At 40.9% G+C, this 288,358-nt stretch overlaps 6 protein-coding genes and 1 long non-coding RNA gene across 8 annotated transcripts in view; 2 read left to right on the top strand and 5 right to left on the bottom strand.

Annotated features, from left to right (window-relative positions):
• Positions 1-290, bottom strand: part of LOC119739056 (uncharacterized protein K02A2.6-like) — a 15,394-nt gene extending 15,104 nt beyond the window's left edge. The window contains exon 1 of the mRNA XM_038213891.1: positions 1-290. This exon is cut by the window's left edge and continues 387 nt beyond it. Within this exon, the coding sequence (XP_038069819.1) occupies positions 1-115 (115 nt within the window). The 5' untranslated portion in view covers positions 116-290.
• An 18,436-nt stretch (positions 291-18,726) lies between these two features.
• Positions 18,727-19,845, bottom strand: LOC119739058 (uncharacterized protein K02A2.6-like). Its single transcript, XM_038213893.1, has 3 exons — positions 19,833-19,845; positions 19,405-19,489; positions 18,727-19,309 (listed from the first exon to the last, which is right to left on the bottom strand). Exons 1-3 carry the CDS (start codon positions 19,843-19,845, stop codon positions 18,727-18,729), a joined length of 681 nt encoding a protein of 226 aa, XP_038069821.1.
• A 12,307-nt stretch (positions 19,846-32,152) lies between these two features.
• On the bottom strand, positions 32,153-140,202 carry LOC119739059. The gene is made up of 11 exons (XM_038213894.1): positions 140,140-140,202; positions 128,758-129,078; positions 118,997-119,179; positions 103,857-103,949; positions 94,105-94,185; positions 86,765-86,928; positions 60,823-60,981; positions 48,855-48,924; positions 46,743-46,889; positions 36,201-36,337; positions 32,153-33,870 (listed from the first exon to the last, which is right to left on the bottom strand). The coding sequence occupies exons 1-11, from the start codon at positions 140,200-140,202 to the stop codon at positions 33,132-33,134; spliced, it is 2,157 nt and encodes a 718-aa protein (XP_038069822.1). The 3' UTR covers positions 32,153-33,131.
• Positions 140,203-164,326: 24,124 nt separating this feature from the next.
• LOC119739061 (uncharacterized protein K02A2.6-like) lies at positions 164,327-165,088 on the bottom strand. The gene has a single exon (XM_038213896.1). It carries the CDS (start codon positions 165,086-165,088, stop codon positions 164,327-164,329), a length of 762 nt encoding a protein of 253 aa, XP_038069824.1.
• A 31,589-nt stretch (positions 165,089-196,677) lies between these two features.
• LOC119739432 (chloride channel protein B-like) overlaps positions 196,678-288,358 on the bottom strand; it is a 92,654-nt gene continuing 973 nt past the window's right edge. For both annotated transcript variants that reach the window (XM_038214383.1, XM_038214382.1), the window contains exons 2-17: positions 279,832-280,101; positions 278,585-278,714; positions 265,458-265,538; positions 263,731-263,906; positions 249,586-249,678; positions 245,170-245,413; positions 240,680-240,874; positions 234,631-234,716; positions 226,198-226,343; positions 225,213-225,384; positions 224,031-224,211; positions 221,871-222,037; positions 220,189-220,368; positions 208,145-208,244; positions 201,469-201,564; positions 196,678-197,274 (exon numbers count right to left, since the gene is read on the bottom strand). In XM_038214383.1, the coding sequence (XP_038070311.1) occupies positions 196,981-197,274; positions 201,469-201,564; positions 208,145-208,244; positions 220,189-220,368; positions 221,871-222,037; positions 224,031-224,211; positions 225,213-225,384; positions 226,198-226,343; positions 234,631-234,716; positions 240,680-240,874; positions 245,170-245,413; positions 249,586-249,678; positions 263,731-263,906; positions 265,458-265,538; positions 278,585-278,714; positions 279,832-280,085 (2,595 nt within the window). In that variant the 5' untranslated portion in view covers positions 280,086-280,101 and the 3' untranslated portion in view covers positions 196,678-196,980. The remainder of the gene's footprint in view (positions 197,275-201,468; positions 201,565-208,144; positions 208,245-220,188; positions 220,369-221,870; positions 222,038-224,030; positions 224,212-225,212; positions 225,385-226,197; positions 226,344-234,630; positions 234,717-240,679; positions 240,875-245,169; positions 245,414-249,585; positions 249,679-263,730; positions 263,907-265,457; positions 265,539-278,584; positions 278,715-279,831; positions 280,102-288,358) is intronic.
• Positions 235,891-237,201, top strand: LOC119739435. The gene is made up of 2 exons (XR_005272573.1): positions 235,891-236,013; positions 236,658-237,201. It is a non-coding gene; the product is annotated as an uncharacterized LOC119739435 (long non-coding RNA).
• Positions 252,534-257,415, top strand: LOC119739433. Its single transcript, XM_038214384.1, has 3 exons — positions 252,534-252,914; positions 254,459-254,582; positions 255,021-257,415. The coding sequence occupies exons 1-3, from the start codon at positions 252,793-252,795 to the stop codon at positions 255,297-255,299; spliced, it is 525 nt and encodes a 174-aa protein (XP_038070312.1). The 5' UTR covers positions 252,534-252,792; the 3' UTR covers positions 255,300-257,415.

The raw sequence follows: 288,358 nt of genomic DNA on the forward strand, positions 1-288,358 counted from the left end.
CAACTTTTTTGATGTCCTTCTCTGTACCTGGTTGCCGTAGTGGCAGAGGGGGAGGGTTCTTGTACGGATAGACATGATTAGTTTGGGATAAGTGCCACATGCGTCGTTTTTGCATCGGAGAAATGGATGGAGAAAACAACTTATTTTCTGACCGTCCAGATACAGGGTGTTGGTGATCTTTTTTCAGTTCCTTAGACAATGGTAAGTGCAGCTGAGGTTTGAAGGAAGTTTGAGGAAGTGGTGGAGGAGGATCCTTGGGTGGTAGTTTTTCTCGGAGAGCAAATCCTCGGTCTACTGCATATTTAAATTAAAAAAAGTTCAAAAGATAACGTTTTATGTTAGGCATCCGTACAAATATTTGGAAAACACATTTTTACTACCCATTTTACATCATGCAACAGCAATGTTGATGATGTAAATAACATAACAAGCAACATTTTTAATATAATTTTATATCAAGTCTTCATGCACATTCACTTTTCATACTGGATTCATAACATTCCATGTAAAAATAGCTTTTTCCAGTCACATCATTAACCTTCATGAGATACATATAATAGGAGGGCAGTATTTGGTTTGGGTAAAGTTGGTTGAATAGATATGTAAAAAAAAGAGGGTTTACCCAATCGAAACAGCATTCCCCTATTGTGTACATTGTATTTCACAATTGGAATTCTCAAGCTGATTGTTAGGGTTGTTATTGAGCATCAAATGTCACAAATCAATCACTCCTTTATGATTACAGCACCCTCTTCTGTTACACATTGAGGCCTTTTCACACCATCTCAGTTTCAATTTATAATTCAATTCATAAACATTTATTTCCACTCTGTGGAGGCAGCATCCTAAAAAGCCAAAGCTTGTGGTGGATGTGCCAAACAATATAAGACAAAACAAGACAAACAACACTTATTATAAAATTTGAAATAATAACAACTGTTAAATATATAACGGTTAATCAAAGTAGACACGATAATAAATAACATATCAATAGCGGCTAAGCCAACTTAATAATAAATCAGGTATTCTGAGAATTAAGTAGGAATGTTTTTAGTTTATATTTGAATGTATTACTTGAAGGGCAATTAGTTAAAGATGGTGAAAGACAGTTCCAGTTTTGTTGGTCCAGAGAAAGAAATGGTGTGTTGAGCAAGAGTTGTTCTGACTTGAGGTACATGTAATTTGGATGAGGACCTAGTATTATAATCATGAATGAATCTATTAAATTGAAGGAGGTTGTGTAACGATTCAGGAAGTTGGTTGTTTACAAATTTATACATAAAAACATTTTGCTGAAAGACATTAATATTCATGAGAGACAAAAGCTTGTGTTTCATAAATAAAGGAGCAGTGTGTTCATTAAAGTGCACCTTACATACAATACGAATTGCCCTTTTCTGTAGTTTAATCAATTTATCAAGATTTGACTTGTAAATGTTGGCCCAAATAATGTTACAATAAGAGAGGTAAGAGAGAACTAATGAACAGTATAGAGTATGCAAAATGCTCAACGGAAGAATATACTTCAATCTGCTCATGATGCCAATATTTTTGGAAATTTTGTTTTCTAATTCTTTTATGTGGAATTTCCATGAAAGACATTCATCAATATAAACCCCAAGAAATTTGGTGTTTGACACTCGCAGTATAGGCTCGTTATTAATTTTAACTTGACAATTAGATATATTCAACTTCTTTTTACTACTTCGAAAAACCATAGATGTACATTTTTTCAAGTTAAGTGACAATCTGTTAGCCTGGAGCCAAACCGATACTTTGTTTAATTCAAAATTGAGAAAATTTACAATAGTATCTACATTTTTGTTATTACTTGAGTAAAATATATTGGTGTCGTCGGCAAAGAGGATAAAAGAAAGGACTGTCGAAGCAATGCAAATATCATTTATGTACAACGAAAATAACAAAGGCCCCAGAAGAGATCCTTGTGGAACTCCACATGTGATAGTATTCAAAGCAGAAGAGCAAGAGTCTTTTTTAGTATTAGAAATATAACTACAAAACCAGTCCAAAGGAGTACCTCTTATTCCATAAAAATTGAGCTTATGCAACAAAATATTGTGATTAATAGTGTCAAACGCCTTTGATAAATCTAAAAAAACACCAACAGATATGCACTTATTCTCAAAACCTTTAGTGATCTTATGAACCATATCCATTATCGCCATGTCAGTAGAGTGATTGCTTCTAAACCCATATTGACCATTGTACAAGATGTCAAATTTAGATAAAAAAGAAGAGGTTCTAATATAATCTTTTCAAGTAATTTAGAGAAGCATGATAAGACAGATATAGGTCTGTAGTTACCGGTTTAACACTGATCTCCAGTTTTTAATATGGGGGTCACTTTGACTGTTTTGAGTTTATCAGGAAAAATACCCTCAGAAAGGGACAAATTACAAACATAGCATAATGGACGGCTAATCTGGGAAATAACGGATTAAAAACATCTGGGCATACGTCATCATATCCCGCACGTTCTTGAATGATTTAGCAATATCACAGATCTCCTTTTGGTTAGTAGGATAAAAAAAACTGATTCGGGATGGTTATATTTTAAAAATTCTTTGAATGAAACATCTGGTTGGGGTATTTTACTATTTAATGAGGGGCCGATGTTAGTGAAATAATTATTAAATATATTAGCGATCTCATTGGCATTTTTTACTTGTCTACCCTCGTGGTTAAGCTTCGTGTCTGACTTACGATGACCGGTCTATTATTAAGTATGAGTTTAACAATCTTCCATGTCTTTTTTACATCATGTACCATTCAAGTTAGGATTGACAGGCTTTCGAGTCACAGTGTTTCATTATACTTTTGTCAATCCTGGCCAGCTTGGATTGGATTGTTTTTGTTTAGTCTTGTTTACTTTTGTGGATTACTTGTTGTATCTTGTATTTTGGCTGAATAAATAACAATAATAATAATAATAATCATAATCATCATCATTTTTAGCATTGTCAAATTTATCTTTATAATATTTAGCCTTGGCTTCTTTTAGCAGGGTATTTAGTTTATTACAGTAAGTTGTGTACTTCTGCTTATTTAAGGTAGTTGGTTTATTCATATATTTTTTATACAATCTATATTTATACTTGACAGATTTAATCAAACCAGTAGTCATCCAACTTTTAAGTTTAGATATCCTTTTAGATTTAACTTTTTGTATAGGAAAGTGTTTGTCATATATTGAGGTATACTTAGAATGAAGCAGATTAAAAGCTTGATTCGGATCCTCGTTAGATAAAATATCACTCCAATCAGTTTTACCTAGGTCATTTGAAAAAATGTGCAATATTAGAGGCATTAATTACCCTTCTAAATTGGTCAGCACAGTGTTGAGTCTGGTTAGTATCTTTTAACGAGGAGACCTGAAAGATAGGAAGATGATCTGTAATTTCAGTAAAGAGAATACCACTAGACATATCATCATCAAAGTTGTTGGAAATGATGTTGTCAATGATGGTTGCAGTTGTGTCAGTAATAGAGTCGGTCTATTAATTAACGGCCTGTGATAATGACTAAAAAGACTATTACAAAAGTTTTGAGTAGAACGATGAGAATCATATTGCAAAAGATCTATATTGAAATCACCCATAATAAAAGTAAGTTTGTTTTCTTGGTTGATTTGTTAGAGGACAACATCAAATGAGTCAACAAAAGTAGCAAGATTAATCTTGAGTGGCTTATATAATACACTGACAATAATATTCTTTTGTCCTGAACGTGGTATTTCAATGAAAAATTCACTCTTTACTTTCGAATTGGTTGAAACCAACCCATATTAAACCCAATTCAGCCTGGGTTGTTTTCGACACGGATTGGAGGGACTCAACGTTCACAATGTTCTTTACACGAACTGGCTGCTACGTGAACCATGTAACGTTCAATCCGGCAAGGGCACCTGTGTATTCATGCTACAAATTTTCAACATAGATCGCATTCGGCCTGGCGTGCTGTGATGATTGTCTTGATCCCACAACATGATGCATGATTGAGGCTGTTTGTATGCACGAGGCTTATCGACAGGTGTAAAGAGTGAATTTACTACTTTGTGAAAGATGGACTCATTGGTAGTATTGCTTATGCCTAAGTATGATAATTAGGAGAAGGACTGGTCACGTGAGGGGGTTTAACCAATAATACAATAAAGGAATACAATTTTCATAGGAGTCCGATTTTCATGACACCGGTTGTGCAACATATTTCAAAAATGGCTTCGCCAATTTCGTTAGACAATTTGTTCTATTTAACATTAAAAATGTACATGTTTTTGTACATTTTGCGGAGAAAACAGGCTTGCTTATTAAATACAAACCCAGACTCGGCAAAGGATGCTCCATAGTGGAAGATATTTTTGGATGATAATTATGGAGCGATTGTCTCATGATCGACTGGTATTTGTTTTGGCAATGATGGGTATGGTGGCAGGAAATATGTATGGCATATCAGATTTTCGGTGGAATGTTGCACCTCAACTCAACATGGATCGGCCGCAAGTGAACTCAACTCATTTTCAACACGATTCAGGCCGAAAAATGCAAGTTCAGTCAGGTTGAGAATTTCAACCCTGATCCGGGTTGACATTTTAGAAGTGGGAAAAGGGTTGGAAAAAATCTCGGGGTTCGATCCGGTTCCAACACGGAGATTTTGGACAGTGTGAAAAGGTCTTGGGTTAGGCTAACCACGGATCCTCTACACAAGGATAAACAATTTCCCCAAATTGTTGGTTAGAGGCGTGATATGGCACTTGCGCATTGTGCGTGCACGTGCGCGACACTCCGCGCAACTGCAGTATTTCAGTGGTTTAATTTCTGTCAGGACGCAAGCTGTCATGTATTTACGTGGGTTATACTGGGGAAATAACGTCGACAATGATACTGGGAGCTGCCATATTGGAAAGGTGATTTATTATGCTCACATGGCATGACGTCATTACTGAGTTGATTATCAATGCGCACATAAGGGATATAGTTCCAACATATAGTTCCGGTTATGCACAATACATTACACCAGCTGTTGGCGATCATGGTGCGCACGCATTGTTCTAAATGTTCTATGTGTTGTTCTATGCGCGGACACAGCATATCAAGCATGTAGACAAACCGTTCCCTACATTTTGTACATAAGCTCAGATGAGTCGTTTATCCTTGTGTAGAGGATCCGTGGGCTAACCACAAGGTCACTGGAACATAAAAGTGGTATAAAACCCTGTATAAAAGGATAAGGGTAGTAGGCCAGAAGTTATGTTGGAAACAATTTGAAAAGGATAAATTTTTAATGAAATTGAACTCAGTCATCGATATAGACAGTTGTGATACTAATTTACAGACATAATGACATTAACCAGATTCCTGAAGTTCAAAGGCTTGTAAATGTAATGATGTCATCAAATCATGTCATGTCTAAACAACAACTATTCCTTAAGTAGCCAGGCTGGCGAGTCAAACAATTATTGGGCCACAGCAAAGATGAAATGACAGGAAGAAATAAATCATGAAATTCAGAAAGCAAACCTTTATCAATTTTGTGTATGATTTTATCAACTGTTTTAAAGGACTAAATTATTTAATCTGTTTATTAAAAACTCTGACAAAATTGCATCAGAATAGATAAGAAATCAGTTGGAAATGGGTAAAAATGAATTTTACTTATGACCTATTTTCGTTCCGAGGTCACGTCTGTTTTCACATCGCGTACTTGCATGAGAATGAAACTGATAACAACGTACGTACATCCAATGGACTCTACATTTATTCAGGCTCGTCTGGATCACATTTTAATACAATTCTTATCAATGGTCATTTTAGATTTGTTTGTAAATGAAAATAAATCCTTAAAGTTTATTTTAAAAAATTGTCTCCGTCCCAAAAAATATGTGTCTCCTTTTAAAGTTTTTAATGTAACATCACATGACACATTATGACGTCCATCATGACGTCACTTCCAATTGTATCTAAAACAATCATGTAATGACGGGGGTCCATACCGTCGCTGGTCAACATAAACTTTAGTATCATGTACATGTGTTACTTCGCAAGTGTACATGTATCTTTGGCAACTTATGGAAAACGCCGACTTATGGAAAATTAGACGCTTTCAATGGTGTCTCTGGGAAATTGTGGGAAAATGTAGAATGCATAGAATTTTATTTTGTGGCTAATGATATTATAGATGAGAGCAAACAGGGGTGTAATCTCGTGAGCATGGTTAGGGCAAAAACGTATAAATTGATCAAGTGCCCAATTGCACCAGTAAAACTAGAAGAAAAGACATTCATAGCACTTGTTGATATACTACAAAATCGTGGTACAACCCTTGATGACATGCTCCGTGACAGGCTAGTCAGTGGAACAAATGATGGTAGAACACAGTGTCATTTGTTGTTACTAGTATAACCAATCCCACAGATAAAAACACATTTATTAGTGGAACCTTAATCAGCATCGAATGTGTGCGCATTATACACCATTCACAAGAGTGCCGATTCACCCATATGCACTGATGAACAGCTGGATGCAACACTGTCAAGATGGAAATTGATACTGGGGTGGCTATGTCAGTGATGAGTGAAACAGAGGTAAATAAAACTGTTGCCAGGGAGTGCCTTGACTTTTTTTTTTAAATCTTCAGCATTTCTCTGTACTTATACCGGGAAGAAACGAAGTCATCGGTACCACTAGATGATGAATCTTTGGAGTACGTTTGTGACCATTAATATGCACAAAGGACAGTTCAGGTACAATCAACTTCCTTTTGGGTCTCATCAGTATCAGCCATTTTCCAGTGGACAATGGTAGTCTAATACAGGAAATTCCAGTTGTTGTGCGCTACCTAAAGGCCCTGTCATACTGTCACGTTCTGGCATGGAGTTCAAGAAAATTGACTAAAACGCAGTGGGAATGCAGTTGACGGCGTGGGGACTCATTGATACTAGTTGAGGATTTCAGAGGGACTCAAAGGACTTTGTTGAACGCCAAATTGCCACGTTCATTTTGGACAAAACAAACACCGCGCCTCTGCGTTATGACCAGAACGCGGTAAGGACTCTGTGCGAACTCCTCGCGAATGGCTGTGACGTACTGGCAATGCGCAGGCAGACTGGAGCGACGTTGTAAGAACTCCACGGACGTGCATGGTGACACAGAGTGCGCAGTGCCTGTTTTGGCATGAGTATTTATACACAACATGCTTCTGGCTGCTGACGTCACACGTACATCTTAAGGTCGCATCAAGCGTGCCTTAAGAAACGTTGTACAAACTCGTTGGACGCCATGAGGATGCAGCGAGGCTGCAGAAGACGCCGCGTAGACTTCTAATTGGTCTTCAATGGAACTCGTAGAGAACGCCACAGGGACGTCCTAGACTTCCTGTGGACTTCACAGAGACGTATCTTTTATCTCTGATGGATGGCTTGCAAGCCACTAGAGGCATGAATCCTGCGTCTTCATGGCATTTTATAACATTTTCAAGAATTTCAACAACGCAATATGAATGCCATGCATGAACGTGACAGTGTGACAGGGCCTTATATGACATCTTGATCACTGGAAAATCTAAGCAGGAGCATCTGGAGAACCTTGGAACTGTGTCAGCGCCGTCACCAGCCCCAAGCAAGGGGGAGGGGAGGCCATAGTACCAACTAGGGGTACCCACTACCATAGGATAATACAAAAATACATATGCATGGCTTTTGCCATTGGGGGGCCAATTGCTCCCCAAGGGGGGCCGGCCCCACCAGGCCCCCCCCCCCCCCCCTGGTGACGACCATTTTGGCAATTTTGAGATTTTGTTATTTTTGTGGTTTTAAATTTGCTCTTTCCAGTATTTATGCCAACATTTCTAATTCTTGTCTTGTGTTTGAGATTCGGAGCCCCGCCAGTGGCAGATAAGTCATAATAATAAATAAAGAATTTGACATAGTGATGAATGAACCATTCATCAATTCGTGAAATTTACGCAGAAACTGCTCATGCTCATGCATGATATGACAAAGCATGTGTCCATGTGGATATTCTTGTTCTCAGAATCAGTTTCTACAGTCTCATTCACCTCTGATTAGGCCAATACTGATGATTACGCCATTTCACGTCACGTTTCAAGTTTGGGTACAATTTGAGAAACTTGGGGAAACGAAAGTCAAGTGTAAAACATGCAACACCGAATTAAATTACGGAGGATCAACCAGCGCAATGCTGAAGCACCTTACCAAAAAAACACCTCCGCCAGGGCGGGTTCTTTTACAAGAAGGCCTCAGTCACAAAGCCTGCAGCCATCTCTTGCAGGCTATTGGCCGAGTGGAGTGCAGTCCGGCCAAGTCAGAAAAAATTGTGCAACCGTTGTCAGATATGGTGGCAACAGATTCCCTGCTGATCTCCATTGTGGAAGGATCAGGTTTTCGCCAACTTTTGGAATTTCTTGAACCAGGCTATAGGGTCCCATCCAGAAAATCAGTGACTGCCCGGATCCAGAAGTTGTACAAGTCAAAGAAAGTGATGTTTAAGGACAAACTGAGCGAATCTGACTACGTATATTTGACTACAGGCTGCTGGACTTCAAGAAGTCGGGAAGGCTTCATGATAGTGGGAGCTGGTGAAAAAAAGATGCCGGCGTTGAGCGTAAAAGATCTGAGACAGCAAAACAATACATTGAATGTTGGCTGTGCCGCCCACTAATTACAACTTTTAAGTATCAACAAGGGTTTGATGCATCTCGACAAGTGACCAAAGCCATAGCAGCAGCCGGCCGGCTTGTCTCACATTTTTGGAGTAGCACACAAGCAACCAAGTCTCTGGAGCAGAAGCAGGCGACAATGGGCACACCAACACATCGACTTATACAGTCTGTTAAATCCAGGTGGAATTCTACATATGAGATGCTGAAGGTTGCTCAGAAACAAAGATGGCCACTCTCCGCTGTTCTTAGTGACCCCAACCTAACAAAGCCCACAGATGCTAAAACGCTGGAGCTAACCAACACCCATTGGGCCCTTGTCGGGGAGATTGTAACCCGTTTGAAACCATTGCAGGTATTTTTAAATCAGCCCCAAATTCGTATTATTTTTTTAATCGCCTCTTATTGCTAGGTGGGAGACTGTAATAATTAATATGATAATATGTATAGTTCAATGGTCAACATTTTAAAATCTGCGAACATTCAGTACATTTCATTTCATGCAAAAATAAAGTAATGGTTGTTTTGGGGAGAAAAAAACAATTTTACTGCACATATTATTCAGGTAGTGACAACCTGTTTAAGTTACGAAGCCAATGCAAGTGGGAGCTGCATGATGACTCAGCCACCTTGCAGGCTATGAAAAAGGCAATACAAGGGAACTTGGCCAAAAGGTGAGCTATTTTTTAAAATATTTTATATAAAAATATATAATTCATTTTATAAAAAAAGTTGTTATCATTATAAAAACAAATTAACATACATGTAATTCTTCGTATTTGGTCATTTGTGTTGTGATGTACGGGGCTTGAGTATGGTTCATTAATCTAAATAATTGTTATGATGCTTCTCACACAACAAAATCGCTTTCTCTTTTATTATAGCCCAAACTTTAATAAATGGCACAAACATTAAATAGAGCAATGTTAAATTTTAGTGCATAGTCTAGCAGTTAGGTCACACGATACCACTAAATTGAGCGACAGACAAATGTTGTCCATTTGATGTCTTTCCGGCCCATTATCACCACCACAATGAAAATTCAAAGCCAAGCCGCCGCTATTGATCGCGCTGCCAAGCCACACCAAACAGGGCCATCTATAAAGTGGGAGAACGACATTGCGCAAAAGACGACAGGCTGTTTACATAATACTTACTTTAGGGAAAGCCCCTGAAATGTGAAATGCTGATCCCTTGACCATTTGTTTCAGTCCTTTTCTTTTAATTGTTTTAATTTGATGGTTAGGTACCACCCAGCTCATTATATATTTGGAATAAAAATGCATTGTTCCTATCTTAAATAGATTCAGGGGAGAAATTACCAATGTTCCTCTATTAAGGCCCTGTCACACTGTCTGTGATGATATATGCGCTCTCACTGCGTCCTTGAAAAATGATGGGCGCCTGAGGGTCTTTATGGTCTCCGATGAGCGCTAAAGTGTTTGAACATGCTCAAAACAATCGCAACACCTCTGCGCTCTGGCAGGGCGCCGTAATGACGCAACCCAGGTGCTCTACGAGCGTGCAATCGTGCAACATTGATGTGGCATTGACGCAGCGTAGGCACAAGGCAGTCGATGTAGTCTCCATGAGAAAGTAACTCGACTGAGATGAACTTGTCGAATAAATTTGAAACTGGACTGCAGATTGACCGTTTTGTCGTGGTATTTATACAACGCAAGTGACGTCACGTGAGCATATTTTGGTCGGATAGAGAGCGCGACGTGAGCTACTAGGACGTATCAACAGCGAGCAGAGCGTAGTGTGGGCGCAGTGACAGCGCGGCGGCAGCGACTAGATCGAGTAATTGGGCTTGACAGGGGGGCATAGAGAGCGAGTTGAGCGCAACTTAAGCGCAGGATGAGTAGTATGAGCGTAGCTTGAGCTACTTTCTGGCCACTTAATACAGAAAATTGGCATTTTCTTGCATCTTCCCTGTGATTGTTAAATTTATTAAATATTTTTGGTTGCCGTAAGGTCTCCTATGAGAGTGCATATAATGTGACAGGCCCTTTAACAGCTGTTGTTGAGCCACGCTATAAAGACCTAGGATTCCTCTCCAAGGAGCAGTGGGAGAGGGCCCGAGAGAAAGTAAGGATATGATGGATTCGTCTGCAGAGCGCAATGCAAAATGCCTGTGGGTTCTGGAAACAGAAGAAACACCGGCTGTGGCATTTCTTCTGTGCGGAGCAAAAATGCAGTCAACTACCACACAGGGGGCTGGAGAAGAGTCTGAAGAGGAGGCGGCACCTGGTGCACCTGGTGCAAAGGCAGCTTACTGCATTGGAAGAGTTCAGAAAGTTTGTGTATGTAACCAAAGCCGAACCATATGAGTGGTGGTGCATCAACGGGGATTGCTTCCCATCCTTGGCCAAAGTTGAAAGACAGCTACCCTGCATTCCTGTGACATCCGTCCCTTCAGAGAGGTTGAAAATCTCCAACGCCGGGAATATTCTTTTGGCCAAGCGTAGTTGTCTCATCAGAAAATGTTAATATTCTGGCGTTCCTGTAGTCTATATAATAATTCGCCATGGGTCAATGATATGTGAGCAGATTCGCTGATTAATTAGGCAAAACCCCGCCTCTTGACCTCCTAGATTTTGACCAATCAGTGGGCGCTTTCTATATCGGGTCTTCGGTCATTCACCCGTTGCGCGTCATAGACAATGGATTAAAAAAAACCTGCATCACGGGCTCGGTATCATGTTACGCGATAATGCGCCCGGCTGTTATTGCATTACAAAACACTGCATTCGAATTGACCAATCAAACCATTAGTCCTGATTTAGGAATGAAATGACGTCACGATTTAGTAAAGTCGACTCCGATTGGCTGGCACGCGGCTTGCATATTTGTATATGTCTAGACATATCAGACGTTATACGGGAGTCTTGCTCTGTGGATAACGGGTGATACTCAAAATAGTGTTCCTGGTGCATAACTCAAAATTCAACTTTTAGAACACTGCAACAACTTCATTTGATATTTCATGTCAACCATTCTCATTTTAATTTCAGTAGTATTGGCCTGGTTTATTGTAACACTTTATTAAAAATGTAAAATGTGTACTTTTGAAAGTCATTACGTTAAACTGTCATGACCTCATTATGCTTAAGCTGATTTATAAGCAGCTTTGCTTTGCGCTGTAATGTTTTAGGTACCCTCTTACAATTTGTGGTGTTAGGTCGTCCTTCTCGGCCGAAGTAGCGGGTTCTTCGTCAGTCGTGCCTCCTGATGGTGCTTCATTGCCTGGTGAGTCCTGCTTATGGGATCCTTGCTCAGGTGCAGAAGACATGGTAATGGATATGGGCTCAGTTTTATGGGCGTGGTTATATTGAAGATACTTCTGTAAAAAGACAGTTTAATGTCATCGGGAAGATCCGTTCTGGCCAGGATATCTTTCATGACTTCTTTCAGACTCTGCAGCTTGCTCTGCGTAGTATAACGGGAGAGGAGTACATTCTGTATGGCTCTAGTAACACGATCCGCAGTGGCGCTAATCATTGTTTTTCGTGCAAGACACATCATTTGAAGAATAGCCCTCCAAGTGTATCCAGAATTGGAGCCAGTAGGGTCCCAGAAATTCTCCTTTCTGTATAAGTAACTTTTTCCACTTGGCATGAGACGACTTCTTGTTGGCCATAGCTCACAGATGTGTCTTATGCCGCATCAATTTCTTCTTCTGACTGTGCATTAGCGGCACACGACCTTTTAAAAAGTTCAGTGCACATTCACACAAACAGGTACTGAGTTCTTTGTCCGCATGTTTCAAAGGTCTTTTAGTCTTTTGTTCAAAAATCTGCTCAAAATGTGCAGAGCATGAGCATTATCCTTCAACCGTCATGTCATGTTGGTAAATGAAGACGTTGATGTAAAAAACAGTCTATTTAAAGACGTATGCATTGGTTGTTTCACCGGGAAAAATATTGGATCGAAGGCAGTGTTCTTCTGGACAGTTCGGTTTCAAGTCAATGAAAAAATAGAAGCCTCCACCATAAACTTAGTACATCTGCTTGGCCAGGTGAACAATCTGGGATCTGTCTCGGTTCTTAAATAGAACGATGTAATGACAGTTCAGACTGATGGTTCTGCTCTCTTAAGACTGATGAAACAGGTTTTGCACGATCTAAATCACAGAGAGGTTGCGATAGTGCGATCCTTGGGTAAACAGTTTAGTAATTTGAGGATTGTTTCCACATTCCTGCATTAATTTGTCCAGAATCACTAGATTTTGGTGTTTGGGGTCGATGAGCTCTGACAAATTCGCCAGCACCCCTTCCACAAACTGAACAGCAGGTAGATTGCGAGACAGTTCCTCATAAGCCGGCTGATACTGACCTAGCCCCATAAATGTGCCAATTTACTGGACTACCTCTGTAAATGAAGGCCACACTTCCACCATGTACAAAAACATGTCGAACTTTGTCAAATTTTGATTTTCACATTTAGGCTTAATTTGTAGTTTATTTTTGCTTTAGAAGCATACTCACCCTCTTTTTAAGCTAATCAGAAAGTGCTGCCTTTTACAGATGTCTAATTTTCGTGAAATTTCATGTTGAAATTTCGATACGCAAACGTGTGCAAGCAAATCTGGAAATTTCATGAAAAATAGACATCTGAAAAAGGCAGCACTTTCTGATTATCCTATAAAGAGGTTGAGTATGGAGGACGACCATGCAACATAAAGTATCCGATGTAAGTTTGTGGTTTGACGTAGGCCTACGATGTAATATTTATTAAGTACATAGGAAAACCAATCACGAAAAGGCAAATGTCGTTTTTCAAAAACGGTTGTTTTTCTTTTCTTTTGCAGGTGCATGAAGGTGGACAAGTTGCCGGTAAAACCTGGATAGAAAAGTGCCACTTGGTAATGTTTTGAAAATATTGGGGCTGTGTTTTTTGTATCCTGAAATGTATAGGTAAATGACCACTGATACCTGAATGAAGGCATGCTGATGTCGTTATCTTAAAACTTTCACTGCCCTTTATAATTTATGCAAAGCTTTAAACCTTAATAAGACATTTTCCTAGTCATGAAAACATAGTCATAAAAACATGTTGAGAACATTTTAGACCTCATTTGCAAAATATTATTTTGTGTTCTTGATGTTTCCAATCCTCCTCGAATTGATGCAATCTTTCTTGACTGGTCTAAAGCCTTCGACAAGTGCGACCATTCAATCCTCCTTCATAAGTTACACCAATATGGAATTTGCGGTAACACACTTTCATGGATCAGTAAATTTCTATCAAACAGAGAACAGCGAGTCATCTTTTCAGGCACTAGATCTGACTGGATACCAGTAACTTCAGGAGTTCCCCAAGGCTCAGTCCTTGGTCCTACCGGGGTATATTATTTAATTTCTTCACAGCTGACTTACCAAACCATGTTCAATCTTCTCTTCCTCAATATGCTGATGACACCGTTTTGTATAGGATTATTAGAAGTAATGATGACAGTGCCATTTTGCAGAATGACCTCAACTCTATTTCTAGATGGTGTTCTGATAATCGGATGCAACTGAACTCCACCAAGTGCAAAGTTATGCATGTTACCCGCTCCAGAAAGCAGTTGCTAACCCCTTACTTTTTTGCAGATTCCGATGAACCTCTTGATGTTGTCACGTCTTATAAATATCTTGGCGTTATTCTTTCGAACGACCTAACCTGGACCAAACATGTAAATTCTGTTTGTGCCAAGTGTTCTAGACTTGCTGGCTTCATACGGCGCACTGTAAAATAAAAAAATGCTGAAGTTCTTCTCAAATTATATCGTTCTCTCTGCAGGCCCATCTTGGAATACGCCGCGCCGGTTTGGCTACCTCACCAGAAGAACCACATCCAATGCCTTAAGGCAATTCAACGTCACTTCACTAAATCTTGCTTCCATTACAATGTTGCTATTTCTCTTTCCTATGAACAACGCCTGTCCAAACTTCACTTGCCTCCCCTCTACAACAGACTAGTATACCTCAGTGCTTCCTTTGTCATTAAATGTCTCTACAATCAAATTTCTGTTTCTTCACATTTTCTTCCACAGGTCAACACTAGGAAAACCCACACCCTCCTCTTCAAACATCAGTACAGCCGGACAAACTGTGTCAAATTTTCTTTGTTCACCCTCTTTCCCAGGTTTTTTAATTCACTTTCCACCGATGTTCGAGACCTTTGATGAGAGGTTCCCCCAAACCTCTCATCAATTCTTTACGTGAGCATCTGTTCAGTCTAGACCCCATCTCTCATGCATTCTAGAGCTTTCCTCCCAAGATATTTTTATCCTGACTTCATGTTTTCACAAATCAGATTTATCCGGCTCAACAAACTCCCTTTCACTGCATATTATTATTAATTATTATTATAATAATGATTTGGACATAGCATGTATGCCAGCTTTTATTTTATTTTATTTGTTTATTTTAATTAATTTAATCTTATTTTATTTTATTTCATTTTATTTTACATGTATTTTAATTTTATTTTAGTTTATTCTATTTATTTCATTTTATTTTATTTATATTCTATTTAATCTATTTATTTATCTATTTGTTTATTTATTTATTTATTTACTTATTTATTTATTTATTTATTTACTCTTATTGTAATTTTTAATTGTATTTTTTAATTATATTTTGCATAACTGCTTAATTTTATAAATATTTTATTTAATGAATTTTATCCTAAATGTATCAATCACTGTTATCCAATTAGTTTGGAGAGCCCCTCGACAGAAACTTTCTTCTTTTGGGTAATCCTGCGGGAGCTTTTTGGCTGTTGTTTTCTGTTATGTTTTCTGTTATGTTTACTACTCAGTGTTATTTGTACATGTAATTGTTTTGTCTATGATTCACTGTTTGTAATATCCCGGAAAACGAAATAAATAAATAAATAAATAAATAAATAAAAAGGCAAAACGTGTCATTTAATTTTGAATGAGACATCAAAACACGAATCAACGAATGTTGAGTTTTATTTACAAATATCGCTGTACGTCACAGTGTTTCCTTGACAAATATGTTACTATGCAACTGCTATGGACAGTGTTTGAGAAATCTGTGTGATCTTAAGAAAGGCAGTGATTTTTTAGGCGGTCCTGCCTATCAGCCATGTCAACTAAATCAGCTTCGCTCGGATGTTAGGAACAAGTCTTCCCATTGGTGGTGGAATTTTGTCTTCATGACGATCTAACTGTCTATCATGCGCTTTTGACAAGGTTCCCATTTGGTGATGAGCCAATCCTTTTTGCGCCAGGGATCGTTTGGAGTTGTTGGCGGCTGTTTACTGTGCACCCAGTTGACCTGGCCCTAAAAATGTAGATGTGAAATGGCCGGGTTCATTGTTGGTATCACATATATTATTTCAGAATTCTGCAAGATATAAAAGTATCTGCTTTATTTTCTGCTTGTGGACCCCCCCCCCCCAAAAAAAAAACCTCCAAAATGAACATCCATGATGTGGCATGGATTTAATATTATGTACAAATTTAGCGCATTTGTATGGGAATGTATGCTGTACAAAATGTCCACTGTATTTTTATTTTGTCTGCACCATCAACATTCATAGTTCAGTCAAATTTTGCATACGTGCCAAAAAGTGGTTCACTGGAGGTAGACATGAGGAACAGAACCTGTAACAAACGCGATTTTTTTTTTTATAAAAAAATATTAAACCCAAACTTTCCAAACACAATTTGTTTATATAAAAAAAGAGAATGTATTATTTCTTATTAATAAAATACATAGCAGGAGTAGTAGTGACTAGTTGTGAGGATTTATAAATGCCCCATCTTGTTCACATTATGTTATTATGCTAGAGAATACTCTTGAAGAGACTCTTGTACTCCAACTCAGTCCGTATTAAATAAAACTACAGCCAGCCTGGGCTACAGCATACAGCTTGTTGAACCTGTCTTGCAGTGTGATGGAAATTGGAGTCACCGTTACTACAAGTTAAACTTGTTACTAAAACCAAATTATCACCAGCACCATCGGGATTTGAGAAGGAAATTTGATTCATCCATGTTGTCCCAGCTGTACAGTGTATTATACCAAGGAACAGGACGCAAAAATTGTCCCCTTTTATAATTTATCGTTACTTATTGATGAAATAATTACTCATTCTGTACGTCAAGAATGTGTGCATTCTGCAGACTGTACTGTAGTTGTGTTTCCCTATCAATGCCTTGTGAAGTAGTATGCAGATCCGACTGTTTTTATTGCATGTTTAAGGGGAAATCTCGAGCCGTGCAACACTAAATATGGCTGTTTCATGTGTTATTTTCTTGAAACATTTTGCTGCTTGGCCCTTTTAATAATAATAATAATAATAATAATAACATTTATAAAGCGCCTTTTCCTAGGGTTACAAAGCGCTCAGAAAATGACCCCCAAAATACAACAATGACAAGGATAAAATAATGAAAAACCAAATGGAAAAGCCACTGTCAGGCCCAGCCTGTGGCACTCAGACAAGAGAGCCTGGCAATAGCATCGCAGGGGAGACCGAAGAGTGCAGGGGCTCGCGGGCACGCGTGGGCCGGGTCTGACAAGGTAGTTACAGAAGTATGTCTTTAATGACCTATTAAACTTGGCCAAGGAACTAGAATTTTCGATGGAAATTCCACATCCTAGGGCCTGCGATTGAAAATACTCTGTCACCTGATTTTCTGGTGGTTCAGGGAATATAGAAGTTACCCTGAGAAAGTAAGTTGCCCTTCACTGTGCCTAATGAATTGGAAATGTACATGGGGAAAATTCTGGAAATGCAGTTATACATGTTCAAGGCCGTTTAATACATCATTCGTTTCTCTATTGGGAGCCAGTGCAGCTTTTCTTACAGTGGAGAAGTGGGAACATGTTTTGGGTAGAAAAAAGATAACACGAGATGCTCTATTTTGGATTTTTTTGTAACTTGACAAAGTCAGATTGTTTGAGACCATTTAACAGGGAGTTACAGCAGTCCAATCTTGACAGTACAAGTGCCTGGACAGCAGGGCGACATGCAGGCTTCAGCATCAATGTACTTTCGTATTCTAATGATGTTTCGGAGGTGATAGTTAGCCGATTGGCAGATAGACGTGACGTGATCACTCATCGACATGGTGTTGTCGAAAACAACACTGAGAATCCTGGATGAGTGCTATGCAGTTCTTGCATGATTCTTTCTCGCATCTCCTCATTGTCTGGGATGACGACTCGGTGGCCCCATAATATTATCTTCAACGGTCAGTTCTTCCTTCTTTTGTGTGAAAGGACTGAACTTGGGTGGCAGACCCTTGTCCTCCGGCCATCCATTTTGGATATGATGCTTTACTCTCGTCAAGAGGGCATCTTTCTGGGTGCATCTTTTCACCTCTTCAGCCTCCACTGGTCTTGTGTCGATATCAACAAGGTTGTTGATTCGGGCTGCTGGCTGCTCTTCAAGTTCTGCAAGATTGGGGTGTGACCACTCAGCTGCAGTCTCCTCTATTGGTAGACGTGACAATCCATCTGCATTCTGGTGTTTTCTACCTTCCCGGTGGACTATCTTGTAGTTGTAGGCTGACAATATCATATGCCAACGAGCAACTCTGGCAGAAGCCATTGGGCTGGCGGGCTTGTTGTCACCAAACAGACCAAGTAGTGGCTTGTGATCTGTGGTGATTGTGAATTGCGAATTGCCTTCCGTATAGCCATTTGTGGAACTTCTTCAAGCCGAAATGATCGACAGGCTTTCTTTTTCGTACTGGGCATAGTTTTGTTCGCTGGCTGTGAGAGTCCTTGAGGCGAAGGCTATGGAGCGTTCTTCCCCGTCTGGTCCTAGGTGACTGATAACTGCTCCAAGTCCGTAAGGGCTGGCGTCTGTCTGCAGTATTGTGTGTTACGACGTTATCACTCTGCAAGAGTTTCTTCGCACTTTTCGAATGCCTTCTGCTGTTCAGGTCCCCATTTGAAGCTTGGGTCGGGCTTTCCAGGATTGCTTTTCTTCTTTGATGCATACTCTGCCTTCAACAGTTGTGTGAGTGGCGCAATCTCCTGTGTCAAGTTGGGGATGAATTTAGTAACCTAGAAGTCCTAGGTAGGCTTGCAGCTGAGTTTGGTTTGTAGGTCTCTCTGCATTCTTGATGACGTCCAGTTTCTTCAGCAATGGACTTTTTCCGTCCTTGTTTAGACCATGTCCCAAATACTCGATGGAGGGCTGCAGGAATGTGCATTTTTCCTGCTTTACACGCAGTCCATTCTCTTCCAATCTGGACAACACAGCTTTTAAACTGGCCAGGTGCTCCTCGTCATTCTTGCCAGTAACGATGATGTCATCCAAGTACGGCCTGCACATTGGAATGTCTGCCAATAGAGATTCCATTGTCCTCTGGAATAGGGCTGGAGCACTAGCTATTCCAAACGGTAACCTTGTGTATTGGAATAGTCCTCTATGTGTGTTGATGGTGGTGTATTTCCGTGCTGACGGATCAAGTTCTATTTGGTGATAGGCATGGGACAAGTCTAGCTTGCTGTACTTCTGGCCTCCTTTTGCTGTTTGAAGAAGATCATCCAGAGTCGGTATCGGGTACTGCTCTAGCTTCAAGACTTTATTTGCAGTAAGCTTGCAGTTGCCACAAATTCTGACTTTACAGCAACTACTGGGCAGGCATAATCAGCGAATTACTTGGGCTCAATAATGCCTTTCTCGAGGAGATCATCTAAGGTAGCATCTATTTTGCTTTTCATTGCATACGGGACTGGGGCGGCTTTGTAGAAGTATGTCCCGTCCACGACCTCCTGAGGATACACCTTGGCTTGGTAGCCTTCCAATATACCAACTTTGGAGCAGTCAAAAACAGCATTATGTTGGCTGAGTAGCGACTCCAGATCGTTTTGCACCTTGTTGATGCTGAGGCTTGGCTTTTGAGTTTTCCCTTAGCTGCAGTGGCGTAGCCATGAATTTTACAGTGGGGGGGGGGGGGGGGGGGGCTGGAACATTTCATGGGGGGACGTCACGTAGGGGCGTCAATCGCTTCTCAAAAGTGGGGGGGGGGACATACCTTGATCAAAACTGATGCGAGCGCGAAGCCCTTACGGCGTGGGGGTTCGGGGCCCGCTTAAGGGCCCTGAAAAAAATTGGATTTTAGATGTTCTGTGGTGTGATCTGAACCAATTTCTTACCATTTTCCTCCATGCTTTAACTAATATTTTCTTAGCAAAAGATATTTATTTGAACATCGTTTTTGAGGTTGGAGTAATTGAATCAGCTATCGGTATTCTGAGCTATAGGTGTGGGGTTCGGGGCCCGCTTAAGGGCCCCGAAAAAAATTGGATTCTCGATGCTCTTTGGTGTGATCTGAGGCAATTTCTTACCACTTTAACCAATAATTATCTTAGCACAAAAGATAATAATTTAAACATAATTTTCGAGGTTTTCTAAGCTAAAGGCATAAGAAAATTTTTTGAACATTGTTTTCGAGGTTGGAGTCATTGAATTTGGAGTCATTGAAAAGTTTGTGCGTGGCCGATTCGCGTGATATCGCTGACTGAAACTGTGTGACCCACGGACCACCTGTCTATAATACGTGTTCCGTGGTGTGAGCGAGCAGTGCAGTGGGTGTTAATACGCATTTTAGATTATCATTATGCGCTATGTCACGCCGGTTGTCAGCTTACTGGTCCGCGGTCACCGGTCGAAGGGTCGTTTCTCAGTGGTCATCATGTGGATCATTCGCGACTATTTAGATTTAGATCAATGATAATTTTTTTAGAAACTCAAAATCTCAGTGGGGGGGCGACTGGGGGGGCGACAAGGTTTCATGGGGGGGCGGTCGCCCCCCCCCCCCACGCCCCCACGGTGGCTACGCCACTGCTTAGCTGGTAAACTCGCTGACTACAGAAGGATATGCTTGTATCCAATCTCTTCCCATCAGACTTGCTCCATGATCTACGACCAATAAGGGCATCTTCTATGGCTTCTTGTGAGACGAAATCTGCACATCTACTGATGCTTCTTCGAGTATGACAACAGTGTCACCTGTGTAGGAGTTAAGCTTGACATCAGTGAGCTGCATGGCAGTACCTTGGCTAAAGGCACTGGAAACAACTGTCCAGGGGCTGCCTGTGTCGACTTCCATCTTAATCTCCTTGCGATTAACCAAAAGTTTGGTTATGAAGGGATTTGGCCGGCTCAACTTATGGAGTGAACCCTCCTTTAAATGGCTGAGGTCTTCCGCTTTTGGGCTTGATTCCTCATCATCTCCTAGATAATGTGTGCTTTGGAGGCGGCGATAAGATTCCTGCTTCTGAAAAGCTTGCACTTTATCACACTGGCTCTTAGTATGTCCCACTTGAGAGCACCTGAAGCACTTCTCCTTCTGGAACGGGCAGGATGTAGGGGCTTGGCAGGCACCACAGCACCAACATCTTTTTCTTGGCTTGCTCACAGGACCGCTGGCTTCTCTGGTTGCCTGTGTTGGGGGCTTTTCTCGGTTTTTCTGCAGAGGGGGCGTCCCTTGCATTTTATGTACTACTGTGCCCGAGGGGCTATCGGGCTGGTTTCCGATGTTTCTTAGATTTTCTACATCCTTATTTGCAACTTCCATAGCCCTAGCTATTTGGAGGGCCTTTTCGAAAGTTAGTTTTGACTCACTCAGACTCACTGAGGAGCTTTCTCTGGGTAGCCGTGTCACGGCATCCTACTACTACTCTATCTCTTAGCATATTATCTAACTCCTTGAAGTTACATCCCTCACTAAGTTGTCTTAAGTTAGCAACAAACTGGGGAATAGTTTCATTGACTTTCTGAATACAAGTGTAAAACCTATATCTCTGAACAATCTCAGTAGGTTTTGGCGAGAAATGTGCCTTAAGCACGTCTTTGCATTCCTTGTACGTCTTCTCTGTGGGCTTTTTTGGCTGGACTAGAGCCCGTAGGGTATGGTACTTCTAACTACCTAAATTGGTTAAGAAAACCGACCTTTGCTTGTCATCATCAGTAATCTCATTGGCTTGTAGCCAAGCTTCCAAAAGCTCTACCCACTCATAAAAATTATAACCTGCTTCAAACTGCGGTACATTACCCAAATATTGCCTAGGTGTAGCCATCTCTGAATCACTGAAATTAGCTATACAGCTTATCAATGTGAGCAAAAGATACACCACTAACATCCACTTGTATTACACTACTTAAAAGTATGCATACCAAATACATTGAACCATAACAGTGCGCAACGCAAATGTACATGTGTGCTATCAACACAATATCACAGCAGTTTTGACACCTTAATATGGTTTCAAGATAAACACAAATGTCTGAACCGCAATGAAAAACAGTAATTAGCAATAACTACCATATATGCAAGGCCTTTTTTAACACAAGAACTCTGGCATAACATGCATTAATACTCTGTACGTACACATGTAGGTCAAACTATATGCATATCATCACATGACATTAGAAACAGCAAAACAATTTTTTTTTTTTTTTAAACCTACTTCAACATGTTCAAGTTCAAGTCTCTTGAAGGTGGATGCACTGTCCAGTTCCTTTAAATCAGTATTGGCGGCGGCGTTGATCAGTGTTCAACAGTTCAAAGGCTGTGGGCTTGCAGACAGGCAGTAAATATCCATCCTGGTTTAGACTGGCTCGGTATGGCCACGGCGAACATGCTGGCTTTCCTTGCGAATTGGGAATTTGTACTCGTGCGCGACGATACAAACGATGTTCCGTGTACGATAAAACAAAGTTAAAATTTCAATCGGGGCTTGCGGCGATCTTCCATATCAACAGTTATCAGCAGGGCTGGCAGAGATCGATGTGCATTTGCGATTTTTCACGGCAAGAACGCTGGTTGTCGATCCCAGTCTGACGTTAGCAATGTTCCATGGGCACCGCCATCTTGGATCTGTATCGTACGGCCTCGATCCCTGGCAGTACGCGTCCATCTCGTTGGCGATTTTCGTCTGGTCATCGACTCCCGCAAATCCTGTCTCGTTCTCGGCAGGTAGGCCTGGTTTGTAGCTGCAAACGACGGCATCCTCTGGTTCCTGGCCTGGACTAGAACGGCACGCCTGGATGCAGCTACCGGCTGCACTGTACATCGGCTCCATGGCGGGCTTGTAGTATTGCACGCACTACAACGGGCACGTACACGCACAGTAATGTGTGGGCGTTGGTGCTGTACAACCCCCACACGACTGGGAGGGGGTGGGGGGGGGGAGAGAGAGTCTACAGCGCTCATCTTACGAGTGAAGTGAAGCTTCGGGCAGTAATGTACAAGGAGGTGGAGCTGGATAGGATGCATGCGGAGTCGACAATGTGGAACGAGATCCACCATGCTTTACCATAAGCCCCGGTATTTTCAGTCATGCTGCTACTGGGGCTGATGTCTCCTGGAGGAACAGTTTGATGCACTGTTGGAGATTTCGTAGTCGTATGTCCGTTGGGAAAGCCGTGTTTGTTTTGAGATTGAGCATGGCCCCCAGGAACGTCGGTGTTTGTGTTGGGGTTAAGTGTGTTCAGGAACCCCAGACGTGTGATCAAGGACAATGTTTCTTGAAGGGCTCGGTAGGCTTCTGTCCTTGAATGGCCGACAATGAGCCAGTCGTCCAGGTACATAAAAATTCTGATGTTGTATTGAAAACGTAGGAATTCGTAATGCTGCGGGTGTATGGGTACATGTAGGTAAGTGTCTTTCAGATCGAGGGATGTAGCCCATGACGGAGTTGGAATCAAGTTGAGGATTGTTCAAAGAGAATCTATACGGAAACATTTGGGGCGGAAAAATCTGTTGAGTGGTTTCAGGTTCAAGATCGGTCGCCACGTTCCTGTGTTCCCTTTGGGTGTTAGGAAAAAGGTAGACAGGAAACTGGACGGTCCTCTTCCCGGTGGAACTATGCGAACTGCGTTTTTGGTAAGGAGGGATTTCATTTCCGTTTCCAAGGCTATGCGTTTGGCCGGCTCGGCTGGAACCTTGGTTTGACGAATTATGGTGTCCGATGGGGGGGGGGGGGGGGGGGGTTCCCCCATTTATTGCGTCTAGTGCTTTTATTTCTCGCAACATTGTTTACATTTTTAGAAAAACATACGTATTAATTACTTAATTACATTATATTACATTAATTAAAATAAGATGTTACAGAAACTTTTTCCAGAAGTTTTTTGTTTTTCTTCTGTAGTTTAGCTCTCCAATAAAGTTCTCGAATGAAAGTGTCAAAAGTGCTGATCCACTTATTGTCTTGATATGTCTTTAATCTTACTTTAAATATGGAATACATTGCTATTGTTATAATCAAATTTATTTCAAAATCGAAATCAAGGCTTGTTACTAAATTAAACATTTTTGGCAATTTAAAACAATGTTTTGTTATCGCTTGGTGATACTGAGCAAACTCATTCCAAAATTTTAATGTATGTACACATGTCACAAAACTATGAATGTTATCATCAATCTCGTTACATAAGCAACACAACGGACTATTCACAATTTTCCATTTATACAATAAGTTTTTAGTTGGTACTATGCGGTGTACAAATTTGTAATTAAAGTTTCTTAACTTAGCTTCTTTTATGTTAATAATTTTTTGTTTCCACACAGAATTCCACTGTATTTCTTCATTTAGTATATCTTCCCAGCGCTTGTGACTAACTGGCGTTTTACCCTTTTCATCAATTAAAACCTTGTATATTTCTTTAGTTGTAATATTTTCTAAACTGCTTAAAGCATCATTAACGTAGACTTGTCTTTCAAAGGGAGTTTTGTTTTTATTATTTGCTAGGGTTCTTAACCATTCTTTTGGTATGGCCTTCTGTAATGTGTACATTTCTGCTAACCAGTTATGTTTCTTAATTAGTTTGACTCAGTTGACAATTCACCATTTTCGGTCAGAAGGTCATTAACGTAAATGATGTTGGATTTAATCCAGTTGCTTAAATACAATGGCTTGTTTGGGAGGGGGGTGTTCATAAACTCTAGAATATAACCGAACTGGATCGTTTGAAGCACCCACCGATCGGAGACGGCCTGGGACCAGAACCCTGTAAAAGCTTGAAGGCGGCCGCCCACGGGTCAGTGTGGGGCCGCTGAAGCTCTAGAAAGTCATCGACCAACCCCCAGTGAACCGGGAGGCCGGTGGCTTTTCTGACCGGCCACTCTAGCGGTAGGGTTGGCCCGGCACTGGTTTGATGGGCGTGTCATAGTTCGTGATTGGTTGGAGGTACGACCACGAAAGGCCCTGGTTCAAAAAGATTTCGCAGGGCGATCAGCCGGTGGTTGGTAAGGCTTGGGCTTACAAGCTTTCGGCTGGTCCGGACCGGACTTCGATGTTGACTTGCGGAGATTAATCTTGTCCATTGCATCTATGCGTTTCGTCCATTGCCTCTTGGAATTTGCCAGCGAAAAGGTCCGGTCCCATGAGAGGGAGAGATTCTAGTCGTTTCTGGGTTCCTTCCAATGGGAGGAAAAGGGCGTCTAGAATGTTGCCTCGGCGGTAGGACGTTGTCAAAGTCGAGATTCATATGAATTGCTCTGGGGATTGTCACAGCTGATTCTGATTAAACATAACTTTTCTAACTATTTTAAGTTTCCACTGCAGGACCATGATTGTCGTTGTAAATTGTACAGTTAATCTTTTGTAATCCTAACTTAATCCTCTACACTGGCCAGTAGACTTTTGTTGTTCAGCCAGGGCTTGGTGCTGGAATTTAGTTGGCGTACTTGAGTGCTTTCCAGTATGCGGTAAATGTGGGTGTTGGCTGATATAAGATGGAGCAAAGTGGGTGTGTGTGAGTATTGCTATACATGCTGTTGTTGGGTTAGCACTGTGTTTTGGAGTGCATGCTGGCGTAGCCATTTTTGGCAGCTTGTGCCGTCCCTCGGCCATCAGCATAGAAGTTGCAGTTCTGTGAGGTTCTTGGGTATGGCTCGGACAAGCATAGGTCAGCGTGACAATTGGACAATCGTAAGTTACATTTCCTTTTGTTGTTTCTCCATTATTGCTTGAATTATTGGTTATTGAGTATTGGTTGTTGTTGCTTGAACAAGCCTTGAAATATGTGAATATGTTTTCTTTGGAGAAAATACTGGCATCGAGTTGGTTAATTATTTTAATTATAGATAGTCCTTATATGGATGTACCTGAAGTTGATGTACTTGTGATGTACTACCTGGCCCTATTAAGTGGTGAATTCTGAGGGTTGGTCCCATGACCGCCGACTTACAACGCCATGTCCCTCTGACTGGATTGGTCCATCTCTGACCTAGACGATGAGAGCGGGATACCTACCGCAGATGTGACAAGCCCTATCAGCAAAACTTCAACAGCATATTGATTTAGAATTGTATAATTTCTTAATAATACTTTTTGCACTTTGATCACCTGATATATTTACGTACATTTTGAGTGTACCATTTCACATATAAATTAATAATTTGATGCAACTATTTGCCTGGATATTAAGAGCATTATTTTATGCATATACTCTTGTGTATTGCTGCACAGGTGCTGTTGTTTGGATGTACATGTATAATTTGTGAATATTGTGTATGGATGTATGATGTAACCTGTGGTGTCCAGCTACATGTAGCAGTGTTCTTTGACTTAAAAGGAATGGAGATTGTTGAATTGGTTTAGTTTAATATTTGTGAGAAAACCCCAGGAATTGTCATTCTATGTGATTTTGATTGAATCGTTGAATTGGATATTGACTTGTAGGTTTTGAATCGGAAAGTTTTAAGCAGCCAGTGATGTTTAGGTGAACACAGAACGGATTGTTAATAGTGTGGATTTATGGATTGAATTGTTAATAGTGTGGATTTATTATCCGGGTTGTTCATAGTGCAGATTTATTGATTGAATTGTTAATAGTGTGGATTTATTGCTAGGCACGTACATATAGATACTGGATGCTGATACTGACCGTAGATATTTGATTGTAGATATTGAATTGGAAGTTTGAATCGGTCAGTTGTATTTGCTGTGAACAACGGAAAGTAGATTGCTAGATATTTTAAACAGTAAATTTTCTTACCTGCTATAATTCCATTGCATAAACTGAATTGATATTTTGAGGTGGTTTTATATGTACCTATAAGCTGACTATTAATACGATTTCATAACGAAGATTTCCCCTTGACATTTCTGAACGTACGATGTTGATGTTGTGTAAATTTGTCAAATAAATTTGTAAGAGTAATTTGTAAATATAAAGGATATAGTTCATTTGTCTTATTGTGAGAGTCCCGGCAAATGTGACAGGGATAGACGAAGGGAGTCGTCTAAGCACCGAAAAGCTACGGAGAGCATATCGACAGGAATTGTGGTTTTGTCCTAGCAGCCCCTGACAAGATATTCGAACAGTAGAAGCATGAAGGACGTAGCTCGCATTCCAAATCTGGAGGCATAGTCGGCTTTCTTGAGAATTGTCTCCAGTTTGTTCTGGATAGGATCGGCAAACAGATTGCGAGATGAACTAGATGCACTTCTGTCTGCGGCCAACTTATCTTTGAAAGAGTCCAGAACTTGTGACACAGTCAAGTAGCCTTCAAAATCTTTCGGGGATAGCGGAAATACGCATTGGCCCGATAATCAAAGGCTTTCCAGTCTTTGCGGTTGATGATGTTCTGGATGTGCTTTATGCAAAACTGGTCAAGCGGAAGAGCAGAAAGGCGTTAAATGTCCCGCTGGTTCATCCAATGCTGTGCGCTGTTTGAAGGAATGTTTCGGAGCGAGATCTGGTTCCGGCATAGTCGACTCTGGTAGGCCCAAAAAGCAGATCATATCACGTTGGACAAGCCGAAAATGGGTTTCCAGTGGGGAGAGGTGTCGAGTATTGATGACATCTTCACCCTCGTCATCGGAACCATGGTCTGATCGAGAAGGATGCAGCGAACCCTTTGCCAAAGACCCAGCATGTACCTCAGTGTCCTTGCGCTGGTGATGATCCACAGGACCGGGTACCAGATCACCATCCGAGTCAGAAAAATGAGCGGATGGATGAATGGAAATGGCCGGGGGCGAATCAGGAGGACGACTCACAGTGTGTGGAAGATGTAACTGATCGCGGTGAATCTGGCCGGGTTCATGTGTAGTTGACGGGGCAACATTGGGGGCGAAATCGGGAGAGAGTTGTCTCGCGGCCGAATCGCGCTGATGTGACCGTTCAGCACCCATGCGTGTTGATGGAGCGATGTAGGGGGCGACTTGACTCATTCCTGGTGCGTGTTCACCTTGTGGGGCGAGTTGACCCGCGTAGGGGGCGAACTGTCCCGCAAGTGGGGCGAGTTGTCCCGCCGAAAAACCCGCCGCTGATATGGCTGAAACGGAGGCCGAAAATGCCTGGAAGGCTTGGAAAAAGTCGGCCGTGGAGACTGATCCCACGTGCTTACGGCGTTTGGCCCAGTATTGGGATCGGTCTGAGGAAGACTCCGATTCTGACCAGTAAAGACGTCTTTTACGGTGAGACTTCCCGTTCTTGGCCTGGCGACCGCGTTGTTCTCCCGAAGATGGTTCAGAAATAGGCGGTGGCGCAGGTATTCCGGAACAGCGGAAAAACTCTGAAGTTAAAGATAAACTCGGAGGCCGCTGTAGTTCTCCCAACGGCGGGCCGAATCCTGGCGGGCCGGTGGTGGTTAGAGCCGACTCGACTCGTGAAGCGGAGCTAGCCGGGGGGCCATCACCTGTGGGGGACCCATGGGCTATCTCCGGTCGCCCGGTCATGCCGGGCGTGTCGGAAGCCTTGGACACGGAGCTCGATATGGCTTGTCCAGAGGCCTTGGAGGGCAATTTTGCGAGGGGGGTGCCCCGCTTGCCCTTGCAGCTTACTGCCGAGGTTCGGCTCTTATTTCCCCGTAGAACGCGGCCGGTGGAGCGGGCTGAATGTAGCCCGTTTCCCGGCCTTTGGGGTCACCATCACCCGTTTCCGAGTGACGGGGTGAAATCTACAGGCGGAGGGGGGTGCCTCCAGCAGATTTACGGTCGAGGTGAGGTCCAGGGGAGGGGGGGGGGGTGCCTCCCGACCTTGTGCCTCTAGAGAGGCCGGCGGTCCCGTGGAAATTCCCTCCACGGGTCCTGTCGGGCCCTTAGCCGTTCTCCTTTCCATTACAATCAACGTAAAAAATTGAATGAAAATATGTTCTTACGGAGATCGAAACTCAAACAAATGAAGATACACAGATTGAAGACAAACTCTACTGTATTAAATTCAAAGAAATAATCTCAAGCGGACGTAGGATGGTGAAGAAAACCCGAGATTTTTCCGCCGGTGAAGAAACAATCTTTCACCATCCGACGCCAAGAGAGAAGAGGAAGCTAAGATGGCGGCCGGGCCACGGGGCACAGTGGGTATCCTATTGTGTGAACTCTTAGCGGATGTATTGCGCCCTCTGGGGAAATATGCGTAGGTAGTGGCTCTACGGGTAAGATGAGCGCTGTAGACTCTTGTAATAATCTGCTGATCTCTCCACTCGCATCCTCTTCCTCGGCCGCTGATTCTCCATGTCCTCTTGAAAATCTTCCTCAGCAGCTGCCCACAGATTATCATCATCCGAGTCGCCGTCGTCCGCTTGAGAATCTTGCTCAGCCGGTACCTTCGAATCATCTTAAAAGTCGTCATTACCGTACCCATACTGATACGGCAAGTCTTCTTCATCATCTTAGTTGCAATGTAAAGTCAGCTCATACAGCCAATTAAGAGCAAAAGCCGATTGATCAGCGTTGAGTTCAACGGTGTCCAGGATGATACCGAGCTCTTTGTAAGTTTGACAGTTTTGTATTTCTCAGTATACATGTTTGATGACGTTCAGCTTACTCAGTGTTACGCGGTGCTGTAGCTCTATACGACTTTATACTATTCCTCAAGGGTGCATAAATGACCAAATGATCGGTAGTCTGACACTTACTTTTTTTACGTATAACTATGACTCACTTGTAAAATTGTTCATTACTTCAGGACCACACAGAGTGGTCACTAAATCCCTTCCAGCCACCTGTTGTTCTAGGGATTAACTACTTCTGGTGGCATGTGGAGCGCACATGGGCCCTGCCACTTACAGTCCCTTTGTCCAACGATTATCTAACACAACAGCTGTTCACTGACCACCGTTACATTGTACAACTCATAGCAATACGTTCGTAAACTATGCTGTATTGAAATTATATACATGTATTTTGCCCATACATTAGGGCAATCTTTCCTTACATTAGGTCAAACTGTATTCGGTTTCTTACCCTATCCTATTCCAAATTCATTTCCGTCCATACACCAGGTCAAACTTGGCCCAAATATCTTACCCCCCATAGTTTAATATTCATATCATACTCCATACATATTCATGTGACCTTTGCATATTTTTAAAGAAAAGGTCAAACATGACGAAGAAGTCTACCTTCACTACCGCTGCTGACGCAACGGGCATGTCTCCGACAGCGGCGTAGCCAGGGTTCTCATCCTAGGGGGCCTATGGGATGGCTCAAGGTTACAATGGAGGGGCTCAAAGGTAGACCGGTTATTTTTACCGGACACCCGCCCTCTGTAAAATCAAATGGGGGGGGGGGGGGGGACGGACTGGACACCAAAAAAGGGACTGTTGCTAAAAAAAATTACGTACAAAATCGCGGAAGAAAGGCACTTTGTGTTCTTCCAGCTAATCATGGTAACTGATATGCCTGCGCTTTTCTACGGACGCCAGGTTTCAGTGGAGGGGTAGCCATGCCGCTGGTCTCCGAGTGAGAATGCATGTTATGCAATGTTGTACTGATGTTTGTCATCGCTCCTGTTTGTCGTGGCTCAGATTATTGTGGCTGACGACACTTCTCTCGCCTCTACAAAGCTTACCAGTTTTTAAATGACTAATAGTTATTGATACTTATAACTCCTCTGACAGTCTGACCTTTATTGTTCATACTAATGTAGTGAGACATCTTTTACGAGGCACCGTACAATTGGCACACAGCCCAGAAAAATGTATATAAACGCCTGTACTCAGTGCGTGAACGCGCAAATATCAGCCCTTTTTTGCCTGCACACCAAAGTGTGAGTATTATGTGTATAGATTTGTGCTTAAAAACCAACATTTTAGTTTAAAATGAGCGACATTTGTATTTTCTGTACATTCTAGTGTCATAATGCAAGTTCTCTGCTACCGCTGGGCTAGGTTTTAGTGTATTTCATGTTGACAAAAGCAGTGATTTTGGGGTGAATTAGTCATCGTAATCTCAAAGTTTTAATCACCTTGTACATCGTGTAAGTCCCATGTTGATTTATTGCAATATGGCTGTTTCATGTCAGGTGCAATTTGGAAGGCCGAGTTCACAACACAGCCATACACTGGCCAGCCGTTCGGGGAACCTGGGAATCTTGTGAACAACTTCATCCCTTAAAAATTCATTAAAAGTCCATTTGTCCGTGAAAAGAATCTTTAAAAGATGTTTCACGGACATTTACATGGGGCTTATATAGGACTAATCCTGTAGGGGTATTTTCACAGATTTTTAATGACCCTGGCCACTGAGGATTATCATTGGCTATACATAGCGGTACGCTGGGTCTATCTCCATGGGTAAACAAACGACTTTCTTAAGGGTGTTTTCACGGACTCCTAATCTGGCTTTATATGTTAAAAAATCCGTGAAAATTTTGTTAACTGTAATTTCAAGGGAAAATGGCTCTTTAACGAATTTTTAAGGGATGAAGATGTTCATAGTGATTAGGAACCTCACTTTTATTCTTAGGGCACTTTCAACCTTAGGGCAACTTTAGAAATACAAACTTTGTGATTGTAAGTTATCATTGGCAAATGTATATCTTCTAGAAATTGAATCTTATATGCTTTTTGTAACACTTGCTTTTGTGAGTTAAAATTGAGATCGGGTGTTTATTATTGTAATCGATTCTTGTGAACAAGTTCATGAGACCAAGCATAACTTGACTCCTTGATTCTTTCTGTTTGTCTTGATTGTCCTTGGCGTCCTTAAATCTAATCATTTGAGCGGACCTCCTTAATGGCGTACCGCTACACTAATAATGCATCAACGTGATAGTATTATCATGCGCAGTAGCGCACCCTTTATTTATGCAACTTAGTTACCAACTTCTGGGATCGGAAGTTTTGGGTTGTGTTTCTTTGACTGGTACCCGGATACCTGTATTTTTTCCATCGGGTGCCCAGTTCCAGTACTACCCGCAGATGCACAGGCATATAAAAGTTTAACATTTTTAGTTAATTTTATTGTTTGTCTTTAAATTTGCATTCAAAAAAATCAGCGAACATCCCTCTGTCTAGTCTTAACCCATTTTATTTTAGTTTTATCATTTATCTTTCTCTGATGTTTAATATTGGCCCGTGCAAAAACAAGTGCGAGTGCACAATAAGCTCTTGCCGCCTTCCATGAAATGATTGGGCATACAAGCCGAGGCCGCCGTCCCATGCAAAAAACACGCTGAGGTTTTGCACTAGTCCGTTTGCCAAAGAAGCCCCAAAATTGATCAAAAGAAGCCCCCCTAAGTTTCCCATAAAATAGCCTAATTTCCAAAGAGTGTACATGAGTGGTTTCAGTGCGTGGTGACAATGACATCTCCGAAGATTGGTAATATCAGATTCCATTCTAGAGATTATCTTGTGAGAATGAAACTGATTGACAACAGTTTCAATTGGTTTAACAGTGGATGTCAGTGCATATTGTTTTTTTGTTATGACAAACAGATGACCGGGATGAAATTCACTTACTTTGAGTGTAGATTTAATCCCTAACGATTTAATCCCTAACCAGTCTTTAAGTGAAAGGCGTAGCTTGTTGCAATTCAAACTCAACAATTCAAACTCAACATCACATTTTCTAATTGAGGTCGTCCTTGTGCGTCAAGACATTGCGCACGTACACATTTTCAACTAGTTACAGCGCCCTCTGTTTCAACTTCCATGTATTGTGTTTAATTGCTTATTGTTGGATTGCTTATAAGTTAAATGAGGCTTAAAGGTTTGCATGGAGACATGATCAATGAATGGGAGGTTTGCAGTAACACCATGTGAATGATATCTCTTTGTGAGTTGTGTGGTTCTGAGAAGCAGTTGGTTGAATTCCGAGTGACTTAAGAGTTAATTGTTGAGAACACTTCAACTAAAAGACAAAGTTTCTTTTCTTATTTTATATTTTGGACAGAGGTGTGTTATAAAACATATGGACTGGCATAATTCGGTCGCTAGTGCACATCTATGCCCCCTTCGGGCCTGTGAGTCCTCTTCTGGTCAGTCACTCACAGTCCCTCGGGGCACATAGACGTGCACTGGTGACTTCATTGCCAGGCTATATGTGTATACTATTGTTCAACGTCAACTATTTGTATGTGTATACATGTACACATCCTTTGGTGATGTTACACAGCATTGTGCCCAAGTGTGGCACAAGAGCAGATACCAGTCTTACAGTAACCGTTCAGTTACAACGAGTTACATCATTGCTTCATAAATAAATGGTAACACTCTATGGTAACACTCTATGTAAAATGATACAAAATAAAACTTTAAAACCAATTAAATGTCTCATAAGAGCACTCAAACCAGCATGCTCAGTTGAAGAAATGCGAGCAAAAAAATGCAAACTAATAAACAAAAACAACACAAAACAAAACAAAAACAAAAACAAACCCCAAAACATGAAGTCCAACTTACCTAAAATTGGTGGAGGAGGGGGAGGTAAAGGAGGTAGCTCATTGATCCGTGTTGGTGCGAAGCCAAGAAACATGTTAGCTGTCACCTGGTTGCTATTCACAAATGCTGTAGTTTCAGGGCATTTTTCATGACCGTTCACAAATGCATTCATGTTACTGTTGTGGATATTTTTGCAAGTCACTTCTTTGCTCCTTAAACACTTGCACTCGAACACTGCCGACAGATTTCCTGAGGAACAGCTTGTGATGCCATTTACTATCATATTTGTCCTCTGTTCAAGATTGTTTGTGGGATGTGTATCATATCCATTTTGAATTTCACCATTTGTTTCTGGTGGATCAACTATTAAAGAGTGTCCATTTGTCAATCCAGAGCTACTGTTGTTGTGAAGTACCCAATTGTTGCCAATAATAAGCGAGTGACGATCTGATTTAATTAATGGTGGCAGCAGCTCATCATAACTCTGGTCACCAGTATCCAGTGTGACCGTGCTGGACTGATCAAGGTGGGAGGAAGATTCTGTATCCACTGAAGTTGAAATACCACTGAAACTGTGAATAAAGAGATTATTCAGATTGAATCATGCATTTTGCAACATTTTAAATAAAAGTAGTGTTAACACAAAGGCCTAGCAACCAGGCCTGTCGCCTGGGGGGGGGGGGGGGCTGGGCCCCGCTGATGCACAACTGGCCCCCCTATTGGCAAAAACCATAAGCATATAAAAAACTATATCTAAGTGTGTTTTTTCTTTGTACTGTGCCCCCCCCCCCATGCCCGGAGCTTGCGATGGTGCTGCCCGCAACCGTGATTGTTCCCATGACAAGCATTATTGCACAATGAGTCGAACTGCTTAACATCAGCAACAACCAACCTGCTTGCAGATTTGAAAACCCAAATAAATATTTTGATGTTTCCTGAAGACATCCCACTATACCAAACTACACTACAGAATGATAAAACAGATTGAATGACTGCCCGATAAAACAAATATATAATATCACTATGAACATTAAATGACTTTATGCCCTTAAGAAAATACAGACGTTGGTTACACTTAGCGATGACTTTTACAGTATTGCACTTCCAATTCAGTTTATTATCAATGTGGACATCCAGGTATTTGTAGTCAGAAACAATGTCAACAGCAACATTCGTGATATGTAAAGACTCATGATCGCTCCTCTTTTTCCTAAAATCAAATACCATTTCCTTACATTTAGCAGCATTGAGGGTGAGATAGTTATCATTGCACCATGAAACAAAATTATTCACATTGTCCCTGTATCCACTGACATCATTGTTTGAAATCAATCCAACAAGGTAAGTATCATCTGCATACTTTACAGTAAAACAAGAAGATGGATCTGTACAAATAAAATCATTTGAATTAAGATTAAACACAATGTTGGTGACAGAGCATTTCCTTGCAGGGTACCAGTATTGCACATGTTAATTTCAGATAAAATATTATTTTATCATACTCGCTGCTGTTGTTAAGTCAGAAAATCCATAATCCATAACTCCCAAGAACTTGGTCTGTCCCGGCGGAATTTTCATTCCCCATATGTGACAGGGCCAGTCCTCTCCGAACGACTCATTCTAAGAAATAATCTCACAAGACGAAACTGTAACTCTGCTAATAACTCTTTAATCAAATCTTCTCTTAATCGATAAAAGGTAGCAAAAAAATGACGAATAATACGAGTGTATTATAAGCACGTCCTCCCCGACCTGCTGCTAAGAGAAAAGAGGACGCTCACAAGGCATACATGCCGCCGGCACTATGGGTAGGACACGAGGGGGCACTATTGTGCAAACTCTTGGTTGGTATAGGGAGTATGCATCCATTAGATTGCTCTACAGGTAAGTTGAGTAAAGTAGACTGGACATTTTGCGACGAAGGGGTGCTCTTTCTTCATAAAATTGGTTTCAAATAACTGAAAGACATCAGTAAACATGAGAGGGAAACTTGGCATGATCCAGTTCGCGCCAGGATTATTTTGACATTGACCAACCCAGGTACAGGATTGTTTTTCACGAACCTTGATGCCAGACTGGTTCAGGCCATCATCTGGGGGTAGCACACTCTGATATTTCCAGCCTCGCTCACTGCGAGCAGGTCGCAGACACATATTTCTGGCCTCGCTCATTGCGTGTTTATCCCTCATCCGTTCCAAATACCGCAAAACCTTTGCGTGCATACATGAACTGGTTAAGTTAATTTAATAGTCGGACCTAAACTCACTCTTAAGTTATATTTTCATGTGCTTCAAGTGCCAAGTCAATAGAAACTGGTTTCGTTTTCTCCTATTTTGTCGTGTTGCACCAGTATCAGCAAAAAGGAACAGGAGAGGGGTGATGGCCAAGCCCCCTCCGCGTTTTGTGCACCACTCTTAAGTTAATTAGTCTGATCCAAAAATCACTCTGAAGTTATATTTCCATTATCTACGAGTGCCAAGCTATCAAATGACTGGTTTCATTCCTGTTCTAAAAATTTCGATTAAATGTAAAATTGGGCCCATCAACATTAACGTTGCAAATTCATAATCATCAAAACCTCAGTGCTGAATACAAAGCTGCCATTTTTTTGTTGGCATGGATGCTACATCACGCACTGCATTGTGTTTTTTTTTTCAGATGATGTCACCATGAAGATCAGCCGATAAGCGCTCCGGTCTTGTTGCTCTACTCATTAGCTGCGGTCGCGAATCCAGCTGTTTTACAACCGTACTAACAGACATGGAACCTTTGTAGTTGAGGGAGTTGTAACTCCTTCTGCTCCTTGCTGTATGGTGTAACTGTGTGGGTTAACTTGTGATGAACACTCAATATCATGCGTTTACTATTGGACTACCAACATGCATAACAGAAAAGTAAATACCTTGCATCAGATGAAGGCCTGATTTGAGAACACATTGTCTCAATCACTCTTGCTTTTTGCTGAAGCTGTATCAAGGCTTTCGTGGCATCACCTCTTTCATCTATATTGTTGATAACTAAAGATAGTCTTTCTAACTCCTGTCAAATAGATTAAACATATTTTCAAAAATAAACAGATATGCAAACACTTATGTCAAGTCAATCTTCAAATTTCAGATCACAACAATCTAAAAAAATATATAAACGTAGCCAAGAACTTAAAAAGTGGTTGCACTTTCAGCAATAATTGCATCAGGAAGGATCTAATCTCTTTTCAAGCTAGGATTGCTGAATGAAAAAAGAAATATGATTTTTGATCTAAAGGTACAAAGGATCATTTGCTTTTGTGTGTTTTTTTCCTTGCAAGCAGTAAAATTGCTGAAAATCATTAGGACGGTGCACAACAACTAACCTGGGCCCAATGTCATAGTGCTGCTTAACAGTTTAGTAGAAAAGGTTTGCTTATAAACTGTAGCCGAAAATGATACTTTTGCTTAAGCACTATTTCATGGTGTGGACTTGCTAATGGTTGCGCGCGCATGGAGATTTATATTATAACATCACTGATTTAAACAATTTTTTATCCGGGGTGAAGAATGTTTTTGCTGTGCTTACTGCTTTAATACAGTCTCTATGATATAGATGGAGGCTATGTTAGCACAAAATCGGTTAAAGTAGCGCAACAAAATTAGGACCTGCTCATGGTTAAGCCCAACAAACACATATGAAAATTTGTTGGGGTCTCCTAAACTGGATTCCGTTGCTAACCCGTGTCAAATTGTGCCAGAAGGCATCTTATTTTGAAACAACATTCAATGGTGTTTTCTTTAATTTTACAGGCCACATAGTCGCTCCAGTTCCAGGAAAAACACAGACATTTCTTGTTAGGTGAGCGGTAATGTTGTGCATTGGGTCGGTTGACCAGGCCAAACCAACCCAGATACGTACCAAATCTGAGCCAAAACTGATCCGAGTTAACTCCCCTAACCGGACTTGACCCAACCTGACAAAAATCATGCAAAAACCAACCCAAATGGATCTGAAACAAAACTGACCCCCCAAAAATTGAATATCTGTCTTGGGCAACTGCGTCTTCTTTTTGTGCTTCGCATCGGAAGAAAATCATCGATCCTCAGTAAAGAATCATACCGTACAGTCAAGACTCCTATAATTATAGACTGTGCGAATAGACCGCAAATCGCATGCAAACACATTCGCGCTGTGGGTTGACAATCGTACCGGGCACAATAACCCTGCAATTACATTGGACTGCGTAAATTTTGATGAAGGCATCCAAGATGTGACCACGCTCATGGGTTGGCGATTCAATATCCTGGGAAAGAATGTGTGATTTCAGTATTAGAGTCATTGAATCACCTTTGTGTTGATTGCTTAGAGATTGTCACAGTGAATGTTTAGGTTACCACAAATCACAAGTGGTGCAAGTCTGGCGATATTATTATTATTATTATTATTATTATTATTATTTATTCGGCATTAACAGCACATACAAATAACAAACATTCACAAAATATAAAAAACAAAAACCAAGATAACAAAAACGAAAGCCAGGGGCATATGCCTGGAATTAAAAAAGTTTACCTAAAAACTGTGGCCAGAAGGCCTTCAATTCCAATACCTCTGGCTACACAAAGAAATATATAAATCTATAAAAATCTATAAAATTGTATTAACAATAAACAAATATATTAAAAATGGCAGAGGTGTAAATGCTAAAACATTAACGTCCCAGTTAAACAAAAAAAATAGATATGATTATCCCCAAAATTAACATCAAAATACTACAATGAGAAAAAATAAGATAAAAAAACCAAAAATTTATAGTTCAAAGACCCAATTATTGTGCATGTCCACATTAAACATTAAAAAGTTAATAAGTTTCAATGCACGCAATTTAAAAACAAATATTAAAAAAATGAGCAAAAAAATTAAACAAAACATGAGAAAAATGCCAAACCCCCCAGTAAAAAAAAGTTTCGTTGCAAGTTAAAAGACGTAAAGTTACCCTGAAAAAAAAAACCAGTTGAGAATTAGCAAAAGAACAACAAGCATGACAGGCTCTTTTCATGATCATCAAACAACAGTGTGACCTCATCCAGAAATGCTGAAAATGTCAATTGACCAAAAAGTGATTGATAAATGATGAAAAACACAAGGCGGGTACTTTTGGAGGTCATGGTTACTGACCAAACTTCAAAACTCTGGTAATCAAAGTGTTGACTGAAATGTCCAATTCCTTCCCCCAAAAAATACGCCAGCTCAACCTCCTTCAGGCGTGGATCCAGAGGGGGTTGGGGGGGGGGGTCCAAAAACCCAGCTCTGTCACAATTTTTTTTCCCCTAGAATTCCTGGGAAAAAAATGCGTAGCCCCGGCCGCCCCCCCCCCCCACCCAAAATTTTCGCCTTTGCACAAAGTATGGACAGAGCCAGCTTGGTTAGAGGTTATATGTTCTCTTTTCTGTGGTTATATGTTCTCTATTCGGAGGCCAAATGACCGGCAAAAAAAAAAACTAAGCCGGACAACTTCCCCCACAGGACTCATGATAATCTCCCCAGAGAGGAGCGCCTGGCTCTCAACTCCTTGCGCTCTCGCACCGACATCATCATCAAACCAGCAGATAAAGGTTCAGCTGTGGTCATCATGGATCGTCAGCAGTACATTGATGAGGCCCACCGCCAGTTGGATAATCGCACTAACTATACCCGCCTTGACTCTGACCCCACAGGCACATTCTGTAGAGATATACAACAGGTACTTGACGATATGCGATCACGTGACCAGTTGTCCAAGAAAGCTCATAAATTTCTTTCTCCCTGTGATTGTAGGACTGCCAGATTTTACCTTCTACCCAAGATTCACAAGGCTGGCAACCCCGGTAGACCCATCATCTCCGGTAATGGCTCACCCACGGAACGCATCTCCCTGTTCATTGACAGTTTTCTCAAACCCCTTGTCCCACAGATTTCGTCATACGTTCACGACACCCCAGACTTCCTACGCAAGCTTGAAGGAATCAAGGACCAGATTCCCAGCACAGCCATCATTGGGACTTTCGACGTTTCATCTCTGTACACCAACATCCCACATGAGGAGGGTGTTCGTGCTTGCTCCTTGGCTCTGGCCAAGGCAGGACACACGACTCCTCCCATCAGTGATGTTGGCACCCTCATGAGACTTATACTAACGAAGAACAATTTTTCCTTCCTTGGTGAACACTATCTACAGGTACACGGCACTGCAATGGGCACTCGCATGGCCCCCTCCATGGCTTGCCTCTTCATGGGTGACCTCGAAGAACGCATTCTTGCCTCGGCCCCATGTCGCCCTTGGATCTGGTGGAGATATATTGATGATGTTTTTTTTCATCTGGACCAGTGATGAGGACAGTCTCTTGACCTTCACTAACCACATCAATTCCTTCCACAGAACCATCAAATTCACATCGGAGTTCTCGGCTCACCAAACCCCACTTTCTGGATGTCACCGTCCGCAAGCAAGGCAACTCACTAACCACTGACCTGTATTCCAAACCCACAGACACCCACCAGTACCTCCACTCCTCCAGCTGTCACCCCAGGCACTGCAAAACTGGCATAGCGTTTAGCCAGGCACTCAGACTCAGAAGAATTTGTTCTAATGATTCCGATTTCTCCCGCCATACACAGATACTGAGGAACAACTTGGTGGCCAGGGGTCACAGCTCTCGCCAAGTTCATCGTGCCATTGCCAGAGCTAAAGCTATCCCCAGAAGTCTAGCTCACACGGGAAAGGCCCCTGATGCCATGGCCAAACCCATGATTCCCTTGGTTACCACGTTTCACCCCAATCTCCCTCCCCTTCGCAAAATCACTAACGACAATCGTCATATCCTCCATACTTCAGATCGCCTTGCCCGCGCCATCCTCAACGGCCCCACATTGGCTTACAGGCGTCCTCGAAATCTACGGGACTTGATTGTTCGAGCTGAAGTCCCATCCTTAGATGCATCCCCTCCCACCCAGCATGGTACTTTCAAGTGCAGTTCCAGATGTGTTGTCTGCCAGATTCATATCCAGGAGTCTGACTCCTTTTCTGGCCACTCTTCTGTCACTACCCACAGAACCATTGGTAACATCACTTGTAACACCTCTAATGTCATATATCTCATTTCTTGCAGGGTCTGTGGAGTGCAGTATGTAGGTGAGACTAAGAATACACTCAAGAAGCGTCTCTATGCCCACCGGTCAACGGTCAACACCAAGAAACTAGACACCCCTGTTGGTCATCACTTCAACCTGCCTAACCACTCCATATCTGATATGATTTTGCAGGGCATTGAATCTCTTGGCCATCGCAAGGACTCAGTTCGCCGCAGCAGAGAGAAAGTGTGGATGAATCGTCTTCGAACTATTCAACCACATGGTCTCAACATCCAACTTGGAAATGATTAATCCTTTTCTTCCTCCATTGTCTTCTGTTACAGATAATCCACCTGGTCTTCCTTGTTTGTTTTTACCCATCTTTCATCCCTTTCCACCTCCATACTGTTTCCCCCCCCCCCCCCCCCCGCATCATCCCCCTTCACTCTCACACTCTTTTGTCCGTTCCCACTCCCTGTGACCTTTGATCCTTCCCCTTTCTGGTCCCTCCCCTGTTTATACCAGACCCCTTGTGGTTTGCCATCTCCCTTTGTTTCTTTGTTCTCTCATCAACCCTCCCCTGCATCTTTCCACACCTTTCCCACCTAATCCTCCTTTTGTGTTTCTTCTTTCAGCCCTGCATGTTTGTGTGCACCCCCATGTTAATGTATGTACCTCTGTCATTTCTGTTTTAGCCTCTGAAGAAGAACTTGCTAAATTCGCAACGTCAGGCCACATTAATTTTTAGATTTAAAAAAAAAAACTGTGTGCATTTCTTATTTTTTTGCTGATGAAAGCCCCCCCCCCCCCCCGAAAATTCCTGGATCCGCCCCGTCCTTGCTTGCATGCTATGGGTACGTGTTTGAAATCATAACCACAAGGAGGTAAATCAGCTATATGGTTGCTTCATCACATTTAGCTCACCATGTTTTCGCAAATATCCACGATGTCGAAAGTTGTTTTCCAAGACAAAGTCCTGAAAGTTCCCCCAACAAAAGTATGGATGAGGTCAAAGACTGAATACTTACCTGTAGAGCAATCTATGCATATTTCCTTAGACCAGCAGGTATTTACGCTAAGAGTTTACACAATAGCGCCCTCTGGTGTCCCACCCAAAGCCCCACACTCTTCCTCTTTTCTCGAGCACTAAGTCGGAGCACCCATGACTCATCGAGAATAGTGGGGTAGGAGGGAGGGATGCTTTACAGGTAAGTATTTGTTCGTAGACCCCATCCACACTGCTATGGGGGAGGGGGGGGGGGGGGAGTCTACTTCACTCAACTTACCTGTAGAGCAATCTACTTATGCACAGACTCGAACTGGGTATTAGGCGGTGGGTTATGTGAGATGCTATTGTATAATTACAGAGGCACAGGACATGAGGCGTAACCCAGGGTGGGCCTTGCTGCTACACATGTGGGTGGGGCAAGCAGGCCCAGAGGCCCTGCGCGTTAAGGTCGTTAACCGCCCAGTGGTCTGAAGATATTAAATGAGTCCTGGACCCCACCACAGGGGATTGCGCCGTGTTGAACAACAGCTAGCCGGTACATAATATAAGTGCGCCGTGGGGTAAAAAAGATCATAAAAGGCAAAGCAAAGCATTACGACATAATACATATCTACCCACTATCATAATAGGGTTCAAATAAGGAATCAGAGTAAGGAGTAAGGAAACTCACCTATTCTAGGGAGGTCCCTGGCTGGAGAACGTGATGAGGTTCGGCTGGCTGCCCTCAGCACTGCTTTTGATGTCCAGGACAAAGACATCAGGAGGCGAAAAGGAGATCTCGATAGTGTGGACACCACGTTGAAGAGGTCCCATGTAGGCACCGGGGGGGGGGGGGGGGGGGCATGAAACAAACATCCCCTGACTAGCTGGCTGAGAGCTTGACTCTCTGACACAGAAGTTCAGTCCGGGAAGCCTTCATGAATAGCCGCTATGGCCGAACGGCACTTTTTAATTGTGGCCGAAGCGAGGTAACTTTCAAACAAGTACACCAGGAAATCTGCAACCTCCCCAACATAAGTACGGGGGGGGGGGGGGGGGGGGGGATGCAGAGATCGGCTTCTACACAACTGTCGTAAAAATTGGCTGTCGTAAATTGTTCTGATTGATGCTCTTCAACAGTAGGCTGCAATAGCCGCAGCTTGTTGAGAATAGCCTGCCATGCGGAGGGATTGCATGACAGCACAGCACATCAGGTGAAGTTCCTGCGGAGCCAGTTGAAGAAAACCCGAGCTGGGCTACAACAAAATGTTTGCGCTCCATGGAAGTACCACTGGCTAGTGAACCAGGAGTCTGGTTAACCTTGGGAACCACGGTTGGCGGGCCAGAAGGGAGCTATGAGGAGGACTTTGCAGTACTCCTGCTCAAGTTTGGCCAGTACCCGAGGGAAAGCAGTCCGTCCCACAGTATCGTCAATGCATCCGTCTGCCAGTCGCTGAGGTCGGAGAACCTTGCACAATAGACTGGTAATTGGTGATTGATCGAAGAAGCGAACAGGATCGAGGAGATGCGGTTGGTCGATCAGCAGGAAGAGTGATTGAGCGACATTGTGGCACATACACAGTTGGGCAGACCGCGTGCCCACTTGGTGGTTGATGCAGGCATGCAACTGCGAATTTAGGGGAAAAAAGAGGAAATTCCAACCACACAAGACTTTCTACAGTGGTTTTCAATTTGTAATGGCATTCATGTGAATTAAAAAAGAGGAAATTAGCGGATCTAAGGAAAAGTTGCATGCATGATATGTTGCATGCATGATATGTTGCTGAAATGAATAAATCAATTAAGAAAGTCATTAACAAACCGAAAGCATGTCCCACGAAAATATACCGAGCGGTAAAAAGTACGGCAGGCCGGCCGACCATGCGTGAGTGAAAGCTGTCTTTGACATAGACAACCGGCTGTGATACTGCTAGCTGCATGCCATGCTGCATGCATTCCCCATGGACCACACCATTAGTAGTAATAAAGGGGTGTACTTTCTTGGGAACAATAATTACCAATATTTTAGCTGTTTAAAAAAAGAAAAAAGACAACTAATAATTTTCAAGGAGTTTAAAACATTTCTTTATTCGATAATCACTTGTGCAACGTCACAATATATATTTTTTTTCTTGAAATGTATTCAAGAAACGATGTACAACTCAGAACAGGGGATAAATCACCCCTTACGAAATTAATGGATTCGTCCACAAAAATGTCAGCATCGTTATGACTGTTTTCGAAGAAAGTTACGATCGAAACTTGAATTTTTGACGTTACTACTCATTAGTAATCACAACAGTTTGGTAAGTTTTGCTGTAAAAAGGGACCTTTTTATTCTTAGGACAAAACAAATCAGCATCTGTTGCCACAAAGCAAGAAATTGTAGCGCTCCAGTTAGACGACAAAAATGGTGGGTTGCATACTCTCTCAAGTGCTGTGGGAAAATGTCATTCGCCGGCACAGGCTGCCAGGCCATGCGCTAACTTTTAAGGCCGGGGACGTACGGGCCAGCCGGCAGCAATTCCTGGTGTTTATTTCTCATCATCAATTTCCATATTTGTTTGTAAGAGTATCGACTGTAAATGATTTGATATAACTTTTGTGGCCCTTTTTATAGCTTCTGTAGTGTAAATGGAACTGAATCAGAGCATTTTGACTAGAATTTGGAGGTCTTTCAACATGAAAACGCTGCGGTCGGTGCGGCTTATACGCTGGTGCGACTTATACGCCGACTTCAAATCTTAATTTGCAGATTTTGCGTGCTGCGGCTTATACGCCGCGCGGCTTATATTCTGAAAATTACGGTAAATAAGTTGAACACAATATTGGAGATAGTTGCGGTGACTTCTGCTGTGAATTTCTTTGTTGATTTGTGTCTGTTCATCAATTACGAACCGGCCACAATTAAGTATGGACTAGCCTATAATTTACAAGATAAAAGCGGACAGAATAAAGTACATGTACATTATTCTAAGGCTTTGTAGAAGAACGAATTATGGCACCGTTTCCTCAGAGGACAGAACACATTATTTGTCACGCCGCTCTCAAGCGGATGGAACAAAGTATCTATAAGATTTCCCTGTCTCATGTTTATTCATATGACCTATCATTTCTGCAACAATAGCACCTGGTAGATCTGGATACGCCCGTGTGTGCACAGCCGTGCGGTTCACGAACTTTCTAGTAATCGACAACGCCAGACTCCCATAAGAACGGTTAGGACCAAACAGTAAGACGCCTTAGACTTCAGTGGTTTGCGGCGGGAGATAACAAAAGACGGTTTGTTTTTACTCTGTGCAGTCTTGGCCATGGAGGTTGGTGGCTTCTTGAAATTGATCTTCTCAGTAGCCTTCAACTGCTTTGCCTCACCTTGCACGTAATCCTTGAATTTCCACGCAAAAAGGTCTGTGCCCGTGAGAGGGATGGTCTCGAATCCTTTGCGGGCACCTGGCAATGGGAGAAAGGTCGAGGTCATCAGGGTCACCACTCGTGTAAACTGATCGAGCACCAAGCGAAGAGAGTGGTCTAGGCACTTAAGAGCAGCAGTCAACTTGTCCGCCAGAACTGCCAAGTCATCCTCACAACCCAAGGCTAAATACTCTGTGAGGAGGAGTATAAAGAGGAGGCCAAATGCATGCCATGGCAGGAGGCCGAGTCCACTTTTTTTATAGTGTTCTCAAGCTTGCCACAAGTCCTATTTGTACAGGTCCCTTCATTCTCAGCAAGCTTGTTTTTCCCTGCGTAGGAGATGACAGGTGTGGTGACATTTGTTTCGTAATCTGCTGAGGAGAAATGAAAATAATCATATTCTCACTTGGAAAATGGTTGCCATTTGTCACAAGACATAATCTTGTGCATGCGATCCGCACACACCTGATTCAAAGGAGCATCGCGAACACCTTGTTGTTGTGCGTTGTTGAACCTGTCCTGATCTTGACGGATTTATGTTCATGCAGGCTGGGGGCTTCATCAGCGGAGGATAGCTTTAATACCCGAATCATGTCCCTTTGCACCAAAAAGAGTTCTGATTCTGCAATGAACAGCTGCGGCATGTGGGCCACTTCCTCAGCGTAATCAGATGAACCACACGAATGGGAGGGCCAAACTGACTCCGGAGAACATGAGCCGTCTGGCACGCTTGGAGGGGCAAGCTGCACAGGGCCACGGGTCGTTGGCTGAGCAACATCCTCGGAGACAATAAACATAGATGGGTGTAAGCTCAGTGCAGGCGGAGATTCCGGAGCATGGCTTACCGTGCGCGATATGTCCCTTTTGTCCCCGAGCCACCCAACCGTGACCAATGACTGAGGGCATCGCAGCATGGCTGGCCAGGGGCCACCAAGGGTACCCGCCTGGTGGGTGGCAGACAGGGTCGACAATAAAGTCAAAATCCATTGAAAGGCTTGCAAAATATCAGCTGTATAGACTGAGTCCTCATCCTTGTAGCGTTTGTCTTGGTGGGGTCAGTTCAATGAGTCATGCAAGCTTGAGCCCGGCCGACAGCACCTCAAGCCCCATAGGTTGAGCAATGCTGACCGGTCAGGTAGCCCGTACAAAAGTTCCGGCACCCCGTGGTGTTCATCACAGTGATGGGAGGACACCGGGGATTCATGCCCACTGAACCGTGGAGGCTAGTCCCCACGGGCCTGCCCCGTATTCGGGGAAGGCATGGAGGGTGTAGTGAAGCCCGTTCCAGAGCCATGTTTATACCGAGGACCCTCCTTAAGTTTGGTTCCGGCACAGGGGTTAAATTTTTTCTCAGTAACCTTGCTGAACCGAACCTTTCAATTGGTTGTTCCGTTTGTGCTGGCCGGAGACAGTTTCATGTCCCCTTCTCGGTCAACGGAACTGCCAGCGCCGGCAGCCAACTGTTGATGTGGGTGCCGGACAGTGGCGTAGCCACGGGGGGGGGGGGGGGGGGGGGGGGGGGGGGGGGGGGGGGGAACAGCCCCCCCATGAAACCTTGTCGCCCCCCCCCAGTCGCCCCCCCCCCTGAGATTTTGAGTTTCTAAAAAAATTATCATTGATCTACATGACGCCCCCCCATGAAATGTTCCAGCCCCCCCAGCGCCCCTTCACTGAAAAATTCCTGGCTACGCCACTGGTGCCGGATGGGAGACCGCTGACATGGTAATGGTTCCACGCTTCCAGAAGTGACTCCCTGGGTGAAGTTCCATTCCCCTAGTAGTGACAGCACCAGCTCTCTCCAAACTTTTCATTATATAGCTATTCCATAATATAGCTAGAGGGGTGTTTTGAAAAACATGAAGTAATATTGTTGGACAAAATCATTGGAAATTTAAAATTTTTGAAGTTTTTTGACTTTGATAGGAAACCTGCAAAACTGGTATTAGGTATTTGACTTTTTCTCACCTCCTGAAAGTGCCTCATGGCTTGGTAAAAACTCTCTCTGGTTGGCTGACTCTCTTCTGATGCTGACATAGAAGTTTTGTTGATTGTATCATCTGTTCCAAAGATTGCCACAGAGTCTCTTCTGTCTCCACAGGCAAAACGGATTGCCTGATTTAATAGAAATAAAGTTTTATTTACAATTTAGATCCACCTTACATGTACATTGTAAGAGTCCCAAACTATGATTTCTCTATACCAGTTTGTAGGTTTGGATTTTTAAACTTTACACTAGTGTGTGTATACATGTATGTATACATATTCATTCCACTGCACATCACCATTCGTTGGTGAAAAAAAAATGGGGCACTTAGGCCAAAAAAAAAAAGGCTCCGGTTTCTGGTATGCGCGCGCGTCGCCGTAGCCATGCGCGTCGGCAAAATGAAAAAGTTTTTTTCTCAATACAAGATGATGTTTCAAAACCGCCAAACTCACTGGTTTGACTGGAATTCTGCTGCTGCACAATTTTAACGTGTTTTTAGATGGGGTTATGATCGAGAATAAGATTATGTGGCCTCTCTGGACTCTCATATATTTGCACTAAGTTTAGTCGGGCACCATTTGCAGTCATCAGCCGACATTTGAAGCCAAAAAAAAACAAAAACAAAACAGGTAAAAAAAAAAAAAGCCGCGTCGCCGCACCACGTTTGGGGCAAGCTCCATACCAGAAACCGGAGACTTTTTTTTTTGGCCTTATCCACTGTTTCATCATTTAACAAATCTCACTGCCGGTATATCATCACCGTTTTCACGAAGGGACGGAAAGGCAGTCAAAGTAGGTCAACAGAGATTTTCGATTTCACGAAGGGACGGGCATCTTTGTTACATTCTCAGCTGTGCGCGCGTAATCGAACACGCGTGCCCTTCCCTATGGAAAAGCACATTAAACAAGAAGGGCGTAAATGTGGAAAAGTTGGATTTTTGTTTACACGAAGGGACGGGCATCTTTGCTAATTAATTTTGGCTAATCAACCACTGTTATAATTACTGGGTTCAAATTAAAGTTTACCTATCAAAGAATTACGTCAAGGTTTCCTTATTGCATAAAGTTGTTGCAAAGTAGCAGTTTTGCTGTTTTAAAAACGGAGAAACTTCTCTTGCGATTATCTCGAAAACATTTTTTCTTCAAAATCCACATTCCCGTCCCTTCGTGAAACCGGTGACGATATGTCCTCATCAAGCTATTTCTCATAATACTTGAGTTCCTTACTTGGTAATGTTTTTAACCTTTCAGCCTTACTTATTGACAAATATTTCAGTTTCTGATCCTATACACTACAAAATATATACACTGAAATACAAAATACATACACAGAAAGGAGAGATCAAGTTCTGTGAAATGACTTGCAGAATGGCATTTTGGCAATGTCGTGGTTCTGTAAATCTCTTACGTGCGGGTTTTTTTTTTTCTAGACACACACATGCTACATGTAGCTCAAACAATTGGGGCTCCTGCAGTGCATGTCCAAATAAAGCTTACACTTTCCATTGGCTGGTGTTGCACACTACTCATGCATCATCATTTAGGTTCATATTGAGCTATGCGGGCACCAGATACCTCGAAAATGATATGTCAGTTTGTGCACAGAAACGGGTGTACTTTTGTAGGCCTATACTAGTATTATCCAAGTTTTGACGTCGTCACCGTCATGATTTTTGCAGGTTTTTTTAACAGATATGTTTGTGTCAAATCATGGTAAATTTCAAGAGTAGAAGTATGTAGTTCAAGAGTATGTTCATGGCAAACAATTGCAAATAGTGCTCATTTAAAATAATCAACAAGCAAAATGGCATTAAAAGTTTGAGGTCAGCAATTTGGTCCCAACAATTCCAGGTCGGTCAGGTTACCGTAAACACACCATTTTTTTCCGCCCAATTTAAACACAGCAAGTCATGACAAAAATTTTAATCCATATTTTTTTCTCATTCTGTTTAGTAACATTTTGGATTTAGATTGGTTGCTTATTTCATTTATTCTTTTTATGTGGCAAGGCATCCACATCCACCAACTGAACTTACATTTCCTACTTCCAACACCCACTATATTCTAACCTTCCATTTTAATGAGTATATTACCTTGAACCATTCATCTCGATCCTTTTCGATGTCTGCCGCAGATGCACTGCCACTTGGAATGATTCGAAAACTATATCAACACAAAGGAAACTTTGATGAGTCCAGTAGAATAAACATAAGATGACTCATATACAACCAATGATTTTATAGAAGTTGAAGTGAGACCAAAGACTACTTGGACAAAAAAGAGCTGTCACATGCACTAAAAAATCACTGACAACCCAAAACTTGTGATAACAGGATTTTTATGGTCACTTAATGTATGAATGCCAACTGCAACTACTTAGTTCAAACTACAACCCGGGGTTAATCAAGAATGTAAGCACCGTCAATATAAGAATCTTCAATAATCGATCCAATATCGAGTATATTCTATTTATCGATTATCCCATGAATGAGTAAAGTCCATTAAAAAAAACCCAAATGATATCAAAGAGATCTTGCATCTGTTATTAATTGTTGTTGTCCCCTGGTACTTTAATACTGTATGGTCGACGATAAGAGGGATTTCTTGTTTGCATGGGGACGTATTAAGTCATGAACCCCAGACACGCGTCAGCCTCTGGCGACCCTCTGACCCTTAACTTGCATTTAGAAATCAGGATAACTTTCGTGGTAGATTTTTTGACTTAATAAATACAGTGCACTTTCTAGTCACAGTGTTGAAAAAAGAAATTCACTTTACACACCGAGATTTAAAAGACGAGGCAAAAACTACCATCATCAGTTGCTTTATATCATTTCAATTAACTTATTCTCAGCAACAACAACAACAAAAATTCTATGACATTTTTGGTATTATGACATTTTATCATTAAATAATCAAATGCTTTATTCTCAGATTTTCTCTGGTTGGTGTTAATTTATTCATAGTAACCTATAGTAATTGCACCGCTGCTTTGTTCGGGCTCCAGAGTCTATAGGTTTAGTCTTAGATATGGGTTGAAAGATTTGTCGCTCCAAACTTAGACGATGAAACCTGTCCTTTCCCCCGATATTTCGCCCCAAAGACCACCCATTCCTCACCCAAGCCTCATCTGGCAATGCGGCTGGGCTGCTTGCAGAGCTAGACTTTTCTAGACTTCCGCCAATTTATAACAAATGCTCTCTATAAGACCGTACATAGAATAATTATTTCAAACCGGCGCAGCGTGCCTGAAAAACGAGGTCGATTCCGATTGTCACTTCTCATTAACCGATTTAAACAAACCTCGCAATGCGGCTGTGCAAATTGACAATATTGTGTCCCACAATGAATACTACGCAAATATGATTTTGACTAGTGCGGATCACTTGTCTGATATCCACCTAAAATTTGGTTTTATCAAAAGAATAACGAGAAAATCAACTCTTTTAGGGGAAACACAACGCGCACGCAAACACATCACCTGTAACATGCGTGCGAATAAATCACAATAAGTGTGTACATATGCTTGATTTGGCTATTTTCCGTACCATGCATTTATCGTCAGGGGGCCACGTGCACCGATCTCTATTCAGGATCTACGGCACAGGAAACAGCCGTCGCATTTGCAACTCGCGCCTCGCGCGCTCGACAAACAATTTGCATAAACGCGACGTCACCGCTTGAGGTCATCTCTTGTCACATTCAAAATGGCTGCCACCACCAGACGTTTCACGAGTGCATATGGGCTCCAGAAAGATTGAAGAATATCTCGGAAAATGGAACATCATTAGACCTAAGCATCCCAGAAGTGACAGGTGAGACATCATAGAATACAACCATAAGAAAGTAAGAAACTGAGAATGTAAGAAACTGCCCTGAATTTTTATGAAAACTTCGTCCTCAGTAGCGCGCGGTACCACGGTGTGTGGCCAAAGGTTCAGCGCAGCATACCGATGGTCACACTAGTGGGGCTAGGGCCACCGTATGCAATAGAAATATCCCGCCAACATACCTTGCAAACGCATGCTGATTATCTTTTCTGTCCGTTGTGACAAGGCCGTAGGAAGCGGTACGGCAGGTACGGCTATGGCCGTACCAATAATGACAGGCATATCTTTTGTTTTAATGTATAAAAGGCCTTGCATGGCCCCAAGGCTGGATTTTTTCTTTTTTTGGTTTCTAGATGCTCTGTGGTGCGATCTGAGGCAATTTCTGACCACTTTAACAATTTTTTTTAAAGAAAAAGATGGTGGTGTATGCAGTACCTGCCTCTATTGCGACGACACTGAAAAAAAAATGGCTTCCATTTTTTTTTGGGGGGGGGGGGACATGGCCCCCGTTGCCCTCCCCCAATTTTTCTTGTGTTGTTTTTGTGTTTTGTTTTGTTTTTGTGTGTGTGTTTAAAGGGAAAGGGCGTAATCATACATGTCGCCACTAGGCCTACATGTTAAGTTAAACGGAATGGCGATTAGCCGCCACCATGAATTTTAGTTGTCCTCAGACTAGTACTTGTGTTTTCTTAAAAAGAAGTGGTTTTCTAAATGAGAAAATAGCAAGGAAGAACCGGTTTTGTGCAAGCAAAATTCAGGGAATAATCCGTTAAAGTTAATATCTTGTTGGAAAATTCCAAAATCATTCAAAGAAAGTAATTACCGCTGTGAATCAGAGTTTATGAAGGAACGGAAAGTGGGATTTGCTATCAACAAGACCGTTCGTCATTCTTTACCTGATGGGATGTGAATCAATTGGAGGATGAGAGACTCTGCGAGCTGATGTATTTTTTTTAGAAAAAAAAAAACCTTAACAAATACGCTCGGCAGTTCAATCATGTACGTACACTGTATCCATACCGGTGAATTAAATTTCTAAAAAATACATCAGCCGGCAGAGCCTCTCGTCTTCCAATTTGATTCACATCCCATAAAAGGTAAATAATGAGGAACAACCCTGTTGATGCTGATAGCAAATCCCGCTTTCCGTCCCTTCATAAACTCTGATTCACGGCGGCAACTTTCTTGAAATGATTTTGGAATTTTCCAACAAGATATTAGTATCAACGGATTATTCCCTGAATTTTGCTTGCGCTTTGCACAATACCGTTCTTCCTTGCTATTTTCTCAGCTACAAAACCTCTTCTTTTTAAGAAAAACACAAGTACAAGTCTGAGGAAAACTAAAATTCATGGTTAAATTCCATTTAACTTAACGTGTAGTGCATGGCGACATGTATGATTACGCCCTTTCCCTGTAAACACAATCATGGATCAAGCTAAAGAGCACAAATCTAGAAAGAGAGTCAAGCTACAGTTTTGATGTGATGCTTGTGATGTAATTTATCATCTTTGATGACTAACACAAATACATTTCAAAGTCAGGGGAAAGTGGCCAGGAAATGCCTCAGATTGCACTACAGAGTATCTAGATCCAAAAAAAGTTTTGCGATGAGCAAATGTCCAAAACTTTTCACTACGATAGGCTAAATTTTGACAAATCCTATGTAAAGTTCATCAAGTGACATATACTGGTTAAACTTGCAGATGTGCAGTGCTCCAAATGTGTCTTGTACAAATTACGAAGATAATATGCATGCATAGATACATGCATAGTGTTGGGGGGGGGAGTGGCTTTTGGTTACATTTGGAAGGGATTGGGTCAAATCCTGGATCTGCCTCTGCAGGCCTGCCAACTCTAACACATTGAGCGTAAGATTATTTCAGGTATTCTCATGCTTTAACGCCGACATGGGATTTCTCACGCAAAAAAATATATATATAAAAAGATAATTGACTCCAAACTTGAAAATGATGTTTAAATTATGATAGCTCAAAAAAAGGTTAAAGTGGTCAGAAATTGCCTCAGATCGCACCACAGAGCGTCTGGAATCCAAAATTTGTCGGGGTCCTTAAGCGGGCCCCGAACCCCACGCCGTTAGGGCTTCGCGCTACGCGCTCGCATCAACTGAGCTCCCTGCCCTGAGATGAGCCTGACCAATAAATTTTAGCTTCCTACGGGCCTGCGTTGTGATAAACTCAAACTCTATTACCAATTATTCCAACCATACTCTTATTAAATTCCATGATTAAAATCTCGCACTGATGGGTCTCATTCGGGCAATAAGCGACTGAAAGTGCTTAAGATCGTCACTGAAAAGTACTCACATACATGATACAGTACACACAACCAAACATCCACGAGATGCACACAAATGACACACCATTGAAAAATATTTTTAGTCTGGTCCTAAAGTACTCCACTGCGCACACTGCATTGATGTCTATCAGGTGCTTGACTGCATTCTTATTAGACTTGTCACCAGTCCATCCATTATCGCGACATTTCGCCAGAAGTTTTTGGTCAAAAACGATACTTTACAAGTATTTTTTTTTCGTTAGGTAGAAAATGGGAAATTCGTAATGTTTTAGAGGCAAATCGTATTTTCGTTATTTAACAAACAATTCGTAATAATTACGAAAAAATCGTACTAGTTGGCAGCTATGCTTTGGTTTTACCTGGTTAATGCAGGCCTGTCCATCATTTTCTTCTTGCTATTATAAAGACTAATTTTTCTTGTGGTTACGCCTTGCCACGCGAGTACACTTCTTGTCCCTTGGCAGCAAGAATGCGCTGCATGACTGTTGATTTATTATGCACAGGCTCCCGATCGCATATGTACGAAAGCCCATTAGCGCCACTGCAAGTATATATGTTACAGATTGTGTAATTCGTTATTACGGATTATTAATTCGTTATTACGGATTACTAATTCGTTATAACGGATTATTTAATTCGTTATTACGGATTATTAATTCGTTATTACGGATTATTAATTCGTTATTACGGATTATTAATTCGTTATAACGGATTATTAATTCGTTATTACGGATTATTTAATTCGTTATTACGGATTACTAATTCGTTAAAACGGATTATTTAATTCGTTATTACGGATTATTAATTCGTTATTACGGATTATTAATTCGTTATTACGGATTATTAATTCGTTATTACGGATTATTTAATTCGTTATTACGGATTATTTAATTCGTTATTACGGATTATTAATTCGTTATTACGAATTAGGTCTGATGTTCTCACACGTGGAGAGCACGTGACCAGGGGCCTGTGTATATAGGGCCGCTAGGCGGCGCTATCTTTGTATACAACGTTTGCACTCCTGTGCCATACTTGCCGAGTATGACTCAGAACGTATGAGTAATTTGTAATAACGAATTAATAATCCGTAATAACGAATTAAATAATCCGTAATAACGAATTAGTAATCCGTTATAACGAATTAGTAATCCGTAATAACGAATTAATAATCCGTAATAACGAATTAAATAATCCGTAATAACGAATTAATAATCCGTAATAACGAATTAGTAATCCGTAATAACGAATTAATAATCCGTAATAACGAATTAAATAATCCGCAACATATATACTTGCAGTGGCGCTAATGGGCTTTCGTACATATGAACTAAATGGTGATAATCTAAACTAAATGGTGATATATCACCCTTCAGGGACCCGGACATTGTACTTTAGAACTCATGTCACATGACCAAAACCATCGGGGCACAATTTTATCCCCATTGTTTTTTGTTTTTATTTTTATGCTCGCCTCCACTTCTGCGATCTCCGGGGCTTTTTTAAATGCTGGACACAAAGGCAAAGTAGCTCGTATTCAAACCATGGGGCCATGTCCCCTTTTTATTGTATCCACTTCGTAGGGTCCGACCTCTTTTCTATAGCATTCTATTCTGTATCTACATCCTAGGGGTTCAACCCCCTTACCTACAGCATTCGCTGTAAACAACATCATATAGGGGGCAATCCCTTTTCTGAACCAGTGCCTGTATCCACAACACATAGGGACCCGTCCCTGCCATTCCATTGCCTTTATCCACATCATAGGGACCCATCCCCTTATATCATCTGTATCAACATCACAGGGACCCATCCCCCTTGTATATCATTGCCTATATCCAATGTATACAAATTTACTGATTTATGCTAATTGTCCATTTACAATTCTTGATTGATATGAAAACATTTACGTTACACTTCTTTACCACGTGTTCAAATCCATTTAAAAGTGAACCCGACTCGAAATTTACCACACACACCAATCATAAACCAGTGCAATCGAAATGCATTTATATATTAACCAATACTCTGAGTACTGGTACCAAAAACCAAGTTGTTAACCAACACCACAATGAAATTCGATTTAAGAATACACCACAAACTTTTCACCAAAATTAAATGAATTTAACTTACTCTGCCACAAAGGCTGAGCTACACGCACCGCCAGGGCACAATCCAATTAATTTGCCACTATTTAAAGGCAAATCTCACCATTTAATGTCACCAAGGCACCCCCCATTTGCCACCAAGGGAAATCTCACCATTTTATCAATGAAAACTCTATTCACTATTCTGACAAGTCTCACTAGTCTCCACATCAGAGGGGCCCGTTCCCTTCTATATCATCCCAGCATCTCAGTCGAGGGCTATCTGCCGACCAACAAACATGTCCCTCTTGTTTTTTTTTAGTTTCTTGTTTCGTTTTTTGTTGTTGTTTTTTTTCTGTCGGGGCCTATCCACCGACCAACAAACATTTTTTTTTTTCTGTCACGGCCTATCCACAAAAACATGTCTTTTTTTCTCTCTCTCTGTCGGGGCCTAACCATCGACCAACAAACATGTCTCCTTTTTTTGTTTCTCTCTGTCGGGGCCTATCCACCAACCAACAAACATGTCACTTTTTTGTTTCTCTCTGTCGGGGCCTATCCACCGATCAATGTCGTGTTTTGTTTTGTTTTTGGTTTTTTCCCTCTCTCTGTCCGGGCCTATCCGCCGACCAACAAGCATGTTTTTTTTTGTTTTATTTTCTTTTTCTGTCGGGCCTATCCACCGACCAATAAACATGTTTTTTTTTCTTTTTTTCTCTCTGTCGGGCCTAACCACCGACCAACAAACATGCCACTTTTTTGTTTCTCTCTGTCGGGGCCTATCCACCACCAACAAACATGTCTTTCTTTTTTGTGTTTCTTGTTTTTTTATATCAGCCGTGCGGAGCACGCTGATATACTGTGATCGTCCCATTTCTTTCTTTCTTTCTTTCTTCGGGCAAACGGTCACGTGACCAATATAAAAATGGCCATAACTTCTTAACTATTCAGCCGATTTCAAACAAACTTGGCCAAATTAAACCTTGTCACATGCCCTACCTAGCCATGTTCGTAAAATCCGGCCACTGGTCATTAAAGGGGCACTAGAGGTCATTTAATGAATATTTACAAAATGCTTTTTCTCCCCCAGTCTTGACCCAATTGATGTAAAACTTGGTCAGTTGTATATTTAGACCGAGCCTCACAAAAATTGTTCACAGAATTTGGCCAGTGGTCACCTATTGGTCAGTAGGGGTCATTTTATGAAACAAAATTCAAAAACTGTTTTACATTTTAAATCTTTGCAGCCCTGTTCAGTGTATTTTTTTATCTCTAATTCTCAAATTTCATATTCATGACTTATTTGGTTGTCGAGTTATTTCAAGTTTTTCATTTTTCAAACGCATGTAAAAAGCAATATAAAAACATAGGAATTCTGGGAAGGTTTCAAACCACCACGATACTGTGGATGTTGTGTGACATACAGTGGCATCTCCAAGGGGGGGCCAGGGGGGGCACGTGCCCCCCCTGGAAAACCTAGTGCCCCCCCGAGTGCCCCCCCCCCCCCCCCCATCTGAGATTTGGGTTGGTAAAAAAAGTTCTGCGCGTTGTTAAAATCATTACCTCAAAACTAGCAATTTCTGGAGATATCTTCAGATCGAATTTAGCATCAAATGTGGCACCATTTTGCATCTAGCCCATCCTCCGTATGCGAAAATTTTCCAAAGGGGAGGGGGGCACCCCCTCCCCTTAGACTCCTCCCCCAGGACGGCGATCCGTATCCACCTAAGTGCTCCCCCCCCCCATCAAATGCTGGTGCCCCCCCTGTGCCCCCCAGACTGAAAAGTCTGGTGACGCCACTGGTGACATACAGTGCCACACTCTCCACAGACTTTGCCCATAACCGCAGAAGTGGTGTCTGGATACTGCATTCCTTCGGTCTGTCATAGCATGCAGCTGTGCCACCTGTGTAAAGACATGTGTTCAGCCAGATACTCATGCCATGGATTAAAAAGTACGGAGGTCAATAAGTAACACTAATGCTGTGATTAATTTTTGAGTGTTTTTAAGGATTAATATACTGGCATTAACTACTGTTTCATGTATTGTCTTGACGGCTATTTTATGTAATGTTTCGGCAGTCTTAATGTCAAATGTTCATAGTTGTTCCTCTTACATCCTTTTGCCGATCTCGGCCACATTTAGCGATGATCACCTTGTGTTCAGTGCAAGTTAGTATTCAGACAAACCGATAAAACGGCAATTTAGGCTGATATCTGTGCTTCGGGAAGCTCATTAGCTCTAGTGTTTCTCTCTGTCGGGGCCTATCCACCGATCTTTTCAGGCCGCCTTCACATCAGAGGGGCCCATCCACCTCTATATCATAGCCTTTTTCACATCAGAGGGGCCGATCCACCTCTATATCATAGCCTTTTTCACATCAGAGGGGCCGATCCACCTCTATATCATAGCCTTTTTCACATCAGAGGGGCCCATCCACCTCTATATCATAGCCTTTTTCACATCAGAGGGGCCCATCCACCTCTACAGCCTGTCCCCCCCCCAAAAAAAAAATGCTGCAAGCAGAAACGGGCTCTGTGTCCTTGGAATATTGAAAAATGTTTCATGATGCTTATATTATGTTAAACCTGCGATATTCAGCTTTCAAATGCTATTTGTTTTATCAATTTTGCTTTTGCCAATTGTTGGGGACAGTTGGGGTGCTGAATTCCCTTTTCTCGCATATCAAACCCCAGAGTCTTTGTAAGGAAAATGCTCCCGCCCATTGACTCCATGAGCTGCTGAGATCGGTTGGATCTCCATTTACAGAATATGGAACACAGATGATTTGCATCAATGATGATTATCTAGATAAATACCTGCCCTGAATTTCTTTTACTCACAAACTGCTCTTCAAGCGTCTATTGTTGCGATAACATTCCCGGTATACCAAACTCATTGTCACTAAGAGCTATACAACAACTTTTAGAATTAAAGGTATGACACTCACTAATTACATTTTTAATGATCATCTCGCTCTTTTGGGACTACGAATCATAATACTCTTTATCTATGGGTGGCTGGTTTATCAAGGCTAGATGAGTATTCAAGACTGTTGTTGAAATACTAAAAGGACTTTCCATACCTTATTGTGAGAGCAATGATTTGAGCGAATACTTACTAAAACTGATATCAAACCAATAACCAGCTGCCAGACTGTGACAGGTGTCACTTTGCTCTTATAATTTATGGATAAAAACACATATATTACAGAGCCATGAAATCACTTTTTCTACTGTTGTTCACTCAACTTAAAAATAAAATGGTCGTTCATTAAAACTGACTTGCAGTTCCAGCAAACAAGGACCCATAAGCTAGGATTGGCATGTCATGCCGAACCATATTCCATATCTGTGTTCATGTCTAAGGCGTGGTGATGATGATACAATGGGCTGCCGGAAAATAAAGGCATGATTGCGCTTCATTGGATTGTTATACAATTGTAATCTTGAAAATGCTTAATTATGCTGATATAAGGGAAATTGTCATTAGATACCTATGTTCCAAAGATGCATTTCCTGAACCTGTGCATGGTGTCCATGTACATTTTGTTGATAAATCTCAGCCCTTGTGGGCCTATCGAGCCATGTGCCCAATCCGAGGTGTGTCAAACCAAACCTACATTTTACCGCTGTCAATAAATAATTGCCCAACTCTGCTATACGAAGAAGTCTGCCCTTCTATCTTAAACTCCTGTGACTCCTCGACTCTCGGGTCCATGTTTTGGCGCAACAGGCGTTGGCGTATACCATTCGCCCACAGGCGGCGTAACATTTCCCACAGGAATTCATGTAACATTCGCCCACAAGCTTGGTCTATTCAGTGTGCCTGTAAACTCAAGGTGATTAAAGAGAAAATTGCATGTGTGAGATAAACATCATTGTGACCAGGAATCATCACCTGGATAAATGATTAATCTTAGGTCCGTTATGAGTAATGGTTTAAAGTTCAAAATGTAAGAGGAAAAGAAAATGGACACCACAATAATTACTGTTCTATGATACATGTAACAAGCAGGTCCTCTGCAATTCAGATGAAATAATGGTTTATCCAGAACTGTACTGACCAAACAAAGTCCGGCCCGCACTGCGTGATTATTAACAGTAAATCTGTGTTATTTCCCTAATTAATTATGCGAGTATGCCTATTATTTGTTCCTTTAAAATGGGTATACATTTACAAAGGCTTTAAATCACTAAAATAAGTGATAACCTTATTTGTTCCCTAACTAATAAAACCCCACCTATATCATAGGCCTGTCATCTGAACAAACACCCATACGGCAGATATGCCCTTAAAGATTAGTGTAACTTAATTTAGACCCACATTTAAACCTACATTTCTCATTCGTAGATCGCCATCAAGGCACTTCGGACCATCCCTTGGGACATCACATCATGTAGGAAGGACCACAACATTCCATCGTCATGCATCATTGCGGAACGCCACTCCGCGCCGTTAGCTATTATCTGGGACAATCAATGCATTAGCCTTGCATGCAATGCGCCCCATGTACAAAACGCATGGCAGTCTATCTGCTGCATTTTGTCAACTGTCATTCCTGGGACAATTTTATTCAGGTTTCTCAAAATCGTTGTCAAAATATCACTATATCTGAAGGTACCAAATCCAAGTTCCTTGCTCTATGGCTGAATATATGTGTAAAATAACGATTGATTCGGGTGACTTCATCCCCTTATTCAATTTACTAACGACTTACATGGATCTTTTTAATGACTGCCAAAGAAACTGGGTTTCTCCTACCTTATTTTCCATTTGACTAAAAGGGAAAACCTGAAAATACTTCTGTGTCCACACTGACAGTAACACCAGCATGACTGAGCCTCTCCACAAAATCAAAAATCTTGAAACTGCAGTTCGGCTCGGTTGGGCCGTGATACAGCACGGCCTATAGGGCTGGCATACAAAGAGCGGAGCGAACATCGAAATGCGTCCGGATGTGATTAGCCAGATTAAATTTCTGATAAATTCTCTTCCGCCCTTAACGTCGCTAGCGGTGCAAATAGAAATAGAAAAATAGATACCATCGATAAATGGGCATTGTCGTAACATACGTTTATGGCCATTTATTTAGCGAAGCACCCTCATCAGCTGCAGAGTTGCTGAAGTACGCTGAAACGGTGCGCATGGCACCCGCTATTGGTCCATTCACCGCACCATGACAGAAGGGCCTCACTGATTGGTCATTGAAAAATAATGAGGTAATTCTTCACTCGGCATTTTTAGCGCTGAAACGGAGAAAACCTGAACTTTTAGCACCAATTTGGGTCACCGATTAACTGTGGATTTTATATGTGAGTTTCCCAACATCTTCCTGAGTAGTTTAACGCACAATTTATTTGGATCTGTGACATTCGTCAACAAACTGCAAATAATCAGCCATGCATGTTGGTCTATAAGCCTAATAATGACAAAAATTATCTAGAGAGCAACTCTTTTTCAACAAACAATTTTCAATAATCAGTGGCAAGACACATTCTGTGATAAAGTTATCGTTTTTGGGGTTTTTTTTAGGGTGGGGGGGAGGAGGAGGGCGGAATGTTTAAATAAATGGGCTTATTAATTGAAAAGAGTCACCCTCATGTGTCCAACTGGATTAGACAGCTTTTTTTCCTTCCGTGTCAACCCCCCCCCCAAAAAAAAAACCCACACACAAATAAACAAACAACCCACCCAAGAAACAAACAAACATAAATGAGGATAAATTAAATAGATGGCTTTTATGTATTATTTGATAATACAAAAGCCAAGAACAGTTGTAATCATGAAAGTTCAACTTATGATGGATGAAAAACAATACTCACAAATAAACTTTTTTCCTTGTCGTTATACTGAAGCCATTGAAGTTGAGTTTCTTTACTATGGTTACATCTTCTGACAATTGTAGAATATTAAGAGCTTGTTGATTATCATCATCTGGTTTGTAGTAGGACAATTCACCTTCCCGTATTCGAATCCACCTCCTAATTAAACAAAAAATAAAAATCAGTTAAATATACATTTATAATAAATCTCATGAATAAATCAGTGTTGTAGTACTCGTACTCGGTACTCGTACTCGAGTACTTTTTTAGGAGTACTCGTACTCATACTCGTACTCAAATGTCAAAGTACTCGTACTCGATATGATGGAACTCATACTCGAGTAGCAAAGTACTCATACTCGCACTTGTACTCGATCATCAAAGTACTTGTACTCGAATAACAGTACAAAGTACTGGTACTCGAAAAGCGGTACTCGATAAGAAAAAAATGGTAAAGCACTTACGTTACCACGGCCTTTATCGATACTTTGAGTTTCAAATGATCGATTGCCGAGAAATCGAAATGTTCTCTACTCTAAGCACGTCTGTACAAACACAATTAACTGCTAGCCGTGACTGGGTCTGTATATAGGTCTGACTGGGCCTGGGCCAATTGCCCACAATGACCCATTTGCCGTATATGGGTGCAATGGCCGATCATTGTACACACTGTACGCCGAGGTGTTCCTCAAAATGGGCGTACGATTAACTTGGGTGATTGGAGCAAAGCCATTTTCTGAACCCCGGTTTTGGTCCTATAATACGGGTAAAGCCCATTGCCAATGTGCATGAATGGAAAAAGAGACACAGCCAAGCCGAGGTTTGAAAAACGGCCCCTAGTCTGGTTACGGCAGCAGGTCCACAACGGCCTAGCCTTAAACAGAGGCCTATGAATGGGAAGCAGACTAAATGCGTACTGAGACACCTGCAAAAAACGCGTATCTGCCGTGTTTTTGCATGCACGTTGCATGTACTTTTGTATGTGTACGCTTACGCTTGTCTGTGTGGCACTTCAGTCACTTTTTTGTGCCCAAATTGTATACGTTGTCTGTGCAAAGAACCCCAAAATACATGTGTCATGTTGTCTGTGTCCTATGTTGTGAAGTTTGGGATCACAGGGAATTTGTCCAAAATGGTGTGAAACGCCACAGTGCAGCGTGCATGTTTTGTGCCGTTCGCATATCAGAAACATATGGGACAACTCTGAACTTCATCAAGCATATTAAGCGAAACTTCATCAAGCATATGCGGAACTTCATCAAGCATATGCTGAACTTCATCAAGCATATGCGGAACAAACACCCTGCTATTGTAAGAACACTAAGAACAGAGGTTGAAACTAAGTAGAAATAAAGAATTATTTTCTCGGCCATTTGAATGCTTGTTGTACTTGCGCTTTTTTTTAGTATGAGGAATCCAAGGACCGAAAATACATAAATAATAATAATAATAACTAGAGCTGTATGTCTGTTTGCAAACAGAACACAGAACGTATTTTTAAAAATTTTATGTTTTGTTGGTCCTTTTGCAGTCACTTTTCAGAGTGCTTCAAGCAGTGAAAGGTTGTTAAAAATGCTTAGAATCATTCTTAAAATATAATTTTATCACATGACGCCACATGCCCTGCAATGACGTCATCTTGGAAACCCTTCTCAATGCACATTTTGTCATTGTGGTATTGGTTTGAACCAAGTTTAAAGTCAAATAAAGCAGAATAAAATTATAAATATTTAAAAAATCATAAAAAATCAAACGATGACGTCATCGTGACGTCACTTCGGACTTTGCATACTAGTTGATAGCCGTGGCTGACTATAGAAAGCACCCTTGCGTCGCAGGTGATCTCTCTCCAGAATTTCTGAGACGACACCCAACGGGCCTGAGTGTGGGGGTCGGCTCGGTAGGGGCGTCACCGACGCCACCCAGAGCGGGGGGCCGATTGCCCACCGCCACGTCCCCCGCCGCTAGTTTGTACATACTGGCGTGCAGGGGCAGAGTAGGGGCATGGAGCTGAAACCATTGCACCAGCTGATGCCTCGGCCGTCTGTTGGCGAAAGGGCTTGAATGGTTTCTTAGGGGATGGGCGAAACGAGGGAGCACCTCTCGTTGCCTTCTTCCCAGATAACTTGGGCTTGTCAGTAGCTGAAGGCTTCTTCAAGCTCAGTTTGTCCGCTGTTTCAATTCTTTTGGCTTCAACTTCCAGAATCTCCTGGAATTTGCCTCCGAAAAGGTCTTTGTCAATATAAAGAGGAAGGTCTTCTAACTTCCTCTTAGCGCCTTCGTGCGGTATGTAAAGTGCCTCCATCACGTTAGTCCTACGTGATTTGGCGGACAAGATAGAGATTCTCGTAAACTGATCTAGAGAAAAGCGGAGTATTTCGTCCAGACAGCGGAAGGCTGCTGCTAACATATCGGCTGGAATTTGTGAATCTTCCTCACATGCGCAGACGATATATTCAGATAACAAAAGTAAAAAGGCGCTTGTTTGTGAGCCAAATCTAGCCGCCTCATCGACTTTCTCCATTGTATCCTCCATCTTTGCTCTAGTCTGATCGACAAATATTGATTTGGTCGGGGCTTTGCCGCTATCTCCAGTCAATTTGTCCTTGGCTGTATCTGGAACAGCAGGAACCGTAAAGAAATCATCTTGGTCCTTTTCTGGAAACTGGAAATAGGCTGCCGACCTTTTGTTGAAAGCAGTCCATTTCTTTGAATCGGCGATCTGTTGTATGCGATCGGCGCATAAACGATCCACCGGCATAGCTGGGAAAAGTGGATCGCGAGGTTCCTCCACACCAGTCCGGCGTTTGAAAGAACGACGGGTGGTCTCTGGCTTACTGCTCTCTGGTAGTTGCAGTACTCGAACCATATCTCTTTGAACCAGCCTCAGCTGAGTCTCAAATGGCGAAAAATTGCCAGGGTCAGTGGCCTCTTCATCCCCAGAACACCCATCTTGCGAGTGAGTGGAAGGGGGGTGAGTACTGTCGACATCTATGTCAGGAACATCTTGAACAGAAGTACCCAAATTCATAGATGGGTGTAAAGAAATGCCCACCTGTGATCTCGGGGGCGCCCAAACACGGCCCGTAGTAGGTGGATTATCTGAGCAGCACTGATGGCAGCCCCAGGATCTGGGGTCCAGTGTGATCCCCTCTCATCCCGCCCGAAATTGGCAGGATTGCGCCCGGATCCGGCTGAATTAAGCCTGGATCCGGCCGGATCGCGCCCGAATTCGGCCGGATTGGAGCCGGATCCGGCTGGATCACACTCGGATCCGGCAGGATTAGACCCGGATTTGGGTCCGGAAATGTGGCCGCCGGGAGTGACTTCTCAGTCACCGCTGGGGCCGATCTCCATTGTTGTTGTTTAGTGAGGGCTGCTAGCGAAACGTTGATGTCCTGGAAAGCTTTTAGAAAGATTTCCATGGATACACCTTTGTTTTTCTTTTTCCGATGCGTCGACTTACGGGGGGAATCCCCTGAAGAAGACGGCGCTGCCTTGTGTTTCTTTTTCTTACTTGGGTGACTTGATTCACTGAATGAAAACTCCGATAATATCCTTGGAATTCCGGAGCATTGATCAAAGAACGACGTTGACTACGAGTCCGTGGCCCGAATTTGGGGAGGAGGCAAGTCAGTCACCGCGAGTCCTGCCTATTCCGCACGGGTGGGAGCAGGAAGCTCGGAGTGCGATGAACGCGCAGACGGGGCCGGTGAGGATTGAATCCTTTTACTGCTCCGTGACTGGTCGTCCCCGAGGGTTGCTGGAGCCAGCAGACCAGGGGGACGAGGCGAAGAAATTCCCATGAAACCATGGGAAATCGACGCCGGGTTGCTAGGTGACGCTGATGGTCCGGAGACCAGTGGCGTGATCGAGCAACTAGTGGTCCCTTTTTGGGTCTTGCCCTTGGGACCGCTGGTGGCCTTTGATGCGGCCTTGTTAACCGCGGGACCCTTACGGCTGGTCGCCTGGGGGGCCGTGGTTACACGGGGAGTTTTATCCCCGGTATCCTCACGGTGTTCCATACCGTAGGACGTATGTTTGATGCCGGTCAAAACGCGTAAACACGGGATGACCGTTACAGACTACGGCGATGTCCCTGCGTGGGGACTCACTGCTATCTCGTCTTTTCGTACTATTGTACTACTGAGATAAATGCAGTTGAGAACGGCCGAGGGGAAGGGAACGACCGCTGGTCGCTGTACCCCACGGAATTTTTCTTTACACGCCAGGCGAAGCGGCCGAGGGAAGGGAATGGCCAGCGGCCGATATACCCACGAATATCTCGCCGCTATCTCGTTTGTCGTCGCACTATCGAGATAGCTTAGGACGGCCGAGGGGCAGGGAACGACCTCTGTCGATATACCCAACGAAACGTCCTCTCCTAGCTTACTAGCTCCGCGAGCTAGCTGAAACGGTCAGGGGGGAAGGGAATGACCTCTGTCGATATACCCCCACTGTACTCGTCTCGCTAGGCCCTAGCTCACCGCGAGCTTAGGGGAAACGAACGGAGAACAGGGAACGGCCGAAACCGCTGTATTCTTCGAAACGTTTCGCTAGTCCCCTGAACGGCCGAAAGTCTGACTTCCGGAACAGGGGCCCCACGTGTGGGGCGACTAGCAGACCTTGTGGAGAATAACCGCACTCTCTCTCCGGGGATATACGACGCACTGTCTCCCCTAAAGGTCTTTACTGATTTCTATGGAGTCATAAACTAAATGCACTGCTATTTTTTTATTTTTTTTTGACAAAGAAATATTATTATTAGATAACTGTACAACAGAAATAATGATAATAACTCAGGAAAGCCGACTCGGCTAAAAGGGGATTGCACTTGATCCCAAAGGGAGAACCCACGATGCCTACCCGGCACTGGGCTAGTCCCGCGGTGCCGACCTGGCCCGCCGCACGTGGTGTCAGACAAAGGCTGAAAAACCTGCTACGCTACGTGCAAGAAAAACGACAGCAAAATGACTCCAAAATGACTCCAAATGAGAACTACTTAACTCAAACCAAACTCTACAGATTCTACACAACTCACTTGGTTGATAAATTCTATAAAACAGAAACTCTTAAGTGAAAATCGTACAAAAACTCGTCAAAAGGCAAGAGCAAAAATATTTGCTTCTGCACGATGCCGTCGCTAAGAAAAAAGAGGAAGTATAATGGCGGATTCATGATGTAGCATAATGGGTAGGCCCCGAGAGGGCGCTCGGTGGTTGATTAAATCTTTTAGCGTTTGAGCCTGTCGGCTGAATAAATATGCATATGTAGTAGCTATTTGGGTAAGTGAATGAAGTAGACTGATACATTTGTAATACATTTTCCTAATCGCTCCACTGTGTGGTTTGTGTTGTGTGTCACGAAAAGTTTTCTGTTTCGTATGCAGCATAAACAGGGCTTTTAGATAGTACATCAGGCAGGGGGCTGCTAGCCTACATGCACACCGGCCGTGGGGCATAGGTTGTCCTGAAACCCTCCAGTGTTGGGTGAGTGTTGGCGGCCGGACCTGTTATTACATGTATTTTGTGAGATAAATTTAAGGTTAAAATGTGACTGACTTTAAATAGTGTACTTCATCATAATGTAATTGTATTCATAAAGTGTATGCGAGGCATAAATTCATGAACTAGTTTTTGTGCATTTTTCTCTTGTAGTGGTCTTTCCGGGTTTTTCCGTGGTGTTTCCCGTACACATCTGTATAAGTTGTATTCGTCGCTGTTGCATGTTGGTTGACTTTGTGTCCCGTGGATCTCAGTCTCGTAATGAACCAGTAGATTTTGGGGATACATCGGTGTCTCAAGTCTTCGTTCTTCTTGCCCGGAACCTGGGATCACTTCCCCTCCTCGGAGTTGATAGCGAGACTCCACCCAACCCCTGCCCCTCGCGGAGGTTACTACATCTTCATCAACCATTTGCAGGTGAGTAACCCATTGTAGTGTGTGGTGTCGTTCTGTACTTCAGCAAGAATCTAGCCATACGATGTTTCATGCTGAGCTTTGAACTACCCTGCAAAACCTGTTTCTTAAGAGGTTCTTTGACAACTCTAACAGACCTTTCCGTTGCCGTGTTGGCGGCTGGATGATACGGGGGAACAAGTGTGCTTTACGACATTCTGCTGCATGAACTCTTTGAACACAGTTCTGACCAAAACTGAGGCCCGTTATCAGAAACAAATTCTTCAGGTAAACCACGGCATGCAAATTTTGATCTCAACTCATCTATGGTACGCTCAGTGGTAGTGCTTGACCCCATGTGCTTAACCTCAATCCATTTGAAATGAATATCTACCAGTACCAGAAAGTGATCATTACCCTTTTCACAAAATCTACACAAACTCTCTAAAAAGGTGTACTTGGCCATGAACAGGGTGGCAGTGGTGTTTTTGGTGGTGTATTTCGGCAGTACGTCACTGTCAATACCAGGCCAATACACAAAACTTCTGGCAAATGACTTCATGGCTTACTATGCCAGGATGTTCGGCATGAAGTTAGACATAATCTCAGGCGCGGATCCAGGGGGGGGGGGGAGAGGGGGAATAAAAAAAAAAAAAAAAACAGCTCTGGCAAAAAAACATTTCATAGAAATCCCTCAAAAATAATGTGAACTCCCCCCCCCCCCCCCCCCCCCCCCCCGCTCTGACACCAAAACAACTATACTGATAATAATGTCCGCCTGTGCACAAAATACGGACAGAGCCAGCTTGGTTAGGGGGTATTCGTACACTATTCTGTAATAAAGTGTTAATAATCGTCAGATTTGAACAGCGCCCCAATTGAAAGTATGGTACGAAAGTATGGTACGAAAGTATAGAACTTGCAGTGTGTAGATTGAGTTCTCACTTCCCACGTGAGTTCTCATGTGGCAAGCGAGACAACGCATCTGCAACTGCGTTGCACTTGGAGCTTCTGTACTCAACCTTGTAGTCATACTGGGACAGCAGGATTGCCCAGTGTTGCATCCTTGATGCCGCCGTGGAAGGTACAGCTGACTTGGGGTCAATTATCGTAAGTAGTGGCTTGTGATCAGTCACTAGGGTGAATGGTCTCCTAGTAGAAACTGATGGAATTTCTTGATTCCAAACACGATGCCGAGTGCTTCCTTTTCTATCTGTGGGTAATTGCGCTCACTCGGTGATAGGGTGAGAGATGCGAAAGTGATAGGCTTTTTCTGTCCGTCATCCATGACATGGCAGATCACTGCACCTACACCATAACTTGAAGCATCACAAGAACGTTTCTTTTCGCGTGTCGTGTCATAGTGAACAAGGAGTGTGTTATTTGTCACGTTTTTCTTGCAGATGTCGTATGCACGTTTCTGTTCCTTCCCCTACATCCATTTCACATCATTCTGTAACAGATAATGTAGTGGCATAACCACGGTTGCAAGATCTGTGTAACAAGAGTTAATGGTCACATGGTACAGCGCCCACTGTATGTGACCTCAAGTTAGTACACACGCACTGGAGTATAGAAAGGTCACACGCCCACACACACAAGACAAAGGAATTAGACTTGACAGGGTTGGATCGAGGATTTTTCAAAAAGGGGGGGGGGGCCTTGAAAGATTTCAAATATGTGCGGGAAGTTTTGTTGTGACACACCAACTCATGAAACCACGGCATGGGGTTCGGGGCCCGCCTAAGGGCCTAGAAAAATGTTTAACTTTAGAAGCTCTCTAGTACATTTTAGAGCAAATCTAGGGATCTCTGCGGTAGATTTTTCCTCAAAATTCAGAGGAGATTTATAATATTTTTAAAAATAAATATTAAATAATCATTTCAGAAACATTACAACTTCTTAACTGGAAGTTTCAAGTTGAGAAATAAGTCTGAAGAACCAAAAAATTTCTGATTCCTATGACATTCCTATCGCGACACGAAAGTTATTGAGACTGTCCATTAAAACTTTTTGATAAAAATTTGCCTCATCTAATATAGAAATATATTTAAGGTGGATGTTCTTTAAAATAATGGAGAATTTAAGTCATCCATGCCATTATTACCGTCAGCCGCCGGCCAGCTCTGGCCGTATATTGCGTCGCGCACATGGCGCACTATCGGTGTGCATATAACAGCACTGTGTATTGTGTAGCAGACCTGGAAATGAACCCATGTGCTGAGGCCGAAAAGTTTGCAGAAACACGCTACGGTGTATCACATACGAGCGGCACAATCTCGTTATAAATATTTATTTTAATGGAATTTACATACACAGAATCTTTGATTCTGTTAGCACGCGGTGAGAACCAGTGAATGGCGATGGAACTGCACTGCAATGCTGCATGCAGTACAGAACATCGTACAGCGGCATGGCTTCGATGTGGTGAATGTGTATTTTGATGACACATGCATCAGAAATACAGGTTTTTTACGTCAAGATTTAGCATGTCCAGGTGAAATTAATAAAAGCGTGTGTAACATTCTCTTTCTGATTAAAAAAGGAGGGGGCGTGCCTCCCCCCCCCCCCCGATCCGCCAGATATTAAAGTTACTTACTTTAGATATAGTGCTAAGTAAGACAGAGGATAGATGTTGTGGAGATTGTGCTAAATGTTATTAGTGACACTAAATCAGCAGTTTCAGAACAGCTGACTTCATACTTCGACATCAGAGATAAGCTGAGTATCCAGGAGGGATTGATCTTCAAAGGGGAAAGAGTCATTGTTCCCAAGTCCATCCGTAGTGATATGCTTCAACGCATACACGCATCACATCTCGGAATTGAAGGATGTCTCCGTCGTGCAAGAGAATGCTTGTACTGGCCGGGCATTACAGCACAGATGAAAGATTTCATCCAAAAAGTGTGACACTTGAAGATCAATAGAATCAATACTCTTCATCCTCATGTGTGTCCAAGGTGAAAACAACTACCTGATCACAGTTGACTACTACTGCAATTTCTGGGAAATTTACTACCTCCATGACACCACATCAAAGACTGTTATCAGCAAGCTGAAGGCAAACTTTGCTCGTCATGGAATAACAGAGGTGTTGATTACCGACAATGGACCCCAATTCACATCTGAACAGTTCGAAACTTTCAGTAAGAGCTGGGAGTTTAGACATAACACCTCATCCCCTCACTACCCTCAGAGCAATGGAAAAGCAGAAAGCACAGTGAAAATAGCCAAAACGCTGCTGAAGAAAGCCAGGAAAGCTGGAGCTGACCCGTACTTAGCGCTACTGGACTTCCAAAACACCCCATCCCAAGGAATTGCCAGCAGCCCTGTTCAACAACTAATGAACCGAAGGACCAAGACCCGACTCCCAACGATCAACAAACTTCTCAAGCCCAAGATCATCGAGAATATTCCTCAGCGACTGACTAACAACAAAAAGAAACAGGCTCATCACTACAACAAAGGAGCCAAAGATCTATACCCACTTCAAGCTGGTGATACGGTTCGCATTAGGCCGACGAATGAAAAGAACGACTGGAAGAAGGCCAAAGTCACAGGCATGACAACGGATCCTCGATCGTATGACGTGATGACACAAACGGGCCACACCTACCGGAGAAATCGACGAGACCTCAAGAAAACCAAAGAGGACTTTAGTCTAAACAACCCTATCACCGAAGTCAACATGCAACCAATGCGTGACATAGATCGACCTCCTCGAGACAAGGAACTCGTCCAACCTCAAAATCCAGTGACATCCAGATCTGGGCGAACAGTGAAACAACCGTCCCATTTCGCAGACTTTGTAACACACAAATAATTCCATGAGGAGAAAACCAAGTGCATGAAAAAAAATGTAGTACACAGAGCATTTGAAAATAGTTACTTGTAGATCTAGTGTTTAGTTAGAAAAGAAAAGAAAAGAAGAAAACAAAGGCGATTCGGATTAATATTGAGTGCAATCACATCGAACATTGATCGAAACCAGGAATCGTTTTGGAACTGTAATATGTGTGAGAAACATTTGAACTTCAGTTGAACTCTTGTTCTAAAGAACTTAATGGAATAATATTGAGCACAATCACATCGAACAATGAACGAAACCAGGAATCGTTTTGGAACTGTAATATGTGTGAGAAAAGATTTAACTTCAGTTGAACTCTTGTTACAACCAGTAATGTAATAATGGAACAATAATGAAATACCGACCAGTAATGTAATAAAAATTGACCAGTAATGTAATAAAAATTGACCAGTAAATGTAATAACCAAAAACCGACCAGTAATGTTATAAAAATTGAAAAGTAATGTAATAACCATACATTTCTTACCATTTTGGAAAATTTTTGAAAACTTAGAATTTTGTTCGAGTGATTTGAGTGCACAACCCGACCACTGTTTGAAACCATTCTGATAAATCTGTTTTCTTTTTTCTGGACAATAATTCTCCGAGGGTTTTCTCCAGAAGGGTTTATGGTATGAACTTGTAACTTTCGACACTGAATATTGACCTTCATCCCTACTAGTGTATATTACTCTGACGTTATCTTGACGTCATCGGGTGTCAAATTACCAGACATTTTCTTCGAATATTAAAAACTTCTTTCTTGTACTTATAGCTCTTGAATGAAATCATCAATCATGTCTACACTTTGCAATCAGATAGACCATATACAGACGTAAGCCTCAAAATCAAAACAAACCTAATTTCTTCCAAACGATTTTTTAAATTATTTCTTTTTGAAAAGTTAATTTGGGTGATTCCACTTACACAGCCTTAACATTTTCTAAAGCTTATAAGTGACTAAATAATTATGAGGACATAGTAACGATCCAACATGGCTACTAAACATGGTCTCCAGATATCATCAAGTAGAGTATTGCCAAACCTCAGTACTGATGAGCTTCAACTTCACCAAGTTGCTTATTGGCACAGTTACCCTGTTAAAACCTTATTGAAAATAATGTGAACAGTGATAACGTTGTAATATTTAGCCAAGCAAACAAAAACGGGGAAAAACCAAAAAATATTGGTGAGAAAACAGTTTGACGTTGACATAACTATTGTAAGCAACACGTTTTTTTTTTGTATTTCGGGAATTTCCTTGAACTTGTTCAAGTCTCCCTCGTTAGGTAACCCTTCACCTAATTTTAGCCCAATTTACGGACACCTTATTTCCCCCGTTTTTTTTTTTTTATACAGAGCGAGTCAAAAAAAGCGGAACCCAAACCCCCAAAATTCTATTTCATATTTAAAACAAGTCAGGTGTGTTTACAAACACAAATGCCCCGCAACCGTGACTGTTCCCATGACATAACACCACTCTTTTAACATCAACTTACATGTACATGTACCTTGGTCACATGGAACGTTCATTGACAGCATTAGTGTCTTCTGTAGGTTTTATATGAATTAATCCCTAATCCGTATAATCTCAGAATAAATACAAGATTTCTGTTGTTTTAGCCACTGTGACCTTGACCCTTGACCTTTCGACCCCCAATGCGATAGGCCTATTTGGATTACCAAGAACGATCCACAAACCAAATTTGAAGTTCACATGTAAAGTATTTCTCAAGTTATCGCACTGACAAAATTTCTTTTGTTTTAGCCACTGTGACCTTGACCCTTGACTTTTTGGCCCCAAATGCAATAGGCTTCTTAGGATTGCCAAGGACAATCCACAAACCAAATTTGAAGTTCATATGTAAAGTATTTCTCAAGTTATCGCGCTGACAAAATTTCTATTGTTTTAGCCACTGTGACCTTGACCCTTGACCTTTCGGCCCCAAATGCAATAGGCTTCTTAGGATTACCAAGAACGATACACAAACCAAATTTGAAGTTCATATGTTAAGTATTTCTCAAGTTATCGTGCTGACAAGATTTGTCCGGACACACACACACACCCACCCCCACACCCAGACTTGTTTCACATACCTAGTGTGGACTTTCCTTTCTTTTCGTGTAGTTAAGGAACACCAGTGGAAAAACTCATTTTTCTCAAACTGTGAAAACTCTTACAACCCAATTTTTTTTCAATGATTCCCTTTAGTGTTTCTCTTCATTCTGCTACTGATAAACCTAACCCAAAAATGCCTCTAAACCTGTTTTCCAGAAATGGGGAAACACTGTGTGGACGTGGGCAAGTCCACACTTCGTCGCTGCTACCTACATTATGTGGACGTCTTTTGTTCGGAAGTCCACACTGCGTATGTAAGACAAGCTCACTAAAGCACCCCCCCACACACCCACCCACCCACCCACCCACGGAAGGACAAGGCGGAAACAGTATGCCCCTTCGTCTTCGCCGCGGGGCATAAAAATATGTAGCACCAAAAATAATAATGACTTGAAAGATACTGAAATTGCTCAATCTGTTCAAAGAATCTTACCATTTAAACACAATGACCCTAAACTGTCTCGTTCTAAACCTGTCTCGTCCAAAAATGCGATTTCAAGAATTGTCGTCACAATTATCTTCAAACATCACCAGCGATAAAACCTCAGTTTAAAAGTTAAAAATATTTAACAAAATCCTTTTGAAGGCCCGTCTTTTTTAAAAAGTGGATTTTATAAATCATATTGTTTGCCTATAACCAGGGTTGTTTATAAAGATATTGTGTACTACAGTTGATGACAGTTGTTAAAGCAAGTATTTCTGTGTCATTTTCAGTCCTTCATATAAAGAAAATCCAGGAGAGCTATACATTGCTCTCCTCAAATCTTTGAGGAGAGCAAATCGCTCTCCTTAAAATCCACGGATAAACAGCGGTGAAACGACGGGTTAACATTGTTTTGGGGGCTGCATTATTATTGGTTTTTGCATAATAACATGCTCAAGTGGCGTTACTTCTTTCGTTTTTGTAACTGTAAGACAAGGTAAAATTCATTTTAAAAACTAACTAAATGGAGATTAATAAAAGGTTTGACTACTGCTTTAATACGCTTTCATTTTTTTAATACAGTTGTCAGTTGGTTCATCACTTAATTACATTTGGAAAATGGAGTTAATAAACGGCACATAAAGCAACTGAATATTTGCTTTCAGATTTGTTAAAATTATATGAAAATTTTCAGCCTGAACTATTTCCATTGCACTACAAAAGCTATACAAAAGAGGGCCTCAAAATGACAAAACTTGCCTTAAGTATTATCGAAAATATCAGCCATCGATAATCTTAAAAATAATGGAAAATGCAGGTCAAGTATGCCATATGCACAATGCTAGTCACGACGAGAAACTGGCTAACAACGTCTGAACTTCGCACTACGAGCGTTTGTGATGCACTGTGTGTGGTGGGCTGGCAATGAGCCTCATTTTATGGTATAGGATTTGTTTGAAACACGCTGCATCGTTTCACTTCATATACCTGTAGTACTACCTCAAAATAAATTCATGAACACGGGAAATACATACACAGACAAGAGAGATCAAGTTCTGTGAATAAACTTGAAAAGATCGTCTTTCTCAGTCGATGTTTTCTTGGCATTTTTACGATGTCTATTCCGTCCGGCCTGCATGCAAAACACTGTACTTATTACTAGTACTGCAGTGCATTGCACCGCGCGCGACTATTGCATGGACTGGTTACCGCATTTCCATCATGCCTTCTTTGGGCCTTAGTGCGCGGCGCAGCGGGAACCAGTCATTGCTGCACTAGCACGTACTAGCCCACGTGTTTTCATACATCGATGCAGCTCTATGCGATATGCAGATTGTGCACGTACAGTATACAGCGGCTGTACACGCACGATCTTTACGGTACGTACGAGCTCGGTGTTTGTTCATTTTTAGGAAAATCCGGCGGAATATTAACGTGAGTTTTGGCAATATACCAACAAATTATACGTGTAGCTTAAGACTTAAAATCCTTGGCGTTTTTATCACTTCTTATTTTTAAACTTCCAGTGTTTGATGAGCCCTTTTTTTTTATTTCTGAGGAGCGCTATTTTTTGCGCTCCTTCGAGACAGTCGAGGAGCGCAGTAGGAGCGCCTGCGCAATCGCGCTCCTTAAAAATGAAGGACTGCATTTTCTTTGTTGTTCCAAAACACTCAAAAAACACAATAAATTGCCTTTTTTTGTGGATGAGACAGGTTTTAGGGTCATTGCGTTTAAAGGGTGATATTCTTTGAACGGATTGAGCAATTTCAGTAATGTTTTCATCTAAAAGTAGCTTATGAAATTGTCTTTCCAGTCATTATTATTTTTGGTGATACACATTTTTTTAAATATGAAATATATTTTTGGGGGTTTGGGTTCTGCTTTTTTGGACTCACCCTGTATAGGGTACATATTAACATGTTTTATTTTTTTTACATGATTTCCCATCTATTTTTGTTAGGGTAACTGTGCCAGTAAGTAACTTTTGAAGCTCATCAATACTGACGTCTGGCAAGACTAATTTATGATATCTGAGGAAAAGGTAAATGCCTGCAATTTTTGGGTATAAAGGTAACCATTTTGGATCTTTATTATGCCCTCATCCGGACTCTGATATATATGCTTTAGACAATTTTATTTATGCAAGGACATGCAAGTAGAATCCCCAAAATATACTTTTCAAAAAATAAATAAATAAAATATACCTAAATATGGGAATATTTACACAGCAGGTATAAACGATTTATGCAAATTGGGTATATTTAGGGTCAAAATTAAGGGTGGCATCCACCTACATTTTTCTTCCCTATCCTATGACTGATTGATCTGACATGGTTGCCTGCTATTACCAAAACATGCCATCCAAAGTGTAAAATGTCACTTTGGCTGGTCCACTACATGTATAAGCACATTAGCCGACCCACATCACATTTATCATCCTAATTCAAATGCAGTCAACCCACACACACATACACGTGCAATAATATGACTCCAACAGCACGGCGTCTCAACATTAGCCTCTCCTAACCAAATCCTACTGTCTGGCTTCTCGTGCCAACACCGTTTTGACTGAATGACAGTGGGTGCAAGCGTGTTCCTGGCGCTATAATCAGGAGCTTCGGGTAGATGGAGCTCGTTAGCCGTGGCTGGTAGTCCATCTAGGAGAAGGACAACTCTGATTCCAAACCAGGGCAGGTGGAGCTCGCTAGCCTTGGTTGGCAGTCCGCCTAGGAGAAGGACAACTCTGATTCCAAACCTGGGTAGTTAGAACTCGTAAGCCTTGTTCGGCAATCTGCCTAGGAGAAGGTAAACTCCGATCCAAAACCCATGTGGTGCCTACATGTTGGTGTAGGGATTCTCCTTGCCATCGGATTAACTGTTTGCACGCGTCAAGATAGTGGGCTACGGATTGTGCGCCCGTTCCACCACTTTAAACATCATTTGCACAAGTTTCCACATCGCCTTCATATATTGGAGTGGAAGGCTCATCAAAAGTCCTGTGGCGATGGATTCACAAACGAGTGGGGCAGGCTCAGACCGGCTGAAAGCCTCTAGTTCATATCTGCACGTAGGCGGGCTCGGAAAGATGGTCGTCGGAGCCTGGGACGGAACAGCAGTTTCCTTCGACAGCTACCAAGTCGACTGAGCAGGCCTGTTCAGGATCCGCGCTGCTCACCTCATATGAGGTGGGGCCTAGAAAAGGTGGCCTAAAAATCGCCTCTTCCTCCTTTTCCGGGCGGATTGACGCATTCGCCGGAGTGTCTCGTCATGCGGTTGAAATACAAAAGGAAATAAGGACAAAGATATTAAGATGAAGGCTCTGAACGTTGCTACGTGGAACGTTCGCACACTCCTCAACAACCCCACCAGCAGTCCACCCCAGCATCGCACCACTTTGGTCACCGCTGAACTGCGCTGATACAATATCAACATCGCCGCCCTCAGCGAAACCCGATTCTCCAACAAAAGGCTCACTTATGGAAGTCGGTGAAGGCTACACATTCTTTTGGAAGGGCCGCCCACGCATCCACGGCGTCAGTTTTGCCATCCACACTCCATTGTTTTTGTCATGACTAAATTGCAGTCGGCGTCTGCGAGCGCCTGATGACGCTTCGAATCCCACTTGTGGAAGGCCGTTTTGTCACCTTGCTCAGCGCATATGCACCGCCTATTGTCTCATCTGACGAGGAGAAGGCTCTATTCTATGATGCACTCCGATCCGCTCTACAACATGTCCCCCGACTGACAAAGTGCTGCTACTCGCGCGACTTCAATGCCAGAGTTGGCACTAACTACCATGTATGGCAAGGCGTCATCGGGCAGCACAGCATTGGAAATGCCAATAATAATGGGCTTAGCTTGCTTAAAATGTGTTCCGAATTCGGGCTCGCCATCACCAATTAGTCGGCACTAACTACTATGTTCTTGAAAGACTGTTGCAGGAACGCCTGGACAAGCTCCCGAAGCTGTAGACACCCCGCTGGACACTCCAGCCCTCACTACCCAAGGGGAGTCTCTTGCAACAACTATCACCTCGGCTGCAGAAGCTGCCCTCAGAGTCGCCCAAAAACATCACCAGGATTGGTTCGACGACAACTCGGCCAAAATCCACTCGCTCCTCCACGAGAAGAACGCCGCTCACGATGCGTACCTGCGTAGTCGAAACTCAACTGTCCTTCATGACTGCTGGTCGGTTCTGCATGCCCGGGTTCAACGCCAGCTACGTGTCATGCGGAACAACTGGTGGATGGCCAAAGCACGGGAAATTCAAGGATATGCGGATGCAAATAACAGCCAGTCCTTTTACGCAGCCTTGAAAGCTCTCCCGTGAAAGATAGCACAGGAACGACGACCATCAAAGACCGCAGTGGTATCCTGGCGCGATGTGCTGAATACTTCAACGACCTGCTGAACCGAAGGAACCCCACTGATGCATCGTTCCTGGACGATCTGCCTACATTCCCGGCCATCGATTGCCTTGACGATACGCCTTTGTTTGAAGAAGTTCGAAAAGCGGTCAATGGCTTGAAATCAAACAAGCTATCTGGTGTCAATCGCATCTCAGCTGAAGTCCTCAAGTTCGGCGGATGCCGTCTCCTTCTGCGGCTGCATGGCTTCATCCACTCAGTCTGGGCTGCTAAGTGCGTGCCTCAACAGTGGAAAGACGCCAACGTCGTCCCCATCAATGACTGCGGAAACAGCTGCGGCATCTCCCTGCTATCAGTCCCTGGCAAAGTCTTGGCTCGTCTGATGCTTGCTCGCCTTCTTCTGCATGTCGCGGACGTCGTCCTGTCTGAGTCACAGTGCGGCTTCACAACCGCGGCACAGTCGACATGGTCTTCGTGGCTCGGCTCATCCAGGAGAAGTGTCATGAGCAGTATCGAGACTTCTTTGCCACCTTCATTTGACCTCACCAAGGCGTTTGACACCATCAACCGAGAGATCCTGTGGGAAGTACTTAAGAAGTTTGGATGTTCGCCAGTCTTCTTAGCCATCATTAAGGACTTTCCCGATGGCATGGTGGCGCGCGTTGTGTACGGAGGCGCGGAATCAGATTTCTTTCCTGTCCAAGTCGGAGTCAAGCAAGGTTGTGTACTGTCGCCTGTAATCTTCAACCTCTTCACTGCCGCAGTCACCCTGTACTTGCGTGGCTCCACTGAACTGGATGGACGGAAGCCTCTTCAACCTCCGCTGTCTTCAAGCCCCAACAAAGACCTCAAGTGAGCACGTTTTCGAACTCCAGTACGCCGATGACACAGCCCTTGTTAGTCATTCCCCGGCTTGGCTACAGAGGCTACTGGATAGCATGGTCGACGCATATGGCTGTGCTGGTCTTGTCATCATCACCAAAAAGACTGAAGTTCTGCAGCAGCTCTCAACACCGAACGCCAGCCTGCACTGACGATATTCAGCAACGTGTTCGTCTTGCCTCCGCTGCTTTTGGACAGCTTTCTCGACGGGTGTTCCTCAATAGAAACCTCTCCATAAAAACCAAAGTGGCGGTCTACAACGCTACTCTATGGTTGTGAAGCCTGGGTCCTCTACCGATGCCATGCTAAGATGCTGGAGCGGTTTCACATCTCCTGTCTTCAACGCATTCTTGGGCTTCGCTGGTGGAACAAGGTGCCGCACGCGGAAATTCGCTGGCGAGCCGGGAGCTCAACCCTAGAAGCAACCATAGCTGGATGTCAACTCCGTTGGGTCGGCCATGTTATCAGAATGCCAGCGAACTGGCTCCTGCGTCGCACGCTGTATGGTGAACTCACCCAGGGCCAGCGTTCTGTCGGTGGTCAGTTCAAACGCTACAAAGACCATATGAAGGCAACGCTGAAGAAGAGCGGAATTCCAACCAATCGACTGGAGACATTGGCCGAAAACAGAGCCGAGTGGCGACACAGATGTAATTACGGCGCTACCCGCCTGGACGCCGAGCTGGTCCGAACAGCGGAGGAGCGGCGCGCCCGCCGGCACGCTGTGGCTGTAGCACCTCCTGGGCCCGCTCACCGGTGCCCTGTTTGCGGGAGAGGATGTCTGTCACGCATCGGACTTCATAGCCATCTAAGAACCCATGAAAGAAGGTGACATCAGAAGCTACTACTACACGTGCAATAACCTTATTCTACTTATACCTCATGCACTCATTCTTCTTGTTCCACGCCACCTAAATCCTGACATAAAATCAGTCCTTTCATGCCCGTACCCATTGCCAAATTACAGAGGACGCACTTGCAGGTGAAGACGCTAACAAACAATTTGCATACCCTTACCAACCCTACATTAGATGCCTCGTTATTCTTATCACTGCTTTACGACATCCTCGGGTACATCACTGGGCCAAAGCCTTTGTTAACGGAGAGCAGTGCGGGGAACTTCATACTCCGAAAAAAGTGTTAATCATTACATGTACGTCATAATGACGTTACTCATTTTCTCGGCATCTTCGGACAAGGGTTCATCTTCATAGTAGGTTTCATGCTCATCCCTCTACCTGTTTTGGGGAAAAAATTGGGTCTCTTTTAATTTAGGGACTGTATCTGCATAACGATTTACCCTTCCGATAAGATCATGCGACTTTGAATTATATAATTCAGTGTATCAGATTACAAATATGGACATGATTGTTCACTGGTCCATGAGTTAGGTATGATAAAAAGAATAATCATGTGCTTGAGTAAAAAAATCGCCTCTAGTTTAATACCTGAGGATATCACAATGACGCCACAGTTAAGAAACTGCTATCACTGAATATAAACAAATGACGATACTAAAATGAAACAGATTAAAACATGTTGAATCACTTAGAACATTAGGTAAAAACTGGAGGTTTGCGTTTAATTGTTGAGTTACAAACGAAGAAAAAAATGTTGCAACCAGATGCCACTTTGCTTCCTAATTATCATTTAAATGAATGTCAATGGGCGTGGCGAGGGGGCACTTTCCCCCCCCCCCCCCCCCCCGACAAGCAAAAGAAGAAGACAAAAAAGGAGAAAAAAGAAGAAAAAGATGCACGAAATCATATTGTTAATTTAATGGGTTGGGGGGTTACAAATGTTCATGCCCACCCTCGAAAAAAAATCATCAATCGAGAAAATGCTGGAAAATAAAGGGATTTTAGGGGAAAAAATGGGCTTTACCCCCCTCTAGAAAAAAATCCTGGCGATGTCCATGTGAATGTCAGTCATTGCAAACATGTTGAAAAGCCATGAATCTGGAACTGAAAAACATGTCCAACTTTGTTAGGCATAATAGAAATACTTTTAACCCTTTCATGCCCACATTGTTTATTGACTAGGGCCCCCCAGGACCAAATTGTTTGCTCAGTCATGCGGAAATCACTAGAGCGTGAACAAAATGAGCACGAGTCAAAAACTAACTTTTTTCAACCCAGATTTTCATTGCCAAGGAGTGATTAAAATCATAAATGTTGTGTGTAAAGTTTGTTCCTTGAACCCTACTCTTTTATGTGATGTAAAAATTAAGTCCATACGTGCAAATATAAGGAAGTTATGCCTTTTTGTTCATCTGGTCCCAATTATCAAACCATTTCACCACATGACCAAATGGCACTCCATACCTCAAATTGTGCGTGGATACTTCTGAAGCACTTTTCTCATTTTTTTTGTATAGTAACACTATAAATAAACCACACCAATAGAAAGATCCGAAAACACTCTTTCAGCTGGTATATAGTTGATGTATGGGTGGCCAAACATATCAACATGCCGCCTTTCTGAAAAGTAGTGAATATATCTGTGTTGAGTGTGGTTTGTGTGTGGTTTCCTGGTCGACTAAAGTCGCCCATGGGAACCAGCAGGGGGGTACTTCTTGTCGACAAAAGTCGCCCATGGTAAGGAAAGGGTTTAAAAAGTACTTCACTCTCCATATGGGAAAACTCCATGGGATATTTTTGTAAGGGTATATTTCATTTTCATTCCACTTTACCCAGCACGATATGAGACGAAGGGGTAACCCCCCCCCCAAAAAAAAAATAAATCTCCCTATACCCAATGTAAACCCTAGACTATTGTTAACTAACACCCCCCCCCCCAGATATTTCAAAAGAATTCCTGAGATTCTGGTAACACAATGACCAACACAAAGGAGGGGGGGGGGGTGTGTCTCTCTAAATATCGTGCTACATACGCCACTTCCGGTAATACCGGAAGTGAAGGTCAAGCGGTTTTAACATATAAAAAACAATTGAGAAGGAAGTTGTAGAGAACAATTGTCCGGAGGGAGAACGAAAACTCTGTTATTAACAAGTTACTGGAGTGTGCCAACTTACTCAAAAAAACAGACATTAATAGCACAAAACACGAACAAAATACAAAGTTTTTCAAAATGTTTTCAAAATTGTATGAAATGTATGGTTATTACATTACTGGTCAATTTTTATTACATTACTGGTCGCTTCATTTATTACATTACTGGCAGAAATTATTACATTACTGGTCGATATTACATTACTGTTCAATTTTATTACATTACTGGTCGGTATTACATTATTGGGCCATTATTACATTACTGGTCGTAACAACTCTTGTTCTACAGAACTTAATGGAATTGAACTGGACAATGTGAGACCTGAGAACATTTTACGAAAAAAACCAAATTGATAATCATTTGTTTTCTTATTGAAAAGAGAGATGTAACAAGAGTTAATGGTCACATGGTACAGCGCCCTCTGTATGTGACCTCAAGTTAGTACACATACACTAGAGTATAGAAAGGTCACATAACCACACACATAAGGGTGCAGTCCAGTAAATCGGTCCGAAATTGCCTGCGCCGGCCAAATCGCGATTTGCATGCCCTCAAAATTTGATATTTGAGCATGCTGTGGGCCATGAACTTGAGGGTTTGTAAAAAATATTTGGATGTAATTTGGATGTAATTTGCACCCTAAAAGCGCTCTATTTTGCAATGGAGTGTAGGCATCGTTTTTCAAAATGGCGATGGGCTTCAGGACTATTTTCAGGGGTGATCGTCTTCAGATGGAAATTTCTCCTAAAAGTCATCAGTTGACCCCCCGTAAATTGAACAGAAAATGAAAGATGATGAAATAAGCTTTCATTTGATGTGTGTCTCGAACACCTTGGAGAGTTGTGAGTATTTTTCCCGAATTTTTGAAGTGGGAGCATTTACCATTGGGGTCTATGGAAGTTTATTTACTGGTCTGCTACCATAAGATGGCTAAGACAAAGAAATGAGACTTGAGAGCACACGGTTAAGAATAAGAGTTAGACAACACAACATTGTTAAAGCCTACAATGAGTCTTGTGTGAATCATTATCCTGACTTAAAGACTACAACAATCCGGTAGGAATCGTGCATGGATCTGCACCATTCCAAGGATGATCGTAGCTCTGACACATTGTTGGGCTTTGGAGCATTCACGATGGCTTCAACTTCCCCTTCACAGGGCGAAGTCCGTTGGCATCTACTTTGAGTCCAAGGTATCAAAGGGTCTCAAGGATTTCCAGGTATTCCTCCATGCCTTTTGTGGATATTAGGAGGTCATCCTGGTTGCACACGCAATGTGGAATGCCTTGCAACATTTTATCCATGGCAGACTGGAAGATTTTTGGGAGTACTTCATACCAGTTGACTTTCCTTGTCGACGCTGAGTTGGCGTATGCGTGAGACAAATCCAGTTTAGTGGAGACACTCGCTCTACTAAGTACTGCGTACCAATCTTGTGAGGTTGGCAATGGATCAACGGCTTGGTTGATTGTGACTTTGTAGTTACCTCAGAGTCGAACAGTTTTGGCGGCCTTGGGTACGGCCACAACTGGTGTTGCCCAGTCGCTCTGCTCCATCTTCACGAGTACTCCATTCCGCTCTAATATTGTTGAGTTCCTCCTGCACTTGGATTGGAAAAACTTAGGAAAAAATTGGATTCCAGAGGCTCTGGGGTGCAATCTGAAGCAATTTCTTATACCACTTTAACCAATTATTTCTTAAAGCAAAAGATCATCATTTAAACATCATTTTCGAGTTTGGAGTCATTCAATCAGCTATTCTGAGCTATAGAATCAAATGTAGGCCATGTTTTTTTTATTTGGGGACGAAAATAGTTTGGGGGTATTTTCGTAGGCCCCCAATTTTTCGTAGGCCCTAGGCACAGTGCCTACTGTGCCTATTGGATAATCGGGGCCTATTTTGGAAGGTGGTCCATGACCTTCCTCAAAAAGTCATTATGGGACATCCCAAGAAAACTTGAAAAGTCGCCACTGATTTCAAGTCTGGCCCTGACTTGGGAACAGGCTTGAGAAAATTGATTTGTTCTTTAGCGTCAATGTGCTTAGCTGTGCTTAGGAATTTCCCAGCAAATTAATCTCGACCAAGAAGAGGTACAGTGATAACATGCGTTTCCGTGCCCCATTAGGAGGGAAAAGCAGTGCTTCCATTGTTGCTTCTGTGGGCAGCAGTAGCCAGTACCGACATCAGAGCAAACTGTTACTTGGACATGGGTAAGGTTTCATTCAAACACTAGAAGGCAGCTGGTATCATGTCTACTAAAATGGTGGTACCCTCTTCCCTTCTCCTGACAAGACACCCACAAAGAAGTAAGAGAATGGAGGTTGGGCATAATCTGAACCAAGAGGCCCAACCAGAAAACCAGACGCAGTTGCATTTTCAAGGGACAGAGGTGACACATAGCGATAACATCTTCATCAGACAGAATTTTCTCTCTGAAACATGCCTCAACTTTCCCAGCAAAAATTCACGCTGCCATGTGCATGTGATGGATTCTCACGTCTTTTGCCACAGTGTCCCTGTCTGAACTGGCGATATTTATAGACGGCTAAATGGAAATAGTTGGCGGTGAGGCATTAGGGCGACTCAGTGTATGAGGGATATTCCGTTGCTCACGGCGAACCCGAACCGGGTCACTGGTACCCAGTATGTGACCTTTCCCTGTACTTGGGTAGTAATGGGTCCGAGTTGGTCTGCAAATAGGGTGAGTTGGCCCGAGTATGAAGCAACTTGAACCACATGTGGGATTGAGTTGAATCGCAGGCGGGGCAAGATGTCCTGCATTAGAAGCACGGTGGTAGGGTGGTGGGGTGAACTGGCCGTGTATGCCATGGCCAACAAGATTGCATAAAATAGGCAGTGAAAACAGATTCTGATTGTTTGTGTCTTTTATTTGGGTGATATGAACCGTCAGAAGACGATCCAGATTGGAATAGTGTTAATACTTGAAGGCCTTTTCTTTTTGGGTGATAGACTCTGGAAGAACTTCGACGAAGGTGGAACAGCTGGAATTCCAGAGCACTAAAAAAATTCTATATTCTAACCCTGAATCAATCATCAACATGGGGGGGGGGATATTTGTTCATAGCCCCTGGGAATCAGTAGGAAAATTGCCTGTTCTCACATCATCTATATTTGCAAATTGCCTGTTCTCACATCATCTGTATTTGCTACAGATGACGCAGGCTAGTTGGGCATATCTGTCTGGAGGTATCGGAGAGCTTGCCCTTGAAACTTTGCACCGTGATTTGAACCGTGATTTTGAAAGGGGGTTTCTGATTCACTTCATGTTGCTTCTGAAGGTTGCAGGTTGATTCTGGCCTGATGGAAACCATAGAAGAAAATATCACATTCACCTTCGAACACCGCTAAGAGAAAAGAGGAAGATCGTGGTGGTTCTCGGGACATGGGTTGGCTATTGTGTGAACTCTCAGCAAAGAAATTGCAACCTCTCGGGAAATATGCATTAGTAGTGTCTCTACAGGTAAGTAGAGTGCAGTAGATTCCCATAAAGTTGAATCTCAAGGGAATGGATAATAAATTTGAGGTATCTGGAGTTCCAGTTAAAGGGAAAATACAACATTTGCAAACATCAAAAAATAAAACTACCAAATCATTTTGAAATACCTTGCTGGACTGTTAGTGAATGACAGTGTAAAGCATCCTGTAAAATCATGGCACCTGGTATACTGTCATTTTCAAGAAAAGTGGTATTTTTGTATCAATTTCCAACGCTGATCGGCCGATCAGTGTTGGAAAAAAACTGGCTTTGTTTTCAAATACTGGCCCCAATTGACCATCGCACTTGTTTGCAATCGATTACAAACCTATGAACGGGTACGAGCCAGCTAGACTGGTTCCCTGACCTTACAATTCCCCAATGTATGTAAACTGCTGTTTCTTCATATATGGAGTCAGGGAACCAGACTACAGGAAAATGATTGTTTTTCTTGGTTTTTATAGCATTTTCGAACCCAAAACCTCAAAAAAGTCAGTGTAACTATATTTGCTATATATTTCCAACCCCCCAATTCCATCCATTTCTGAAAATTACAGCAAAAGCAAATGATGTATATTCCCTTTAAGCAAGGTTCCCAATTTGTCTACTATAGTCATGTAATCTACATTTACATGTATGTATGTATATGAATGGCTTCTAGCGTCACTCGCTATGCAATGGACATGTTATTTGGAACACTTTCCTTCTTCACTTTTATTCAAATGGCATATTTTTTTAGTTAAAAAGCATAATTTTACTCAGATTTCATATTGTTGTAAGTACAGTGGAACGCCGCTATAACGAAAATCGCGGGATCCACAGAAAGTGTTCGTAATAACAGTCGTTCGGTATAGCGATTTTGAACCGCTGGTATCCTCTTTTGACCAAAAGTGAACTGGTATTTTCTCACATCCCGCGGCCGCACGAAGAGTCATCACGAAACTCAACGAGTGGTTTTCCCTTTTATTCCTTGGGGAAATAATAGCCATCTATCGCTCTTCAATATTCAATCACAATGTAACCATGGGTGGTTTGATATTCGGGAATTAACAGAGGCCCAATTAGAGTTTAATACAACCGGTAGATTTTTTGTTCATCTGTTGACTTTTTCCAACATCAATGTTCGGTATGTTTGTACATTAAAACCGGGAGCCATGGATGATGTTCGGTACAGCCGAATGTTTGGTATAGTGGTGTTCGGTATAGCGGCGTTCCACTATACTTAAAACATGACAATAAACATGAAAAGACAAAGTCCGTTAGGCAGAAATGACTTGTAAAAAAAAGTTTTGCAATGTTGGTTACGCTCCTTTGTGACTGTTTTGGCAGCGTTTTCCATGAACTGGCCGAAAACAGTCGAGTTAAATGGAGGTACAGTGCAGGCATTTTGAGTTACGAAGGTATTCATGTACATAAAATCCTATTCTCTTGATGGGAATGGACTATTACTTTGAGATAAATGGAATTTTGAGTTATCCAAGTTTTAGTTAACAAGAGTTTATTGTATTTGTATCTTAACTTAGGAACTTTTTCATTTTATTGTAAAATAAAGTTATTCTTTATGTCGTTGTCAGAAAGCAGAAAGAAGGAGGTCGTGGGTTCGAGTCCCACACCGAGTGATATTTCCAACTTTCACTTGGGAGGTAACACACTGAGTATACAGTGTTTATACGTCGGTGAAGGGCAAAACCTAATTTGATTTACATCACCCCGACGCAAAATTCCATCTTATGAGTATGTCATTGTTGTTCCTTTTCTAGGGCACTGTTTATTTTATTGTAATGTTGTAATCTTACAATGTTAAAATAATTGCTTGTGTAATATATAAACACACAGAATTTAAGTAATGTAAACAAAACAAGAAAATAACACAAATGTGCATTTATCAAAATCAAACCTTGTATATGTGGTGTACAGATTGTGATTCTTCTTCTCCAAAAATCCTTCCTTGACAACCTGTTGACAGCGTCTTAGAGTTCCTCGGAAGTCTGCTTGGGTAAGGACACGACCCTTAGCAGAAGACTTGTTGTTTTCCACAATTAGGCACAATAATCGGCATATCTGTAAATATTTGAAGTTAATCAAAGAAAATGTAAAATGAAAGCAATTCTCTCAACATAACAAATGAATAGAGAAATGGTATGGCATACATAAATGTAAGGCATACATGTGGTTATACCACCAATTTACAAATGATTTTTCGAACAGCTCAAGTAATGACTCAGTGAAAACATAAACAAATTCATGAAATATAAAAGTGTAATGCATCATACACTTTGTCACTTCCCAAAAAGTGTAGGTTATACATTTTTAATCACTGACAAATTACTTGTGTGTAAATCATTTACTGTAAGTTATTCCATGAGCATGAATGGAACATGAAAAAATGCAGCGTGTCTTTGTCCCATCAGCTATAGTGATGACAAAGGCCGAGTGGTATATAGGACACAGACGCACCTGGGGGGGGGGGGGGGGGGACCACGGACCACCGGTCCATGCTGGTTGGGCGCCCCCAGCGAAGGAACATATCTCATTTCTTTCCAAGACAGCAGCGCGCACACATCACTGGCAAGCAAACCCATTGTAATTGTCTACAACGCTGCCTGAACTAGGTGCAGCTGATAGGCCTACTTCTGCTATTTCTGCTACTTCTGCCAATTGAGTTGTTCATTGTTTTATTAGAACATGATGGATTTGCTAAAATAACCACTCAATGAGTATTGTATTAATCACAAAAATGCAGCAATTTCAAAGTGTTTTCTGAGAGTAAGAGGGGGAAATGGCGGGAAACAAATCCCACGAAGCTACTCAGCGGTCATGTTTTCACTGTTGGAGGTCTCAAGGCCGGCCGCGGCCTATTTTCATGGCCTCAGCCATGGTCCAGGAGTGCAAGGCCTCGCCCTTGGCCTCAGAGCCTTCTGGACTTTATGAATCTGGTCGAGGCCGCCCACTTTGACCAAATTTCCCACCAATTCACACTATTCAATGTAAGGACAATGGATGTGAAGAGCTGTACATAGGAGAAAACTAAACAGACATTGGCCAAACGCATGTATCAACACAGACGAGCAAGCTCATCTGGTTGTGGAGACTCTGCAGAATATACTCACCTCAACAGCACAAACCACTCCTTTGACAACAAGGACGTTGTCATTTTGAACAGAGAGGCAAGGTGGTTCGAAAGGAGTGCTGTATATGTGAAACGTGAAGAGCCGTCTCTCAACAGAGGAGGGGGTCTGTGCCACAACTTGGTGGGGACCTACAGTTCAGCTATCAAGAAGATCCCTCAATGTTTTGATAGTTCTTTGATCCCGTCACGGGTCATCAACCATTTGCCGCCAGAAGATCAGTCGGCCTGAAGAAGCCTCCGGGATAGGACGTGAAACCGTCGCAAGTTTAAATATTAAGTCCAGTTGACTAGATTATATTCTTTCAGTGTAACACCAATTCACATGAATTTTCTGTTTCAATTCATTTCAATTTTATACTGTATCAAACTTTCGAGAAGCTGCCACAATGGGTTCCATGAAACAAAATAAAATTTTAAGCAGATACGCACGAGTGAATGAACTGGCATTTGCATTACATTGGAGCTATTAAAGCTCACAATTGCACGTGCTTATGTACGTAGATGTAGCATCTAGTCTACCCCCCGCTATAGACTGGTTCCTGGTCCACCACTTGACCTATGAACTGCCACTATCTGTATTACATTGCATGTATTTAGGTAGTCAGATACCATCTTCTTGTTTCAGTCTACTCCCGCTATAGACTGGTTCCTGGTCCAGGTCCTCGGCCCTGAACGAGTGGACTTCACAAGTGGGCATTAGCCAAAGCGATAATGGGGACAGGGAACCAACCTGTTATTCGCATGCAAGCGTGCTCGCGCAACGTGAAGCATATCTAGTACTATTCTGCGCTTCAGCTTTCTACGTGCGTGCATGATATCACTGCCTTAACCTTGTTTGAGTGATTTATTGCGAGTTTAATTGCTGGCCTTGGCCTCGGAGGTTGTGGCCTCCGCCTCTGAGGTTGTTGCATTGGACTTGGTCTTGGCCTTGGATGTTGTGGCCTTGACTACAACACTGCATGTTTTATAATAACATTTATTGTGGGGAATTCGGGAGTGTTTTTTTTTTGGAAGTCTTGTTCCCTGACCTGAGGATCATCTAAAGTCTGTTCATAGATTGTACACAATGTCAATGTCATATTAAAAAATATAACATGATGTTGGTTCACTGAAAGATACATGTATCAATCTTTTTACTTTGTAATCCCTGGGCTTGACTAAGCATCACAACACCAGATATGCAATCTACTAACACTATAAGTATATGTAAATGCACAGTTTTGGTCAGTACCTAGTGCAATTGTTACAGTGACGGAACGGGTTTAAAATGAATAATGAAAATAGTAAAATTATCTTAAGACTGGCCCATTTGGTGTTTTTTAATTCCCTTTTATGATTCCCTTTGTGATGCTACTACAAAGTAGACATTTCTATTAAAATAGTTGTTGTTGAACATGAACAAGACTTTTATTAATTGAAATGATGAAACAAGACATGTTTGAAAGTTTATTGAACAACCAAGACATTACTTATCATAATAAGTGATTTAGAAAGACCAAGTTTGACTTTGCACGTGCAGTAATATGCCTTAAGCTTGCATACAATCCTCTTACATCTCTAGAAGTGGTTTTATAGCTAAGAAAATAGAAAGGAAGAACTGGTTTGTGCAAGCAAAGTTCATGGAATAATCTGTTGATATGAATTTAATAATCCCAAGAAACTTTCCGTCGTGAATCAGAGTTTATAAAGGGGGAGGAAAATGGGATTTACTATCAGCATCAACAGAACTGTTCCTCATTCTTTTCATTTTATGGGATGTGAATCAAATTGGAGGACGAGAGGCTCTGCCAGCTGATGTAATTTTAAAAACTTTTTCTCGCATCCAGTTTGTAGAGAAGATTTCCGTTGATTTAAGACTTAATTCACTGGTATGGATACCAGTGTAGGTACATAGTTGAATTGCCAAGAGCGCATTGGTCAAGTTGTTTTCTCTTTAGCATAATACACATTTAGGAAGTCAAATCCAGTTCCACTGCAAGGTTGCGGTGGTGGGTTGGTTAAACTTGTCAAAACATAACTCGCCTCTCACAAACCGTGTTTCATTTGGTGCTTCTGAACTTTCGGTAAGTGGTAAAGGCAAGGCGTTTTGATGTCATGGTTCTTTTTTTTGGGGGGGGGGGTAATATTACTCCGTCCATATGAAGTTTGCGTATGGCTTGAGAGATCTGTTCCGCGGTTTTTCCAGTCAAATCCCTATCGATCTCTTCATAATGTGTCGTAGCCCTTCATGTATGCAGTCTTGTCTGTTCAAAACGCTAACACCGCGCCCTTAATCAAATGGTTGAACGACTATGTCTTGACTTTTCTGTAGACCAATCAAAGGGATACGTTTTGCTTTTGTTATGTTAGATTAGACAATTGTGATTTCTAATCTGGATAATTCTTCCAAAGTACCTTCAATGTATGATTCTAGATTTAAGCTGAAGATAGGTTGGGGATTCCAAGTGGAGGGCAGTTTGAATGGATGCGAATTTGAAGGTCTTACTCTCCCTGCCATTTTTAAACGTACAGTTAGTCTCATTTTTTTGAAGGATGGTCGTCCTTTTGGTTTTCTAGGGGTGGAAATAAAATTCAGACCCCTGCCCAGAGCAATCAGTTCATTGTTTAAGAGCTGATTGTCTAATAGATTTTTTACATAAGGCATACTTTTTCAGCTTTCCCTAAAACTGGCGGCCCCTAAAAGCTTGTCCCATCTGACTTGACATGTAATGTAGTGGCTGCATGAATGATTACACCCCTCCCAATAAACATGCTGGTAAATGCGGCAAGCAACCCCTCTATCTACCGTTGCCGTATGTACATGAACGTGCAGGGGCCAATAATATTTGATGGAAATAAACAGATTTTTTTCCATTTATTCATCTAATATTCTTACCAAAAAAAAATATTTTAAACTCGGCCCAAAATAACATGTTGGAAAAAAATCCTATTATTGGTATGGCTATAGCCGTACCTGACGTACTGCTTCCTACGGCCCTGATTGAGATACTCAGTGTCCATCCCCTGTTGGGTTTTTTTGAGTGGTCGGGCACAACCCGACCACTGTCTAGAATTGTTCCGATTAATGTTTCTTTCTTTCTTTCTTTCTTTCTTTTTTTTCCCGGACAATACTTCTCCGCGGGTTTACTCCTAAACCGTTCAAGATATAAACTTGTAACTTGGAACACATATCGACCCTGATCCCGAGTAGTGCATATTGTCCTGACGTCATGATGATGTCATCAGGTATCAAATTACAAGCAATTTAGTGTTTCTATTTTTTAATCATTACAAATTGATATAAAATCAACCATGAGAGACCGGAACTTGTTTTTAACGGCAGTCAATAGAATAATACTCGGTCTTCAATTTACTTCCTGGGTGTCAAATCATATGACCCTTACTTCCGGTCGAAACCGGTCGAACCCGGAAGTGCCTTGTAATTTAAAAATGGTAAAAGATATGAACGTCTTTTCATCGATGTTAGTCTTCGGCAAGAAAGTACTTTTCGAAACTGTAACCGATGACGTCATGAAATATTAGAGCGCTCTCTAGCAGCAGGTTGAAAAATGTCCAAAATGCATTTTGAATAGATGTCTGTGGCGAAGTTTGCTGTAATCTTTTGAAAATTGGTATATATGATGACCTTCATGCAAACAACACATTTGTGAAGTTTGAAGCTGATGACGTCATCAGACAGGAAGTTACAAAAAAAACACTTTTTATTCTTCAAAAATCGCTAAAAAATCAATCATGAGAGATATAATCTTAAATTGTCCATTAAATGATAGATTAAACATTAGCGTCAATTGTGCCAGGCGCGTGGCTTGTCAAATTGTTCACACACGTGACCCGCCGCCGACAAAAATACCCTAATGGTAGTCCGTCGCTCAAAAATTCTATGAAAGCGTAGAGCTGGGTGTGCGTGAGTACACTGCATGTACAGGACATTGTACATTGTACATGTACATGCATTCAGTGCAGATCCATTATTTCATCATCGTCATGCTTGTTGGAATGGGGCCAAACATGTGGCGCGTAGTCTTGTGCTCAAGACGCTTGGTCTTCTATAACAAATCCCCTAGAATTTGCGCACGATTTTTCTCGTCAGCATTTTAGTCATAAAGCACACTCATTATGACATTGAAACTTAACATAGTCAAAGAACATATAGCAAAGGTCGTTGGCGAAGATGGACGCAATGATGACGTCATCATGTGATTTGTTATGAAATTTTGAATATTTATTTAAGCCCATTGACTTTGTACACATTTTTTCCATTTTGTGCCCTTCTTTTTCAAGGGACCTTTTTGGCCACTTTTCAATGGGGCATCTTCATCAAAGTAACACCAAGCAAAGACAGAATGCTAAGATTGTGCCAGAACAATGATGGCATGATGACGTCATCAGGTGTCACGTGACAAGCAATTAAACCTTGATATTTTTTATCTTTAAAAATCTATATAAAATCAATAATGAGATCTGTTGTCTTGCTGTTTGTGGCAAGTGATAGAGTAAATTAGGTCTTTATTTTTTAACGTATACGTAAAATCACATGACCCTTGCTTCTGGTCGAAACCGGAAGTGGCTTATTATTTAAAATTGGAAATAGATATGAACTCGCTTTCAACGGTGTTAGTCTCTGGCCAGACAATATTCTTCAAAACTTGTACCAGTGACGTCATGAAATTCTCGACCGCCCTCTAGCGGCAGGTTTAAGAATGTCCAAAATGCATTTTGAATAGATGTCTGTGGCGAAGTGTTTTGCAATCGCCTGAAAACTGGTATATATAATGACCTTCATGCAAACAACACATGTGTGAAGTTTGAAGTTGATGACCTCATCAGACCGGAAGTTACAACGAAAAGACCTTCTATTCTTCAAAAATAAATCAATCCTGAGAGATATAATCGTGAATTGTCCATTGAATGATAGCTTAAACATTGGCGTCAATTGTGCCAGGTTCGTGGCTTGTCTAATTGTTCACACACGTGACCCGCCGCCGACAAAAATACCCTTATAGTAGTCCATCGCTCAAAAATTCAATGAAAGCATAGCGCGTCGCCATTCGGCCACGGCATAGGACGCGCACGCCCGCTGAACGTAGCCTGGCTTTTCGTTTGCTTTTCGCGGGCGTACATGTACATGTACATGTCCAGTTATTAGTACGTAGACTCTGAGAAAGTCTGAGGAGAAGTACTGTTGTCACGCGTGTACAACTAAAATAGATCGCTGCGCGCGTCTTCGTCTTGAAAAAAGGCAAGACAGAAAAGCGCGCATGCGCAGTTAATGTGTCATAACTGGGGTTAAGCTTGTACACTGCATGCACACTGTGATTCGGAAAGTAGAATGTGTGCACTTACGCTGTTCGTGGCGCGGCCCGAAAAGGCATCCTCGTACGAACTCTGAGCGGCGATATGGCGAATATAAATGTTTGTTTCTGTTTATAAACTTACCTTCGGATAGTAAGTATTATTTCGGGTTTTTTTTTTCAGGCAAATGGTATTGGGAGTTCATGCTGAAAACAGTTTACCATTTAAAATGGCTCCAGTTATGATCGGACACATGAATACATTCAAATCGATGAACATGCATCCTCTCTGAATAACATCAGTATTCACTACCCATATTCACTTTTTCTACGTTAAAAAAAAATAAATACATACTGACATTGATCACTACCTAAAAGAAACATATTTAAACAAAATGATTAATTTTATCGGACAGTTTAAATTTCGTTATCCTTTGTACATGTTCTTACATAAAAAAATATTCATAACTTAACTGGACAGTGTTTCATAAAATACACTGTAGTTGTCTACCCGACCACTCTGCATTTGTAACAACAAACGCGAAGCTCTAGTTGGTTGTGGTTTTTGTTTGGGTTTGTTGGGGTGTCTATTTGTTTGTTTGTTTGTTTGGGGATTTTTTTTTTGGGGGGGGGGCTTTTTTCCATTTTGTTTTGGAATATACATGTATACAAAACCTTATTCTGAACCATTTCAAAAACAGAACTGCAGTACACAGACAAAATAACATGAAACTTAATGAGTATTACTGATTTAACCTTATGAAAACAATATTTTTTAAAATTTTGGAGAAATAGTTGATTATTGGTCTTATATACCTTCTGCTTCTCCTCCTGGGTGTCTGCTTCCAATTCATAATCTTGATGGCCTCTAAAACAGATGAAAAACCGCAGTCCTTCCTGTAACAATAATGACATGAGTTACAATCCATACTAAAAATGACATTGATATCAAGTGATTTAGATTTCTATTTACATAAATACTGATTATATCTTGGTACTTTTATTAGCATTGGTGATACTTTTTCAACAAATGAAAGCATGATCAAAACCCTGTTTTGTGCATTGCATATGCTCAAATGATCAAAAATATGCTCAAAAACCTGATAAATCATTTGCACATAATTCTGATGAGATTTTCAATATCCTCAGAAGAAAATTAGTTTCGACCAAAGATTCTGATTGTCAAAATGCGAATTAATATTTTGAAATTACTCTTCTTGTATATACACTGTAATGATTTGGTTTGCCAGTGTTTGCAAACTCCCTCTTGTAATTTTATTAAGGTAATTAGTTAGTTTTGCTGAAGTCGAGATGGTTACATGATTGGTATAACTTCTGTCAGCTTGGGAGATGTTTTTCTTCGTGTGTAGCAGGGTGTGTTGGTTAAACAACAGGGTCATAGGAAAACATATCTGCAGGATTTTGAGATACTTTGAGGGGTCACTAGGTCAACAATACTTGCCATTAATCCCATTAGTTTTAGCTGCTGCTGGGACCATCATGTTTTATTACTGATCCCAGGAATGTTAGGGTCTCTGTGGGAGTTGGTTGTGAATTACTAGTCAACCCAACCCAGGGTGACAATAAATGCTTTGTTAACTTCCTGCTTTGACCCACTGACTACCATCCAATTGTCCAGATACATGTACCGGTATGCAAACCATCATATTCCGTTTTTGTGAAGGGCAGCACCAAAAGCATTCACAATCCTTGTGACGAACCGGGGAGATATTGAAAGGGCGAATGGAAGGGCTGTAAACTGTTACGTAACTTTTTTTGTAGCGGAATTGCAGATATTGATAATGACAAGGATGAATTCGAAAATGCAGGTAAGCCTCTTTGAGGTCCAAGGATGCAGCCCATGATGCTGGTATTGAAAAAGTTTCTGGAACTACTCATAGGGAGTCCATGCAAAATCTTTTCAGAAGAGAGAATCTGTTTAAAGGTTTCAGATTTAAGATTGGCCACAATGTTTTGTTGCTTTTTTTTTGGTGTGAGGAAGAAAGTTGATTGGAAACCTGTTCATTCTTCCCGAGGATCTACTATTTGAACCGCCTTCTTTCAAAGAAGAGATTTCATCTCTACAAGTCTCTAGGGTCATGCGTGTAGTTGGGTCAGATGGAATCCCTGTTTCGTGAACCATGGTGTTCGATGGGGGGTGCTCCAGAATTCTATTGTATAGCCTTGTTCTATTGTTTTGGGCACCCACCGATCGGAGACAACCTGAGACCACAACCCTATGAAGTTTTGAAGGAGGCCCCCTATGGGTCCAGGTATTGGGGTCCGCCAGTAGAAAGTCATGCCTAGTCTGAGTATCACCCGTTGTCCACGGAGTCCTATCTCCAGTCCAATGTCTGATATCTAAGCATGCAGATTTATGCTAACCCGCACACCAGCCAATCAGAGTCAACTTTATTAAATCGTGACATTTCATTCTGAAATCTGGACACAAGTTTTTGATTGGTCGATTCGGATGCAGTGTTTTTGTAATACAACAATAGCCGGGTCATAGATCTACAAAAGTTAGACACGATTGGCCGGCTCTATTATTGTTATACAGAGTGCGTGACCACAGACTTTTTAGCTCAATTCAATTCAGATGTCGTATGTAGGTTTTATTTATAGATATTCATGACAAGATCTGACACAGAAAGCGTCCCCTGAATGGTCAGAATGTCGAGGTCAAGACGCAGTCTTTTTTGCATAATTTATCACTGAAGCAGCTCACATATCATAGACTTTCTATTACATAGACTACATGAAATCAAGAGGCTAGGAACTTTCCTGTCTGGCCACTCGGCTTGAAGGATTGATTTTGGTGGTAAAGTTTGGTTGATTGGGAAGTGGTAAATCAATCATGGGTCCTTCCTCGATAAGTCTGTATGGGGCATCAAGGTCGCCGTTGATTTTCAGGTCTTCAAGTCTGAACCTGACTTGGGAACAGGCTTGCGAAAATTGACTTGTTCTTAAGCGTCAATCTGCTTAGCTTCTGCTTCCATTGAGTCCTGGAATTTCCCAGCAAATAAATCTGGACCCAGAAGAGGGAGTGATTCTATACGTGTTCCTCGCTCCATCCGATGGGAAAAACAGTGCATCCAGCATATTGTTTAAAGAGCGAAAGGATGGGTGAAAAGAAAAAGCCGGTGGTGAGGGGGAACACTTCAAGACACAAGGGGGCACTGTTCACAATACAAATGTACACGTTAGGCAAACTTCGGAGCTTATGCTTAACCTTACATACCAAGGTGTGGGCAGATTCTACTAGCAAATACTTTAATTCCTGTTAGAGTATTACTACATATTTCTGCATTATTCCCTGGAGGGTGCTAGCCATTCCCTAAGATTTATTACCCACATTACCTTGCTAACTGCCCGCCCCGCCCCCGCCATACTTCCTCTTTTCTTGAGAGTAAGGTGCATAAGTGAACGCGTACGTGAGAGTGGGGAGGGCACTCTACAGGTAAGTATTCGCTAGTAGAATTGGCCCACACTTCGGTTGGGGTTGTGGGGGAAATTCTACTGCGCTCAATTTACCCGCAGAGTATTACTACATATGTAGAATAGCACTGTTTTAGGTAGGTGGGTTTGCTCATGACATGAGAGTGTACGATGTGGAAGGTGAGCCGCAAGGAAGCGTGAGCCCAAAGTCAACCAGATTAAACCAAAGTAAACCAGAGGAATCGGCAGTTAAAATAATCGGGTAAAGTTGTCACTGATTGGTACTGCTGAGATGTCAAAATTGCCGACTGGTTCTTCGTGAGGGAAGATAGATGGGGGGATCAGGCGGACCCTGCCGAACTCCCAATGCAAATGTCCTTGACCTATGGTCAGGGCGTGGAGTTCACTGCGGCGCACTGTGGCTGCCATGGGGAGGAAAAGTGCTTATATAAGAACAGTAACCTGGCGAGGCTACTGAATAAACAGTCGCAATTGCGGAGCGATAGTTCTAGACAATGAGAACCGCAAGACCCAATTGGTAGAGGTGGAGAAGAAAATCGCCAACTTCGGTTAGAGTTGTAGCTAAGGGATCCACCCTACGCCGTATGGACCATTTATAGAATGCCACAATCGGCTGTCGCAAACAATTTGGGTTGACTGAAGCCAACTACGGGCTGCGATAGCAGCAGCCTCTTGAGAAGGCGGAGGAATGGTAGACAAGTCATGGAAAGAACGGTTGTCAGAGCTAAAATGAGGCAACCAGGAAGACCCTGTAGGTATCCTGTTCAATCTTACCAAATACTCATGTTAGTAGAGAGATCGAGGAAAAAGCGTAGGCAAACAAGTTCATGGGGCGAACACCTTAGTTGTGTTGTCATAGCGGGTGACAACAGATTGACAACAGTAGGCGTAGGGGAAAGCACATTGATAAACATTAAGCCGTGTCCCGTTTTACATGTAGATCGAGGACGGCCACGAAATAAGTGAGTCGTTGGATGGAATATGATTGGCTGGGTTTTGGACTCATTGATGAGAAATCCAGGCCCTTGGTGATTGAGCGGGTCTGACGGACTGTGTGAGCTGTTGATGCCCCCTATTCCCCGATGATGAATCCGTTGAGGTTTATGAACATCTTTAGAACTTGACGTTGGAGGGCACTGGCCAGTGTCTTCATAATTCTGGTGAAGACCCTCAGTCTGGCAGGCATGTGTGTCCAACAAGGGGGCACTCGTGAACTCTAGGCAGTAGCCAAGTGAGACGGTGTCAAGTACCCACCGGACTGAAGTGATTTGGTCCCAGGACCCAGTCGAAAAGGGTCAAACGGGTTCTCACAGGTTCTGTGATTGGGGGGCCCATTGTCTCTGGGCAGAGGCTGAAGGACAGAAGGTGGCCCATGGATTTGCAGGGCTTTGAGCGGTGGAATGAACACCACTGTTTGACGGCTGTGGACAACTGGGAAGATCTTCTCCATAGCAGTCTGAAACTGGCCAGCAAAGAGGTCTCACCCTTGGAAAGGAAGGGACTCAAGACATTGCGAGTTCCATTCAAGGGCAGAAAAACTAAATCAAGAATTGCTGCCCGTCATGCTTCTATGCTGTGATTGCAAACTCGATTAAGTTCACTGAGAACTGCCCCAGGTGAGTTGTCCAGACAGCGAAAGGCGGAGCCTAGCATGTCGGTTGGAATGGTTTGACAACCCCTGAAATAAGTATTCGGACAGTAGGAGCAACAACGTTGTGTGGGTGATACCGAAATGAGCGGGGCTGTCAAAGTGTCGAAGTGCCATTCGTTGCGGTTACAGGTAGCGTCCGGTACCAGGGACGCAGTCGAGGCCTGATGACCAGAGTTGGCGATTATTTGTATCACGCATGTCATCAGCAACAGTAGGCATGGTCTCATTTGCCAGGAAGGAGTACAAACTCGGGCGAGGAGGAGGACGATGCACTGTAGGTTGGTCAAACACCGACTCGAAAGAACAAACTTGATCGAAAGAAACCACTGGAGTAGGATTGTGGGTGACTAGTGAGTCAGGAGCCATTGTGTAGTAAGCTCATGGCTGTGTAGTAGGTGTGGGGTTCACAGAACCCCAACATATGCGCCATGTCTCGTACCCGGCAATAAAGCGTGGTCATGAAGGTTGGCATAGTTGTGTTCTCTTGTTAGGCCTAACGAGGTGACAGAGGAGAGGAAACATCTTGGTCCTGGGCAGGAGGTTCAGAAAGCAAGCCCGTAGGAGCACGGAGAGAGCTAGGGGCAAATACCAACATGACTGGAGTGTCTGGAGGACGGGAAAACGTGTGGGGTATGTAAGGGTTTGGGGCCCGCAGGGGCTGAGGAGACAAGCCTTGATCAGCCACGGCAGTCTGCTTGGAGAAGGCTGACAAGGTTTCAGACAGGTTCTGAATTTCTTGAAGTAAGGCCTTGTCCTGGTGAGCATTTTGTTTTTGTTTTTTTGGTGGTCGTTTGTGGCCGACAGAGCTATCGTTGGATATATTTGTCGACATGCGTTTCTTCTTCTGCTTCTGAGAAGAACAGCCTCAGATTGAAGAAGGACCCCAGAGGCAGAAGGGAACTCTGATGTAAATGAACCACTCATAGAAACCAAGGGCTGAAGTGAGCGAAGTTGAATCACTGCCCGGGCAGGTGGGGCCTTGGCACCCGGATTGCTGGGTATTGGGGCAGTGAATACGGCAGACAAGACCGGTGGAGTAGCGGCGGACGCGGTTGTGTGGCCATCGGTATCCCCACGGCGGCACCTAGCTGAGTCTTTCAGGTGTATCTGAATTTGGAAATCACTGAAGACTATTTCTTTGGGAGCCCTGTGGATGACATAATTTTAGAACAGGGAAAAACCTGTATAAAATGATCGGTAAAAACCGGAAGGCAGCCGGAGTAGTTGGGACGTCCGGAACGATAGCGAGGGGGCCGGTACAATCTTGGAGCGGTTTTGATTCGTTTGGCTTCTGTCTCTAGGAATTCTTGGAGTTTCAAAGAGGTCGCTAGACAGGAGGGGCAGTGATTCTAGTTTCTTTCTTGCCCCTGCATTAGGAATACAGATGAAATCTATTAAGTTTTTACGACGAACTGCTGGGTTGCTAGGGAGACTCTTATGAACTGATCCAAACTTGACAGTAAAGCCTCTTCAAGGCAATGAAGGGTGACTGTCAGCATGTCGGGGGAAATTTTTGACTTTCTTTCCACTGCAAACACCAGATATTCCGACAAGAGTAGGAGAAAGGAATTGATTCTCAAACCAAATCTGGCCGCTGAGTCAATCTTTTTCAGATGCTGCTTTACAACTCCACCTGCTGCAATAGCATGATCAAAATAATTTTACGAATATCAGATGCATTTTCCATCTTGGTGATTAAACCAGAAAAATTCTATTAAAAGTACTAAATTTCCATCAAGACCATGCAGGCTACAGTAACAATAATCTTCCAGAGCAGAAAAAAAATTTGAACTCTAATTCAACTCATATTTCATCAGTGCTTGGAACGTGACACTTAACTTTCTGGTTAAATTTTAATGCAATCATTAACATCATGAAGAAAGATTACAGTAAAATGTCCCGCGATGCAACTATACCGCCAAAAGCTTAGAATGGCTTCAGAATGCTTGTCAAGTACACCATGGAGCTATGCCCACGCCACCGTTGTGATCGACCATGGAGCCTGATAGAGGAAAGAATAGTGTCGGAAAACAAACAAGCAGCGCACCCTAAAATTCATTTGCTGGACAACCTGAAGTAAAATTGCGATTTTTTTGTAAGGAGCTCCAAATGGTCCGTGGTGTGGAAGCTACACGTCCATAGAGACACAAAAAATAATGCCCTTGCACATCACTGTGCATACATATTTTGCAAGGTACACAGACTAAGCACGCTGTCGTCATGTTCCCCTTGTCATTCAGCCTTGAATTAATTGTAAAGGTAGCCTGAGAGCTGACTTATTTTTCACAAACCATTTCCCCACACTCTGTCTTGGAACGTGCAGTCAATATAGAGGGATCCGTCCAGATTTTTTATATCGTAGTTGAATTCAACAGATTTTCCCAGTGTTACAATGATCTCCAGTTTGTTATTTCTTTTGGCAAATCGGCTGGATGATTGCCTATTATACTCACATACTTGGCAAACAAGCATAATTTCAGGTCGCTGACTCCGCTGATACTCAGATAAGAGGTCCAATGTTATTAATTATTCAGTAGGGGAATTAGAATAACAATAACACACGAGCGGGGACTACCTCATTAACTTGGTCAGGCATGAGTTTACATCGTTCGTGAAGGTTCGCGAACTGTTGGCCGTTAGCAACGCCAGAATTCAGCGAACATCCGCTGACAGTCAGCTGACTTTTTATTGACAAGAGGCTTTAGCGGTTGTTGCTTTGGCATCAACATGTTTGTCATCGTATGTGCGAGTGAGCACAATGTGAAACTCCGACCATGTGGTAAAAAAGCTTGCGGAGAATGGACTTGAAGTTTGATTTTTTTTCATGAACGGTAGAAAAATTAGGAGATTCACAGGTGCTTTGTGCCCATCATGTAGCCCATGGTACGTTGTTTGTTTAACAATGTTACGTAACTCGGGGTCACTGCGCTGGCTAAAAGGGGAAGAGTTTTAGCTAAAATGGTTCATACATCATTTTACAAAATAAAATTGTTCTGGTTTAGAGATGAACCCTCCCTCCGAGGGGATTTAACTTTCCGTTTTAGCGACGAGTTGAATTCGATTCGGTCTAAATATTAAAGCGTTCAGACATCAGTTTAGCAAGAAAGTTATGCCGAATCGAGTTCAACCGGTGTTTAAAGGGAATTTAAAATGGTGTCTGAATGACCCCATTGTAAGACACAAAACAGCCATCACTTTGGACAAACCCATTAAAGGTAGAGTACATCATTTGTCATTTGTGCATTTTTTTTTTCGTTTGAAGTAACAACAGTGCTCAAAATGTAAAGAAGTGTGCTTAACAAGTTTCAGCTCAGTAAATGCTGTATATTCCAAGAAAAACAATATTCCAGGATCTCAATTTCAATGCAAAAGTTGCCGAGTCATGTTTTGAATTGCGACCAAAATCAGTGTCCGGGACATGTTCTTATTCAGCTAATTGCAGCTACGCGATGTCACACACTGAACCGACGAATTAAAGCAACCAGCAGGCTGTGGTCAGAGCATGTCATTCACTGGCTCCGAAGGAACACCAAGGGTGTATTTGAAACCCTGTTCTTGTGTTGAATGAACATGAGAACAGGGTTTCGAATGACGAGAAAGAATGTCAAGAACAAAGATGGCGGATACAGCAACTTGCATTATTGTTTGTGCATAAAATGGACACACTTATTCAGTGCAGTGAGCAGTAATGATAAAAAATAAAACTGTATGTGAGCATAAAGTGGGCCGGTATTTGCCAATTTTCACTGCTATCTGGGATTTAAATTATTTTCATCATAGCATTAGGCTTTCTTTCTTTTCATGTGGCATTTTTAATGTGGTGGCTGCCATCTTGAATGAGCACCCAGCTGCACTCCATACGCATTTTGGTGTTTCTATGTTTGCGGGTTTACTCCAGAACGGGGTTTCAGATTAGCCCTATATGTCTCAGAGAAAGATCAGCTATGATTGCTGCATAGTGGGGATGCAGAGAGACAAAATGTCACGGGACCTGAATCAAAAACTTCCTTCAGAGAGAGGTCAGAGGAAAGGGTTAGTGGAATATGATCCATGTCAGAAAGGCCACAGGTGGGTAAACGGTCAGAGAGGTCAGAAATAGGGAAAATGTCAGAGAGGTCAGTGGTGGGGAGATGTCAAAGAGGTCAGAGGTGGGGAAAAGGTCAGAGAGGTAAGAGGTGGGGCAAGGTCAGACAGATCAGAGGTGGGGTAAAGGTTACTGAGGTCAGAGGTGGCAGGAACAAAATGTCTGCTGGGATAGCATGCTGTTTATCATTGAAGGTTTCTGCCATGGTCCATGATTACAAACAGCCTTTACAAACAAGCTTCGTGTTGCCTGATCACCCCAGGCGGCAAGATTGGCCTGCTGCCCACCTTGTCTACTTTTCAAAGTATTTTTCTAATTATTTTTGTTTGGGCAGTTTTTTACAAGAAAGGTAATTTACGACTGGGTTCAGATCGAGCCATTATTAGTGCCAATGATGTTGTAAAACAGTGTGAGCCATACATGTGCCGGTATACCAACAGAAAAATGCTAAGAATATTAAAAATATTGACATTGCATGCATTAATTGCATTTTTTGGACAAATTTTAGTTCACCCTACTAGGTGTAATCTGAGTCACTCTCTCTACTCTCTCTCCTATCTCTCCTTGTTTGCCATTGTCGGAATGTTATTTGCCAATGGTTGCCTGGCAAAGCCACATGACTGCCGGGTCATCTGTGAGGTAAAGTGCTGAGAGGCCACCTTGAAACCGCTAAAGAGGGTACTCCTCCACAATTTGTTCCATCTTCTCCTCAGCACGGCAGGTACAGAGAGGAGACACACCCCTGTTCCACCTGAGAAGGGTAGCCCTGCAGGTTAACCGCCAGTGCAGCCCGGTTCAACTTGGTCCAGAGGTTGCTCAGGAGGTCCATACCAGGGAGTCGAACAGTAAGGTCGGCGATCAGCTCCTTGATCCTGGGGTTGCTCCTGTCGCATTCTTCCTGCCAAAGTTGGCAGCTATCATAGGTTGTTCCAGGGTTGGTCCAAATTACGAGGTACAAAAATGTAGGCTCCGCTGTCTGGGAGGATGGTTGATATCCTGGGAAATGGGGAGTGTCTTGGTCACGATCCTTGACAGGAGCTTGCTAGTTGCTGCCCTGCAATGGATGTGAGGGGGTGTGATATTGCACAGAACCGGCAACCATTCAGTGTTGGTAGAGCGGATGGCTCCTCAACATCCACCAACCTACAGTGTGCAGAGTTTGCCCACATGCAAACTCTGAGTGATTCACTCAAAACACAAGTTAACATCTCGAAACAAATGCAAGAAAAGTAATATCTGGTTGAATACTACAGGCGCCTTGGGCTCAGTAGTTAGAAATCAAATTCTGAATACTGCTTTTAGTGCTGCACTTGTATTTACAAGTGCAGCACTAGAAGCAGTATTCAATTAAGATAAAATGACATGCATACATACCTCACTTTCATAGTCTGTTACTTGGGCAAATGGAAAAATCCGATTCAGGTTTCCTTTCTGAATATTGCAAATTTGGCATGACTGAAAATCAATCTGGAAAAGACGTAGAAAATTACAAAACAGACTTATAAATTATAGAATACAGAAAATTGTTCATTTCTTAAATAAAATCTAAAAGGCACCTTCAAACTTCAAAGGTCAATGCTTTTTGAACTTCCAGGATGGATAAAACCAAAAGTACTGCAAGTGAGACTTGCACAATCCCCCTGGCATCCTGATAGTTTTTTGTTTATAAAGTCAGTGTCGGTATAAAGTCAGTGTCGCTAACCAAAATGGAAGATTTCTATTGTTTGAGCAATAGTGACCTTGACCTGTCGGCCCCAAAATCAATAGGCTTCTTAAGACTATCAAGAACAATCCACAAACCAAATTTCAAGTTCCTAAGTAAAGTATTACTGAAGTTATCATGTTGACAAGATTTCTTGTTTAAGGAATAGTGACCTTGACCTTTGACCTGTCAGCCCCCAAATCAATCGGCTTCTTAAGACTATTAAAAACAATTCATTAGGTCCCCCCCAAAAAAAAAATTGAATCAGTAAGTTCTTGTTTTTTTTTTAAATAATTACAAAACCATGAGGTCAATTTTAAAAAGTTTTTGGTTGTGCAGATACTCCTAAGACTTTCATCTATAACATGTCCTGGTCTAGGTATCTACAAAGTTACAACCAAATTGGACACACAGTTCAGTAGACTGACATTTAAAAATGCATCGTTAATGTGACGCCACATGAAATGTGATGACGACATTGTGACGTAACTCAATTTCCATTTATAAAACAGCCCACTTTAACAGTCTTTTTTATTACTTGCCACAGTGTGAAACTACCAACCGATTAACCAGTATACCACTAAAAAAATCCTGTGCAGGTCTAGGGAAATATGCAAGTTGTCTACAGGTAAGTAGAGTGACATAGACTCTGCATTTTCCAATGTCTATATCTACAGAACTATAGGTTCAATATGGTTTTAACTTGATATGTAGGTATACCGGGATTTGTTATAGATAACAATTTAAGTAACGTCATCAGAAGTCATGTGACGTCACATTAAATGTGTATTTTCAGAACCATAGGTCTGATTTGGTTGTAACTTAATATGTACTTATACCGGGATCTATTATACATAAAAATACAAGTGACCTCAACACAGGGTTGAGAGTGGAGCTCTAAAAAAAAATAGCTGATAATAGCTGAACCTGAAAATAGCCAAACCTGCGAGCACGTAGACCAAACGGCGTGGGCCAACTATTGGTCAAAAAGGTTTTGCAATTTATGCATGTTTTTAAGTTAACTTTTCCTTCATATTGGCTAAACTGCCTAAATGGCCGACTTGTATATGAAAACTGTGTTTAAAATTGAGGTTTGTAGTGTGAGTCTGCCATTGTGATCTTCATAATACTCCAAAAATAAATGCACAGACGGAAAGGTAAAAAGGTTGGCTGCCCAGGAACTTGCTAAAACAGATGTTTGTTTTTTTACGTAATCCTTAAAAAAAACAGCGCAGATAATTCTGATTACGTTTTAAATTTCCCGGAAGCCATTTTTCTAACTGTGACAGCGTCATTAGTCACCGCGAACCCAACATTTGCAAAATTTCCGTCATTCAGCGATCCCCTGGGCTGCATGGCCAGCTCCCGACATCCATACACGTACGCAGATTTTTTGGTCCCGAAGTTGCCGGCTAGCGTCAAAAAAACGCACTAGGGTCTCCCTTCAATTAAAGATGGCGGCGCCCTGTTTCCGAGATAACTTCTTGAGGGGCCAAAATAAAAAGCTATCTCAGCTTCAAATCCAGCTGGGTTCATTTCAAATAGTAAAGTTTACTGCTCGCGTAATTCTTTCTCCATGCATTCCCATGACCTGCGGCTGAATTCACCCTTACCATACGTCCTTCCATCGACACTTGCCCGCGATCGCGTAGCAATCCCCGCCTGGCCATGTCGCGATATCCCAGCCTGGCCACACCCCACGCGCCGCACTAGCTATGGAGCCTCAAATAAATAGGCTCCTCCCATTCCTTCATGAAAAAGCTTGTGAATGACAGCAGGCTATGCTAACTACCTACACACGTCTGATCGCACATCACATGTTTGCGATTTGGTCCATCTCAGGCAAAGTAAAAAAAAAAAAAACCTATTCAGCGTCAGGGTTTTTGAAAACAAGGGAAAAGGCGGTGCTTTTTATATTTTTTTATTTTGAAGATGGCCGCCATTCTTTTTTTTTAAATTTCCAAAAACTGTTGGTTTTTACACTGTCCAAAGACACAAAAATGAACTAGAGCTAATGTGCTTCCCGAAGCACGGATATCAGCCTAAATTGTCGTTTTAACAGTTTGTCTGGAAACTGACTCGCACTGACCACAAGGTGACCATTGCTAAATGTGGCTGAGATCGGCAAAAGAATGTAAGACAAGCAGTGTTGTAGGTCTCGAGACCGGTCTCGGTCTCGAGACCGGTCTCGAGACCACTTTTTGCTGGTCTCGGTCTCGGTCTCGGAAGCTGTGGTCTCGGTCTTGGTCTCGGTCTCGGTCCCCTTTGGTCTCGATATTTTGGCTGGTCTCGGGTCGAGACCGGCAATATGTAGCTTTTACAGCTCGATCGATTACTTTGTGTTCACTTCGTTCAGTACCGTTGTTATTTAAAACATTTGCTAGCCCGTAGATCAAGCTTGTTATATATCGCGGTCGGTTTGGACTTGACTGCACGTTGGAAAGTTCCCAAAGTACATGTAAAACTGCAGCAGTACCAGTCACTGAACGATTTGGAACAAGTTCGGCATTTATCTGTTGAGTCGGCCACATAAAGCAAAGTATAAACTTGTAACAATTTATGCAATAAGGGTCAACCATTTTTGGGGATTGTGTAGTTTAGCCCACCCCTGTGGGCGTAATCACTTGCATTTTGTATTCTGATAATAAATGAGGTGCTTCAAATAAGTTATATTTTCGACCCCACACAATGTTCTCTTTAATTTGGGACAGTATTTTGAAGAAAAAGTAAATTTTTCTACCTGATTTTCCAGCTTTGAACTCACACACTCTTACCAGTTACCACTCACTGTTGCCATGAGAGTGTATGATGAGACCCCATTTTCTGGCTGCTCATTTTAAAGTACCCCATTATTCCTCAAAAATTAAAAATCCCGTTCAGAAAAAAATTAAAAATCAATATCTGGCACATTCTGGCTACCACCTCGCAACTTGTGGGTCTACATGTACAAGTCCACATTCTATGACAAAAATTTAAAAATTAATTCAACATTTTCTAGCTCCCATTTTTTAAAACCAAATACACAATTCTTGTTAGAAGTTAACTCCTATATTTATTTTAGGAAAAAAGAGGCACAATGTAAAATTAAAATTGCATCTTTAAATATCCGTTAGAAGTCATAGCTGAAACCAAGGGGGTGACTGTGGAGTTTAGGATCCGAGTTCCTATAACAGATGAAACATCTACCTTGAACTTTTTACTTTTGTCACGATTGGGTGTAGACAACATGTCAAAGCCCATATTTCTTAAGTGTAACTACTTTTTGCTCAAGTAAGGTGTCATGTATCAATTTGTAAACATTGCCACTGGTCAAAATTTGGTCTGTATTCTTTGTGAATAGAAAGGTTACATTTTTCAACTATAATAACGTGTCTTGTTTTTTTTATTTCGACTATTGTTATTTATTATCAGCGGTCTCGGTCTCGGTCTCGGTCTCGGACCATATTGGTCTCGGTCTTGGTCCGCCTTGAAGGGGCTGGTCTCGGTCTCGGTCTCGGTCTCGGTCTCGAATCTTCAGGTCTCGGTCTTGGTCTCGGTCTCGGACTATCCGGTCTCGACTACAACACTGAAGACAAGCAACTATGAACATTTGACATTCAGACCGCCGAAACATTACATAAAATAGACGCCAAGACAATACATGAAACAGTAGTTAATGCCCAGGCCTTCATTTTTAAGGAGCGCAAGCGCGATCGCGCTCCTTCGCGCTCCTTAACACGTTTCTGGCGCGCGAATTATAGCGCTCCTGGGTAAATTTGTAAGCTTTTTTGTAAGTTTTTCTACATAAAAGCCAACAGTAAAATCTTGTCAATCCAAATTTTATATACTTGATTTCTTAACTTGTCATCCCGATGTTTGAACGATTTCGTTGCAAAACAATTCAACAAATACATGGTAGCCATTTTCTTTTCATCAACGACATGTAGCACGTTCCATTATGATCAAGGTTATGGCAGGATCGTCATTCAGACGTGCACCGCCGTTAAGTGAATAAAATGAAATAATAATTTCGGTTGAGATCAGTTTATAAATTAGTTTATAAATATTTATAATGTAAAACTAAATAAATAAACCTCCGATGAAGTGAAAACACAAAACAATTATGAAATGGATGGGCTGAGCAATTAAAACCACCTACTTTGTAATACCAACACCCCTATTTTCGATAAAATGGACGAGCTTCCAAATGGGCGGCCCAAGCACACGTGTTGAGTGTGGTGTGTGGGCGACGGTTCCCGTCCTACGCATAACGCGTACGGTACATAATGTTATGTACTAGACTTGTGTTGTGCGCGATCTAATACTGTGCAGCCAGACAACAGTGGGTAGGCCTATGTGAAATTACACCGTTTTTCTGGAAGTTATGATATTCCAAAGGGAGCCAGAGTTTTTGAACGGCATTTTGAATGATCTCTGGTACATCTACAAGAAACTAGCGTTCATTTTTGACAAGTTTGGGTTGGAAATACCTTACGAAAGGTCGAGCTCATTTGTTCCACAACGATAGAGTGCAGAGCGATTTTCCGTGTGTCGACTACCGGGATATGCCCGCAAGCGCGGCCGGTCAACTGGCCACCCGTGCACGGTGACATTGTTTGTGCGTAGTACCATTCGACATTTTGTAATGGCGTTACTTGAACATTTCTGTGACCTTACTTTCGATCCTTTTATTTTTTTGTGCCCAAAACCAAATATTCATATAATTATTTTCCTTTTCCATTTTACTAATTTTGAGGATTTATGTGACCAAAAAAAGTATTTCTTTGACAGATGTATGACCGGACTTAAATTAATTGGATTTTTTTTTGGTGGGGGAGGGGGCTCTATTCATCAATTTGGATATAAATTTAGAACCCCTAAAAACACGGTTACACCACATGATACATATGCAAATTTAAACAAAAACAGGTTTTAATTTTAGTAAAGTTAATAAACCAAAACAATTAAACTATTTGATAAAAAAAATCAATCAATAAAAACTGAAATAAACAGTAAATAAAACAAAATAAAATAAAAATAAAATAAAGTGAGTATAATAAAAACGAAGTAAAATAGAACAAAATAGAAAACACTAAAGAACCACAAGTCAACTCCAATTTGTTTTTCATTTTATTTCCACATCAGGATGATTCACAAACAAGTAAAACTTAAACCTGTTAAATTGACATGGATTAAGCACTCAATTTGTAGTGAACAGTCGCATCTGTTTCTCAGTTCTGATGCAAGTGTGTGTGCATGATATGAAAGGCTTCAGGAAATGATTTGGATTCATTTTTTACTTTGAGCACAAAACATGAAATCGAGCTCCTCGGACTTCCCAGAGGAGCAATTTTGGGTGCTCAAATTGAGCTCCTCGAATTTCCCAGGAGAGCGATTAACTGAGCTCCACGAATTTCTAAAAAATGAAGGCCTGATGCCCGTAGATTAATCCTCAAAAACAATCAAAAATTAATCACAGCAATAGTGTTATTTATTGGCCTCCGTACTTTTTAATCCGCGGCGGAATATCTGGCTGAATACGTGGCTATCTTTACGCACGTGGCATTGCCGCTAAAAAGAAAGAATGCAATATCGAGACGCCACTTCAACGGTTGTGTGCAAAGTCTATGGAGAGTGTGGCACTGTGCGAGCAATTGCCTGTCCGCGTAGAAGACTGTGCGCGCACGGATGATATCGTTTTCGCATGCCACACAATTAACATCCACAGTATCATGGTGGTTTGAAACCTTCCCAGAATTCCTATGTTGTTATATTGTTTTTTACGTGTGTTTGAAAAATGGAAAACTTGAAATAACTCGACAACCAAATAAGTCAGGAATATAAAATTTGAGAATTAGAGACAAAAAAATACACTGAACAGGGCTGCAAAGATTTAAAATGTAAAACAGCTTTTTCATTTTTTTCATAAAATTTCCCCTACTGACCAATAGGTGACCACTGGCCAAATTCTGTGAACACCTTTGTGAGGCTCGGTCCAAAGATACAACTGACCAAGTTTTACATTAATTTGGTCAAGACTGTGGGAGAAGAAGCATTTTGTAAATATTCATTAAATGACCTCTACTGATCATTGGATGACCAATGGCCGGATTTTACGAACATGGCTAGGAAGGGCATGTGACAAGGTTTGATTTGGCCAAGTTTGTTTGAAATCGGCTGAATACATTAGGAGTTATGGCCAATTTTATATTGGTCACGTGACCGTTTGCCCGAAGAAAGAAAGAAAGAAAGAAATCGGACGATCACAGTATACCAGCTTCGCACGGCTGATATAAACAGACACACTGGACAAGAGAATTAGACATATTCACAGTGATTTTAATAGTTTTCTAGCACGGTTTTAAAATAATTTAAAAAAACACTGCTGCTCCGGCATTCTTGTCCACGTGGCCGGCCGGCATGCCGCTATGCAATTTTCTCACGAATTTTCTTTTGTTTAATTGATGTAACATTTTATTTGTCTGCGCGAATCAGCTTTCCTATCATGATATATGAATTTTCACAGCGATTGGAAACGGCACGCAGCTCCCGGCAAATTGAGGTTTTTGTAAAATCCATTACAAAAATTGTGAAAACTTTCAGAACCATCTTTCAAAAAGTTTGTCTGTGATTTAATATTGTCGTTCCCCGTCAAAAACCAATACAGTCCTTGATCCTGCACTTACGTTGTTCTAAAACAACCGGCAAGTGGCAATGAATCATTGGCTAGTTTCAAAAAACAAATTCCAGGATTAGGCCTAAATATCGGAAAATATTAACTGCAAAGCTCCACATGAATACCATTGCTGTAGAAATATTTCATGCCTAAAAACAGTTGTTTATAAAACACCAGACAAGCGTTAGCGAGGGAAAAATCTTGCGCGCACATGTACTGAGGAGCCGTCACATGGTTTGAGCAAGCCATTTCTCATCTTGGGGAATTCCCTCGTACTTGTAGATGAGCACGTGTTGACTGTACTGAAGGGCCGTACTGTCATTTGATTGACAAGTTGGTTGTGTCATTTTTCCTCTTTCCACTGCCCAATCACGTGATGTTTTATGTGTGGGATATAGTAGTGGAATCCAGGATAGCGGTTTATCCTGGTTGTCGGGAACACTACCAAAAAGCAGTCATTTATATAAAAGGATAAGGTTGTTGAACATGGGAAACACAAATTAACTGATTAAAATAATGACACAAGATACAGACAGCTCAGTTTATTGAACATTCGAAACAGACGATCGACAATCGGCATTGGATAGTACATAACCCTTGTGAAACGGACGGTGAATTTTATGATGGCGTGTGGTTTGATTTTATTTATTATTTTTTTTTACCTCTTCTACCTTTCTTTATGGCCTAACGCAACAAGCACCTACCACCGGTGCATATGCACTGCAGGATTTTATTGTGAATGAGTATTTTCTGGCCATTCCAACCAGATCCGCAATTTGGTGCAACAACAACATTAGTAATCATTATTTACGTCCTGTACTAGACGCAAAACAGCGGCAAACATTGTGTGCTTATGTTTACAAACACATTATTACATGTATATCACGTACATCGATCAAGAGACATGTTCACACACGAACAGCTGTGCTGGAGTCTGCCAACAACCGTACTGTTTTGGAAATTCCCTGGTGTTAAGCGGTCGTTATCAAATGATGTACATTGTGCAAATGGGACCAGCGAGATGGTATTCCGTTCTTTGACTGTGTGTGCTATAGCCGCTCGGCGGGCTGGAGCTATTTTTGCGTTTTACATTTCTAAAATCGCCAGGAGCCATCTGAGATTTGGACTTGATTTGGTTTTGATTTACATACGTATTGCAGCAACATGAGGTAAAAGTTTGGCACTTTCGACAGCAATCAGTAAAGTTGTGGGGGAAAAAACCCTGAAAGTATTGCTGATATTTTTGAGAAAAAAATCGGTGATTTAAAACTGATATCGTCGATATCGCGATTTTTATCAAAATGTATGCGATTCCGATTATATTTTTCCGAAAATCGTATCGCGGCGTCCCACAGTGATGTAGTGACTTGATGCTGGGCCTTGGCCTCGAGGCTCGAGGGCAAAAGCCTTGGCCTTAAGGGATCAGTGCCTTGCAATTTTGAGTCAAGGCTCTTCAAGGCCCATAGATTTTTGCATTTTCCAGATAAATCTGTTTGAAATTTTGCTGTTACCATTTTAATCGTGTTACCATGGAGGAGTGAAACACCTATAGATTTGTGTGTTGGGCACACTTTCACTTTTATAGCATCACATTTTGTTACCATTGTAGTACATTTGCTGCAATAATTTTCTGTACACTTGTGGGGCTAAGGAGATAATCACTTAAATTGTATGATCAATGTGATTGGTTGTATATGTCTCCCTGATAAGTGCTAAAGATTTGCATGTATCTGTTTTAAATAATGCTAATATTTCTGACCATGTTGGCCCAGCAAATAAATATTCCCCAAATCAGTTTCTTGGATCCCCTTTTGTTACACTTGGAAGAATTGTGCCTCAATATAGAAGTAAATCATTATTTTGTTTTAGCTAAACCATATTCATGAAGACCTGAACTTATACTTTAATAGATACAATGCAGTCATAAAACATTGTATGTGAGCATTTTGATTGCAATTAAAGACAACTTGTTCTTCTTAATGAGCGATTCGTGATGATGTGTCATGTGACTATAATTAGTTTTATATTAGTGGTCATTTTATAAAACAGGGCCTTGGCCTTGGCCTTGAGGGTTAAGCCTTGGCCTTAGCCTTAAGGCTTGAGGGTCAAAGCCTTGGCCTTGGCGTTAAGGGTCAAAGCCTTGGCCTTGAGGGTCAAAGCCTTTGCTCCAACACTGCGCGGCGATATCATTGTCTATCGTCCAGCACTGCTTGCTGCAAAGAATGCACTTCGCATGTCCAGGCTGATTTTTCTGATCGCCTGATTTCTACCCATGAACAGTGTGTTCCATCCAAATCCATTATCACGGATTTGTAACTTGAGGATCGGTCTTGTCAATGTTGGTATCAAACTCCGAACCTCTTTGGACAAAAATGCATATGTGTTGCACTGACATCGTGCGGAATTAATAATGTCAAAAGTTGCTTGGCTTCGAGCAGAGAAATGCATGCACATTGTACACGACACATGTAAAGTACACGTACACGTATACGGGTGACTGTGTTCACTCCATGATTTGTAGAGCGGATCAATTGTGTTTTTCGCGTGCATAAACAGAAATAAAATCAAAGCTTACAAGCGGGGGAAAAAGCTGGGGCAAATCTGGACCATCAGTAGAATAAAAAGCGGAAATCAAAATGTGGCATGCTCAACAAAAAAGCGGAAATCCGCTAAAAAGCGGAGATTTCACACCACTGTCAACATGACGTTATCACATGTCATGCGACGTTGCATTAAATATGCATTTTTCTGAGGCCTTTATAAAAAACTATAGGTCCGATTTGTTTGTAACATGATATGTACTTAAAGATGAGTTATAGAAATTTGCAGTGATGTCATCATGTTTTCATCACGTCACAGACTCATTTGAATCAACCAAAACAGCTGGTGTTTGTTCACAAACACATTTCTAGTTACATTTTCTTTTTTGCATTACTGTCTGTATTTTGTTTGTTGCGGTCAAATAAATAATATTAATAAATACCTTGGAGAGTTGATGGTTTCTGATTGGTCGAGACTCGATCACGTGGCCGGGCATTAACAGTGATAATGGACCGGATTCAAAGATCAAGCGAATAAATGGCCCCTGAACCAGCATTGGTCAAGCCCTGTTCAGCCCCATGCAAGCCAATGATTGGTCAAAATATAGTAACAGTCCTGCGGTAGCTTGTAACAATAGAGCACTGCACATGCGCTCAACCCCCATCGCGTGAGACTGACGCGCGCGTACGCAACACAGTTGCTAGGGATGCGTGCATGCACGCGCGTAAGGAAGTAAAGATATGAAAACATTGTTGTAATTTGTTTCGCTACGGCAGCAGTTTCTGTTGAGTTTACATCATTATAGCTGTTAAGCTAAAATATGGCCCATGAACATGAACACAAAAAAGTCTGGAAATATCGCCGGAAAAAAGTCACAAAATTGGAGCATTTTAACTGTTTATTTAATGGGCGTCACTAGACCATTTTAAATGAGAGGGAGGGGGGAGGGGAAAGCGCCATCATCAGTGTAATTGATAATTTCCGCCCAAAATTATCCCTTTAACTCCATTTCTAATTAACTCCACAAATATATGAATGGTTAATTATGTTTGAATGGATTTAATTTTTCAGTGCGATAAGTTCAACTTCAAAAGTTTAATCGTCACAATATGGTGCTATCATACTGAAAAGTTGTGGACATTTGCTCATCGCAAAACTGCGTGTACACACTCAGTGCGTGTCCGCGTATACCTTGTTCAGACCCGTTCCCTGATCCCAGACTGGGGGGGGGGGTGTCTTTAAATCCTAAAGTGGAACTTTTTATGTGCGAGCACAGAGCGCGAAGCCCTGAAGCCGTGGGGTCCGGGGCTCGCTTAAGGGCCCAGGGAAATTTTTTTATTCTAGATGCACTGTGGTACTGAGGCATTTCCTGGCCACTTTCCCCTTACTTTTGAATGAAATGTGCTTGTGTTTAAGTAGATGGGGGTCAGTACCACAGTGCATCTAGAATAAAAAAAATTAAAACAGATACATGCAAATCTTTAGCACTTATCAGGGAGACATATACAACCAATCACATTGATCATACAATTTAAGTGATTATCTCCTTAGCCCCACAAGTGTACAGAAAATTATTGCAGCAAATGTACTACAATGGTAACAAAATGTGATGCTATAAAAGTGAAAGTGTGCCCAACACACAAATCTATAGGTGTTTCACTCCTCCATGGTAACACGATTAAAATGGTAACAGCAAAATTTCAAACAGATTTATCTGGAAAATGCAAAAATCTATGGGCCTTGAAGAGCCTTGACTCAAAATTGCAAGGCACTGATCCCTTAAGGCCAAGGCTTTTGCCCTCGAGCCTCGAGGCCAAGGCCCAGCATCAAGTCACTACATCACTGTGGGACGCCGCGATACGATTTTCGGAAAAATATAATCGGAATCGCATACATTTTGATAAAAATCGCGATATCGACGATATCAGTTTTAAATCACCGATTTTTTTCTCAAAAATATCAGCAATACTTTCGGGGTTTTTTCCCCCACAACTTTACTGATTGCTGTCGAAAGTGCCAAACTTTTACCTCATGTTGCTGCAATACGTATGTAAATCAAAACCAAATCAAGTCCAAATCTCAGATGGCTCCTGGCGATTTTAGAAATGTAAAACGCAAAAATAGCTCCAGCCCGCCGAGCGGCTATAGCACACACAGTCAAAGAACGGAATACCATCTCGCTGGTCCCATTTGCACAATGTACATCATTTGATAACGACCGCTTAACACCAGGGAATTTCCAAAACAGTACGGTTGTTGGCAGACGTGATATACTTGTAATAATGTGTTTGTAAACATAAGCACACAATGTTTGCCGCTGTTTTGCGTCTAGTACAGGACGTAAATAATGATTACTAATGTTGTTGTTGCACCAAATTGCGGATCTGGTTGGAATGGCCAGAAAATACTCATTCACAATAAAATCCTGCAGTGCATATGCACCAGTGGTAGGTGCTTGTTGCGTTAGGCCATAAAGAAAGGTAGAAGAGGTAAAAAAAAAAATAATAAATAAAATCAAACCACACGCCATCATAAAATTCACCGTCCGTTTCACAAGGGTTATGTACTATCCAATGCTGATTGTCGATCGTCTGTTTCGAATGTTCAATAAACTGAGCTGTCTGTATCTTGTGTCATTATTTTAATCAGTTAATTTGTGTTTCCCATGTTCAACAACCTTATCCTTTTATATAAATGACTGCTTTCTGGTAGTGTTCCTGACAACCAGGATAAACCGCTATCCTGGATTCCACTACTATATCCCATGCATAAAACATCACGTGATTGGGCAGTGGAAAGAGGAAAAATGACACGACCAATTTGTCAATCAAATGACAGTACGGCCCTTCAGTACAGTCAACACGTGCTCATCTACAAGTACGAGGGAATTCCCCAAGATGAGAAATGGCTTGCTCAAACCATGTGACGGCTCCTCAGTACATGTGCGCGCAAGATTTTTCCCTTGCTAACGCTTGTCTGGTGTTTTATAAACAACTGTTTTTAGGCATGAAATATTTCTACAGCAATGGTATTCATGTGGAGCTTTGCAGTTAATATTTTCCGATATTTAGGCCTAATCCTGGAATTTGTTTTTTGAAACTAGCCAATGATTCATTGCCACTTGCCGGTTGTTTTAGAACAACGTAAGTGCAGGATCAAGGACTGTATTGGTTTTTGACGGGGAACGACAATATTAAATCACAGACAAACTTTTTGAAAGATGGTTCTGAAAGTTTTCACAATTTTTGTAATGGATTTTACAAAAACCTCAATTTGCCGGGAGCTGCGTGCCGTTTCCAATCGCTGTGAAAATTCATATATCATGATAGGAAAGCTGATTCGCGCAGACAAATAAAATGTTACATCAATTAAACAAAAGAAAATTCGTGAGAAAATTGCATAGCGGCATGCCGGCCGGCCACGTGGACAAGAATGCCGGAGCAGCAGTGTTTTTTTAAATTATTTTAAAACCGTGCTAGAAAACTATTAAAATCACTGTGAATATGTCTAATTCTCTTGTCCAGTGTGTCTGTTTATATCAGCCGTGCGAAGCTGGTATACTGTGATCGTCCGATTTCTTTCTTTCTTTCTTTCTTCGGGCAAACGGTCACGTGACCAATATAAAATTGGCCATAACTCCTAATGTATTCAGCCGATTTCAAACAAACTTGGCCAAATCAAACCTTGTCACATGCCTTCCTAGCCATGTTCGTAAAATCTGGCCATTGGTCATCCAATGATCAGTAGAGGTCATTTAATGAATATTTACAAAATGCTTCTTCTCCCACAGTCTTGACCAAATTAATGTAAAACTTGGTCAGTTGTATCTTTGGACCGAGCCTCACAAAAGGTGTTCACAGAATTTGGCCAGTGGTCACCTATTGGTCAGTAGGGGACATTTTATGAAAAAAATGAAAAACCTTTTTTACATTTTAAATCTTTGCAGCCCTGTTCAGTGTATTTTTTTGTCTCTAATTCTCAAATTTTATATTCCTGACTCATTTGGTTGTCGAGTTTATTTCAAGTTTTCCATTTTTCAAATGCACGTAAAAAACAATATAACAACATAGGAATTCTGGGAAGGTTTCAAACCACCATGATACTGTGGATGTTAATTGTGTGGCATGCGAAAACGATATCATCCGTGCGCGCACAGTCTTCTACACGGACAGGCAATTGCTCGCACAGTGCCACACTCTCCATAGACTTTGCATACAACCGCTGAAGTGGCGTCTCGATATTGCATTCTTTCTGTTTAGCGGCAATGCCACGTGCGTAAAGATAGCCGCGTATTCAGCCAGATATTCCGCCGCGGATTAAAAAGTACGGAGGCCAATAAATAACACTATTGCTGTGATTAATTTTTGATTGTTTTTGAGGATTAATGTACGGGCATCAGGCCTTCATTTTTAGAAATTCGTGGAGCTCAGTTAATCGCTCTCCTGGGAAATTCGAGGAGCTCAATTTGAGCACCCAAAATTGCTCCCCTGGGAAGTCCGAGGAGCTCAATTTCATGTTTTGTGCTCAAAGTAAAAAATGAATCCAAATCATTTCCTGAAGCCTTTCATATCATGCACACACACTTGCATCAGAACTGAGAAACAGATGCGACTGTTCACTACAAATTGAGTGCTTAATCCATGTCAATTTAACAGGTTTAAGTTTTACTTGTTTGTGAATCATCCTGATGTGGAAATAAAAATGAAAAACAATTTGGAGTTGACTTGTGGTTCTTTACCCCTCAAAAACACGGTTACACCACATGATACATATGCAAATTTAAACAAAAACAGGTTTTAATTTTAGTAAAGTTAGTAAACTAAAACAATTAAACTATTTGATTAAAAAAAATCAATAAATAAAAACTGAAATAAACAGTAAATAAAACAAAATAGGGGAATCGACCCGGTTTGCTACCCCGACGTACAGTCTGTAGGTGCCAGTCACCGAGCATATCAGTAGCAGTGACACGGTTATCGACACAGGACGTGAAGTCCTAGCCAAGTTGGAACCGGCATATAGGTCCCAGCAGATCATTAGACGGGGAACCAACCTACCGAGAACCAACATCGTCAAGTTGGATCATCTGAACTCAGCGAAGTCACAGGAGCTATGCTACCGAAAGACTCGGATAAGCACCCCTGAGATATTTTATTAATTTACGTAGTGAGGTATAAGTTTATGTGTATATTGTTATCACCTCATATGAAAAGTTGTTAATTAGAATTTCTATGATTTATGCAAATCGTATTGTCTCAGTGAACTTAGGTTTTATTTTTGAATAGCCGGGTTTTCCCGTAAATTGTAATAGGTAGACCTGCGACACACATATAGCACTAAGGCAGGCAAACTTTAGCCAGACTTCAAACCCATAATCCCCAGACATGCGATTATGGGGTTGAAGAACAAAAACACGTTCGTGTAGGATTGGGTTCTTTGAAATTACAAGCATACAAAATGCACAAAGTGGGATGTTGGTCACAGCCTAGTTAGAATTCAAAGTTGCTAGGGAGTTTTTGTAACACTTTATTTGTCATTTTGCCAAGAGACCATCACGGTTGTGACTGAGTGCTGATAATGCTAACAAATGTATACAGTGAGTTTGCTAGGCCTTACCTGCAAAATACGTCTCTGACAGGAACGATGTTTGTAGTACTTATATACACCAAAGTTGTATACCCTTTTGTCCTGGAAAGCATTGTTAACCTCTGCAATTGTGCGGGCTTCTGTTTCTGCTGATGCCACAATACCAAGTAGTCTGGAATAGTGCACAGCATCATCAATAGATATTCGTCCAGTCTGAAAAGCAATCACAAAGATCTACGTAAACCTTCTATTCCTTCTAATATCCATTTTCTTATCCCTGGCTGTGGTTATAAACCTTCAAAAATTGTGCTGATGAAAATCAGAAATGGCTTTAATGTCAATGACAGCCATATTGGAATCACGCAATGAACAGCCCTGATCTGTGCTAATACTTCACTTCTATCTCAGACAACATATAACATGTAGGCCCACATTCTGTAATGTCCTTTACCAAATATTTTTTTTTTATTAACTAGACGTATCACATTTGTTTTTGGCAATAAACACAGGGTGATGGGGTATGAAACTATATTATTTGACACTGTGTAGTTCAGTTGTCAATATTTTTATGCAAAAACAGGAAAAGTATTAAATTCAAATTTTTCAGTTAAACCATTTATTAATTCTTTAGGGATCTTTAGATTTCCTTACAATTCTATTTAAATGTTACTTCTGATATGACGATGTCATCAGTTAAAATGTGCATGATGAATACTGATTAAGTTAAATGCAGGTTACATAGGCAAAATAAAGTGAAAGGACCTGGAAATATATAACTAGATTTATGTTTGTGGACAAACACATGGCTATTTCGGCAATTTGTTGTATTTTTATGTCATCAGGGTTTGACCTTGAGGTTTTTTCACTAGCCAGCCTGGCTACTGAAACAGACTCTTAACCAGCCCGCAGGCATTTTCACTGGCCCGCATGTTTGTATTATAGAGTGTCTCACAAACAACAATGTCCAAACATGTAAAGCATGTATCCTGAGGCAATCTTGTCACTACTTTATTAAACATATCTAATAATTTAACCCCTAAAACGTTAACAAAATTAGACAAAAATTGATACAGGTTTGCTTCCTGAATTCAATGATTTATTTCTTCCTGTCCTTTCATCTTTGCCGTAGCCCAATAATTTTTGACTCGCCATCCAGGCTACTTAAGGAATAGTTTGACTAGCCAGTCCCTGTTTTGACTAGCATTTGGCTAGCTGGCTACCGCTAAAGTTGAACCCTGGTCATGTTACATGTAGACTGACGGGACAAAGATCAGTAGAAAGTTGCATAATGATTAGTGCCAATAGTTTAAAAAATGCACCTTTAATGGTGACGTCACAACGTCACAACATATCCCTCCTTAAAGTTCTGCAGATACAGGCCATAGAAAAATGCACTTTTAATGTGATGTCACGTGACACATGATGACGTCATGACGACGTCACTTAAATTTTCATCTATAAGACATCCTGGTCTATTTACATACCAACTTTCAACCTAATCAGACCTTCAGTTCTGAAGAAATAAACCTTCAAAATATGCAACTTAATTGTGACGTCATGTGACACGTGATGAGGTCATCACGATGCCTTTTCAATTTTCATCTATACCACATCCCGGTTTAAGTACATACCAATTTGCAACCCACTCGGACAAGTAGTTCTGTAGATATGGTCCTTCAAAATATGCACTTTAATGTGACACGTGATGTCCTCGTAATGACGTCACTTCCATTTTCATGTACCGGTGTAACACATCCCAGTCTATGTATACCAGTGGCGCACCCAATAAATATTTTTTTCTAGTCCCACGATTTTACCTTGGTGATATGCATGTGGCCGTCAAATTAGTCGGCCCCCCCCAAAAAACTCCATTTTTTTTTCTGCGGCCAAAAATTTGGGTAACATTTTTTTTTAAATTTTGCCCCCCCCCCCCCCCCAGCCAAATCCTGGGTGCGGCACTGGTGCATACCAACTTTTAACCAAATCGGACGTGTCGTTCTGTAGATTTAGGCCTTCAAAATATGCACATTTAATATGATGTCACATGTCATGTGATGATGTCGTCGTGACGTCACTTCAATTTTTATCTATAATACATCCCGGTTTAGGTACATACCAAGTTTCATCCCAATCAGACCTGTAGTTCCGGCGACATAGACCTTCAAAAAATGCACCTTTATGGCGACATGACAGGTGACACATGATGACGTCGTGATGACGTCAATATTCGGTACACAACTGTAGGTGCTGGACTAGCAGTGTGTGCAAAGTATAAAGGCAATCGGATTGAATTTAGTGCCCAAAGTGCCTTGGACACAATAAATCTGTTTAAATACTACGGGCAAAATGACTGAAAAAAAACAAAAAACTTGAGCTATGTCTGTTCCATGAACAGAAAATAGGGCTTTTCCGCAAAGTGATTTTTGTACAAGTTCATGCTTATTTTGTCCATGTGTAGTGCAGCAGACAAATGATGAATTTAATACAAGATGAAAGTTTCATGACTTATTTGCTGATTGGCAAACCCTGCAGTTCTCTAGACGTATGCATTTTGAAGAGACTATACAATGATGATGTAATCATGACACCACCTCAATTTTAACCTAATTTTAGTATGTACATACTAAGTTTCAACCAAACCGGTCTTGCATTTTTGTATAGGTCCTTAAAAATGCCCACATGACCCATGACATCATGACGATGTCACAGGACTCATGATGACACATGACGTCACATGACCCCTCACTACATCATGACATTATGACGTCACATGACTCAATGGACAACTTGACATTTCCAGCTGAACACACAACGGTCAAAGCAAGTCCACATCTTCTACCAATTTCAAATTACATACAATTAAGGCATTTCCGGTTTCAACCAGATAGAAGGGTCATGTGATTTTGCACGTAATCAAAAATGAAGACCCTGGATTTTTATAAGAAATCCCGTAAAAAAGAAAATCAGATCTTCCACAGTTGCTTTTATATTGTTTTTAAAAGATTAAATCTAGAAATCTTTGGTTGCTTGTAATCTGACAAACTGATGACGTCATTGTGACATCATTAACAGACAGCTCGTGAGTCATTGTAACTCAACTTATTCTTAGCATGTTGTGACTAGCGTTGTGCATAGTGGTGCACACGACATGAAATCTCCATTATTTTTAAGGATTAGCCACCTCAAATAGGTTTTACATTAATTAAGGCAGGTTTTTATTACAGTTGGTGGCAATTTCTTTATTGCATTCGTAGCCAAAATGGAAATAGTTCAAACTGAAATTCGCATATTGAATACCCCATTCAATCAGCACCAAAAAAATGGCCAAAAAATAATTAAGTATTTTGAAAGGCATGTAATCGGAAGCAGAACCGTTTTTTTTTTGCCTAAAGTTATGTACCACCCTTTCAGTATTGGGAAAATCTCTGATGGCATGCAGTATGCTAGGGAATTGCCCTTTCATTGTACACGCACCATACAATCCACGTAAGTGTTGTGCAATGAACGTTTTAAAGGCTAGGGGTGTTGAGCCTGATATTTCAAGGGTGCAGCAGGGCATGTCCAAGTTCGCTGATTGCCAAGAGACACATGGAAGCTTAAGACCTACTTTTACGCTGACTTTTAAAGCAACAAACAAGATAATATCTGTCGGGGTTAATTTTTCAGGAATTTTCAAAGGAAACTTAGAGGTCATTTCACTATAACTTCCGATCTGATGACATCCCCATCAATCTTTCGCACACAGGTCTTGTTTGCATAAAGGGCATCATATATTCATTTTGAACTGCAAACTTCGCCACAGATATCAATTGAAAATTCACTTAAAACATTTTTCAACCTGCTGCTAGAGGGTGCTTTAACATTTTATGACGTCACCAATTTGTTTTTGTGAAGTACAATCTACCCAGAGACTAACATGGTTGAAAGCAAGTTGACATCTTTTTCCTATTTCAAATTATAAGGCACTTCCGGTTTGGACTGGAAGAAAGAGTCACGTGATTTGGCACGCACGAGATAAAATGAAGATCCTGGATTATTCAATCAATTCCCCGCAAAATTCAAGTTCGGGACTCTTAAGGTTGATTTTCTATTGATTTTGAATTATTAAATCTATTAATCTTTAATGTGACATCATGTACATGACCCATGGTGACATAATCATGACGTCACTCTTCGAGACACAACTATGCTTTAGGGACTATGCCTGTGGTAACTTCGATGAATGATGTATGACAAAAATGAAAGCCAAAAGTGTCGCACTCAAAAGTTGTGCAAAAAGTTTATTGGATCTTGGGGTGTGCAATAAGAAGAAGAAAGAAAAAAAATCAAAACAAAAAAATCCGCATATAAGGCCCCCCCCCCCCCCCCCCAAATAGTCGGTCTCTGGTCAGTGCGCGCGTCGGTTTTAATCATGCGCGTCAACCTTTTTTTTCCTTCAAATTGTCCGCGGTAGCTACAACAGCGCCCTTTATTGCCGCACCTCCTCAAATTTGTGTACCAAGGAATGGGGAAATTGCACCAAAGCAAATGATGGAGGGCACAAAGGAAAATTATGGAGGACACCAATGTATATGAGAACACAAAAAAAGCAAAAAATAGTACCCACCTTGTCTGTACAATCCAAGCTTGGAAAAAAAAAAAAAAAACAAGTCAGGTGTGTTTACAAACACAAATGCCCCGCAACCGTGACTGTTTCCATGACATAACACCACTCTAACATCAACTTACATGTACCTTGGTCAAATGGAACGTTCATTGACAGCATTAGTGTCTTCTGTAGGTTTTATATGAATTAATCCCTAATCCCTATGATCTCAGAATAAATACAAGATTTCTATTGTTTTAGCCACTGTGACCTTGACCCTTGACCTTTCGACCCCCAATGCGATAGGCTCCTTAGGATTGCCAAGGACAATCCACAAACCAAATTTGAAGTTCATATGTAAAGTATATCTCAAGTTATCACGCTGACAAAATTTCTTTTGTTTTTGCCACTGTGACCTTGACCCTTGACCTTTTGGCCCCAAATGCAAGAGGCTTCTTAGGATTGCCAAGGACAATCCACAAACCAAATTTGAAGTTCATATGTAAAGTATATCTCAAGTTATCATGCTGACAAAATTTCTATTGTTTCAGCCACTGTGACCTTGACCCTTGACCTTTCGGCCCCAAATGCAATAGGCTTCTTAGGATTACCAAGAACAATACACAAACCAAATTTGAAGTTCATATGTAAAGTATTTCTCAAGTTATCGCGCTGACAAAATTTCTATTGTTTCAGCCACTGTGACCTTGACCCTTGACCTTTCGGCCCCAAATGCAAAAGGCTTCTTAGGATTACCAAGAACAATCCACAAACCAAATTTGAAGTTCATATGTTAAGTATTTCTCAAGTTATCGCGCTGCCAAGATTTGTCCGGACACACACACCCACCCACCCAGTCGTTTTTTGCTATGCTTCCGAGGATTGGCTTTGTGTTTTCCTTTGTCCCTGTAATATAACACTCTCCCATAGACTAAGCACACAAACCTGCGTTCGAGGACAATAGGCACCTTCCTTCGAGGATCAATGGCCCCTTTGTGCTCCTTTTGTTGTCTGTCCTCAGGCGTAATGCCATGCAGGAACACCCACCCACACACCCACCCACACACCCACCCACGGAAGGACAAGGCGGAAACAGTATGCCCCTTCGGCTTCGCCGCGGGGCATACAAATTCAATTCTGGAACTTTGGTCTGACCAGAGACCGACTATTTTGTTTTTGGCCTAACACCTAACTTCTGGTTTGATAACCTCACAGCATTCGGGTGCGCATCGTCAATGATGTCTAGAGAACTTCCAGTACTTGTTTTGGCAAGGTGTTTTTTCCATTATTTATTCCATTGCCATTATTGTGATTTCATATTTTTATTGTCAGCTTAAGGTCTATGGGTCCCATTGCCTATTTGTTTGTTTATTTTTTTTTCTGTTGCCATAAAATCCGTTTTTATTTGATTAAGTTAGGTTCAACTGTTACTGATATTTGTTTGCTCTAACTCTTGCCAGTTTAAATTTCTCCAGTTTTTATTCAATTTTTCAGATATTTATTAGGTGTTGGACTCAGCCACAGTATTTGGAAGCAAAAGGTGAACTTTGCAAGGGATATCGTTATTTGGGCTACGAAGATATACGACATGAATCAAATGATAGAATTAAATTTAAAATATCATTTTCAAATTCTCATAGAAGTAACTTCCGGTCTGATGACGTCATGAATTTGAAACCTTGCCAAATTATCTGTGGTTAATCAAAGAATATCAAGGGGCGATTTGGTGAAATTTTAACGGATGGTTTTCAAATTAAAGAAAGCAAACACTATTTAATATGCCGCTGGGGGCGCCCTTTCGAAAGATGACGTCATCACACTGTTTTGTGTATGTCATTCCTCAATAAACACTTGCATAATATACATGTTTATGTGTGTAGTAAAATGCTTCCGCTGTTGAGTTATACTCGGTTTTTATTGCACTTCCGGTAACACCGGAAGTGAAGGTCAAGCGGTTTTACGTCCGGGCACGAGACATGTTTCTCACAACATAGTCTACAACCTCACGAAAAAACGAACATGATACTACATTTAGTTCAAAAGATATAGCGCAAACTATTTCATCAAAATTTGCCCTTAAATCACTTGTAATTTGATACATGATGAACGTCATGATGACGTTACAAAATATATAGTATCTTCGTAACGTGGTACAAGTTCACACAAGGTTTTATGATCATACCGTAAACCGTATGGAAGAAATTTTGTTTTGATTTCAGGCTAAAGTGATCATTTTGAATTCACCTAACTTAACCTTCCGGTTGACCCGGAAGAAAGGGTCAAGTGAGTTCACGTAAACAAAAAGAAATGTTTATAGATTCATGGTCTATCTGATTTTACAATATAAACATCACTGATTATTTTGTTCAAGAGTTATGGGTGAAAGTAATTGGACCCTTTTTAAGCAAAAATCGCTTAACACCTGATGACGTCATCATGACGTCAGAGTAATATGCACCACTTCAGATGAGGGTAAATCAAACCGGAAGTTAGTTGTTATAAATAAATACACGTATATTTTCTATACTTTCATACGTCATTAAACTTCACAATGAATTTTTATCCACTCCGAACTAAATCAGTATTCACTTCCCGTTTTTGAATAATGACGTCATCAAGCCAGAAATAACTTGTGTACATAGAATGTTTACTGTACTTTACCACAAAATAATTGATTGTACCTGACAGGATTTAATTTCGTGATCCTTTGTTCTTATATAAAAATATTCATAACTTAACACGGCAGTGTTTATTGAAGAAAAAAAGTCTACCCGACCACTCTGCATTTGTAACAACAAACGCGAACCTCTAGTTTTTAAAAAATTTTGGGCCAATTATTTTTGTGCTGATTGAATGGGGTATTCAATTATATGCGAATTTAAACCTGAACCTATAGCTATACAAAAAATGGCCACAAAATAGTGATTAAAACTTATCTTAATTATTGTCAAAATATTTATGGTCGATAATTTTTTAAAATACCGTAACTTTCGGAATGTAAGCCGCGGCTTATACGTTGAATTTGCCCATGAAAATGTTTACTGCGGCTTATACAAAGGGCAGCTTATGCGCCGTGCCTTGAAGAATAAAAATGAAATTCAAATGTGTATTTAATGTACTGGTATTAGAAGAGATCTGTTGCTGAAATGAATTATGAATTAAGAAAGTCATTAACAAACCCAAACCACGTCCCACGTAAAGGTACCGAGTGGTAAAAATACAGTGAAAGCTGTCTTCCACGCTTGCGACCAGCCGTACGTGATACTGGTGCTGCATGCCATTCAGCATGCTTTCCCCCCATATGCGCTAGCGGACTGCACCATTTGTGGTAATAAAGGGGTGTACTTTCTTGGAATTCTGCTGTTTAAAAAAAGAAAAAAGATGACTAATACTTTTTATGGTGTTCAAAACATTTCTTTATTCGATAATCAGTTGTTCAATGTCAAAACATAATTATTTTTCTCGAAATGTATTCAGGAAACGATGTAAAACTCAAAACAGGGGCTAAATCATCCCTTACGAAATTAATGGATTTGTCCATAAAATGTCAGCATCGTTTTGACTATTTTCGAAGAAAGCTACGATCGAAACTTGAATTTTTAACGTTTCTTCTCGTTAGTAATCACAAAAAAATTGATAAGTTTTGAGCTAAAAATGGACCTGTTTATTCTTAGGACAAAACAAATCAGCATCTGTTGCCACAAAGCAAGATTTGTAGCGCTCCAGTCAGACAACACACGGTGGGTTGAATTATTCTCATACGTTCTGCGGGAAAATGTTGTCATTCGCTTATAATATAATTTGCAGTTTTTTGCCTGCTGTGGCTTATATTCCGCGCGGCTTATATTCCGAAATTCACGGTACTGGAAAATTCAGGTCGTGCGACCATATGCACAACACTATCGTGACAGGAAACTGGCCGTACATCACGCGGTATAAGCGTGTGTGATGCACTGAGCGGGGAAAGAAACTTGTTTTTACGGTAGGAAATTTCGGGGAATCAAACCGCATCATATCGTTCAAAATAAATTCCTGAACACAAAATATACATACACACACAAGGGAGATCAAGTTCTGTGAATAAACTTGCAAAAATGTTCTTTTTCCATCAGTGTTTTCTGAGCATTTTTACGATGTCTAATCCGACTTGCTACTGCAGTGCATCGCGGCAATATGCATTGACTGGTAACCGCATTTCCATTGGGCCTTCTTTGGCCCTTTTGTGTGCAGCGCCGCGGGAACCAGTCATCAATTCAAAGATGTTAGTGTCTGGCTTGGTTGACCTTTCCCAAAAAATGATCGGTGATGTCAGGAAGTGTTCAAGCGCCCTCTAGCCGCAGGTTAAAAATGTCCAAAATGCATTTTAAGTTGACGTCTGTGGCGGAATTTGTGGTAATCGCTTCAAACTTAATATACCTGATAAACTTAATGCAGACAAGACCTGTGCGCGAAAAAAATTGATTACATCGTCAGACTGGAAGTTGCATGAAACGACCTTTAAACCTTACAAAATTGCAAAAAAATCAACCTTGATAGATATAATCAAGATTTTGTTATAGCACAGTTAACAAACCTATTGCGCTTTCTGGTAATGACGTAACAATGACATCATCAAGTATCATATTACAAGCAAATAAAGATTCCTATATTTAATCTTTGATAATCAATATCAAATCAAATGTTACAGATTTGAATTTGTTTTTTTGAATGAGACATCAATTGAAAAAATAAATGTTGCGGATGAAGATGAATTTTTCTCTTCAGTTACATTCATGTAGGTTTTTGTCGCCAATGATTTCATTATAACCAAGAAACATGACATTTGCAAACTTAATACAAAGAAAATTGTTTAATTTTCGCAGTCTTCTGGCATTATTCTTTTATCTGTGATATTGAACTGTTTGGCAATAAATGATTTCTCTTTCCACATTAATGTTGTTGATTTAATAGCCAAGATCATAAAAGACTTTCTTTATAGAAATGTGCATTTATCAGCCATCATTAAGGAGTGTGGGGTTTTGGTCTTGTTTTAATGCATTAACAATGTGTGTATCCCTGTGGAACAAAAGCATATGCACCACAAAGACCTTTTCACAACATTATTCTATAATTATGATCACGTATGGTTCCCTTGACCCAGACCTCTGAAAAAGTTAACTGACAAAGACACACATGTTATTTCAAGACAATGTGGTTTCAGGCTTACCTTCACAAGATTACCAAGAATCATCCGCTGTGCATCACCATTCTTGTAATTCTTCACTGTGGCGAATTTGTGAAGTAACTCTTTATGATCCTCGTTGGAGATTTTCCCTTGCGCAAGCATAAGATCCAGAAGTTCATCACTTCTATCCCATTCACTTTCCACAGAATATGAGGTACATGTACCACTAGACTTAGGTCGGATTGTCTGCATGGATTCTTGGTGATCACCTTCACTTTCAATGGAAGACTCTTTTCCTTGTGATCGCTGTCGAGAAAAGTGCTTCAGAAGACTCCGACCTCTTGTCCTGCTAGAAAGGCGTTCCTGAAAATATTTAAGAAAAGACAAACTTTAAATTATGTGCCATATATTTGCTAGACTTGATGACAAGTTGTTAGATAGTCGTATTTTGTCCGTGAACTTCAGTCAAACTCCATCCGTGCAGCTGGTATAAGACTAGTACATAATCGGCCAGGTTGCGACATTTCTAACGAATTGATGATTACGTTCTCGCACCGTTATTCATATATGCAAGCAGCACAATACATACATATACAGTGCATGTTTGCAATGAGATCCAATGGCGCACCGCTATGCAAATGAGGACTCATTCATTCCGGATACATGGGAAGTTCTTCTCAATACATCGGGGACATGTTTGCAGATCTGGCGACATTTTAACGAACAAAACAGTCAGCTAGCTAAATTGTGTATTGAAATAAAATGTATCATTGTCATATAGTTGATTTCTTTAACTTTTAAGTCTTGTATGCCCTAAAGTGGTTTTTGTAGTGTTACACAACACAAAGTACAAACCCTCGAAGTAATGAGAACGATCTTCCATGGCGGCCTAGAATACGCTCTGGAATCTGAACCAATCAGAGTGCTCGCTAGCGATTCAAAATACTCCCATATGTTGTGTACAAAATTGAAAAAGGATTCGCCAAGTCGGTAATTGGACATCAATAGTCAGCATCATTTGGTCTGGGAACCATACTACGCACAGTGCAGCTATATTTTGTGTGTGTAATAATAATAATTTGGGAGGCTAATCATCCTTACTCGCAGCAGGTATGCTGAATTGCGAAGGACGCGGCAACATCGACCCATATATGACCATGGAGCACAGCCTGAGATCGAAAGTGTTTGTTTTTTCTGGAGGGAGGAAAACCGGAGGGCCCGGAGAAAAACTCTCGTGGCACAGGAGAGAACCAACGCACAACTCTACTCACATGTGATCCACGGCCAGGATTCAAACCGTGGTCACCTTGGTGAGAGGCGAGCGCTTTATGCACAAGCCACCTGTGCCAGTAACCGGTAGTGTATGAACACAAAACAATTACCGACTTACTGAACATCAATAGTCAGCATCATTTGGTCTGGGAACCAGACTACGCGCATTGCAGCTATATTTTGCATGCGTGGAGCCAGTAACCGGTACCGTATGTACGCAAAACAATTACTGACTTGGCACCAAGTCTATATATTTGCCAAATTTGTATTCCAAATATTTAGTGCAGCCAACTATATTTTTAAACAGTTACATGTAATTTGAAACTTCCTTGTTTCATTTTGGAAAATATTCTCAAAGTTTATGAAGTTAAAAAAGTCTGCAGTCTTTACATGGACAACATACTTCAGCTTTGACTTTCTTAACCTAAGGTTTGTGAAACAAATTGTGACATCATAACGATGTCATCATGTATCAAATTGAAGTCACGATGTGAATAATTACTCTGAGCCATAACTTTTCAAATGAATGGATTTGTGATCAGTTAGACATTGCCTCAGGCAATATTTTGTATTCCCAGGCATAAGGCTGTTTGACCTTTACCTCCGGTGTAACTGGAAGTGCATTGAAAACTGAATACAACTTGGGAAAAAAAAAAATTTTTCTATGTGTTGAGTGAGGAAAGCCTAACACACAAAAAATGATGTGATGACCCCATCACCCGAAAGGACGCCTCTAGCGGCACATCAAATAAAGTTGAACTTGCTTGAATTTGATTCATTTGTTGATTTTCTTTTTTAATTGCTCTTATATGTACATGTACATGTTTATATCTTTAGACAACTGCCAGTGACTTTGCAAGGTTAAAGAATCATGACGTCATCAGAATGGAACTTATTGTTAATGATCAGTTTTTTTTTTTCCTTTAAAAATTCAAATTTGCCATTTGATCCGTGTCGTATTCACACCACCAAATAACGATACCCAGTACAACTTTGACCTTGGGTTTCAAAATGCTGTAACGTCAACAAACTGGAAGTTGGGTGTTCTTAATACATACATTTACACTTAAACATTCATTTAAATTTCCATATTTTTAGAAGTTTTTTTTCATATCATGATGTATCCTCTCTAAACGAAATCAGCATTCAGTTTGCACATTTTAACTGTTGACTTCATCAAACTAAAAAAATAAAGCATACGTATGTACTGATATTATCATACCATGAAAGTTGATTTTTTTTCAATTAAAACAAATGGTTTGACTGGAAAAGTTTAATTTCATGATCATTCTTCTGTTCTGACATAAAAAATAAAACTGGTAAATGATCAGCCCGATCACCTAGCATTTGAAACTCAACAAACACGAATCTCCACATTCTCCAGCTTATTTCTTTATTCATCTCTTCATTTTGTCATCTTTTTGAAGATGTTTTTTCTTCTTCAATGAAAATCTCGTAAATTTCTTGTGTTGATTCACTGTAGATCATTTATGAGGAATTGCACTGTATGCTGATGTTCTCAACATCGCTTTTATCACAACTGTGGTTCTCAAGCACTTGGTTGCAGCACAGTTACTTTTTGAGTCACTGTGTGCACTGCAAGCACCACAGAATGGCCCAAACAACGACAGCAATGTAAAAAGGTAGAAAAAAATCATTTGACATTCGTCTACTCTTTGATTTGTTGAATTCTTTTTTTTGAAAAGGTATTTATGAATTGGGATAAGGCAAACAAAAATAAAACAGCTTCTGCTTCCATTAACCTGACCAACCCTATTTTTACAGCCATACACTTTTCATCGGCAAGTTAAAAAAACAAACATACATTTTAAATGTCACATCATACGCTAGCGTATAAAATTCATTTGCTTTATTATTTACAATTGCTATATTCGGAAGGACTATTTAGTTATTTCCTTTCAACCCAATCAGCAGGGGCGTAGCAAAGTCATTTTTATTGGGAGGTAAAAAATTTTAAAAGGGCATTTGCACATCCGTTGTGAAATGTAGACAGGTTTTTTTCTCTGGACACTTGGCCTCCGTAAAATCAAAAAGTGGGGTGGGGGGGGCGGTACCATCTGTCGATGGGGGCGCTGTTCAAAACCAACAATTATGCACACAAAGGGCCACTATATGGTGCTTTTCAGGGAGATACATGTGCGAAATTCTGCAAAAGGCACCCAAAACGGCAGATGCCACAAAAAAAGGCACCACTTCATTTTGAAAAGGGCACTTGTTCAGAAAAAAAGGGCACTTCGTAAAAAAAGGGCACTCTTTACAAATTATTGGGGGGGGGGGGTAAGCCCGTTGACAAAAGGGCATTTGAATGGAAAAAGGCAGTCTTTACAAATTATTGGGGGGGGGGTAAATACCCCCCTTACCCCCCGCTGGCTACGCCTATGATCAGTAAGCTTTCCTTTTGGTGTTCACAACTTACATTCTCCATTTTTATTTAAGTTAAGTCAGAATTAAGGGTTTTTCCCCTGTATTCAAGTTGTTTGGGTTTTTCTGGAGATGCAATATGATTTTGTATTCTTTTTAACTGGTATTTTGCATAAAATTATGGATTTTAGGTAGTCATTTCACAAGAAGAGCCGAACAGGCCTCAAATGGGAGGTAGTAGGCGTGCTATCACCCCGCCTGCTTTACACCACTGTTTATAGACATTTAAATCACACGCTGTAGGTTTAATAAACCTAAAACTATGAACTACCTTTTAGTGTGGTTTTGGGTAAAAAAGTACAGCTCTTTTTTTATTTTTCAATTAAAATCCATCATTGGAGATCATTGTTGCCAAAATAATGTCAGCTTCATGATAATTGACGACAGGCACCCTAATCTGTGTCATCATCAAACCAAAAGTTTGGTGTCATTAATGTTTGTGTTATAGCCCACACTGCGATGCGACCCAGACAATATCAGACGGCCCGCTGTAACGGAACATGCCTGCACGTGTTTTTGCTGCTACCGCATGCCATACTAAGGGCAGCCTTCAATATTGACTGTTCGAGAGGTCATGAAGTTCGCGAACTAATTTTGAACCTTAGTTACCAGCCAACAGCGAGCTCTGCAGGTTTATTTGCATTGCATGAAAATGCGCCTTTGTTATGCTAACTCTATGCTAATTTTTACAGCTGTTGAGTTCGCGAAGTACACGTAACTATCGTACGTGGAGTTCGCCTAACCAGCAAGCTATCAATGCTCCACCAGGAGCAAGGCGCTACATTCCTGATTATATTCCAAGGATTTCTTTCTGATTGGCGGCGAATTTTTTTTCCACACAGCGTTTGCTGAATTTTAACAAAACAAAATCAAGTTGCTGAAATCGGAATGACAATTGCTTAATATCTCAAGTTTCTTGGCCCTTGGGAAATATTTGAACATGACACCCTTCGATATTCATCAAGCACAAAGACTGTAAAAAATGATCGTATTTCCAGGAAACGTCCCATCCCCCAGAACGATCTAAATTTACTTGTATGAGTTCGATTTTTTATATAATTAAGCACCGACTGATATGGAAAATGTACTATCCATGGCTTCTGATTTCCGCATTCTATAGAACTTATTTATTGGAAATAATGTGTGCATGCAGTCCTTTTATTTGACCTTCGCATTGTAAAATTAGTGAAATGTACATCAGGCCTAATACGTTTATCTTATACAACTCAAGTTGCTCTCGATCTCCCTGGCCCCGTGTGCTGTTTCAAAGTTTCATCCAAAGAATAAATACTTAGTCCTTTTTTAAATGCCTTTTTTTTTAGCAATACAAAACAAAATTACTTTTCAACGAGTCATCTTTATTTAATTTACCAAATGCAAATATTTGCAGCCGAACAATAATTCACTTAGTATGCGTAATGACCGCAAAAGCAATTAAAAACTAGACCTATGTTTGTGGACAAACACAGGGCTGTTTCGGTATTTTTTTGTGACGTGTGACATGTAAAGTTTCAAGTATAAGTTCCATCCAGGAAGGATGTGTAGTTCTGTTGATAATAACCGGTGGGTATAATATATGATTACATTCCCATAGGGCTTTGAATTTTGATGTTACATGTGATGTGATGACCTTATGATGACGTCACATCAATTTTCATCTATAACTATATTTTTGTTTGTAAATAACACCTTACCCATAGCATATATCATTAAAAGCAAGTTCACATCTTTCCTCAATTTCAAATTACGAGGCACTTCCGGTTTCAACCGGAAGGAAGGGTCACATGATTTGCACATAATATAAAAAAATTAAGACCCTGGATTATTCTATCGATTCCCGCAAACGTTAAGTTCAGGTCTCTCACAGTTGATTTTATATTGATTTTCAAAGATCTATTAATCTTTAACGTGACCTATGATGACGTCATCGTGACGTCACGTCAATTTTCAACTATAACACATCCCGGTCTAGGCACCTGCCAACTTTCAACCCCATTGGACCTGTAGTCTAGGAGATATGGGCCTTCAAAATATGTTTATTTTATATGACGTCATATGTCACGTGATGACGTCATCATGACGTCAAGTTAATTTTCATCTAAAAGACATCCCGGTCTAGGTACTTACCAACTTTCAACCCAATCGGACCTGTAGTTCTGGAGATATAATATAGCCCAATCTGTCAGATTTAGCCGAATTCTGCTAGAAAATGGTCACAATAGGCAAATCGCATATAATGTGACGTCACGTGACTTGTAATGACGTCATGATGACGTCAATGTTCGGCACACAACTTCAGATGCTGGTCTAAGTGTGTGCCGAGTATAAAGGCAATCGGATTGATTTTATTGCCCAAAGTGCCGGGGACAAAAAAACGTGTACAAATGCAATGGGCAAATGACTGAAAAAGAAAACTAAAAAAAAAACTAGACTTATGTTTGTGGACAAACACAGGGCTGTTTCGGTAACTTTTTGTGACATGTGACATGTAAAGTTTCAAGTATATGTTCCATCAAGCAAGAAACTGTTCAATTGAGCACTACGTTCTGTTTATAATAAATGGTGGCATATAATATGTGATTCCATTCTCATAGGGCTGTGAATTATGACATCACATTTTTCACGTGATGACGTCATGATGACGTCACATAAAGTTTCATCTATAACTATAATATTATGGTAAAGAAGAACTTAGCCAGAGCATACATCATTGAAAGCAAGTTCACATCTTTCACCAATTTTAAATTACAAGGCACTTCCGGTTTTAACCAGAAGAAAGGGTCACGTGATTTTGCACATATTTAAAAAATGAAGACCCTCGATAATTCTATCAATTCCCGCAAAAATCATGTTCAGGTCTCTCACGGTTGATTTTATATTGATTTTTAAAGATTAAATCTATTAATCTTTAACGAGACGTCACCTAACCCATGATGACGTCATCATGACGTCACTTCAATTTTCATCTATAACACATCCCGGTCTAGGTACATACCAACTTTCAATCCAATCGAACCAGTGGTTCTGTAGATATTGGCCTTCAAAATATGCACGTTTAGTATGACGTCACATGTCACGTGATGATATCATCATGACGTCACTTCAATTTTCATCTATAACACATTCCGGTTTAAATACATACCCAGTTTCAACCCAATCAGACCTGTAGTTCTGTAGATATTGGCCTTGAAAATATGCACATTTGATATGACGTCACATGTCACGTGATGACTAAATCATGACGTCACTTAAATTCTCATCTAAAACACATCCCAGTTTACATGTAGGTGCATACCAAGTTTCAACCCAATCAGACCTCTGGTTCTGTAGATATTGGCCTTCAAAATATGCAATTTTTAATATGACGTCACATGTCACGTGACGACGTCACATCACGTGATGACGTCATCGTAACGTCACTTAAATTTTCATCTATAACACATCCCGGTTTATGTACATACCAAGTTTCAACCCAATCGGACCTGTAGTCATGGAGATATAGGCCTTCAAAATATGCACCTATATTGTGACGTCACATGTCACGTGATGACGTCATCGTGACGTCACTTCAATTTTCATCTATAACACATCCCGGTGTAGGTCCATACCAACTTTCAACCTAATCCGACCTGTACTTCTGGAGATATAGCCCAATCTGTCAGATCTAGCCGAATTCTGCTAGAAAATGGTCACAACAGCAAAATCGCATATAATGTGACGTCACGTGACTCATGATGACGTCATGATGATGTCAATGTTCGGCGCACAACTTCAGATGCTGGTCTTAAGTGTGTGCCAAGTATAAAGTCAATCGGATTGATTTTAGTGCCCAAAGTGCCGGTAACAAAAAAACGTGTACAAATGCTATGGGCAAAACGACTGAAAAAGAAAAAGAAACTAGAGCTGTATGTCTGTTTGCAAACAGAACACAGGGCTTTTTCGCATTTTACAAATATTTGTTTCGTTTGTCCTTTTGCAGTCGCTTTTCAGAGTGCTTCATGCAGTTAAAGGTTGTTCAAAACGCTTAGAATAATTCCTAAAGTATAATTTTATCAAATGATGTCACTTACCTTGCAATGACGTCATCCTTAAGACCCTTCTCAATGCACATTTTGTCATTGTGATTTTGGTTTGAACCAATTAAGTTTAATGTCAATCCGATGAAAGAAAGTGTGCAATTTGTGGAAGCAGAATAAAATTATAAATATCTAAAAATTATAAAAACCAAACGATGACGTCATCGTGACGTCACTTTAAACTTTGTATACTAGTACCATTATTTACCTACCCACTAAGTTTCATGACAGTCAGACCTTTCCTTATATGTATTTTGAGAAATCGCATTTTTATGACGTCATAATGATGTCAGATATTTTGTTCAAAATGTTGTGCAAATACCTTTTACCTATTACAGACCAAATACACAAAGAATTTTGAATTTTGCATGTTACGTTCATGAGATATGGCTAAAAGGTCAAAAACTTCAAATATTCATATAAAATCTCCGGATGACGTCATCATGGCTTCACCTAATTGTTTTTTTACCTATAACACATCCCGGTCTAGCCACATACCAAGTTTCAACCCAATCAGAATTACAGTTCTATAGATATAGGACTTCATAATATGCACGTAAATTTTCAAAAATCAATAAAAAAATTAGGTGATGACGTCATCATGACGTCATAGTCTTGGCATAATTTTTGTATGAGGGTCTTACTTGGCTGTAACATTGATGACGATTCCAGATTGCCAAGTTATAGAAATGGTGGCTTGAAAACGTGTACAAAGTCAATGGGCTAACACGTGTACAAAGTTAACGGGCTAAACAAAATCCTACTGCAGAAAAATTGCACCTTTAAATTTGTAATTTGCTTTTGAACTGAAACATTTTCATGAAATATTACTTGATATTCTGACCCTTAGGAATATGTTCAATCGAATGACAGCGCGAAAAAAATACGATTTCTCTTTCTTTCTCAAAGTAATTCTCGGCTAAAGTTCAGAACTACTCAGTAAGATATCAGTGTTGTATAAGAAAAGACTTGTGGAAAATCCCACTGCAGAAAAACTGTACCTTAAACATAGGGCTTTTCGGAATGATGATTTTTTATTATACGTCCCTGACTTTGCGCATGCATGAACATAAAATCTGTCAAAGTTAGCCAAAAATCGGCTAAAACGGTCACTGTGATGTGGACAGGATTTGACCTCGGCAACACGTGCTCTACAGGCTGACTGACATACGATGAATGTGCGTAACGTACGTGTATGTACATATAGACATTCTGTGCATGTTTTAGAGCAAAAGTATTGTCAACCTGAAGTTTTAAGCGTGCGCAAGGCATGTCTGAGTTCGCTTATTGCCTCAAAGCTTTGAAATGTTTTAGACCTACCCTTCAATTGACAATTAAAGTAAAAACTAACATAAAAACTGCCATGGTTGATTTTTCAGGAATTTTCAAATGAAAAAGGGTCTTTTTATTATAACTTCCGGTCTGATGACGTCATTCGCCTAAAACTTCGCACACGTCTTAAGTGGGTCAAGGTCATTATATACACCAGTATTTAGGCGATTCCGACAAACTTCGCCACAGACATCTATTCAAAATACATTTTTGCAAATTTTCAACCAGTTGCTAGAGGGCGCTCGAAGATTGCATGACGTCATTGGTAGATGATTTGAAGAATACTTTTAGCCAAGAGACTAACACCGTTAAAAGCAAGTTCATATCTATTACCATTTTCAAATAATAAGCCACTTCCGGTTTTGGCCTTTTTCGACCGGAAGCAAGGGTCACGTGATTTCACGCATACTGAAAGAAATAAAGACCTCAGCCTACTCTACCATTTGCTGGCAACAGAATGCTGCGGACGCGTATGGTTGATTTCTTATGCATTTTTAAATATTAAAAGTGTCACAATTTAATTGCCTATAAATAAACACCCGATGACGTCATCATGACGTCACCATTACACAATGTTGTTTGAATTAGGGTCTTTGCTTGGACAAATAGTGGTGTAAATGAATTACTGGCAAAGAGTCAAAAATGCCCTTTGAAATTCGACAATTTTTTTCTTAATTTTTGTGTACAAAGTCTATGGGAAAAATTAAATATTCAAAAATCTATAATAAATTAGTCGATGACGTCACCATGACGTCAATCTTCGGGACACATCTTTGCTATAGGGACTATGCTTATGCCAACTTTCAATGATGTCCGAGAAAGATTATTGCCAAAAGTGCTGCACAGCAAAATCGTGTACAAAGTCTATGGGATTTTGGGCGACAAAAAGAAAAAAAACTAGAGGTCTATGTCTGTTTGCAACAGAACATAGGGCTTTTCCGCATTATGATTTTTTTTTATCAATAATATGCCCTGAATATTGTAACGTGCGTCGCCTAGTCGGTCCCTTGCCTCTCTGGCCCAGTCCCGATGGAGTTGAAGCACCTGCGGTTGGAGGCCACAGCACCAAGTGACGAACAGCACTCCCAAATCTGCTCCACCAGGGGAAAGCGCTAACTCAACTTGTGTTTGGGATTTAGGGGATTGGGTGGATTAACCTGTGGTTTTGGGTGGATTAGCCTGTGGTTTGGGAGGTTGACCGGTGGCTCTGAGTGGCTGACCGGTGGCTCAGGGTGGCTTAAGTGGCTCAAGTGGCTCAAGTGGCTCGAGTGGCTCTAGTGGCTCGAGTGGCTCGAGTGGCTCAAGTGGGGGAGACTTACACCCTAATTAGTGACAATTAGACAATAAAACAGAGACAGGAGACTTCTTTGACTTCTTTGGTCCCACCAGGCGAAGAAGTGAGATTTATTCTCTCGAACTGTGCCTTTTATAGGCCAACATGGTCATATACATTCACATACAATAAATGCCCCTCACTACTAAAGTACACAGGGTGCCTCAACCAATGAAAATGCAGTATTGCTCAGTAGATGACTTAAGCCACGCCCACTAACAGCGCTGGCGAATTAAATGCTGATGTTCTAGTATGAGTGACTGGGCACTAAAGAAAAGTCACTACACAGTTCATGTTAATGTATAAAACGTATAGTTGATGATTCATCACATGACCTCCCCCCAGAGTTTGCAGTCCCTGAAACTGTTAAGTCTTAATTTATTAAAGTTTCCACACAACAAACATTTGAAAACTTAAGATTTTGAATCAGAGCCACAGCCTTCATTCAGTATTCTTATATAAAATTTACAATCTTCGCAGCTGACAAAGTGGGTTTAATAAATCTCATAAGCAGCAATATTTGTGCACACAAACCTAGTTTAACAATCATCTTAGAACAACTCTAAAATCGAATGATTTTTCCTTTTTATCAACACATGGCTTTATATGAAATAGATGACTTTATATAAAATAGATGAGCAACACTTTCAAAATACCTCTATAAAAGTCTTCTTAGTACATGTACATGTATAACAAAATAAAGTGGTTCATATCTTACTCTTTAAAGATAACTCGGTCCTCAATGTTTTAACTTTTAACATCAACTGTAAAACGTTTAAAAACTTAACTAAACTTTAAAACTTTGAATTTCAAAACTCTTTTAACTTTTATAAATACTTGACAACTTTTGTGTAACTTTATACATGAGCTTGACTTAATTCTCTTATCTCTCTAGAAATAAAAGTCCTGCTTGGCCTCCTTCTGGTTGAACAGGACCCCTCGGCGGAAAACTCTTGTGATGGTGGTTACTTCGATATGATCTGTCGCCATCTCCTCCGCCGGGTCGTCACTTTCCGTCGACGAGCTTACCATCTCGGCGTAAAGCTGCCGCAGTAGCTTCAACGACTTTCCCCCAGTCTTGGGGTGGCTAGTAGCAGTGGAGGTTGAGGTGGAACTTGCGGTGGCTGTGGTGGCTGAAGTGGAACTAGCGGTGGCTGTGGTGGCCGGCAGTTAAAAGTTGCCGCAACGATGACCATTTTAGCTGATTTTTCTGCTAAATCCCTTTCTTTCTTGTATGGGCTAAACTTCGTAATCCTGTAGCCTAGCGGGACGTCGTCGCTGGCATTTTGGGTACCGCCCGACAAAGAGTTGGGTATTTGATGCTGTTTCTTGCTCCTCGTCTGGAATTAGGCCCGTTGTGATATCTTCACTGCCGTTTCCTTGGACGGAAATTCGTTCCCCTCCCACCGATTCTTGTTCTGTCGATCGTTCAACAGAGGGCTCGAGGTGAAGTGGGCATTCCCCCATGTTGTCTGTGGTTTCTCCAAGTGGACTATCTTCCGCCAAGTGAACACCATCTTCATCAGTTGGTGGAAGTTCCTGCTCATCCTCTGTCTCCGGCTCCACAGGAACGCTATCTCTCCCCTCGGTTCGCCATTTTCTTCTCTCTGGGCCCGTGTAGATCTTCAGTTTGTCATAATGCACAACCTTCGGCTTTGATCTTGGTTTCTCCTGTATCCGGAAGGTCACATCTGATAACCTCTTCAGGACTAGATACAGGCCAATCCATTTGAACTGCAGCTTGGGAGACAATCCTTTCTTGCGTGCAGTGTTGTGCAGCCATACAAACATTCCAGCTTGTATCTTGCTACACGAAACATGGCGATCATAGTTGCGCTTTTGCCTCCGAAGATTTACTTTCATTTTGCTCCGAGCTCTTTGATGTGCCTCACTCATTTTCTGTCGGAGATTTTTGGCATAGTCAGTCGACATGTGGTCATCACTGTCGTTTGGTAGATCGGTAAGCGCGTGTAGTGGTAGTGCTATCTCCCGCCCCATAAGCATGGTGCAAGGTGACTCTCCGGTGCTTTCTTGAGCCGTACTTCGGTATGCCATCATCGAGTATGCCAACTGGACATCCCAATCCTTCTGGTCTGGCTTTACGAACGGCCCAACCAGATTCACCAAGCTTCGGTTGAATCTTTCAATGAATCCGTCGGACTTAGGGTTCCACGGGCAAGTTCGCGTCTGGTCGATCCCCAGCAATCTGCAAACTTCTTTGAATATGGCAGACTGGAAGTTTGTGCCTTGGTCACTGTGGAGTTCTTTTGGACAGCCATATCTGCAAATAAATTGCTCCACCAGAGTTTCTGCTATGGTCGGTGTCTTCTGGTCTGGCAGTGCGTACGCCTCAATCCACTTCGTAAATGGATCTCCCACAACTAGTACATACGCATTGCCTCGGTCGCTCCTGGGCAGGGGGCCCATAACATCCAGAGCGATTCTCTCCATCGGTGCGCCAACCGTGTATTGTTGAAGGGGAGCTCGGGGTTTCTTGCCCGGTGATTTCCTCCTTGCACACACTGTGCATTGTCGAACCTTGGAACGCACATCGGCCGATACTCCTGCCCAGTAGTACCTTTGTCGGACCTTGTGTAGGGTTTTGCGCACTCCTTGGTGACATGCCGTTTTACTATCATGGAGTTCATCCAGGACACTTTCCCGCAGGCATGACGGCAAAATTACTTGCAACTTACATTGCCTTCCGTCATCTGTCTCAAAGCGTCGGCATAGAGCTCCCTGTTGCATCTTCAGCTGTTGCCACTGGGCCCAATATGTTTTGGTTGCTGCTGACTCAGTGGAGAGAGATTCCCACTCTGGTCTGTCCCCTCCATTCTCCTTAGCTCTGACAATAGGTCCAATCGTAAGATCACCCAACTGTTTCTCCCTCAGTTCCTTCAGCGTCCATTTTGGTGAGAGACTTATCATTCTAGTCCCACGATCTGCATGCACCCCTGTCGTCGGTACGTTTTGTTGGCCATGACCTTCCCCTTTTGTCTCCTCCTGTTTTCCCTCGTTCCGAGGATCGCCAATTGCCGAATCTTCTGGGCAATTAATTCTAGGCATCTCCACCTGGTCCTTTTCGTTCTGCTCTATACCTCTTCCGCACTGCTTGCATGGCATGCGGGAGAGTGCATCTGCATTCTGGTGGACTTGACCTGGCCGATGTTGGATCGTGAAGTCGTACTCACTCAAGATCTCCATCCATCTAGCCAGTTGTCCTTCTGGGTCACGGAAGTTTAGCAACCATCTCAAGGCTCCATGATCGGTTCTGATTACAAAGTGTCGACCATACAGGTAATGCCTGAAGTGCTTGACAAATGTCACAACGGCCAGGAGTTCTCGCCTCGTGACGCAGTAATTCCTTTCTGGCTTTGACATCGTGCGGCAACGACTTTCTCCACACCATCATGTTTTTGGGATAGCACAGCTCCCAGGCCTGTGCTACTGGCATCCGTGTCTAGTACAAACTCTCCTCCCTCTTCGGGGTAGACTAGTATGGGTGCTGATGTCAACTGTGTCTTCAGAGTGCGAAAAGCAACCTCGCAGTCCTCTGTCCACAGGAACATCCGGTTCTTTTCCATAAGTCGGTGCAATGGTTGGGCAATCTTGGCAAACCCTTGAATGAAACGTTGGTAGTAAAAAGCCAATCCAATGAAACTCCTTACATCTTTGGTGGAACGAGGTGTTGGCCATTCCTCCACAACTCTCACTTTCTCGGGGTCCGTGGCTACGCCCTCACTGGATATCACATGTCCCAGGTAGGCTACCGATTGTTTGAAGAGGCTACATTTCTTCGGCTTTAGTTTGAGGTTGGCCTGTCTCAGCCTCCGGAAGACTTCCTCAAGTCTCTCTATCTCCTCATCCACCGTCTTGGCGAAGACCACAATGTCATCTAGGTACAGTAGTAGTGTTTCCCACTGAAGCCCGGAGAGAATCCTTTCCATCAGCCTCTCGAATGTAGCCGGGGCGTTACAGAGGCCAAAAGGCATGACCTTCCACTGGTACAGTCCTCCTCTGGTAACGAAAGCTGATTTGGCCTTGGCATCCTCATTTAGTTCCACTTGCCAGTATCCACTGGCCAGATCTAGGGTGCAAAACCATTGTGCCCCTGCTAGCGAATCTAAGCTGTCGTCCACCCTGGGTATCGGGTATGCATCTTTCAGTGTGTGTTCGTTGAGAAACCGGTAGTCCACGCAGAACCGGGTGGATCCATCTTTCTTCTTCACTAAGACGACTGGAGATGCCCATGGGCTATTTGATGGCTCGATTATTCCCTTCTGTAGCATGTCTTGTACCTGCTCGTCCGCCTCAGCCCGTTGCCAGGTAGGGAGACGTCTGGGACGTTGGCGTATAAGGGCCGTATCATCTGTCCTGATCTCGTGATGCACCAGGTCCGTTTTCCCCAGGTCTCCCGTGCCCTTTGAGAAAACGTCTTAATACTCGATGAGTAGCTTCTTCACCTTGTCTCTATCTGGACTCTCCAGTAAGTTCTCAACACTCTGTTGGTACAGATCGGTGAGATGTTCTGGAAGCTCTTGACCAGCCTTGTTCTCTGCTGTTTCTTCCCCTCTTTCCATCATCCTAATCGTAGATCGATCATCTTTCTGAATGTCCTTATCAGCCGTGGATGTGATGGTCCCCAAGACACTACCTCCACTTATCATCACAATTGTAGTACTTGGGTTGAACACTCGAACCGGGTATTTATCTGCAGTGGCATCCACAAGTACCCTCGCTACCATCAGACCTCGTTTTGCCACCTTACTCCTGTCATTTGGCTCGATGATCCCCCATCCATGGAGGTCTTTCTTCTCGTCCAGGACACCAGTGATGATTGCTTCATGCCCGGGTGGTATCCTTGTAGTCCGGTCTGCTCGCACTCGGCAGCTGAAAATGCTCGTCTGATCTTTTCCTTGTAAAGGAATTACATGCTCCCCAATCTTCAATTGCTGATGCCTCAAGTCCAGTACACTGCCAGTGGTCAGAAGGTAATTCATGCCAAGTATTCCTTGGTTTCTGATGGATGCAACCAAGACTTCCACCTGCGCTTTATATGCTCCAATTTGTATCTCCATCTGGGCACTTCCTTTTACTGGGAGTGGTTTCCCATCGGCTTGGCGGATAACTTCATCGACCGGTGTCAGTATAGGTCTGGTTTCTCGATCCATCAGGTTGTACTCTTTTGTGTCTATCAATGTCTCTGACGACCCAGTGTCTATTAGGAATGGCAGTGGATGTGTCCCAATTTCACCCGGCACGAATACCCCATATGAAGCAACTTCACTTGGTAGTGGTACTGGGTGGAGCTGCTTCCTTGGAAGTTCTCCACCATCCTCTACTTTTTCTGGATCTGTATCACAGGTTTGGGGTCTTGTGTTGCCGACCTTCCCACGACCCCCTGGGTTGGTCCGGAGTCGTTTCCCGACGGTGCTCTGTTCTTCAGTTCAGGGCAGTTTCTCTTAAAGTGCCCCGTGTTTCCACAGTGGTAGCAGGCTAGTTTTTGACGCTTCTGTTCGAAGTCGGCTTGTTCAGGGTGCCGTGTGTCATTCTGCATTGCTTGAGTTAGCCCGGCCAACATCTGATGCACCTGCCTCAGTTGCTCCGACTTTGCCCGTGTTTGCCTTTCGAACTCATCCCTTGAGACAATCTCCACTTGTCTTGTGACTCGATTGTTTCTGTCTGGGCGACCACCCTGGTTTCGCTGCCGTTGTCTCTCCGCTTTCAGAAAAGACTCGGTCTCCAGCGCAGCTCTGATCGCCTCATCCAACGTACTAGGGTGTGCTCTGAAGATTCCCGCTCTAATTTCTGCATCGGGTATGGCATCCACCAGATACCCCCGTGCCAGACGCTCTCTGCTATCTCGGGGCAGCTCAGGATACGCCAGCTCTGTGAGTCGACGTATTCCCTGCCCCAGCGCTTGCAAACTTTCGTTTTCTGTCCTTGTTCTGCTCCTAAGCTCGGCTAGGTATGTTTCGGCTTGCTCACCAGGCCCATAACGTCTTTCTAGTCTTGCTGTGAGCTCTGCATAGGTCAGCACTTCTCCTGTAGCCCTGTCTCCCAGCACTTGCTGTGCTTGACTCTTGAGACTCGCTGCCAGGAAGTAAGCTTTGTCCTCTGCTGTCCAGCTATTGATAATTGCACATGACTCAAAATGAGATTTGTAGTCTCTCCATGGCACCACCCCGGCGAATCAATCCGGCACAATATTTGGCTTCCGATGAACTCTGCTGGTTCCTTCTGCTCCTGCAACGGCTGCTCTCTTGGGTGGATCCTGCCCCTTTTGTTCAGGCAGAGTTTTCTTTTCTACTGATCCTTTCTCTCCCGGATCCACTGGTTTCCTCAGGTGCTGCCCTGTGCTCCTGACTTCTTCCACCACCCGCTGTGGTGCTGTACACGTCTGATGTTCAGGCGCCTCTCCAAACTGCTGCTGCAGATTACACCTCGCATCATACGCCAACTGTGGGGTGTTTAAGCAACCTGGCATTTCCCCTGGAGCCTGCATCCTTGGCCGGGCCGAAGGCCATCCAGACTCCACCAGAGCATCGCTCGTTCCAGTAGGTCTCTGCCGTCGAACCTCTGCTGGTTCTACTCCGCCCCAATCAGTCAAACTCCGGTAAACGGGCTGCTCTACCACCCCCGGTCCCCATGTCACTGGTGTTGACATGAATCTTGCCTGAGGAGAGGACTCCGCTGTGCCGACTGTAGGTGTCATCACTTCCCCAACTCTTCCAGTCTGTTGGAAGAGCTTTTGTGCCGTCACTGGCTCCTGCGCCCTGATACCAATACCCGGCATATTCTCGGCGGGTCTTGCCGGTGTCAATATAGGAGACGATGGTGTTACCGCAGAGTGTAGCCTAATGCTTGCTCTGCTGGTCACCCTGGCCGGTGTCGTCTCAAAGTATCCCACACTTTCTTCCAACATCCTGTCTTTACTGTCCATTGTTGCTGTGACTAGTGGTTCTCCACGTCCACCGCTGAATTCCGTTATCCTCAAATCACGTCTTCTGGTAGATCGATTCTGACCACCCTGTGGTTCCTTTGGCTAGCTGTCCCGTCACTCTCAGTGGATCCCACCGCTGCCACCAATGTAACGTGCATTGCCTAGTCGGTCCCTTGCCTCTCTGGCCCAGTCCCGATGGAGTTGAAGCACCTGCGGTTGGAGGCCACAGCACCAAGTGACGAACAGCACTCCCAAATCTGCTCCACCAGGGGAAAGCGCTAACTCAACTTGTGTTTGGGATTTAGGGGATTGGGTGGATTAACCTGTGGTTTTGGGTGGATTAGCCTGTGGTTTGGGAGGTTGACCGGTGGCTCTGGGTGGCTGACCGGTGGCTCAGGGTGGCTAACCAGTGGCTTAAGTGGCTCAAGTGGCTCGAGTGGCTCTAGTGGCTCGAGTGGCTCAAGTGGGGGAGACTTACACCCTAATTAGTGACAATTAGACAATAAAACAGAGACAGGAGACTTCTTTGACTTCTTTGGTCCCACCAGGCGAAGAAGTGAGATTTATTCTCTCGAACTGTGCCTTTTATAGGCCAACATGGTCATATACATTCACATACAATAAATGCCCCTCACTACTAAAGTACACAGGGTGCCTCAACCAAAGAAAATGCAGTATTGCTCAGTAGATGACTTAAGCCACGCCCACTAACAGCGCTGGCGAATTAAATGCTGATGTTCTAGTATGCGTGACTGGGCACTAAAGAAAAGTCACTACACAGTTCATGTTAATGTATAAAACGTATAGTTGATGATTCATCACAATATGCATGAACATAAAATCTGTCAAAGTTAGCCGAAAAATCGGCTAAAACGGTCACTGTGGACAGGATTTGACCTCGGCAATACGATGTATGTGCGTGTGTACAAGGTCTTTGCTTGTCCAGACAAAGAGTGATCTAAATAAATTACTGGCAAAGAGTCGAAAACGCACTTTTAAAATCGACAATTATTTTAAATTTTTGATGACGTCATCGTGACGTCATTTCGAACTTTGCATACTAGTATGATTAACTACCTACCCACCAAGTTTCATGACAATTGGACCTTTCCTTATATGAGTTTTGAAAAATCGCATTTTGATGACGTCATGATGACGTCACACATTTTTCAAGTTTTGTGCGAATAGCTATTACATAACAGACCAAATGCAAAAAAGAATTTTGCATTTTGCATGTTGTGTTCGGGAGATATGGCTAAAAGGTCCAAAAAAATTAATATTCATATAAAATCTCAGGATGACGTCATCATGAGGTCACCTCATTTTTAATCTATAACACTTCCTGGTATAGCCACATACCAAGTTTCAACCCAATCGGACTTACATTTCTGTAGATATAACACTTCACAATATGTACGTAAATTTTCAAAAATCAATACAAAAATTAGGTGATGACGTCATCGTGACTTCATAGTCTTGGCATAATTTTTGTATGAGGGTCTTCCTTGGCTGTAACTTTGATGACGATTCCAGATCGTCAAGTTATAAAAATGGTGGCTTGAAAACGTGTACAAAGTCAATGGGTTAAAAATCCCACAGCAGAAAAACTGCACCTTTAAATACGTGATTTGCCTTTAAACTGAAACATTTTTATAAAATATTACTTGATATTCTGACTCTTGGGAATATTTTCAATCAAATGGCAAACGTAAAAAAAATACGATTTCTTTTTCCTTCTCATAGTAATTCTCGGCCGAAGTTCAGAACTACTCAGTTAGAGTGTTGTATAGGAAAAGACTTGTGGGAAAAAGCTGTGTACAAAGTCTATGAGAAAAATTAATTATTCATGAATCCATGATAAATCACTTGATGATGACGTCATCATGATGTCATAGTCTTGGCATAATTTTTGTATGAGGGTCTTCCTTGGCTGTAACTTTGATGACGATTCCAGATCGCCAAGTTATGAAAATGGTGGCTTAAAAAAGGGGAAAAGTCAATAGGTTAAAAATCCCACAGCAGAAAAACTGCACCTTTAAATGTGTGATTTTCCTTTAAACTGAAACATTTTTATAAAATATTACTTGCTATTCTAACTCTTGGGAATATTTTCAATCAAATGACAGTCGTAAAAAAATACGATTTCTTTTTCCTTCTCATAGTAATTCTCAGCCGAAGTTCAGAACTTCTCAGTAAGATATATCAGTGTTGTATAGGGAAAGACTTGTGGAGAAAGCTGTGTACAAAGTCTATGAGAAAAATTAATTATTCATAAATCCATAATAAATCACTTGATGATGTCACCATGACGTCACTCTTCGGGACACATCTTGGCTATAGGGACTATGCTTATGCCAACTTTCAATGATATCTGACAAAGATTAATGCCAAAAGTGCTATAATACGTCACTGTCTATGCGCATGCATGAACATAAAATCTGTCAAAGTTAGCCGAAAATCGGCTAAAACAGTCACTGTGGACAGGATTTGACCTCAGCAACACGTGCGCTGCAGGCTGACTGACATACGATGTATGTGCCTATGTACAACGTACGTGCATGTACATGTACATGTACATGTACATGTACATTGTGGATGTCCTGTCCTGTGCATGTTTTGAAGCAGAGGTATTGTCAACGTGAAGTTTTAAGCGTGCGCAGGGTATGTTCGAGTTCGCTTATCGCCTCGAAACTTTCAAATGTTTGAGACCTACCCTTCAATCAACTATTAAAGTAAAAACAAATATAAAAACTGCCATGGTTGATTTTTCAGGAATTTTCAAATGAAAAAGGATCTTTTCATTATAACTTCCGGTCTGATGACGTCATTCGCCTAAAACTTCGCACACGTCTTAAGGTGGTCAAGGTCATTATATACATCAATATTTAGGCGATTCCGAAAAACTTCGCCACAGACATCTATTCAAAATACATTTTCGCAAATTTTCAACCTGTCGCTAGAGGGCGCTCGAAGATTGCATGACGTCATCGGTAGATGATTTGAAGAATACTAGCGGCCAAGAGACTAACACCGTTAAAAGCAAGTTCATTTCTATTACCACTTTCAAATAATAAGCCACTTCCGGTTTGGGCCTTTTTCGACCGGAAGCAAGGGTCACGTGATTGCACGCACACTGAATGAAATGAAGACCCCAGCCTACTCTACCACTTGCTGGCAACAGAATGTTGCGGACGCGTACAGTTGATTTCTTATGCATTTTTGAATATTAAAAGTGTCACAATTTAATTGCCTATATATAACCACCGGATGATGTCATCATGATGTCTTCATTACACAATGTTGTTTGAATTAGGGTCTTTTCTTGGACAAAGACTGGTGTAAATGAATTACTGGCAAAGAGTCGAAAATGCCCTTTGAAAATCGACAATTTTTTTTTAAATTTCTGTGTACAAAGTCTATGGGAAAAATTTAATATTCAAAAATCTATAATAAATTAGTCGATGACGTCACCATGACGTCACTCTTTGGGACACAATGTCACTATGGGGTTTTTACATGGGACAAGTTTTATTAGAATACGAGTTTGTTTTAGGTCCAAAATGCCGCAGTGTACAAAGTCTATGGGATTTGGGGTAGGAACAAGAGGAATAAAAAAATTAAAAAAACATAACAGAAACAATGCTTTTCCGCTTTTAAGCGGAAAAGCAAAAAAAAATTAAAAATCTTAACGAAAACAAAAGCTGTTTCGGCAAAAGTGCCGAAACAGCCAATCAATCGTAATTTTAGAGGGATAAAATAAAAGCGTCAAAAAATGGAGTACGGAATCATTTTCCATTCATGAAAATTTGTTATAGAATTGGAAAGAAAATTGAATTAACTGAATAGAACGGGTACATGTAGATCAACTTACATTAGGTAAGAGAGAAACTGTATCATGAATATTTACGAAATCACGTTACTAGATATCCTTGGCAATAATGTTACTATGGTAATGCCTTGAACCAGTAAACCTATATATGGGATGTTTGGGTGGTTCAGTTTGGCCGGAACGTTTCCCAAGCTCATCGCATTGGTGGTGACATTTCGTCGTCATGACAATCTACCTGTCTGTCTTGTGCTAGACAAGTTAACTTCCCACGCTCTTATTTTGGCAAGGAGCCAAACCAGCCAGACCCGTTTTGCACCAGGCATCGTTTGGGGTTGCCCGCAGCTGTTTACTGTGCAGGCTGTTGGGCTACTCTGATGAGATCAGTGGCTAATATGCAGAGATCGCAAACCTCATGCTCAGCTGTGCTGTCGTCAAGATCCCTGCATCAATATGGGTGGACAACGTGTAAAGGTCGCATGGCAGCTGACTTCAAGCGCAATGTGTGCGGATTGAAATTCTAAAGCATTTTTTTAAAAATGTATCCTAACTTATAGGTGGATACATTGTGATTCATCTTCTTTCTTTTTTTCCTTCGCTGTGTTTGGGTGAACCCATAACGCTGAAATAACTACATTTTCTTCTGTTCAACGATTACAAAATGCAAGGGGGGGGATTTTGCATGCTCATTTATTAGTATTTTTTTTAAATGTCTAATTGTGTATTTTTTTATGTCGTGTATCAGCCAACTTTCATCAACGCTGCAGTCCATGTCTGGAACAGACTCCCAGAATGAGAACATGTAGTTGGAGAGGTTGAAATCAGACAATGGTGGTGAATCCTTAAAGGTGCTTCACTACACCCATGGAGACCCATTCAGCTCTGTTGCCTATTTTGTCACATAATTATAACCATAGTGATGGTTATATTATATTAAACTGGAGAGAATTGTTTTTCAACGTCGTCGTCGGCATTCAGTGTGAATCACTCAATAATTGTTTGTTCATTCGTGGTTTCCGTGTACTAAGTCAGAAGGCCATCACAAAATCCACCATGGTAACACCCATAGCACGCAAAAGTGATGAAAGGTATACCAAGTAAAACTTCACACAGCATCGAATACAGATTGGCACTGCCGGCTCACTGACCATGACAGATTAGCAAGGATCTGATTATCCAGGCCATACCAAACCCACGTGTCGCTCTTTGGTTTCACGTGCCTTTTTCGCACGTAAGACCGCCATTGAAACAGACTTATTCTTGTGCTATGTATAGGGAGGCTAACATGCAGTGACGGGATCCACCTCCTGAACACTTTGGAATATTTAATTTGTGGAATATTTGATTTTAGGAATTTTAGGAACATTGGAAGTTTAACTTCATGAAGTTAAATTTGGAATAGTCAAGTAAAGGATATTGTGAGTAATAAAAAAAGGAGATTGTACTGTAGCGAAAACCACTTTAATTTGTTGTCAAGTACTATTGATAGTTGTGCCAGCTGAAAAGTCATTCACTAGACATGCCAGAGCTCATATGTAAATTAGAGCTTCCACTAGCTGGCCAAGCCAATTGTTCCTTTTTTCTACTAGCCTGGCTCTCTATTCAATTGACATATTTAAAGGTAGAGTCCATCATTTGTAATTTGTGCATTTTGTTCGTTTGAAGCAACAAAAGAGTTCAAAATCTAATGAAGGATACTGAGCAACTAACCTGATGAAGTTTCAGCTAAGCTTCAGCTGTACATTCCGAGAAAAATAGCATTCTAAGATCTCAATTTCAAATCAAAAGTTGCTGAATCATGTTTTGAATTGTTTTGAATTGCAACTATACGCGACGTCGCGCACTGATCCGACGAATTATAACAACCGCGCGCGCGTGTGCGTCGTTCGAATACTTGTGCGCGCTTCGCTGAATAACAAAACGAACTACTAATTTAAATTTTCCTACGGTGCTTCTTAAGAATCACCGTTGGAAATGCCTTCTTTCGTTGATTACTTCAAAATGACAGCTTCCCAGAAAGAATAATTTCACAGGGAGTTTAGTCTCCTTACTATCTTTCAACCAAGTTAGTTTTTCAACAATAATTACGCCAGTTACTTTTCGGATGGCTGCAAATGATGGACTCTACCTTTAACAATTCATGGATTAGCTTGGGCTCGCCAAAACCAGGCCACTGTATTAAGGCAGGAGTGTTCAAATTATTTGCATAGATTACTTACCTTGCATTCCAGTTCAGTGGAAAAGTACTGGGCTAGCAGTGCCAGTATAAAAAGGCTGAGCACATGTTTGCCCACTGAGGATTTAGGACTGGGTGTGGTAGGAGAGACATGTCTCTCTGAGCCTGATTTCTTTTACTTTTGGACCTGCCAAGATGGCTCAAATTGTAACCGAAGTTCAGTTGCCAACCTATTGGTGTCGTACGTAAGTTTTTCTTTTACATGCAGTAATGTGCCCCGTACCCCATTTCAGCCGTGCTCGTTCATTTTATTATTTCTTATGATTGTATTAAATTGTGATAGTCAAATTTGCTAGACCGTAATTATAATTGTTTGCCTGATTTGCTTTCTGTGCATGTGGCTTTCCTGTTTTGGTGGGTGCTTTTTGGCAGGGTTGGTTGCTTACCGGCAAGGGGTTGATTCGCCCCCTTGGATAGCAATCTAGGAAATATTTATAAATGGGCAATTTGCCATCTTATAGGCCAATATGCACAGGAAGTACAAGTATAGTTCGTTATTCTTTTTCCTTGTTTTGACCTTGTTTGTGTTCAACTACCAATTTGAAATGGAACTAGAACACATTTTTGGTGGGCGTGGTTGAGCTGTTCGCCCAACATTCAAACTATATGTCCTTACATTTGTCCGGCATGTACTTCACGTTATTCAATCATTGTTAATTTATTTATAATCACTGAATCCATACTGCCAAATTTGATGTAAATAATAATAATTTAAGTATTTTTGAATTAAAGGCCACAAGAAAATTATCAGTGGCTAACGGAATTGAAACGTCTTGTTCCTTCTAAAATTATTTTGTATTGCTTTCACTTAACTGGCGGATCCCTGAGTAGGTTTCGTTACAGTACCGGTAGGCCCTATGTCTTGCTTTGCAATTGTAACTCAAATCTTTCAATCAGTGTAAAATCCTAAGAACTGGTGTCTATCTTCCATTGAATTGGTGTTTTGTCCGAGTGCATGATCCAACTTAAGAGTAGGATGGACATACCACACACACAGTGGCAACACTTCCCAGAAGTGGGATCCTTACATAACGGTAAATATATCCAGTCTGTACAGTATAACACGGCCCTCATGCGTTGATAATCCGGACCAATATGTTTAAAGCGTACATGTATGTTTTTTTTTCATGTGATGCAGCAACCCAGACTTGGTTGTGTAGAAGCCAATCACAGCACAGTATTTCAGGTAAGTGGCGTTTTTTCCCCTAAAAAGGCGTGCAGATTGTTTTGATATTATTTCTAACATGCAATCAGCATTGCCAAAGTTTCATGAAGAATGCACAAACAGAATAAGAATGGGAATACATATGTGCTTGGCTGGTATTAACCAAATGTGTTTAAGACCAACTTGGGCGCCTGGTCACCGATAATGTCCCTTGCCCTACGGCTCGGGCCATTATAAGGCTCCAGGCCCCAAACCGGTTTTCGTACTTCTTTAAAATCCAACGCCGAGCTGTTCGCTTTGTTCAAAATGACTACAGCAGGAATTCAAGTGTCACAAACATGCTGGCAAACCTCCAACGGGAACCTCTCGAAAGTCGTCGCACCAAACTCCGCTTAATTTCCATCTTTAAGGAAGTCCATAATATCACTCCATCAAACGTCAATTGTCACCAGAACATCATAATATCCACCAGAATGCAAACCGGGCCTCACATCTTAGAAACCCCACCATTCAACAAGAACTGTTACCAGTACTCACTCTACCCCCGGACAACTCGCGAATGGAACATCCTCCCACCAGACGTTAGAGCTCAACCTGACATCAAATCATTCAAAGAGAAACTGGATCAAATTAACATGGGTGAGCTGGTCAAAAAAGCTCATTACAAAATCTAATCACCTCCACCACACTGACCTATGCGTTATAATCACCATCTGGTGGTGTTTGCACAGTATCCAGCAGAAGCAGAAGCAGAAGAAGCAGAAATGGGCGTACGATTAACTTGGGTGCTTGGAGCAAAGCCGTTTTCTGAACCCCAGTTTCTGTCCTATAATACCGGTCAAGCCCCATTGCCAATCTGCATGAATGGAGAAAGAGACACAGCCGAAGCCGAGGTATGAAAAACGGCCCCTAGTCTGGTTACGGCAGCAGGTCGACAGCAGCCTAGCCTTAAACAGAGGCCTATGGATGGGAAACAGACTAAAATGCGAATAGACACCAAAAAACGCGAATCTGCCGGGTTTTTTTTTTTTGGCATGCACATTGCATGTACTTTGCACGTGTACGTATACCGTCAACGTTCGCTTAATACGCTTGCCTGTGTGGCACTTTTCACTTTTTTTGTACCCAAATTGTATACGTTGTTCGTGCAAACAACCCCAAAATACATGTTTCATGTCGTCTGTGTCCACTGTTGTGAAGTTTGGGTTCAAGGATCACAGGGAATTTGTCCAAAATGGGGTGAAACGCCACAGTGCAGTGTGCATGTTTTGTGCCGTTCGCATATCAGAAACATATGGGACAACTCTGAACTTCATCAAGCATATTAAGCAGAACTTCATCAAGCATGTGCGGAACTTCATCAAGCATATTAAGCGGAACTTCATCCAGCATATTTTATATGCTGAACTTCATCAAGCATATATGCGGAAGAAACACCTGCTTTTTTAAGAACACCAAGAACAGTGGTTGAAACTAAGTAGAAATAAAGAAATCTTTTCTCAGCCATTTGAATGCTTGTTGTACTTTTTTTTTTTTTTTTTAGTCTGATGAATCCAAGGACACGTAAATATGAAGAATAATAATAATAATTTAATGCACAACACTTTATGGATTAATTTTTATTTCATGTCTGTATCTCAGCTGTGTAGTATTTCCTTGGAAAATACATTTTACATTGATTTGAGACTGCTGTTGACGATTAAAAAAAGAACAAATTAATTTCAAATAATTGAAAAGGCTTACAAAGACGAACCCTAGTTTGTATCACAAGTGATTAACAGTACACATAATTTTAGGCTTTAAGCACAATGTACCCGGTGCCGTATTCGGAAATACTAGTACTCGCGGAAGTACTCGTACTTGTACTCGGAATACAAGTTCTCGTACTCGTACTCGTACTCGGAAGTACAAGTACTCGTACTCGGGCGTTCAGGTACTCGTACTCTGAGACCTGTTCTTGTACTCGGAAGCACAAGTATTCGTACTCATACTCGTAAACCTAAGTACTCGGCAGTACTCGGTACTCGGAAAAAAGTACTCGACTACAACACTGCCCCTGTTAAAGTTACTGGTAAGGTCAAGGCCTGTATTAATTTTAATGTCGATTTGCAACTTCTTGAAAGTAAATTCCCCTCTGAATGTGGATTAGACTGTCTGTTTTTTTTTGCATGATGCCAGTATTTAGTCACTCTGTGCTGTATTCACCAACCGTGCCAACAGGATATGAGTCACTGGTTAGCATGCCTCATTTCAAGTGTACTTGTTGAAGTATGTACCGTACACACATACATGTATGTATGTATTTTTCCCACTTAAAGGGAATATACATCATTTGCTTTTGCTGTAGTTTTCAGAAATGGATGGAATTAGGGGGTTGGAAATATATGGCAAATATAGTTACACTGACTTTTTTGAGGTTTTGAGTTCGAAAATGCTATAAAACCAAGAAAAACAATCATTTTTTTGTAGTCTGGTTCCCTGACTCCATATAAGAAGAAACAGAGCAGTTTACATACATTGGGGAATTGCAAGGTCAGGGAACCAGTCTAGCTGGCTTGTACCCGTTCATAGGTGTGTAATTGATTGCAAACAAGTGCGATGGTCAATTGGGGCCAGTATTTGAAAAAAAGCCAGTTTTTTCCAACGCTGGTCGGCTGACCAGCGTTGGAAATTGATACAAAAATACCACTTTTCTTGAAAATGACAGTATACCAGGTGCCATGATTTTACAGGATGCTTTACACTGTCATTCACTAACAGTCCAGCAAGGTATTTCAAAATGATTTGGTAGTTTTATTTTTTGATGTTTGCAAATGTTGTATTTTCCCTTTAAGTAGACACCTCAACGTGTTTCCAAAATGCAATTACCAAATCACATGCTCATTATTATAACAAAAAACTGTGAAAACAAGTAAGCTACCGGGTAAACAGTGCATACAATTTCATATTCATACATGTAAATACCTAAGACAGTTTACGCATTCCTATTGGTTGAGGGCCCGTCATGTAAGACATGGCTAGCTGGTCTTAAACACTTTTCCAGTGTCACATGAAATTTGGACCATGAAATCCGGTACCTTTTAACATTTCATTGGCTGAATGTTCACATTCCTCGTGTATGCATGCGCAATACTACCAGTGAATCAGTATTTCATGGTCCGAAATTCACACTACATCAGCCCAGCTGCCTTTTGTCCTTAAAAGGTAACAAGTTGTGGAGGGGCATTCCATATTATACACTTCAGAATAGGCTTGGGCGAATCCAGCGCAGGCCTTAAATTTGGAAAGTTTTAGGGCTAGGCCAATTTGGCCTTTGTAGAGTAGACCCATATCTATATATATAAGAGAGAAGTTTACTCGCCCCCGAGACGATGTTTGCTCCTGAAAGGATCCGAGACCGCGGGCTCACGCGGCGCCAAAATCGCTCCACGTCCGTGGAAAAATGCGGAGGGTGTCTTCCGCCGGGTCGGACACTTCGGGTCGTCCTAATTTTCCCGTACGGACCGGCGATCGGTTTCGTCGATTTTTCGTGACTGGATTTTGCACAGGAATTTGCCATCGTGTGCGCTTTCACGTTGACTGCTTGGCCGCCCCCCGTGCTGGCTTTTCTGCGTGTCTAGACAGTGCGAGGTCAGCGAGGTCAACGTAGGGGTTTCGTTTACGTGTTCTACTCGGCCCTTCTGCAAAAGCGTTCACCAAATTGTGGATGGGGTGACCTTGGTAAAATATTTTTTCTCCATGGTGCGTGGCCACCAAGTGCCCCTATTCTTTCGTATGCTTCGCTTGCCGCCCCTGCGCCGAGTGCAACGAATACTCAGAAGGACTACACATTAAGTATGCCTTGCGCGGTCTGACCAATCGAAAGTAGTATTGCGTAGTATTTCCGGGCTATGCAAAACTGTCGATGGCAACGCGTACTGCAGCCTGCTCCACACCCTGGAAACGAGGTTGGGTCTACGGTGCTCGCTATTTGCATGATTTGAAGCACAAGCATGTGAGTGACGTGTATAGTGCTCTGTTGCTTCCATCGTATGTTAATACAGCTCCATGCTTCCACCAAGGCTGAGCGTTGTGAGTTCGCTGCCCGCCACAGTGTTGCGTTATAATTTCGGGGGCCTGTCTGGGATCAACGAAGGATCGATGCATTGCTTCAAACATCGCGATCTTAAACGCAGTCACACAAAAAATCAACCAACATGTGTCCGATCCGGCGGAAGACACCCTCCACATTTTTCCACGGATGTGGAGCGATTTTGGCGTCGCGAAAGACCGCGGTCTCAGATCGTTTCAGGAGCAAACATTTCTCGGAGGCCGAGTAAAATTTGCTCTTATATAGATGGTTGACCCAAGTTGAATAACAGTTGACTCGACAAGTTCCTCGCAGACAGTCTCGCAAATTGTAAGACGTTCAAGTTTACGTTTATTGAAGAGTCCAATATAGTGAAACTAAATTATGACCTTCTTAATCAGCCTTCGCCTGTGTACTACGGCAAGCCTTTCAAGTACGTTTTCTCACAAATGCCACTGCCTCACAAAATGCCAATTTAACAGACCAACGCGAACATTTACAGACTGTTGCCATGGTACATAATTATCATTGGCGTCAATCGGTGGGGGACGGGGAACCCCTCCACCCCCCCCCCCCCCATTTTAAAGCGGTGGAGACTTTTTTGGTCCCCTCCCCCCCCCCCCCCCCCCACTTTTCTTCCCCGAAAAAAAATTGTAGCTACTACATGTATAATGATTCTATTACTCAGAATAGCTGATTTAATGACACCAAACTCAAAAATGATGTTTAAAAGATGATCTTTTGCTAAAAAAAAAATTATTTTAGTGGTCAGAAATTGCTTCAGATCGCATTACAGAAATTGCTTTTCTATAACTGCACGTCTTCTCAACTAAATCCCCCAATTACATTCATCTCCCCACATTTTCATCCCCAACTCTACGCCCTACCCGATCTATGATCGGGTAAATCAACGAGGGATCGATGCATTGCTTCAAATATTGTGATCTTTGAACTATGTTGGGTTGGAATAACGAAGAGTGCATAAATAATAATATTGGCGGTTGTTGGCTGTTTGGCCTTGCTTATATTATGGTTGAACCATGCCAACCTGAATAAAATAGTTAAATCGACTTTTTCCTCGCAGGTCTCGCAAATTGTAAGAAGTTCAAGTTTACGTTTGTTGAAGAGTCCAATACTGTACCTTCATAATGACCTTCCTCCATGATTCAGACTAAGTAATTTTATGGTAACACACTCAACATTTTTATTGCAAATGCCACCTTCACGTTTTATTCCATTATGATTTATTGTCAAAACAGTACAATCAGCCTTTGCCTGTGTACTATACGGTAAGTCTTTCAACTCAGTTTTCCCACATTAACAAACGCGACTGCCTCATAAAATGCAATTTAACAGACCAACGGGAAAATTTACAGACAGTTATACATGCCATGGTACATAATTATCATGGGCGCAGCGTCAATCGGTGGGGGATGGGGGACCCCCACCCCAACATTTTAAAGCGGGCAATATCGTTTGGTTCCCTACCCCCACTTTTTCTTCCCCGAATAAAAATTGTAGCCTACTATAACAATCTTTTGCTCAGAACACCTGATTCAATGACTCCAAACTCGAAAATGATGTTTAATGATCTTTTGTTGTACTATCGTACGTGGTCAGAAATTGCCTCAGATCGCGTCACCGTAAATTGCTTTTTTATAGCTACATGTCTTCTCAACTAAATCCCCCATTTACATTTAACTCCCCACACTTTCAACTCCAACACAAATACGCCCTACCCGATCTATGATCGGGTAAAACAGCTTGTGTGTCATAATGATCTTGATGACAAACTCCCATTTTTTTTGTAATGTGTGTTTATATTTTTATTAAACTGAAATTCTAGTAATTTGTTGGTCGGCGAGCGCATAATGGAAATCAACAGTCGTCGGGTTCTTCATGCCAAGTTCGTTGAATCAGAAAAATCGTGACGTAAATGGGACTCGCAGAAATCTGGGCTGTGTTGCAGTTACACTCGCAGTGTCACGGTCCCCAGTCTCATTTATTTCTTGTCCGATATACCTCTTTTACATGCACTTTGAAAAATGGTGTGTGGTCCCGTCCGAAAAGTTCACAGTCATATCTGATAAAAAAAGTAAAGTCCTTTTTCTGTCGATTTATTGTTATATCTCGAATATCAAAAACTTATTTGTAATATAAAAAGGTGATTGAAAAGACGTCCTCCGGTGAGCTGTTTTTAGGCAAAACGAGACTGGATACAATTCGGTCCCTAGAGGGCATTTTATACGAGCTAAAGCACGGACATGCGCACAAATCTAATGTCGCCCTGAAAACAGCGATGACCCGTACACGTCACAGTGGTTTAAAACCATGCATGACCCAGACATCATCGATTTTCTTGAATCATCGTCAAAAATATTATTGAAAACGAATTTAAATGCAATCGATCACCATGTAGAATATGCTGCACGATCCTCGGCACGTGCATTTTGTCAAAACGATGTAGATTTTGCTATTCGTGCGTTTTACTCGCCGTTGGTGAGTTGCGCCCTCTTTTAACCAATAATGTACAGTGTGACAACAATTTTTAAGGGAGAAACATCGCGGATCTGGGACAACGTACGTTCATTGCACTGTTTTGTGAAATTAAAAATAAGACTTACCCATGTTTTTATTCAATCTACACAAATGGGACTTATCAATTTACTGGAGAATGTCCATTTCCGAAGGAATGCAGAGTAATTTGTAATCTTTTCCCTTTGAAATTTGGGGGGAAAAAATAATGATGTGGGAGACACAGGTGAAGTGTACGTTTTATTCAGATGATTTTTAATTTTCTCGGTTGTTTGGTTTTGAGGAAAAGAGGGCGATCATGGATAATCATCAAAATGTTAATTCTAGTATTTCTTTATCAAAAAAAAAATAATAATAATAATGAGAAGTACTTTGTAACTTACTCTATTATGTAGTGAGTAAAGTTTATGTTGGGCTAAGGAAGGTTTTATAAAAGTTTTCCGTTTCACGGTGTAAGGTGTTCCTTGCTCATCATGCGATCGCGAAATCTGCCTGGTCTGACCGACCAAGAAACTCATCAAGTCACACTTTTTTGTTTGTCACTGGGCCGCGTTTTGTAAATTTGTTTCCATTCACTGTTGATTCGATGTAGAATTTTCTCGGTGCATTGAGGTCCAGGATATCAATGGGCAACATATGTGAATCTAGTAGTAGATCGGTGCCCACGTTTTACTTTGAGATCCCTCTAAATTGCGACGAAAGGCTTTACAGTTAATAGGCAAACCAGGTTTTGCTGTAAGTGAAAGTCATACAGAATTGTGATGAATGCTTTCCCCCACTTTATAATGAAATAGAAAGAACCTATTTATAAATAAACTGTGCTACAATTATACTCCAAAGTGGTACTTAAACACATGACATTTCGAATAAAAGTTAATGTCTGGCACGTGCAAATACTGGTAGGTTACGAAAATAATATTTTCTTTATAAAACTTTACTATACAGTTTCATACATTAGCTGCTCTACATGACATCAAAAGCCTACAAAGAACCTGCATGTGCGAAATTTTCACCTTTATTTTATGCCAAGGACACTCAGTAAAATGTAACATCGATGTACCTGCGGCATGTACATGACCAATACGTGAGGCGCGCTCACTTCAGTGCAATTGGATCAGAAAGGGAATTCCCCTCTTCATGGCTTGTCAACAGAGGGCGCTGTTTTTCTTGCTCGGCCGCTGTATTCTGATCACTGGGCCGGCAAATGATCGATTTTTCGGAATGAAGGCGATTTTGCGGGTTTTTTGCACTATTTTATTTTCACAGCCAGATAGTTGGTCTAACGATTTATGAAGAAAAAAGTGCAAAATACCCTGGCCGTTGGTGGCCGATTGCAAAAATGTGTCAAGTTTTGGTTTTGTACATATTTTTTTTAAAATAGCGATTTACTCTTTATGTCTACCCTCATTTTACTGGCCTCTTGCTATAGCTATCAATATAAATTATATATCAAACAAAAGACTAATAAAGTGGCTTCAGAAAAAAATGGGTTACAGAAAACAACAAGTTAAGGCCCTGGACACAGCAACTTCTTAAATCTCATGAAGCCAAATTATAAACCGCCATTATTGAATAAAGAGGCATGGTAATAAAATGGAAATTTCAAAGTGAATTACACCTCAAAATAACTTTTTGGTGATTTGAATTATATCTTTAGACATGTCAGGTAAAAGCACTAACAAAAACTGGGAACAAAAATTGGGGTGAAATGTCTGGGTCTTAAACCACTTTGCACGTATCAAGTTAATTGTATGAGCCGTCCGGGGTACCCGGTCAATCACGTGCGTCGAGTGTTTCTACGCGGCCCTGGAGCATGGCGTGTACGGGTCTACGACCCGGTTGCTGTAGGGCACGGCGCTGGTGAATTTTTGGGCCGCTTTCATTTTGGATTGGTGAGTATTGTACTCCAAAATCACGGCAGCCCCCCAAAAAACTTGTTCTTAGCAGTAAATATATCAAATCTACATGTAATGTCTGTTTCTGTTCCTAATTTTTTTTTTTAAACATCTACATTTTCGTACCCTACGGCAAAAAAATCATCACATATCGTAACTGATTAACGTCAATGGCGGGGTGATCGTTAAATTCACGGGCACCCATCCATGAGTCAACTTGCACCGAATTTCACTCGAAATCAATTCAAATCTTGTGATTTTTTTTGTAACCATAGCCCCCAAAATAATCAGTTGCGTATCCAGCTGGGGTGGGTGGGGGGGATTTCTCCCACCCCCGGGGACATTAGCAAAATTTTTTTTAATAGATCCACTTCACAAGCGCCAACGCTTCACAAATTTTGAGGGGCCCCCCTCCCCCTCATACATCATTCAAAGTTACCACAGGCATAGCCCCTATAGCAAAGTTGTGTCCCAAAGAGTGACGTCATGGTGACGCATCATGGGTCACGTGACGTCATTATTCATGTGCATATTACAAAGTCCTATATCTACAGAACTGTCAGTCCGATTGGGTTGAAACTTGGTATGTAGGTAGACCGGGATGTGTTATAGATGAAAATTGAGGTGACGTCATGATGACGTCATCATGGGTTATGTGACGTCATCCCAAAAGTGCATATTGTAAAGTCTTATATCTAGAGAACCAAAGGTCCGATTGGATTGAAACTTGGTATGTGAGTAGACCAGCATGTGTTATAGGTCAAAATTGAGGTGATGTCATCATGACGTCATCGTGTGATTTTACATGAATTTTTGATTTTTGGACCTTTAAGCCATATCTCACGAATGCAGCATGCAAATTCAAAATTCTTTTAGTATTTTGTTTGTTGGGTAATAGGCGTTTGCATAAAATTTTGAAAAACGTGTGACGTCATGATGACTTCATCAAAAATGCAATTTTTGAAAACACATATAAGGGAAAGTCCTATTGTCATAAAACTTGGTGGATAGCTAGATAATGGTACTAGTATGCATAATCCAAAATGACGTCACCATGATGTCATCGCATAATTTTTTTAATATTTACAATTTAATTCCGCTTCCAAAATGTAACACTTCCTTTCATTGGATTGACTTCAATGCAAAAATGTGCATTGAAAAGTTTTATCAAGATGACGTCATCGTAAGGCATGTTACGCCATCATAAACGTGCATTTTTAAGTCTCATATTGAGAAAACTATCAGTCTGAATGGGTCAAAATTGCATATGAAGGTAGTCCGATACCTCTGATTTAATATGGATTAATTTCTTTTAGACGATAATATATATCCAACGCTACATATATAAGAAAATTCTTGTACCGTATACTTTGAAACATTGTACATGCATTGTCTGGGACATGTTATTGATAAAAAAAAGAGAGCATAATGCAAACAGACATAGATCGCTCGTCTTATATCTGTTACTGTGCTACATACTGTTATTTTGATGTAAGAAAACAAACTGGATTAAATACTGTAAATGCTTGATGCTATTTGAAGGATGATGCTTGATTATAGGCAATTATGTTCTCAGGTAACGTTGATCTGGGTTACTTTATTAGCGGCCATTAATGCAAGACATTTAGACTGGTCGATAGAGGGCGCTAGACCAACTATCGTTACACCTTTCCTTTCATGAAAAATAACAGTTCTTTAACAACTTTTTTTAAAACTGTGGATCAGTACACTTTAGGCCCCCCCAAAAAAGTCTCCGGTTTCTGGTATGGAGCTTGCCCAAAAAGTGGTGCGGCGACGCAGTTTTTTTTTTTTTTTTACCTGACTTTTTTGCTTCAAATGTCAGCTGATGACTGCAAATGGTGCCCGACTAAACTTAGTGAAAATATATGGGAGTCCAGAGAGGCCACATAAAGCTTATTCTCGATCATAACCCCATCTAAAAACACGTTAAAATTGTGCAGCAGCAGGATTCCAGTCAAACCAGTGAGTTTGGCGGTTTTGAGACATCATCTTTCATTGAAAAAAAAACTTTTTCATTTTGCCGACGCGCATGGCTACGGCGACGCGCGCGCATACCAGAAACCGGAGACTTTTTTTTTTGGGCCTTAGAGTTACCATTAACTAACAAAGTTAAACTACAACTACAACAATAAACAACTGTTATGATGAACAATAACAATCTCTTTGTACTGTGTCTTTTCTTTCAAGAGTCCAGTGTCCATGAGTTCTTATTTTGTGATGTACTGTTCCAGATATTTTGGGGTTGCACGGATTCTGTTGCTTCTTCTCAAGATGGTTGGTTCTGTGTTAACTGGCAGCTTGGGCGTTGTTATCAGAGGCCTGTGAAGGGATCTGGTGTTGTGGATCTTTACGCTGGAGTGTTGACTCAGTCGTGCTAGTTTGTGGAGTAGCTGGCAGGTCTTGTGCGGGCAGTGTTACAATTTGCGGAATTTGGGTGAATGTTTCCGCACTCTTTCTCAGATGTTGTCAGTTGCGTCGATACTCGCAACCATCTTCAGTGATGATCTGATATGACCGCATGCCAACTTGTTTCTGGACTTGTACTTTCTGCCACACTTTGCTGTTGCGTTTTTGTTGAAATTGCACCGTTTCTCCTTCACTCAGAGGAGGGAGTGGTGCGGCATTTCGGTTGTAGTAGAATGACTGCTTCGCCTGTTTCTTGGTTTTCTTGAAGGCAACATCCCGTATGATTTTTGGTTGCAGTAGTTTGCTGGCTACAGAGATGTCAGTCTTAGTGCGCCGGCCAAGGAATTGCTGTGCGGGTGAACTGTTTAGTCCCTCGGTTGGTGTGTTGCGCCAGTTGAGTAGGTTTAAGTAAAAGTCACCTAGGGTGTGTTGGGTCTTGTTGATCAGAAGCTTGGCAATCTTGACAGTGTTCTTGACTTTTCCGTTGCTTTGCGGGTATTCAGGAGAACTGGTAGTGTGGTCAAATCCGTATTGCGTGGCAAAGTTCTCGAACTGTCGCGAGTTGAAGGGAGGTCCGTTGTCTGACTGCAGGGTGTCTGGTATGCCATGGTTGGAGTAGTGTTTTTTCAGTTTCTTGATGATGGTAGTACCGTCTTTACTACCGGGGAGTGGGTCGATCTCGAAATAGTCTGAGTAGTAGTCAACTGTGCATAAGTAGTCGTGGTTTCCCAGTGTGAAGAGGTCACAGCCAATTTTTCCCCATGGTCTTTGAGGAATTCCGTGGCTGATCAGTGGCTCTTTAGGTTGGCTGGACTGGTACATGTTGAATGTTTAACACTTGGAAACAAAGTCTTTCAGGTCACTGCTCATTCCAGGCCAATATACACATTCTCTGGCCCGTCTGAGAGTGCTCTGTAAGCTGGTGTGAGAAGCATGAAGGTGTTGTCGTATGTCTGCTCTCAGTTTCTTGGGTACGACACAGCGATAGCCTTTGAAGACTACATGTATGCCGTCCTGAGTTGTTAGTTCATCACAAACAGTGAAGTATGCGTGTGTTTCAGGTGGGCATTCGTGCACTGGGTCTGGCCCACCCGATTTTTTGTATGACCAGCTGTAGCGTTGAGTCACTTGCTGTGGCTTGTTTGATTTCAGCAAGTCGTTGTTTGGAGACTGGTAGGAAGTTTGCCATGTTGATACTTTCCACGGCAATCTGGGTGATCTGTCCATTTGTGGGAGGTATGCTCAAGACAGTGTGTCAGCCAAGTACATTTCTGGCCCTGGCTTGCACTTGATTTCCACATCATACTGGTTCAAGCAGGTGAGAAGACGCTGCAGCTTTTTTGGGGCTGCATTGAGAGGTTTGAGTCTGATAGCAACCAGTGGTTTGTGGTCTGTCCACAGCATGGGCGTCGCGAGGGGGGGGGCAAGGGGGGGCACTTGCCCCCCCCCCTGGAAAAGCAAAAAAAAAAAAAAAAGAAAGGAAGAATAAAAAAGGAAAAAAAAAGAAAAGAAACGGAGGCGCGAAGACAAAGTGGTGTAAATTTTATGAGTTGGGGGGGGGGGCAAAATGTCCCTGCCCCCCTCTAAAACTGATAAATCGAGAATGTGTTGAGAAATACAAGCATGTTTTGGCAAATTTTTTTTTTGCCCCCCTCTAGAAAAAATCCTGGCGACGCCCATGGTCCACAGTGTAATTTTGCGACCGTAGACATAGTGGTGGTTGCGCTCCATTCCAAACACAAGAGCTAGCAGCTCCTTTTCAATTTGCGAGTAGCGTGTCTCTGCTGAGGTAAGTGCACGGCTCGCGTATGTGATTGGCTGTTCGTCCTGTAGCAGAGCGAATCCTAAGCCCTTGCAGGATGCCTCTCCTTGACCCTCAGTAGGAAGTTTGGGGTCAAAGTATCTGAGCACAGGGGATTCAGATACACATTGTTTGATGGCTGTGAATGCCTGGTCATGTTCCTCTGTCCAGTTCCAGGCAGTGTCTTTGTGAGTAAGCTTGCGTAGATGCTCACTGATGTCTGACAGGTGGGGCAGGAATTTTGCGAGGTATTTTGTCATGCCGACAAAACGTTGTACTCCTGCCACATCTTGAGGTTTTGGCATGTCCTTTATGGCGGCTACTTTGTTTGGGTCCGCCTTGAGCCCCTCGCTAGACAGTACATGTCCCATGTACGTCACTTCCGAGCTCTTGTACTCGAGCTTGTCAAAGTTCAGTTTGATGTGTCACTCTCTGTACCGCTGTAGGAGTTGATGCAGGTTTCTATCGTGATCGCGATTAGCCTCGTCAATTGTCTCACCCCGTCCAGTGATCAAGATGTGGTCTGCGATCTCGTAGCTGCCAACCAGACCCTCTAGATTGTGGTCCAGTTTCTGTTGAAAGAGACATCTGTGGCAAGATGTCGTCAATCACTGGCAGTGGGTAATGCCCCCGTTTGAGAGCATTGTTGAGAGGCTTGGGGTCGATGCAGACTCGCATCTTCCCGTTTGGTTTGCTGACCGTTACCAAACTTAATACCCAGTCAGTAGGTTCAACAACCTTGGTGATGATTTGTCGCTCCTCCATGCAATCAAGTTCATTTTTCAGTTATCTTTGAGTGTGACTGGCACTCGCCTTGGTAGCATTACAGTTGGCGTCGCCGATTTGTCAAGTTCAAGATGTACAGTTCCTGGCATGTGACCAAGTCCTTGGAACACATCCGGATAGGCATTCTTGACGTCGTTCTTTGAGTTCATTGAGTTTTTTGCGATTGGAGTTTGAAGTCTGCGAGGTTCGTTAACCACTGCGATGTTGTGATGCTGTACATGTATCAAGTCCAATCGTTGTGCAGTACGCGATCCAATCAGTGGTGTGCTCTGGCCCTCAATTATCACAAAGGCCACATTGTATTTGTGATGTTTTTAGGGTTCACTAGCAGGACAGTTGAAGTGCCAACGATGGGAATGGTTGCTTGATTGTTATATAGTGACAGTGTCTTCTTTGATGTATCTACCTTTGTGCCTACAGGTAAGTACATCTGTAGGTAGCACATTGCATGTTGCACCACAATCAACTTGCGTCTGTGACCATTGATTACAAATGTGGCCATGATTTATTTCAAAAGGTACCGTTTGTTTACATTGTCTTCTCGAGTTTCAATTTTCCCTATCACATCTACAGTCATGACCTCAAAATCATAATCAGAATCAAAATCTTCAGTATCTTCATCTAGTGCATGAACTCTTGTCTTTCCTTTCACTCCATGTTTGGGCACTCTTTTTGGCACCCTTTTTTGACTTGAACTTGCACCTTGTTGCCTGCATTTTTGCGAGAAATGGTTCGCTTTTCCACAGGTAGTACACATCTTTCCATACGCAGGGCATTAAGTTTTTACTAACTCATGTTTTCTACCACAATATCTCTTTGGTTTGTGAACTGTTTCTTTGTAGTGGTTCTTTGCTTTTGTTGCTCAATAACCTCTACAGACTAATCTGTTTTAGTCATTTTCATGGCTTGCATGTGTGTTATAGTTGCCTCTGCTGCTTTACAATGCGTGACACATTTATTCAGTTTTAGGCCTGATTCTTGCAGCAAGCATTTACACAATGTGTTATCAGTTATACCACATACAATTCTATCTCTAAGGAAATCCTCAGAAAGACTTCCAAAATCACAAGTTGACTAACTCCCTCAATCTAACCAAATAGTGGTCAAAACGTTCATCAACTTATTGAACGCAGTTGTTAAACTGGTATCTCTCATAGAGTATGTTTGTCTTGCCTTTGCAGTGCTCTTCCCAGAGCTTCAAGATTGTTTCCAGTTTTTGTTTGTCCTCCTCCGTTTTGTATGGGAGGTTGTTGTGTATTTCCAGGGCATCTCTGCCGATGGCAGTGATGCATGTGGCAACCCAAATTCTGTCAGGTTTGTCCACGATTTTAGTTACAGTTTCATAGCTGTCTCACAGCTGCCTAAACTTTTTCCAGTTGGCTTTTAGATCACTAGTCACCTGCAGTGGAGGTGGAAGTGGTATGTGTGTGGGAGTTAACACCGTAGTTGTCATGATAGCAACTACAGCACTTTAAGCTACAAATGCTATATAGTATACGCTATATGGACAATAGCACTGGAAGACTAGTAGCAAGTCTAATTCAAACTCGAAGAGATGATCATGGCCATTAAAGGGAAGATACAATATTTGCAAACATAAAAAAACGAAATGATCAAATTATCACGAAATATTTTACTGGATTGTTAGGGAATGACAGTCCAAAGCATCCTGTAAAATTGTGGCTCCTGGTGTGCTGACATTTTCAAGAAAACTTGTATTTTTCCAATGCTGGTCAGCCGACCAGCATTGGAGAAAACTGGCTTTTTTCAAAAACTGCTCCTAATTGTTCATATTTAGTTATTCCGCATTTTCCTTGCAATTGATTACAAACCTGTGAAGGGGTACAAGCCTGCTAGACTGATTCTCTGACCTTACAATTCCCCAAAGTCTATAAATTGTTCCGTTTCATCTGAAGTGGGGTCAGGGAACCAGACAACAAGAACATAGTTGGTTTTCTTGGATTTTCCAGCATCTCCAAACCCAAAATGTGAAGCAAGTCATTTTAACAATATTGGCTATAACATACTAATCCTCCAAATCCTTTTATTTCTGAAAATTGCAGCAAAAGCAAATGTTGTACATTCCCTTTATATTTGAGTACAATTATCTCTCAAAATAATGTACATGTAAGTGCTAACTTCAGATCTACACAAATGATAACAGAGAATCTAGTGTCCATTTAATTTACGAAGGACCGTCCATAAAGTTCATTTTATGCAACCGTTCCGTAGCACAATGTACATACAATGTACTGACACACCTGAGCGAGCAGGACGCTCAGCGGGCATCCCTCAACACAATGCCCAAGGCTCACAGCCAACTGACACAGTCGAGCGAGCAGGACGCTCAGCGGGCATCCCTCAACACAATGCCCATGGCTCACAACCAACTGACACACCCGAGCGAGCAGGGCATGCCCAGCAAGCACTCCTAATCCTAACAAATCCTACTTAAGGAGTAGCATCTCCAACTATCTTCAGTCTCCTGATGATGACTAGAGCAGGCTAGTCGAAACGTTGAGACCAAAGACAAGTTCTTTCAGAACTTACAGCAGGACTGTTCTAAACAGAACAAAAACTACTTAGCAAGTTGATAATTAGCAGGACAAGTTCTTCTCAGAACTAATATCTTCTAAGCACTAGTTATTACCACATGGTGTTACCGCAAACCGAAACGATACCGATACCCCACCATGCAAAGCCTCAAATCTTATAATGTACATACAGTCGTATAGTCCACTCGCGAATCGAAGTGTTCGTGTGCGTGCGTACGTTCCCCGTTGAATTAGATGAAAGATGGAATCGAAGTTCAGAAAGTCGCCGAAAGTTTGTTGAAACCGTGTCCAAAATCACGTGTACAGTGGGGGAGCAGGACGTAACCTATCTGACACCATGTAAATGCTTGATGCTATTTAAAGGATGATGCTTGATTCTAGGCAATTATGTTCTCAGGTAACGTTGATCTGGGTTACTTTATTAGCGGCCATTAATGCAAGACATTTAGACTGGTCAATAGAGGGCGCTAGACCAACTATCATTACAAATACAATTCCAACTAGAAATGTGTTTCTGGACAAACACAAGATGTTTCAGATATTTGAAATACTCTGTGCATGTGATGAACAATTAGTGACATCACTACAAATGTCACCTATAAACGCAGCACATTATACGCAAATATCAAGTTACAACCAAATGGAATATACATCTGTAGATATAGGCCTTTAATAGAAAAGTGCCCCTTTAATGGATGTCACATGGCATTTGATGATGCCATCACTTGAATTTTCATCTATAACACATCCAGGTATGGGTACATATCAAGTAACAATCCAATCAGTCCTATGGGTCTTTAGATATAGGCCTTAGATAATTGCCCTTTACATGTTATGTGACGTACGTCACATGACATGTGATGACGTCATGATGACGTCACTTCAATTTCCATCTGTAACACAACATCGGGAACCATCTTCGGCTGAGCCTTAGTGTCCGCCAAGTCTAAAGTCAATCAGACATATGAAAGTGCCAATGTGTATGGTTCGAAGAAAAACGTGTACAAAACCTATGGGGAAAATGTGCATCTTTAATGTGACGTAACCTGACACCTGATGACGGCACGATCAAAAATTTCTTTTAGGACCATCTGTGGGTGGGAGTCTAAGTGTGTACAAAGTCTAAAGTCCATCAGATTCACGAAAGTGTCAAAGTAGAGTGTTTTAAAATGTGTACAAACCCTATGGGGGAAAACTGCATCTTTAACGTGACGTAACGTAACACCTGATGACGTCACAAATGCGAATTTTTTTCTAGGACCATCTGTGGGTGGTGGTTTAAGTATGTACAAAGTTTAAAGTCGATCGGATTTATGAAAGTGCCAAATTAGACTGGTAGAAGAAAACCGTATACAAAACATATGGGGGAATGACTGAAAGAGGAGAAAACTAGAGGTCTATGTCTGTTTGCAACAGAACATAGGGCTTTTCCGCATTATGATTTTTTTTAATCAATAATATGCCCTGAATATGCATGAACCTAAAATCTGTCAAAGTTAGCCGAAAATCGGCTAAAACGGTCACTGTGGACAGGATTTGACCTCGGCAATACGATGTATGTGCGTGTGTACTTAGGTCTTTGCTTGGACAAAGAGTGATCTAAATAAATTACTGGCAAAGAGTCAAACGCACTTTGAAAATCGACAAATATTTTTAAATTTTTTGATGACGTCATCGTGACGTCACTTCGAACTTTGCATACTAGTATGATTAACTACCTACCCACCAAGTTTCATGACAATTGGACCTTTCCTTATATGAGTTTTGAAAAATCGCATTTTGATGACGTCATGATGACGTCACACATTTTTCAAGTTTTGTGCGAATAGCTATTACAATAACAGACCAAATGCAAAAAAGAATTTTGCATTTTGCATGTTGCGTTCGGGAGATATGGCTAAAAGGTCCAAAAAAATAAATATTCATATAAAATCTCAGGATGACGTCATCATGACGTCACCTCATTTTTAATCTATAACACATCCTGGTATAGCCACATACCAAGTTTCAACCCGATCGGACTTACATTTCTGTAGATATAAGACTTCACAATATGTACGTAAATTTTCAAAAATCAATACAAAAATTAGGTGATGACGTCATCGTGACGTCATAGTCTTGGCATAATTTTTGTATGAGGGTCTTCCTTGGCTGTAACTTTGATGACGATTCCAGATCGTCAAGTTATAAAAACGGTGGCTTGAAAACGTGTACAAAGTCAATGGGATAAAAATCCAACAGCAGAAAAACTGCACCTTTAAATACGTGATTTGCCTTTAAACTGAAACATTTTTATAAAATATTACTTGATATTCTGACTCTTGGGAATATTTTCAATCAAATGGCAAACGTAAAAAAAATATGATTTCTTTTTCCTTCTCATAGTAATTCTCGGCCGAAGTTCAGAACTACTCAGTAAGATATATCAGTGTTGTATAGGAAAAAACTTGTGAAGAAAGCTGTGTACAAAGTCAATGAGAAAAATTAATTATTCATGAATCCATAATAAATCACTTGATGATGACGTCATCATGATGTCATAGTCTTGGCATAATTTTTGTATGAGGGTCTTCCTTGGCTGTAACTTTGATGACGATTCCAGATCGCCAAGTTATGAAAATGGTGGCTTAAAAACGTGTACAAAGTCAATAAGTTAAAAATCCCACAGCAGAAAAACTGCACCTTTAAATATGTGATTTGCCTTTAAACTGAAACATTTTTATAAAATATTACTTGATATTCTGACTCTTGGGAATATTTTCAATCAAATGGCAAACGTAAAAAAAAATACGATTTCTTTTTCCTTCTCATAGTAATTCTCGGCCGAAGTTCAGAACTACTCAGTAAGATATATCAGTGTTGTATAGGGAAAGACTTGTGGAGAAAGCTGTGTACAAAGTCGATGAGAAAAATTAATTATTCATCAATCCATAATAAATCACTTGATGACGTCACCATGACGTCACTCTTCGGGACACATCTTGGCTATAGGGACTATGCTTATGCCAACTTTCAATGATATCTGACAAAGATTAATGCCAAAAGTGCTATAATACGTCCCTGTCTATGCGCATGCATGAACATAAAATCTGTCAAAGTTAGCCGAAAATCGGCTAAAACGGTCACTGTGGACAGGATTTGACCTCAGCAACACGTGCGCTGCAGGCTGACTGACATACGATGTATGTGCCTATGTACAACGTACGTCTATGTACATGTACATTGTGGACGTCCTGTCCTGTGCATGTTTTGAAGCAGAGGTATTGTCAACGTGAAGTTTTAAGCGTGCGCAGGGTATGTTCGAGTTCGCTTATCGCCTCGAAACTTTGAAATGTTTTACACCTACCCTTCAATCGACAATTAAAGTAAAAACAAATATAAAAACTCCCATTTGCTGATTTTTCAGGAATTTTCAAATGAAAAAGGGTCTTTTTATTATAACTTCCGGTCTGATGACGTCATTCGCCTAAAACTTCGCACACGTCTTAAGTGGGTCAAGGTCATCATATACACCAATATTTAGGCGATTCCGACAAACTTCGCCACAGACATCTATTCAAAATACATTTTTGCTAATTTTCAACCTGTCGCTAGAGGGCGCTCGAAGATTGCATGGCGTCATCGGTAGATGATTTGAAGAATACTATCGGCCAAGAGACTAACACCGTTGAAAGCAAGTTCATTTCTATTACCATTTTCAAATAATAAGCCACTTCTGGTTTGGGCCTTTTTCGACCGGAAACAAAGGGTCACGTGATTGCACGCACACTGAATGAAATGAAGACCTCAACCTACTCTACCACTTGTCGGCAACAGAATGCTGCGGACGCGTACGGTTGATTTCTTATGCATTTTTAAATATTAAAAGTGTCACAATTTAATTGCCTATAAATAAACACAGGATGACGTCATCATGACGTCATCATTCCACAATGTTGTTTGAATTAGGGTCTTTGCTTGGACAAAGAGTGGTGTAAATGAATAACTGGCAAAGAGTCGAAAATACCCTTTGAAAAGCGACAATTTTTTAAAAATTTCTGTGTACAAAGTCTATGGGAAAAATTAAATATTCAAAAATCTATAATAAATTAGTCGATGACGTCACCATGACGTCAATCTTCGGGACATATCTTTGCTATAGGGACTATGCTTATGCCAACTTTGAATGATGTCTGACAAAGATTAATGCCAAAAGTGGCGTGTAGAAAAAACGTGTACAAAGTCTATGGGATTTAGGCGACAAAAAGAAGAAAGAAACTAGAGATCTATGTCTGTTTGCAACAGAACATAGGGCTTTTCCGCATTATGATTTTTTTATCAATAATACCCGTCCCTGACTATGCATGAACATAAAATCTGTCAAAGTTAACCGAAAATCGGCTAAAACGGTCACTGTGGACAGGATTTGACCTCAGCAACACGTGCGCTGCGGGCTGACGGACATACAATGTATACGTGCGTATGCACAACGTACGTGCATGTGCTATACACATTGTGGAAGTCCTGTGCATGTTTTACAGCTCTCTACCGCAACTTGCGTAAGGGTGTTTTTTGCCGACGTCGCGTCAACTGTGTGAACAATTTGACAAGCTGGGAACTTGGCACTGTTGAGGCAAATTTTTACGCTATCATTTAATGGGCAATTCAAGATTATATCCATACGGATTGATTTGTTAGCAATTTTTGAAAAAGAAAAGGTCTTTTCAACGGAACTTCCGGTCTGATGACGTCATACGCCTAAAACTTAGCACACGTCTTAAGTAGGTCAAGATCATCATATACACCAATATTTAGGCGATTCCGACAAACTTCGCCACAGACATCTATTAAAAATACAATTTTGAAAATTTTCAACCTGTCGCTAGAGGGCGCTCGAAGATTACATGACGGCATCAGTAGATGATTTGAAAAATGCTATCAGCCAAGAGACTAAGTACAATCAATGTTTCAAAAAGGTATCTTAAACGCAGTCCTTCATTTTTAAGGAGCGCGATCGCGCAGGCGCTCCTACTGCGCTCCTCAACTGTCTCGAAGGAGCGCCAAAAACAGCGCTCCTCAGAAATCCAAAAGAGGGCTCGTCAAACACGGGAAGTTTAAAAATAAGAAGTGATAAAAACGCAAAGTATTTTAAGTCTTAAGCTACACGTATTTTTCGTTGGTATAATGCCCAAACTCACGTTAATATTATAATAATATGCCGCTGGACATCGCTAAAAATGAACGAACACCGAGCTCGTAAAAGATGTAAAAGATCGTGTGTGAACAGCGGTTGTATACTGTGCGTGCACAATCTGCATATCGCATAGAGCTGCATGAAAACACGTGGGCCCGTACGTGCGAGTGCAGCAATGACTGGTTCCCGCTGCGCCGCGCACTGCACTGCCGTACAGTGTTTTGCGTGCAGGCCGGACGGAATAGACATCGTAAAAATGCCAAGAAAACAACGATTAAGAAGGACGATCTTTGCAAGCTTATTCACAGAACTTGATCTCTCTTGTCTGTGTATGTATTTCCCGTGTTCATGAATTTATTTTGAGGAAGTTTTACTGGTATGTGAAGTGAAACGATGCAGCGTGTTTCACCAAAATCCTATACCGTAAAACGAGTCTCATTGCCGGCCCACCACACACAGTGCATCACAAACGCTCGTACTAGTGCGAAGTTCAGACGTTGTTAGCCAGTTTCATGTCGTGACAAGCATTGTGTATATACTTGACCTGCATTTTCCATTATTTTTAAGATTATCGACGGCAGATATTTTCGATAAAACTTAAGGCAAGTTTGTATCATTTTGAGGCCCTTTTTGTATGAAAATTTCATATAATTTTAACGAATCTGAAAGCAAATATTCAGTTGCTTTATGTGCCGTTTATTAACTCTCCATTTTCCAAGTATAATCAAGTGAACCAACTGACAACTGTATTAAAAAAATGAAAGCCTAAGCAGTAGTCAAACCTTTTATTAATCTCCCTTTAGTTAGTTTTTTAAAACAAATTTTACCTTGTCTTACAGTTACAAAAATGAAAAAAGTAACGCAACTTGAGCATATGTTATTATGCAAAAACTAATAATAATGCAGCCCTTGAATAAATCCTTATATTCAAAATAAAACAAAAACAATGGTAACCCGTCGTTTTACCGCTATTTATCCGTAGATTTTAAGGAGAGCGATTTGCTCTCCTCAAATATTTGAGGAGAGCGATTTATAGCTCAGAGTAATATGCACCACTTCGGATGAGGGTCGATATATATTGAAAGTTACAACTTCATACCATATACCGTTTGAAAGAAAACCCGCGGAGAAGTATTGTCCGAAAAAAAAAAAAAAAAAAGAAAGAAAGATTAATCGTAACAGATCCAAAGAGTGGTCGGGTTGTGCCCGACCACTCAAAAATGAGTGACGTCGTGATGATATAATAAAAATGCTACAGGTATTTTTCAAAACACATAACTTGACATAAGGGTAAGTCTGATTGTCTTGAATCTTGGTGGATAGGTAGATACTGTTACTAATATACGAAAATCCCAAAGGGATATCATGGTGACGTCATCACCCGATTTTTAAATTAATTGTTAAACCTTTTACTTTTACTAGAATTTGAGATACAATTTGACATAAAAAAATGCATGCAGATCGACTTGAAACTAGCCATGGACTAAAAACAACGTTAGGTTGGCCCTAGACAATGTCATGATGACATCATCAATGGTTTTATGACATCACACTACATACGATTATATATCTAGAGAATCGGAAGTCCGATTGGGTTGGAAATTGGTATGAGCATAGACAGGGACATATGACAGATCAGAATTGGGTGATGTCATTATGACTTCATCCTGGGTACCGATACGTCATCTTAATGGTGCATATTTTAAATTCCTATATCTGGAGAACTACAAGAATAAGTCATCGGTCATGGAAGTATGTTCTTGCATAGAATTTTCCTGAAAACAAAACATTTAACTAATAAAAACATAATGCGAAAAAAGCCCTATGCTCTATGCTCTGGTTTTGTCATTCAGTCTAATCCTAATTACTGTATGCCAATCAGTCCTTCATTAAATGAGAAATTGAACAGAAAACTCAAGGAAGACTTTCATGAAGACCCTAGGGGCATGCTCCTCAACTTTCTCAAGGACTTATACAAAGGGACATTTTACTCACCCTGTATGCGAAATAACACCAACTTAATTTCCAAATCTTTGAAACTTTTGGGGGGAAGGGGTACAAAACAACAAACACACTTCTACCTTGCCATGGCTGCTCAATTACATTATTGCAGTGTTTCTTTTGTTTTTCTTGAACTTATTCACAAAATTGTCCCAGGCTGGTTTTTCAATTACATTTTCATAAATCATCAGTAAGAGCTTAGCATCAAATTAATTGGCTGTTTCGGCAACTGGCCGAAACAGCCTTTGTCTTTGTCACGATTTTTTTCTCCCACACTCCCGTCCAGAGGTTTTGTACATGTTTTTATCACTGAAGGCACTTTGGGCACTAAAATCAATCTGATGCCTTTATACTTGACAGTCGTGGACAAGGCGGAAACAGTATGCCCCTTCGGGTTCGTCGCGGGGCATACAAATGTTTCAAATGAATAATCAGTTGATTGTGTGGTAAAAATTGCTAAAATCACTTTATAATTAATGTATATAATCAGCTTCATGCTAACAACAAGTTCATAGGGAGAAGATTGATGACGTCACCAGACCAAAAGTTGCAAGGTGACGACACATTAAAGGTCATTTTTAAGCCTATATCTATGGATCTATTAGCCCCGATCACTCTGCAACTTTTCACTGCACATATCTTTTCAGTCTTTGGCACAACATAAAAATACAATAACAAATTACAAACAGCCATGTGTTTGTCCTCAAACATAAATCTAGTTTGTATTGTAAATCCTCATTTCTAGAGTTGATTTTTGCTTGAAAATTTCAGAACAATAATGGAACTTGAATTAATTTTTAAACTTAACTTTATCTTTTGAGACTGATATGCCGCCCAGTTCCACAAGTAATACCATTACTTCTTGATAAAATAATAATTGGCTGTTTAGCCACAGGTGGATGCTCTAAAAGTTGAATTGTTACATTTGGAATGTCAAATGTAGTCTACCAGCACCTCTATTTAAAACTGTTGAAATCTGAGAAATTCTGGGATGCATCCATGAAGGTTACTGTAGAAAAAAATTCTTTTGTGTTTAAGGAAATCAAAATCAGGATTTCTTTCTTTTTTTTCACTTTACATTCACTATGGTACTTGGTAGAAACTTTTCATTCTGTATCTCTAGACGTCTAGTAATCCTTTGGGGAGTTTGGCCCGAGTAACTTGGGACCTACTTATTGCCTTTTTAGGCCAAGTAAAAAAATAACATGTTTAGCGTCCTGCCTTTTTTTTTTTAAAGGAAGGAGGAGGCCCTGTATATATGGGCTAGCTGCAACAGACAAAGAGGCCAAAATTATGTCATTGTTGATTTTTTTTTTTTAGAAAAAAAGAAAAGGAGGCGGCCTCCAAAAACGAAAGGGGCCGGGGACACTTAACATGTTTTTTATTTGGCCTTAACATTTGTTTAGTAATATAGGGCCAATAAAAAAAGAAACTTGTTTAGCTTTCCAGCCTGCTTGCTTTTTGGAGGCCACCTCCTTTTTTTTCCCCTTTTTTTTTAACGAAAAAATTACAAATTTTAAACAGTGACATCATTAATTTTTGGCCTCTTTTTCTGTTGCATCTAGCCCATATAAAACTGGTACGTCATTTCCCGAGTCCAATGGCGGCCATTAAAAAAAAATGGCGGACATCTTGAAATATAGCCTGGTCAGGCGGCCATTTGGAAGGGGAAAAAAAAGAAAAAAGAGCCTCCTGATTCCTTTTTTTTTCAAAAAGGCAGGACGCTAAATGTGTTTTTTTTTATTTGGCCTAGTAGGGCCCAAATTGTTCTTGGTTATTAACTGGGTAAGTTCCTACCATAGCGAATAAATAGGGCCCAAGTTGGGCTAAGTCATCCTGTAATTTTCAGACAAAACTTGCAGATAGTTTGTCCAAAAGTTACCGCTGTATGTTTTTTCAATGTCAGGGGTCATCACCTTTGTCTTTTTTCCTGGTTATTATCAAGTAGGTATCTTCCATAATATCAAGCTTATAGCCAGCTACTTGTATCTCTACCATGTATCTCATAAAAAGGGGGAAGTCTAGTATTTGAGCCACATTTATGGGGCTATACAACAGACACTACTTTTACTAAAAAAAATCAAGAGGTTTAAAGGGAATATACAACATTTGCAAACATCGAAAAACAAAACTACCAATTTTTTTTACGAAATACCTTACTAGGATATTGGTAAATGACAGTCTCAAGCATCCTGTAAAATTACGGCACAAGGTGTGAAGTCATTTTCAAGAAAAGTAGTATTTTGTATTAATTTCCAACGGTGGTCGGCCGACCACTGTTGGAAAAACCTAACTATTTTTCAGCTACTTCTCCAAATTTACTTTCTTTTTTTTTCAGTCCAAATTTTGTTTGCTATTGGTTTCATGTTCATGCATGGGTGCATGCCAGTTAGACTGGTTCCATTACCTTACAATTTCCAGCATCTATAAATTGATCCATTTCATCTTTAGTGGAGTCAGGGAACCAGACTCCTTGAACATTTTTGTTTTTCTTGGTTTTTCCAGCATTTTCGAACACAAAACTTCAATCATGTCAGTGTAACAATATTTGATCTGTTATACTAACCCCTCAAAATAGTTCATTTCTGAAAATTACAGCAAAAGCCAATGATGTACATTCCCTTTAAAGCCCGAGTCAATCATTTGCAGCTATCCAAAAAAGTAACTGGCGTAATTATTGTTGAAAAACATACTAGTTGAAAGATAGTAAGGGGACTAAACTCCCTGTGAAATTATCTTTTCTGGCAAGTTCTCATTTTGAAGAAATCAACGAAAGAAGACATTTCCAACGGTGCGTCTTAAGAAGCACCGTAGAAAAATTTAAATTAGTAGTTCATTTTGTTATTCGGCACAGCGAGCACAAGCATTGGAACGACGCACAGGCGCGCGGTTGCTATAATTCGTCGGATCAGTGCACAACATCGCGTAAAGCTGCAATTCAAAACAATTCGAAACATGATTTAGCAACTTTTGATTTGAAATTGAGATCCTAGAATGCTGTTTTTCTCGGAATATAAAGCTGAAGCTGAGCTGAAACTTCATCAAGTAAGTTGTTCAGTATCCTTCATTGGATTTTGAACACTTTTGTTGCTTCAAACGAACAAAATGCACTAATTACAAATGATGGACTATAGCTTTAATATGTTCAATAACACTCTACAGACCTCCTGGAAGTTGTTTTAATTGACTCCAAGATAAGATCATTTGATCATTACTTTTGTCAGCAAGTTCTGTTTCTGATTCAGTTTCATCTGTTATCTGATTCGGTTTCATCTGGAAACGCGACAGATTCCCAAAATCTCCTGTCTAAAGTTTTACTTTAATGCAGGGTGGATAAAAAAAAAACGAAACCGAGATATTATTGTTTGGAACAGAAGTAGGGCACATGTGAATCAAAGGGAGATATCCTCTGTTAGGGTTGAATCTCCTCTTTAAAATGACACCCTGATCCTGTCCTTACATTCACGGTTGACTGAGCAGTGACCAATTTTATGCAAGGGTCTATTTAGAGGCTTGTACCATTTTTATGGTGAAATCACTTTTTTCCCCACCTGCCTTGATTGGCAACGATAGCCTTTCACTCTGTGACAAATGACACCGCAAAAACCACAATTGACAAGTGGTGCAAGCCTCTAAATAGACCCACCCTTTCATAAAATTGGTCACTGCTCAGTCAACCGTGAATGCAAGTACATGATCAGGGTGTCATTTTAAAGAGGCGATTCGACCCTAACAGAGGATATCTCCCTTTGATTCACATGTGCCCTACTTCTGTTCCAGTTAGCAATAATATTTCGGTTTCATGGTTTTTTTATCCACCCTGTATAAGTTTAAATTTACATCTGGTATACCCATGTCTGACTAGAATACAATTACCTGTTGAGGTGGATCGTTTATAGAATGAGCCCGTGTTGCCTTTGGTGAAGCAGATGGTGATCTTGGACTTGTATACATGTGGCATGAGGTCACAACTGGAGGAAGACCTGCTGCTTCGTGTTGTTTTCGTACATATTCCAATGCTTCCTCGATTGACATTAGTCCCTGCTTCACACGGATCATCACCCATATCTGCTCGTCGGTACTAAGCTGGTATTGCAACGCCATACTGAATCCACCTATTTTGCATTAGTGACAGCCTGCATTTGGCTGCGTAGCTGCTGCACCACGTCTTTATGATGTGCACATCAGAGTTGGCATAAAAGCCCTACCTTTTTCCAGTAGCCTCAATGATTATTCAGGACATCGTGGTCATCTGATCATGCCTATGTTGCTCGTCAAACTTCGTTCAATGAGTACATTTACATATATTTTAATAACTGTTACTAGTAATAAGGCCCAACTGTTGCATACCATGTGATTACTTCTGAAGTTCGGTTCAAGACTGAGTCCAATCAACGTATGAGGCTCCGTACGTACACTTATGTACACTTACGTGTACAATCTCGTTTCTTTGGCTACACTGCAGTACTGTCTGTAAGGCCTTGGTATTGTGGGTTAGTAAGTTTCCCCTTCTGGTCGCAATGTCCGCCATTTATAATCATGCACTTCCTGCAGAATGGCACAACTAAACTCACTCGACTCAGATCCAACACGTGTTGTGAGTGCGTGACGTATATATTTCCCGCTCCGCGCTTTATCAGAGACATGACGTCATAATATGACGGTCAACCAAAGTGTCGATAAAATAATGCTAATTAGGAAGCGTTCGAGCTAGTTGTAGCTCACCCGGCTAGTCGACTGGGGATTAGACCCTCCCTTCACTCGTATACGAGCGAAGATTAGAGGGGTCGCACAGTGGGCCAGAATCACCTCAAAGTGTGCCATCGGAAATTCAAAATTAGTGAATGTGGCTTTTTCAACTCTTTCTACTTGTTTATGGAGGAAGAAAACATCCTAAAGAGCATTTCTCCACCCGTACTTTTTTTTATTTTTGTGTAAATGTAGATAGTGTCATACGCGCTGTGAACATACAAAAAGTGCGAATCTGCTGTTAAAATGATAAAAGTGGCAACTTTGAAACACGTGTTTTCATTGATTTGTATGAAGGAGAAAGCAGTCAACTTGCTACTGCGTGCAGTTCTTACCTATTAGTAGCCAAATTACAAAATAAAATTCAAAATGTAAAAAAAAAAATTACATTTTGGAAATTATGATCAGTAGTTTGATTCAAAAACACCAAAAGGTGCATTTTTTTTATTTAGTGCGATAGTTGGGATTCCTGCCGATTCCTGCCAAGATTTTAATTTCAACATTTCCATCCAAGCCTAGCCTAAGCTTTAGAGCTTTACGTTGAAGCCAAGCCTTTCTTGCTAGGCGTTTTTAAGGCTCCATGTTCGCCGTAAATATTGAGTGCGTTCGATTTCTTCCCCCGTTGCATCATTGACTTGTGTACTTGGGAGCTTTGTATCACTGTGTAGTGGGGAGCCAGGATAAAGAGAATTAAAATGTATCTGCATCGCTGCCTCATCGATTTGTGTATTGGGGAGCAAGGCGTATGATATTAGAGCTCTGCATTGACTGTGCACTGGGGAGCTGCTGGAGCATTGGCTGTTTATTGGGGAGCTGCATTGAGTTAGAAGCAGACAGCAGAGTCATAGTTAGCCTTGACCAAGGCTATCAGCTTGTTCCCATTCGAGCTTGTTCCCGCTACCGCACACAGCGCGCGCCGCGACACTATTACTATACCGTTAGCTTCAACGACCCTTGCGTGTGCCTTGTGTGCATGTACGCACACCCCACACACACTTCCGAAAACAGCCGTACCAGTTTTGGAGCAAAGGCTTAAACCTTCAAGGCCAAGGCCAAGGCTTTGACCCTCAAGGCCAAGGCCAAGGCTTAGACTTTCAAGCCTCGAGGCCAAGGCCAAGGCTTAACCCTCAAGGCTAAGGCCAAGGCCAAGGCCCTGTTTTATTAAATGACCACTGATATAGAACTAATTATAGTCACATGACACATCATCACGAATCGCCCATTAAGAAGAACAACATGTCTTAAATTGCAATCAACATGCTCGCATACACCGTTTTATGACTGCATTAGATCTATTAAAGTATAAGTTCAGGTCTTCAATATGGTTTAACTAAAACAAAATAAAGATTTACTTCTATATTGACGCACAATTCTCCAGAGTGTAACAAAAGGGGGATCCAAGAAACTGATTTGGGAAATTTTTATTTGCTGGGCCAACATGGTCAGAAATATCAGCATTATCTAAAACAGATACATGCTTATCTTTAGCACTTATCAGGGAGAAATACAACCAATCAGATCTATTCCATAATTGTATGCAATTTAAGTGATCATCTCATTAGCCCCACAAATGAACAGAATATTTTTGCAGCAAATCTACTACAATGGTAACAACATGTGATGCTATAAAAGTGGAAGTGTGCCCAACACACAAATCTAGAAGGGGTTTCCCTCCTCCGTGGTAATACGATTAAAATGGAAACAGCAACATTTCGAACAGATTTATCTGGAAAATGCAAAAATCTATGGGCCTTCAAGGGCGGATCCAGGGGGGGGGCCAAAGGGGGCCATGGCCCCCCCCAAAACGAAACCAATTTTTTTTTTTTTTTAATGTGACATTGCAATAAAGGCAGGCAATGAGTACACCACCATCTTTTCCTCAAAAAAAATTGGTTAAAGTGGTCAGAAATTGCCTCAGATCGCACCACAGAGCATCTAGAATCCAAAAAATTTTCGGGGCCCTCACGGGCCCCGAACCCCACGCCGTAATTTTTGAGACTCACTTTTTTGGGGGGGACCAAATTTTTTTTTGGCCCCCCCAAAATTGTGTTCTGGATCCGCCCTTGTGGGCCTTGAAGAGCCTTGACTCAAAATTGCAAGGCCGTGATTCCTCAAGGCCAAGGCTTTTGCCCTCAAAACTCGAGGCCAAGGCCAAGGCCCTAAAATCCAGCCTTAAGGCAGCCTTAAGGCCAAGGCCCAGCATCAAGGCACTACATCACTGAGCCGTACAGTAAGTCGATAGCCTTGACGCAACCTCGTCCCCAGTGCTTACTTTATTTCCAGCCACGCTTCCAATAGTAAACCCTGGATAGGAAACTTTTATTGGTTTATTGGGAAGGGGCGTAATCATACTTGCCGCTACTACATCAACAAATAAAATGGGAAGGAGAATGGCCGCCATCAGGAATTCTTATTAATCACAGACTTTAATTCTTTGAGAAGTGATTTTATGGCTGAGAAAATAGCAAGTGCAAGCAACGTTCAGGAAATAAATCGTCGATATTAATTTGTTGTAGGATAATTCCAAGATTATTCCTAGAGAGTTGCTGCCGTGAATCAGAGTTTATAAAGGAGTGGGACTCGCTATCAGCACCATCAGGGCCGTTCCTCATTTCTTTACATTTCGTGGGATGCAAACAATTACGAGGACGGGAGGCTCTGTGAGCTGATGCATTTTTTTGAAGAGTTTTTTTTTCCCTTCCGACTAGCATGCAGAGAAGAGTTCCGTTAATTTGAGACTTAGTTCACCCATGGGCGTCGCGGGGGGGGGGGGGGGAAGGGGGCGCTTCCCCCCCCCCCCTGGAATAGCACACAAAAAAGGAAGGGGGAAAAGAGAAGAAAAAAAAAAGAAAAAGAGGCGCGAAGTCATAGTGGTGTAAATTTTATGAATTGGGGGGGGGGGCAAAATGTCCCTGCCCCCGTCTAAAACTGAGAAATCGGGAATTTGTTCAGAAATACAAGAATTTTTTGGGGAAAATATGTTTTGCCCCCCTCTACAGAAAATCCTGGCGACGCCCATGAGTTCACCGGTGTGTATACCAGTGTAGGCACACAATTGAGCTGCCCAGAGTTTGGATATAGAATAAGAAAGATAGAAATTCACTTAGAACCTAGAACTCATTTGCCCACCCACCCCCGGCTCAAGAAACCAAGAAGCCGAACAAGACCTCATGATGCTTTAGCGATAGCGATGATGAGTTGCCCTGTGGACAGTCTTCCACATCATCGCAGAATCAGCCTGCAGGGCAGAAAGAGGGCTTGTTTCCGGCATCAAATAGTTTTGTATTCACTCGAAACAAAGCCAACGGCTCTTTTCAGAGCCACCAAATTTTCATAGAAGAGCTTAGAACTGTGCATCTGAACGATAACACTTCTCCTTTGTTTAGTGTCTCTCCCTTACCCCCCTCTTTTTTTAAGTTAATTTATTTATTTCTTATTCTATATCCAAAGTCTTCGCCTGTGTTACGTTCCTTACATGAAATCCACGACCTAAGGTCCTCTGTCGAAAGTGTTGCAACTGTCTAATAGAACGATCCATTTCTCGCCATGTGTGACTCAGTCGTGTTTATTGGGAAGGGACGTAATCATACATGCCGCCACTACATCTAACATTAAATGGAAAGGAGTATGGCCGCCAACATGAATTCTTTTCATCACAGACTTTAATTCTTTGAGAAGTGATTTTATGGCTGAGAAAATAGCAAGAAAAACCGGTCAGTGCAAGCAACGTTCAGGGAAGAGTTTTGAATTTCCTGCTCTCTGGGAATTTCTAACCTAATGGGCCCGCGGGCAAGTTACGTGTTGACAAGCCTTACCCATCACCCACTTCCGCAGCCTTGCAGGAGAGCCTTAATCGACTTCCTAGATGTGTATGATATACTGAAAAAGAAAAAAAACTTAACTCATACACTCTGGGCAGCTCACTTGTGTGCCTACACTGGTATACACACCGGTGAACTAAGGCTCAAATTAACGGAACTCTTCTCTGCATGCTAGTCGGAAGAAAAAAAAAACTCTTCAAAAAAATGCATCAGCTCACAGAGCCTCCCGTCCTCGTAATTGTTTTGCATCCCACGAAATGTAAATAATTTAGGAACGGCCCTGATGGTGCTGATAGCGAGTCCTACTTTCCCCCTCCTTTATAAACTCTGATTCACGGCATAGGAACTCTCTTGGAATAATCTTGGAATTATCCTACAACAAAATAATATCGACGATTTATTCCCTGAACGTTGCTTCACTGACCGGTTTTCCTTGCTATTTTCTCAGCCATAAAATCACTTCTCAAAGAATTAAAGTCTGTGATTAATAAGAATTCCTGATGGCGGCCATTCTCCTTCCCATTTTATTTGTTGATGTAGTAGCGGCAAGTATGATTACGCCCCTTCCCAATAAACCCGTGGCGCTTTTGCTTTCGCCGTGTCGCTTTTGCGCTTGCCGTGGCGCTTTTGCGCTTACCGCGGCGCTGTTGCGCTTGCCGTGGCGCTTTTGCTTTGCCGTGACAGTTGTGGGCCACCGTAGAAACACATAAGAAATTCGCCACGGTTGCGCGTATGCGTCAAGGCAACCTCGTCCCCAGTGCTTACTTTATTTCCAACCGCGTTTCCAATAGTAAGAGAGAGAGCAGGTAGTGGTGGGCGCGTACTGCTCGACACCCTGGGGACGAGGTTGGCGTCAAGGCTATCCTCCGCCTTGACTTACTGAACGGCTGTTTGTTGCGGAAGCGTGTGTGGGGTGTGCGTACATGCACACAAAGCACACGCAAGGGTCGTTGAAGCTAACGGTATAGTAATAGTGTCGCGGCGCGCGCTGTGTGCGGTAGCGGGAACAAGCTCCGAAGCTGATAGCCTTGGTCAAGGCTAAGTCATAGTAAGTTTATGTTTATGTTTATAGTCTTGTCATTTAGCCTTCGAGAAAGACTCTGCTAGGGTCGAAACGTCAGGCCACTAACTGTTTTTAATTTTTTATTAAGTAACTTTCAATTATTAAGAACTTCTTAGTTCTTGAGTGGAGACTCAGTTGGAATTAGACTGACGAGTCTGTTTTCCCGAGAGTATTTTGAGAAAGGCCAGGGCAGGGGCCTGAGTTTATTTAGAGAAAGACCTGGGGTCTGAGCTAAATTTGTCTTGAGAGCAGAGAGGGTTAGACGATCCCTAGACTCTGTTTCTTAGACTTTGTGGAAGGGTTTTAACGATACCTTGAACCACACCTTTACTTGACTGTCTGCTAATGCTACTCACTTTTCTCCTCCTCACATTGCATTTAGCAATTGTATAGACAAGCACTGAATTTTCTAGACACCCCCCTTTGAATAGATTGGATTGGATTGTATGTAACTATGCTTCGATTGGATTGGATTGAATCGAATTGGATTGAATTGAATATTTGACTTGTAAATACGAAGTGTATAGCCTTGTTAATTTATTATCATTCTACTTGTTCCAGAATTTATTTAACTTATTGTTGCGGTTTTTTTTTTTTGCGGACCAGGATTAAACAAACCTTACAAATTTTATTCTGAATTCCTGGACTCCTGTCGCTATTAATTCTTAAGTATTTCCCCTGTGAGTAACTCCTCCGCCCTGGTTTCGTCACATATTTTGACTCGAACTCACGTCGGCCAACGCAAATTGCTAAATCGGAGAGGCGAAACTCCGGAGGTTTAGGCCTGAACTATTTCGCCTGGTGGCAGCGCTATCGAGGATATTGAAGAGTTTTCCCAAATCCCCCCCTCCCCAACGACACTTCATACTTCATGCGAATGCGAAAGCGAAGCGAATTTGACGTCACGAAGCATTCACAGCGAAATTCGCCCGAGTTTGAAATATGTTCAACTTTTACGAATTCATAGGGCGAATACTCCCCATGATGTCACAAATTCGCGTTCGCTATAAACCGAGTATATATAAACCGGGCTTTAAAAGACGCACCGTTGGAAATTTCCGTTAGGAGTTCGGGATTTTTTTTTTATTCGTCGAAGCTGAAGCTGAGCTGAAACTTCATCAGGTTAGTTGTTCAGCACCCTTCTTTAGATTTTAGCACTTTTGTTGCTTAATAATGAATGAACAAATTCAGAAATTACAAATGATGGACTATACCTTTTATAATTTAAATCTAAGTGTGGTCGGACCATAGAGCTATATTAAATTACTAGAGCGGTAACTCTTCTGTCTTCATTCTTGCGCCCGGAGAAGCTTTGAAGCTTTGTAGAACACAATCAATATAGATAGATTGAATTTTAAAAGTGTACTCTAAATGCAACGCGCGATTCTACTTGCGCGTTGCATTTAGAGTACACTTTTAAAATTCAATCACGCAAACAACTTAAAGGGACACTGTGTCCTAGAACATCCCAATTGGGCTACAAAATGCGCTTTGAACGAAATGATGTCAATCTGAAAAAAAACATTAAAAAGTAGGATATAAACATCCACACAACTATCCTTTCAAAACTGGCCGTTTTGTGTTATTCCTGTATTATGCGTGCGTGAACGAATTTCGGGGTCCACTTTTGCGACCCCAAAAATTCGAGCTGTTTGGATGCTAGTTGTGATTTCATCCGTAAAGTGTTCCGTTGGTGATTGGTCACCGCGCGCTGTTCGCAACGTTCACGAGCACACGGTGCTGTGTATATACATATCATACGTCGTATTCGTACTCCGTCGTGTCCGATATAAACAACCGAGGTTTTTCGTCTTTTCTCGGGAACGGTAAGACATTAGGTTGGTTTCCTTTGAACCAGATGTTTGAAATAGGATAAGCAAACGATCCAAAACATGACATTTTTGGGGATTTCACGACCTAATGCCCCTTTAATGTTTATGAGTGCAATGGTGAGAATATTTTCATGAGTTGAAAGATTGAATGTTCCATTCAACGAGGAGGCGAAGCCGAGTTTAATGAAACATTCCATCTTTCAACGAATGGAAATATTCTCACCATTGCACGAATGCAAAACATTCATTATTTGCTTTATATAACATCCAAGTTTATACAACACCTGAATAAATCCCCGTCATCTGATTGGTGGATCGTTGATCACATGTCATTGAATTATTCGCACCAATGCACGGCGCGCAATGGAAGTACTAATTGCACTGAAATACCATTGCACTGTCACTGCACATGTTACCGATGGTGGCGCTGTGGTGTTTAAATTGGCAATAAAAGTTCTGAACTTATTGAACTGTTTGAGTTCTAAACTTATGGAAAAGTTTTAGATTGAGAAAAAATTTAATATGATAACTCTGAACTCGTCAAACTTGTGAACAATTTTTAACTTGAATAAATTGGCTATTAAAAGTCAACCAATCAGATGACGAGGATTTATTCAGGTGTTATATAAAACAAAATATAATGAATGTTTCACGTTCGTGCAATAGAAAGAATAATTTCATGAGGTGACAGATGAAATGTTCCATTCCACTCGGCTTCGCCTCGTGGAATGGAACATTTCATCTGTCACCTCATGAAATTATTCTTACCATTGCACTCACAAACATTCATTATTTGTATAATATCTTTGTCATTCGATTGGAGGATAAAACTTTAACTTGGAACAAACAAAACTCACAAAATTGTATCACATCCACTACTTTTTCTCCCAGCTTGTTCAAGGCTAAGAGAGGTTTGAAATTAACATTGTAAGTCCTTAAAATAATGTAAAAAAACTCATCAAGTTAACTGCATCCACTTCAAAGGCAAGTTTTGTACTACTAAGACGCATGATATGGTCTAAATACCGCAAAGATAGCGCCAGGCCACTGCACGTATAACGTGCGCGCGCCGTGCCATAGATAAAAAGGGATGGGACGAAAAAGTACGGTGAATTGGTTCGATTAATGAATGCCGCGTGACCTACAATCCTCCAATCAAATGACAAGGATTTACTTGGGTGCTATATAATATTTCCCATTCCCCATGGGTGAATGGGACTTTTTTAGCCACCTGTATGCAACGATGTGAGCCAGCACGTCGATGACATCACCACGGCCATGGCGGGATGCGAGTTCCACCAATCAAATGACAAGGATCTGTATGTCGGTTATTTAATTATGATTGGCGCACTGAGCTCATCATTAGTCTAAGTAATAAACCGCGGCAAATTCGCTACCCGGCCGCTGTGGGTTGTAGCACTTGATACTTGCTATAATTAGGCCTAGAAAAAAAAAAAGTGATGTTGGCGTAACGGGCCAGAAAAAATAGGGTAGGTAGTTTTTTTTTTTTTTTTTTTTTTAATCCCAGCAACGAAACTGACATTAAGCCGGTAGTGGTACACGATAACTAAAGAAAACAAGGCTCATCATCAACCTTTCCAAAGGTACATATCAAAAAGCGAAATCCAAAATCAGACAAAATGTTAGCCGTTTCATCTGCATCGACATCTTTATATGGACCCGATTCTTCCTTTGAAGTTTGTATTTTTAAAATCAGACAAAATGTTAGCCGTTTCATCTGCATCGACATCTTTATATGGACCCGATTCTTCCTTTGAAATTTGTATTTTTAGCACGGTGTAACCCGCTTTTACACCATCGGCACAGCTCTGGGCGATTACCCCCAGCTCTAGACTCAAATTTATCCACATTAAACGGTCGAAAAATGACCGAAGATCCCCATTTGCCCTTGATGGAAACACTGTACGCTTCGGTACCGGTGTCGTGCCAAAAACCGTCCGGTGCCAAATAGTGTCCGCTAATTAGCATAATGCGATCTGATTGGTCATGCGTCTATGACGTCACATTGTTTACGGACGCTTGCCAAATAGTGTCCGCGCCACTGATCTCTATATAAAGACTGGATAGCGGATATGCATACAACATTCACACAGTAGACTTTGCATATTGACCAATTCGCCCCCGGTCTCACGAAGATGGCCGCGCATAATACGAACGTTCTACGCGTAAATACGCGCGCGTTGTATCAACAGTTGACGCGCATTTTGGTCACGTACACATATTATGATGTTCTAAAAGGGACACATTTCCGTAGTGATTGTTATTTCAAAAACGCCGAAAAAGTGATTTGCGGCATTATAAAAGTAACCACAACGTTAGAAAAATTGTAGTAAACCTTGGTCAGTTGGTCAGTGGTGGTGGTCAAAATATAAGTCAGGTGAAACGCGACGTTACAAAAGAAATCATGCTGTCTATAAAGACGGCAACTTGTCCTTTGTAGATCACCAGCCGGTCTCACCAATATGGCGTCAAATTCGTACATTGTGTGGCTCTTTATTAGCTATCCAGTCTTTATATAGAGATCAGTGGTCCGCGCTTAGCGTGCATCCTATTGCGTGCCTTGTCGAGCTGTCAATACATCGTATAGAAAAGATCTCTTTTCACCTGAATTTGCTTTTTACAATCTGTTTTAACGTTTTCCTTGTTATCTGTGATAACTATTTGACTTGGTTTCCCTAATAGTTTAAACATTATATTTGTGCAAAATGTTTGTGTGTTTTTTTTTCGCGTCAGTTGTGACCTGTTTGGCATGCAGTACGTCACAGGCCTAACGCCGTGTGAAGTGTGTGTAGTACGTACTGTGCTGTGTGTAGCATTATAACCAACGTTATATTTTACGGTTTCTCCGACCTAATACTGTCCGATTTTTCCTGCCAAATATTGTACGATTTTTCCTGCCAAACTGTCCGATTCCTCCTGCCAAATATTGCCCGATTCCCCCCTGCCAAATACTGTCCAATTTTTCCTGCCAAATACTGTCCGATTTTTCTTGCTAACCATGATGCGACGGCGTACGCGCGTAACCACGGGCCGAGGGCCGGGCCGGCCGGGTCGCTTCGGCCGCCGGGGTTATAGAATAGTTTACCATTTTTAGAATAAATATATATCAATTGTTATCTTGTAAAATAGTGGAAAATTAATTAAAATAATTTATATTATAATGAACTATTTTTTGTTAACATGGAATAAATAGCGAAGTTTTTTTCAATAGTGTATGTAGCAGTTCGCGCCGTGCAACAGTCTAGGACGAGGCTACACGTGTACTGTACATATACATATCCATGTACATGTGCATCTATCATGCATGCATGGTGCATCAATCTCCGCACGCGCACTGCCTGTAGGCCTGCGCGATCTTGTGTCATGGAGAGGAAGGTGCAAAACATTGTGCACTCCAAAGTTCCACGCGCGCTATCGTCAACGGTCAGAAATGGTTTCAAAACGTATTAAAATTCATTTCTATAGATTTTAATTATATTTCTTCCCTTCAAAAAAAATAAAAATATCCAGGGTCGGCCGCATTTTTAGGGTCGGTCGGGTTACGCCAACATAACACTTTTTTTTTTTAGGCCTTAGAGCCACCACAACTCTGTGCAAGATTATCATTTGGTTCTTCTTGTTTCTTCACCAAACTTTACCAGTTTTCATCCATTTCTGCCTCTTGTTTTCCATAACTCTGATGTTGTTAATATTTTTTTATGCAATTTGCCTTCTTCTTCTTCTTTTTTTTTTTTTAGATATACGGGATTGGGTCTTTAGGAGATGTTGTCTCCGGTTTTGCCGAAGGGCTTGCCTTATACTTTATAGGCTATCAGCTTCGGTCCAAATATTGGGCCACCGGTATCAAATGATCGAAAAAAAGCAATATTCATAGCGATTTTTGGCAAGGTATACACATCATTTAATGTGAAGAATGTTTTGTTTATACATATATATATTTTTTTCTGTATGAATAACTCAAGATGTTAATGTGAAATAAATGTCGAATTGATTTGATTTGATTTGATCTAGAATTGGAAAAATGTGTGATAGCTTTGTAGTGTAAGCGGTGGCAGTCTTTTGGGTGTTATCACTTAAAAAAAAAAGAAGTTGTTTTTCAAAATGGCCGCCAATATGCTTGAACTGAATTAATTATATGTGGTAACAAGCATGTTCTGGCTTTTTAAATTTAAAAAAGTGACAGCACCCAAAAAGCTGCCACCGCTGCAATGCAATCACATATTTTCCAACTACAGGGGTGCATACCTTGCCAAAAATCACAATAACCATTATTCCCCTCATTTGATACCGACCAAACCCCTAAGCTGATGGCCTATTACTTAAAATGTAAATTAATGATCTCCTCCCTCCTGCCAGATGGGAGTCTCACGCCCGCAACCTGCGTAATGCGCATCATTACTCACCAAAACTTGGTTAATAACAAAACATCCAGTTTCAAATTTGTATCAACTTGCTGAACAAGAATTCTCTCTGAGCAGCTTTTTAATATATTTATATATATATTTTTTACAGATTTGAGGCAGACAAAATAATTGCGATGTACTCATATCCTTTTTTCTTGTTTATTAACTAACTTATACATGTACAGGTTTTCTCTTGCTTACCATAATTTTGATGTTTTTAATATTGTAAATTATCATATTTGTTACCTTTGGGTTACAATGTGATAATGTGAAGAAATATACCACACCATAAATACAGCCAAATGGTATATATTTTTTTTTACAGATTTGAGGCAGACAAAATAATTGCGATGTACTCATATCCTTTTTTCTTGTTTATTAACTAACTTAAACATGTACAGGTTTTCTCTTGCTTACCATGATTTTGATGTTTTTAATATTGTAAATTATCATATTTGTTACATTTGGGTTACAATGTGATAATGTGAAGAAATATACCACACCATAAATACAGCCATATGGTTGCGAAGGCGAAGCTTGGCCTGTTGAAAACAAAGTTAATCTGATTACGTACTTAGATGCTATAACATGTTGAGCAGTGAAGTTCATGCACCCCCCAAAACATGGCCTTTTGAACGTTTTGTTTCTCATAAAATATGCTCAGTATGATTAAAATGTTAATTTATAACGGAAGAAGAAATTCTAAACTTGATGTCAGTGAAAAAAAATCACCATCATCGATGCCGAAACGTCAATACTGGTTACTAGGGATCTACTCAGGTTGCTATTTCACGAGTAGTTTAACACTTATATCACCTAAGTATATTCCGAATGTCAGCTTAATCTGTTGTTGCACTGCTTGTGTTACACCTTAAACTATCTCTAAGGAAAATTTTGACGAGATTTGTTTTTGTCGCCAACACGTGCATGCTTTTCAGCAAAGATCCTATAGCGCAATGGGCGCTATGGTTGACTGATTTCGGCCCGGCAACACAATGTCGATCGTATATTAGCATATTCATTACGTCACTCAGCGTAACTTGGCGTGGGTCTCGGTACAGTCTAAAAACAGATTGGAGGGTATTTATTAATTAATAACTCGTGAAGGATGCTATTACTCAAATTTTTAATGCACACCATAGTGGACAGGAACCTTCTTAATTTTTGTAAGGTTTGAAAAGATCAACAGCTATTGCAAACACCAGTGTTACGTTAAACTAGACTTATGTTTGTGGACAAACACAGGGCTGTTTCGGAACCTTTTGTGACATGTGACATTTAAAGTTTCAAGTATAAGTTCCATCCAGGAAGGATGTGTAGTTCTGTTTATAATAAATGGTGGCATATAATACGTGATTACATTCTGATAGGGCTTTGAGTTATGACGTCACATGTCACGTGATGACGTCATGGTGACGTCACATCAATTTCCATCTCTAACTATAATTTTCTTTTATAAATAACAACTTAGGCAGAGCATACATCGTTGAAAGCAAGTTCACATGTTTCACCAACTTTTAATTACAAGGCACTTCCGGTTTCAACCTGAAGGAATGGTCACATGAATTTGCACATAATATCAAAATTGAAGACCCTGGATTATTCTATCAATTCCTGCAAAAGTCATGTTCAGGTCTGTCACGGTTGATTTTATATTGATTTTCAAAGATTAAATCTATTAATCTTCAACGTGACGTCATGTGACCCATGATGACATCATCATGACGCCACTTCATTTTTCATCTATAAAACATCCTGGTCTAGGTACGTACCAACTTTCAACCCAATCGGACCTGTCGTTCTGTAGATATAGGCCTTCAAAGCATGCACTTGTAATATAACGTCACTTGTCATCATGACGTCACTTGAATTTTCATCTATAACACATTCCGGTTTAGGTACGTACCAAGTTTTAACCCAATCTGACCTGTCGTTTTGGAGATATGGGCCTTCAAAATATGCACCTATATTGTGACGTCACGTGACTCATGATGACGTCATGATGACGTCAATGTTCAGCGCTCATCTGTAAGTGGAGGTCTAAGTGTGAGCCACGTATGAAGGCAATCGGATTGATTTTAGTGGCCAAAGTGCCGGTAACAAAAATATGTGTACAAATGCTATGGGTAAAAATGACTGGGGGAAAAAAAAGAAAAAAAAAGCTAACGAAAACAAAGGCTGTTTCGGCAGGTTGCCAAAACAGCCAAAAATACACGTAGCCAGGCCTATTTTTTCTAATTTCAACGAAAAGTAATGAACATATCACTTGCGATTTTAGCACATACTTGGATCATTATAAGGGAAATAAACCCTGAAAGGTGCACGAAGATACTGTCTTCCAAACGGGAGAAATTAATTTTCAAAGATTTTGCCCACCAACGTGAACATGTCTGTGTGCATGTAGTTTCGTTCAAAATAAAGTGTTGCGTAGCGTTTAGAAATGGCCCTTCGCAACCACATGGCTTAATATACAAGTACCATACCAGAAACATATCTTGCCTCCGTTCACACAATTTTCATAAACTATTCAACGAATTGTTACAAATACTTTCTATAGTGCATTTACTGACAACGGCATGGCATTTGTTCAATTTTGGTAAAAAAAAATTTGGTCAATATTCGGGAACCAACTGACTGCAGATTCCAGTGAAATGGAGTTCAGCCAAGCTGAGTTCATTGGGACATTAGTATCACTAACTAGGGTAGGTGTCGTTGGTAGATTTTTAAATTTTAATGCTGGGTTTTGCACCTCAGCTTATCGGCCCAGACTCAAATCCACATCCTGCTTACAAGATGCTTTTTAAGAAGGAAAAATGTTCATGGCAAAGTGAATGCAATAGAAAAATTGTGCTACAAGCAAACATGGTTTCAGAAATTAAATTTAATGTTCCCTGGACCACCAAATATCAACATTGATCAGTTCAAGTATCCCTACCTCTATCCATGTTTTTCAAAGGTGATGTGCAGATCACACATGTCACTTTTTTTTGCAGTCAACCCCTATATGTTTTGTTCTTATTCTTGTAGAAGCTGTTCATTTTCAGTTGAAGAAATGATTGATTTCTGGAATGTACATGTATTTGTTTCTATGAAACAAATTATGACCTTATTTGATCCTGGATGACCTTTGACATTACATTGTGAAGACAACACATTAGCAGCCCCAAACCTTTATTCTCAATAACATAAGTGAACACCCATTCATTTCTGTCGAAAAAAAAAGAGTTAAATTTGGTGCATTTTTAAACGACCTCAAATGACCCCTAGATGACCTTTGACCAAATTTCTGAAGATTTGTCATGAACCTCCACCCAAAGATCACTCTATCCAAGTTACATTAAAATCCATTGAATTCTATAGACAAAACGTTTGGACAATGATCTCCAATGACCCCTACATGACCTTTGACCTCAGTAATCCTATGAAGAATTGTGTCTTCCCACCCAAGGGTCACTGCATCCAAGTTTCATACTAATCCATGAAAGCATGTTGAAGTTTTACACTTTTTTTCAAAAATGTACCCTAAACTTTAAACATACGCGTGGACACGGATGTTCCAGCGGATGGAAGTTCCAGGGGAGGAGCATTGTTGTCCTTTTATCCCTATTTCTAAAGATTTCAATTGTGGAGTACTGTTCCTCACAAGTACCTCTAGTGTGTATGGCCGTGCGAAGATACAGACATCCAGAATTTAGGAGTGGTATGTGTCCCCCAAAACTTTTTTTAAGCTACACAATAAAACGATCTTCATTAACCAGTTCACATCGGATGACTTGTAAGTTGTATACACACAAAGGTTTTGCAGTATCTGGAACGGATGACTGATAAACATGCAATGAGCGAGGCCAAAAATATCAGAGTGTGTACCCTGCCGATGACAGCCTGAACACGTCTTCGGGTCCAGTCAATGTCAAAATAATCCCAGCGTGAACTGGTTAAACAACATGATTGAAAAAATTGCCAATTAAAAATGTCAACAAAAATTGTATGTGCAAACTGGGGCAAGTTCGCGCAAGGACTATAGTTAACCATTGGTCGACTAATGCTTGCCCGAACTCTGTCTAGTCGACGATGGTTAACTACGCTAGTCGACTATTTGGAACCAACCTACTGGGGTTGGTTGCTTCGCTGGTAACCTTAGCCGCGCGCGTTCATAACGCACAGCAGGGAGCCAGGATCCAGACGTTTTGCAATGACATTTTGACCAGCGTTCGACTAGAGACGTTCGCACTTTGCTATTAGTGCGCAGGCGTAAGGTACGTCACAAATAAACCACTAGTCGACTAATGGTCCTTGCCCGAACTTGGCCCCAGTTGATATGTATTTTAAAACAACATACATTTGAAACACTGAATATGAAAGATATTCCTATAAAAACAACTTGATTTCTTTGAACTTTTACCACAAATTCAATTTATTTTCTTGGAACAATACTTCAGTCAAACTTATTAGTTATATAATAAATTGTCTCAATTACTAAATTTATTTTCTTACAATTATGAGTACTGTTCAACATTGAGAGGCATTTCCTCCATGATTAGTTACCTCATCAAGCTCCACATTAGACTTCACAGATGAGGGACTTGGCAACCTAATCCCTTCTAGTCTGTTGGCCAGCACAGCCCCAATTTTTTCCTCCATCTGGAAACCCATCAAGTCCTTACGTGTAATGATGCCTACAACATTGTTGTAACCATCAACAACAGTCAGATGACGTAATCCAAGGGTGCGCAGAATGATGTATGTCCGGTGGAGTGAAAAGTACTGTGGAACTGCAGGTGCTGATACATTAACATAGGGCACCTGATGATAAAACAGAAATTATGTAACTGCAAATCGCTGACACCACATTTATGCTTTGAATATATATCCTTTTTTTAATAATTTCCCAATGCATCGTAAACCAGTTGTTTGCTGACTACAACTATTTTAAAAAGTTATTCCAAACGATGCAAAGTTTGATACATCAAAATCAATTTAAACATGCAATCACAGTTTTCTTTTAATTATGTTCAATGTTGCCTGAATAATACAATGTACACACAAAGTGTGGATTCAGAGAGGTTGCTGGGGGGGGGGGGGGAATCTAGTTCCCTGTCTCCATTGTCATTCAGACTTAAAATATTCATACCTTTTTTGGGGTAAGTCAATTGAGTTTTTTGATAATCGTGTGTTCAATCACAGTCTATGCACTGAGCTGCTAAACAGCGATTTGAAAATCATGATGTGTGCTCCCAGAGGTGATCCAATCAATGGCTTTAAATGGGAGCTAGCTACCGGTCCCCATATTTTTAGGGGGCTATGAAACAGTCAAGGGGGGGGGGGGGGTGTGTGTCTCACAACGCCCCTTCTGCCACCCCCCCTCCACCCAAGGCTGCCTACGTCAGCGTCCCAAGTGTGTGATAGTACCTTCCTGGTTTTGTGTGTCGCCTGCGCGTATGAAGATGCCGGGAGATAGTAAAAACTTTCACAAGGTTGAATTGCTGGAATGGACCAATGAAATGCCGCAGCTTGCTGATGAATATTTAATTTGTATTTGTTAGCAAACTCTCATAGCTAACAATTGATTCCCAATGTAAACATTTATGACAGGAACATATTTTTGAAAGGGTAGCAATTGGAAAACTAGAAATGTGTTTGTGGACAAACACTGAGCTGTTTCAACCATTTTAGCAATAACTGCCGTAAAAGGAGTTTCATCTAAGTTGAATGAACATATGTGCATGAGTATTCTATAAATGGTGGTCTAAGTGTCGATCCGATGTAAAAAAACAACCACCATTTTTCATGACTTCATGGTGATGTCACACCTTGTACGAAATTTTCTATATCCACCTTCAACCTAACAAACCTTTTGCAAAAAGAATTTCGAATTTACCACGTTCCATGGATGAGATATGAGTAAAAGGTCCAACAATTGAACAATTGATATAAAATCACATGATGACGTCATCGTGATGTCACTGCTATTTTTGTCTATAACACTTCGCGGAATACCTGCATACCGAATTTGAACCCGATGAGACGTCTGGTTCTGTAGATATAGGGACTTAAACTATGCAAATTTAGGATGACGACACGTGACATGTGATGATGTCATGATGACATCATGATTCGGCCTGAATCTTCAGATGGTGGTCTAAGTGTGTGCTAACCCCATAAATATATATAATTCAATTTTTGGACCTTTTAGTCATATCTCATCAACGGAAAGTGGTAAATTCAAAGTTCTTTTTGTAAAAGGTTTCTTAAGTCATAGATAGTTGCACACAATCTCGTGAAATGTGTGACGTCATGACGTCATCAAAAACTTGATTTTTTGATTCACATATAAGGGTATGTCCGATTGTTTTGAAACTTGGTGGGTAGGTAGGTATTGATAAAAGCATTCAAAATCAATTAGCAAAAATTACATAAAATATGGTCTGATCGACTTCAAACCTGGCACACACTTAGCCCCATAAATGTGGCCAATTTACTGGACAAAAACAAGTCAACATGTCAAACTTTGTCAAATTTTGATTTTCACATTTACGCTTAGTTTGTAGTTTATTTTTGCTTTAGAAGCTTACTCACCCTCTTTATAGGCTAATCAGAAAGTGCTGCTTTTTTCAGATGTCTAATTTTCATGAAATTTCATGTTGAAATTTTGATACGTAAACGTGCGCAAACGAATCTGGAAATTTCAGGAAAAATAGACATCTGAAAAAGGCAGCACTTTCTGATTACCCTATAAAGAGGGTGAGTATACTTCTAAAGTAAAAATAAACTACAAACTAAGCCCAAATGTGAAAATCAAAATTTGACAAAGTTTGACATGTTGACTTGTTTTTGTCCAGTAAATTGGCCACATTTATGGGGCTAAGTGTGTGCCAGGTTTGAAGTCGATCAGGCCATATTTTATGTAATTTTTGCTAATTAGAAGAAAATATTTAAATTAAAGAAATTAATTTAAAATCAGATGATGACGTCATGATGACCTTACTTCAGATTTTGAATGCTTTTATCAATACCTACCTACCCACCAAGTTTCAAAACAATCGGACATACCCTTATATGTAAATCAAAAAATCAAGTTTTTAATGACGTCATGACGTCACACATTTCACGAGATTGTGTGCAACTATCTATGACTTAAGAAACCTTTTACAAAAAGAACTTTGAATTTACCACTTTCCGTTGATGAGATATGACTAAAAGGTCCAAAAATTGATTTATATATATATATATATATACTGTATATATATCAGGGGTGTGAAATCTCTGCTTTTAAGCTGATTTCAGCTTTTTTTGGTTTGGATTCCAGCTTTTTTCCCTCACTTGCTGTGTACAAAAGTATAGTAGATTTCCAAAGTTCAGCTTTTTTACACCTTTTTCAGCTGTTTTCAGCTATTTTTATCAGTGGTCACTCACACCCATAAAATTACATGATGACGTCATCGTGACGTCACTGCAATTTTTGTCTATAACACGTCCCGGAATACCTGCAAACCAAGTTTGAAGCTGATCGTACCTCTGGTTCTGTAGATATCTATAGGCCTTAAAATAAGCACTTTTCGGATGACGTCACAATGACGTCATGATTCGGCCCAGACTGGGACCGTGAGTGCATAAAGACGTGCAAAATTACTATTGACGTTTTTTTACTCACCATTTGGCTAATTAATGCCCACACAACACATACATCAAAATGATATAGTTGCAAGCATGTCACCTGCGAAATTTGAGACCTTAAATCCAATTTTAAGGCAAGATTTTGGCAGTTCAAAAACCATCCACATCAATCTCCATGCTCTGGAAATGTGTGTGTGATTCCCAATGTATTCTGGGTAGGTGTAGGTTGAGCCTTGCAGCTTACTTGTTTTTTTAATCGATGGCCAAATGAACATAGCGCCCTCTGTTAAAAAATGAAACATTTTGCATTCACTCAGATCAACAAGAGGGCGCTGTTTTATCTACACTATGAAAATGTTATAGCTGAGGAGTCTTTTTGCACAATGCATTGCAGTACACATCAATGTGATCTCTCACGTATGGATTTCGATAACTCTCTGCAAAATTAGAATTAAAAGCTGAATTTGGTGATGCAATGCTCACAACAGCAACTTTGCGAGGCAAAAGTTTCAGGGATTATTGAAGAAACTGTAGTGAGTAAGATGCTTGCAAATTTGATTCACACTGGTTATATTATGCAGCACAAACATTTGCACGATATGGATACCTTAAGTTTTGGGACTCTCATACACAGTATTGAGAGTCCCAAATTTTCGGACTAGATTCGGCCTGAATCTTCAGATGGTGGTCTCAATGTGTGCCAGGTTTGAAGGCGATCGGATGAGAAAAAAGTCCCAAACCCGGAAAAAAGTGGAAGAAAAAAAAATGTAAAAAGAGAAAAAAAAATTATAACAAAAACAAGAGCTGTTTCGGTGTGTACACCGAAACAGCTAAAAATATCATTTAATCCTCCTGAATAACATAACAAATGTCAAGTACTGTTTTGCCCAAATTTCAGGCCCTATAGAGTATGAAGGGAAAAACGTAATTTCCTGAAGTAAAAACATCATATGACTGTTTAAACAAGTTATTAAGTTGCTGCTAATACAGGTCTACAGTTTTACTCTTTGTAGAGAAAAGTTTACACTAATGCTCCTTAAATTATGGAATTTATGGATACAAGGGTTGGCTCTGAAGCATTGAATATTACATTTTTTAACAATCACATTGACCCAAAAAGTTGTGAACCACAATGTTTCTTAGAAAGATGAGCATTACAGTTATTCAAGTGAAAAACCTGACTCTAGTAACATGTCATGATTCCTTAATCAGAATTTTATTCAACTTTACACAATATTTTGTTCGTTTAAGAACTGTTCTTTTTTTTGGGGGGGGGGGGCAATATGCATGACAGATGGTCCAAAAAGTGGGATTCCTCTTATAACTGGAGAGCACCATTATATCTGAATTACATTCTATATACATGTACATACATATTCTTACCAAATTAATATAGAGATCCTGATATTGTGGGTCTTCACAATAGGTATGAAACAACTGCTCAGCTGCAACTGGATCCACAAGCTTCTCTGCCATGACCTGAATTAACACAAAAACACATTTTAACTTTCACATCATGCTGCACAATTTTAGCTCAGTCCCCCCCATCACAGACCAAAAATTGCCTAATTGCTGCAGGTTCTTTTTTCTTGGAAACATAAAAAATATGCTTGAATAAAAATGAGAATACTTCTTCAGTGGCTGTGGATGAAATGCTATTTGTGAAAAGGAGAAACCCTATTAGATTCTTTTCACATTAAACACTGCATACCTACAGCTTCAACGATACACTGGATAGTACATTAGATTCCTCTCCCACAAATTGAAGTATGACTGACCATGCAGGGTCTGGCAACTAGTCCATAGAAGGTTTCATTTGGGCCTAGATATTTCACTTCAGTTATCTTCAGTCAAATCTGAATACTGGGTCTCTGGAGGACCTGACATGACTCAGACAGGTGGTATACTATGCCATGCCAAGTTTACGAATGTAAGCGGGTGAAGCACTGTGTATAAGTGACAGAAAACAACCCAATATGAGAACTTTATTTCAAGTACAGTCGTACCTAAAACGCTTTGATCATTGCCCACTTTTCCCGTCTTTTCAAGTTGTAAATATATTGCTGCTAAACAATAAAGAAGAAAAGGTGTAGGTGTATGTATGGGTGCTCTAACCTTGCATACTCTTTGTTGACCTGTGAACAAAAGAGGTGCAGGTAGCGTGAATGTTTTGTGGACTTGCACACGTCCACACTAGGTTTCCCCATAATTGTAACATCGACTCGAGTCAATGATTCCGACGTATAAACACTGTATACTCAGTGTGTTACCTCCCGAGTGAAAGATTGAAAAAATCACTCAGGTGGGACTCGAACCCACAACCTCCTGCTTTCTATTACAGACATCTTACCACTCGACCTCTGAGCTTGCGGGATCAGTAGGCCATGAAACTATTCATAAGATGGAATTTGCGTCGGGGTGATGAAAATTCAATGTTGGGTTTTACCCTTCAAGAGTCGATGACTCGTCACAACTTTTGGTGACTCAACTCTACTCAAGTCCCTTAGACTAAATGACTTAACTCACTGCGAGCAAACGACTTGACTCATCTCGAGTCCCTCATCAGAAGACTCGACTTGACTCGACTTGAGTGGAGGCTATTAAGACTTGAGTCCCAAAAAATAAAAGCAACACCTTGCGAAAAATACTTGCAATGAGTTACGGTGCAAATTTTATGTTCATGTCACTTTGCGAATATAGAAGGGTACAGCGGCCGCTTGTCGTGTACAAACAGACTACCACCTTGTGGTTCTGCAATGTACAAAATACTATCCCGGAACCGAACTTTAAACACATTTTCCAATTCGTGGTTTCATCATTGGCTTAGGGCAATTTCTCATTGAGCTCTTGGATTTGAACGCCGGTATTAACTGTTAGTGATTCAAATGACTTTCTCTACTGTCTTTATTTGTTGTATACATGTAGTGTTTACATTTTCGGGACTGGAATGACTCAAGCTAAATATTTGACTTGACTCGACTCAAGTCACAAAAATCAGTGACTCATTACAACTCTGGGTTCCCCCTCTCTGGAAAACAGGTTTAAAGGCATTTTTGGGGTTGGGTTTGTTTAGGCCCCTATCCATCACAAAATAAAGAGGAACACTCAAGAAAATCGTGATAAAAAAGAAATATCGGTTGAAAGAGTGTTCACAGTGCAAATAAAATGATTTTTTTTCTTTGTTTTTCTTTTACTACATGAATACAAAAGAATGACCACAGTAGGTATGGAAGGAAAGACTGTTTGTGTTCCTGAGTTGTTCAAGTGTTGCTCGACTGCTTGTGATTGACAGGCAGCCAAGCTGCATATCTTGCCCACAAAGCGGTTGATGGGCGGCAAAGCCGCTCCCCCCTCTTGTTTTGTTTTCACAAATGCAAATTTATTTTCATATTTATAGCCATGGTGCGTCATACAGATTTGTACAGAATTGAGAAAAATGTGTGATTTCATAGTGAGATCATTAAAATGTGATTTTTTTTAAAAACACACGTAAGACAAGGGTTCAATCATAATGAAACCTGCTGATAACAAAGAATATGTTGCTAAACTGCAAAATGCAGAGTGGCATCATGATCACATTATTGTTATCGCACTGTAATTAGAGCAATTTCAAACTTTGTTTATGTACAAAGTACATTGAATGATTATGATGTCATGATGACACTATCTTGTGTCACGTGCCATCAACTTAGCATTTGTCATAGTCCTGTATCTAGAGTACAAGATTTTTTTTTGCACATTCATGCGAACAACTACATGTTATGTTATCATGTGATTTTTGTGTGTGTGGATTTTAGTTTTTCCACGCCCAAAGACCTTGAAACCTACTTCTAAATTATTAATATTCTTATTTATTCGGCCAAATTACAAAATACAACAAGCAATCCACAAAAATAAGCAAAATTACACAAAAACAACTCAATCTAAGCTGGCCAGGATTGACAAGTATAATAGTAATAATAAAATAGTGTAATAAAACACTGTGACTCAAAGGCCTGTCAATCCTAAATTCAGCAACCATGTCAGATCAATCAGTCAAAGGATGGAGCAGAAAATGTATGTGGATGCGACCCTTAAGTTTTGATCCCAATATACCTAATTTGCATTAATTGTTAATCCCTGTCGTGTAATATATTTATTCCCAATTTTGGGTATTTTCTTTATTTTTGAAAAGTTTATTTTGGTGATTCTACTAACACATCCTTACTGAAATAACATTTTCTAAAGTATATAAGTGACTGAATAATTATGAGGACACAGTCATGATCCAAAAATGGCTACCATTATACCCTAAAGTTGCATGCATTTACCTTGTCTCCAGATATCATCAAGTAGTCTTGCCAAACCTCAGTATTGATGAGCTTCCACTTCCACCAAGTTGCTTAAGCCCCTGTCACACCTTTGCGTATCCTAATTCCTTATGAATTCCTTATCAAAAATTTTCAATACGCAGCCGTACGCTCAATTAACGTCGAAATGTTTTGATCACTTTGACTTATGTGCGACGCACATCTAGCGTACATTGCGTATGAGATGCGTATGAGTTGCGTATGCAGTGCACAACAGTATTTTTCGGGCTGCGAATAGGTCAGTATGCAGTGTGCATGTCGAGCGTATTCCGGACGCACCCGACTTATACCGACCGCATGCTCGACGCACTTCTGAGCGTATTCCCGCCGCATTTCCGCCGCTCGCCGTTCAGCGTGCGTTGCATCTGCGCTGCAAGTACGCTATGTATACGTCCAATACAGGCAGCTCATATGCTGATGGGGTGCGTCACGAACACATAGCGTACTCGTAACGCACTCGACCGATGCGGGACTGATGCGCTGCGTATTTATAACTTATGACCTGCGCAACAGCGTACGCAGCGTAGTTTTGTGCATGCCCAAAACTATCCTGCGTACTGGGCCGTACCATGCGTATATCTGCGTACATAAAACCTACACAAAACGATAGAGATGCATATGAGGTGCGTATTGTGCGTACGACTGTGTATGAACAAAATGTCAATGCGCAACTCATAAGGAATTAGGATACGCAGAAGTGTGACAGGGCCCTTACTAGCACAATAGACCCTATTGAAACCTTATGAACAATGATGACATTGTGATATTAAGTTCAGCAAACAAAAACGAGGAAAAACAAGCTGGCTGTCCGTAAACAGGGCTTAAATTAGACAAAGGGTAGCCTAACATGGGAGACTTGAATAAGTTCAAGGAAATCCACCAATAATTATGTCAATGTCAATATGTTTTCTGTCCATTAATTTTCTTTCCAATAATTTTGGGAATTTCCTTGAACTTTTCAAGTCGCCCATGTTAGGCAACCCTTCACTGATTATGCCAATTAACAAACACTTCGTTTTCCCCGTTTTTGTTTGCTGGGCTAAATATCACAACGTTATCTTTGTTCACATGATTTTCTATAAGGTTTTAATTGGGTTACTGTGCCAGTTAGCAACTTGATGAATTTGAAGCTCATCAATACTGAGGTTTTGCAAGACTACTTGAAGATATCTGGAGACAAGGTAAATGCGCGCAACTTTTGGGTATGAAAGTAGCCATTTTTGATCGTTACTATGTCCTCATAATTATACAGCCACTTATATGCTTTGGAAAATGTTATTGAAGTAAGGATGTGTAAGAAGAATCACCAAAATAAAATTTTCAAAAAATAAAAAATAACAAATATACCCAAATCTTGGGGAAAATATATTACACGACAGGTGTTATCAATTATGCAAATAAGGTATATTTATGGTCAAAATTAACAATGGTATCCAACCACATCTTGTTTGTTGTGGTTCAAAGAATTGATCTAGCATGGATGCCAGCTATTACCAAAACATACCGTGAAATTATTTTCTAGAGAACTTTACCACATTTGGCTGGCCTACTGTAACGCAAACTCCCTTGCGGTACCTGGGTACAATGCATTGTACGAATGCGCTATGCGTGCGCACCGCATTGAGTGCAACCATGTCAGCACACTCTGCAGTAATAAAGTTAAGTTTCAAAGACCACACTGAATTCCATGACCGGAAGGCAAACAATTTGAAGCACTCTGCGATCTGCAGATTTTGCAAGAGTAAGCTCACAGAGTGGGCTGGCACAAGGTTGGCTTTTAAGAGTCACCTCAGCCGAGTTCATTAGGCAAAGTAAGTCCGAGTCACTACGGCTAGGCCACTGACATGTCGCATCCTGCCGCACAACAGAGTAGGACTAGGACATGGCAGAGTGGGACTAGGACTAAAAAATTCTTTCGTTTTGATATGATACCAACTTAACCAAAACATGAAAAATGCCAGGCATGACTTATAATTGTTCAAATAATGCTTATTTTCATGGTGTTTTAATTTCTAATGCCTGTGGAAAGCGGCATTAGGTCAAAAGTAAAAATACAAAATAATGTTGAGAAATGCCAAGATTCTAATAAACTCTGTGAACTGCAGCCTATTGGGCTGTACACATACATTCCATTCCATGTACACATGAAGGCCTAAGTGCAATAGTCATCCAAACTGTTCCGGTTCCTGACATCAACACTCGGGTACCCGAGTGTGGATGTCAGGAACCGGGTCCAGATTATAGAATCGGGTACATGTAACCAACTGTACAAATTACCAACAAATTGATTTTTCTTTTTTTTTGGCATGTAAACCAATAAAATATTTCAATAAAATTCATATCTGTGTCTCGGGTGGTTTTATTTTATTCATACAATTCATGTTTTATCAAACAATTAGCGTTCATGAGTCCAGAATGACAATTAATTTGAAGTCACTAGTGTCGTCCTTGTAAAATCCAAGATGGATTTATGGGGTGCTGTGGTCCAATGGTTACGGTGTTCGACTCGTGTGCCGTGGTACATGGGTTCAAATCCTGACCGTGGGAACATGGTGCTTGTTCTCTTGAGCAAGGCACTTTACCATTATTGCTTCCTCCTTTGGATGGGATGTTAAGCTGTAGGTCGGAGGTCCCGTGTGTTGCACGCTAAAGAACCCAGTAACACTTATCACTAAGAGAAGGGGTTTGCCCCAGTGTTTCTGGCAGTGGCTGCAATAAGCACCGCAGCACCTTGTATACCCTTATAAGGTGCTACATAATGGGTCTCATATTTCTCATAAACTTCACTTACGGGTCATTCCGTGTCAAATCACCCCAAAAAATGGAAAGTTTAAACCCCATCCCCTCCAAATTGGGTCATATTAAGTGTATGGGGTAATTTTGGCTGAAAAAGCTGAAATCTTAAGTTTTAGCACCGTCGGACAAACGGTTTTTGCACTACCGTTCATCATTGTTGGGCAATTTTGGTCAAAATGGACGTGGCGGCCAATTATCAAATGACCATATCTCCATAATCTGTGGGCCAAATTTGTTTATCTTGGTTTCTTTGGAAAGGTAACATCGTAAGAGTTCCCAATTTGAGTATCATTTTTCATGCCAGAGTAATTTGAAGTATGATGACCTTTTGACCTTGAATTTGACCTTGAATTTGACCTTGTGGATCACGTGACCTTGAGACTAATTTGGATGAGAATTACACCTCAATATGTTTTCTACAAAATATCCAAAAAGTGGGGGTATAATTTTTTTTTTTTGGTTTCTAGCTCATCTCAAAGTTTGCATACTTGTTGCAAAATGTTTTTCGAAAAAGCCAGAAAAAACAGCGCGCCTTTCCCACATTGGTTTCAAATGCCGAAAATTACTGACTAAATAATGACACCACACAGGTTTGGAAATTTATCGACCATCCATGATATTTCGAAGTGAAATTTGAAGTTCAAAATCGTACAGCTGGTGCGTAATACTTTTGCACGTCTAGGTACGGACTGGTATCTTGCTGTCGAAGCACCGGTGAACACTCAAAACCGCAACTTCCGAGATGTGAATTTTAGGGTTAGGTTTCTTTTACGGGACCCAGGTAACCATATTTTTTCCATCGGGTACCCGGTTCCTGTACTATGCACAAGCCTACGAGACCCAAGGATGCATTTCTAAGGATAGCATAAAAAGAATGACATTGCATGAGCCCTTTAAATAAACTTAGTACTCACTGTTTGGTAATCAAGTTGAGATATATCTGGTTGATCTTCACTAGTGGAGTCAGCTGATTCAAATAAACAGCTATTCATCAACATGACACTCAGCTCTAACCTTTAGTAAACGAAATGTAAAATACAAAAATTTGTCATAAATCAAAACATGTCTTTGGAGAATACCGTAACTCTGCCCCCAAATAGAAAAAAAAACCACACAAAAATAATGCCGGAAAGTATTGCAGTGAACGAAATGATAACAAATTATGAAAATTAGTCAGTTGAATATTTCTCCCTTTTTATATAAATGTAAGGATAAGGCCAAAAAAAAAAAAAGTCGGTCTCTGGTCAGCGCGTGCATTGATTTTAATCATGCGCGTCAATCTTTTTTTTTTTCCAAAATGTTCCGCGGTAGCTCCAACAGCGCCCTCTATTGCCGCACCTCAATTTTTGTTACCAAAGAGCACCAAGGAATGGGAAATTGCACCAAGGCAAATAATCGAGAGCACCAAGGCAAATTATGGAGGACACCAATGTACATGAGGACACCAAGTAGCAAAATAGTAGCCCACCTTGTCTGTACAATCCAAGCTTGAAGAAAAAAAAAAAAAAGACGCGTCCCCACGTCAATTCCGGAACTTTGGTCTGACCAGAGACCGAATATTTTTTTTTTTTGGCCTAAACTAGATTTATGTTTGTGGACAAACACAGGGCTGTTTCGGCAATTTGTTGTATTTTTATGTCATGTTATAGACTGATGGGACATAGATGTGCAGTAGAAAGTTGCAAAGTGATCAGTGCCCATAGTTCCATAGATGTAGTCTTATAAAAATGCACCTTTAATGTGACATCACGTTTCATGTAAAGATTTTCATTTAACTTCCGGTCTGGTGATGTCACCAACTCCCCCCCCCCCTCCTTCAACTTGTTGTTAGCATGAAGTTGGTTGTATATATCAATTATAAAAAATTATTTCAGCAAACTTCGCTACACTCATCAACAGATTATTCATTAAAAAAAATTTCAACCTGCTGCTAAAGGGTGCTCTCACATTTTATGGCATCACCGTTAATTTCTTTGTAAAGAACAACTTAGCCAAAGCATACATGATTAAAAGCAAGTTCACATCTTTTACCAATTTTAAACTACAAGGCATGTCCGTGTATGCAATTCTTTCCAAGTCCTGTTTAGGTCTCACGGTTGATTTTATATTGATTTTCAAAGATTAAATCTATTAATCGTTAACGTGACGTCACGTGACCCATGATGACATCATTGTAACATCACTTCCTATTCATCTATAACACATCCTGGTCTAGGTGCTTACCAATTTTCAACCCAATCGGACCTGTAGATCTGGAGATATAGGCCTTTAAAATATGCACATTAAATGTGACGGCATGTGACTCGTGATGACGTCATGATAACGTAAACATTTGGCACACATCTTCAGATGCTGGTCTAAGTGTGTGCTGAGTATAAAGGTAATCGGATTGATGGCAAAGTGCCTTCCACAATGAAAATGTGTACAAATGCAATGGGGAAATGGCTGAAAAAGAAAGAAAGAAAAAAATGTATGTTTGTGCACAAACATGGCTGTTTCGGTTAACTGTTATTGTATTTTATTATGTCATGTAATAGACTCATAGGACAATCATCTGCAGTAGATTGATCAGAACTCTTATAGTTCTGTAGACATATAGGCCTTAGCAAACTGCACCTTCAATGTGACGTCACGTCATGTGACAACATCATCAATTTTCATCTAGAACACATCTAAGTTTAGGTATATACCATAAGGTTTTCACGTAGCATTATTTAGCAAGGATTTGTATTAAATGAACGTACCTCTTTTGTCCCTTTACAACTGGAGATACATGTTTTGGGGGGCAAAAAACAAGGCTGCCAATAATCCACATCGTTCAGGCTTGGCGCAGTTTTGGGAAAAAAAAGTTTGTACGTGACGTGATGTGCAAATCGCAATGCAGTCGACTCTCGTTAGTACAAACTCTGTTAATACAAAATTCTGGTTATAACAAACATAAAGCCTTGGTCCCGATTGAGCATTTATGTGCACAATGAATGGGACTGATGTTCCTCTTAATACAAAATTCTGATATAACAAACAATTTGGCTAGGTCCGAACGAGTTTGTTATAACGAGACTCGACTGTATATGATTGCGAGCGCAATATAGGGCGTGCAGTCTTCAAAATGTGCACGCAGTAAGCTCTGATAGCTGATCAGCGTCGTTTACGTGTTCATCACGGCCAGGGGTTAGTGTAAGGAATGCGCATGCGCCCATGGAGTCAAGGCTGGCACGATGACGATGTCGCTGTGTGGTCTGACGTTACCGTTTTCTCTGATTTTTGTCTTGAATATTCAAATTTCCCGAAGAATGTTCGTGTCGGTCGAGATTGTAAGTGGGTGCAGAATTCTTAATCCTCACTGGGGTCATCTCTTTACATGCTCCACCCTAAAGGATATTTTTTGAGAGTTTTAAGGGGATTGAAGCATCATCTGCAACATCAGCTGACATTTGAAGAAAAAAAAAAGTAGGAGAAAAAACAAATGTGTCGCCGCACCACTTTAGGGGCAAGCTCCCACCAGAAACCAGAGACTTTATTTTTTGACCTTATTGTCGCTGTGTGTTAAAAGAGGTAGAAATTTCTGTTAAAAAATTATGTAAATCATTCCCAATTAAAGAGTTACATGTATATTGCACATATTCAATGCCAAAATGCAGTAAAACACTTCAAGTCATAAGTATTAACATTTTCTCACCACATTGGCCTAACATGCTTTTCTTTTTCAATGCATTTTGGCGACTGAAAACCTTTTTTAGCATGACCCAAAATTTGTTTTCGATGATTAATCAAAAAAAGTTTGTTTGCATGACCATTATTGCATCAACTCCAATGTCTACCTCCTATTCCAATACACAGCACACAGGAACGTAATTATCTAAAAGAATTTTTTAAGTGGGATTGTTTGTTTGTTTGTTTTTCCTTCAAAGTGGTGAATAGTCATCCATGACTGAATACATGAGGGTGCAGGTAATGTACTTTAAGAAGACATTTGCCAAAATGCAACTGACTGGTACCCGATAGACAAGTTTCTGCTGGACATTTCTACCAAAGATCTACATAAAGTTTAATACATGTAACAAGAAATGAAAATTTGGTGTTGTCTCTGGTTTGGCTTCTGGTCTGAAATCATTTTTACGCAGATAACGTCAGAGCCAAAATGCCACATACAAAACTGTTCCAGATTACACAGGGTGCCCCCACTCCCAAAAAGTGTACTTCTGCTGTCCTGAGACTAAAACAACCTAAACCAATTCATGGGGAATTGTGTTAAAAGAAAAATGATACCAAGATTGCCCAACTTGGTCCAGTTGTTTTTATTCTAGAGTCTATTTAGTGAGACAAAGTCGGTAGTCCTTTCGTCCAAATGAATTACTAAACCGCACCTGCGAATCTTAATTTGATAGAGGGACTAATTGTTATGCAATAAAACCCACACGAAAGACGTGTGCTTCAGCAAAAACCACTGCACCAAATCGGGACATCTTGGATCATATTTCTTCTAAAAAGATTCTCCATCTATTAGTACAGCTGGTTTGAGTCTCAAGGTTGGGGAAGTATGCTCTTTCGTGTTTTTTGTTGTTGGTCTGACCTGTAAAGAAAACATCTAATTTTTGTTTCAAATCAGGACTTAAATTTAGCTCGAGTTCCACCAAGGGCTTAAAAAAATCGCCTGAAGCCAATGATGAAACCAACAATTTTGGAAATGCATTTAAAGTCTTGTTCTAGGAAGTGGTTTGTGCGCTACATTATAAAACCATAATGTGGGGCTAAAGAGTCTGTGATGCGGCATATATTTGTACACAATAAACAGCCACAACTTGATGGTAACGCGAAAATACGAGTGCGAACATTAAGAACTTTGTACTGTATTTTTGCAGTTTTGGGACTCGCCTGTCATTAGCCTTTGACTCGAGCTAATGTGTTTCTTCTAATGAGGAACTTAAGTCGAGTCGAGTCATTAGCTCATAGTGACTTGAGTTGAGTCAAATCAATTACCAGTTGAGAGTTCAGTTGAGTCGACCCACCAAAAATTGTGACTCGAGACGGACTCGAGTCGAGTCATTGGCTTTGAGAATTTCTTGAAAGCATTTTGTTTAGTCAAGCAACAGGCAAGGGCCAGCCAGCATCTGAATCTAAGAAATTTAAATCTAAACAGAAAGAGATGACTATCAGAGCCAACCTCATTCCCAGCACAGCTTCCAGTGGCCAAAATGGCAGACAAACATTTGGTAAATCAGGTTGAGGGACTATAGAGGAGTAGGAATTGAAGTTTTTAAGAAAATAAACCCACTGCCAATAATACAGCTCCTCAGCAGCCGGCTTGACTTTTGGGAACCTAAACTTAAGGATAAGGCTGACAAAGGAATTTTATGAAAAGTCTGGTGGGCGAAATGGTACGATTGGAGTTGGCAGCAATGCAATCCTTCTGCATCTACAGTTCAGGTTTCTACTTGTCCTTGAGGACGTGACACGTGATGGTACATGTATGTGTTTTCGCCTTGCTCTTCTCCATTCCACCATATATCTCTACTGTTTGTACCATTCCCTATGATCAGAACTGTGTCATATTTGTTGCAATTTCCAACAGCATCAACTCTGCATTCTCTCAACATCCTTCTGCTGAGTTGATGGTCTCTGGTGATTTTAATATTCACCATAAGAGAAAGCTGGTACATTCTCACAGCACAGATGCTCTTGGTGTCCATGCTTTCAACTTTGCTGTGTCTCTGACCTTACTCAAATCATCTCAGCTCCTGACGAAATTCTGGATCATGTTACTGACTGGCTCCTCTGGCAACTTCAGATCACAACAAAATTAAAGTTAAGGTTAGCTGCACCTCTCCACTGACTAAATCTCGCTCTTTTGCGGCGTCCCTTGGAACTCCATATTTTGCCCAAGTCCATCTGAGCTAGTCAACGCGGTCACTGAACGGATTCAGATCTGAATGGATCTCTATATCCCCTCCCTGAACCTACCAAGTCAAACCTATTCTCTCAGCCAAGGTTCACTCCTGCATGTATTGCTACTTTTTGCCGATATGAATAATTATTTCCATCAGTTTCATTGAGATGGTTCAGATACGGGCACCTCTGATGACTCCTCTGGTGGCTACGGAGCCCAAACTCGGAGGCCAGGCAGGGGATGCCATCAGCCGGAGGAGGCCCCTGGTTCTGTCGCACATATCGTTGGCGGCGTCGCTCTTCTCTTTCGCGGGTGCGTGCAGTCTCCAAGAGATCCACTGACTCATGGCATGTAGACTGCCATGTGTTCCAATCTGAGGCGAGCTGCTCCAGGTTGGAGGGTGTGACCCCGCACTTCTTCAACATCACCTTAAGATGGTCCTTGAACCTTCATCTGTCCTCTGACGGTTCGGTATCCACTGGAGAGCTCACCATAGAGCAGCGTGCGAGGAAGTCGGTCCCGAGACATCCGGTAGACGTGTCCAACCCAGCGGAGTTGCCGTTGGATAATGAGGGCCTCAACACTGAGACAGCTGGCTGTTTGGAGGATGGTGACATGCGGAACCCAGTCCGCCCAGGTAAGCCCAAGGATACGCTGAAGACAACAGATGTGGAAAGCCTCAAGGCTTCTAATATGGGCTCTGTAAATGGTCCAGGCCTCACAGCCATACAGCAGGGTGGAGATACAGATGGCCTTATAGACGGCGACCTTGGTGGAGATGGAGATGTCCCGGTTGAAAAACTCACGGTGTGACAGCTAGCCAAAGGCGCTGGAGGCTTTTCATATCCTATTTTGGACCTCCTCGTCGACATTACAGGACATACTCAGGATGCTGCCCAGGTAGACAAAGCTGTGGACTTGACTGATGTCCTCCGTCGCGACATGAAAGGGCATATCAGAAGGCTGGTCTTCGTAGGACACACGGTACTTCTGTCTTCCTGGCATTGATGACGAGTCCGGCGCTGGTGTAGGTGTCGGCCATGGTGTCAAGGATCCTTCGGAGGCCCGCTGCCGAATGGCTGACAAAGGCGGCGTCATCAGCATACTGCAGATCGAAGATAGTCTTAGTCCTGGACTTAGTCTTGGCTTGCAGTCGTCGCAGATTGAAGAGGCTGCCATCGAGCCGATACCAGAAGGTTATGCCGTCATCCAGATGGAGTTGGTGTCGGGAAAGAAGAGTTACAGCCACTAGGTATATGTTGAAGAGGGCCGGTGCGAGGTCATGTGCGGCGTTTTTCCTTTTCAGAAGGTTGTGGATCTCTGATGAGGTGTCATCAAACCAGTCCTTGTGACGTCTGCGGGTGTGACCCAGGACCGTTGTAGCGGCCTCAAGGATGGTGGAGGACAGGGTAATCCAATGATCTGTGGAAGACCCATCAATGACAATGGTAGGGTCGCAAGCTCCATGTACGGACATGGAGGCAGCGCGAAGCACAGTGGAGTGAGTTGGGGGAGAGGCAGTCAGAGCGCTGGCCAGACTCTCCCGCAGATTCTGCTTCTTACTGGGATCCCGTAGGGCACCGCAATTAAGCCGTCTCCTGCCAGCTCTCTTGCGAACAGGAGGTCAGATCCTGAGCCGGAAAATGGAGTGAACAAGACGGTGGTCGGTCCAGCATTCGGCACCCTGAAGGGCTCTGGTGATGGAGACGTCGTTGAGATCACAGCGCCGGACGATTACGTAGTCTATGAGGTGCCAGTGCTTGGAACGGGGGTGCATCCATGAGGTCTTAAGCTTGTGAGGGAGCTGAAAAACTGTGTTGGTGATGGTAAGGTCGTGGTCAGCACAGAGGTTGAGGAGCCGGAGTCCGTTGGAATTGACAGAGCCAACCCCATGCCTGCCGATGACACTGCCCCATACAGTATAATTAGAGCCGACCCGCGCATTGAAATCGCCGAGCAAGATGATTTTGTCGGTCCGCGGGATTACTTGGAGTGTCTGGTCGAGAAGGTCATAGAACTTGTCCTTAGTGTCCTCGGAGGAGGTGAGGGTGGGGGCGTAGGCACTGATAATGGTAATGTGTCTCCGGGCTGCCAAAGGGACACGGAGAGTCATGAGCCGCTCGCTCAGGTTAACAGGGGCCTCTGGTAGGCAACTGAGAAGGGATGACTTGATGGCGAACCCCACACCGTGGATCCTGGCGGCCTCCTCTGGGAGCCCCTTCCAGAAGAAGGTGTACCCTTCCCCAACCTCAGTGAGGGAGTCCTCTGAGGCAAGACGAGTTTCACTAAGCGCGGCGATATCGATGTTGTAACGTCTGAGCTCGGCCGCGATGAGGGCTGTACGCCACGGAGGATGATCACTGGCTATGGGAACCTTGGAGTCCATCAGCGTGCGAACATTCCAAGTAGCGATCTTATAGCAATGTGCCGACTGATGCGGGCAAAGTTTAGTTTTCTGTCTTCTGTTTCGGCCGCAAAAAGGGATGTCCTGGTGGGCGCGGCTACCCACCCAGGAAGAGGCGAGGCGTACGTTTTTTTGAGCCACCTTTTCTAGGCCCGTCCTCGGAGAGAGGCGAGCAGCGCGGACCCTAAAAAGGGCTGCTCGGTCGCGCGGACAGCTGCCGAATGGGGACGCCGCTCCATCCCGGCCCCAAACGACCATCACGTCTGCGCTGCCATACGTGCGGCGGACAGGTTAGGGGCCGCCAGTCCCATCCAGGACCTGCCCCCGTCGCCGGCCCAACTGTGGCCGCAGGAATTTTGTATAAAAAGCGAAAGAGTAATGAGGGATAGAATAAGAAGTAATTGAAAGGGGGAGAAACCTGCGCGATGAAGAGATTAGGGTGATGGAGAGGGTGCGCAGTCCTCAGCACCACCAACTTGACCACCAACAGCTGGTACCGATGGCATGACAGAGTCAGGACGACCGGCGGCTGGAGGGGCTGCAGGGGTGGCCAGAGTCTTCTCAGCGCCTGAAGATCCGCCCTGAAAACACGCCTCCCTCAAGGCGCTGCTGGGAAGCCCATAGTACAAAGGCGAGGCCAAACCAGACTTCAGCGAGCTGTTATAGGCAGGCGACCAAAAGGCGGCTCACTGTGCCATTTAACCCATGACTGGGGAATGCACTATGATCGGAAGCCATTCTATTAGGTAGACTGCCGACCTAGGCTAACGAGTACTACCTACCCGGGTTTGCGATCAGAGTTGTCCTTCTCCTAAATGGACTGACGACCAAGTCTGACAAGCTCCACCTACCCGGAGCAATCTGGTTTTGAGGCGCCAGAAACTCGCCTTTCAGAACTCTGCCGTCGGTTTTATAAAAGGGGTCAGCACGAGAAGCCAAGCAGTAGGAGTTTGGTTAGGAGAGGCTATTTGAGACGCTGGCCATATGGGATATTTAATGGTTAGGGAGAGGCTCAATTTCTCCCCCTCCATCCCGGCCATCCTAACCCTCTGACCCCCTCAACAATTATTGTCACACCTAAGACGGTGGCTAATGTCATCCGTCATCTTGACACCTCAACAGCTAGAGGAATTGATGGAATCCATGCAGTTGTCTTGAAAATGTCTTTATTGTGCACAGCGATGCCCAGCACAGCCTCTACCTGATTGGACCAAGGGCAGATCCAGAACACAATTTTGGGGGGGGCCAAAAAAAAATTTGGTCCCCCCAAAAAAAGTGAGTCTCAAAAATTACGGCGTGGGGTTCGGGGCCCGTGAGGGCCCCGAAAATTTTTTGGATTCTAGATGCTCTGTGGTGCGATCTGAGGCAATTTCTGACCACTTTAACCAATTTTTTTTGAGGAAAAGATGGTGGTGTACTCATTGCCTGCCTTTATTGCAATGTCACATTAAAAAAAAAAAAAATTGGTTTCGTTTTGGGGGGGGGGCCATGGCCCCCTTTGGCCCCCCCCTGGATCCGCCCTTGGATTGGACCATGTGAAGCATTGCCAACAGCTCCAGATCAGTTCAGCAAATCTACTAACAGTGGGAAACATCTGTGTATAAAGGTTTGTGTGTTTATAGTTGACGAAGATTGAAGATGCCCTGGCACAGCACTTTGCCTAATGACACAATATTAACAAAAACAAACAGCCTTTGTTTTCGTTAAGATTTGTCTCTGGTCTTTTTTTTTCTTATTCAGTCATTTTGCCCATAGCATTTGTGCATGTTTGTTTGTTCTCTGCATTTTGGGCACTTACATCAATCCGATTGCCTCTATACTTGGCACACATAAAACAGCACCGCAGATGCGTGCCGAGCATTGACGTCATGACAACGTCATCACATGTCATGCTACGTCACACTAAAGGTGCATTTTTGTGAAGGCCTTTATCTACAGAACTATAGGTCCGATTTGGTTGTAGCTTGGTGTGTGCCTAAATGGGGATTAAAGTGACGTCTTCACGTGACATGTGATGTCACATTAAAGGTACACTTTTCTAAGGCATACATCTAAATAACTACAGGTCCGATTCGGTTGTAGGTGTGTACCTGAACCAGGATGTGTTATAGATGACAATTGAGGTAACGTCATGATGATGTCATCACCTGTCATGTAAAGTCACATTGAACATGTATAATTCAAAGGCCTTTGAGAATGTAAACACATAGTATTGAACACCACCTTCAATTGTACACATAACAATATCTACAGAAGTATCGTTCCTGGATGGAAATTCTACTTGTATCTGTACATGCATAAGTCTAGTTAATCACTGTAATTTTGAATTGCGCTGCATTTTTCCCCTTAAAAACTATGGCTAACTTATTTTGAAGGTATAATGCACAAGGTGATGTTAATTAGCTGTTTATTAAATAAATTTAATATTTGAAATTAATATTATGTCTAATCTCTCTTTGGGGGAGGGAGGGGGGGTGTTAAATTGATTAAAATAAATTTAATATAGCAACTTGCCACAATTTTTTTCTTTCTAACGGGGTGTGGCTCTGAAAGAGCAGTTCGGACTTATTGAAATGAATGAAATACTACATCTATCTAAGTTTAATTTCTTTTTGGGGGGGAGTGGGGTGGCTCTGAAAACCGTTTTATGTGATTAAAAATTATTTGAACATGGCAACTTGAACAACCTGTGTTCTGAAAACAGCTGTTTGGGTTGATTTGATGGCTCAAATCTTAAAGAAATATGTGATCTTGCTCCCGACTGGTTGCTTCGCCAAACGTTGGAGAGAAACTCCATGATATTTGGTGCTGCTTGGTAGACTTCATCGTCCATGTCTCTGTGTCTGCTGGGGTACTGCTGAAACTTTTGCTTCATGTTGATACAGTCTTTAGTTGATGCAGGGAGATTTTTACTTGATGTTTCCTCTTGCTTTTCCTCTTCGGAAGGTTTTTGGCCTGCATGCCACGAAACCAACGAAATAAACCTTCCACATCCTCGTAAGTGCCGGCACAAAGTCGCTTTCTTGAAGATTAAAATTTAGACGAACTTGACAGTGATGTCCGCCCGATTCATAAGGATGGTTGCCAAATTCACTCCCCACGTCAGCCTGTTTCGCCCGGAATCCATGGCCTTGATGATCTAAATTTTTGTCTTGAGAGATAAACACTTGAGCTTGTTCTTGATGAAGATGAAGCCATACTGAAGGTAGTGTAATTCAAAAATTATGCGATAATCAGAATCAGGTACCTCAGAAAATATCTTCCATATATCATGAATTCAGAATTACAATAATGTGTATGAGACATAAGAAACCCCTGACACGTGATTCAAGACTACGTCAATCAATTTACTCTATGTAATAATTTGCCCCTATTGTGACGTACATGTACACAATATCTGTTCCTTAAAATGCGTCAACACCCAGAAAGCTGGGTGTTTGGTATAAACTACAAAGGCATGTGCTGTCTGGGTTGTCTGATGGAAATGACAAAGGCAAGCGCCACCCAGCTCGTTATAAGAAACCACAAAGGCATGTGCTGGCTGCACATCTGGTAGAAATAACAAAGGTGTGTGATGCCTGGATTATATGGTAGAAACTACATGTACATAAAGTGGTGTGCCGACCAGCTCGATTGGGGTAAGTGAAAACCGCAGAATTCCTGCAGGTATAAACTTTATGTAGGGTTGAGGAAATGACAATGAAACATTGATCATGCCATGTGGGGAGAGCAAAATCTTGCATGCTCGCTTTAACCATGAGACAAACAATACAAAGTTCTTCATCGGGCTGGTGAAAATACTTCTAATAAGCGAAATTCAAGCTTGTTATAAGCAATGCTCAGTGAGAACGTGTCTCGGATGCTGAATTCGGGCCCAAATAATAATAATAATAATAATAATAATAATTTGGGAGGCTAATCATCCTTACTCGCAGCTGGTATGCTGAATTGCGAAGGACGCGGCTGCAATGTGGTCGGGCTGCTGGCACGTAAAGGCGCCTATAGCTGCCGGCCACATCGACCCATATGACCACGGAGCACAGCCTGAGATCGAAAGTGTTTGATTTTTCTGGAGGGAGGAAAACCGGAGGGCCCGGAGAAAACCCTCGTGGCACAGGAGAGAACCAATGCACAACTCTACTCACATGCGATCCACGGCCAGGATTTGAACCGTGGTCACCTTGGTGAGAGGCGAGCGCTTTACGCACCAGCCACCCATGCCACCCCAAAATCAAAACATGATTCAGCAACTTTGGATTTGAAATCAAGATCCTAGTATGCCTTTTTCTCGGAATATACAGCTGAAGCTGAGCTGAAACTTCATCAGGTTAGTTGTTCAGCGTCCTTCTTTAGATTTTGAGCACGTTTATTGCTTCAAACGAACAAAATGCACTATGATGGACTATACCTTTAAAGCATTTGAAAGGTTTTTCCAAAGGTTTTAGAATGCGAGTTACCAATAAAAAAGCATTGCCAAACCAATTAAAAGTTTAATTAATGACTTTCTTGTTGCAGTTTAGTCACTTAACAGCAAGAGATCTCCTGTGAGGAAACTCCAACCTAAATGCTGTGCATTATTAGAATAACATCAACTGGTTTAAAGAAGACTTCCAGCACAAGAAACGCAAGTTACCAAGAAAGTGCCCATTTTTTAAAATTTCATTTACCTCGTTATAAGTCCAATGAACTGATGGTTCTCCATACCAGAGCCAGATTTCACCACAGGAAAGCCACCATGAGTAGTGTCTAGAAGTAGCTGAGCAATAGTGCTGACAGATTCTTTGCTGTGCAACACATGGACTGGGCTTGCCATGGCATCACTGGTCTTGAATAGTTCTAAGTTGACACTGCAGTCAAACAAGCATCAAAGCAGAATGGTCAGAGAACTACATACAAACAAAAATATGAAGGCTTGGAGGGACAGTGGCCAACACAAATGATTCCCAATACAGTGCACAACCACTGCATTATGGGAGATGGTTGACATGAATTCATTAGCCTACTTGAGATATGGCAGACACAATCGGAGGGCGCTGTTTGATTGGGGTAAACTCTTTTGTATTTACCCTCCTATTGTGTCTCAAATAGGCTAATGGATGAAGTAAAATTATACGTAAATTCCCGGCTTGAAAAACGAAACATTTCTCTACAACAGTATGTGCAAGCAGAAATTTTTAAAGTCTCTTTTATCATCCTCTATAAAGATGATTTTCATGGCTGAATGCTCTTCCCATATTTTAAAACTGAAAAAAAAAAAAACATATGATTGATATCCCCAGATGAAGGACAAAGTGGCTGAAAGCGCTTCAGACATTCTGTGTTCCAGACATTTTGACTAAGATGGCATGCGCCAATGCCCTCGAAGACCATAAGTATTTTGTGATATGGAACTGAGGACCGGGGGAAGAGACAGACATAGCAGCCAACCAAAGAAAGGGCCTTGGATGTGAGTAACCAAATGAGCATGGAATTGTGTTATCAATTTATGTATCTGTAATTGCTGAATACATGTTTAACATATATATGGCCATCATATGGTAGGCCCAGGTATTTCAAGTGGCTTGATATTCTGCAATTACCCATTAACCAGGCCCAAATGGCAATCGCTGCCCAAAGCATGATTAGGCCTTTAAATATCACCAGTTAAATCTGAATAATCTCAATCCTGCTCAGTTTACCATTGTTATAGAAGAACAGTATCTGACAAAAATAATACTCTGTAATACAGGGTGAGTAAAAAAAAAGCGAAACCCAAATGTCGGGACTATTGTTTTAGTGAAGTTCTGCGTGTAGCACTTTCAAAATCTAGGATATGAAAGCCAAATTCATAAACTTTCTTTTAGTACAAGAATCACTCAAATCACTCATATACTTTTAAAGTTACCAAATTTTAAACACAACATCTGTTTTGAAGTTCTGTCCACGGATTACAAAAAGGTAAGTGTACTTTCAGCAAAACGAAAACAATTCACATACGGATATGTGTGAATTGTTTTCACACCGTTTTTGTAATCCGAATTCAGTAAGTTAAAACGGTGGTTGTGTTTAAAATTCAGTAAGTTAAAAAGTGCATGAGTGATTTGAATGATTTTTGTACTAAAAGAAAGCTTATGAATTGGGCTTTCATATCCTAGATTTTGAAAGTGCTACATGCAAAATTTCAATAAAACAATAGTCCCAACATTTGGGTTTCGCTTTTTTTGACTCACCCTGTACTGTACAAACCCGGGGCCATCACCACTAGCATCCTGCCATCCAACCTCTTTCTACCCCATGATCACTTGTTCATTATAGGTTGGTGATTGAATGACCTTAGGTATTAACGTACAATATGTAGCTTCAAACTTACCTCTTGCCCTCGTGTACAATGACTGGTTCGGCATCTAAAAAGGGAATACACTTGACCTCAAGCAGGGCATGGTAGAGTGGATGAGTGACAAAATCACCTACCCACTTGGCCATCATTATTGCCACCATAATTGGAAGTAAGAACTGAATATCATTTGTGATCTCCATCTGCCAAAAAGACAAAATGGAACTTGCAATAAAAAGTAGTTTTTGAGGATTTTATCATGCACACTGTGAAATACCACAATAGCCAATGAAATTACATTTCAAGCTTTTTATGACTTAAATTTTATTAACAAAGCATCAGCATGGCTGTAGAGTTTTGCTCAATGTGCAACGTCACTTCAATCTTTTGAAACGCATAACAGATATGCCAGATTTGATGAATAATTAAAGAACACTAATTTAAACTGCAGAGTAATTAAAAATGAATGAAAAGTTTTAGGCAGAAGACATCTGTAGATTAAGGAGTTAATTAGTATCAAAGAGTATATGATTTGTAAGTTTGCATGGCTGAATGAAAACACAGAGCTGCCAACCTCCAAATTCCAAAATCAGTATTCCTAAACCAGAAATCTGTATTTTCATTCCAAACTCAATATTTTCAAATTGATGAATAGGCCTAACTTGCCAGAAGAAGCCTATACAGCTAAAACTGCCGATACAACTTCGAAATAAATTCATGAACACGGAAAATAAATACACAGACAAGAGAGATCAAGTTCTGTGAACTAACTTGCAGAAATCTTCTTTCTCCATCGATGTTTACTTTAACCCTAACCACCCCAACTCCATCAAAATCCATCCCTCCATTTTGGTGGATTTTGGGGGACTTTGTCCTACAGGCCTGGTGTGACTAAATATTGATGGAGTATGATGGACTTGGGCCTTAGGCCCTAAAGCAAAGCATGCATTGAAAGCAATGTGATTGATGGATTTTGGTGGACTTGGTCCAATACTTAGTAAAAGACAGTAGGGAGTTAGGGTTAACATATAGTTTGCATGTTGACAATGTCAAATTCAACAATTAAATTGTACACTTATCACTATGGCATGTCATGAAATTCCAACGAGTTCCCTCCACGTGCAGTGGCGTCTGTATCGTGAAGCATTCATATAGGTACATATGGGGAGAAACCCCACTGAACTAGACTAATAGCCCAGATTAGATAGAGGGCACTACAGCAACATGTTTATTTGGCCCGACTGTATGTATGCTGAAGAATGTGAACGGAGTAAGTGTCCTACACTTTTTTAACAGTTTTATATCAATACAAAACAATTGGCAAGATTCTGCTGTGCCACGGCAGGAAACAAGACGGATGTGCGGTAATATCACATTTTCTTTAACGACCAAAGTTTAAGAAAAAAAGTTGTATGCCAGAAGATTATGACTGGATTTTACAAATTCAGCATTTACACACTAAAATCTGTACTTCTGTATTTTTTCGTGAATTTCCATACGAAATACAGAAAATCCGTACCAGATGGCAGCTCTAAATACAGATGATTCTATGTATTAATTTTTTTCTGTGATGAAATGTTGGTTTTGCAAAAACCACTTTCACAAATGAAGTTTTAACCCATCCTAAGGAGATATGCATTTTCACTAAAATGCAGTCTCATGATCTCAAGAAAGTAAGCTTAATCTTTAGGGAAAGCTCTGAGATAAAAAAAAATGGGGAGACCAATGTACATGTACATGTTGATTAGAATACAGTGGAACGTCGCTATAACAAACATTGCGGGATCCACAGAAAAGGTTCGTAATAGTGATCGTTCGGTATAGCGATTTTAAGCTGCCGGTGTTCCGGTACTCACTTTTCAATAAATGGCGCCCTTCATAACTTCACCCTGCACGCCCTGGTAGTTACTGAAAAACAACTTTGAACACGTGCCGACTATTGAATTATGCAATTACACAGTTTTGAGCTTACTACCTATATCGATGGGTGGCTTTCCCCTTCTATGCCTTGGGGAAATAATAGCCACTTGTCGCTCTTCTCTTGACGGTTTTCAACAACAATGTTCAGTTGGTTTTGTACACAAAAATCGGGAGCCAAGGACGATGTTCGGTATAGCCGAATGTTCGGTATAGCGGTGTTCGGTATAGCGACGTTCCACTGTACTCACTTTCCATTTATAACATACATGTACTTACCATTATAACCGTAAGAGACATTGTCAATCTGGACACACCTCCAAAGAAAGATGCAGCACCTATTAAGGCAAAAGCCCCAGGGTCCATCCAAGCCCAATATTCATCAGTTGTAATGGACTTCACTCCAAACATAGATACTAGCAGCATACCAATGATCCGTCCATACAGTGCTCCAATGAATCTATTAAGAGACAACAAATGCAAAAATACTGCAACTTAAACTTCCGTGATCTCCTGGCATGCTGGCAGTACTTACCGTTGACCTAAAATGTCTCAAGTCATCTGAAGTCTCCCTTATCCAAAGATTATTGTCACTGAGTTTGGTTGATATCAAAGTCTGACTTTACATATGACAGCGCTAAACAGTTGACCTAACCAAAATGGAACACACATACACATGGACACACAGAAGGAATACGCTTTAGCAAGAGCCCCCTTTCTTGGCTTAAAAGCCAGGGGGATAAAAACAAAAATGAAGAATGTCATAACATATCTACTGACATCCTTTGAAGATAAGAGCAACAGTAATGAAGCCCTATCTATTCTATGAATCTGTTTGTTCTGAAAACAGCACAGTATCACAGCATGTGATACAAAGATCAGGTGTAGGGGTACTTTCCTCGCCTTCCATCGCTGTGACCCGGGTTCGAATCCTGCCAAGCCCAATATGTGGGTTGGCCTTTCAGTCCCTGCTTGATTCCATGGGTTTTCCCTAGAATATCACTCTGGGTTTTCCTCCCATCACTAAACTGTAATGACCTTTTACTTCTTCTACCAAGAGACCCCATTGGAAGTAAGCTCCATCCATCCAATTCTGACACCAATGAATGTTGTCGGGGAAAAAAAAAGTACATAAATGTTTTTGCAGTAAATCTCCAGTCCAATTTGGGGAAAATCATTTTGTAAGTATAAATGAATAAAGTGTTTCCACAAAGGCAAAAGTGAGAAAGGACACCCCGATCAAATGGAAACAGTGTACAACAAAACAAAGGTGGTTGTAAAAAGGAACTTTTCCAAATGATACTTCTGTAGATGAGCAGTCAATGATGGGACTTGCAGCCATGCCTTTTATGGACTTTCTCTCCTGAAATAACAATCCCCCCCAAAAAAAAACAACTCCAAAGAATTTCTGCTTGTCTATGTATGCTGTTGACAATAAATTGCATTAGAGGGCATACTTACAGCATTGGTACAACGAGACCTGATGAGATGTTTGAGCCACATGTCCAGCAAGCCATAGTAAAATACAAAATCAAAACTGTCATAAGCGGCAGATAGTTGAACTCCCAGTGAGTTTGCCTTGAGAAGAGATGTTGAATGGCTTCTTCACCAGTTAGAAAAAGCAAAGTAGCAACTGCAGATAAAGAGTAATCCAGTAAGGCATTAATGTCTGCAATGATGTTTGAATGATTATATATATCATCTTTTAAGAAATGTGGTTTCAATGATACCCGTGTACCACTTCAACAGCCAGAAAAGAAAAATTAAGGGAGACTTGTCTTAGACTGTATCCAGAGTAATGGGGGTGGGGATAAGTCAGGGAGACCATCGAAAGAGAAATTCAAATGCATTTGTGCGCCAACAACGCCTGACACTCCATCACGCGAAGACGCTTTGGCTTAGCTTTGGCTCATTCAGGATAATTAAACAGACGTGTGTACCAACCAGTACATTATGCACACGCAGTGTATCCCGTCCGTGGGGCTCTCAAAAGTATTCAAAAGTGCCCTGTTTTGTTGGTGCACAAAGCCCATAGCTTACTTTTTCTTTCCACTGTTAGTATATAATAGAAATGCAGGTATTAAGAGGTCACTAAAGCAGGCATAAGAATGAATTTCAATGAAAAAAGGAAACCTGTGCAAAAACAGGAAAAAAAGATGTGAAAGCAGGCAAGAAAGCCCCATAATTCCTGTTTATACAGGATGATTCTCCTGCCTGCTAAAGTAATATTTACAGAAATTTGAACAATTTGTTATACACGTACTAGGATAAATTTCACCATTCAATACTCAGATACTTTATGCATTAACATGTTGTGATCCTAAAATAGAATTACATAAAGATTAGCTCCTTAGCTATCCTACAACCCATTGTAAAACAGAGAATGTTGAGTGTAAAAATTAAAGCACTACTTCAAAAAAAAAGGTTAAATGCTTATGTTCCCTACCTTGATTGAAGGTTTTGTTTGAGAACGCAATGCTGTCATTTTCATCCCTGATAACAATTCCAGGTGAACATGTGTACAAACTGACATCCACCTCAGTCTGACTACCTTTTTCTTCCACTAAACATCTAGGGCTGTAGGACTGAGGGCTGAAATAAGAAATAGAACCACAGAACCATCTATTTCTAGTACAGATAGTTGTAATTTCTAACAAAGTTTTTATACCTAGTAGTTACAGTTGATGTCTACATTACAGGAATGAAAATTTATATTTCACAATATCAGACATTTTTGACAAAATTTTATCTTTGATGCATCTTTCAGGATATTATATTACGCTTTTAGTGCATATGTTTTGGATCAATATTTTTTTTCCTTCTTTCTACTAACTGCTAAAGACATTAAGCAGTTCTTTACATTTTTAAACTTTTTCCTTTTTAAAAATTAATTAGTAGTCCCAATTTCAATTGGGCACAGCTTTCATTTCTGTTAATACTGGCTTTTTTGCGATTTTTGCTTTTCTTTTTGTTCCTTCTTCTTTTTTCTTCTTTGTGTTCCATGCAATATCCCATAGACCTTGCACACGTCTTTTGTGGATGTAACTTTTGGCATTCATCTTTGTCATACACCACTCAAAGTTAGCATAGGCATAGGCCCACTGATCTCTATATAAAGATTGGATAGCGGCTGCCCATGCACCAGTCACACAGTAGACTTTGCATATTGACCAATTTGTCCCCAGTCTCACAAAGATTGCCAGGTATAATACGAACGTTCTTCGCGTATTATACAGCGCGCACTGTATCAAGAGTTGACGCCCATTTTGGTCTTGTACACGTATTATGGGCCTTATTCACGAGTCGGCCATATTGAATTGAAAGTTAGGAAAAATGTCATTTTTTGGAACTTGCGAAGAGAAATGAAAGCAAGTTAATGTATAATAAATTCCAGTCTGGTTCAATGAATACTTTAACATTTGTAATTAAACATTCCCTAATGTTTAAAGCCATATTTAAATGAAAAATGACAGTAAAATAAGGTGGCATTGTGCCTGCATAAAAAGTCTGGCGCCATCCCATTCAAAAGTTAACAATTAATGAAATACATTCAGGGAACTCTACAAAAATAGCGAACTTGTGAATATGGCCCATGATGTTCTACAAAGGACACATTTCTGTATTGATTATTATTTCCAAAACGCCGCAAAAAAAGTGAACTGCAGCATTCAAAAAGCAGAGCACAACGGTTGAAGATTTTGAACTATGGTCAGTGGTGATGGTCAAAATTTGAATCAGGTGAACTACTTACAAAAGTGAATCATGCTACCTGTAAAGACGGCAACCTGTCCTTTGTAGATCACCAATATGGTTTCAAAAGGCTTTCTTCTGCGGTTTTCTATACGCTATCCAGTTTTTATATAGAGATCATTGCATAGGCCTTATAGCAAAGTTGTGTCCCAAAGAGTGACATCATGATGACGTCATCATGGGTCAAGTGAAGTCATCTTAAATGTGCAATGCCAAGAGTGGACCCGGCCGGGAGTAGAATGATGGCATTCTTGTCCCTCAGGAAGTTGATATCCTTCTCTGAAGCAGCCCTCTAAAACAGCCCAGCATGTCAGATCTGTGGGAATAGGAGATGGTCATTGAGTAGGTAATAGAGAAGTCTAGAGATTGTCTGAAGAACCCAGATGTCTGAGGTTATGTGAGACCACCTCTGGCTGAACCCTGCAAGATGACTTGCTACTTGATCTGAAGCAGGGGGGATAAAATACTCTGCAGCAGTTAGAAGCCCTTGTTACCCCGTGCGCGACTCCTAGGACTTGAAAAGCTGTGCAGATATGGGGGCTGTATCCTGAAGAAGTTTGAGGAAGATGAAGAAGACTGACTCAGATGACTCAGGCCGTGGTTTCTTCTTACTGGACTGGGAGGCGACAGAAGTAGAAGGGCGTTTGGCCGTGTGTCGACGAAGATCCAACTTGTCTTTGGCCTTTAGACGTCTGGCCTCTTTTATCATTGTCTCGTCAAACCTGTTGCCAAAAAGATCACCACCTCCCAATGGAAGATCTTGCAGGTGATCCTCAGAACCAAATTATGGGAAGAACAAATTGTCCAAGACAAGGGAACGTTGTTGCAAGGAAGCTGTAGCAATCCTCAATGGAAATTCATTGACGCAAAAACCAACCAGTCAACCAGGAAATGAAAAATTTCAGGCAATTTACTTGGATCACACAAGGAAGGATCTCCATAACATCGAGCAAGGGCATTCAACAACAGGATGGGGAAAGAGGCTACCTTGGCCCCTTAACGCAGGCGTTTGTCCAAAGAGGAAATTCTTTTGTCAAGTGTTTTTGTTTTAGTATTAAACAATTTGCTTATGAAGTTGCGAGTTCTCAATTCAGACGAGTTATCAGGAGAAAATCGGTGTCGGCCCCAGTATTGATCCTCTGAGGGGCAGTCCCCCTGCTGTGGAGCGGCTGGTGTGGTAAGCATTTGCTTTTCTGTGATGCTTTTACTCCAAAGTAAATGTTCTTGCTGTTTGCTTTTACTCCCCAGCATTTACAAGTTTTTATTCATATGACCTTTTCATATTCGGAGGAAGACCTCAGGGCACTGGGGCTGAATCTGTCAGCTGGTTGGAGACTTGCTCAGAACCAGCTGGACTGGAAACTGGGTTGTCGAGATGCTACGCTCTTCCCGGGCATGCAAAATTGATGATGATGATGATGATGATGATAACCTAGTGTGTGACGGTGTATTTCACAATGCTTAACACATTGTAATGACTCCGAAAAGCATAGGATAATCAGGGGAAGAAAAATTACAGATACAAATATAGGCCCATTAATGTTTCTAAGATGCAGGTTGGTGGGATCTGAAGGCCAAGGAATTGTTGTAGATTTATATCTGGCTATTTTTTTTTCTCGCAAAATATCAGGATACTAGTCAAATTCTAAAAATGTTTGCCAATGGCAACTGACAGCTTACTCTGATGAAAATATTGTTTAAGGTTGAAGACCTCATATACCTCATACATATTCATATGGGTCCATTCACCATCACGTGCCAGATGAAATTTTTGCTGTTAACCAAATGCGCCGGCAAGAATTCATGCACAGGGTAAATGTGCATGTGTAGTTTACCCGTGCAGTAGTCTACTATGCATGAGCTTTACGAAGCAATCATGGAACTGTTGCACAAGTGTAGTACGCATGTGCAAACATTGCCGTAGCTACAGATGATAAGATGGGGGCGGGCACACGTAAATATTATTAGCATTTTCTCCGAACTGGAGAATATTGTGGACAGTAGCAGTCTGCAAAAATAACAGCGTTGCTGTTGAAACCCCTCAGCCAGAGTCATGTTATCATCCGGAAACCATTAACCTTCAACTCAACATGGTGACCTTGACCTTTGACCCTAGAACCAATCCCAACAAGCCTGTACCAATGGGCAACCCCCTACCGAAGTTAGACTCCAAAATTTCATTTCTAACTAAGTTATCATCCGGAAACAATTAACCTTTAACTCAGCGCGGTAACCTTGACCTTTAACCTTTTGACCCCAAAACCAATCCAACTTGCCTGTACCCAAGGGCAACCCCCTACCTAAGTTAGACACCAAAATCTCATTTCTAACTCAAGTTATCATCCGGAAACCATTTACCTTTAACTCACCACGTTGACCTTGACCTTTGACCCCAAAACCCATCCCAACTTGCCTGTACCCAAGGGCAACCCCTACCTAAGTTAGACACCAAAATCTCATTTCTAACTCAAGTTATCATCCGGAAACCAGTAACCTTTAACTCACCACGGTGACCTTGACCTTTTGACCTCAAAACCAATCCCAACTTGCCTACTCCCAAAGGCAACCCCCTACCGAAGTTAGACACCAAAACCTCATTTCTAACTGAAGTTATCATCCGAAAACCATTTACCTGTAACTCTCCACGGTAACCTTGACCTTTGACCTTTTGACCTCAAAACCAATCCAACTTGCCTACTCCCAAGGGCAACCGCTACCTAAGTTAGACACCAAAATCTCATTTCTAACTCAAGTTTCCATCTGGAAACCGTTTACCTTTAACTCACCACAGTGACCTTGACCTTTGGCCTTTTGACCTCAAAACCAATCCCAACTTGCCTACTCCCAAGGGCAACCCCCTACCGAAGTTACAATCCCAAACAACATTTCTAACTCAAGTTATCATCTGGAATCTAAGCTGCCCGGACGGACGGACGGACGGAAGAACGCACTGACATACGGACGGACGCCGTAGGCGATGACAATACCCCTCGAGCCTCTCGGATGAGGGGTAAGAACGTTGTCCACAATGTGGTATCAACTACACTGTATTAGGAGTTACTGTACTGCACAAGAACTGAACTTTTCTGAGGTTGAGCAATATTCTTCTGGTGAGCTGGACAAGCTCCTGCAATGGAAAAATTGGCAACTAAATATGTATGAGGTAAAATAAAACAAATATGATTAATTTCAGGTGGATACTTATGGTGGCCCTGTAGGGACATCACACATCAAGATTTCTGCGCAGATTTCTGCGATGTCGCACATTTTATCGCAGATTTATATAAAAGTTATTTGCAACCTAATTATTTATATATAATTTATTTGCAAACCTATGAAGCCCGGGAAGGAACAGGGTGGAAATTGTTTTTTTGAATTTCCTAATTCGTTAGCACGAATTACTTATCCGTTTGCACGAATTAGTATTCGTTCGCACGAATTACTAATTCGTTCGCACGAAATGTGCGACATCGCAGAAATCTGCGCAGAAATCTGCGCAGAAATCTGCGATAAAATGTGCGACATCGAAGAAATCTGCGCAGATTTCTAGGATAAAATGTGCGACATCGCAGAAATCTGCGCAGATTTCTGCAATAAAATGTGCGACATCGCAGAAATCTGCGCAGAAATCTGCGATAAAATGTGCGACATCGCAGAAATGTGCGATAAAATGTGCAACAAAATGTGCGACATCGCAGAAATCTGCGCAGATTTCTGCCATAAAATGTGTGACATCGCAGAAATCTGCGCAGAAATGTGCGATAAAATGTGCGACATCGCAGAAATCTGCGCAGATTTCTGCGATAAAATGTGCGACATCGCAGAAATCTGCGCAGATTTCTGCGATAAAATGTGCGACATTGCAGATTTCTTCGCAGAAATCTTGATGTGTGATGTCCCTTCAGGGCCACCATAGTTACTTGATATTAGCTCCCCTCAGTATTGAAAGTTGACAAACTAGTTCCCTAGGCAAACTTCCAGTACCTCGGGGAACTAATATTGACTATCCACCCTCAAACTACATTTTGTTTGTATAACGTAGTGCAGAGAGAATTCAGTGTTTTTTCCCCATCAAAATCCATATCAATAACATACATGTATTGTTGGCAGGGGCAAAGCATTCTATGGGTTATAGCAGACCGAGGAAAGAAAATGTACGCGTATTCTTTTTCTTCTTCATTCATTCATTTTCATGATGACTTGATGAGTTGGGCCCAACTGTCCCTGTCGAGCATAGTGTTGGAAAGAGATGGACCACTCAGACCAGTTTCTAGCTTGATGGATGTTTTCAGGGTCATGTTGGGACGACCTTTTCGTTGAGGGGCTTCAGGATTCCAGAGGAGAACTTGACTAGCTGGCTCATTATGTCGATAAACGTGACCAGCTAGCCGAAGGCGACGCTGTCTGATGATGGTGGAGATAGGGGGAAGGGCACCATACAGAATAGAGTTAGGGAGATGTTGTTGCCAAGAAACGTTATGAACAGCCCGCAACATCCATGTATAGGTGACATCAATGGATGCAGAGATCTGTTTGGTCAGGGTCCAGGACTCGCAACCGTAGAGGAGGATGGATTCTATTAAGGTCTTGAAGATCTTAAGTTTGGTGGTCATGGAGATCGAGGATCTCCAGACTTTTGTCAGTGAGAACAGAGCAGACCAAGCTTGAGCTTTTCTACACTCGACGTCATGAGCTGTGTTGGTGTAGGAGCCAAGATACTTGAAGTCATCAACTTTATCGAGCTTACTGCCATCCAGTGCAGTGACATCGTCAGAGGTAGATGGGTTGATGACCGTGTACTTAGTCTTCTTTGCATTGAGAGAGAGACCAACGGACTTGCAGCAAGCTTCTACTTTATGGAGGAGAGATTTGGCATCAAGGAGGGTGTCAGCAAGCAGACTAATGTCATCTGCATAATCTAGGTCTGATAGGTATTGGGCAGGGTGTCTACTACTCCTACGGCGTGAGAGAGTGAGACCATCAGTGACATTTAATGCTGTCCGCAAGGCATAATCCAGAACTATGATGAAAAGGTAGGGGGCAAGAGGATCACCCTGAAGAACTCCAGTGTTGACGGAGAACGGATCAGATTCACCTTTGGGAGTGAGAACAACAGCACTTGTATCTTCATACATAATTTTGATGGCATGAATGGTCTCCTCCGGGATACCGTAAGCATGCAGCATCTTTAAACATTGTTGGTCTGTCAACAGAGTCAAATACTTTGCGGAAATCATGATGGCGGCTTCCTTCTGGTGGTTACGAATTTCCTCAATAAGGTGCCTGAGGGCAAGGTTTGAGAAGAGGTTGAACGTAGAGGCCGAAAGCCACTTTGATTGGGACGGAGTATCTTCTCAACTTCCGGCGAATGGGATTCAGAAGTAGTCGATTGTATACCTTGGCAGCAGTTTGAGAGAGGCTGATTCCCCGGTAGTTGTCTGGGATGGTGAGGTCCCCTTTCTTTGGAACTTTTTTTCATTTATTGAATTACGAACATGATATTAAATTTTGCAGGGTCGGAGGATGGAATAAAATTAAATATATAACTTTAAAGTTACAAATTTTGTTTGTACAAACACAACACTTGTATGCATGTAATGTCCCCTATGGTATATAAAACGCATGGCGGCACAGCCCCAAATGTGAAGCACCTTGATTTTCTGCCTGTAGTGCTTTGCTATAGCAAAAGTTACAATACCTCAAATTTCATATTAAACATGAAACTTTACCAATCTCTAAACATTCCCGTTCCTAAGTTTTGAGTTTACCTTTCCCCTACAAAGTCAAGAGATAAATATTACTCTGGCAAGCTTTTCCGGTTTTATTTTGAAGTACGCACTGAACCCTTTTAAAAGGCCTCAAAATAAGAAAATGATTTTCTGACCAGCATGTATTTAGTTGGATAGTTGAGACAATAATGGTTTATCAGTCTTTGTCAACTTACAAGAAGTTATGACATGTTTACTTGGGAGTTTCTGAGATTTCTTCTTGTGCACCTCGTTAGGGAACACTCGGCCGATTTTGTGCCCAAATTCCGGACGCCACTGTTTCTTTTTTTAATTTCAGACTTTATTCATGACACTAAAATTATTCATGAGGGTTCAACAGAAAGCATTGTTGAGGTTATATTACCCATATCTGTCTGAATTAATTTGAAGCTTGTCAACTAAGAGGTTTGGCAACACTGCATAAGGGAAGTTGGGGAAATAGCGAAGTGCGCCACGTTAGGGAATGCCACATCCATATATAAGCCTTCTGTACAACATACAGGATCTAGAACGTAATGCGGCCATTCCGTGATTATGTCAGACCAGATGAGCCACAGTAGCTGGCTCCATCATGTGTTAGTGCTCAGCACTCCTGTGTGCATGTGATTGGGTCGAATACCAGAGATACGTCCGGAATACAGGTTGTGCTTTTGAATTAAATCAAAATCAGGAAACAAAATAGTAAGTCCTTTTATTTGGCATTACGCAAAATACTGCATTTGGAAAAAAATAATAATTACAACCATTTATATTTTTTCAAAATGTTAAAAATACCACATTGAGAATAAAACAAAGGTAATTTTCTCATTTTTTTTTTTTTTTTGGTAAAATTGTCACAATCAGAGTTGGTGGGTTAAAGAGGTTGTGGAATGCTTGAAGACATTTCCGTCATTTTTCGGGTATATGTAGCCTAAGGTGTGATGAAATAAAAACGACTATTGTGTCTGTCATGAAATGAGTACTTTTGAGAGCTGTTTTTTAGGTCCTGTTTCGACCCGAACGTGCAATTTGTGTAAAAGTCGTCGTTGGGGGCAGCAAACAAAACATAGTAAATCATGACGTAATAAACAGGACTCGTTTATACTACGCTGCATCAGGAGTCCTGTTTATTACGTCACAATTTACTATGTTTTGTTTGCTGCCCCCAACGACAACTTTTACACAAATTGCACGTTCGGGTTGAATCAGGACCTGAAAACAGCTCTCAAAGGTACCTTTTGTACTCATTTCATGACAGACACAATAGTCGTTTTTATTTCATCAAACCTTGGGCTACATATACCCGAAAAATGACGGAAATGTCTTCGAGCATTCCACAACCCCTTTAAAATGCCAAGGCAATGTAATCAGGTACAACTTACGATTGTTTTTCTCCACTTAGGTAGCACGAGTAAGGGCTACAATTGAATGCAGCAGGCAGCAGAACACTTGCAGTAGAAAATAAAATCTATGAAGAAATTGAAATCATTTGACATTAGGCAAACTTGATGTGAACTATGTCTCGAGCCAAGATTTTTGACCTCGTCATTAATTATAACTGGGTAAAAATTCCTTGCTTAATTTAAAGACCTTACAAAATGCATATAAACATGTATATATCCAATGAAATCGTCTTCTATCACAATGATTAGCTCATTAAAAATAGAAGTGGAGATGCTGCGTAGCACTGTGGAGCATAAATAACAAGAAGTAAAAATTATACCGGCGGGAGTCATTTTCCGGTGAGCACTGGTATAAGTTTAGTAGTGCTCGTCAACAACTGTATTCCATTACTACGGGCTAACAGGCCAATTTGATTCGTGGAATTATTCACAACCTCAATTCTGAGCTGCACGAAGAGTTAAGTGCCGTCAAGAACAGAAAACTGCAGTCCATGGGCCCAGATTCCATCCAACCCACCAATGATCTTCGCATCCATTTTCTGGCAAGGAACATTTGGTTGTTACCATCCCCTCTGATCTACCCTTAACTGACACCCAACTATCTGTACTTTAGTGGGGGTTGAATTTCATCCCTCCCAACCTCAAAAAATTACTTTTCTACTCGACGAGATATTGATATGTTCTATCGACGTCCCAGCCTTAAAGCCTACTTCCATGACAAAGAGGTGAGTTCTTCATCTGTTTCTCATCATGATGATACCCCTACTGCCAGTACCATTGACAGACTAGTCCCCAAATCATCTAGCTGGTGTCCACTTACTGGCCTCAACAAGTCCTAAACCGAGTCATTGACAATTGTGGCTCTGATGTCAATCGTGTCAATCGTATCAACTTTAAACCCGCTGCACCAAATCCAATATCTCCTCTGTGGAACGGCAGGCCTTACGATCACTCAAGGAAGAAAGAACTATGTTGTCAAAAGAGCTGATAAAGGGGGTGCTACTGTGGTTTGGAGTAAAGATTTGTATCAGCTAGAGGCTGAACGCCGACTTTTAGATTCCTTGAGCTACTACGTGATCGACCATGACCTCACCCCTATGGACCAGAGCATCGTGAGCAACCCGGTAATGCGACTCAACTCATCACCCCGTATCCCAGAACCGCCATTTTGTATATGCTGCCCAAAATTCATGTAGCCCGTGATTCTGTGGAATGGCGCCCTCTGGGGTTGCACGGCAAAAGTGTGCTCGTGCATTGTTCGCCATTTTGTCTGCGTGTTTTTTCAACGTGTTCTCTGAAAAGTTCAAGAGATTTGTTCGAAAAAGTGTTTTATAAGTGACTTATTCAGTCTGTGGCTCTCAGGTGAGTGTCATAAAAGGGATATAATAATATACTGGAATATGAGGGAGGTTAAATTCATGCTTACAATCATGTATTCACGGGAAGGGATTTTCACATAAATCTTGTGTAGTGTATGTGTGCTCCAACTACATGTACATGTGTAAATGAAATATGTTATGGTAGGGTTTTTGCATAAAATCATCGGGAACTGTTAATACTTACCAGTGGAGAAATAGATTTATTATTTACTCTCAGACTGATCCAAAGTGGATTATTTCCGTTTATAAAACCTGTGACTTGATGATAATTTCCTATTATAAAACTTGGGACTTTCTGGAACTGTTTTTTGGGGATAAACATGCATTGTGCTATGTTTCTGTTTATGCAGGCAGGCACTAGATTTTTTATCCATGTGATAAGCACTTTCTAATTATGTAACAAGATGTTATGCCTAAATTGATATTTGTATTTTTTTGACATGCAATTTTTTTGTGCATGTTGATTGACATGTTGTGTATGTTTATTGTTTAAAAACAAATGAAACATCCAACAAACACATGGTGTTTACTGCTTTAGACCAATGTAGTTTGGCATCTTAAATTTCAAGTCAAATGTCTTTGCTTGAACACTTAGATTTGTATGTTCTATTAATTGTAATCTCTCAGAATACGAGGAGGAAGTTCTCCTAAGTCATAAGACCTGGGGTAGCAGTGTCCGTGTCCCTATCAGCAGAGACGAGCTGAGAGGCTGTGTCGACGGAGGCCAACCCAAGTACTGGCTTCACACTGTGCGGCGAGCCGGCGAGTTCAGCAGACGCTGAGTTACCATGGTTACAGGTCAGCATTAGATGACTGTCGTGTGATTGTGGATGAAGAGGATTCATCAATAGTCTCCAGCCTGTCCAGAGCTACGGTGGAGTGAGACCAAATAATTGACACCCGTCAACTGAACTCTCAGAAGTTCCACGAACTATTGGGATCGACTCAGTCTTGAACTGAGGACTGCCAGACTTAACCGGTCCCGAACAGTTGCTTTAATATTAGTGTACACACACCGAGTGAGTTCCCGGGAACAAACAACTATAGGGCCTGGTCGACCATATCCTTTTTTTTGGAAACATTGTATTGCATTTTTATTATACTGTTGTTGTTGAGAGTTGTTCTAAGAAATAACTAAGAATAAAGATTGATTGTTTGAGATCATTCCATACTTCTAGTTTTATTGATTCATTCCACATTTAATAACTGACAACTCTAGCCCACAGGGTCCTTTGGCTTACATTCACATGTAAGATAATCCTGGCCGGCCATTGTTTCAGCTTGCAATTGCCCCACTGAGTTGATTTCCAAGTACTTGGACTCCGTGTTGTTTCCTATTGTCAACCAGCTGCCCTCGTATGTGAAGGACACTAATGAGGCTCTCCATACCTTCACTAACTTTGAATTCATGGGCCCTTCTAACTACATTGTACCTGTACAGTATGGACGTCAAATCTTTGTACACATACATCCCCCACTCAGACGACTTAGCAGCGCTATGTCATTTTCTTGACCGCCGTCAAGACTGTGACCCCCCAACCAGTACCCTTCTCAGGCTTGCTGAACTTGTCCTCACCCTGAACAACTTCATCTTTATTGGGAAGCAGTACCTGCAGACCACTGACGTTGCTATGGGCACACGTATGGGCCCGAGCTATGCATGTCTATTTGTTAGCTTTCTTGAGGAGAAGATGATGTCCAGTTCAACCATTGTTGTACAAACGGTACATTGACGACATCATCGGTGCGACACCCGTCACCAAGGAAGATGTTCAGGCATTCATCAACCATGCCGATAATCCCCACGCAGCTTTGCACTTCACCTCGGATATTTCTTATGAGACCATCACATTCCTCGACATTGATGTGTCTATCAACGGCAACTCTCTCACCACATCGGTCCACTACAAACCCACCAATTCTCACACCTACCTGCATTACAAGTCGTCTCACCCCAAGAAGTGTAAAGATGCCATCCCAAGCAACAGCACCGAATCCCACTTGTTCTCACTTACCACCCGCTTAACTTGACAGTCAGGAATATAATCCTAAAGCATTTCAAGACGCTGCAGGATGATCCAGCAACAAGCGCCATCTTTGACCAATCCACAACCCCCCTCTGTTCCTTCAGACGGAATTGATCCATCAACAACCATCTGGTGCATTCTACTCTTCCTAACATCACAAGTACTATAGACAATGGCCCCTACAGAACTGTTCCCTGCCATCGTCATAGATGCAAGACATGTGTCCATGTTGATAAGACATCATCCAACACTGGACCCTGTGGCCGTTTCAGCATCAGTGGCCACTTCAAGTGCACGACAACGAATCTTGTCTATTGCATCACATGCAAATGCTTTGGTAAGCTTTACATTGGCGAAACCAAGCGCCGTCTGGCCGATCGCTTGATGGAGCATCTCCGTATGTTTGGCTTAAACAACCTGGCCGGGCTGTCGCGCAACACTTCAGAGCGCCAACACACTCTACCAAGGACATGGGCGTGTGCATCGTTACCACGGCATCGTCAGACACGCAGCGCCAATCCTTGGAACAGCGTGTGATGTTCCAACTTGGTACACTCCAACCTGACGGGATGAACGAGGACTTCACCGCGTTTGTTCTACCAGACAACAAGCCCCTGAAGAAGGTGCACTGCACCGAAAGCTCAGGAATATTTTTCCTGTGAGCACTGTTAAAACTTGTACTTCTTGTCATATATGCTCCACAGTGCTACACAGCATCTCCACTTTTATATGTATATAGCATATCATTTTGTTTAGATCCTTCAATCATATTCCAATATTTTCCCCAAGATTCTAACATTCACTTGACCAATTTTGATGTGTATTGGGGCAATTCCACAATAATGGGCCCAAAAGTGTGACATTTGAAAAGTCCTTTTGAGTTTTAATACATGTAATAAAACTAGAATATTGGTCTCTCATCTTTGAACAAATATCCTCACCTACAAAGAATATAACTGGTTTTGTATTTTAGAAAATGTCGTGGATATTGCTTTTTAAAGTGTTACGTAAATAACGAAGGACAGGCAGTTTATATAAAGTCACAAAGTAAGCATGACATTTAATGATCCCCCTTGTTTGATTTAAGATGAAGTACCCTGGAGGAATGCCATCAGTCAAACCTAGAAAACTCAGAGTCAATGTGAAGAACTATTTGGTATTCGCTGATTTATTAGGCAAGACCCCGCCTCTTGACCTCCTAGATTTTGACCAATCAGCTTTCTATATCGGGTCTTCGGGCATTCACCCATTGCGCGTCATAGACAATGGACATAAAAAAATGTGTCACATGCACTGTATCATGTTATGCGATATCACGCCCGACCGGCTGTTGCTGTATTACAAGACACTGCATTTGAATTGACCAATCAAACCATGTACAGTCGAATCTCATTAGTACAAACTCTGTTAATACAAAATTCTGGTTATAACAAACATAAAGCCTTAGTCCCGACTGTGCATTTATGTGCACAATGAATGGGACTGATGTTCCTCTTAATACAAAATTCTGATATAACAAACAATTTGGCTAGGTCTGAACGAGTTTGTATTAACGAGACTCGACTGTAGTCCTGATTTAGGAATGAAATGACGTCACGATTTAGTAAAAGCGACTCCGATTGGCTGGCGTAGACGTTATACAGGAGATTGGCTACGTGGATAATGGGCGATACTCAGACTATCACGGACCCCCTCTTGTCACTCTTTTGTTTATACTCAGAAGACCTCTTTTTCGGAAGACCTCCCGTAGGTTTTGTACCACACACCTCAAAAAAGGACCTTAGGTCAATCGTTGGCCCTATTGTCCTCCATTGTTCATGCACTATCAAATATCGCTATCAGAATTCACTCACAAAGGCCTAAATTATGCAAATAAGCCAACAGTGATGTCACACTGTTATGGAGAAACCAATGCATAGATTCGCCTAGTTTCCAAGCTTCTCATTACGGTCACATGATGTATTGCAACATCATTTTCCAATTGTTTACAATCAATACTACAGATTCCGTTTTAACAGCATCAAAATTTGATACTTTTGTACTGCGTCATCAGCATTTTTCTCGGTGCATACTTGAATTTTTTTGTGCATTTTTGGTCCAAATTGCCATTTTTTGGTAAGTATTATGTTCGTCTTTTTTAGCTTGGTGTACTTTTTAGGAATTTATTCATGAAATACATTTTGTGGGTGAAGTTTTAAGTCTTTTCTACGATTTGGTGCATAATTTGACATGTTGCATTTCTCTTTACACATAGGCACAACCGATATGCAAGAATATTGCAATATAATTTGCAAGTGAATGATGAGTACACACGCACACGAACTTGTACGAGGACAAAGCTCATTAATAATTCACCACTTGACCAAAACAGTTGACCTTGCTCACAAAGCAATCCAAATATGCTACACCGTCAGTACGCGACGTTTGCAAGTGTCAAGGTCCACGATTTGAATGTTAATACAATGAAAGGAAAGTTGATGTATATTGATTTCTATTGATGTTAGATGATCTAATAATCAATTATTGAAAATTATGATATCAATGGAATCACATACAAAAAAAATGTACACAAAGATGTGAAAAGAAACAAGGAGATGGTTAATGTGGATGAAAGATACTTACTATGATAAGGCAGGGTTCAACGATCTTAAGGGCTTTCTTTTTCCAATGTTGTTTGACCTTGGATATGATAGCCCGTCTAAGCCTTGCTAGTTTCAAGTTCATGAACACAAACAATCCTCCAAGCAAACCGCCAAGTACTCCCAGCACAACCGTCGGAATAAACATGAGTATATTCACATCAAGACTTTCAAGAACCTATAAAGTAAAAAATATATACAACACTATTGACAAATAAGGATGTGCTCAAATTGATACCTATTTACATGACTGCTGAAAAAGTTGTCAAAGATAAACTGAAAAGCCATAAACAGCAAGTACCGGTAACTACTTATCACAAACGCAACACTTCAAAAAGTACAATGACTGACACCCAAACCTATTGCAATCAGGCAAAAAAAAAAATGGTGTGTTTACGGTAACGGTGTGAAAAAAATCCAGGTAGGTAGGTAGGGAAATAATTTTATTTTGTATTTTTTTTTTTAATTTCAGTTCTGCAGGCTCATGTGTGTTCTTTCGCAAAATATTTGTATAAAAACATTTTTCGAGCATTCAAGATACTCAATCGATACATTTCATTCCAAATTAATTCGTACCGTCCCAGGGTTCTCCCCGGGATTTTTTTCAAACCTGTGGGGGAAGTTTTGCTGTGATTCAACAACCTGCGAAGCCATGGCGTGGGGTTCGGGGCCCCGACAATTTTTGAGAGATCTTGTAGGCCCCTATTTTTGTAATTATAAGAAAAAAATCAAAATTACATTTACAAGTAAGTTTCAAATTAAGAAATTAAGGTAAAGAAAAAAATCCTTTTGCTTCCGATTACATGCCTTTCAAAATAGCGTCAATAGGTCGGAAAAATTATTTCACCAATTTTGTGGAGGTGCTGATTAATGGAGCATCATAGAGCAAGGAATCATGTTTATTTTGTGCCTGGATTATTTTCATTTGCGCCACGAAAATTATCAAGACTTGCCATCAAAAGTGATTAAAACTTGCCTCAACTAATAAAAAATATTTTTGAGGTGATTCCACTATACATGCTATATGCTTAACATACATCACGGCCGCTGGCGCCGCCGACATTCAGTCTGGCCGGCCGTACATCGCGAAGGGGGCTCACGGCCCAGTATCAGTGTGCATTACTGCACTTTGGTGCATTACTGCACTTTGTACATGGTGTACGGCCCATCCCACGTGGCCGAAAATCTTGCACTACTGCAGAAACATGCTACGATGTTACGCCACGAGTTCGAGCTTGGCAATCTCGTCATTTTAATGGAAAACACATACACAGAAAATAAAGATCACGTTCTGTGAATTAATTCGCAGAAATTCTCTTTCTCCATCGATGTTTGTTTGGTATTTTTACGATCCAGCTTCGGCCGACGGCACAACATCATCGTGTTACGACGTTTGTGTAGGCAGTAGTCACTGGTTCCGGTCCTTCATTATAGTATTGATTCCATTAGCACGCAAAGGGAACCAGTGCACCATGCTGTATGCGCTGCATGCCTGTCAGCTGGCAGTCGACAGAACCCGTCATCGTGTGCATTTTGATCACACATGCATCAGAAAAACAGGATTTTTGTCAAGATTTTGCATGTCAAGATGAAATAATGGCGTATGTATCGATTATATTGTGCATTTTAATGGCGTGAATAATAATTATATTGTGCGTATCGGGGGCTGAAAAATGTGATCGGCATTTTTGTCAGGCCGATTCGCAGTACGCACGTTTGTACGTGGGGAGAACCCTGCCGTCCGTCGGCCAGGCGCACCAGTTCACCCCGATGCGTTTGTGCAAAAATAATCGTACTTCATGTAGTTTGAAAATTCAAGTTTTGAGATCGTCGCGATTTTCGCACGTTTAACACAGGTATGTTTGTGTCAAATCATGGTCAGTTTTAGTGTGGAAAATGGTCTATGTTCGTGGCAAATAATTAAAAGTACCGGTACTTGAAATTTTTGAAATTTGTTCATTAAAACTGATCAATATCAACCTTCAAAATGGCAATAAAAAGTTTGAGGTCGGCCATTTGGCCGAAAAAATTCCAGGTCGGTCGGTTACCGTAAACACATCATTTTTTTTGTTTGGCCTCAGTAGCACTTGAAGATGACATCAGTGCCATGACTGACACCCAAATCCATTGCAATCAGCAGCACCTGAAGATGACATCAGTACAATGACTGACACCAAAACCCATTGCAATCAGCAGCACTTGAAGATGACATCAGTGCCATGACTGACACTCAAATCCATTAAAATCAGCAGTACTTGAAGATGACATCAATACAGTGACTGGCACCGAAACCCATTGCAATCAGCAGCACTTGAAGATGACATCAGTACAATGGCTGACACCCAAACATATTGCAATCAGCAGCACTTGAAGATGACATCAGTGCAGTAACTGACACCCAAATCCATTGCAATCAGCAGCACTTGAAGATGACATCAGTACAATGGCTGACACCCAAACATATTGCAATCAGCAGCACTTGAAGATGACATCAGTGCAGTAACTGACACCCAAATCCATTGCAATCAGCAGCACTTGAAGATGACATCAGTACAATGGCTGACACCCAAACATATTGCAATCAGCAGCACTTGAAGATGACATCAGTGCAGTAACTGACACCCAAATCCATTGCAATCAGCAGCACTTGAAGATGACATCAGTACAATGGCTGACACCCAAACATATTGCAATCAGCAGCACTTGAAGATGACATCAGTGCAGTGACTGACACCCAAACCCATTGCAATCGGCAGCACTTGAAGATGACATCAGTACAATGAGTGACACCCAAATCCATTGAAATCAGCAGCAGTTGAAGATGACATCAGTGCAATGACTGACACCCAAACCTATACTGCAATCAGCAGCACTTGAAGATGACATCAGTACAATGGCTGACACCCAAACGTATTATATTGCAATCAGCAATGACATCAGTGCAGTGACTGATACCCAAACCCATTGCAATCGGCAGCACTTGAAGATGACATCACTACAATGGCTGACACCCAAACCTATATTGCAATCAGCAGCACTTGAAGATGACATCAGTGTAGTGACTGGCACCGAAACCCATTGCAATCAGCAGCACTTGAAGATGACATCAGTACAATGGCTGACACCCAAACCTATTATATTGCAATCAGCAATGACATCAGTACAATGGCTGACACCCAAACCCATTGCAATCGGCAGCACTTGAAGATGACATCAGTACAATGGCTGACACCAAAACCCATTGCAATCAGCAGCACTTGAAGATGACATCAGTACAATGGCTGACACCCAAACCCATTGCATTCGGCAGCACTTGAAGATGACATCAGTACAATGGCTGACACCCAAACCTATATTGCAATCAGCAGCACTTGAAGATGACATCAGTGTAGTGACTGGCACCGAAACCCATTGCAATCAGCAGCACTTGAAGATGACATCAGTACAATGGCTGACACCCAAACCCATTGCAATCGGCAGCACTTGAAGATGACATCAGTACAATGGCTGACACCCAAACCCATTGCAATCAGCAGCACTTGAAGATGACATCAGTACAATGGCTGACACCCAAACCCATTGCAATCAGCAGCACTTGAAGATGACATCAGTACAATGGCTGACACCCAAACCTATATTGCAATCAGCAGCACTTGAAGATGACATCAGTGTAGTGACTGGCACCGAAACCCATTGCAATCAGCAGCACTTGAAGATGACATCAGTACAATGGCTGACACCCAAACCTATATTGCAATCAGCAGCACTTGAAGATGACATCAGTGTAGTGACTGGCACCCAAACCCATTGCAATCAGCAGCACTTGAAGATGACATCAGTATAATGGCTAACACCCAAACCTATTATATTGCAATCAGCAGCACTTGAAGATGACATCAGTGCAGTGACTGTCACCCAAACATATTGCAATCAGCAGCACTCTAAGATGACAAGAGAAATACATACACCATGTGTACCCATGAGCTCAGCAGTAAAAATTCAACTTTTATTGAAGGGTACTTGAGTATCATTTTCACCATTTGTTTCTCTTATTTGAAAACTACTTTTGATTTTGTGCACACTTGGTTGACAATGAGTTGTTCATACTTAGCACACTGTGTGTGCATACAAACCAGTGTTTGCATGCACAGTATCAACAACAGTTCCCTCACAATGTCTATTGTAGGCAGAAGGGAAAATAGTGGTAATGAATATGACATAATTAGTTAAAGCAATAAATTTAAAAATAAACGACCCAGTGTCATTGACAGGTCCAAATCATGGTGTTATCTTATATCAATTAAAATATTACTTAAATGATGGCAAATTGCATTTAGAATGTAGACAGGAATAAAGTAGGAAGACATACTCCGCACAAAACGGAGATGGTATGGAAAGGGATATCTCTACTTGCATTTTGTTCATACACTGTAAATTGGGATAACATTGACTATAAAGTACTCTTTCACTCACCTTAAATATAATGTAACTTTGTGTTTTGAAAAGACCGAATTGGCCTTGATACTTGAAATTGTGAAACGCAGAGTTGAACAGGTCAGTGGTAAAAGTAGAAACCATACAACAGAAGAAGACCTGCCACGATAGTTTCATACTCCAGAAAGATGACACCTCTTCCATGGCAAATAGGAGACCTCCAACAGGAGCACCAAAAGCAGAAGCTACACCGGCTGCAGCACCTGCTGAAATGAAGTTTCTCCTGAAAAAAAATATGAATAGCTGTAAGTAGCTGGATTTCAATTTTTATTAACTCAAACAAATTGTATTTCATTCTTTTGTGATAGGTTTCCTAAGAAAATGAGTGCTAAAGCATTGAAGCTACAGGGTGAGTAAAAAAAAGCGGAACCCAAACCCCATAAAATATATTGCATATTTAAAAAAATACGTAGCACCAAAAATAATAATGACTGGAAAGCCAATTTCATAAGCTACTTTTAGATGAAAAAATTACTGAAATTGCTCAATCCGTTCAAAAAAATATCACCATTTAAACACAATGACCCTAAAACCTGTCTCGTCCAAAAAAAGCAATTCATTGTGTGTTTTGACTGTTTGGAACAACAAAGAAAATGACACAGAATACTTGTTTCAACAACTGTCACTAACTGTAGTACACAATATCTTTATTAACAACCCTGGTTAATAGGCAAACAATATGATTTATAAAATCTACTTTTTTAAAGGACAGGCCTTCAAAGGGATTCTGTTGAATATTTTTAATGTTTACACTGAGATTTTATCGCTGGTGATGTTTGAAAACCATTGCGACGACGATTCTTGAAATCGCAATTTTTTGGACAAGACAGGTTTTAGGGTCATTGTGTTTAAATAGTGATATTTTCTCAACGGATTGATCAATTTCAGTATTTTTTGTTCATCTAAAGTAGCTTATGAAATTGCCTTTCCAGTCATTATTATTATTTTTGGTGCTACATATTTTTAAAAATATAGAATCTAATTTTGGGGGTTTGGGTTCCGCTTTTTTTGACTCACCCTGTATGTACTTTAGGTTCAAATTACCAAATCCTCAAGCTGGATGGTCAAGCGGTATAGACATCAAAATTCATCACCTTTTCCAGAATTTCCAGACCTATGCTGTTTATTTAGTGGTTGGGCACAACCCGACCACTGTTTAGAGTTGTTACGATTAATCTTTCTTTCTTTCTTTTTTTCCGTACAGCACACAGTTTCTCCTAAACGATTTATATATGAACTTGTAACTTTCAACATACATGTATATCGACCTAGCAGCACATAAAATAGAGTTTGCTTTCTTTAATTTGAAAACCGTCCGTTCAAATTTTACCAAATCGCCCCTTGATATTCTTTAATTAACCACAGATAACTTGGCAAGGTTTCAAATTCATGACGTCATCAGACCGGAAGTTACATCTATGAGAATTTAAATAACGATCATATTTTAGATTGAATTCTATCATTTGATCCATGTCGTATATATTCGAAGCCCAAATAACGACATCCATTACAATGTTCACCTTTTGCTTCCAAATACTAGTGACGTCATCAAACCGGAAGTTAGGCATTATAAATACATACACTTATATTATTTTCCATATTTTCATACGTTATATAACTTCACAATAAACATTTTATCCGAACTTAATCAGTATTCACTTTGCATTTTTTAATAATGACATCATCAAGCCAGAAATAACTCGTATGTGTACATAGAATGTTTACAGAAATTTAGCACACCATTAATGATGCATTTTTAAACAAAATAATTGATTGTGATGGAAAGGATTTAATTTGGTGATCCTTTGTTCTTACATAAACATATTCATAACTTAACTTGGCAGTATTTAATGAAAAAAATGCCTGCCCGACCACTCTGCATTTGTAACTAAACAAACGCGAACCTCTAGTTCTTGTTGGCTTTCACAGGTACAGTACCATTGCTTCTTGTTCATCATTGGCAAAAGTAGCTTCACTCTATAAAAAATACTGCCGTACCGTACCACTGGCTGGCACTACCGCGATACAGTGTTATGGTGTTTTTTTCAAGATAGAGGATTCGCTGAAAGATTGAACACACTGATGTCATCAAGCCTATGCGCAGCCACTACTTTGGTAGGCTAGATAAGGCTTCGGATTTTGGCCAAAAACTCAGCCTCAGGCATCATTGCATAGCCAAGCCTGTCATTTCGTACGAGGCTTCAAAATGGCAGCCACAAAAATATAGCCCGAGCCTAACCTCTAGCCCCATTTCGTAAATAGCATTTAATACCGTCCAAGCACATATTTATTCCCATTCATAAATACCTTTTTGGTCCAAAAATAATGAAAACTTTTCAATCCAAAATCACGTCACAAATTATAAAATTCTAACGATTTGTTTAAACATTTATCTTACGTATAACCTTTCGCTATGCTATGGTATGACCCTCCTGTGAGTGGTCATAAACAACTCCTTATGGAAATGGCGTGCTGTTGCACGTACTGTGTGATGTGGTGCAAACCGCAGCTGTGCCGGTGTAGTGTGAATTTAAGAGTATGAAATACTGACTCACTGGTAGTATTGCCCATGCCTACATGAAGATTGTGAATGTTCAACCAATACAACGGTACTGGCACTGGATTTCATAGGAGTCAAAAGTTCATGTGACACTGGAAAGGTGTTTAACATCAGCCAACCAGTCTTTATCAACCATTCATAAATACCTCAGACAGGTTAGCCATTCCTATTGGTCGAGAGCCTGTCACGTGGCCGGTCTTAAACGGATGATAAAGACATGGCTAGCTGGTCTTAAACACTTTTCCAGTGTCACATAAAATGTGGACTCCTAAAAATCCAGTGCCTCTTACTGTTGTATTGGTTGAACGTTCACAGTCCTCACGTAGGCATGCGCAACACTACCAGTGAGTCAGAATTTTATAGTTCTAAATTCAAAACGCAATGCCCCAGGTGCGTTCTGCGCGACATCACACAGAATGTGCCACTCGCGCGTCAATCTCCATAAAAGGGTTGTTTACATCTTAATCGCCAGCTGAACACTCCATTATTTAGCTAAAGGCATGTTTAAAAAAGCATGAAGTGAACAAAATCGGGATTTTTTTTACCGAAATATTATATTTTTTTGACCGAAAAGGTATTTATGAATGGGAATAAATATGTGCTGGGTCGGTATTAATCACTCTGTTTAAGACTGCTTAAAGTCTGGGTGCTGATAATTACCCTCGCCTCCGGCTTGGGTAATTATCAGCACCCAGACTCTAAGCGGTCTTAAACAGAGTGATTAAAACCTCTCGAGCACACATTTATTCCCTTATTTAAAACCGACCATGTGGCGGGCTCTCGATCAATAGGAATGGGTAAACTATCTTAAGTATTTATGAATAAGGGAATAAATGTGTGCTCCGGAGGTTTTTATCACTCTGTTTAAGACCACTTAGAGTCTGGGTGCTGATAATTACCCGAGCCGGAGGCGAGGGTAATTATCAGCACCCAGACTCTAAGTGGTCTTAAACAGAGTGATAAATACCGACGGAGCACATATTTATTCCCATTCATAAATACCTTTTCGGTAAAAAAAATCATATAACTCGTTCAAAACATCCCGATTTTGTTCAACAGATTCACTTTATGCTTTTTGAAACATCCCTCTTGCAAAATAATGGAGTGTTCAGCTGGCGAGTAAGATGTAAACAACCCTTTTATGGAGATTGACGCGCGCGTATCATGTTCTGCGCGATGTCGCACAGAACGCACCTGGCGCGTTGCGTTTTGAATATAGAACTATACAATTCTGACTCCCTGGTAGTGTTGCGCATGCCTAAGTGACGATTGTGAACGTTCAACCAATGAAACGATAAGAGGCACTGGATTTTTAGGAGTCCACATTTTATTGTGACACTGGAAACCTGTTTAAGACCAGCTAGCCATGTCTTTATCATCCGTTTAAGACTGGCCACGTGATGGGCTCTTGACCAATAGGAATGCGTAAACTGTCTGAGGTATTTACGAATGGCGGTTTAAAACTACCCATGTCAGGAGCTCTCAACCAATAAGAATAGGTAAACTGTCTCGGGCATTGATGAATATTTATTAAAACAAAACAAACAAAACACAACCAAAAAACACTCTTTGGTTCATATACACGCAGAATCATATGTAAAGGATTTTTTCCCAAACATTTAAAGACCATTGGAGAATCTGCATACATGATGGTGACCCAATGACTACTTTTACTGTGTACATAAGTTTTAAACTTTCTGATTAGCTTAGTTAGGAGAATAAATCAGACCTGTATTATTTTTATTTTGTTAACATATGTAAATGTTTTCTGCATATTTTGGAATGAAGGTTGATTGCTTTTGAGTATTCATTATTCTATTATACCTGTATCTCACCTGTCTTCAGGATTGCGAAACCTCTGAAAGAAAGGAATATCAAACTTCAAAGTGTCAGACTTGAATTGACTCATTCCAGCACCAATCAGGGATCTGAAACAAAATGTATTACACTGACATATTAACATGATTGTTTGAATAATACATGTATTATGTGGGGCTTGCTTGGACCCACTTCCCAGCATTTTTCATGTTTTTAAGCCAATCTTCCAAAATGGCCGGGAAAATATACATATATGCACATCTTTAACTAATGCTTGATTGTGACACTGCCAAGACCAAATCTGGTTATCTAAGGTCATTTGAGGAACATTTTTAATTTGTCTTTATCCACCTGTAGCCTACCACACACTTATTATCACACAGATTAACCCTATCTTAAACAATTACTGACCCATTTCTATTTGCCTAATGTTTTGAAAATTATTGAAAATTCATTTCATTCAGTTCATTCCAGATAGTTTTCTTAAAAATGATTTCAAATTATTTATCAACTTGTCAGTCTGGATTTAAGCACAGTGACCCTTGCACATACATGTACTTGGCTTCAACACCTTAGGCGAAACATTTTATTGCCATTTCGCTAGTTGATAATTTTAAATAAGTAGGCCTACTATTTGCAATTATTTGCAACAAACTTAACCATTTTCCACACTCGAAGTGAGTCCAGTGTTCTAGCCAGGCACTAGCACCAGCACCCACTACGCTTTCGGAAATAAACGTTACGCTTAAATTGCACCACTGTACTACTCCCATAGGAGGACTCCCATAGATTTTGTACATGACCCTAATCGCGGACGTATGCTTGGAATCGTGGACGATATTGTTCTCTTTTGTTCTCTGGTATTTTTCGTCCACGGTTTAAAAAGATGTCACCAAAGTGTCACGCACAGTGTGGATCACACCATTGCGGTCTACGGGTATTCTTTGGTCGGAACAATTTACCAGCGTTTCCACTGTTTCCTTTTTTGAAAATAAGTTCTTCAACGTCACCATATACATTGTGTAATTTTCATAACAAATTTATTACAGAAATGATGTAAAACTCCTAAAACAGATAAAATGTCGGCAACTTGCTAATTTTTGTTAAAGAAAGTTGCGATCAAAAAGTTGGGTATTTGACGTTACAATTAGTTGCTGAAAATAAAAAACCTGATGAGTTTGGTATTCTGTTTGTTCCGGAAACAACAATCATCAATTTTTGCCACAAAGTGCGGTTTTAGTGCTTCAGTCATGCTCAGATAAAATGGAACCTGGTCTGTAGCTTTTTCAATAAATTTGATCTTAGTCCGCCGGTGCAGCACGGGCTAGGCTGGCCCGGCCAGAAAGGTATCAATTTTCGATATTTATTTCTCAATGTTATCATCTGAAATTATTTACGGTATATTTTTTTAATGTAAAAAATGACGATTCCTCCTTCAAATTTTGTTGTACCATGTGGAAATTGCAATTGCCAATGAATATTTCCAGTCAGAGACCTGTCCAATACACACATGTACGATGTACGATGATTGTGTTACTATTACATGTATGTGTCTTGCCACCAATCTGCCAATTGTTTCTTTTTTTTTACAAAGTCAAGAAGCTCTTTGTCTCACAAAACATTCAAATACCCAGAGACTGACAATACATGTTTAGTCAGATGCTGAACGGCTGACATAATATATTCAAAACACAATAACTTTGTACAAACAGTTTAATATATTTTCTAGTTTTTGTTTTGTTTTGTTTTTTTGATATGAATTGTAACTTTCTGCTCTGTTGTTAATGTTATGGTACACCTAGCACCACTGAGTGCAACAAAATATTCAGCCAGAATATTCATCAGTCTGGGTAAAATGAAGTAAATGTACAGCAATGATGTCATCATCAGAATATGCCTGATGCCGAGCAATAGCATACTGGTTCTTCTCAGAACCACAACTCACTAAGAGATTTAATTCACATGGTGCTACCACAAACCTCCCATTCACTCATACCTCTCCTATTGAAAACAAACTTACCGGTACAATGATCTTTCTACTTTTATGTCTTGGCTTCAGGCAAATAAATAAACTCAATCCAAAACTAACACCTAAATTTATTTGGCTTCTGAATTGCGCCCCTTTTACAAAGACGTTGACAAATTGAGGATCTGCCAAAATAGGGCTGGTTAGCTCAGTTGGTAGAGCACCGGAACAATAGTCCAGGGGTTGCAGGTTCAAACCCAGCTCGTCAATTGTTTTGTTCAAGTTTGAAACAAAAAAACTACATAAGTCAGTCACTACATAGTAATACAAAAAAGTATTACTAGGACAGAAAATCCACCAGGTTCAGCACCATAAACATCTGGTTTTCTTGTTTAAGCAATCTTAACTTCTCTGTTACGTCAATAAATTATATATATCCCTATAATGTTATCCTAAAAAGTAAACTTTCATCCAAGTTTTTTGTTGATTTTAAAGCTATAGTCCATCATTTGCAGCCATCCAAAAAGTAACTGGCGTAATTATTGCTGAAAAACAACCTTGGTTGAAAGATAGTAAGGGAACTAAACTCCCTGCGAAATTATTCTTTCTGGGAAGTTGTCATTTTGAAGAAATCAACAAAAGAAGGCATTTCCAACAGTGATTCTTAAGAAGCACCGTAGGAAAATTTAAATTAGTAGTTCGTTTTGTTATTCAGCGCAGCGCACACAAGTATTGGAACGACGCACACACGCGCGCGGTTGTTATAATTCGTCGGATCAGTGCGCTACGTCGCGTATAGCTGCAATTCAAAACAATTCAAAACATGATTCAGTAACTTTTGATTTGAAATTGAGATCTTAGAATGCTGTTTTTCTCGGAATGTACAGCTGAAGCTTAGCTGAAACTTCATCAGGTTAGTTGCTCAGTATCCTTCATTAGATTTTGAACTCTCTTGTTGCTTCAAATGAACAAAATGCACAAATTACAAATGATGGACTGTAGCTTTAAGTACTGCCACATAATTTGTTTTCGGTTCCATTTACTATGCTTTAATATTACATGTATAAGGCTTTGCCTGGCGTCTTGCAATGGGAGACTTTCTGAGATCTCCGTCAATAGAGGGCAGCAGACCTACCGAGTAAATTTTTCGCGCGGGAACTATTATTAATAAAGTTTTGGCAAATTAGTACGTCGCTGCGTGAGTGCGTCGGATCGTCTGCCATCGCATCGACATCTCTGCCATCTGCTCGTATCGACTATGGTCATGATGTCTGCTAGGCCTAATCCTGATTATGGTTCAATGACCTTGAAAGATCTGAGGGCAGAGCTGAGAAAAAGAAACGCTAAACAGTCAGGAAGAAAACATGAACTTGTCACAAGGTGGGTTTATTTGGTTCTGCGACATAGTACGAGTACAAGTTGTGATATACATGATATAGGGGGCCTAGACTCGTCATGTTCTCTAACGTGGCGCGCTTCGACGTTTACCCCGACTTTCCACATCACTGTTGCCAAACTTCTTTGTTGACAAACTTCAAATTCATTAACTGAAATACTGGTACTGTTTTTACTGGCACAATGCTTTTTATTGAAGTTGAACGTCTGTGAACAATTTCGGTGTCATGAAATTATTTCAATCCGAAATTCAAAATCTGAATTGGGCCGGAAATTGGGCACAAATCGGCTGAGTGTTCCCGAACGTACGTGGTGCACTTCAATAACTCTCGGAAAATTTCCAAAATAACATTTAAAAATTTCTGTAAAGTTGATAAATTCTAATAAACCATTATTTTCTCTCCTCACATACCCAACTAGAAGTTTGTCAAAAAATTATTTTCTAATTTTTGGGGGACATTTTCAAAGGGTTCACTGTGCACTTCGAAATAAAATCGGAAAAATCACGCCGAAATACATTTTTCTTCTAACTTTGTAACAGGTAGATGGGAGTGTTTAGAACTTGATAAAATTTCACTTTCTGTGAAATTTCAGTTAATACTTTTGCTCTAACGTTAGCAAGGTGCTAGAGGCGAAAAATCAAAGTGCGCCATGTTAGGGGCCGCGCCATGTTAGGGTAGGCCTAGGCCTAGGGGCCTACATCAACAATACTGCATGGGAGCATGGCCACTGACATGACTGATGGCCGATCATCTGTATTTTATAAACTCATTCGGAAAGATTCCCATATCTGGCCATCACTAATTTGTCCCTTCAATGACTTAGCAGCCATCAGAAATGTCCTAAAAATTCAAATTTAGCAGGGAAAATATTGAAGCATTTACTGAGAAAACACAAATTTTCAGACCAGTCTCATCATGATCATCATTCATGCACATGTACTGTTGTACATGCATGATCATGTAGCCTAGCCTCAGGCTCAAGGTTTGTCATGTTTGTGCACAGCCACAGGGCATGCAGGGTGTCAAGTGATGTGTAGCACATTAAATAGTTGCTGCTACTTGAAGTTTTAGTAGCCTAGCAGCAACTATTTCAATTTATAGTGACAGATCTAAACTGGTCCTTTGGCTAGGCCTAATTTTAAAAAGGAATTTTTGTGTGGAGCACAAAAAAAATTTTATGACTTAAAATTAGGCTTAATCCCAGGCACTAAGTTTAACCTCAGACCTTGACTGAAAAGCCTACTCCAGTGTTTGTTGATGTATTTTTTTTTCTTTAGACATCTCAATTGAAAATTGATAATGTGTTGGGAATCATACAAAAATCAAAATTTTTCAAGTTAAAATTAGCCGCCATTTTTAACATTAGGAATGGGAATAACGTTTGCCTGTTTTAGTATAACTCTTTGAGTTAGACTAGTCTAGCTGGCCTAAGCAGCTAAGCCTATCATTGGCCTAGCCCACACACTATGGCTAAGATTAACCTTTTGAAAATCTTGTTATCTAAATTTCCAAATGCTTTGATTTCAGACTGGAAAGTTATGACAGGAATTTCAACTTCGGCCATACGTGTATCCAGTGTGAAGATGAGAGGGGTTTTCATATGACCACACCTAAACCAACAGATTACAAGGGCATCAACACCGACAGTAAGGTATGTGTGTATATTACACCTTGAAATAGGATTTTTAAATTATACTGATACCATCAGTTCTTAAACGCAAATCTGGAGGTGTTTTATTATGCTTTAAGCACATTGTGGAATGCAATCATAGCAGCACCCTCGTGTGTCGCGATAAAGCATGCAAATTGTAAATAGTCAAAAAGAAAACATTGTCATCATTTTAAATCAAAACAGCCTCTCCATTTTGTTATCTGGTGGCATGGATATCTGACAAAAGAGTGGCTTGGCATGTGTTCATTGCCTTGACGTGGTAAGATTTAGGTCTACTGGTCGCACTCCGGTTTGCGTTGTGGTTCTTTCCTCGTATGGATTGTAAAACAATGGCTTATCATATTTGTTTTTTAATTTCCTTTGAGTTCTGCTGAATTGTTTTGGTTTTTACACAACTGTCATCTTGTCAAATTTCAGATTCCAGTGGTAACAGCAGATAGCATCACAACCTTTCACGAGCTTCATGGGCAAGATTTGCAAGAGAAGACAGAGGCACTCTACTACGGGAAATTTCTGCAGTCAGTACGCTACTGCAACCAAGATGAAACCGTGTACTTCATTGGCAGAGTTTCCGCGGAAATGAAAACAAAGGTGATATATAAGGTCGATATAAAGATAAACAAACATGGAGTGGTTGAAGAGTCCCAATGTGAATGTGCTTTGGCTTGGGACCGGAGGCCCACTGCAAGCATGTAGCTGTAGTACTTTTTGCTCTTTCTAAAAGAAAGGAGGGCATCATAACCAAGGACACATGTACTGCAAAGCTGCAGACATTTCATCATCAAAAGAAATATACTGGCACACCAGTTTTGATGAAGGATTTGAAGCTGCGCAAAAAAAACAACCTACATGATCTTAAGGACTTTGATCCCAGGCCGGTTGAATTCAGAAATAGGCCTGGGTATCCAGATTCATTCAGAAGCATCTGGCTCAACTCTCAAACAGAAGATCTACCAATCCGGCAAGTATATGCACCAGCAAACATCATGGCCATCAATAATGACCATGATTATCTAGAGAAAACTCTTGAAGAGTACTTTCTTGATGAATTGGATGTGATTACCATCAGTGAGGAAACCCGTGCAATGACCGAAGAGGCTACACGAGGGCAGAGTGCAAATAAAGTGTGGACAGAAGAGAGAACAAAGCGTCTACATGCCTCCAACTTCGGCAGAATTTGTAAGGCAGGACCCAGAACAGATTTGACTAAAATGGCACAGTCACTCACCAAAACTGAGACTTTCACTAGTAAATACACCGAACATGGGAAAAAATATGAGTCTATTGCAGTAAGACTATTGCACTGAAACAGGTAACAAGGTTGACAGTTGTGGCATACACGTATGTGCAGAGCACCCATTCTTGGGTTGTTCCCCAGATGGTCTTGTAGGCAGGGAGGGCATTATTGAGGTCAAATGTCCATACACTTGTAAAGATCTTGAAATATCTCCAGCAGATGTTCCTTACTTGAAATATGATGTCTTTGGTGAATTGGCTCTGAAGGAGAATCATAACTACTATTATCAAGTTCAGGGGAACATGCTCTGTACCGACAGACAATGGTGTGATTTTATAGTGTGGACATTTAAAGATGTGAGAATAATGCGAATTCAACGCAATAATAAATTCATCGAAGAAGCAACAACAAAATTACAGTACTTCTTTGATCATCACTTTAGGAAAGCAGTATTAGACAAGTATTTTTACAGGGAAACTGACAAGTACACATTTTGCTCTACACAGATGGAGGAATAAATAACACTGATATTACTGAAAATCATCTTTTATTCCTGATGTCTACATGTACATGTATACATCACAAATATACATGTACGTGTACAATGTAGATCTCATGTACACTAAAGTTCAAACCATACTTTTGTATGAGCTATTATTGCTAGTATAAGTATTGCTTCATATTTTGTCTCTAAACCCAACTCCCTAGGCATTTATCTTTGAAACCTTCCTGAATCAACCATGAATCCTGAGAAAATTGGATGATTAAATAAGCTTCTTTTTTAATACCTTTGATGTTTTCATTGTTTCTCATGTGTATTTACATGGTAAGAGACAACGGAGATAATTTATGACCACTGGACACAGGAATTAATTTTTATCAATTAATTTGAGTAAAAAAATAAGGACACCGAAATAAGGGGTTACAACTCTTCTATTTCCTGATAAACCTTTATTTATTTGATTTATTTTTGAAAATAAATAACTATGAAAACTGTTCTTTGGGATGAGAAACTATCTCCACACTTTAAAGTTATATAAACAGAGAAATATTACTATTTGTTGTACTTTTTTTAGATGCACGGCACACTTTAGTGACCAAGTATTGTACATATATGTGGAAATAGCCTCCAATATATTTTCTCAATTTCCAATACCGAGGGGAACTAATATCGCCTTCCAACCCTCACACCATGTTATACTTGTATACTCTGTTTTCTTTGTGAGAAGTGTGACCTTGTGTATGACATATATAAACAAACTAATTGCAAAGAAAAAAATTCTCTACCTAAAAAAGTAACCTAGCCTATTTCAAATGCCATGAAATCGGAAGCAGAAATATTTTTTTTGGCCTTATTTAAATACTGCATAACGTCATACATTCACTTCTTGCCAGCAATCAAAAAGTTAAGCCTCACAAATTTGTAGTGAAAAGCTATTTCAGATTTATTTTGATCCTTAATAAAAACGTATTAAATTTGTTTTGTCCTCACCCTATGAGATATGGGCTTCATTCACGAATCGGCCATATTAAATTGAAAGTGAGGTTAAATCTTCATTTTTGGAACTTGCGAAGAGAAATGAAAGCAATGGCATAAAGTTAATAAAAAAAAATTACCAGTCGGCTCTGATGAATAATTTAGAATTTGTGATCAACCATGCCCTAACGTTTGAAGCCAAATTAAAAAAAAATGAAAGTGAGGCTATAGTAAACAAATAGTCTAGCACCATCCCATTCAACAGTCCACAATTTATAAAATACATTCAGGGAACACGACCAAAATGGCTTCCTCGTGAATAAGGTCCATGGTATGTGACTATCTTGAAATGATACATTTCCTGAAGGTAACAAGCATAAAACAAATAAATGCAATGTCTGAAGACAGAATTGTCTCTGTGTGATTCAGTGGCTGTGTCAATATTTTATATGTTTTCCCAAGTCCAATAATCCTTTCAACATGAACTCTTTTGCTAGATATTTTTCTATCTCTTACAACAGATTCACCTGTCATTCTGTTCTTGTTCTTGAAGAAAGTAGGAATGTTCACTGTCACATCCACTGGTGCAAACAAGTCCTGTACATCAAAACCTTTATCAGCCATTATTGAATCACCTTTGATGACTTTATTAATTAATCCACTCCTCTTGATCATCTGTCTGTCACTGGTCGAACCACCATATGCACCGGACATGTGGGACATCAAACCTCCTGGTGTTATACCAACCAGTGCTTTAGCAGTGTTACGGTTTTTGTAAGTTGAAAATGTTACCTGCTGGGCAGCAGGTGCCTTAGGCTTCTTGACTGGGAATTCAAAGCCATCTAGGATAGTTCGAGTGCTTGGAAACTTGGCCTTGAAATCAGACGGAGCATAAAAGCTGACCAAGTCACTATCTGGCCAGATATCTATCTCTCTCCACTGAAGATGCATGAATCTAATCCAGGTTGCAAAGATACTGTATACCTCCGATTCACTGATCTTAAACATTCGACTCAATTCAAAATTGGCTGTATATCTCCTGCATTTAATTATAGTCAAAAATAGTTGATCTGGTACAGATAAGGATGGCCTTTTTCCATTAACATATGTTAACTCAAAGGCACATGGTCCTAGCGAAGCAAGTACATCCATGAAGTTGAGATAGTCTTGAAGCCCTGTGTAGTAGTGTACTCCTTTGGGGTCGTTCTTGAAATCATGAATTGTAAATCCCTGTACCTTAGTCCCAGAGTCTGTCTGTGTATGTGCAGATACTGATGCTGGCAGGGTTTCTGGCAGGTCTGTTTGGATGGCCTGGTCATGTACTTGTTCTTCGCTGTTCACATTTACCACCATTGCAATGTCCAGATCAAGGTCAACATCAACATCCAGAGACAGCTCATCAGAATTCCCATCACAGGTACCCTCTCTCTTTGCACAGCGTTCTGTATAGCGGTTCGTCCTTGAGACAACTGCTGAAGTTGGTTGCTTTGTCCACGAGAACTGGCTTGGAACAGCACCTGATTTCAACTTTCTTCGTTGCAGTTTAACACCTGCAAAAATAAAAAAGAAATCTGTAATTATGAACATTTTATGTATGTATGTTTGGTAGGCTTTTTGAGGGGTAAATCTCACGATGGGTGTTTCATAGCTTGGGAGACCCAACTCTAATCAACGGCAGCGGGGCCGGGGGGCATCCCCCCCCCCCCCTCCGCTTTTTCGACTGGGGGACATGCCCCTCACTTTTGACAGGTCCTACACAGTGAGCATCACTAAAATGGTAGATGGTCTCACAATCCCCCCCCCCCACTTTGAAAATCGTTCTGCTGCCTTTTAGTTTTACTCCAATACTAATCACACAGTATTTATATAGTGCAGCAATGTCTGGTATAGCCAAAATAAGGCGCTGATGAAGGGAAGCAGATGATACACTCACGTTAATTGGGGCTGCCATCCCCCCTGCTAATTCACGATAAGTATCCTGGGTTCTTTTACATGCATAAGGCTATAGCCCTGTCCGCACTGGACTTTTTTTGGTCAAACTAACCGAGACTATGGGTACTTTTCCCATTTTAAGTCCAGTGCGGACAGCCTAGGACGTTTTCCTCTCAGTTACTTTTCCTGAGTCCAGCGGTTACTTTTACTGGCCAACTGCTGCCCAGGAAAACTTCCCACGCGCCCAGGAAAACTGACCGAGTCGCTTTTCCCGAGACGATTAGTCCAGTGCGGACAGTGCGAGTCGGTAAAAGCGGCTCAGGAAAGCGTACATCCGGCCCGAGCGCCCTGTTATGCATACAGAGACCGCACGAACCTGCACGTGCAGTGGCCGAACATTTTGTAGAAACACGCTGCGGTGTATTATCAAGTCCGAGCGGTAAAATCTCGTTAAAATATATATTTCAACGGACAAATACATACACAGAGAAGAGAGATCACATTCTGAGAATTAATTTGCGGAAATTCTCTTTCTCCACCGATGTATGTTATTTTCTACGATCCAAATTCGTCCTGATACGCTACTGTAGTCATGCACGGAACATCATGGTCCGGTACCGTACGTAGGCCGTAGTCACTGGTTCCTGGCCCACATCATAGCCTCGATTCTGTAAGCATGCGATGGGAACCAACGAATACTGATGGCACTGCTGCCGCACGGAACATCGTACAGCGGCATGGCTTCGACGACGTGCATCACAAATGCGTCAGAATTATAGGCCCTTTCGTCAAGATTTAGCGTGTCAAGATGAAATAATATCGCGTAAGCGATTATGTTATGCATGCAAATGGCGTGTGTAATATTACTGAGCATATCGGTGGCTGAAAATGTGATCGGCAATTGTTTTCTGCGTACGGTGAGTCATTATACTGACACTGTGACAGCTCGGTTACTTCTCCCACGCGGTCGGGGTAAAATTTCCCGCGTCGAAAGTCCAAGTGCGGACAGTGGTCACATTTGACCATTTTTCATTTTACCATCGTCTCGGTAAAACCTTCCAAAAAAAAAGTCCAGTGCGGACACGGCTTTAGTACATGGGACCTCAAGCTTAACGTCCCATCCAAAGGACGCGACCCTACAGATGACACATAGGAAGCCTTCTATATGCCTCAGATTAATGCCACATTGATCTCAGTTGGCCATCCAACCAAGGACTATACATGAAACTGTTTCCCATCCAAGAATACTAAGTTGCTAATACTTTGATAATGTGCAACTTGCTCATCCATTGAGCTATTAAACTGTCTGGTCTCCCAATCTAGGTGATTCAGGTTGTATCTTGAGTGCGTCTTTATGCAGGATCATTGTCATTGTCAATGATTTTGGTCAAACATTTTCCAATCAAATGATTGAAAACATGTCCTCACAATGCGTCCGAGTTGGTCATGGTTGGTTCCGAGTTGGTCCCGAGTTGGTCATGGTTGGGTCCGAGTTGGTAATCCGTCCGGGAAAGATTCCCATATCTGGCCATCACTGAACACCCTGTGCACAAACCCTATGAGACTGGTCTGAACATTTCTAAGTGTTTTCTCAATAAATACTTCAATATTTTCTCTGCTAAATTTGACTCTTAAGGACATATTATCACTTTCTGATGGCTAATAGGTCACTGAAGGTTAAAATGAGAGGTGGCCAGATATGGGAATCTTTCCCAGAGTTGGATTAAAACCCCACTACTAGTACTAACTACTACTCTACATCATACATGTACGGAAATCAGGTCAAAGTTAAACGTCAACATTTAGTAAACTTTAACGTTGTCAAAGTCCATGGGTTTAATAATCATAAATGGTTGATTTGGAATATGGGAGGCCCGTTAATGCCTAAATCTCGACAAAAAGTAACTTACCAGACTTTCCAAACTGTTGATAGTCTGATGATATGAAGTGTTCCGAGCAGACAACATCACTTAGAGACGGCCACCATGACCGGCCTGTGTCATCTTTCACCCGTCGTATGGCCACTCGCCAAGCATTACACCTCTTTCTTTCCTTTGGAAATTCATGTCCACCTCTTCCTGAACACGTCGGCACAGCACACGGAGTATTTGGCATAATTCTGTATGAGAAGCAGGGGATTTTCTACAGCAAGCCAAGTCGAAAACCGACGTCGATACGCAACGTACACAAGTAACTTCAGACGATTTTTTTCGTGTAGTTTACCCGGTAATGAGCGCCCTCTCTCGGTGACTCGCGGAGATTGGAAAGTCTCCCATTGAAAGTCCATTTAATTTCCTGTGCAGAAGAATCTTCCGCTGAGTTTGCGACAAAAGCTTGAAGAATACTATAATTTTTGATGTAATTCTGAATGTTGCAGTGATGGTATTTTAGCTAATTTTTTTTTTTTTACTGTGTTAAGCTCAGTGTTACAATACCGAGGTTAATTTCAGTATCTTATTTGCTTTCAATTTAATGGTGGCTTTCAGTTGTTTTAAACGGACTATCATCATCATAAAATACATGTAGATTGCATAATTTGTCTTTTTGAGCATTATAAATACAGTGTGTACTATTTGAGACTGATAGTATAAGCAGCAAAGGGAGCATCACATACAACTGTGGCAAGTTCCTAGCAAGAAGTCTTCGGCCACTAGTGGGCAACTCAGAACTCCAAAATTTGCAAATGTTATCAAGGATGGCAGGTTGGAGGAGGATGAAGAATTGAGATTGTATGAAATCACAACTCTCTTCAACTGCTTTCTGGTTGACAAAGCACTACCCTTTATACAAGCAAGATTAGAACAGGACACAGGACTACATGCAAATAAAAGGACATGCCTTTCGCCATCTCAGGTTGCCCAGCTTTTCAAAGTATGCCTGTGATGTACAAATGTACATACTTGTTTACGAAGTGACTTTTACGAACAATAATCAGTGCAGCGATGGGCTGGCCAGTTTCATCCATCATTTGTAATCTGTTCATTGAACAGTTAGAATGGAGGTTATAGCCACAGCACTCCAACTCCCAGTGTGGACTGGTGGTACAGATATGTGGATGACATTTCATAAAACTGCAAAACAACACTCACAGGAATTCACAGACCATGTCAACTCACCCATCCTGACATTTCAAAAAAAAATTTGTACTTTTTTTATTGGTACATCATCACATGTCTGTATAAAGTGTGTCAAATGCATAGAGCTATATAAGTACCAGAGTGCTGACTCTTGTACAAAGTGATGCCTGCTGGGCGCATCCATGTTTGTGCACAAACATATAAAAAATTTGAAATTTAGTACGTCTTTTGTATGTTCAATTGCATATCTGCGTTTGTATTCTATACGGGTGCATTACCGAAGTTGATACGCCCAAAACAGAAATGCACGATGAACAAATGTGCGTGTCATGCTGCTTTACACAAACAGTGCAACCCGTGTGTATGCGCTGCAGACGATTAACCATGACATTTTTTTTTAAAACCATAATGACGCGCTTAAGTTGTTTGCGTACGTTCTACTTGCCCGTTGCATTTAGAGTACACTTTAAAAATTCAATCCATCTAATTTCATTATGCCAGCTACAAACATGCACATGAATTCAACATGTCTGCACCAATGATGGCTTGGTGTGTCCGCGCGCAAGAATAAGGAGTTAGCACTCTAGTAATTTAATATAGCTCTATGGTCAAATGTGAACTGTTGGTTTTTGTAATGTACTTTTTTGGGGGGGTGTGAGCAGATTTATTGATTTTGTTTTTATTTGTTTGTTGGATTGTTGACATTTTTAACACCCGAGTGGTGCATAGCACCTAAGGCGAAAGTTACATCGTGCCAATAACTCAAAATTGCTAGCTAGCGATATCACCCTGTGTGACGTGCATTTTTATAATCCAAGCCAATGAAAATACAGTATCCACTGGACCATGTCACTGGACTGGCTGAAAAATGGGGGAATGAAAGTCCAGTCTTGTACCAAAACTAGGTTGAGCTGCAGGACAAAAACCAGCCAAAAGCAGGGGTCACAATATAAAGCCAAGCCTCATTGTCCTACCTCACAGAGCTTCATTTGGAATTGTGGAACCTAAATATATCAGGATTTCTTGAAAATTTGTTAACTTAATGAGTACTGTAACTAAGCCATAATGTCAGTCCAAAGTGTAACAAAGCTGGCCTCAGTGAACAGTGTGATCACTGTTTTAAACACCACTCCAGTAAGCACTATACTAGGATTTCCAGCAAAGAAATATCCGGACAAACAAGTTGCTGTATACATGTATATATGCAGTAACCAAGAGCCCACCCTCTTGTTTGTGCTTTGCATCGTCAAAGTAGAAATAGTGCTTGGGGGAAACTGTCCAATTGACCTCTCTTTGCAAAAGCATATTTTATTCAAATGCCGCAGCCTCATGAAATTATCTTTCAGATGTGTTGTAAATTTTGCACTTTTTCATGAGTAATGATAGTAAAGACAATACTCTTACCCCATGTGAATCATTGGTCCTTCAGGACCCACTGGCAGCCCACTCGATACAGCACAGATGCAAGATACAAACTTGACAGCAAGAGTCTTCACATTAAATATGTGTCTCACTAATGTCCCATTCAAAAAGCCAATCAATTCAGGTAAACCTGATCCTGCAGCTGAAGGCCTGAGGATCTGCAAAGACAGATGGAGAAAACCTTAATCACCCTTAACCATGACCATCCATTGAGAAATCATGTGTCTCAGTTCACATTCATTTTGTTAAAATAAGCTTGGGCATCACTATCTTAGGTTTTGCATGAGAAACAATCAAGTGCATTCCTTCACAGGAATATAGTGTTCTCTTCAGAGCAGACAACAATGATCAAGATTCAAGAAATAATGATTTAAAGTTATTATTGGCTTTAACACTGTCAGCACGTCTCCATCACAAAAGATATTTTAGGCCACGGGAAAAAATCCTTTCTTTCCAGTTACATGTACCCCTCCCAATAAAAATGTATGGTGCAGCCCCATCCTAGTTTTGCAGACACTGCATTAAAAAACAAAAAATGTAACTGTTTGTATTGGTCAGTGCTGTGTTGCCTTGCCATGAAACAAGCAAATAGAGTACCGAAGTGTGACGTCATTTAGAATCAGAAAGTGTAGTGCAAACGAATGGAGAACGCACGCGTGTTGGTTCACGCGCTAAATCACGCGCTAATGTCTTTTACACACATTTTGTGCACGTGATGTATTCACTTTGGTACTCTATGGACAACAAACGATTGATTCACATTTTAACTATTATGAAATGCATGTTAAATTTAACCAACCCACTCACCCCATTTTTTAAATAAGTGTATAGGAAACACAACATTTTTTCTTGGAATTATCAAATACTGTAAATATTTTATTTGTACCTGCTGTCACTTCCACGTACATCATTAGTCATTCCAATAGGTCTTTTGCATGACAGTCTAATTTAAAGGTACAGTCCATCATTTGCAGCTATCTAAAAAGTAACTGATGTAATTATTGCTGAAAAGCATACTTTTAAAGATAGTATGGGGACTAAACTCCCTGTGAAATTATTCTTTCCTGCAAGCTGTCATTTTGAAGAAATCAATAAAATGATGCGTCTAATTTCCGTAAGTAGTTTGTTTTTTATTCGGCGAAGTGTGCACAAGCGTTGACATACGCACCCGCGTGCACGGTTGCTATAATTCGTCGGTTAAGTGCACAACATCACATAGCTGCAATTGGCTCAGCAAGAACGTGTCTCGAACACTGAATTCAGGCCAAAATCAGGTGAAACTGAGATCCTAGAATGCTGTTTTTCTCGTAATGTACAGCTGAATTGAAGCTGAGCTGAAAATTCATCAGGTTAGTTGTTAAGCACCCTCCTTTAGATTTTGAGCACTTTTGTTGTTTCAAATGATCATAATGCACAAATTACAAATGATGGACGCTACCTTTAAGGTGCGTGGTTTAGGTCCACGGGAATGCTCGCATGAGTAGACATCTAGTGAATTGTTTGTTACTGAATGAAGATAAAAACCACTCAAATGGTTTTAAAAGGTCTCATCATGGAGGGATTAAGTAGCTTAACATTTATTTGTATGTATTCCGATAAATTGTAAAATTGCAAAATGACTTGCGAATGATATGACTTGGAGAGAACTGTGACCTTGAGTTACATGAAGTAAATGAAAGGAAAAGGTCTGCTAAGTAAAACCAACTTACCACAACCATAGCGCTTCCAAACATGACCAACAATAAGCCGATACTAGTAGCCCAAACCCATGCCAAAGCCAGACCAGACCGCTGAAAAAAAAGAACGATACAAACATACATGTATGTACAGTCGAATCTCGTTAGTACAAACTCTGTTAATACAAAATTCTGGTTATAAAAAACATAAAGCCTTAGTCCTGACTGTGCATTCATGTGCACAATGAATGGGACTGATGTTCCTCTTAATACAAAATTCTGATATAGCCAATATATATATATTGGCTAGGTCCGAATGAGTTTGTATTAACGAGACTCGACTGTACACGTACATGGTATTTCAGTGACAGGCTCATTGTGTGGTCGTTAGGGACGTAGCTACAGAGGTTTGTGGTGGGTGTAATACTCCCTCAATACTTGATCTCTGTCAGCATTTTAAGTCTCAGTCACTGAATCACCACAGGCATCACTAGAGGAGGGATGTGTTGGGTCACACCCCGATTACTCAGTCAAATCGTCATCCAGTCGGTAAAATCATGTGGCTGTTGGCAAATATGCCACAATGAAGAGTTTCACCTATTGTCTGAGACTGTTCACAATTGTCAGCTTTGAACAGTTCCTCCAATAGTTAGACGGTGTCCAGCTCCCCCTCCCCTAAAGTCTTAAAAAAATTCTGATTATTACCTAGCACGGAATAGTTCAAAACTTCATTTTACACACTTTATGACCCATGCACACACAGCAATTTGTTTGAACTTTATGTATTAATTATGTATGTATGGCATGGACTGAGCCTAAGCACGATTTGCACCAAAGATAGCTGGACCATAGAGCTATAATACAATACTAGAGTGCTAACTCCTCATTCTTGAAATTCTTGTCACTGCGACATCTTCATTCAGCATAGTGAATTAAACCACTCCAGTCATGTGACCACCTTTTGGGCGATCACAAACCAGCAGGTCATCGTAGATGGCTGGCAGGTCGTATCCGGTGTCTCTGTTAAGGGATGGCTTTTGTGTCCTGATTTCGATTGCTTCAAGTATTTTCCTCTTCAAGAACTGGTCCTCCCTGGTAATGACTTGGACATTTTCCAAGCTGATGGAGTGTTGGTGATCTTTGATTTGTTCACCAACCGCTGTTAAAGGGGCTAGCTTCAGGTTGGAATGTTATTTGAACCTGGTGCCCAGCGATCTGCTCGTCTAGCCCACATATGTTTGTGGGCAATCAGGACATTGAATCTTGTAGATAACAGCGCATGTCCAAGTCATTACTGGGGAGGACCAGTTCTGGTAAAGGAAAATACTTGAAGCAATCGAAATCAGGACACAAAAGCCATCCCTTAACAGAGACACCGGATACGACCTGCCAGCCATCTACGATGACCTGCTGGTTTGTGATCGCCCAAAAGGTGGTCACATGACCAGAGTGGTTTAATTCACTGCGCTGAATGATTCCAAAAAGGTATCTAAATATTTCTTATCAACGTGATGGAATCCAATATTAGTATACATGCTAATATAGTGTCCATATTGTTTGCTATGCTTTGCTGGCGCCCGTGCGCCGAGCGCAATGAATACTAAAGGCTACACGTAAGTATACCTTGCGCGGTCTGACCGATCCGAAGCCTACACTGCATACTTCCTGGCTATCCGTAAAACAGTCGATGGCAACGCGTACACACTGGAAACAAGGTTGGGTCTATGGTCCTTGGTATGTCTTGTTGCATACGTGCACAATTATGCGTGTGACCTTATAGAGTGGTGTTGCTTCCATTATGGCTGATGTTGTGAGTTCGCTGCCCGCCATGTACAATTCAGTGTTGGGTTATTTTTGGGGCCTGTGTTGTGATCAACAAAGGATCGATGCATTGCTTCAAATCCACTAGCGGTTGTTGGAAGAAACCCACGACGACCACTATGAACATCAGTAAAGCCCTATGGCCTTGCTTAATATGGTTGAACCAACTTGAATAAAACTTGAATCGGCTTTTTCCTCGCAGGTCCCGCTAAGTTGTAAGAAGTTAAAGTTTACGTTTGTTGACAACTCTAAAATCTTCCAACTTACCATTATTATGTATACTATATTATTATATGGACAATTTCACGGCGCATTGTAATGGTTGTTGAGCGGGTTTTCTTTGGTAGGATTGATGTCAGAAGAACTCTATAAACACTTCAAATCATTGCTGACAAAAAAAATTAGCAAAAAAATCTGTCAGGGGGGCACAGTGCCCCCCCCCCCCCCCCCCCACTGGATATGCCACTGACACCCTTTAAGTCATGATTGGCCTTAGCTTTTAAGTTGTATCATTGCAAGGCACATTGAGCATCTCTTAGGCGGTCTTTGGCGCTATACATCTAAAAAAAAAAATTAAATCAAGTTAAGTTATAAAACAATTCAAAGTTAATTCAATGTACATTTATTAATCACACAGTAGCCAGAAAAACATAATCTCTTAATATTAGTGTTCCACTATAATACATGTACAATTCAGAAACATGCTGCTGTTATCTGGTTATATACAAGTAGATGTTTACATATGTTATCAGTTGTATTCTGTGGCTTTTATACCAAGAGCCAAAGTTCATTTAGCAGATACTATAAAAACAGTACATGTGCATGTGTGTAAATGTACACATCATGACAGGTAGTGCAACTGTTTAAAGATAAACACCAGGGGATTTTGTTTCAAATCGAACTTGTTACAACTATTCAAAGTTGAACTATTTTCTGTTTAAAGGATAAACAAATTTGTAATCAAATTGGAAAAACTTTAGGCTAAATCCAGCATGTTTAGATGGGACAAATCAACTTCAGAAATAAAACAAGTTCACAAAAAATGTGACTGCTATTTCCACACGAATAACACAGTATGACAGACGGGATATGTTTGTACATCAACCATGTCAACTTTTATCAAATTTCACAAAACTTTAAAAAGGTATTCTTTTTCATGTGAATAAAAAAAGTAATGGTTTTAGTGCACAATAATGAGGGATAAATGTGTTTAGAAAATAAAGGAATAAAAAAAAATCATCAAAAATCATAAAGGATGCAGACATTTTATTTTTTGTGACAGATGGAACCATTTATTTGGTGACAGATGTGATGTTATCTCAATATATTACATACATTTTAGAACTACACATTTTCTGAAGCGTAAAAACAGTTTAATAATAATAACAATAGTATTAAAATACTAGACTTGTGTTTGTGGACAAACACATAGCTGTTTGACAATAGTTTGAGTGACAACTGTCACGTAGGTGTTTTATGTACATGGATGTGTATGGTTCCAAAAATATATTGGGCTGTGTATAGAATTTAATTTGGTGTCACACAATACAATGAATTGTTAACAGACATGGTGGCGGTGTTCTTATAGCTGCTGCCAAGCATCTCCATCCAGTCCATGTTGTGGATCTTGAACATGAAGACCTTGAACTCCTGTGGTTAGAAATAACCAGGCAATGGTTAAGAGGGCCTGAGAACAGGGAAAGGTGAGGCCTGGCTGTAAGTTCTGAGCAACTGACCACCAACGGAGATGAGGAAGGAGACCTACGGTGATCGGAACTTGAAGATGGACTAGAGGCCTGGCTGTAAGTTCTGAGCGATTGACCACCAATGGAGATGAGGAGGGAGACCTAGGGTGATCGGAACTTGAAGATGGACTAGAGGCCTGGCTGTAAGTTCTGAGGAACTGACCACCAACGGAGATGAGGAAGGAGACCTACGGTGATCGGAACTTGAAGATGGACTAGAGGCCTGGCTGTAAGTTCTGAGCGATTGACCACCAATGGAGATGAGGAGGGAGACCTAGGGTGATTGGAACTTGAAGGTGGACTAGAGGCCTGGCTGTAAGTTCTGAGCAACTGACCACCAATGGAGATGAGGAGGGAGACCTACGGTGATCAGAACTTGAAGATGGACTAGAGGCCTGGCTGTAAGTTCTGAGCGATTGACCACCAATGGAGATGAGGAGGGAGACCTAGGGTGATCGGAACTTGAAGATGGACTAGAGGCCTGGCTGTAAGTTCTGAGGAACTGACCACCAACGGAGATGAGGAAGGAGACCTACGGTGATCGGAACTTGAAGATGGACTAGAGGCCTGGCTGTAAGTTCTGAGCGATTGACCACCAATGGAGATGAGGAGGGAGACCTAGGGTGATCGGAACTTGAAGATGGACTAGAGGCCTGGCTGTAAGTTCTGAGCAACTGACCACCAACGGAGATGAGGAAGGAGACCTACGTTGATCGGAACTTGAAGATGGACTAGAGGAACTTGAAGATGGACTAGAGGCCTGGCTGTAAGTTCTGAGCGATTGACCACCAATGGAGATGAGGAGGGAGACCTATGGTGATCGGAACTTGAAGATGGACTAGAGGCCTGGCTGTAAGTTCTGAGCGATTGACCACCAACGGAGATGAGGAGGGAGACCTAGGGTGATCGGAACTTGAAGGTGGACTAGAGGCCTGGCTGTAAGTTCTGAGCAACTGACCACCAACGGAGATGAGGAAGGAGACCTAGGGTGTTCGGAACTTGAAGATGGACTAGAGGCCTGGCTGTAAGTTCTGAGTAACTGACCACCAACGGAGATGAGGAGACCTACGGTGATCGGAACTTGAAGATGGACTAGAAGCCTGGCTGTAAGTTCTGAGCGATTGACCACCAATGGAGATGAGGAGGGAGACCTAGGGTGATCGGAACTTGAAGATGGACTAGAGGCCTGGCTGTAAGTTCTGAGCAACTGACCACCAACGGAGATGAGGAAGGAGACCTACGGTGATCGGAACTTGAAGATGGACTAGAGGCCTGGCTGTAAGTTCTGAGCGATTGACCACCAATGGAGATGAGGAGGGAGACCTAGGGTGATCGGAACTTGAAGATGGACTAGAGGCCTGGCTGTAAGTTCTGAGATCTGACCACCAACGGAGATGAGGAAGGAGACCTACGGTGATTGGAACTTGAAAATGGACTAGAGGCCTGGCTGTAAGTTCTGAGCGACTGACCACCATTGGAGATGAGGAAGTAGACCTGCGGTGATCGGAACCTGAAGATGGACTAGATCCCATTTCGGTCTGTAATGGGCCAGTAGGTGGAGCTTGAGGGGGCGCATGTGGAGCCTGCAATAAGGTACAAGATCGATCATGCTTGCCATCAATCCTGACAGCATGAGCCATGCTCTTGCTGGGGCCACATTTTTCGAAAGAAAAATAAGAACACAACATCGAAGATTCAGATTCAATTGGCCGTTTAACTGGATGTTTATTTCAGAAAAAAGGATCAAGAACTTTAACATTTCCAGTACCAATTATTTTGTACAAAAAGAATGCGTCTTTTAGGGTATGATACATTTCAGTAAATATTAAGGTACACGTACAAGTTATTTCCAGTTTGATGACGTCATCAGTCAAAAAAGGGAAGGGAGTACACTTGTTTATCATTAGGTAAAAATAATGCATGGAAATATGGAAATAAAGTGTATATAATAATAACACCCAACTTCCAGTTTGATGAAGTCACTGTATTTGGAAGCAATAGATCAATATTAAGTGTAACAGATTTAATTTTTGGGCAAAAAACAAGGTCATGAGACAGGGATCATATGATGGGTGTAAATTAAAAATAAACTGATCATTGATGAATTCTCCCTACAGTAACTTCTGGTCTATGGTCTTCCGGTCTATTTCATAAAAATTTGATTGAGGTTTTTTAACATTTCAAAAGATTAAACTGTTTTGATGTGCTGCTAGAGGGCGCCCTTTCGTGGGATGATGTCAAAATTATGTTTTTGTGTTTGGCATTCCTCACTAAACACTTCAATATTGTATTTGTCTGTAGTAAAATGCTTCCGTTTTAGAGTAGATTCAATTTCTATTACACTTCCGGTAACACCGGAAGTGAAGGTCAAGCAGTTTTGTCCCCGGGAATAAGAAATGTTGCTCAAGGCACCGTCTACAACCTCACGGAAAAATGAACACGATACTCTATTTAGTTCAAGAGATATAGGTCAGTCCTTCATTTTTAACCCTAACTCCCTAAGGGGTGTGCAAAATCATATTAAAATTGGAGGATTCAGGACTGTTAGGGCTATATAGGGAGCGCGATCACGCAGGCGCTCCTACTGCGCTCCTCGACTGTCTCGAAGGAGCGCCAAAAATAGCGCTCCTCAGAAATCCAAAAGAGGGCTCGTCAAACACGGGAAGTTTAAAAATAAGAAGTGATAAAAACGCAAAGGATTTTAAGTCTTAAGCTACACGTATTTTTCATTGGTATAATGCCCAAACTCACGTTAATATGCCGCTGGACATCGCTAAAAAATGAACAAACACCGAGCTCGTACATACTGTAAAAGATCGTGTGTGTACAGCGGTTGTATACTACTGTGCGTGTATACTGAGCGTGCACAATCTGCATATCGCATAGAGCTAGAGCTGCATGAAAACACGTGGGCCCGTACGTGCGAGTGCAGCAATGACTGGTTCCCGCTGCGCCGCGCACTAAGTCCCAATGAAGGCATGATGAAAATGCGGTAACCAGTCAATGTAATAGTCGCGCGCAGTGCAATGCACTGCCGTACAGTGTTTTGCGTGCAGGCCGAACGAAATAGACATCGTAAAAATGCCAAGAAAACAGCGATTGAGAAGGACGATCTTTGCAAGCTTATTCACAGAACTTGATCTCTCTTGTCTGTGTATGTATTTCCCGTGTTCCTGAATTCATTTTGAGGAAGTTTTACTGGTATGTGAAGTGAAACGATGCAGCGTGTTTCACCGAAATCCTATACCGTAGAACGAGTCTGATTGCCGGCCCACCACACACAGTGCATCACAAACGCTCGTACTAGTGCGAAGTTCAGACGTTGTTAGCCAGTTTCTCGTCGTGACTAGCATTGTGTATATGGCATACTTGACCTGCATTTACCATAATTATTAAGATTATCGATGGCTGATATTTTCGATAAAACTTAAGGCAAGTTTGTGTCATTTTGAGGCCCTTTTTGTATAGCTTTCGTAGAGCAATTGAAATAGTTCAGGCTGAAAATTTAATATAATTTTAACGAATCTGAAAGCAAATATTCAGTTGCTTTATGTGCCGTTTATTAACTCTCCATTTTCCAAGTATAATCAAGTGAACCAACTGACAACTGTATTAACCCTTACCCTACTAGACCCTCCAACGCATGCCAATATGTGCCTCAAGAAAATCTCCTATGTTTTTTGCATGGCCCTCCAATATCTGCCATGTCATTTCAAGGGTAACTGGACAGGCACTCCAATACATGCCACAGAGAACAATGAGAGTCCTCTGATAACAAAGTGAGTGCCCCCAGCTGGTCAGTATCAGGCACCCTCCAGGGCCTCCAACTCCTGCCAATTGGAGCCTTCACTGTTAAGACAAACTATCTGCCAATAAACTGCAGCTGGAGGGCATTGGCATAACCAACTGACATGCAGTAAACTACCCTCAGAGAGTAAGGGTTAAAAAATGAAAGCCTAATCAGTAGTCAAACCTTTTATTAATCTCCATTTAGTTAGTTTTTTAAAACAAATTTTACCTTGTCTTACAGTTACAAAAACGAAAAAAGTAACGCAGCTTGAGCATATGTTATTATGCAAAAACTAAGAATAATGCAGCCCCTTGAATAAATCCTTATATTCAAAATAAAACAAAAACAATGGTAACCCGTCGTTTTACCGCTGTTTATCCATAGATTTTAAGGAGAGTGATTTGCTCTCCTCAAATATTTGAGGAGAGCAATTTATAGCTCTCCTGGATTTTCTTTAAATGAAGGGCTGATAGGTCAAACTATTTTGTCAAATCGTGCCATCAAATCGCTTGTAATTTGATATACGTCATGATGACATAACAAAAGTTATAACAATTTCGTAACATTGTACAAGTTCACACTAGGTTTTGTGATCATACTGTAAACCGTTCGGAAGAAATTGTGCTTTGTTTTGATTTAAGGCTAATGTCTTCATTTTGAATTCAACTAACTTTGACCTTCCGGTAGAACCGGAAGTAAAGGTCAAGCAAGTTCATGTACACGACAAAAATTCTTCATCAATTAATGGTCTAGATCCGATTACAACGTTGGAACATGATTGATCATTTTGGTCAAGAGTTATACGGGAAAGAAGATTATTGATTTTTCAGCGAAAATCGCTTGTAATTTGACACCCGATGACGTCATCATGACGTCAGAGTAATATGCACCACTTAGGACAAGGGTCGATATATGTTGAAAGTTACAAGTTCATACCATATACCGTTTAGGAGAAAACCCGCGGAAACTTACTGTCCGGAAAAAAGAAAGAAAGAAAGAACTAGAGGTACGCGTTTGTTGTTACAAATGCAGAGTGGTCGGGTAGACAACTATTTCATTATACATGTACATTGTCCAGTTAAGTCATGAACAAGTTTATGTCAGAAAACAGATCAAGAACTTTAACATTTCCAGTACCAATTATTTTGTACAAAAAGAATGGGTCTTTTAGGGTATGATAAATGTCATTAAACCATTGCTATGACGTCACACTATTGTTAAAAGTGTGGATTCGGAACTACGAATCTGTTACGCTGGTCACAAAGTGTGGATTCGGAATGAAGAATCTTTAGTAAAGTGTGGATTCGGAATTACGAATCCACACTTTGAACACGTCAGACAATTGTTCTCTATAATGAGCATTAATAGGACCGTATGCTTGAAAATTTCCTTCCGAAATTACCAATGCATCTTCCCTGTCAGATTCTCCGCCGTCACTGCAAAACCTACTTCGAGTCAGAAAGAAATCATCGTCTGAACTATCAATTTGTCGACGGAAGGAGCCGCGACAAATGTTGCAAACTGACGCCACTTTTTTCTCCATATATCATCTCAATGAAGGGCATTCATTGCAAAAATGATGATAAGACATGAATCTGGGACTGAGAAATATTTCCAATTTTGTTAGGAAATACTTTTAAAAAAATCTTGACTCTCCATATACTTGTACACGATCGCGGAAGTGGCGTCAGGTTGCAACATTTATCCCAAGTCTTTTCATCTCCACTCACTGTTAATGCCAATACTTCTTTTGACGCAATGGTTTAAGTCGAAGAATACACTCGCAAGTGTGGATTCTTAATTTACGAATTCACTCGGCGCTTCGCGCCTCGTGAATTCTTAAATTACGAATCCACACTTACTCGTGTATTCTCCTTAACGTAAACATTTAGGTACAAGTACAGAATATATTTGTCCGTAGTAAAATGCTTCCGTTGTCGAGTTAGATTCAATTTCTATTGTACTTCCGGTAACACCAGAAGTGGAGGTCAAGCGGTTTTGCAACTGAGAATAAGAAATGTTGTGCAAGGCACCGTCTACAACTTCACGAAAAACGAACACGATACTCCATTTCGTTAAAAAGATATTATAGCTCAAACTATTTTGTCAAATTGTGCCTTTAAATCGCTCATAATTTGATACCTGATGACGTCATGATGACGTAACAAAATTGTTAACGCCTTCGTAACACGTACAAGTTCACACTAGGTTTTATGATCATCCCGTAAACCGTTCGGAAGAAATTTTGCTTTGTTTTGATTTCAGGCTACTGTCTTCATTTTGAACGCCTATGCTGCTGTAGTGTAAACTTATCAAATACAATCGTTAAGAAAAACCCATTAAATAGCTCATATCTCTAAAAGTAAAGGTCGCACACCATTGGTGCAATACAAATTACCGTTCGTCATACCCTCTTAAGCCAAATGTTTTTAGAAAAAGCGCCCAATTTAAAAAAGCGCCCAATTGGACACTATTGCCAGCCCAACCTTAGAGCCTCATAGTATGACGTCATCAAAAGTCACAAATGTGCTTCCGTTAACAAGTTGTGATACGTGTACAAAACACTGGTTAACACTTGGAACACATTGGTCCATCAAACAGCCGTTACATGTGGCTCAATAGTTAACATGAAACAGTCGTAAAACCAGACACTCAGGAGGCGAGCACACGGGAAATTGGCTTTTGTACGCATCCCCATTTGCTGTAGTGAATACTGATTTAGTACGTGTGGATAAATGTTCACTGTGAAGATAAATAACGTATGGAAATATGGAAAATATATGTGTATTATGTATTAATAATGCCTAACTTCCGCTTTGATGACATCATGGTATTTGGAAGCAAAGATCAACTTGTAATGGGTATCTTTATTTCGGCTACGAAGATATACGACAAGGATCAAAAGAATATGAATTAATAAAGTTAAAATATGGTCAATTGCAAATTCTCATAGAAGTAACTTCCTGTCTGATGACGTCATGAATTTGCAACCTTGCCAAGTTATTTGTGGTTAATCAAAGAACATCAAAGGGCGATTTTGGTAAAATTTGAAAGGATGGTTTTCAAATTAAAGCAAGCAAACACTGTTTTATGTGCCTCTAGGGGGCGCCCTTTCAAAAAATGACGTCATTACACTGTTTTTGTGTCTGGCATTCCTCACTAAACACTATCATAATATTTATATGTGTGTAGTAAAAAGCATCCGGTTTTGAATTATATTCGGTTTTCATTGCACTTCCAGTAACACCGGAAGTGAAGGTCAAGCGGTTGTGTGTCCGGGGACAAGAAATGTTTCTCATGGCATAGTCTACAACCTCGCAAAAAAACAAACACGATACTCTATTTAAAGATATGGTGCAAACTATTTTGTCAAAATTTGCCCTTAAATCACTTGTAATTTGATACCTTATGACGTCATGATGACGTAACAAAAGATATAATATCTCTGTAACATGGTACAAGTTCACACTACGTTTGTGGATCATACCATAAACCGTTTGGAAGAAATTCTGCTTTGTTTTGATTTCCAGGCTAAAGTCTTCATTTTGAATTCACCTAACTTTGACCTTCCGGTAGACCCGGAAGTAAAGGTCAAGCGAATTCACGTTCACGACAAAAAATGTTTATCAATTCATGGTCTATCTGATTACAGATTACACAAACTAATGATTATTTTGTTCAAGAGCTATAGGTGAAAGTTATTGGTCGCTTTTTCAGCTAAAATCGCTTGTAATTTGACACCCGATGACGTAATCATGACGTCAGAGTAATATGCACCACTTCGGATGAGGGTCGATATATTGAAAGTTACAAGTTCATACCATGAACCGTTTAGGAGAAAAGCCACGGAGAAGTATTGTCCGGAAAAAAATAATAAAGATTTATCAGAACAATAACAGAGAGTGGTCGGGTTGTGCCCGACCACTCAAAGAAAGAAAGAAAGAAGATTAATCGTAACAACTCCAATCAGTGGTCGGGTTGTGCCCGACCACTTAACAAGTCAGGTGTGTTGACAAACACAAATGCCCTGCAACCGTGACCTGCAACCGTGCATTTCTTTGCTTTTCTGATGGGAAGTCTTTGTATGTGATTTAAAAGAGTGAGTGAATGTGAAGAGATCCTGTACAAACAAGCTTTTTCGCAACAGCTCTCATTGAGTGGTCGGGCACAACCCGACCACTCTTTGAGTTGTTGCGATTAATCTTTCTTTCTTTCTTTTTTTTCCGTACAGCATGTTTCCGCGGGTTTTCTCCTTAACGGTTTATGATACGAACTTGTAACTTTCAATATATATTGACCCTCATCCTAAGTGGTGCATATTACTCTGACGTCATCGGGTGAGGTTGTAGACAGTGCCTTGAGCAACATTTCTTATTCCCGAGCACAAACAATGCTTGACCTTTACATAACTTAACTGGACAATGTCTAATGAAATAGTTGTCTACCCGACCACTCTGCGTTTGCAGCAATAACAAACGCAAACCTCTAGTTGGTTTTGATTTGGTTCCTGTCCTCGATTCACAGATGATGTTGCACGTACGTGTCCTCGATTTACATGTACATCATAAACAAACGCACCCACCCACCCACACACACACCCACCCAGTCGTGTTCATACCGTCGATCGTGGACGTCCTATTGTCCCTCTTTTGTTTGTACTAACTTTTTAGGAAGACTCCCATAGGTTTTGTACATGACCCCAATTGCGGTTTGAATAGATGAACATGCCCATCCACCCACGGAAAGACAAGGCAGAAATAGTATGCCCCTTCAGCTTAGCCGCGGGGCATAAAAATCTGATTTAAATCAAATAAATCAGATTTAAAAAAAAAATCGCCAACCCTGTCCACTATTGACCAAGTCCGCCGTGGCGGAGCGACCGTACCCCGAGAGAATGTCTATTTTGTTCTCGCCATGGGTGGGATTACTCGTGGTAGTCCTGAGGCTAAGTCATTAGGTAATATCTGGCCACCCTTCACCCGTTTAGGACTAAATGTTTAGAACACATACACCCACACACCCACGTGTGTAAATGCCAGCAATCGTGGACGCCCCATTGTCCCTAATCCTCTTTCCTTTGTTTGTACTCTAACTTTTTAGCGACAGCTCTCATTGGTTTTGTACACGATTTGAGATCGTGGACGTTCGGTTAACCGTGGACGTATTGTTTGCGCCTCAATTCTTTTGTCCTATGTGCATGATTGCCGGTGTTTACATACTCACGCACACACACACCCACCCACCCACCCACCCACGGAAGGACAAGGCGGAAACAGTATGCCCCTTCGGCGAACATAAAAACTTGAAGAAGTGATGAAAACTCAACAGAATAGTTTTCTAAGAAAACTAATACTTAGCTACGTTGAATTGGATAGACTAAAAATACATGTCTATCTCGCCTGCGTCGCAAAGAGAAAAGAGACAGATTCAATATGGCGGCGATGCCACATGGCATCATAGGCGGGCGCCAAGAGGCGCATTATTGTGCGATTAAACACTTAGCGAATTGGCCTGCCAGCAAAAGGGTAATATATGCAAATGTAGTTGCTATTTGGTTAAGATGAACAAAGTAGACTACCGGTATGTATCCTTGATTCTCTTGTGTTTAAACTGAGATATGATCTGTGATGACAACACAACAAGATGAACACCTTATGAAAATAGAAGACAGAGAAAAGAAGACAGAGGTATAACAAGTATTGTTTGTGGTCTAACCTCTGTTTCAGGCACCAATTTACGAATGAATGAATGAACAGATGGATGAAATGGCTATCAACATGTTGGTACATGTACATTTTACTTACAGTGAGATATTCTTGAGTATTGTCCCACTTCAATGTTGAAATGATGCTGATCATTTGGTGCAGCAAAAATCCAACCAGGCCAGTAGAGAAGCCAATCAGACCCATCATAACCCATCGATCCCATTCCAACCTAAAAGTACATGTGAGGTCAAATACATGTGAAACATTTTGGACAATATTCTGGACTTTAATGAGCCAATGTGATTGCTGTAATGTTGTCATCCAATGAGACCATGACTTTTGGTTAGATGACATAACAACAGCTGCTATCGGCAGTTTCTACAATTAACTCAGTCAACTCAGTCATAGGCCTGTGTAAATGTATACAATCCCAAGGGTTCAATGGCAGCTGTGTAGTCAAGAACATTATTTTCAATGCAAAGTGGGGCAGCTTCTTACAAAATGGTCAATAAATGCTGCTACATGTACATGTATGACAGATGCAGATCAGGTACCAAGTGCCAAAACCATTGAATAAAACTTTCTATCAAATCAAAATCAAAATATTGAGAGGCATTAAGAATGTGGACGACCTTCAGATCTGAATGTCAACAAATCACCAAGTTACATGCAATGCTTTCCAAGGTTAGTCTGTTCCAAGGTTAGTCAAAGTTAGTTAGTCTGTTCTGCACAATCAAGTTTGAGAACATTAGTGGTAGTGCATTTAGTTTATTTGCACTTAAATAATTTTAACAAGACAAGGCAATCCTCATAAGCCAGATTCATCTGATTTGCTTGCGTTACAGATCATCCTATTTCAAACTGTTGCGCTAAGGTAAGACTTAAACATGTCTAATTCACCAGAGTCAGTTAGTCATTGAGCCAGTCAGGTACAAATAGGTCCATTGAGTCACCCTGTATTGCATGGATTGTAGAGTCGGGCCAGATTGCACGTGCAAAGTAAAATTATTATGGCCACAGCTGTTTAAGACGGCGATTTCGACAAGTCGGATGAACAATTGAAAATTATCACCATTTCCAGATAAAATCATTGTTCCAAATAGATTGGCCTTGGTAAATGAGATTGCATTTATTGATAACGCTTGTTTGGAAGACTAGGGTTTACTTAAAATGTAGAATGAAATTTCTCGCAGGGGTAGGCTGGTTTCCGCCCAAAAATCAGTTTACAAAAGTTTAGATAGCATATGGACCAGAAACCAGTCTACTCGTATAAAAAAGCTCTTTTTTGTGGCCAAAAAAAAAAAAAAACAATTCTCCAAAGTGTTGCATACACTACATTAGTTTACCTTTTGGGCTGTTGTCTCAGCCAGTTTTCATATACATGGCTATGAGATGGAAGATAATCAGCACTCTCATAGCTGGCAAGGAGTTCTTTTTCCTGTTCCGTGTATTGGTGATTGACATAGCGACTCTCAAAATCTCGACCTTTGGCAAAAAATCCGCTCTGATCATCAGTTGGGTGAATCCCTTCAGTGTCATCAGCTGCTAGAACGGTAGTTCTGCGCTTGGAGTTATTCATATTGGACACAGGATGATGCATGGTTATTCATTTACTCCTGAAATAAAAAGAATGGCATGTTTACAGAACATATATGTAAAATTTAATTCACAAAAGTACACAAACCTAACCAACCCAGTGTTTTCAGTATTTATCGAATAATGCTTGTAAAACCATTCCTAGTGTTTTAACAATGATGACCTTGACATCTGGCTTTAAAGTTCACATTTGTTGGGTTACAAATGTTGGGTGATCGGGCCTAAACTATTTCATAGGACATTGCCCAGTTGTGAATATATTTATGTCAGAACCGAATAAGGATCATGACATTCAGCCTTTCCAGTAAAATCGTATATTTTAATTTGAGAAAAATAAGAGCATCTTTTGGGGGTATAATCAATTTCAGTACATTTTACGTACACATACACATTTTTTTCAGTTTGATGACGTTATACTTGATGACGTCAAACTGAATACTGATTTAGTTCAAAGAGGATACATGTTCATCATGCAATGAGCAGTGATGTAGGTCTCTAGACCGGTCTCCGACTCGAGATCAGTCTCAAGACCACTTGTTTCTGGTAACAGTGGTCTTGGTCTCTGTCTCGTACCCTTTAGTCTCGATATTTTGGCGGGTCTCAACATGCTCAAGTCAAGACCAGCAATACAATGTATGCAGCATTTACTGCTCAAATGAGGAATACTCTGGTGCTTTACATCAGCGCATTTTTGTGGCGTCTGGGGTGAAAACACAATCAATTTGTCACGGAGAGAGCATGGCATAATAACGAAGTCTTATATAGCATACGTATCTACCAACAATTAGGTACTCAAGGCGCTGATAATTATGTTGTTTTTTTAAGACAGGTTAAGGAAGTTTATGAAAAATATGAGACCCATTATGTCGCACCTTTATAAGGGTTTACAAGGTGCTGCGGCGCATATTGCAGCCACTGACTGGGGACCTACATCCCATCCGAAGGATGAAGCAATAATGGTAAAGTGCCTTGCTCAAGAGTATAAGCACCATGTTCCCTGTCAGGATTCAAACCCATGTACCACGGAACACGAGTCAAACACTGTAACCATTTGACCACAGCAGCCCACGGCATGAGTTACGAAATCACGATGTTTTTCAAAGATAAAATGTTACAATCTTATCCAGTCAAACTTACCACATTTCATATTAAACTGAACAAATTGAAAAGAAAAAGATTCTTGTTCAGAAGGTGTGGACGTAATAATTACAATGAACGTGAAAACATCTTATACCGGTACACGTTGGAAATAACAACACCAAGTACATGATATCAATCTAGTTCTTGCTAATTGCGGTATTGAATCAGGATATGGGAAGGATATGGGAATTTTCAAACCAGGCTTTACTAATGGAAACGAGGTTGGAAATAAAGTAAGCCCTGGGGACAAGGTTGCGTTGGTAGTTAAAACATTTGCTAGCCCGTACATTATGTTGTCAACCTTTTTAATAAATCGTTATATTGTGTTTGGTGCAGACTGCACATTGGAAAGTCTCCAAAGTACATGTACACAGCAATACACTTCGTGCAGCAAATAATTTTGATCCGGTGTCAACGCGTGTACATTAACTTGGAATGGATAAGATTGTAACATTTTATCTATGAAAAACATTGTGTTTTTGTAACTCTGGTGCAGACATCCTCTTAAAGCTTACATTTCTAAAATGTAACCACTTCTTGCTCAAGTAAGCTACATGTACTTGAAAATTGACGTATCCTTCGTAAATAAAAATACTGCAAGTGAGACTTGCGCGATCCCTCTGGCATGTTGGCAGTTTTTATACAGTCAGTTAGAATGGATACTAGTCAGTGTCGCAAACCAAAATTGAAGATTTCTACTGTCTTAGTGATAGTGACCTTGACCTCTGACCTGTCGGCCCCAAAAGCAATCTAGGCTTCTGAAGACTAACAAGAACAACCCACAAACCAAATTTCAAGTTCCCAAGTAAAGTATTTCTCACGTTATCGCGTTGAAATGATTTCTATTGTTTTAACAATTGAGTGACCTTGACCCTTGATCTGTTGGCCCCAAAAGCAATAGGCTTCTTAAGACTATCAAGAACAATCCATAAACCATATTTCAAGTTCCTGAGTAAAGTATTTCTCAAATTATCGTGCTGACAATAATTAACCTACGTGTGTAAGGTGAAATTAAAAAACATTTATATGTTTAGCGTCCCCACCCGCTTCCCTTTTGGAGGCAGCCTCCTTTTTGTTTTTAATTGGAAAACAAAAAACAAAAACGAAGAAATTATAAATTTAAGGATCTTTTTCGTAAAAAAAAAGTCGTACTTTTAGACTCTAAAAGCTAGTATGTCATTTCCTGAGTCCAAGTGGCAGCCATTTTTTAACAAAAGGTGGCGGCCATCTTGAAAAATAGCCCAGCCGGTCGTTTTGGAAAATGGGTCGGGCGGCCATTTTGCACACAAAAAAGGGCCTCTTCCTTCCTTTTTTTCCAAAAATGCAGGACGCTAAACATGTTTTTTTAATATAAGTTTGGCCTAACCAAAACATAACACTCATACAGACACGCACGTTTGTTTATGGTGTAAATCGAGGATTTTCTTTTGTTCCTCTTCCCTTTTCCTTTGTTTGCACTTCACTTTTTCGCAACAGCTCTAATTGGTTTTGTACACGTTTTCTAACTGAGGAGTCCTCGATTTGGTTTCTGTCCTCGATTCATCGATGATGTTGCACGTGTGTGTCCTTAATTTACACAATAAACAACGCACCACTACAAGTGTATATTTGCCTGCAATCGGGGACCCCCTATAGTCCTCTATTGAATGCACAAACAAACTCAGACATACAAATCTACAGACACACAGAAGGAATACGCTATCGCAATATCCTCCTCCAGTTACAGCTAGGGGGACAAAAAGGTTACAAACTTTATCTAGCTAACTGGTTTACCTACTCAGAAAATGCGATATAAATTTGTTTACAACTACCATGAATTTGTTTACTAATTTGTTTACTTCTGCGTTGATTATACCAAGTAAATTCTAATGTTTTTGGTGAATCATAAAAGAAATGACATATACCGGTAGTGTAAATACTACAAAGTAAAAGTGGTCTTAGATCTGGAGGAAAAAAAGTATTGTGACCATACATGACATCTATATGTTGGAAATAGTTCTTACACTATAAAATGAAGAAAACATATCTGTCACCATTTTTAAGTCACATGGCAGTTCCAATTTGTTTACAAATGAGGAATTTATGTCCGTTTCTATGGCAACCATCTTCTACCAAGATAGACTTTAGCAAATTCATGACATCTTAGTATTGGAAATATAAGTGTTACACCATGAGTTAAAGAAAACAGAACCTTTGCAGCATTTCAATGTTCCAAGATAGAGCGATTTAGTTTTATTTACAACTTTGTTTACCGTATTATTGATTAGTAAACAACTTCTTATGCAAATAACTTTGACCGGTAAGCACTATTACTTTCGGCTTTTCACTCGGAATACATCAGCAGTTGTCTGTCGACTAAATGTAACACAAACTATAATATTGGAACAATCTAATTGTATAATTGAACTCATTCTCGCAAAAGTAATTAGTCAGGTTTCCATGACAACCATCACTGTAAACAATATATATAATATTGAGTTCTGTATCCGACACGCAAGGTAAATATGATTACATGTCAATGGAAAAAGAACGAACACAAATAAATGAAGAGTTAGGATTATCAACAAATCAATTTGTTTACCATTTTGTTTACTACTGCAAAATTGGCTTGACAGTCAATTGTCCACCAATTATTTACGATGATTGCCATTAAGAAAATCAACGAAAAAGACCCTAATTAAATTTTTTTAAATGGTCATATCTATGCAACGCATTGACCAAACTAGTGCAGGGCCCATTGCTGCTCATTCAAACAACGCACATTACATGTTGCTAGCCGTTCACAGGTTGAACGCACATTTATAGGTTAAACGCGCACTTTGTAGACGTCGCCATCCCCTGGCACTGATATTTACCAATACTGGATTATGGTATCATCCTACAGTAAAGGTTGCACAGTCAGTCGCCTACAGTAATGGTTGCTCAGTCGACGACAAAATGCGTATACCCGTGCAGATTCTCACGTCCTCGTACGCGTACAACCGTGCTGTGCCGTCTAAAATGTACTTGTTTGGGAAGCGCAAATTGCTTTGCCGCAGGTATTGGTTGCATGCTTGCAGAGTTTTTGAGAAGTGCTCGTGCAAACAACGCACGCGATTCAATGGTGTTGTTTTCACAGGTTGAACGCACACTCACGTCAACGTTTGTGCCAAGTTTGAAATTGTTTGGGCGAGTGTTTCTCAAAAAGGCAGCAAAAAAAAAAAAAACAGCGCAGATATTACTCTCCCTTAATGGACAATGGTATCGTCCTGCAGTAAGGTCGCTCAGTCGACTGCAAAAATAATGTGCCCGTGCAGCCACCACGTACCGGTAGGTGTACAAACGGTAACATGGTACGCAATGCTATACATTCACCCATACTGGACAATAGTATCGCCGTACAATGCCCGTGCGCGTGCCATAGAGTTATGGCGCATGTCCGTGTCTTGTTTGCATTGTTTGCGTCATATTGAGCACGCTTTCTGTTCAGTATACTCTTTATCCAGATACCTCAATTTCAAAATTCCCATTTCTGTCCCTACATTTATTTGACACTCTCCGAAATGAGGATTTATGCCTATGCGTTGTGGGGCGCTTGTACGACTGACCACATCCCAAATGTCAAAAAAAAGGAGTTCTAGCAGTTAGTGGGTCTAGGCCTTAATCTGCCTACTGTTAACATTTATATCCTTGAGTCACCATAACTGACGCAGATAACGCTTGCAACGCGCGCGCGTTGTCCAACGCAAATTGAATGCGAATGCGTCAAAACATATCCTCGTTTTAGGTGGACACTTAGTATAAGAAACATGTGCTACTTTTTTGACTTTCCACATTTTTATGTGGGTGAGTGCTCATTCAGATGTGACTTTCGAGGGCCCAATTTCACGGTGCTGGTAAGCACACACCGTGAAATAGTGCTTCAGGTTAGCAAATTTTTCTGCTATGCTAAACACAACTTTTCTACTAACTGTTAAGCAGCACCGTGAAATTGGGCCCAGGTTGCAAGGTGAGTGCTGGTCGCGTCGGCACGCACGCACCGCGCTAGGCCTACTCAAAGTGCACGTATCGCATTCCGCGCAATTTAGTTTGCGCACGCGCAAAAATGGCGGACGTACACGCACCTACACGCGCCTCATTATCGGATTATGAATATTCATTTATCAAAACATGCAGTTACTCACCAATTAAACTACCCTATATCAGTGACGACATGGCCTCTGGCGGTTTATAAGCACCCCAGTTGGCAAGGTGGCTTCATCAACATGATAAAAAAATTTTTAATTATGAAAATATCAGCTTGCAAAATCATTTTATGAAAGTTTGAATTTTAGTATAATTTTGCACGAAAAATTGAACTTTTTTCTGATATCTCATCAAATTTGGGCATTTTTTTTAAATCCGGATTTTTTAGGGAATTCTCACTTCTTAAATGTAGTGAACGAGGGTGTATACTTCATTGTTTTCCATACGGGAAAGCAGCTAATATTTTTTTTAATCGTCAAAATTTGTCCTTGAATATCGCATTTTTGGCGACATTTTGACTCAAAAACGCACGTGACTCGCGTTGAGCATCAAGAAATGCACACTGGGAAGTGGCTGAATGAGTACAAAATGCTGAATCTTTCAGGAAATAGAGGATTTTGTACTTCTATTATGTCTTGTGGAAGTCAAGAAACCTCGGATCTGCCCATTCTAAACCATGTACAACGACATGTCATGACTTGCATGCAAACCGATACTCGTGGGAAGAAATTTGACACCGTACGGACCACGCGGTGAAGTCGCCAGGCATCACAGGCACCGTGCAGTCTGCAACAGCGTGCCGGGAGTTGGAGCTCGCGCCCCCACAACATACATCGCTTGTGACTGACTGGTGGTTATACCGTCGCTTTGGAGTCAAGTTTTGAGAGCTATACGGGTAAAAGGGGGTTTGGTTCTGTTCAGTAAAATATGGAAACTGATTCAATTGCAAGTTGCCTTTTGGAAATTGGAGACTAAGAAGTAGAAGTTAGCATAATTCATGTAATTCCAACGGCCATGACGGCAACGCTACTAAGTTTTATTTTTTTTAAATAAATTTAAAGGCCAGAAAAAAAAGGGGGGGGGAGCTCAATGAATTAATTTTTTGTTGTGGAAATCGTTGAAAGTTAATAGTTCTGTGGTATTTTTTTAAAAACCTAGGCCTACATGATTTTTACACACAACTTTACAGACAAAATATACAAATTAATTCATGTTTTAGACCAAGTCGTTTTTCACTGAAAAAAAAGAATAATATTGAAATTTTTCAAAGGTAAGAATGGAAAGAGACTAAGCAAATAATTGTAAATGTTCGTACACGAGGCCCAAAAAATATAAGGTTCCTTTCTTCGATGCCAAACTCAAATTAGTCAATTTGTTTCTAATATCTATTATTTATTATGTTACGTTTTGAAATATTTGTACGTTTTTTTAGCTGTACATGGAGATGCTTTGAGTGTCGTCCGGGGACTGTCGTTCCTTCTGAGGATGATGCAGACTTCTACAAGGAATCCACAATCAATCTACAATCAATCTACAATCTATGAGATGACATGATGAAGGACACTATGAAGAAAAGAACTAGGCCTATGACAAGACTTTACAAAAAATTAATTCAAAATAACCCTTTTATATAATTGAAATATATTTTAAACTTTTTCCTATTGTAATCATAATAAAGACCTTTATAAATTAAAATAAAATGTAAATTTTAACAAACCGAATCAGAGAAAAGGTCAAATTAATGTCACTAAAGAAATTAAACATTAAATGCTGACAACGGCATACTATCAATGCAAACAATTTGACTGTTGTTTCTGAACAGTACAAAAGAAATTTATTGAGACATACAAAATATCTCCTGATTGACGTGATATTGCAGTATAGTGAACTATAATTGTAGGGTTTAGGGGGAACAAGTCTTGGGTCTAGCCTCTTCAAATGCTGGCATTGGTGAATAATTTAAAGATTGTAGTAAGAGTTTAATATTAAATTCTAGTGATTTACTAATAAGGGTAGGAGATTCATGAACCATGCCCAAAAAGGCAAAATACTCAAACAGGAGAGCGTTTGAAACTGAAAATTGCAATGGTGGACAAGGTTTGGCTAAATATAAAGAAGGGGAAAATGGCAAATTTTACTGAAATAATGGTAGCAATTAAAATATAAAGCTTATAATCTAATATAGTCGTGTTCCCTAACGTGGCGCACTTCAAAGCCTACCCGAATTTTCTCGTGTTGTGTTGCCAAACCTCTTTGTTGACAAACCTCAAATTCATGCAGTAAAATACTGGTTATTTTACCTTATTAATGCATGTTATTTAACCTCTGTGAACAATTTTGGTTTCATAAAATTTAATCCGAAATTAAAAAACGGTGGCGTCCGGAAATTGGGCACAAATTCGCAGGGTGTTCCCTAACGGCGCACTTAAATAAATCTCGGAAAATTCCAAATTAACATTTAAGAATTTCCGTTAACTTGATAAATTCTGATAAATCATTATTATCTCTACTTACATACCCAGCCGGATGTTTGTCAGAAAATTATTTTCTTATTTTTCGGGGCATTTTCAAAAGGTTCACTTTTGCACTTGAAAATAAAATCGGAAAATCAAGCCAAAATACATTTTTCTTCTAACTTTGTAACGGGTAAATAAACTCGCGATTTATGAACAGGAATGTTTAGAACTTGATGAAAATTTCAGTTAAAACTTTTGCTCCAGCTAGGCGCTACAGGTGAAAAATCAAAGTGCGCCACGTTGGGGGCCGCGCCACATGACATTAGGGTACATCAACAATACTAACTATTTGTACTTCCCAATTGGAATGGATTATCTTGTGATTTAAAAGTCCCCCAGCAATAAACAAGATTCTCACGGAATGGGTTAAACACTCGTCAATCTGCCTATACCTTTGCACGCAGGTAAGTTCCCTATACAATTACACGTAAAACATGGCATGGAAAGCGTGAAATACGCGAACGAGATAAAGCTATCTTTCATTGCAAAAAAAATTAGTTCGGTTCTCGCAAAATTGAAAAATTACAATAATTCATGAAGTAATCCGAGTATTATAATAGCCAAGGGAAAATCGCCAAAAAAATCTGGATTAAGAGAGATAAAGCAGAATTCTGGG

The sequence above is a fragment of the Patiria miniata genome, unplaced genomic scaffold (genome assembly GCF_015706575.1).
Source record: "Patiria miniata isolate m_02_andy unplaced genomic scaffold, ASM1570657v1 HiC_scaffold_30, whole genome shotgun sequence".
Classification (NCBI taxonomy): Eukaryota; Metazoa; Echinodermata; class Asteroidea; order Valvatida; family Asterinidae; genus Patiria; species Patiria miniata.

Excerpts from the sequence above, each read along its gene's own strand:
- LOC119739058 (XM_038213893.1), bottom strand. Across the intron at positions 19,310-19,404 it reads TACAAAGCCGCCCCAGTCCC|TAGTTGCTGTAAAGTCAGAA; the intron begins GTATGCAATGAA and ends ATGCCTGCCCAG.
- LOC119739433 (XM_038214384.1), top strand. The coding sequence starts at position 252,793 with ATGGTCATGATGTCTGCTAGGCCTAATCCTGATTATGGTTCAATGACC. Across the intron at positions 252,915-254,458 it reads AAACATGAACTTGTCACAAG|ACTGGAAAGTTATGACAGGA; the intron begins GTGGGTTTATTT and ends CTTTGATTTCAG. Across the intron at positions 254,583-255,020 it reads GCATCAACACCGACAGTAAG|ATTCCAGTGGTAACAGCAGA; the intron begins GTATGTGTGTAT and ends GTCAAATTTCAG.
- LOC119739061 (XM_038213896.1), bottom strand. The coding sequence starts at position 165,088 with ATGTACCAGTCCAGCCAACCTAAAGAGCCACTGATCAGCCACGGAATT.
- LOC119739059 (XM_038213894.1), bottom strand. The coding sequence starts at position 140,202 with ATGGTAAGCTCGTCGACGGAAAGTGACGACCCGGCGGAGGAGATGGCG. Across the intron at positions 48,925-60,822 it reads ACAAGGAAAAAAGTTTATTT|TTTTCGAATCATTCCAAGTG; the intron begins GTGAGTATTGTT and ends GTGTTGATATAG. Across the intron at positions 46,890-48,854 it reads ATCGAGATGAATGGTTCAAG|GCAATCCGTTTTGCCTGTGG; the intron begins GTAATATACTCA and ends CTATTAAATCAG.